The sequence below is a fragment of the Ictalurus punctatus genome, chromosome 9, assembly GCF_001660625.3.
Source record: "Ictalurus punctatus breed USDA103 chromosome 9, Coco_2.0, whole genome shotgun sequence".
In the NCBI taxonomy this organism is placed as follows: domain Eukaryota; kingdom Metazoa; phylum Chordata; class Actinopteri; order Siluriformes; family Ictaluridae; genus Ictalurus; species Ictalurus punctatus.
In genome coordinates this window covers 23491685-23780042 of record NC_030424.2, presented here as the reverse complement: position 1 = coordinate 23780042, position 288358 = coordinate 23491685, and the positions used below count along the sequence as shown (strand labels likewise).

Sequence of the window (288358 nt, the reverse complement as noted above, 5' to 3'; positions counted from 1 at the left end):
TCCATTACTGTAGGAGTAACTTGTGCACCTCAGTGACGTTTGTCATTTGATATGGAGCCTTAAATCTAACGAGGTCTGATTGAGTCAGCGTCTGGAATCAGTTAAGAGCGTCAGACTAACCACACCTTTCACAAACACACGCACACACATACAAACACATACGTTTGTCTCTCCTTGTTTGGATATTCTGTTGATGTAATTTTTAATGCATGTAATTAATTCTATACGTACACCTCAACCTAACACTAAGTTTAAGCTCAGTAACCGCTCTTTTAGGTTTTATCTTTTTTTTTTTTTTTTTTTTTTACATTCAAGCTGCAGTGTTTTGCGGACCAGACAACATACCCACAGACGTCCCCACAAAGCCAAAATCGTCAGATATTCATAATCTTGTGAGAATATTTGGTCCCCACATGGATATACACAGATTCTCTAATCCTAACACAAAGATGGACACGGATTCTCAAATCCTAACACAAAGATTTATACAGATTCCCAAATCCTAACACAAAGATATACACGGATTCTCAAATACTAACACAAAGATATACACGGATTCTCAAATACTAACACAAAGATAGACACGGATTCTCAAATCCTAACACAAAGATATACACTGATTCTCAAATACTAACACAAAGATATACACGGATTCTCAAATACTAACACAAAGATAGACACGGATTCTCAAATCCTAACACAAAGATAGACACGGATTCTCAAATCCTAACACAAAGATATACACGGATTCTCAAATCCTAACACAAAGATCGACACGGATTCCCAAATCCTAACACAAAGATATATACAGATTCCCAAATCCTAACACAAAGATAGACACGGATTCTCAAATCCTAACACAAAGATATACACGGATTCTCAAATCCTAACACAAAGATCGACACGGATTCCCAAATCCTAACACAAAGATATATACAGATTCCCAAATCCTAACACAAAGATAGACACGGATTCTCAAATCCTAACACAAAGATAGACACGGATTCTCAAATCCTAACACAAAGATAGACACGGATTCCCAAATCCTAACACAAAGATTTATACAGATTCCCAAATCCTAACACAAAAATAGACACAGATTCTCAAATCTTAACACAAATAAGATTTTATTTATTTAATTAATTATTTCAAGTAAAAACTGTAAAAAGCTATATATATATATATATATATATTTTTTTTTTTTTCCCGCATATCTTTTTTTGGTCCTCACTACAGGCTGAATACATGTGTAGTCTGTGATAGGAGTGTCAATCAGTCAGTCATGTAGCAAACATCGACACAGTCAGTGACTCTCCTGAGCCACGGGACCGCAAACAGGTGTGTGGTGACGTGAGTCGTGCAGTGGGTTGTTTACATCCTTTTTCTCTTTCCACAAAGAAGGGGTGGGAAACCACTGCTGCGGCTTGTGCGAGACTTTGAACCCACAGGCAGCACAAAACAAACCGTTTACTTTCAGAGAAAACCTTCGCTGACTTACAGACTGACTCACACACAATAATCTCTTTAGAATGGAAGATCTTAGTGCATGATTGTTTATACTGTAAATGGAAGCGCTTTTATTCTATAGTATGAGGTTTCACAAGGAATTTCTGACTGAGAGCGTGATCTCTCCGTTACACACCTTTCCAAGAGTGTACTGAAATCATGGAACTGCAGATTCATAACTTATTTGCTCTATATGAGAGCATGTGAGCACTCGAGCTGCTCGGATGATCAGTAGGTGGCCCCCTCTGGCTTTAACACGAAATGCTGTGGATGGTTCTGTCTCGCTGTCGCCCAGACGCAGACACACGCACCACACAGACCGACCTAAAGCCCATGCGCAGCAGCCGGAGAGAAAAGTGGATTTCATACTTCAAAGTCATGCGTGGCACTTTGATTGGTTGGGAATGTATCTCGTGCAGCCTTAAAAAAAAAAAAAAAACACGCAAGACGTTCAAACATAGACAGAGACTTGATGCGGCGTCTGGCTTTCAAAGGCCAAAGTCGACAGCTGGATTTTTAATGACTTTAAAGAACAACACTGAAGATGGAAGACAAATGAGGCCATGTGTGTTTAATGAGCCTGCTTGCTTCTGGGAATATCACAAAAGTGTCATTTATACCACTGTGGAAAGATTAATAGTGAAAACTGAACAGTGCTGTTGATGATTCTTGAGATATTTCTCTGCTGTGTGGGCAAGCACCCAAGATCGTTGGAAAGAGCAGATTGAGAGGTGCTTGTCTCTGATTAAAGTGATACTCCAGAGTTTTTTTTCTCTGAACCAAATCCCTAACAGCTACCTAATAACCATCACCTCTGTGGTGTACATGTGATTAACACTTATAAGAATTTCAACACCTTTCCCTGTAGTGGAAGAAGAACCAAAAACATGTTTATTCATGTACGGTACTGTGCAAACGTTTTAGCCACCCTATTTTTTTATGACTTCAGTACGAATACATTTTAGGTTTTCCAAACATTAGTTTTCCAGCACAAAATTAAATGCTACAGAAAAATGTTTATTTGAATGTCAGTAAAGAAAGCAGTGTATTATGTAACAGACCACTTTTCAGACAAAAAAAACAAAACAAAAAAAACACAATGAAGGCTGTGAAGGCTGCTGGGTTTTGCTGCAAAAATAAGACCCGAGTGCGACAGTCAAAGTCTCGAGAAGAACCGTGTCTGGTTCTGCAAGCTGCTCAATAAAACTTACAGCTCATTTCCTTATAAAACTGCACTAATTGTACCCGAGACGACTACTAATTTTATTTAAAGCAAAGGGTCGTCACACCAAATATCGACGTTGTTTCATTTAGTACTGTTTAATGTTCTTTACTGTATTTCTTAAAATGTAGAAACATTTAATTTCATTATTTTGGAAGGCATCTTTGCTCTACAACATTTTATTTTTTTTGGCATGTGCCTACACTGTAAAACCGGATAAGTTCATTTAACGAAAACAATTTGAGGAAATTTTTAAGTTGATAAACCAACTTCTTTAAGCCAAATACACTTAAATATATCAAAAATTAATTTTAAATTACAAAGATTGAGTTAAATTTTTGTTATATTTAAATGTATTTGCTTAAAGAAATTGATTTATCAACTTACAAATTTTGAGGTAATTTTTTAGTTAAACGAACTAGTGGCTTAGTGGTTTAGCACGTTCGCCTCACACTGCCAGGGTCGGGGGTTTGATTCCCGCGGCTCTGTGTGTGTGTGGTTGTTTGCATGTTCTCCCCGTGCTGCGGGGGTTTCCTCCGGGTTATTCCGGTTTCCTCCCCCAGTCCAAAGACATGCATGGTAGGTTGATTGGCATGTCCAAAGTGTCCATAGTGTGTGAGTGTGTGTGTGATTGTGTGCCCTGCGATTGGCACCCTGTCCAGGGTGTACCCCACCTTGTGTCCGATGCTCCCTGGGATAGGCTCCAGGTTCCCCGTGACCCTGAAAAGGATAAGCGGTATAGAATATGGATGGATGGATGAACTATCCGTTTTTAAAGTGTAAGCCTTTTCCAAGATATTGTACGTCTAAGGGCAATTGTTAAATCCCATCACCTTTTCTCAAATGTGTGACTATATAACATGAATTTAGAACTGTACCCCAGGGTATTACACCATAACGCAGACATATTCACACTTTCACAGAAAGCAAGATTGTTGATCTTTCAAGTGCAGCAAAAACACAGGCCAAAACATTCCTAATGTGAGATGGGGAAGGGGGCGGGGCTTCCAGAGAAGGTCAGTTAATATAGAGTTCAAAACACCTCCGTGAATGTCGATTTGCTCGTCTGCCAGTTAAATCATGAATGAAGAAAGGTCTTTTGGCGTATTGTGGAGCACACTCCAGCATACTGTCAAGTTAAAATGTGGACCTCTTACGCAAAATGCAAGAAGATCTTACACAGTCTTTTATAAATCTTGATTTTTGGTATTTTCCATCTCAGCCCTTATCTGCACAAATCCTCCCATAGTTTGAATAGCTCTGCTCTAACATTAAAAATAAAAAATAAATTTATGGAGTTTCCAATATTATAACAAACAAGTAAAATCAGTTCTGGGTATTTTAGAATTTCTTAAAGGGTTTTGTGGAGTCAACAACTAGGGTACTTCCATATTTACTTTAAACTATGTTTGTGATCTATAACCGAGCATGAATTATGCAGACGAGAGGTATAACTAGGGGGATGGATTTTCAGGACCTGGATCTCCCTGAAATTTTTTATGGCAGTTCCAAATGTTTATTCAGGTGGTTTACATAACAAACTTACAACGCAGATGATTATACACATGTCAGATGTGCACATATTTTGCGCAGTAATTGTGTAATAATGATGTTCATAAAAGGCCAACAGCAAATGAAAGCTTCCTTTACTTAGTATAATCACATTTTATGTTAAGAGACAGAATCAGATCAAAGAGAATCATGTCTTTTTACATACAGATCTTGTTTTACAAGGTAAAGTAAAGTATTACTAGCATTTGCGATGCAGAACTCTCATAAAGGTATTTTATTTTCGATGTCTATTCTATGTCTTGTCGTTATTGTTATGGTAAGATTGGTTGATAGTAAATCATGCGTCTATTGCTGTATGGCATTCACCTGAAATATATTAGCGTGTCACACTTAGGATTTTCACACTTCTGATTTTATTTAGCGTACATATAGTCCTCACGTCGACCCCTGAAATTAATTCATGGCTATGCCACTGATACCACTGCATTGTTGAAGGAATGAACCTGATTCGTCAGATTCATTCAGATGTTGATTCCATGCATCCATCCATTTTCCATACTGCTTATCCTATGTAGGGTCACGGGGGGAGTGAGGAGCCTATCCCAAGGAACTCGGGGGACACCCTGGACAGGGTGCCAACCCATCGCAGGGCACAATCACACACATATACATATACACACACCCATTCACACCCTACGAACAATTTGGAAATGCCAATCAGCCTACAATGCATGTCTTTGGACTGGAGTTGGAAACCCTCAGAGCATGGGGAGAACATGCAAACTCTGCACACACACAGAAGTGCAAGGCAACCAACCCCCCCCCCCCCCCCCCCCCCCCCTTAACAGCAGCTCCAATATTAGTTTCAGCTGCAAACCAAAGCACAGGTTTGTATTAATGCACTCATTCTCATATGTTATCCTTTCTATAGTAACAGCTCATTCTCAGGGTGGATGGTCCACTGGAACAGAACAAAACAAAAACAAGTAATTGTTGATGTGCGGAAACGTTTCACTTATAAAACGAGTTGCCTACACAAACCCTGCATTATTCTGAGTAGCTCTGCTCGAACATTAAAAGTCTTTTTATGGAGTTTTATTCAGCTTTCTAACATCAACACTGGGAATAAAACAGGAAAATCACATAGAATCGTTTTCATTTATGGAAGGAGTCTCCAGTGTCAGAGCTTTGTAACACTCAAAGGTAACGCTGTTCCGTTGGGTTTTCCAATACGTGGAAAATCTTCAGGATGGACTAGTGTGCACTCTGTGGTTTCTCTGTAACAAGCTGCTTTTTTGGGCTGTTTTTATAGCTGCTATAAAGTAAGTGATCTACAGGGCCTAACTTGCTTTGAGGAAACTCCACAACATTCAATGTAACTGTAGATAGATTTTTTTTTTAAGTATGATGCATCATTCTTTAATAAATTAAACACTGGTGAAATTACTGTGGTATTCGCAACACTCTGGGTCATGCTGGTGACGCATCACACCACCCTGTTGTTGATGATTTTCCTATAACAATATTTTTTCCTGACGTTAGAGCTTCATTTATGAACTATTTTGCCTTAATGATTTCTTAAAGCATACTACAAAAATACATTTCACATAAAGGTTTATTGCCTGCCCCAAAACCCACTCTCAGACTACAAGCGTGTCAAGTAAACTTTATTTTCTGCTCTTTTTTTTTTCCCCCAGTGTTGAAATTCTTTTACCGTGGTAATTGCACATTTGCTTACTATGACATTTAATAGAAAACATTTACAAAGGCGTTTCTTTTAACCTGCCGTGACCTGTAGCTAAAATGACACGGCAATTATTTCAGCACATCTGTGTGTGTATAGGACCAAATCCAAATACACACTCCCACACATCAAGGACACGGTCACTTTGTTATGCCAAGCTTGGGGAGTAACAGAATACTACATGTAACGGCGTTACGTAATCGGGATACAAAAAACTGCTGACTGTAATCCGTTATAGTTATGTCAAAAAACAAAGTAATCAGATTACAGGTACATTTTTTAGAAGAAAAAATAAAGGGGAATACTATCAGGATTACAATTCTTTTCATTTAAAACCAAAGAAATGAATCTTTTTGACAAAACACAATATAGACAGCTGCTTGATTATAGTTCTGGTTCTCTCTTGCCAGTCGCCGCTTATATGAGCAACCTCCTGGTGCATTTGGTAGAAATGGTTAATTTGGTAGAAATGAACACAAATTGTTCTCTGAAATGCTTTTGTGATGTAAATGAACTTCCAACTTCAATTCAGACAGCAGATTCCGTCACTATTTTCAGAAAACGACTAAAGACCCACCTTTTCCGTGAGCACTTAACTAACCCCTATAACTGCCAACCCCCACAATATTTAAAAAAAAATTGTAAAAAATTACTCTGGCTCTTACACCTCTACTCTGCGCACTTTGCTTCTCTAGAACTTAATTAAAAAATCTTGTATGGTAGCACTACTTGTATTGTTCTCCACTTGATATTCCTTTTGCTTGTATTTCCTCAATTGTAAGGATAAAAGTGTCAGCTAAATGAATAAATGTAAATGTAATGTTACCCGCATCAGGGACAGTGAGCTTTTATTTATTTATTTTCTTAAAACAAATCCAAACATTGAACATGTGTTTAAGCTCTAAAATAAGCTCTAAATAAAAGTATTTTAGATCATATTGCTTTTCTCTTGACTTTATTTACATATGTGACCTTGAAGTAATCCAAAAATAATCAGATTACATTACTTTCATAACTGTGATACTTGGATTATGTAACTTATTACATTTTTTATGAAGTAATTTGTAACTGTAACGGGATACATTTTGAAAGTAACCCTCCAAATCCTGGTTGGAGCTGTATATTATTTGTACATTTATTTGTCAAACCTTATCCTGAACAACATCTTCTTCCAGGTTTCTCATAAACATGTTCACATTTGGGCCAAACACATTTACGGATATTTTTTCCAGGGAACTTAATGTTTTTTTTTTTGTTTTTTGTTTTTTTTTAGATACAATGCCTTGTGTATGTACATGTGAACCCATAATTGTTTCCTTTTTTCTGCTTTAGCACTGAATGGCGTCTTAAGATTCAGTAACATGGTGTGCTGCTTTAGAATAATGTTTCAGGGATCAGTAGATCTAATCTATCATGATGACTACAGAACAATGTATGAAAGAAAAGCAAGTAATTTGGATGCTGAGGGAAAGATTATAGTTACACCCACAGCACAGAAATGTGTCAGGGGAAAATTATAAAAAGAAATGAACTGCGTTGAAAGAAAAAGGGGGGAAAAAAGCCTGCTGTACTTTCATTCATGGCGGGAAAATATCTGCAGCTGAGAACAGATATCTGATCAGAGATGTTAAGTAAAGTATCAAACAACTACCTAACGTTGCCATCAACCTCCAAGGACATGTACTGGTTGCAGGTTTGCACCATAGCACAAATTTACAGATTACACCACAAGACAAAAATCCCTATGGAACAATGACATGGTCTAATAAAAATCTATAAAACAGAAATTATATACAGGTGCATCTCAAAAAATTTGAATATTGTGGAAAAGTTCATTTTTTCCTGTAATTTAATTCAAAAAGTGGAACTTTCATATATTCTAGATTCTTTGTACATAAAGTGAAACATTTCAAGCCTTTTGTTGTTTTAATCTTGATAATTACAGCTTAGAGCTCATGGAAATCAAAAATCCAGTATCTGAAAATATTAGAATAAAGAATTTATCATACAGAAATGTCGACCTTCTGAAAAGTATGTTACTTTATGCTCTCAATACTTGGTCGGAGCTTTAATCCTTTTGCATGAATTACTGCATCAATGTGGATGGAGTGGGCATGGAGACAATCAGCCTGTGGCACTGCTGAGGTGTTCCGGAAGCCCAGGTTGCTTTGATAGCGGCCTTCAGCTCGTCTGTATTGTTTGGTCTAGTGTCTCAGATTCTTTATGGGGTTCGGGTCAGGCGAGTTGGCTGGTCAATCAAGCAGAGTAATACCACGGTCAGCAAACCAGTTACTAGAAGTTTTGGCACTGTGGGCAGGTGCCAACTCCTTCTGGAACAGGAAATCAGCATCTCCATAAAGCTTGTCAGCAGATGGAAGCATGAATAGCTCTAAAATTTCCTGGTAGATGCTGCATTGACTCATCAGCACCAGCAGATGACAGGTGCCTCTCAGATGACTTGGATTCTGTGCCTCTACACTCTTCCTCCAGACTCTGGGACCTTGATTTCCAAATGAAATGCAAAATGTACTTTCATCTTCTCCATGATTGTGGTTGTGTGTACTGAACCAGACTGAGCAATTAAAGGCTCAGGAAAATTTTGCAGGTGTTTTGAGTTAATTACCTGATTAGAGCTCTTCTCAGGTCGACATTTCTGTATTATAAATTCTTTACTCTAATATTTTGAGATACTGGATTTTTGATTTCCATGAGCTGTAAACCATAATCATCAAGATTAAAATAAAAAAAAAGACTTGAAATATTTCACTTTATGAATCTAGAATATATGAAAGTTCCACTTTTTCAATTAAATTACGGGAAAAAAATGAACTTTTCCATGATATTAAAATTTGACACCCTGGACGGGCTGCCAACCCATCACAAGGCACGATTGTGCACACACTAATTATAGATATGAGATATGTTTAGAGCATTGCAGCTTGTTACTTCTTCATGTGCAAAAAAATGGTTCTTTCTGGTGAAACTAGAGATATCAAGCCAACCCGAGAGGTCCAGTTTGTCAACGTGGCACACTTCTATCTTTTGGTTCTGGAAAGTTCCAGCACAGTGAATCAGAGTGTCTCATTCAGACATTTACAAAAACCACAGGCTTATTTTTCTGGCCCTGTTCGGTGCATCAGAATGAATCACAGTGTCTATTGTCTTATGAATGACAGGAGGAACTTAAGTCTGAACACTGCTGAAAAAACTGCCCAGCATTGTTAAATGGTAGAGTTCACACCACAGTGTACACTCTCTCTATCTGTTAAGATCATCTTAATTGTATTAAGCTTCTGGGAACCTGGGCCTTGCATGGTTCTGTGATGATTTGCACTTTGTCTTTAATTATATACACCCACATCAAATCTATAGCGTAATGCTGATGAAGTAAGCATGTTTGATTTCCTGATCATGTGTGTCAGATCACTATGTTGTCAGTTAGACTGCAATTTTAAAAAAATTTACAGCTATTTGGATAATAAGTTGAGGCAAAAAAATACTGGGTAAGGTTGCCTTTGAAGCTCTTTCACACATGTATTCTGGTGAGGAAACAATCCAAACTACTACTGCTATTATTATTAGCAGTAGTAATAGTAGTAGTAGTAGTAGGAGTAATAGTAGTAGTAGTAGTACTATAACATCTCAGTGGCTTTAGAAAATAAATAAATATATAAGAAGAATATTTTTGTTGCATGGCCAATGCTGTGTTTCAAACTTGGAATTATTTGTTTCTCTGATTGTTTGTTTAATACAGTTATTTGTGTTGCTGTATGAGACCCTAAATAACTAAATTCACATTATTTCTGTATTTATTTTATTTCTGTACAGCCTATGAATTTGCTGTATTGGTCCCCAAATAACTAAATATTTATAGTATTATTATTATTATTATTATTATTATTATTATTATTATTATTATTATTATTGTTAGGAGCTCAAATTAGAACAGGAAGACTTTTTTTTCCACTGCCAAGGCTTTTTCTTTCTTTCTTTACTGATTTTATACAGATATCTGCTTTGTTGCACGAGTTCCTATCTAACTAAATGCATTTATTAGTAGTAGTAGTAGTAGTATATCTCAGTCGCTTTAGAAAATAAATAAATAAATAAAGAAAGAAAGAAAGAAAGAAAGAATATTTTGTTGCATGTTGTTTTTATTTGTTTCTGTGAAGCCTATGAGTGGTTTTGCTGTATTGGCCCCCACATAACTAAATACCTTACTATTATTATTATTATTATTATTATTATTATTATTATTATTATTATTATTTTGTTGTTAGGAGCTCAGATTAGAAGAAGAAAACGTTTTTCATTTTTATTGATTTTATACAGATATTTGCTTTGTTGACAAAGTACATGTCTATTATTATTATTATTATTATTATTGTTGTTGTTGTGCACAAATTTTTGTAAAATTATGTAGCATATTACCATAATTATTTTTGCACTGTATACCTCTATTTAACCATACCATACATACAATTTCTCCATTTCTGTATTTTTTTTTTTTAAACATTGAGAAATGTGTTCATTTTTTTTCCAGCTTTAGTCAGCATGGCTAGAAGACACTTGACATTGCTGACACTGGAAAAAAGCATGGTACCGACATCGGACGCGTTCGGTGTGTGGTGATTCACACCTCTGGAACAACATGAATAGCTCGAACAGACTGAAGACGGTTCCGCTATCTGCACACAGTGGCCTGCATTTAGCTCCTAATGGAAAGACCCTCTACTTCCACTAATTTTAAAACTACTTCCACTTCTTTTAAAAACTGCAGAGTCTGTGTATTGTTCCATATGTATGAGTGTTAATCATGCTCAAAGTGCCTGTCACGTGCATATGATCTTAATAACATTTGATGCGTAAACGTACCTGACCAGATCAGTCATACAGGAGCCCACTACTACAACATCCACCTCTTCAGCCATGTCCTGATCCTGACACACACACACACACACACACAATGAAATAAATAATCCACACAGTATCAGTATGCACGTAATATTAGGACAGAACATTTAGGACTAGGTTTTAGGTCACCATTTGTGTAGAATTTGCTTGCATGGATATAATGGCATTCTGAGACACCAAAATGGATTCAAAACCACATCAAGAAGCGAACACACACACACACTCACACGCACAAAGATTCAATGCTATGATTTGAAGCTGAGATGGAGGAAGCAGCTTGAATTACATTTTTTTTTCTAAAAGACTGCCTGCTTACTCTTCTCACCATCCTGTCATGTAAGAAACATTTTCAATAGGTTCGAAATAGCTTTAATTGTGCTCCATATTGGACATGTGCCTATTGCACCTGGGGTGATTATTTCTAGACGTGATTGACGGCAGCCAAGAAAATCCTTCATTAATTCAATCCCCTGCATGTGGGCTATGCATGTGAATAACAGTGTGCTAATCTGCTCAAATCTCTGCAGCAGTCCTCAGGCAGTGAGCACGTTTGTGCTGCTGGTTATGGGACAGCCTAGATTTTCTCATTAACTAGTTTCTGTGCAATCTGTAATATATTAGCAAGAAATCAGGTAGTAGATCTAATAAATCTGACATTCTATAGCTTGTTCTCCAACATGCTGTTACAGGACTTGAAGCATTTTGCAAGAAACCCCAGTGGGAAGTCTAACATGCCTGCAAATCTTAATTGGGGGAGATTTTTACTGTACATCCAAACACTGGGGGATGGATGGATGGTTTGAATATATATTCCAATTTAATAACGCTCTAAATAATGTGCAGTTTTATAAATGACTGATACATAGCTGATACATCTTACACAGTAGTTCTCAAAAATATTAGCTACAAACTCAAAATGATGATTCACCTTATCAGTCTTTATGTGTTACTAATTAATTACTGGGTGTCTGAAAAGTCAGGAACTAATTGGGGTTAAACTACATATACATCCTTTTGTGTTTTTAGATTTATTTATTTTTTCCTTACAGATGAAAAAAAATGGCTTGAACATTAAACGAACGGGTGGAGATAGTACTTCCTGGTGCTCTCGTTGTTTCCTGATTTTTCAGACACTAGTTTCCTCAATATGTAGTTCCCATGCAATCTGCAATACATTAGTATCATATAATCGAGTAATAGCAATTATTTTGATGCAAGATCTAATTAATTTGACTTTCTATATCTATAAAACACCAGTGCTGCATCAATCATGTTCTCTATTATGTTGTTAGAAAATCATTTCACAAGGAACCCAAATCATGTGAAATCAGAAAGGCCTTGTGAATAACTGTTATATTCATTATGGGAGACGTTTACAGAATATACTAGTAGCAATTTTAAAATCAGATCTTTCCAGTTTCATTTTTATTAAACATTTCTGCTGAACTAAACATTTCTGTTGAACATTTCTGCTGATCATTTCTGCTGAACATTTCTGCAGAATAAAATCAGATCTAAATCACTTTGACAGCCTATATCTATTTTATTTGAGTTTTTTTAATGGCAGTGTTGCATTGTGCATGTATTTTGCTCTAGACATTTCAAATGGAAACCCAGTGTGAACTCTAACATGCCTTGCAATGATAATTTTTATCTTTATTGTGGGATCTTCACAATAAAATGACAAAATAAATTCTCATGTTTCTTATAGATCTCAGTTATGTCGTGTCTGCCTACAAGTAACTCAAGTGTTACTATAGTAACCATAGATTTCAACAGTCATATAAATACTGCACGTTAGATTGAATTGGCATAGAAGTGCAGTACATACATAAATAAATACACTAATGTCACTGCTTACAATAAAGAAATTTTCAACTTTACCTACAGTCCAAACGTGCTGTCAGAATAAAACTGTGACCTTTTACCCAACCAGTTAATAAACCAAAGTTCAACACGTGTACTGTTTTTTAACATACTATTTAGTACAGCAGTATGTGAATATTTAACCGACAGGAGCGTGGTGTATACATTAGCACGCTTTAGGAAGCCCTCAGCGTTTCCTGATTCAACAAACTCCGACATATTTGTCAATTTACTAAAATACAGAATTGCTAACCTAGAAAAAACGCCACATCCGCGTCTGTTTCATTTTGACTCATAGCCCCGCTCATCAACTGCTATGCAGTAATGATATCTAGCACCCGGCAGAACAGGCGTTAGCGCGGACAGCCTCACGAAGGACCCCAAAACAACGACCCGGAAGTGGTGAATGTTTTCAGCTAAGCGGCTAGCTACCTCTGTAAATGAAGTAGTAGTGTTTATTTATTATAAAGGTACAGAAAAACAAAACAAAAAATTTGAAGTGTCGCGTAATATTATTGGTTGTGGTTTTTAATACTGGCACACAAAAAAATCTGAAAAATAGCGTAGCTGTTGCACAAATGCTGCATTAGCTTGTTAGCTTGTTAGTCTTGCACTGAGCAGAATTTAACGATAAATGTTGTCACTGGGTTGTGTGTAGGGTTTGTTTATTGTGTTAGACAAGAAGGTATTAATTAAACTGTGCAACTGTTAATTTTTATGAAAGTTATTAGCTAGAGGGTTTTGCTTTTACTGGCTGACATCTAATGTGAAGACTATTATTATTATTATTAGTAGTAGTAGTAGTAGTAGTAGTAGTAGTAATATTATTTGAAGTCACAATTCCTTGTTAGTTTATAGCTTATATTCAGCATGATATTGCAGTATTAAAGTCAGCTTGGAATCAAAATGGGTGTTTCAGACCTTTTTTGAGTTAAGCACACCTATATGACAGTATATCTGGAAAAAAAAATGCACAAAAATACTTTTGGAGATACTCTGTTTTATTTCATAGTTCATCGCTTTCTTAAAAATGCTTTAAAAATGTTCATGACTCATAATGTACTAGTCTCATGTCCGTCCAATAGGAATGTGTGTGTCCCACCCTCAGGGGCGGGTCTTGCTCTACAGTAGCAGCTTGTTAGCAGCAAACATGGTGCGTTTTAGGCTTTGCGTCTTCTCGCGCGGTTCTCTTTTCTATCCCTTGGTTGAGACAAACCATTTGGAGTTTATTCATTTCAAAGAGAGTGGAATTTATGCAAATTTTGCAGTTATGTAATTGATGCTTAATGGTGGCGGAATGTTTTGCTACCTCAGACTGATCGAGAATTTAATGATATCTTTGTAGACTGTATGGTTTCTCTATTAGAACGAGTAAGTAATGATATTTTATCAAGTAGCATGACGTTTAACTAACATTTAGCTATAATCCTACAATTCAGTTGCATTAGATGCCGCCTTGCCGCGGCTCTTTATCACCACTGGTGCTCACATGCAAGGCTAATAGTCGACCTTGGCGCTAATACGACTCCAAAAACTTCTCAACTAGGCTGTTGTTCCCGTTAAAGTCGACTGTTGTGGGTGATGTTGGTGCACTCTTCTTCTATTTCGATTATTTCGATTCGACTGGCGTATCTTGAACACTGTTGGCTGTTTGGGTAAAACAGTCAAGCTTTTCAACACGCTGTCACTCTAGCTTCCTGTTTCCAAAGGAACTACAGCAACATATAGGCTAGAATCAAAATCGCAGGCTTCAAAAGCCAATTCATAGAGATCTTAGTCCCCCTGAGTTGTCGTTACACAGCACCAATGCCTCTGTGGAATCCAAACCCCAACTAATCATTATGTTGTGTGATTTTTGCCCAGCAGTATAGAAATCTTTCACTGGAAGATGAACAGCCTTTCTCCAGAACTGGCCCTGAGCCGGATCTCTCCAGAGCTGAGGCCTTTACTTTGCACTGTTGTACGCAATGGCCGTGTTGGTTTAGATTCCACTAACTGCCTGCGTATCACTGACCTTAAATCTGGGTGAGTGTTGAATATCTTCTGTTGATTTTATGAGCCTTTGAGAGGTTGGTGTTAAACGGTTTGACTGTTTGGAATTACTATCCATCAGTGCTCTGAACAGAGTGGAAATAGTGCAGATCTGAGTAATGATGGCCTGTATAGAGGTGTCAAACATTTGTCTATCATCCTTTGTCTCTTCCTATTCAGTTGCACATCTCTGACTCCAGGGCCCTGCTGTGACCGATTTAAACTGCACATCCCATATGCTGGAGAGACTCTCAAATGTAAGTAGACATTCTACTAAAGTCGTTAAAGATTCAAGATCGTGAACCATGGATCCTTTCTTAGAACCATGGATTTGCAGTAGCCTCTGAAAAGCAGTTCTGAGCTAGGTTCTGGGATGGAAGGGAAGGAAAGAAACAGGAGTCATTCAGGACTTTGTAGCGGGTGTAATGTGAAGTGTGCAGGGTTGGAGAGGTCGGGGGATGTTTTTAAAGCTTGTTTCAGGATGTTTCTGATGGACAGTGATTATTTTTGAGCAGTGTCTTTAGATGCTTGGTAGTTGTGTCACTTGTATCAGCTATATCTTTACTCTTCACATCTTCAGTCTTCTGAGGAAGTCGAGGCTTTGTCGGGCCTCTTTGGTGTTATTGGTGGTGTTCAGGTCCCACTTAAGTGTGCCTAGGTGATTATTGGTTGGTTGCCATTTCTGTGTATTTGTGGTTTGGGATTTTGGACACTGGTTGTAAAAGTATTTTTTTTTTTTTTTTTTTTTTTTTTGGTGGTGCAAAGTATTTGTACCCTTGTAGGTTTAATAGTCCTGATGCATGTAGATGTAGCTCTATATAACCATATAATACACTATATGGTCAAAATATGAGCGTCACAGTCCCTAATCTGTCGTTCAACATTCCATTCCAAAACCATGTGCGTTAATATGGACTTGCCCCCATACACCTTAGCTGTTGTACCAGCATCCACTCTTTTGGGAAGGCTTTCCATTAGATTTTGTATTGTGGCTATGGGGATTTTGTGCTTCTTCAGCTTCCCTTCAGCTGAGGGAAGTTGGGCGTGAACGCATGGCACACAGTCAGAGTTTTAGTTCATCCTTAAAGATGTTCAGTGGGGTTGAGGTCAGGGCTCTGGGCAGGCCGCTTGTGCTCTTACGCACCAACCTTTGCACACCATAGGGTTCACTTCCTGAACAGGGGCATTGCCATGCTAGAACATGTTTGGACTCCTTAGTTCCAGTATAGGCACACAAAGACATCCTAGACTTCAAACATTTGGTGACAGTTTTTTACCAACCAGGTGATGGCCAGGTGTCTTCATACATTTAGCCATATAGTGTTGATCAGCCAGAACCACCCTAAGTGATTGCTTACATGTCACAAGCTATTAAAAATCACCTTAATTAGAGGGTCATAAGATGACAAATACTTATAAAATTGCGTTTTGCCATTGTGCATGCATAGCAAGTTTATTAAAGCAGTAGTGGTTATAGACTGTTATGAAAGCAAACCTGCAACGATAGAGTTGACTCAAGTGTTTAGAAGGTGTTTAAATAGTGACGTCCACCCTATCAAACACCTTCTCTAAGAATAATGCTGCTTTTTTTAATTTCAAAATAAATTTGGCTGGAATTGCTTTAGATAATATTTTCCATTAAGGCTGAGATTATGCATAGCCAATTGGCTACATGAAACAAGCAGATTGGCACACAGTGCCAGCCTAGAGGAAAGTGTTCTGGGATACTAGCAAGCTTCCATTTTGTTTATGCCAAGTGTGTATTATTAATGGTGTGTGATGTAAAACGTCTGTTGAGATTCGATCATGGCTTTATCATCTGCATTTACATTTGCAGCGTTTTAGGTACTATCTTTTAAGGAAAGGATCCCTGCCAACTTTTCTCTTGGCTCAGAAATAATGGCGTAACTCACCAGGTGTTAGTGAGCAATCTAGGTCACGGCACCAAGTTGTAAGAAATTGGGAAATAACGAGTCATTAATTGGGAGACTTGAGAGGCTTTGATCAACCAGACCCTGACGTTTATTGCACACTTTAAGAATCTTCAGATCAGCCTTCGAAGAATATTTTCAGAAATGGATTCACCAGCTTACTCTCATGATGGAGAGGCCAGCTTGTGTACAGAGAAGAAGTGAAGGGAGCATTGGAGAGATAAGAGAGAAGCAGGCCTGTATCTGGGACTGCTATCAGATCTGACCTCGATGTGTTCACTGACAGTCAGTACGTTTACATGGACAACAATAATCTGATATTAACCTGATTAAGACAATACTCTGATTAAGAAACTAACATGTAAACAGAGATTATTGATTACCTTAATCTCACTAAAGTCATACTCGAAGTAAACACAAATCGAATTAAGACATGGAGTATTCCTGTTTTAGTCGCATTATCAATGTGCATTACAGACATGTACACACCTTAATCACACTATTAACGCTATGCGGGAGTTTTCACTGCATAATGTGACAGGACACGTACACACACGGCAGTGCGCAACCGTTTAACGGGAAACAAGAGAGCACTTACCTACTATATAGTAGGAGAAATACATGTATTTCGGCTACTATATAATAGGTAAATATGCGGTTTGGGACGTAGACCACGACTTCAAGCAGTCGTCTATTTGCACGTGTAGCATGACAAATAATTAACTGCACTTGAAGCGTTCGTAAAATTCAAAATAAAAACACCCAAAACTGCATACGGTCCCATAACGAAGACGAACTGTATGTCGATACGTGAAATTCTGGAGGGAACGTCGGACGGCGTGGCGTGGTGACGTAATGACGTGTGCCGTTAATCGATCTATATTCTATAACAAGTCAAACGGGTACATGAAAGGAGTATTCTAAAAGCGACTCATGTAAACACCTTAATCAGAATATTGTCTTATTCAGATTAAGGTCAATAATTAGATTACTGCTGTCCATGTAAACATAGTCAATGACCTGTCTTACCAACACACAAGAAACGAGACACACAGCGTTTTTATAAACACCCTAGGCATAACTGGTCATGCACAGTATGAACTATTTTAACAAATGGTCATCGAATCATATTTCCTTCACTCAATCAGAAGAATGAGTTATAAACATACCCCCATGCTAGTACAAATAAGGGTCTAAGAATACTATCAAGCTAAATCCCTGTTAGAATGTAGTCCGAATGAGTTTTATTCATGTATTAATTATTATTTTTTTAAATGATTATTATGAATTTATACACACTGTATCCTTTTACTTGTTGTCTCAGTTCTGTTCTGTAAAGGTGTTGCAGAGCATAACTTATTTGCTGCTCACTGGTTTCTGAAATGAATATTTTCGTTAATAATAATAATAACCTTTTATTTATAAAGAAGCTTTCATACGTTAAAATGCTTTAAAGTGAAGTAAAAGTATAGAAATTAAGAAACAAAAGGTAGTCACAAATTCTGACTCCTGAAACTGATTAGGCCACAGTCTTAATTTGAAACATGCTGTGATTCATTCACGTTGCTCAAAGACCGTTTTTCCATTTCGTCACCGACGTCTTAGCAATGAGTGATACCGCAACATTCGTATAATTATAATATGTGGATTTCTTAGTCAGTTTTCAGTAAACATGTAACAAGCTGTAGGACTGTCCCTGCTCGTTAACCGCAAGGAGTGAGAATGTGTTAAGCTGTCCGGTAAAGACCTGGGGAAAGAGACATGACACATGCAGGGTAATAGTTCAATTCTACTCCAGCACACTTTATTGCACTTCCTTTGCTCATGCTGCTGATCAATCTTTTTGGCTCTTATTTCATTAAAAAAATAGAAAAAAAGGAAATAAGCGCGAGAGGGTTAGTGTGTGATGTACTCATGCAGTCATGAAGCACTTAACTGGCCGTCCTTCTGGCAAGCATGTGTTTTTTGAGAAATGCTCATTCACAAAGCTCATAGGTGGCTCTGAAGTGTAAATCAGCCATTTTTCAGCAGCCTGGGTAGATGGAGTTGTAAGTATTGCTTAGGTTTAGAAGTTCTTGCAGCCTGTGCTTAAACAGAGCATTTATAATCATGTAATTATCTATATGGTCTTGGACGTCTTTTCGTGTTGCCAGTAAATAACAAAAGTCAGTTTGGGAATGGTTTCCTGCTTTGTATTTCACAACAACTAGTGGTCAACAACTCCTAGATGACTCGAGAGTGTTTCATAAGCCCAAGCCTTTCTTGGGTTCATGACTTGTCCGGACATTTGTGTCCAGCATGCTTATGCTTTTAAAAGACTGAGACTTACATCTGGACACAACTGATACAAGGTTAAGGTCCAAACCATGGCAGTTTGAACCTATGATCTTCTCATCAGTAACTTAAAGCCTAAACCACTAAACCACCACAATTAGCTCAATTAGCTTGCAATGGTTCAACCACTTCTACCATGAATGAACTCGCACTAAAAGATTGCATTGAATCAATGCAAGCCTGTTGTCCAACTGTGGTGGCTGAATGGTTAATGCTTTGTTATGCATAGTAGAAGATTTGGGGTTCAAATCCTCGCACCACCAAACCACCATGGTTGGGTCCTTGAGCCAGACGCTTAACCTTCAGCTCAGTTGTATCCTGCATCAATTGTAAAGTTTGTAAAATTTATTTATTTATTTATTTATAAATGTTACCCAAACGAGTAAATGTCCTGGATTGTGTGTTATTTTATATGGCTTAGTGGTTAGAACATTTGCCTCGCATCTCTGGGGTTGGGGGTTCGAATCGCACCTCCACTCTGTGTACGCAGAGTTTGCATGTTCTCCCCGTGCTTCAGGGGTTTCCTCCTGCAGGTACAATGGCATATAAATTCAAAAGGTTTCTCTGTTAGCTCCTAAAAACAAAAAGAGCAAGAGCTTCTTTTCTCAATCGGCGTTTTCCAGCTACATCATGTTAACGAGAATTCCAACGTAGGAGTGGTGGAGACCGTGAACGTTGGACTCAGTTGATGGCAGGATTAGCATGAAAGTGGAAGCTTTGGAAGCTGATCTGTTTCAGCAGAGTGTACAGATGAGGAGGTAAGAGACCTGGACAGACTAAAGCACTAAAAGATTAAAGCCCTGCTGCATCACGCTTTTTAAGTAGAGCTAAAGCAAGGGAAGCAAGTCCCACTTGTTACACTATCAGCAGGCAGTTGAACGGCATTGTGGGTAACCAAATCAAATTAGGCCAAAAAACAAAAAAACTCAGAATTTCATCCCAAAATAAATCTTGGACTTGAGTGAAGATCACATGATAAATATAAATATTAGTATACAAGTCGTTCAAGGTGGATTTTCCTTTAAATGTGCCGCATTATCGTTAAACTCTTTTTTTTTCTTCTCATAATTACCTTACATCTAGTTGACCTCAGATGACCTATAATAGTGGAATAGTGGAAGAGTTTTTTTTGTTGAAAGTTTAAGGAGGAAATGTGAATAGTTTTTGCTCTGAAGTTGGGCAATTAAAAGTGAGCAGCCTGCTGTTTGCATGCAAAAGTGTGGCACTGAACACACAGTGTTCTGCCCCTCAAGCACCTCTTTTGATTTACTGCCCAAAAGCTTTAGCTCCAGGGGTGTTTCATGGTCCTCTAACACTGATGGCTTAATGACGAGGCAATATCATCATAGACATCTGGGAAGAATATATTACAGGTATTTCCTCTAACCAATGTGACCGATTTATGATGAAAATCATCTTGTTTTTCCCCCCAACTCCATCTGTGGAAAAGTACTGCCTTGTGTTTGATTTGCTCACAGTTTCTTGTCTGTGGTGTGTATTTAAAAAAAAAAAAAAAAAAAAAGAGAAACACCACATATTTGTACAAGTAGAAAAATAGAGCCACAGCTTGTAAGAGCTCTTTCATTGGGGCATGTTGGAATTTTTTTAATTGTAGAGTGATTAAAGGTGGATATAAGCATGGCAGCCATCTATGAACCGATGCTGTGGTTTTCAGTCCTGACTCACCAGAACATGGTAAAAGAATCTCAAGTCTCCATGTAAAAAAATTCCACTTTATTGCACAATATAAGTAGCCTGGACAAATCTAACTAAGCATAAAATTAGATTTTTGTTATTCTGTGCTTCATATCCAAGCAGAACCTAACATTGACGCTCCTGTATACAAGTATGACAACTGTTAGCTGTTTAGAACCAAGGCTATGTTACTTCTTTGATGAGTTTGATGGAATACTGGGACACTGACTGGCTTTCAAAACTGCAATCTCTTAGTAAATCTTGTAGAGTTATTTGAGAAAGCAGGTGAAATTCTGAAATGCTAAAGCGTAGCCCTTAAGACACTGGTGACGTCCTTACCTGATATGATTGGCGCTGTTATTAAGACAAGGAGAAGCATAACCAGGTATTAGGAAAGAAATGACACAGGTTATGTGGAGTTATATCATAGAAATATACACTATTTGGATAAAATTTTGTGGACACCTGACCATCAGACTCATATAGGCTCATTGAACATCCTTTTTCAAAGTAAATTCCCCCTTTGCTGCCATTAGAGTTTGGCGCATGGCTGTTGGGATTTGTCTATTCAATCACAAGAGCATTAGTGAGTGCCTTGCGATGGGTGTCCCCCACCTTGTACCCCAAGTTCCCCGGGATAGACTCCAAGCTCCCCGCGACCCAGTGTGGGATGGATAGATGGACGGATGTAATAAATCAATATGAAAATGACTGAAGCCATAACATCTATTGTGTGACGCTGACGTACGTACATTTGACGATTTTATCAATTTTCCGGCTTTGTTTGCACCACCCAACGATAATCACTCTCGTGCTGTTTAATCTTTGCAGTCTTTAATCTAGGTGTAACTGTAAACTGTAAGTGTGAAACGGTATAAGCATGGCTTAACATGCCCAAGTGTAAAAGGAATGTGTGAATCCATGGTGGCACCTATATTCATGTGTCATTTGTGGTCTATAATTACCCTCCCACGTTCACACTTCATACCGATGAACTACTGTAGGACTCCATGTGTCTGTGTCACATGATTTCAGTAAGGAATAAAACACAATGGACCGTGCTGTTCTAGGAAAACAATCAACAATAGGCTGGTGTGACGTCCCCAGCCCACAGTTAGAATTTTCCAATAACATCATGTCACAAAGTCTTTTATTACTCTCATATAACAGCGATTTGCCAGAAATTGAACTTAAAAAACAGAAATTGTTATAAGAACGACACATTGTACTTTTTGTCAGTTTATAGTTGCATTAATGCTATGGAACAAGTTATTTCCTGTTATCACTTACGTTATAGCAGCTGTAAATAGTCATCCGTCCTGAAGACTCATGGACAGACCCATGGAAGAACACTCACACTGGAGAATCCCTCCGGAAATGTTTAATAAAATGTCTCCTTACAGAAAACGTCATCATTTTTATGATTATTATTATTAGTCTTAGGTTATGTCCTTCCACTACACAAGTTCCTGTTAATGACTTGTTACCTTAGAAACAGTAATATAATAGAACGAGTGTATTAATATAAACCCAAGATTTGAATTACAGCTTGTCATAGTTCCAGTTACAGAAAATGACCATCTGACCAATCAGGATTGAGAATTCAACAGCACTGTGGTGTAGAGAGTAGGTAGTGTTTTTATGATTTGATCGTATTAATCTAATATCTTATTATATAGTTTTATAGAGTCTTGTTAAAGTTTTGCAGTGTTTGTGCTAAGGCTTCATGGTTACATTAGTTGGATCATTTTCTGATGGATGGCATTTTTGCGAATTTTTTTTATTTATTTTTTTTTTCCAGGGGACATCATCTTTAATGCCAGAGACCCCGAGCTGCCTCCTGACTTTATTTTTGGAGAGGATGCCGAGTTCCTGCCAGAGCCTTCTGAGCTGCCGGTATGTCTGTCTCAATTGAAAAGTCTACAAGCTTTCTCATACACACTCATCAGCGTCCTGATTTAAGAGATGGAACGATGTGTAACTGGTGCTATTAAACAGCATTTACAGGAAGTAAATCCTGGAAAGGCAAAGGAAATTTCTCACTTTCACCTGGAATGTACATTGCCAAATAGCCACTCATTAAAAGGTGTGAATTCTTATTTTATAATAGTAATTATTATCAAAATTAAAATAAAAATTGAAGTTTTGTGGCTTTTAGTATGAATATGTTTGCCTTAAGGTTATCTCTAAGCTAGTGCACTCCAAAACGATGACAAAACTCGCATTTAGAAGATACATGCGTTAAAATTTACAGCCTCTCTCTCTACCACCAATACGCATCGACAATTTTGATGGCATCATTCTGCACTTCAGCTTCTCATCAGATTTTCTGTCCAATCAAATGCTCTCTAGAATCTGAAGTGTCCCGCCCCCAACGTTATAATAATCCATGGTACTAACTTTCAAGTACTAGCCCAGGCTGTGAGGTAGGCTAAATGCTATTGGCTACTTAAAAAGGCCAGGAGCCACTCGATATGTCCCGCCCTGACTTCCTGGTTCTGTGGAAATTCCTCTCCCATTTATTTTCATAACCTGTGTTTGATTCTGTGGTCCTTTTTTTTTCTTTTTTTTTTGAGTTTGATGCTTTACCAGGCACTTGACCGTGTTGTGGAGACTTGAGACACATTTCTTTTAAGAAAGTGAAAAAGCCGCACTTCACTGCTGTTGCCCGAGGTAAAGTCAACTCGACCTCTCATTGGTCAAGCTTGTTTCTAAGCAACTGTTTGTTTAAACCTGTACTTTCCTGGTTTCCGTCGTATGCGGCAGCCTACACACTCTATATTATTTTCAGCATCAGAAGAACGAGAACTTGGTTATAACTGACTGTATCACAAAGGCTTTATCACAAATAAAGGCAGTTATTTATTTATTTATTTATTATTTATTTGTTGTTGTTGACATTTTCAGGCTACTTTTCAGGTCGGGCAAGTGAAAGAGAATTTTATTTGCCCGACCTGAAAAGTAGTCTGAAAATGTCAATAACAACAAATAAATAAATAAATAAAAAATTGATTAAGTCCAAAAATGCACTTGTCCGTGTTTCAGTAATGGTTGTTTCAGTCCACAGAGCCCAGAATTGTGTATTTTTCTTCTTTTTATTTTATTAAAGTGTTCGAAAATTTACCTTAAAAATCATCTTTGAAGCTATGCTTCTACCTTTCACTGAAGTCTTTTACTAAACATGGCCAAGAACCAACCACATTTACATGACCCTGCTTTAAAGAAAACCTTTAAATAAATTTTAAAAATGTCATAACATGGGTTTTTTTTTAAATCCAGTGAATAGATCTTGCATGGAAGAACTCATTAGCTGCGTTTACATGGACAATAATCCACTCTTAACCCGATTAAGACCATACTTTGATTAAGAAACTAGCATGTGAACAGCAATTTTTACTTACCTTAATCTAATTAAGGTCATACTTGAATTAAGCTCTAATCGAATTAAGACAGGTGGAGTACTCCTGTTTTAGTCGCATTATGGACGTGTATTACAGACATGTAAACACCTTAATCACATTATGAACGTCGTGTGGGAGTTTTCACCGCATTTTGCGACAGGACACAATCACACACGGCAGTTTTACGTTTTACGACGAACAAGAGAGTTCAGCTGCGTCTCAAACTGCAAACTTTCCTACTATAGGCCTGTAGCTGGGAAAAATACATGTATCTCAGCTACTATATAGACGATAAGTACGCGGTTTGAGACACACCCCACGGCTTCAAGCAGTTGTCTATTAGCACGTACAGCATGACAAATAATTAACTGCACTTAAAGCATTCGTAAAAAAAATGAAATAAAAGCACCCAAAACTGTACGGTCCCATAACGAAGACGAACTGTATGTTGATACGTGAAATTCTGGAGGGACGTCAGACGGCGTGGCGCGGTGACGTAATGACGTGTGCAGTTAATATAATTAAGTTCTAAAACATGTAAAACGGGAACATGACAGGAGTATTCTAAAAGCGACTCATGTAAACACCTTAATCACAATATTATCTTACTCAGAGTAGGGTCAATAATTAGATTACTGCTGTTCATGTAAACGTCATCACAGTGTCACTGTGTTAAAGTTTTGTTGTTGTGTTTTTTTGTAACGGAAATCGCTGGAAGTGAGAACAGCCAGTGAGACTGAAACCATCAAGATTCTGAAGCTTGTGGCCAGAAAAGTGAAGAAAAAGTATCAAACATTTACTTTATGGCATTTGGCAGATTACTAACAGTTGAGGGTTAAGGGCCTTGCTCAGGGGCCCAGCAGAGGCAGCTTGGCATTGCTGGGATTCGAACTCCATGTGACTTTCCAATCAGTGGTCCAGGTGGAGCATTTGTGGCTGAATCAGCAGTTTTTAAACTATGTGTTGTTTAAAATATGGGTTGTTTTGGAATTACATATAGTATGCCGTTTTTTACTGAATTGTTGACAACATTCGAAAATTGACCTTTATTGCTTATTGACCAATACTCTGGTATGGTTTATTACTAAACATGGCCAAGAACCAACCACATTTACTTGCAGTTAGATTGCTATCAAGATTCCGAAGCTTATGGCCAGAAAAGTGAACAAACAAGCTCTCTCGGATATCAGATGGATCATCTGAGTCTGAATCAGCAGTTCAAAAAGAGTTCATTTAATAGATAACTACATCGAGTATTCTGATGTTCTTTTTTTAATTGAAGAGTTGACAACTTTCAAACATTGACCTGTACAATAGTCTCAGAAGCCATACTTCTATCTTTCACTAGAGTCTGGTATGTTTTATTACTAAACATTTCCAAGGACCAATCACATTTACTTGCCCCTGCCTGAAACAAAACTCTTTAATACATTTTAAAGATGTCATGACATGTTGTTTTTTTTTTTTTTTTTTGTAATCCAGTGAATAGATCTTACTCAGAAGAACTCTGTGTTCAAAAGTTATTTGTTTTTTTTGTTTTTTGGAATTTAACCAGTGAAAGTGAGAACAGCCAGCGAGATTGCGACATTCAAGATTCTGAAGCTTCTGGCCAGAAAAGTGTACAAAATTATCAAACACTATGAGGTATCATGTGGAACATCTGAGGCTGAATCAGCATTTCCAAAAGAACTTTTTCAAATATGTGTTGTTTTTAAAGTGCAGAGTATGCTTGGGGTTTTTTTTTTAAGGTAAGCATAACATCCACAGAAGCAGCGCAAGATTTAAGATCACTATTGCCGGTGCAGTTTAGTGCCTTTGAAGCAGCAAAGCAACAAAGACTTTAGTTGTTTTGACTTCCTTTTTAAATGGCTTGTTAAATCAGATGGCTTGTGCTGATATGTGTCAAAAGTCATGTTTGGTTCAGCGTGCTGCTGTGTTTTTGGTTGTTGTTGTTGTTGTTGTTGTTGTTGTTTTTTTGCATGTGTGTTAGAGAATTATATAATGTGACCTCTGCTTCTGGAAAGAACTCCATAGAGATCAAGTGAGCTGTTTTATTCTCCTTCTGTTCCAGATGATTAAACATTATACTATCCTACTTCAATGACATACTCTCGAAGCTGCCGAGTTTCCTCGCTGTCCACAAAACTGCACGTTTTGCAGTTGTGTGTAATAAACATGGATTTGCAAGCAGACAGATTTGTGGGTAAACTGACAAACGTCTGAGAGACAGACCATCAGAGGAGCCTTCCAGTGAGACGCACGGCCTGTTGGGAAGTTTCACAGACCTGCTACATTATTTTTTTTTTTTTTGCTTTGGAGCCAAAAACAGAACAAAAAAATATATTCAGGCTTTCAGTGATCTCTTAAAATGGAAAAAGACACGCGACTTTTCCACTGTTGACACTTTAGAGTTTTGATGGGAAGTAACGGGTGTCATGCTCTAAATTTAGCACGTATGGACTGCAGTCAAGTTTTTTTTTTTTCCCCCTGTTGGATGTATTGTGCAGAGACAAACAATTAACTCTCATGAGATATTTCTATTCCTACCGAATGCGTGTGTTCATTTAGGAACTCATATGTTCGGAGAAGATTTCTGTGAACATCTGCGAATTATGTGGCTGTCAGCTGTGAGACCGGCTGTCTGACCTAGACACTAAGTGAATGCAAATGTTTACTGAACTATTTTTTGTGATATTTAAAAAAAAAAAAAAAAAAAAAATCCCAGCTTGTGTAAGCATTTCGGAGACGATGACTGTTGCTCGCTGTCTCATAACTCCAGCTGGAAACAAGACGGGGAAGCACATCCAGGACTGTGTTTACCTGGTCTTGCTATGTTGGATGCATTTGTTTGGGAGAGATACACCTTACTTTCTAATCTTTAAGTTCTTGCTCTCTATATCTCCCTGCAGTTCTCACCTAGTTTCCCACTGAAGCTAAGCAGGGTTGAGCCTGGCCAGTACCTGAATGGGAGATCTCCTGGGGAAACCTAAGTTTGCTGATGGAAGTGGTATTAGTTGGGTCAGCAGGGGGCGCTCACCCTGTGGTCTGTGTGGGGCCTAAGGCCCCTGTATAGTGACGGGGACACTATACTGTAAAAACAGCACCGTCTTTTGGATGAGACGCTAAACCGAGGTCCTGACTCTCTGTGGTCATTAAAAATCCCAGGACACTTATCGTAGAAGAGTAGGGGTATAATTCCCTCATTGGCCCTTAACAATCCCCATCTCTGAATTGGCCACATCACTCTCTCCTCTCCACTAATCACTGGTGTGTGGTGGGCGTTCTGGCGCACTGTGACTGCCGTCACATCATCCAGGTGGATGCTACATACTAGTGGTGGTTTAGGAGGACCCCCCCACAATACTATGTAAAGTGCTTTGAGTGTCTAGAAAAGCAATATCTAAATAGAACTGTAAGTAATCATCGTGTTCAGTATCCAGCTCTGAGTGTTTCATGTTCACGACGTTGCTACAAAGCACTGTCCTCTTTTTGTTAACAATTGAGATATCCAGATGTTTCTGCTCCTGTTTATTCTAAAACATTTCATCCGTGCGGCAACGCGATCACAAGAACGTCTTGACGGTTTATCCGTCGCGGCGCACAGACGCCAAACAGCACTTTCTTTGTTTTGCAGATTGTATCGAGGTTGCCAGTGAACATGTTTAAATCCAGATTCAATGTCCCAGGCTCTTTTGCAAGCCCTAGACTTGTTTTTCACCTGGCAGTAAACATCAGGCTCTTTTCAGATCCCTTTGTGAAATTCCTGACGTCTCGATAAAATGTTTGTCCTGCTTACAGTCTGACCTGGATATTATTAGCTGCTAAGCTCCATGTTGTTTCCTTGGCTCGAGATGTGGAACAAAAAAAAAAAACGCCCAACAACAACGGAGCTGACACCCTCGTGTTTATGGGTGAAAACATCTGGGATTAATAAGGTCTGTTTCCAACATGAAATCTGTTTCTGAAGGATGGGAACTTATCCTGAGCACTTGAGGAATATTTGAAAGAGAGGGCTGCGTCTCCAAATTGTCATCTTTGTAACTATGAGACACATGTTCCAATAGGAGCTTATTAAATTTGACCAGCTCCTAAGTAATAACATTTCAGTTATTTATATTACTTGCATTTTTATACTCGAAGTAAATTGTACAATTATATTATGCTGTAATTGTGTCAGTTACAATAAATCCAGACCTTTAAAATAAAGGTTCCAGAAAAGCTTCTTCAAAGAGAAGCTATAGATTTTTTTGGGTTCCCGAGACACTTTTTGATTGGTGGATTTTACATTTCTGTTGGTGTCACTAAGAATGAAAACATTTTCCCACCATTATTTGGACCTATGATCTATGTGGTGGAGAATGGCCCAGTGGTGAACAAATTACTAGCCCAGGCAGTGCAGATTTTATGTCCATGCTATTGGTTTTCTATTCATAATTGCCCATCAGACATATGCAGTCATGAAAAAAGAAGAAATTATGGTGCTTTTTTTTTTTTTGACATATTTGGACAAGCAAACATTTGATCATCTTTGAAACAGTGCCTATCAATGAAGGTGTTATACTTGAACAAAACCACAAGGAAAATGAATCATTTATTATAATTTCATCATATACTTTCAATAATTTATTCAACAAAAATATCAATAGATGTGATATTCTTCTGTGGATAAAGTAAGTACACCCTCGACCTCAGAAGTTAGTATTGCCGCTTTATCTTCTAGTAGTTTAGCATAATTGTCCACCAGTCTCTGACATCGGCTTGCTGGAATTTTTGACCACTCGTCCATACGATATACTTTCAGTTGCAAGATGTTTCAGGGTTTTCTTGCGTGTACTGCCCGTTTCCAATCCACCCACAACATTTCAATGGGATTCAAATCCGGGCTTTGACTAGGCCATTCCATAACCCTCCATTTCTTCTTTTTGAGCCATTCCTTGGTGAATTTGCTAGTGTGCTTAGGATCATTATCCTGTTGAAGGGTCCAGTTTCGGTTCAACTTAAACTTTCGGACAGATGGTCTCACATTATCTTCAAGCACTCTTTGAGATGATGCTGGATTCATAGTTGAATCAATGGATGTGAGCTGTCCAGTCCCCGTGGCAACGAAGCAACCTCAAACCATAACATTCCCACCACCTTGCTTCACAGCTGGTATGAGGTGATTCTCCTGAAAATCTGTCTTTGGTGAGCGCCAAACATGTCTGTTGATACTGTAGCCAAACAACTCTATCTTTGATTCGTCTGTCCAGAGCACATTATTCTACAACCTTTTTTCGGAAGGCCTTCTAGACCTCTTTAGATCTTGGCATGATGACACCACACACATCAATAGCAAAGGGAACACCAGACACTAGATATGTGAGGGGTATGAATAAGACAGGTTCCACCTTCCCTCTCTAAGCAGGTTCTGATCACTGGCACCCAATCTTGAACACCTGATTCTAATGTTTGGATTTGAAGGTGTGATAAATGTAGGGGTGTATTTACTTTTTCCATGTGACTGATCTGTTTGGTTTTTTTGTTAATTTGAATTGTGAAAATGACTACAAAATGTCAATTTTATGTGTCATTTGATTGTAGCAACTTTATTAATAGGCACTATTTCAAGCAGGATCAAATGTTTGCATGTCCAAATATGTCAAAAAATTGAAAAAGTGATTTCCATGGGGTGTACATATTTTTTCACACGACTGTAGGTAGAAATAAAGCACAACTCCTTTACTGTCTTCAAAACGAAAGCTCTCATCTGATATGTAGCTATGTTTAAACGTTGAATGCTGTGACTAACACAATCTTCCCATTCAAAATCCCACCTCCTGCTGCACTACACACATCAGCAGAAACACATTTTCCAAATCAGGAACGCACAGGTAACACTGACCAAACCGAGCTAAATAAAGTGCAGCGCAAAGCTGTCATATAACTATCCTGTTTACCACACGCAGTTAAATATAGGTAGAAAAGAAAAATGCTTGGCAGACTCAGATAATATATTTTAGGTGCAATGCGATGGGGAATGTTTTTGCCTCGCACCTACGGGATCAGGGATTCGAATCCCACTACTGGGTTTGAATCCCGCCTCCACCCTGAGTTTGCAAGTTCTCCTCGTGCTTCGAGGGATTTCCTCCTGGTACCCCATTTTCCTCTCCCAGAGCAAGCACATGCATTGTAAGCTGATCGGCATTTCCAAGTTGTCCGTAGTGTGTGAATGTGTGTGTGGTTGTGCCCTGCAATGAGTTGGCACCCCGTCCAGGGTGTCCCCCATCTTATGTCCCACGTTCCCTGGAATAGGCTCCAGGCTACCCACAACCCTGTCTAGGATAAGCATTATGGAAAATGGATGGTTGCAATACAAGGACAAAATAAAGTGCATCAATACAATTAACTAGCTAACTTGCTTGCTATTTGTTGTTGCATTATGTTAGCTACCACTTTTTAGACTGGTCAGTTAGGTTCCCAGGCAACCAATACATTGGACTGGGTAACTTTTGCTTGCTTGGTAGGCTGTCTATTGAATTCTGATTTGTTTTATAGGAAACCAAACAAGGTTCTTCTATGGCATGGGTCTTAAAAGCGCTTGTTTGTTTATTTTTTTTTTTTATCACTGTCCTCTAGTTTCTCACATGCTTCGTCCAAGGCACCGGCATCTTTTTCAAACTGCCGCTGCATCACAGGGCACCGTAACACAGTAACCCGTTCTACCACCTGGGCGGCTGTGACTCAGGTGGTAGAGCGGGTTGTCCACTAATCGTAGGGATGGCGGTTCGATTCCCGGCCCACGTGACTCCTCATACCGAAGTGTCCTTGGGCAAGACACTGAACCCCAAGTTGCTTCCGATGGCAAGTTAGCGCCTTGCATGGCAGCTCTGCTACCATTGGTGTGTGAATGGCTGAATGAGAGACAGTGTAAAGCGCTTTGGATAAAAGCGCTATATAAGTGCGGCATTTACCATTTAAGAGAAAGCGCTATCCGCCCTCTTCCGCATACACGAGCTCGCAAGATGCCCACAAATGGCTAGTGTTGCAGTGATTGACAAGGGAGAGGAAATCTAGAGAGCATGGACTCAGAGACTCTCTCTTGGACCCCGTGGCATCATGATCGAGACTCAAACTCGCCATCTCATCACGCTGGAGTGACCGCTTTCCTGTTGCCCCGCTCGGGAGTCTTTTCTTCATTTTCATCGGTGTACTCTCTGTGTTCTCAATAAAGGCAGCTCACAAGTGAACACCACCCACCATTGTTCTAGCCTCCGAAATTAAAAATTAGGGACCGAATAGAAATTATTGTCAGGGCTTAACCGCATGTACCATGGTCGAGCAAAAGAAGTCACCATCGATATATCATCCTCCATTTTCAGCACATGCTGTCATGCGTAATGCTCTGTAGTGACCACAGGCCTGAACTCACCACACCAACATAACAGAGCTTCTTTGTTTCGTTTATATCACTGATAAGCAAGCAGAGGATAATAAAAAAGACTGCATTTGGCCCAGCTGCTTATGAATCCACTGTATTCAAGAGTTTTTATCTCTAGAGTGCATTACGTTATAATAAGTAGACCCTCTCCGTCATGTAAGACTGTATCATCTTAATCATCTTCTAGTAAGACTCTTGACTTTGTAACATTTTGTAAGCCTATGACTCGGGCTCGGTTTGTTTTTGTCTACTCATTGGGTACAAGTTTTTTTTCTGTTCTGCCTTACTTGTATAAGCGGCCAAATAAATAAATATAAATGTTTAAAGATTCAGTCCAGTTTCTCACTGCTGCTCCGTGTATATTTAAAGCTTTAAAGTGAGAAACCTTGCAGCTGGCATGGTGTTGTTGTGTTGTTGTTTTTTCTGCAAGGGCATTTAAAAACGCATAGCTCATATTTGCACAATTTTCTCCTCATATTCCAAATGTACTGAATCACTCACTCAAGCCATGTAGTGTTGAATGTTTACTTAGTTGGTTTTCCGCTGGAGCTAAGAGCTCCAATTTGTGCCCAATGAGTTCAATATTTGTAATGGCACCTCTGGTTCCATACAGCAGATTTTGAAGGAAAAAAGAAAAAATGGTGTAAATTCTTTTATTTTAGTTATCCGAATTTGTCCTTTTAAACAAAACCGCACTAGAGATCTCTCTGAAATGTACCAGTGTACTCTTTGCTATTTGTTTGTAAACATGCTACAGCTGTGTTTGATTAAAAAATAAAGGTCTGTGCATATGAACGTTTAGCAAGCTGTGCATTATGGTTGTTGTTTTTTTTCTTTATCCAAATTAGGACTTCATTATTCTTTGTCTTACTAGCCTGATCCATGTGTATGGATTTGATTTGAATTAGAAAGCTATTCGCTACATGAATAAAGCGAAGTTATTTCTACCTGTGGTTATATTACATTACCCCTTTGTTGTAAAAGCCTGCTCTTTGTGAATATTAAGGGTGGGTGTAATTTTCTGATCGCGTAGCATGTTGCACAATCGCCGAGTGCCAATTAGCAGGCTTTTTTTTTTTTTTTTTTTTAATTTCTCAGTGATGTCCTTGCTCATGTACCAAACGTTGGTTGGTCGGTTGGTTCGTTCATTTTACATACGTGGTCGTCTCAGTTTCTGAGGTGACATTAAGATTACGTGTACAAAACTAATATTTCTGTATGTGAGCAGGAGATTTGGAGAATCGTCTGACCTCAGGTGTGAAGCCAAGGCTGCGTTTGTCTTTTTTTTTTTTTTGAGCGCGAGAGAGAGAATGTGTTTGTAGAGGTGGAGCTTTGCTTTAAATGAACACTACAGGGAATGCCTTCCATCTCCCCCGTTCCCTCAAATGAGTCATTTTACTTTAATTATCCACGGCTGTAATGCAGTGACACCGCTGTGATGATGCAGTGCAAGAACTTCGGATTTTAATTGGTGGTTTTAGAGCTACTAAACAAAGAGCAGCTTATTGTGGGAAGTTAGCTGAGGCAGTGGTTATGTCTGTGTGTGGAAATGTGACTTTATAGCCATGGGAAAATGAGAGGAGAGATGAAAGCATTGGCCGTGCGTCTTTCCCCTGGCTTTTTAGCAAACTGGATTTGTAGTCTAGACACCACGCATATCTAATACTGTTTGATTTCTGGGTTAGGTTTATATTAATGATCCATGCTCTGTCTGTCATGACCATGTGCCAAAGTTTAAACTAGAAACACTGCACAAAAGTTTTGGAAAGTAATATTTCAGTTCTGTAATACCAACACTCTAAAAAGCTGTATTTTATTTTAGTAGTACTGATTTGTATTCGGTACTTGTCACTTAATTTGGCTGTTTATAATAGTGTGGAAAAAGCAAATACTAAGCCAAAACAATGTTAGTGACCCATTCAGGCTTACAATGAAAGGATATTATATCACCTCTACAGATCTTAAGCCAGTGGTGTTTGGCATCACCCCCTATCCCCCCACCCCCCCTTCCCTCCTAGTGTTCATGATTTCCCATCTGCCTCCACTGTGGGGTTTCTTATTAGTGTACGGGAATGGGCTAAGCACTCCAGGGCAGTCTGTGCCCACTCGTGTTTTTTTTTTTTTTTTACGAGTCTCTTGGTTCTGGACGGAGGCCCGACAATGGAGAGCCAGAAGAGCTTGTTCTTTGGCATTGTCCACCCATCCATCCCATGGCCTTCATGTTGACCGGGGACACTGCCAGGAAAACCCACAGAGAATCTTCTAGAAAGTTTCTCAGAGCAACCAGAAGAAAACAACATCGTGTTGAAGCTTGTTCAAGCCTGTGTTCAAATCCTTATAATTCCACATGTTGCAGCAGACAGATTAATAGTGTTGTTTTTTTTGTTTTTTTTGCTACCAGTGTGTCCTTGTTCTCCTGATACACAGTGGCTTGGAATTTAACGTGACAGAAAAGTATTATGTAGGGAATTAGACATTTCTGAGCATTACACGTACAGTTTTTAATTTTCTATGGTCGTATTTGCGTATTCTGTACCTTAAATGAGCTCCGTGGGATTTCCCCAGCATTTTTGCGCCCTAGGCTTGGTCTTGTTTTTTCAGAGCCGCTCCGCTCGACCCTGCAGGCTTAACCCTCATTCATTTCTTCAGCAATCCATGTTATAAATGGTGTAAGTGGTTTGCCTGGTATTCCCTGTGTAAGCACCTGTAGTCTGAGAGTGCTCTGGGAAATACCCAAATTTCCCTCATGTTTAAACCCAGACAGCCTGGAGAGTGGAGGCAGCATCTTTATGTCTATAATAAGTCAGCAGAATAAATAAGCAGCGGCTGGCCCGATGTCCACTGAAGAGCAGATTTCGTGAGATATTTTGACAGGCTCTCTTGCAGCAACAAAGCACTTTTTGTAGACCGTGACAAGACTGACGCTAATGTTCACCCTTCATACTGAAGAGGGCAGATGTGTATGTGAGCGAACATCCATGCCAGCTCAATAGTCAAAATGACTGCTGGAATTACCAGTTACACATCAGATGTTATAGTAGGATCAAAACTTTGATCATAGTATGTTATTTCTGTAGTTATTGAATAAAAAGAAAAAATAATGACGTTTTGTCATTATACCACAGCACCGTTGAACTCTTGAATCTGATTGGTCAGAAGTGTTGATTAAATGGTATAATACATTATGATTTCCATCCACAGTAACAACTCATTCAGAGGGTTTTTTTTTTTTTTAAGAAGACATTCTATAATATTACACAAATTTTTTATTTTTTTTTTAAACAAATAAAAAATTATCTAATAGTTGATATGGTAAAGCTTTCTATAATGAGATGTTTTGAGACATTTTTTTTGAAGTAGTCTCCAGGTTCAGTACTTTGTAATGGTCAGTAAGTTTTGCTCAATAGGATGTTGAAGAACATTTCAATTTGCTGTTTCTCGGTAACATAACAAGCTGCATTATTTTTGTATTATTAACATCAAGAAAGAGCAAAAAAAAGAGAGAGAGAGAGAGACTGGTCATGTCAGGTTTATTTCTGCTATAACATAAGTGATGACGGGAACTAACTTGTTTCACTGATGTTCCACTACTTTAAATGGAACTATAAGTGGTTAAAAGTATGATGTGTCATTCTTGAATTAATTCAAAATGATAATTATTGATGAATAGCCTGGGTATAAGAGGAATAAAACTTGTCGCTCTTTGGACCACTTTTGGTAGGTACTAACCTCTGCATACCAGGAACATCCCACAAGACCTGCTGTTTTGGAGAAGCTCTGACCCGGTCGTCCAGCCATCACAATATTGCCCTTGTCAAAGTCTCTCAGATTCTTACGCTTGCCCATTTTTCCTGCTTCCAACACATCAACTTCGAGAACTGATTGTTCACTTGCTGCCTAATAAATCCCACCCGTTAACAGGTGCCACTGTAATGGGATAATCAATGTTATTCACATCACCTGTCAGTGGTTTTACTGTTATGGCTGATCATCTTATATTATATATGCTATTCTGTAAACAATATTTAAAGTGAAGTTTATTTCTGATATGAATAATACATTTTTCATGAGATGACTTCACTTCCCCAAGTAAAAAGAATTTTTTTAGTAAATCTCTGACAAGTTAAAAAAAAAAAAAAAAAAAAGGCTGCTAAAAAAAGGCCAGAAAGTTTGTTACTGATATCAATCATTAATTGTCTGTGAATCTAGGATATTCATATTCGTTTCACATAAGCTTTTACATTTTTTCAATAAAAATGTTATTCATGAGTTTAAAATGATCACCCAAGTTAAATTTTGGTCTAGTTTTGGAATGAGGACATATTTTTGATAGCGTACTCGCATTTTTTGGACTTTATTGCAAGTCTACAGAAGGAAATAATCCCCCCCTCCCCACCTATAGCATTCAGGGAAACAGTTTTATTTTTTTCAAGGAATTTGTCACTTATGATATTAACACCTTGACCCCTCTCTTATAACAATCATGCTGGCATTTTATCATGGCACGCATGAATATACGGTCAAGAAAGTGCAGCACTCCCTGTGGGAGAGTCAAGGTCAGCAAAACTGAATGGTGGCTGGGGTTCCAGCACTCTGGCAGCATTTTTACTCTTCCTTTTGCGTGGAGTGGACACCTCGCATCCCGTCCAAAAGAAAAACGAAAACAAGGCCTCAACAATGAAGCCCATAAAGAGATTCATTCCAACCTAGACTCGCATGCTTAAACCCTGCCTCCTCTTCCTTCCTGTTCTCCAGAGTTATGAGTGCGAGTGTGATTATTGTAGCTTTTATCTACACAGCCCAATAACAAACATGGGAATGTTTTCAGACATACGGTTTATCACACTCATCGCTGTAACTGATGAGGAATGAATTTGGAAAAACGAGTATACACTATGCTGCAAAGGACGGCTGTGAACTCTTGAGGTCAAGCTAGATAGAACGCATCCCTACAGTTCTGTGTACTTCCTGTAGTTACTTGCATGTGTGTCAAACCGAGACCCTGTATATTTTGCACATTTCGGAGCAATTGTAGAGTCTGTCATAATGGACTTCTTAAGCTAATTAAGGAATAAAATGACAATGTACTGTTATAGGGAAATAATCAAAGATGGTGTGGTGGGATGTAGCTGAAGGTGAAGCAGAGCCAACTGTACTGAAGACTATCGGAAAACTTCAACGAACCACTCCACCTCTGCTTGTTACAAAGTGCTGACTTCCTTCCAGAAATGTTAAATAAACATTTCCTCACATTTAAACTGTCGTTCCAATAGTTTCGGAGAGGAAAACTAAACTGTAAACCTGGAGCTGTAACTACTGTCAGAGCTGCTGTTCTAGAAAATGAATCAACACCTTCTTCACAGTTCTGGTTTGGGAATTCAACAGCACTGTGGTGGAAGCCTTCAGTTTAATGTTAAATTTGGCACTAGAGAAGCAGAATACTTGCCTATACTGGAATTAAACCAACTTGGATTCATTTAATTTAATTGCTTTTTAGATTTGTTCTGATTTAATGCCCTTACTGGCCAATAACTCAAAAAAAAAAAAAAAATGAAATACTAAGTACTAAAACAAATATATGTTGCTTTACATAATTCCAGCAGCAACTGTGCACAAAGCTTCATCGAGACAGAAGGCACATAGGATGCAGTGTGAATTGGACACTTATCAAGCTACTGCTGATTATGTAATGTGTGTCTTTCCAGTTTCCACTATATAATCATAGGCTTGACAAAAACCTGTTAAAGTAGTACCTCACATATGTCAGTATTGCTTAATCCATGGCTGGGAGGCCATGAGAGCAAAATTGCCTGTGCTTACAGGGTGGGAGGGATGGCATACTCTTTCTCTCCCGTGTCAATGACAGTGACACTAGCCAATCAGGGGCATCTGTGAGCTCATGTATGCGGATGAGGGCGGATAGCGCTTTCCTCCGAGTGTGTTACGCTGCCCTGTGATGAAGCATGAGCGGCAGTTTGAAAAGATTCGCTTGGCTGGCTTCACATGTCTCAGAGGAAGCACGTGTTAGCCGTCACCTTCCCCGGTTGCTAGCTGTCGTATGATAAAGGAGAGCTGGAAGAGCTTTCCTCTTCCAGTACAAAAACATGCATTGTAGTCTGATTGGCATGTCCAGATTGTCTGAAGTGTGTGTGATGGTGTCCTGTGGTGGGTTGGCACCCTGGCTTTTTTTTCTCAATTCCCTGGGGTAGGCTCCAGGCTCCCTCATGACCCTGTGTAGGATAAGTGCTATGGAATATGGATGGATGGATAGATTAAAGCAATATCGCACTCGCTTACTTACGGCACTTAAACTGCGGGTTCATGCCTACGTCTGCATCACAGCCGTGCCGATATTAAATATAACCGCATGACAGCATAAACAACAGCATTGTCAAGACTTATTCCTTACATAATTCGAATAATAATCCACTTTCTTGGTGATTTCTCACTGATGCCACCATTTTCACAGACATTTCTTATAACGTGTCAGTCGTCACATCGAACGCTCTGCCGTGTGGGAGTGAAGTCCCAAGGTTCGAAAAAAAAAAAAAAAAACCCCGGGCGTTCCCTCTAAAGTGTAGCAAGTAGTGCAGAATCTGGAGGCGTTATGCCCACGGCACATCTGTCCTTGGCACAGCTCTGGCAGATCAACATTCAGCCATGCGCATTGATTTCTCCCGATGATTCTGAAGATGTGGATGTCTGTGGATTTCCATGCAACGTACAAGGCAGGGATTCGATTGCAAAAGCTCTGAGGACCAAACAGGAAAGGAAGATGTTGCAGGATCCATTGCGGTGCATTCAGCTTTCGTCAGCAATGGCAGGCTACAAGTGAAAGCCTTTTACTTCTGCAATCTTACACGTAACAGATTCAACCGCAGACATGTTACTAGGGAAGGGAGTATATTTCTAGTTTCTAGTTTAATAGAAAAAAAGATGTGGTTATTGTTACAGACTAGGCCAAGCACTGAAGACTAGAGATGGAAAACAATATACATAAATGATGATTCAGAATAATGAAGTAGATAATACGTTCTAAACAAATATAAATACGGATACAAACAGGACGCGAGCTGTTTTATTTTTGGATATGAAGATATGAAACCTACAAGACAAAACTAAAACCATGAATGTGTTGCACTGTGTGGTGCATTTACACAGTTCCTTCATTCATCTTTAGTAACTGCCTGGTCAAGGCTGCGGTGGTTTAAATTAGGCTACTAGGTTGTTTATATTCTAGCGAAATGGAATTGCAGAAGTGGACTTTAAATAAAAATTAAAAAAATAAAAATAAAAAACAGACCCTTGCATATCTCTAGTTGAATCCAGTTATGAACTAGAGTGATTTTCGCTGAGGTTGAGGGACCAGAATTCACACACCATGCTGACAGTGCTAGAACCTCTGTTTTGTTTTGTTTGTTTTTTAACAGTGTTTCCCAGCACATAGTGGTGTAGTTCTAAAAAGAAAAGTCAGAAAAAATACCCCTTGTTGTTTAGACGTCACCCACTTCAGGTTTAAAGTCCGCGTTATTCGATGTGTCTACATAATTTCCACTGAAACAGGAAGTCAGGGCGGGACATATCGAGTCCCTCTTTTTAAGTAGCCAATAGCGTTTATCTTACCTGACAGTCCAGGCTAATCCATGCTCGACAGTTAGTCCCACGGATTTTTATCATGTTGGGGGCGGGACACTTCAGATTCTACAGAGAATTTGATTGGACGGAAAAGCTGATGAGAAGCCGAAGTGCAGAATGGTGCCATCAAAATTGTTGCTTCGTATTGGTGGTAGAGAGAGAGGCTGTAAATTTTGAACGCATGTATCTTCTAAATGCGAGTTTTGTCATCGTTTTGGAGCGCACTAGCTTGGAGATCACTTTAAGGTGAACATATTCATACTAAAAGCCATAAAACTTCAATTTTGAGTTCAGAGACGGCTACTGATACTGTTATTTTGAGCTTACTGCTTACACTGGAGAACTAAGAAGAACAAATCTAAACTAGTAAACTAGTATTACTGTTTAAATATGACTAGTATTAATAGTTAAACATGCGCTGGTGTACAATTTAGACAACAAAAGCAGCAGAAACTGCCTCCGATAAAACCGATCTTTTTTTTATCATGCGTTGACATGTATAGTACCTTACTGGGAGGGTAAATGTGAGAAAGCTGTGTGTGTGTGTGTGTGTACATAAACTTATTGCTGTGCTGAAAGATTGCTTTGTCCTCCTCCAAATACGAGCATGTTTCCAGGCAGACAGGACTTTCTGAGTGAGTCACACTGTAAATATTGCATCACTCTACCTGTGTAGGTCTTTGTTTTATTGTTCTCAGCTAGAGATTCAGCACAGCTATCACGCTGTCGCCACCACTGTGGGTTACTGGTCACATTCGGACAGTTGTGGGAGTCAGAGATGTTCTTTGACGGTCTGCAGAATACCCCTGCTGACAGAGTGTGTTTTGCTCTTATATCCTTTCTCTCGCTTTCAGTCTGTGTCTCCACGCGTTCAATGGCCATCTTTGTGTTCCCTGCCCACGCTGTTGCGGGAATCCCGCTCTTCCCGGTAACCGCTAACAGGCCGGGGTGATGATGTCATCACTGGCGCAAGCGTGTCCTGCCCTCACCTCGGCTTCCTGTGCAGCCTGCGAGAATGGGCCAAACCCTCTCTTAAACAATGAAACTCCTTCTCCTCCCTGATATCGAGCCGTAGAGAGAAGTGTGTCCAGACGGCCAGACGCTCAGAGGTCATCAGGCTCGGTCGGTCTATTCGGCTGAGTTATTTTCAGCGCTGATGCTGAGTGGTCATGTTTCTACAGCTTCAACGCTGTGTACTCTCAATAAAGCAGCACTCTAATGGGTTTGACCTCTGATCTAGGCACACAGAGCAGAGGTATTCATAGAGCAGTGACTGATTCCTCTGGGCTGTGTGTGTGTGTGTGTGTGTGTGTGTGTGTGTGTGTGTGTGTGTGTGTGTGTGTGTGTGTGTGTGTGTGTGTGTGTGGAGACTGAGCATCAAGCTGTGAAAACCAGTGAAGGCTATGAATTAGAGCTGTTAGAATAAGTTTGCGTAAATCTGACTTGAATGCTAACAATATGTATGTCATGATGCTTTTAGTCACATGATATAAATCTATCAAAAATACACGTTTCCTAAACTTTTAGGTAAATGCCTCTTGTGGCTGGATTTAAGAAAAGAAATCTGTATTCACAATCTGTATTCAGATTTTTAATACAAGTCTTATAAGTAGTCAGAAGGTGTTGAAGTTTCTATAACAGGCAGCTCTGACGGTAATCCCAGCTGTAATTCAGATCATTCAAAGCTTTATATTAACGAGCACGTTCTCATACTTTGTTTCTATAATAATGGCTCATTCAAAGGAACTTGCGAAGGAGACATTTATTTAACACTTATGCAAGAATCAGTGCTTAGTATCAGTCAGTAACTTTTCTGCCATTGGAACGTTTACATTGATGGAGGAATTGGGTTTTCCATTTTCTTGGTAACGTGACAAGCTGGATTGTTGTTGTTCTTCTTAACTTCAAGAGAGTTAAAATTTTATGTTAAATATCTTATAAGATAAATAAGTTCAACAAACCTTGTGTGTGGGTGGGGCTTAATAGTGATTTACTCTCATTGGCTAGTGATATTTGGATCGACAGCTCCCTGACCAGGAAGTAGAGACTTCAGTGGCACGAATTTTGGACAGAGTTCCGGATGTGCTTCTCTGTAGGATTTGTACTTTTATTACTACCTTTGTCAGTATATTAGTTCGTAATTAATATTTTAGGTTTGGGAAGGCTCATGCGACGATTTTTCTCCAACGTCCGCACCACCGAAGTCTCTACTTCCTGGTCAGGGAGGTGTCGAGTCTCTTGTTGTCTTTTGTTAGTTTTTTTCTGGAGAGTATTCTTGTCACAAGGAACCGTTCATTTTCACTACCGCTTGTCCCACACAGGGTCGAGGGGGAGCCTGGAGCCTCTCCAAGGGGACTCGGGGAACAATGTGGGGGACACCCTGAATGGGGTTCTACCTCATCGCAGGGCACAATCACTCATGTTCACACACTACGGACAATTTTGGAAATGTTAGTCAGCCTACAACACGTCTGTGGTCTCTGGGAGGAAACCCGCAAAGCACGGGGAGAGAACGTGCAAACTCCTTGCACACACGGTCGAGGCGGGATTTGATCCCCAACCCCTGAGGTGCGAAGCAAACGTGCTAACCACTAAGCCACCGTGAAAAGGAACCATATATTTATACTTTCAATACACTATCACTTTCAACACACTAGTTTTAATATAGATTTATTTCACTGTAAAGGGTGGAGGATTGTGGTTAAAATTGTTTTAAGGCAGATTTGAATAGTGAAGTTAATGCGCATGTGTACCATTTATTTCTGAATCCAAATGTTGCTTTTCTTAAAACAAGTACTTTTAAAAATTTTCCTCCATTTTCTCCCGTTTGATCCGAGTAACACACTCAGAGAAAAAAAATGCCGTCTGCCCTCTTCCGCATACCTGAGCTCATAGACGCCAACGATTGGCTAGTTTCACAGGAACTTGAACAGATGTGTGCAGAATCTGTACTTCATCTCTCCTGTTTTGAAGAGCGCTAGACTGTTTAAGTAACGTAGCTGCACTGTTCAGTGTACATCTTTCAAAACTGGTAATTATGGACCGCAAGTCTTATCAATGAAATCAATCAAGTGTGTTTTTTTTCTCTTTTTTTTTCTTCTTTTTTTAAAATCTTAAGACACTGTCCAGAAAAGAACTCCTCTCATACGGAGACTTGAACTTTCTCATGACCGCTCCTCCCACGTGGAATCTTGATGATTTCATTATGGATAATAACATTGCTTCTCCCGGGTAATCGTGGAGTTAGGGATGAGAGTCATGAATCATGATCATATCGCTCTAAAAGGCAGAATGCAATGAATAAGAGGTCAAGACAGTTTTTAAAAAACCGCAAACAAACAACAAAAAAACTCCAAACACACCTGTTTTGGGGAAATTCCCAAAGTCTGGCTGTAAAGATCGCTGGAATTTGTACAGAGAAAATGCCTCATGCATTCTTCTCCATTATCATCAGGCACCATCTTTCTCCTGAATTATCATGTCTGGAATAATGGAGGCTTTACGCCCTGAAGCGACTGCTTTACAGCAGATTAGCTGTTAAGTGGAAAGATAGAGGACAGTACCTTCAACCTGCAAATGCTGTAGCTTCTAAAAATAATGCCTTAGAGGCAAAACAATTCAGGTGTGCGTGCATATCTCTGTCCGCACTCTTGTCTTCCTGCATGTGAATGGATTGCTGAAGTGTCCTAATGAGAGGGATTTTGTTGTTGTTGTTGTTTTTGTTGTTGTTGTTGTGGTTCTCCCTATAGCAGACTGTTTCTGACCATTATGCTCTGTATGCCACTGAGCCTCCATCATCTCTCTCAACATTCTTTTGCAGGCATTTCAATTAAATCCTTCAATTTCAGCCGCATACTCTGGATTGTGCGCTTAATAAGTTACTCAGTGTGAGCCTGAATGGACGTCCAGTCTGCTCGAACTCCGCTTAATAGAGCTTGGATACAGACTGAGTCATTGAAAAAGTGAAATTTAGAGCTGTATCACTGTCATTTCACACTCTGAAAACAGTGTTAGGTGTTCAAATATGTTAGTTTAAAGCCTGGGTTTGATTTATAGCGAATCGCTTAGTGACCAATGCGTTTTGATGATCATTCAGATGGCTGTGTACTTTAGGGTTTACATAACTAAAGCAACGACCGTGTCAATGCAACTTCAGTTCACAGCTGAAAATAGTGGTAAAAGGCTCTGGGTTGCTGATCTGGAGTTCTAGCCCCAGCTGAGCTACCACTGTTGGGCCCTTAACCCTCAATTGCTCAGTTGTATGAATGAGATAAATAAGGGCGTCTACCAGATGCCGTAAATGTAAATAAATCAGAACAATAAATGTGCAAAATAATAAATATGTGTATTCAGTTGCACTCAGCTGGAACTGTTGATTCTGTAACTGAGCACGCACAGCATGGAAGCTCATGCCCATCCAGGGTTTTCCCCAGGGCTTCAGAGGGCTTAAGTGCTGTCTGGGTTCAGGGGGGTGGTGGTGGTTAAGCAGTGAAATTATTTTATATATATATATATATATATATATATATATATATATATATATATATATATATATATATATATATATATATATAGTGTATATATATGTGTGTGTGTGAAAGAAAGTTCAAAAGTCTATTCATTGCACCAAATAAGATGTTTGAGATTTAATCAAAATATATGTGGATTACCTTAACTTGTACACATAGGAAGAATAAACATGTTGAAATACATATGGAATTATTTTATTAAATGCAACCAAAAGACATAAAAGAGACGACCCGGAGAATTTCTTCCATTCCATTTAACTGCAAATAATGGCAGCCCTCTCTTTGAACACTTCACTGTCGTTCAGTTCTTCTTAACCGCTATTATGGAACAGCTTTTATATATATATATATATATATATATATATATATATATATAATATACACACACATGTAGAAATGAAAAAATGCTTTGACCAGCGGTTTACATCAGAAAAACTTGTCACGTGTGAACACAGCCTAACTTTGTTTAGCTACTGAGTTATGTTAGATACTAACGTTAGCTCAGTCGAGGTATCTTTATGTAATGTCCATTACCAAGGTTACCAATTATTTTGTATCTTTTCTCTATTTACTGTCTCTATACTTAACAGCCACATGAATTACTCCCTAAAAAAAAACGTTTATACATCATTTATTCTTCGTCGAGGCTTACCTTATCGATGGCTTGCAACTTGCTTATCCGAGTCCATGGTTGTAACTACCTTCCCGAGTTCGGAGAAATATCCAATCAGCTGTTTGATTAGCTTGGCGGTGAGCATCTGACCCAGGCCAACTACATAAACGTACGTTCGGACACTGATTACCTTGCCAGCTTACCTTTCCATTTGAGATCAAGCCATCCCTCTGGGTTTTTTTTTTGTTGTTGTTGTTGTTTTGTTTTTTTCAGCGCATAGAACTCACAATTGTTTTTACGTTCATTTAGATATGTCATGTCTTTTTTTTAAATGTTGGTTCAGGTTAAGGTGCTCCGCAAGAACACTTGGGCAAAACACCAAAGCATTTCTCAGATAGGGAAAACCCTGCCATCAACACAGCCGTCCTTGAATGGAGGATGTTATGTCTTCAGCAGCATCTGGGAGGTTTTTCCAGGTTGAAAAAACCCAGGGATTTGAACCTCCATGATCGAATCTGGCTTCACTAGAGTCTGAAAATGATTCTTCATTAAGCTCTGTGAGCTGACATGAGTTGCCTATAGACTAAACTATCTAAGTGGGATTGGATAGTGACATCTAGCCTGCTTTCTTTACCATCTGCCTCTCTGGGTTGTTGTTTTTTTTCCTACCACCCATCTAGGTGACATCACAACTGTGACAACTAGTCAATGTATTAGTTGACTAGACGACTAGTCTGTGCAGATGCTTATGTGCTAATCTATTATCATTAGCCCTTTTTTCTGCCTTTTATCATTTTCTTGTCTCTTTCTTTCCAAGTATGATTCGGTGTCACTGCGATTTATTTAAAGGTTTTGTGAGCCTTCACGCATCAGGGAGCAATTACCCCTCGGGAATTTGGAGCACCGTTTTATAGAATCCGGCCAGTGAAGAGGATGGTGGGTTTCGCCCCATGCGATGAATTTACATACCTGTTTCCTCGTCAGGAAAGCTCATGCAAATCAGGGATCACTTATGCAAATTAGGTCAGCCTGTAGGAGGAGAGGTCTGCAAAATGAGGGAAGCAGACTGTGCTGGCAAGAATGAGCTCTCCGCTCACACATTCTCTGAAAGCTCTGTTTCTGGCAAACACCCACTCAGTTCTCGTCGCTGCCACACACGTCCCCAACCCTAATGCCAGAACGTAGAATAACAATCCTGGGTTTATTGTTTTGGTTTTTAAAAAATAATTTTTTATGCCTTGTTCTTAATTAATGGTGCACTATTGCATTCCAAACCATTGTGGAGAATTTGGCATGGAAACAAGGTTGTTCTTATCTCCTCCATATGAGTCGCCTTCCTCTTTTGCCAGTAATCTCAGTAGCTTATTTTTCTTATCCTTTGGACCACATTGTTAAAACACTTTGGCAGAAGTATTGCTGAATTCCACAATACTTTGTGAATAGAGCGAGACATGAAGAGTCGGGAGATGAAAGAAACTACTGGATATCCTGTGGGACAGCCATTTTCTCTTAAGGAGAATGATGGGAGATTGTAATTATGGGTCAATGGACCAGGAAGTGAGCTTGATACGACTTGTTTTAAACTTACCCCAAATGTAGTCCTTCACTCAAGACATGTTTTGCTGGAGCTCAAACCTTTTCTGTAAATAACTACCTCAAACCACAAGTTGTCAGGTAACATCTCACAGACTTGCTGATGTGCTTTTGAATTACAGTACGACTTACTGTGATCTATAAAACGAACAAAGAACAAATCGAATCACTTTTTTTTCCAATAATATCAACATCCGGTTAGGTTCTGTTCCAAAATAATATCATAGCTCTACCTAAACTTTTAAGTACGGACTCCTTAATTTCAGTGTCATTTATTTAAATAGCTGGTTTTATTAGGTGTGATAAGACTTCTAATTCTTCCAGGCTACCTTAATTCAATTCAGTTCAGTTGTATTTTAATAATAGACCTCGTTTCAGTGCCGCTTTACAGAAATCCAGATGTCGATTTAGATCACTAATGAGCAAGCCAGAGGTAAGAGTGGCAAGTGAAAATTCCCCGAGAAGTCATGAGGAAGAAACCTGTAGAGGAACTCGTCTTCTTCTGGATGACACCAAATAGTGGGATTATAAATCATTACTTTTCAACCAAGTGTGTTGAAAGGATGTTCATATTTGAGCAAGAGTACAGCACCATTTACGGTATTTATCCAAAGAGACTTACATTTATCTCGTTCATACATCTGAGCAATTGAGGGCAATTGAGATTCAAGGGCCCAGCAATGGCAAGCTTGGTGGTGCTGGGGTTTGAACTCATGACCATGTGAGCATTAGACCAACATCTTAACCACTGAGCTACCACTGCCCAGTATCCCGCAACAGTGTGTTACTGATCAGAAGGTCGGGGGGTTGAAGCTGCCACTGTTGGGCCCCTGAGTGAGGCCCTTAACCCTATCTGCTCCAGGAGCGCTGTATGATGGCTGACCAACTGGGATATGCAAAGAGACGAATTTCATTGTGCTGTAATGTATATGTTTTCAGGAAGTTCATATCTTTAGGGTATCGATATGACATTAACCTTTTGAGTTGCATGGCAAAACCGAAAAAAAAGGTAAATGTTGGGGCCCATATATCTGCTGTATTATTCTTTTATGGTCTGGAATCCGTTGTTGTATACCATCTCTTTGGTCTCTAGTGCACGTTTTCTTCGACGTACAGTATTCAAACCCTACTTTGTTATTGTCATATCAATTTCAAAGTTGGATATACGTACAAGAAAGCAATATGCCATTGTATATTCTAAAATAAGTCATATGTAATTTATTTGAAATTTAGTCTGTTGCTTTGCTAAGCATCTCTGATGTTGATGTTCAGTTGCACTCGTTCTCTCTTGTTTACTGTATGCTATAGTACTTTTCCATCTAGTACTTCAGTGTTGTACCATGACTGCATTGAAGTATCCTGAAAGCTAATTTGGTGTGTTGGTGTGTTAGCACCTGGTGGCCTGGGATGCCGGTGACACTGAGTGCCTGCTGCAGCTGGTGAAGGAACTCCTGCAGCAGTACCACCAGTACCAGTGCCAGAGGCTGAGAGACAGCTCACGCCTGCTCTTTGAATACGACAGCCTGCTCGAGGACCCCAACTATGGCCGCAGCATGGAGATCTACGCCGGACGCAAGAACAGCTGGGTAATGGATTTAACACTTCAAAAGGGGGAAAGATGGGTGGGGTATGTTGTTTGTATGTTGACTGATCTAATGTACATTCTTGTATACACAGCTCATTTAACGTGCACCTATTATGGTTTTTCAGATATTACCTTTCATGTAGTGTATTATAGAGCTGTTTGTGAATGCAAAAACGTCTGTAATATTTCAAAAATCAAAGCGTACAACAAACAGGGTTATGGACTCCCAAAAGAAGGAAGTGATTCTGAACAGCTGAGTCGTTAGTGATTCCAGACTTTACTTCCTGTACTAAGCTACGTAGGTTTGTAACAAAAAGTCCCGCCTCTGGTCTTCATCGGCTGCTCGAGAACAGCCTGAATCTTTTAGACACACACTGACTTCGGTAAACCAATCACAACAGACTGTGACATCTGACCAATCAGAAAGGAGGAGTTTAGAATGAATCCTTTAGAACGATCATTGAACGAGTCGTTTGTGACACTGAGGGGAAAAAGTAATGCTGCAGTTTAATGCATGTAAATCTATTGTTTGCGACCTTTAAAACGAAAGTAGGCATGTTTCAAAACCATAATAGGTGCAGTTTAATGCTCGTTTAAGTCGTGTAATGGTAAGAAGTGCTACTTTGATTACTGCTGATGCTATGAGCAGCCATGTTGATTTGAGTTGAGGAAGACCATCGTGAGTAGGAGTTCCAAGTTTGGAGGGCGCTTTCTTTGTTTTCAAGTCAGAGGTCAGAAAAGGTGTTACCGTTGTTGACCTTTATTCAAATGCAGCATAACTGGCACTCCTGGAAGCCCCGCCCAATTTCCATATCTCTCAGTAATCTCATGTCATCTTGATTTTCCTGCTTAAAAATGCAGCACCCTCGTTTTCTTACATAAAGTTACATATGTGTATGACAAAATGTCGACTCGGACAGTTTACGAATTCTTTTAACGCTTTCGATAATTAGAAAGTGATTAAATCACTGTTTGCTCTCCGGCATCAGTCAGCACAGATCCATCCAAAAAAAAAAAAAAAAAGCACAGCCAATGCTGTCTTGGTAGAATCAGGAATGTGAGCATGTGCGTGGTTTTAGGGTGATTCTTCTTAATACTACTAAAAGTACAGCTGTTCCAACATCATCTGTTCGTCGTCTCGTGTTTTGCTTTGTATGTTGCAATGAGTTTTATTTTTTAAGAAGAAGAAAAAACATATACAGAAATCGAAGTGTAAAAGACCGTATCAGATTTGTATCAGATTTGTATCAGTGGATTCTGTAGATAGGTGATGCAGCAGAATTCAAACTCTTGTGTGCATTGTGTACAGAGCACCTGAAGCACTGAGATGTGGGAAATGTACTGTGTGGGTGTGTATGTATTTGAATGCATTGCTTCATTGCCGCTAAAGGGATGTGGCAAATAAACCTGTGGTTTGTGGGATAACTGACAGCTATTACAAAACATTGCAGAAGAGCATATTATGATGATGCAAGTCAGAATGCATGTAACATGATGGTCAACATCAAACGATCATTTGGAGGTGTATGTAAATTGAGGAAATGAGAAATGAAGCAGTTATAGAAACATAATACTGCAAACCTATTTGTTTGAGCAATAAAAGTTCGAGAACGGCTCACAGTAATGTCAGAAAATGATATTTTGATATATTACAGTATCAATATTATATCCTGATGTCCCCCAGCCCTGTACCATGATTGGCTACATCGGCTGGCGAAAGCTGTCATGACCGCACTGATATGTTTATCAGAATCAGACTAAATGTCCACTTCAGCGCTGTTTTATTAATTTTTTTCTCCAGTTCACTCTTCTGACCTTCAGCACATTGTTTTCCTCGCCTGTACCGAGTAGCACTGTGTGCTTTGCACTGTGTGCATGTTCATGTGTGTGTTGATGGACTTTATGCCTGTGTTTTCCAGACAGGCGAGTTTTCTGCTCGCTTTCTGCTCAAACTCCCGGTGGACTTCAGCAACATACCCATCTATCTCCTCAAGGTAGGCATAAAGGCATGCAAACACACACAAAGATATGTGTGAGCACACACACATGCAAACAAGCATGCAGGGATAGAGGTATATTGAGTAGGGGTACAAAGTTTCACAGATTTGAAAGGCGGCACCATTTCAAAGCAGCGTGTTTTGGGAGAAAGTTGGCAGGCAGTGGGTACAGAATCAACATTTGCATTTTCATACTTGTGAAGTGCAAGAGCACATGTACTTTTCTTTTACTGTTGTGCTGTTTTTTTAATTGTAGGCTTTTTCTTGTTAGTCCCAGCAAATGAGGTGTGAGCTCTGGCTTTTAACAGTCGCAATATAGGAGGCGAAGTTTGACATTCAGAATGAAGAAGACGTGGCCTTCAGGCCTGTCAGTGCCAGTGTAGGAGGTGTGGCTTTTGTGCATGTCAGTGGCAGTGAAAGAGGTGTGGCTTTTGTGTGTCAGTGGAGGAGGTGTTGCCTCTGTGGATGTCAGTGCCAATGAAGGAGGTCTGGCCGCTGTGCTTGTCCATGAAAGAGGTGTAGCTTTTGTGCCTGTTCGTGTCAGTGAAGGAGGAGTGGTGTCTATGGCTGTCATTGAAGAAGGTGTGGCTTCTGTGCCTGTAATTGAAGGAGGTGTGGCTTTTGTACCTGTTCGTGTCAATGGAGAAGGTGTGGCTTCTGTGCCTGTAAGTGAAGGAGGTGTGGCTCCTGTGCCTGTTCATGTAAGTGAAGGAGGTGTGGCTTCTGTGCCTGTTCGTGTCAGTGAAGGAGGTGTGATTTCTGTACCTGTTCATGTCAGTGAAGAAGGTGTGGCTTCTGTGCCTGTAAGTGAAGGAGGTGGGGCTCCTGTGCCTGTTCATGTAAGTGAAGGGGGTGTGGCTCCTGTGCCTGTTCATGTAAGTGAAGGAGGTGTGGTTCCTGTGCCTGTTCATGTAAGTGAAGTAGGTGTGGCTTCTGTGCCTGTTCATGTAAGTGAAGGAGGTGTGGTTCCTGTGCCTGTTCATGTAAGTGAAGGGGGTGTGGCTCCTTTGCCTGTTCATGTAAGTGAAGGAGGTGTGGCTTCTGTGCCTGTTCGTGTCAGTGAAGGAGGTGTGATTTCTGTACCTGTTCATGTCAGTAAAGAAGGTGTGGCTTCTGTGCCTGTAAGTGAAGGAGGTGGGGCTCCTGTGCCTGTTCATGTAAGTGAAGGAGGTGTGGTTCCTGTGCCTGTTCATGTAAGTGAAGGAGGTGTGGTTCCTGTGCCTGTTCATGTAAGTGAAGGAAGTGTGGCTTCTGTGCCTGTTCATGTAAGTGAAGGAAGTGTGGTTCCTGTGCCTGTTCATGTAAGTGAAGGAGGTGTGGTTCCTGTGCCTGTTCATGTAAGTGAAGGAGGTGTGGCTTCTGTGCCTGTTCATGTAAGTGAAGGAGGTGTGGCCTCTGTGCCTGTCAGTCACAGCAAAAGAGGTTTTTTTTCTTTTCTTTTTTTTTCTCTCCACACCACAACACCCAGGAAAGGAGGTGTGGCCTCTAGCTTTAACAATCACAATACAGGGGGTGTGGCCTCTGGGTTTCACATTCAGAATGAAAATGACGTGGCCTTGGGGTCAGTCCCAGAGAAGGGGGCTTCTGGTTATGTGAACCCCAATGGAACAGACATGATCTCTATGCCCATCCTTTTCCTTTTATGTCCCACTCCCACTTTTCTCTTCAATTCAATCGCACCTCATCAAATCACCTGTAAAACTGCTCTAATATCCTACCATAGATTTACATTTTACATGTGTACTTATTTTTATTATGATGTGCAGAAGGAGAGCTATACACCCCTAATATGAAGAGTAAAACATTGTGTGTGTGTGTGTGTGTGTGTGTGTGTGTGTGTGTGTGTGTGTGTATGCGCGCACAGTTGTTGCTGTGGCTGTGAGTTGACTAATCAGCAGCACGTCCGTTCCTATCAGCTCTGAGCTGCTCTATAACTCGAGGCATTATCTCTCTCTCTCTCTCTCTCTCTCTCTCTCTCTCTCTCTCTCTCTCTCTCTCTCTCTCTCTCTCTCTCTCTCCCTCTTCCACCCCCCTCGCTCTCACCCTGTGGCCATTTCTCTTCCCCTCCCTTTGCTCGCTTTCCTTCAGTGTATGTGTGTGAGAGCTCATATGGCCCCAGGAGGCTTTTGCTCTGTGGCCTTGGCTTTGTGTCCTCCCCAAGAGAGCTGAAATGATGATAAACATACGGAAAGCGGCATCCGTCATCACTGTCACCAGGTTCATGTTGTATCTCTGAGCACAGACACTGACTGATTTGAGCTCAATCCAGCTGTGTGACCATGTCAGAGGGAGTTTTGGACAGTTCTGGCCACAAACACACAAACCCTTAAGTTCCATTTTCGCAATATCTGCCTGTAGGAATGTGAAATGGAGGTTACCTAAATCCAAAGGATTGGACATTTGATTTATTTTACTTATAATGATACTTATAGTGATTTGTTATTATTTATATTAGTTATATTTGGCATGAATGAAGAATGTTATCTATATTATAACTCAGTTATACTGGAGTTGCTGTGTTTATTTATTTCTTTGTTTGTTTATTGTTTATTTGATTTAAAAAAAGATGTACTACCTGTCAAAAGTTTAGACACATTTATTCTTTATTTTTATTTTTAAAAATTTCCCACATTTTAGAATAATAATAATAAAGTCATCAAAACTCTGGAGTAACACAAATGAAACTGTGAACTATATTGTAATAAAAAAATCCAAAATAAATCAAAATAATTGAATATTTTAGCATCTTCAAAGTTGACCCCCTTCCTCTTAGAAATGTATTCGACATTTTCTCGACCGATTTCTTGAGGAATTTCCCTGAGATGCTTTTTAAAGAGCATTAAAGGAGTTCCCACCTACGCTGCACACTTAGTGGCTGCTTTTCGGAATATTTTGCTCCGAGTCGTCCCGTTTAAAAAATATATATATATTTTTGTAAATACAATTATACAACACCCATTTCAAGCATTTAATTATACACCTTCAGATCAAAAGCTTTTTAAAGATCATGAGAAACATTTCAGTCGAGTGTCCACAAACTTTTGGCCGGTAGTGTATATCGATCCTGTACAGTCCCTCCAGGATTTCGCGATTCTTGCAGTCGTGGAAACGAACGCAAAATCGCGCAAACTCCGCAATCTTTTGAGGAGCTCGCAATTTTTCAGAATTATCACAGATTGTCCGCAGATTTGGGCCGAGACGCGTCGTGTGACGTCATCACGACGCACGTTCAGCCCAAGCCCTCTTCGAATTCACGAGTACAGCTCAAAGGTCTCATTTACCAACAAACACCACTGCGAAAGACCGCGCAAAACAATTTCGTGCAATTGCAATTTCGCCAATTCAAGCAGTTTTCCACAAAAGAAAAAGCACAAAAAAAGCAGAATCAAGCATCTCAGAAAAACTCTGTGAAATCCTGTACGGACTGGCTGTATGGTAACATCATCTTGCATGAAATCCTTCAGTTAAAAATTATCTTTTTATATATATTTATATATATTGGTTTGAGTATCAAGGTTCCATTATCGTTTTTAGAAGAGAAAAGTGTTCTCTCTAGTAGACAGGGACAGAGGAACTGTGTGCCAGATGTTTTATGCACAACACTAGTGCTCTTCCTTTTTGACTCACTCATACGAGACCTTCCGTCATCGCCGTCGCACATTCATGTCTGCGCAGCTCATCGTGCTAATTGAGCTGTGTGTGCGTGCATGCAGAAACCACACATAAGCCCGAGCACATTAAGATATGTGTTCTTTAATGTTTTCTCACCTCAGTTTCAGCGGATGCAGCTTAAAGAAGACTGACGCATCTTATTCCCCTTATATATGTGTGTGTGTATATATATATATATATATATATATATATATATATATATATATATATATATATATATATATATATATATGTGTGTGTGTGTGTGTGTGTGTGTGTGTATATATATATATATATATATATATATATATATATATATATACACACACACACACACACACATACATATATATGTGTATATATATATGTGTGTGTGTGTGTGTGTGTATAAAGCACGTATATGTTTATAATTATAAATACCTCAAGTTCTTTATTTTCTTCAACCAATATTTTGTGACGCGCTGTTGAATATGCTGTATATATTCTCCAGTGGCTCGTGTCAGAGGCGCTTTGCGAGGTGCATGACGCAAGCGCGTAAACGTCGCACGTTTATTAAGGCTGTATTGGCATAATTGTGGTCAGTACACTGGGCAGAGGTGTACATTACGAACCCGGAAGGAAGACTTTAAAAACACAGCTTAGCAATGCAGACAAACAAGCACGATTGTGCAACCGCACACAGAAACACAGAGGTTCGAATAAACACACAAAGTGGGGAGAAAAAAGAAGAGCAGGTGGGAACAATCAGGGAAGCAGCCAATCAACGGACAGCGTGAGTAAACAAGAAGAGGCGGCTGTGACTATATAAGGCAAGCCGAGGGCAGACGGGGATACAGAGCAGTGAGGGGTCAGGGCCGTGATATCCCCAGCTCCAGTTTTCAAGCAGAGCAAGAACAGTGTGGCATTTCTCATTTAAACGCCAACTGTTCAGAGAAAACAAAGACTTGAATATCAGTTTCACAGAATCGGCTTTAATTTAGTTTTAGGTCTTTTGTGTGGTTTTTGAGATGTAGCTGTGTCGGAAATTTTATCGACTCTATACTGCCTATTACATGGTTACGCTAGAAATTCTCTCATTAGTAGCCTATATTGGGGTCGCGGTGGCGTCAGCCTAGTTCACTCTACACGATTTTAAGCCCGATTTGCAAGTCGCTGAGCTTGCCAACAAAAACCCTTTGTTCAGAGGCAACTCTGCGAGCAATCGGCGCTCGCCAATCGGCAGTCAATCATCATGTGTGAACTACTCGACAACGTGAGTTACTCAATAACAACACTGATATTTGGCATGATAAATATCTGGAGTTTTCAGGCGACTCCACATCCTGCAGTGTGAAAAGCCTCGTCAGTGGCAGGGCTTGCGACGACGAGCTACAACCAATGAGAGAGCAAATTTTGTAAATCAGATGTTAGTTTTCTAATGAAAGAAATGAATATGTGGACTGGGGAGGAAACCAGAGTACCCAGAGGAAACCCCTGAAGCAGGAGTCAAACCCCCAACCCCAGAGGTGCCTAGGCAAACGTGCTAACCACCAAGGCTAAGTTCACGCTACACCACTTTCATTGGCATTTCCAAATTGTGTGCGATTGTGCCCGGTGATGGGTTGGCACCCCGTCCAGGCTCCCGGCTCCCTCGCAACCATGTGTATGGTAAGAGGTCTGGAAAACAGATGAATGGGTGGATGGATAGTAGCCTGTCAACTTAATTTAGTTTGACGCTATGTATTATTAATGACGTCCTTCCGCATCAAAATCTGTGGTCATTACCCGCTGCTGCATTAGTCTACCCCAAAGTAGATGATGAAAGTGAGTAGGGTAGGGCTCAGATAATCACTATAACGGCCCATTCTAGTTTCGCCGCTATATTAAGGGCAGAAACGAAACCCTCGCTAACTACTGACTAATGTTCTAATACATGGATGGTCAGCTCAAGCTTGTATTCCTTTTGACTCGGCCCAGGTTTGTGTGTTTGTGTTTGTCTTCCAGCCCTCGCAGTAGCCAGGCAAGGTCATGACCAGGCTTGGAGGAACGGTGTCATGCACTGCGATCGTTGCCCGCAGTGTGCCATCTCACTGGTTTTAGCTCACCGGCCTGGACATGTTTACCTTCTCGAATGGGCTCATGACCTCCAGGGAGAATGCGGCCTGTCACACGAGTGTAGCTACTGCTAGTCAAGATCCACAGAGAGTGAAAAGGACAATGGTACGAGGATATTATAGTATCCGGCGTAAGCAGTTTCTTCTTCTGTTGGAATGAAGAAATTTGTCAGAGACTCACTCCTACAACTCATAAGGCTTAACACGCCTATTAGACCATTTACCTTTCAGTCATTTTTCTTTTTTTTTCTTTCAGAGAATGAACTTCTGATTAGACGTGCCTCTAGATCTTGTATGTAAATACATACATAAATACGCCATCATTTAGAAATCATTTTTTTCTATCACAGTTCCTAATCTAAATATAATTCTGACGAAAACTACTTTGCCCAAGCGCTATCCGAACTCCCGCAAGAGCACATTTCACACAGCGTGATCACAGACAGAAGAAGCTATCAGGTCTTCCACGCTGCAGTCTGCTTCGAAATCTGTTCCATGCTCTAGTGCTTTAGTGTAATTCAGAGCTCCTGCTCGGATCGAAATGTCATCCTGTGGTCCGTGCCACAAAAGTCACGGTGCTCGTGACCCACTTTAATCGCTCTCACTCCAGTGGAGCATCATGGGCTGTTAGCACAGACCTGCGTCTCTCTCAAAGGGCAGCAGCAGCAACGACCGCAGCGTCTGCCTCCTGCTTGCTATCGCTTCAGACAGGTTAAACACACTGTACTTCAAGTACGGTTCAGTACCGGGAACTGACGGGTGAACGTCTGTGGGACTTGTACCCTTATTTGAAATTTCAAACCTTGAAAAAGAATCGATATGGATTAGAATTGTTTGATAGGTTGAAGATTGAGTGAGGAATAAAACATGACGGGGCATGCTATTGTTGGAAAATAATCAACCATGTGGTTTTGTGATGCAATCCAGTCAGAAGCAGAGCTACTGTTTCCATGCAAATGTTGTTTTTGTTTTGTTTTGTTTTGTTTTTTGTTTTTTTGCCAACGATTACAATTTTTTATGTTTACTTAAAGGATAACAGTATGTACTTTTTGAAATCCATTTATAGTTACATGTAATGTTGTGAAACTTGAAACTTGTGAAGTTAGTTCCTGTTATGACCTTTGTTAATGCAGCTATAAACAGTTCTCTCTCGAGTTTCTCCCTCGAAGTTAATAAGAGAAAAAAATGTAAGTTTCAACTTCACGTTAACGAAAAAGTGCAAAGCCTTCAGACTTTATTAGAAAACGTAAAGACGCAGATTTACCTCTATGACAAAGCACTGACACTGGAGACTCCTTTAAAAAAAAAAAAGTCAAATAAATGTCTCCTCACAGAAAACAATTACACCTTTTTGTTTTTTAGTCCTTTTATGTGGCGTGTCCACCATACAACTCCGTGTGTAAGTTGTACTGTACAAACAATGACGCATTAGAATGAGCATGTTATTATAAAACTGTGATTTGTCTTGTAATCGGACTAACGCCAGCCAATTTAGTACACCAGCCTGAGGGACTCGTACACAACTATTACATAAGGTGCAAACATTCACTGAAGCTCAAGAAGGCAACTCAAGAATGCATTAAGAGCCAGGGGGGTGTAAACTTTTGATCAGGATGATCGTGTGTAAATTGTTATTATTTTGTCTTCTGAGAAATATCTTATGTAGCTTCTGAAGGACAGTACTAAATGAAAAAAAAATTAAGCTCTTTAAACAAAATAATAATTTACACCAATCATCTTGTTCAAAAGTTTACACCCCCCTGGCTCTTAATGCATCGTGTTGCCTTCTTGGGCATCAGTGAATGTTTGCACCTTATGTAATAGTCGTGTACGAGTCCCTTGTACGAGTCGTGTACGAGTCACTTGTCCTCAGTGTGAAAAGATGGATCTCAACATCATATAGTCTTTCACAAAACATAAAAACCGCCCTTGATCATCCAGGTAACGACACACAGTATTAAGAATCAAGCGTACTGTATGTAAACTTTTGAACTGGTTCATTTGGGGACATTCAGTCATTATTGTGTCTTGTGGATTATGTGTAAACATCTGTTATGTGAAATGGCTTATTAAGGGCAGGACTAAATAAACAACAAAATGCAATTTTAAGGATCCCTGTTTTTTTGTTTGTTTGTTTGTTGTTTTTTTTTAATGATTAACTTTTTGCGGATTCTGCAAGGCGTGTGTAAATTTCATTTACTGTAAGTTAGCTAGCAAGCCAGTGTTGTATGGATGTTTTTGGGCTTCCGTGTCTTCGTTTAATGTTGATCAGGATTGTCCCAGAGCCATGGAAATAATTTTGTAAGGTCGTTAACTGAACTGAAATGTCACATTCCCTGAATCAGTTTATTATGGAAGTTTTAAATGGAAAGCTTGTCCTTGTTTAATCATCGCTGTTCTTAGTCTTGTACTCTCTCCTAAATAGTCTTAAGTGAATAAATGGTTGTGTGTGTGTGTGTGTGTGTGTGTGTGTGTGTGTGTGTGTGTGTGTGTGTGTTTATCCCAAACCCATAACTAATGTCCAGCCTTGGGGAAGCCACATAGCTCTCATCCTCCCCTTTCTCCTTTAGCACAAATAAGGGACTACGGCACTGATGTCTAATTAGGATTGATCTCATTATTTCTTTCCAGTTCTTTTGCCCTTTTGGTTTTTAACTCATTTAAACTCTACAGATGGAAGTCCTTGGGCTCTGCCTTAGCCTCTCAAATTAACACTCATTTGTCCCAAAGCCTCTCTTGGCTATTTATGTCCTTTCGTTTATTTCTGCCCATTTTCTCCTCATTCTGGTTCACTGAAGGTGTTTTTGCTGGACATTCAGGCAGTTAACACTACAAACACTACAGCCATAACCACACGACTACAGAACACAACGAGATACCTAGACTTTAAGCCTTTTTTGGGCTTAAAGTTACTATTTAGGTTGTCAGTGAAAGTTTTCATTTGAATTACTATCTAACATGCCAAATAAGGCGAGGGGGAAACTCTTTTCCAGTAAAGCATGGCAAAATGAGCAACAGAAGATAAAATATCTTTAAGCCCCGCAGGGTCGGAGTTCATAATCAGTGTCTTTGGCGACGGTTCAGGCAGCCGAGGGCGTTTTAAACTGGAATAAGCATTGGCGTGTCCATTAAAGGACTGACAATTAAAGAATTAAGGAATGAATCATTTGTTTTCTCGATCTGGTTCTGGATCATATTAATAAGCATGTTCTCGCTGGTTTACTGTATTAGTGTTCTCTTTTTAATGCCTATATATATATATAAGTTTCATGTAACTCATGTGCTGGTTCGTGTATATAGTCCCATCAGACAGGAAAACAGCTGGAATTTCAGCTTCTGGTGAATGTTTTTTCAACAGTATCTATTACGGTAAGGACGTTGATCCATTTGGTCCCTGGTCCTCTTCTTTCTGACTTGTGTGTGAGCAGCATTTGAGCTAGAGTCCAACCCACTAGTCAATACATTTATTCAGCAAAGGTCATGTTTGGGGAAAACAGAGTTCTGTTTATAGCATCCCGACTCCTGATTCTTCACACGTTATGTATGTGTGCCCGTACTTTTTACATTTACAGTGATTTAAACCAATTACGACTTCCTTTAAAGGTATAATGAGCATTTTTAGTAGAAGTTATAAGAAGCTTGTAGTGTGTTTACACAGCGAGATGCTGTAAACACCCGGATGACAAGTGACATGCGTAACACTCTTTGCACTTCACAGTTCACCACCCGCTGCACTGTATATATACGTAGATAAAGGGGCGGAGTCATCAGTGGTACAGAAAGGCCAACACACCATCAAGAATAGCTTTAATCCATTGGCGCAACATAGGAGCATTTTTAAAATACTTTTATCCAATAGAACGTGCACACTGAACGAGTGGGTGAAAACGATATATAGTCACGCTGTTCTTGTGCATTCTTGGGCAAATTGAAGCTTTGCCTTAAGCACATGACCGCCTGTCTGTACTAGACGCTGTTTTGTTTCGTCCTTATCTGTATTTAGGACTTTAGGAAGCATGATGAGTGACATTAAGGCATTCATGGCAGTTAAATGATTAAAGGTGTGGTCAGCAATTTTAGAACACATAATAACGTAGCGTTTGTTTGAAGTTCTTACACTCCGGAAGCTTCCATCAAACATCCGCTGGGTTTCTGTCATGGTCCAGGATCTGTAGCCGGAAAGAAAGCAAAAGATGTGGACCATCAGGACACGGAGATGTTTACTGACCTGACAGACACCAGTTCAGAAATAGTGTTCTAATTGTGTGTTGTTGTGCTTTGGGGTGTGGTTTTTGCAGGGCGCGCTGAAGGGAGAGACGATGTTTGTTTAACGTTTACGTACAGATTCAGTACACATAGCTTCAGCTAACCTCAACAAAAAAAAAATCACTGACTGCACCTTTAAGTTGAACATTGTGTTCGGAGCAGTGCTGATGGATGTGAGTGACAAGGTGTTAAACGAGCACCGACTTCCAGCAAACACGCCCCCTTATACACATATTCTCACATACTTGAGTTCTTTCTTTGTGTCAGATGTTTGAACGCCTTCTTTCTCCCTAAAGATCAGGTTAAAGAGGCATAGCTCACATGCTGCGAGTGGTGAACTAAGAAAAGATTCTTTGTTGCTTCAGAGCTTTAAAAAAAAAAACAAAAAAAGAACAACAAGCACACACACCTCTCGCAATCCTTGCTGGATTATAGACGAAAGCAGAGTGACACAAAGCCCCTTAAACATCCGCAGTTCACTTTCCTCCTGCAGTCATGCTGGGCTTCATGCTGCTTGTTTGTTGTTGTTGTTTTTTTTTTTTTTACCCCCCCCTGTATGAAGGAGCTTTATCTGCTCTCACTTCACCCTTTCTCTACGAAGCAGTTTCTACTTCCTGTTTCATTATATCCTGAAGCAGATATCTCTTAACTTTTAAGCCTTAATACTACATTATACCAAGACAAGTCGCCCCATCTTCTTACGTTTTTAAATCTTTTGAAAGTGGTTGTTCTGCCATTTTTGGGTGAGACCGCTCTTTTCTTTTAGACTTTACGTGTTACAGTGCAGGCTCGGTGCTTCTGAATGACAGCGTGTTAAGTAGAACAGTAATGTCTTGGGAGCAGCGTTGATGGATTTGAGTGGCACGGCGTTAAACGAACGCCAACAGCAAGCACGTCTACTTTTACACCCCCGTTTTCTCCAGAGTGCTGTTTTTTCCCAATGGCTTCCCAAAACATCTTTCTGAGTGAATTCTTCTTCTTAGTCCTTCCCAGTTTGCCTTCGGAAGGTTCTTGAAATTCCTTGCTATCGAGGACACAGTGTAGACTGTCGATTTATTAGCAAAGTCGTTAGTCCTCCATTTTGTCTCCGTGTTCTCCAAGAAAGTGCACAAGTTATGACAAATAGTCATGCGTGTACATAGGACACACCCTCTTCCCAAGCTGTGCACACATACATACATTTACATTACATTTACATTTATGGCATTTTGGCAGACGCCCTTATCCAGAGCGACTTACATTTATCTCATTTATACATCTGAGCAGTTGAGGGTTAAGGGCCTTGCTCAAGGGCCCAACAGTGGTATCTTAGCAGTGCTGGGGCTTGAACTTCTGACCTTCTGATCAGTAACCCAGAGCCTTTAACCACTGATCCACCACTGCCAAATATAGCTGGATATGACTGAAGTGTTGGCTAAAAGACTGCGATTACGACCTAGTCGACTGTGACTGTGACCTTGACCTTTAAATATATAATTAGCCGTCCAAAATTATACAATTGATGCATTCAATGCCAGATTATTCAACTTCAAATGATTCATTACTCACCTGCGTTTATATGATTTAAATATGAATCACGAATCAATCATACGACTCAGCTCCAATACCAAAACAGAAAAAAATCACACTAGCAATACTACGTTAATTACAGTATCTTATTTATTTATATATTGTACACATGTTTAGTGCCCGTGAGCATTTTCCTTCTTTATATATTTATCTTTATGATTATTTTTTTTTACTTCATGAGTTTGTAGGTTGTATTTGATGTTTGTTTTTGCATCTGAGTTCTGTTTCATGGTTTTAATATTTTTAGTTGTTTGTCAGATTCGTCCGCTGGTTGCCAGTGCTGGCCCAGCTCCAGACCCAGGCTCGGTCTGAGGATTTCCCCCGGCATTGATCGTGTCCACGTGCTCGCTCTGGGCTGCTTAGTCCTCTGTGCAGCTCAAAGGCATGACGTTCAGGCCGGCTTTGTCCGGTGGTGCTGTGGCCGTGTGGGACGTGCAGGCCGTGTGGGCCATGCCAGCGTAGGCCTTCGGTGGAACTGTGATCAGCAACGGCACAGAAATTAGATCACGGCAACTACTGAAAGACTCGGATAACCAGCATGTCAGCCTTTGTGTTACTTTTTTTGTTTGTTTGTTTTCGGATTGTCCACACATCTGTCTGAGATTCTCGTTGTGTCAGATTGAATTGATTCGATTTTGGAATTGATCCAAACAGGGTCGTGGTCATAGCAAGGTCAAAGGTCTAAAACCTATAGCTTCGATAGCTTCCTCCCTGTTTGCCGTACAGAGATATTACTTGCACGTTCATGTTCGGGAACTCAAGGCCCATTTCCCGGCTGTGTAAGATTTTCCATGTCCGTGCGTCCATAGGAGATTCTCGTTAGTACCTTATGTCATGAACGAGTGGTTGAAGATTTGTAGTTTGTTTGTGGATTTATCATTGTAACCAGCAGATGAACTGATAAGATTTCAAGGTCACACAACAAGGTCAAATGTAGGGAAATAGTTTTTCTTCAAAAGCTTCCTTCCTGTTTCAGGTATATTTTAAGGGAATTTCAGGCGTACCAATTAGTAGCAAGAAGGATTAGACTTCTTGATGGAAGAAACATTCCTGTCCATGCCACTGGCATCAATTTCCACTTGTTTATTCATTGTTTTGTTGCCGTTTTTTTTTTTTTTTGTTTATTTTCCAAAATTGTACAGCGACCTAGGGTTTCCAAAATGCACTATATAAATTACATGATGGTGGTGGTGGTGGTGCATTATTATTATTATTATTATTATTATTATCATTATCATTATCATTATTATTGTCCAGAAGAGGATTCCCTTTTGAGTCTGATTCCCCTCAACGTTTCATCCTCATGACGTCTCAGAAGGGTTTTTCCCCCTTTTTTTTTTTTCTTTTTCTTTCCGTTGTTGTCACTCCCGCCTTTGGCTTTGCTCATTAGGGATATAGATCTACATCCAGATTTCAGTAAAGCTGCCTTGTGACCAAAAGCACCATACTAATGAAATTGAATTAAGCTGAATATTTATCATTTCTCATCATTAATTTATTATTGTACTAATTGGATTTACGAGACCATCATATCTTGCGTGCAAATGTAATAGTTTGATGCACTAAGCCACACTGTGTATGTGATCATACACATCATAAGACCGATGATCTTCAATCACAGAAACAATCACACTAGCAACATTACAACGTTGTGCTCCTACAGATGATGTAAAGGTTGATCCCTGTGTCTTATTTTATACGTCATTCTTCCTTGTGCAGTATTTGCAGAACTTTATTTCATACTCGGTCTTTTACCTTTCCTACTTTTCTCTCTGTATACGTATGTAATTTAATGACTTGCGTGCAGTTCCTCACAATTTCTGGATTTTTGTCAAATTTCGTTGTGGCAAAAGGTTCTATGTTAATAGAATTAAACTGCTTGGATTGAATATTTAAGTTCAGTAGTCTTTCTGCTCCTCGTTGGACGAAGAGATTATTGGGAGTATATTACTAATTGCTTTCACAAAGGCCGTAGATGACTCAGTGGCATTTATGCAGAATTAACACTTTGATACACTGAGCATTACTGTAAATAATCTCATGAATCATAGTGAATCAACCATGACTGCGAGACCCAAAATAAATAAATAAATCACACTAGTAATACCATGTCCTTACAACCGAACTAAAAGAGAATTACCGTCTCTTAGTTCATATGCAGCAGATCTCCATGTTCTTCACAAAGTATTTTCCAATCAAACCGGAACAAACAGGTTTCTGTTCACGTAATACTGCTCACATGCACGCCACGTTTTGAGCTCGGATCACGACAAGCTCACGTGAAGTAGCATACCGTGCCCAGTCGGGTTCAGAGCAGAGGGCACGGACACTTCCCTGCCCTGTGCGTGACTGCGTGGCATTTGATGCTTGTGCCAGTAGTTGTAATTTGCAGCCTGATTGTGCCCTGCAACAGTAAACACTTACTAAAGGCTCAGGAATCTTAAGAGGTATAAAGTAATTGCAGGTTCCCTCTGCAAAGATTTGTGTGTTTCACCTCTCTGCACTCTCGGCCAGAACGGCTGTCTTTGTCTTTATCAGACGTCGATTAAAAAAAAAAGAGAAAGCGTCTTTTGAATTGGATCTGGATTGATGGAAGTTGGGGTTATAAGTTACTTGGTTATAAACTTTGTGAGCAAGAGCTTTTCATAATATTCAAAGTGTTTCAGTGCTGCTGATTTATTTAGCATGCATAGACTAAAAAAAGGGAAAAATATCAAGATAATTGGTGTTTTAAGGCATTTGTAATGAAGCGCTAAATAGACCAGCTAAGACTGTCGCTCTGATAAACAGTTATGCAGCTGTTTAGACTGCTAAATTATACATGCTGGCCCTGAGGGTCGAAATAAAATGTCATTTTCACAAATCATTTGTAGGAAATAAATAAATAAATAAATAAAAGGGTCAAATTGGTTGACTGTAGCTAGTGGATAGAACTGCTGGTAGACAAGCTATTTGGGTGAAAATACTGGTATATCCCATCCTGCTTCTGTTTCCTGTACATAATGGTGTCTATTGATGGTTAATGATTAATGATTAATCCTCATTTGAAAGTATGTACCAGATGATTTGACAGCTCATTTGCGCAGGTAATCGTTTGAGAAGTCTGTAACCTGCATTAAAGTGAAAGGTTTCTGAAAGGAGTGGTTAATGTAATGCACAAGTCAAGGTTATATAGTGAAGTTTCTACAGTGCACCCTCGGTAAATACGAGCAAAGAAGGCTGAGAAAAATTGTCTTTATTGTTTATCTTTTGTAAAAAAAAAAATAAATAATTAATTTAAAAAATCGCAAAAATTCTCTGGATATCAAACAATTGCAACACGGGTTTATCCAAGAAAAGAATTTTTGTTAAATATAGGTGTGCAACAATTATTGGCACCATTTTAGTCAATACTTCGTGCTACCTCCCTCTGAGTCTTCTCCTTAATGCCTGATGAGGTTGGAGAATACATGGCAAGGGATCTGAGACCATTCCTCCATACAGAATCTCTCCAGATCCTTCAAATTTCGAGGTTCACCCTGGTGGTCTCTCCTCTTCAGTTTTACTGATCATCACAGGTTTACTATCGAGGTTTACTGGTTCAGGTCAGGGGACTGGGATGGCCATGGTAGAACCTTGATTTTGTGGTCAGTAAGCCATTTTTGTATTGATTTTGATGTATGTTTTGGATCATTGTCCTGCTGGAAGATCCAAGCACGGCCCATTTGAAGCGTTCTGGCAGAGGCAGTCAGGTTTCCATTTAATATCTTGATATTTGATAGAATCCATGATGCTATGTGTCCTAAAAAAATGTCCAGGTCCTCTGGCAGAAAAACAGTCCCAAAACATTAAAGAGCCACCACCATATTTAACCGTGGGCATGAGGTACTTTTCCATATGGCTACCTCTCTGTGTGCACCAAAACCACCTCTGGTGTTTATTGATAAAAAGCTCTATTTTTGTTTCATCTGACCATAGAACCCGATCCCATTTGAAGTTCCAGTAGTGTCTGGCAAACTGAAGACACTTGAGTTTGTTTTTGGATGAGAGTAGAGGCTTTTTTCTGAAACCCTTCCAAACAACTTGTGGTGATGTAAGTGACTTCGGATTGTAGTTTTGGAGACTTTCTGACCCCAAGACGCAACTAACTTCTGCAATTCTCCAGCTGTGATCCTTGGAGATTTTTTGGCTACTCGAACCATGCTCTTCACAGCGTTGAGACGATATAGACACACGTCCAATTCCAGGTTGATTCATAACATTTCCAGTTGGCTGGAAGTTCTTAATCATTGCCCTGATGGTGGAAATGGGCATTTTCTGTGCTTGTGCTACAACAGTTTTTCTTACTTTGAATGTGGAAAAAATGTAAATATGTTATTAGAGAAGCCTAGTGTCTTTTTTATGCTATGTACGCCTGTTTCAATTCATGAATGCACATACTGCAATTCCGTTATCCCATGTCGTTGCCATATGGCAACAATTGCATTTTACCATTTAACAGAACACTGAAAATATATAAATTTGTTTAAATGACAAAAAATACATTTTAACTTCTCATTTAGTGTTTAATTTTTTTCCTTTAAGTATTTTTGCCTAAAAACTCAATTCATCAGGGCCCACTGATGATGACCTTCACCATGCCATGTGATTGCAGAAAAGGAGGTCCAAACAGCACTTCCTGGTCATGTGACATGGCATTTTCTTGTTTTATCAGTGTTAAAGCCCTCTTTTCCCAGGTACAAAGAAAAATAATGGTTGTGTATTATTGCTTATCAAAAATTGGAAGTAAATGAGTTGTTGCCATATGGCAACACCATGAAGAAAGGAGTTACAATTGTAATCGTTAGCAAATTGCTGTTGTATCAGAGGAATCAAACACTGTGGGTCGTGCTTATTGGAAATGAAAAAGCGTAGTGGTGATAGTAACTCCGTTTCACATCAGACCACATCACACAACCCTGTCACCAATTATTTTCCTATAACAGCATGCTGTGATGTGTTTTATTCCTTATGCAATAAAGGACACATCATGTGTTATAACAGTTGTGGGAAATATGAGGTTTATTCAACCAGAACAGGAAATCTGTTTTCTAGGTCTGGTCACTGACTAATTCACTACACAACTTGATTTATTGTATGTATAATTATTATTGTTAATAATTTAACCTCCAAACAGTGTAATCACCAGTTTATGCTGAATCGTTTGTCTGTGGTTTGTATTTTACGTATTATAACGAAGGTCAACTGTCGTGCCTAAATGAACCAGTTAGCTTAGTATGATGCTGATTTTACGCACAGTACAGAGAAATGTACAGAGAGAAATCTGCTGAATCTGTCACACGGCATCCGGTGTGTGTTGCAAGAAAGTGTCAGTTGGGTGTACCCACAAAACCACCAATATTACGACAGTGTTCTAATAGATGAGGAATGAGGTAAATTCGAACAAGAAGTAACGAAGTCGCATCTGAATATGCGTTGTGCGAATACTTTAAACATCCGAGGTACATCAATCTGCATGTCTCGGGGGTTAATAATAATAATTAGTCAAATTAATTTTTCCTTTTATTTTATTGTGGTAAAATAAACAGGGAATAATTTTCCTAAAATTGCTTTTTTTATTTTTATTTATTTATTTATTTATTTTTTAAATCGTTCGCACTGTTATCGAAAGATCGAGAGTTTAAATCCCCACGATGCCACAGCCATCTGGACATAAAACACCATCTGGAGGGATACTCACTCTCTCCCCTGTCAATCACAGTCAGTGGCACTAGCCAATCATGATTGACTTTAAGCTCTTGTATGCGGAAGAGGGCGGATAGCGCTTTGCTACAAGTATGTTACGCTGCAGCAGTGTGAAAAGATACGGTTCGCTGGCTTCACATGTCTCAGAGGAAGCATGCGTTAGCTTTCACGCTCCACAGTTTGTAGCTGTATGATAAGAAGAGCTGGGTGGGAATTGGCAGGTGAGTAAATTAGGGAAATATTGGGGTACTATCAATAGGGTCTACTTGTTTGTGGATCTAATATGAAGAAGAAAAGAAAAAAAGCCACTTCAGTAAATTTCCCCGTGCACAGAGTCGACCTGGCAATAAACATAGCTATTGTGCCAGCTATTCTCTGGTTAAGATGTGCACCCCTAAATTTTGGGTGATTAAAATATTCTTCAATTCCAGTCCTCTGATTTATAAAAGCTGCCATTTTGTCCTCCTTTACCATCACCCTCTTCCTATTGTTTTCAAAAGCATGTACTTTCAACCTAGCTACCTACAAATGACCGATACACATCCAGGTTTCTTTCTTGTAATGTTTATTGGTTTAAAGCCAAAAAAACAATAATGTTTTCGAATGTACAGTACTGTGCAAAAGTTTTAGGCACCCTATATTTTTAGTGCAAACTTTGTTATAGATTTTTTTATGTTCTGACTTCTACATGATCGAGTCAGTACCAAAAACATGTTAGATTCCCAAACATTAGTTTTCCAGCATAGATTTAAATGTTACTGAAAAATGTTTGTATGTCAGTAAAGAAAGCAGCGCATTAAGTGGTAAGAGACAATTTTCAGACAAAAAACACAGTCAGTACATTTACATGGACGACAATAATCCGACATTAACCCAATTAAGACGATACTCTGATTAAGAAACTAGCATGTAAACAGCAATTATTGAATACCTTAAACCGATTAAAGTCGTACTCGAAGTAAATACTGTTTTAGTCGCATTATCGACGTGTATTACAGACATGTACACATCTTAATCACACTATTAACGTCGTGTGGGAGTTTTCACCGCATTTTGCGACAGGACACGTTCACACACGGCAGCGCTCAACCGTTTTATGGCAAACAAGAGCGCACGGCTGCGTCCCAAACCGCGTACTTACCTACTGTATAGAAGGCGAGATACATGTATTTCAACTAACTATATAGTAGGTAAGTACGTTGTTTGGGACGCAGCCCACGGCTTCAAGCAGTCATCTATGTGCACGTATAGCATGACAAATAATTAACCGCACTTGAAGCTTGCGTAATAATTTAAAATAAAAACACCCAAAACTGTATACGGTACCATAACAAAGACCAACTGTATGTTAATACGTGATATTCTGGAGGGAACGTCGGACGGCGTGGCGCGGTGACGTAATGACGTGTGCAGTTAATCGATCTATGTTCTATAACATGCAAAACGGGAACATGAAAGGAGTATTCTAAAAGCGACTCATGTAAACACCTTAATCACAGTATTGTCTTACTCAGAATAAGGTCAATAATTAGATTACTGCTGTCCATGAAAATCTAGTCAATGAAGGCTGCTGGGTTTTGCTGCAAAAACAAGAAGCAAGTGTGACCGTCAAAGTCTCGAGAAGAACCGTGGCTGGTTCTGCAAGCTGCTCAATAAAACTTACAGCTCATCTCCTTATAAAACTGCACTAATCGTACCCGAGACTACTTTTTTTTTTTTTTTTTTTAAAGCAAAGGGTCGTCACACCAAATATCAACTTTGTTTCATTTAGTACTGTTTAATGTTCTTTATAGTATATATTTTTTTCATTATGTTTGAAGTCATCTTTGGTGTACAGCATTACTTTGCATGCACAGTGCTGTATATTTTTCGCAGTTGTTTAAAATGTGAAAAGGAACCTGATTTTCAGCGTTTCTCATTGTAGCTTGGGGTTTTTGAGCATTCATTGTTGATGAATTCCTGCCAAGTATTATTAGCTTTTGCTTCACATAATCTCTCACAATTGCAGTTCCAGTAATCAACTGTCAAAGAAGGGAATGTTCTGGTTACAAAGCCTCCAGTCCACACCCATCACACTCCCTGTTATATATTACTTAAAAGATTTAACTTTTTTTTTTTTCTACACTCGCTGATTGTGCTTTGTACATTTGTCATCCCAAAAAGAAAAGAAAAAAAAAAAATCAAAAGGTAACCAAAGTACATAGTATTATAATTGCTACCTAAATATTGCCTATACACTTAGTACATCACATTAATCACTTAAAGGCCATTATTAAGAGGATGATTATATAGTCACGGCCGTTAGCATGTGACTCTCATTAGATGGCTCTTTCTTTAGACACTTTCATATGGAAAGCACGATCTGAACATGTGTTTGAAGACAATTTTTGAAGTAATGACTGCTCATTACATCAAAAAGCAACCTGGCTGTTTAATGCCTTCATTTCCGTGTGTTTCTGCAAGCATGTATGCACACTCGCAAACACACACACACACACACACACACACACACACGTGTTTACACTCTCGCCCTCAGGACAGTCTGCATATACAGCATGCATTTAGACCATGGCGTGTAAACAGAGTATTATCTCTACAAAGGGGCTGCATCAGCACATAAAGGCCTGTCCGCCCAGTTTTTGCCCTCCAGCTGCAGTTTCGGTCTTGCCAGCCTCCACCCGAAGCACCTGCCGCGACCGTGGGTGGCAGCGCGTTTGAAGTAGCGCTCGTCTCATTCAAATGGATGAAGTTTGACAAACGGCGCAGTTAGCGGAAGCCCACCACGGAAGGTAGCCATGTCTTTGTTGACCACAATGCTTATAAAGTCTCGCAGCTGCTCCTCGCATGCGAAAGCAATCCTCGTCGATTTCCCCCCCCCGTTAAGGTCATCCAGGGATCATCGGTCTTGTGCGCTTTATTTAGCCGTAATTACTTGGTGCAGAACTTCTGAGTGGCAAGCTTACATTAATTAAGCCCGAGCACAAGCTGCGGTCCTACTGGCACGGACCGAGTGTTTGTTGTAAAGGTCAGGCTTTGGTAATGGATTTGGGGCACGGTGTTCTTTCTGTTTGGATATCCTATTTTGGACGCTCCTCTCACATATGCCTCGCGTTTAGAGCCAAGCAGCACAGACGATTTGAAAATGCCATTGTGCGATCCAGAGTGTGTTCACATGCCCGTGATTTGCCCGGGCCATGCCGCTCGCGCAACCCTGGCACTGCACCCAAAAGCCATTTAGTGTACCTATCTGACATTTCTTTTTCGAACAGAGGGAGGGGAGGAAAAAAAGCGACCTACAAAGCTGTCATTATCACATGTAATTATAGGAATAGGCTTGCCGCTTTCTGATCTCTACTTCTCGTCTCATCTCGTCTCTATTCACTTATCTGCGTCTCTCGATAATGGTCAGAAAGCAAAGGGCTCGTGTATGTACATGTCCACAACACACTGTCTTTTATATTCAAACAGCGCAGGAGATTAAATGCACAGTGACAGGAAATTAAGAAGGAAATGTAACGTAGCGCTATGCACAACGTTATACTGGAAAAGCCAGAGCTGTGTGTACAGCTGTTTACAGTAAACAACCGGTAGGGAATAGAAGTGCACTTGTATGTATGCGCTTATAATAACTTCAGAAACAAGATGTCTATCTTTCTTCTGCAGAATGAGAGTATAATAGAAGAGCTGCAATGTAGAACCCAACCCTAGCCTTGCATCATTCACAGAGCCGTATTGCATCACGTTACAGATTACCAAGGAAGGCTGTTACTCCCTCGGTTTCCGGCAGCCGCATGGAAGTCAAGCAAGGCTTCCCGAGTACTCGTGACGTTTCTGCTGGGAATGAATTGGCTGCAGGTCAGGAAGAACGCGTGGCTGTAAATGCAGCATGACCATTCGTTATAGTGAGAAGTGCAGCCTTGGTAGAAATAGAACAAGAAAACAATCTAGCAAACATTCAAAGAGTGTAGTTTAATGAGTGTTAAAGAGTTAATACTCCATCGGGTGAGTTATAGCCCTTGTGTAATAGCTGACATAGCTCACAAATAGAATGTAGCAGGTTAAAGCACATGAATTGGCTTCTGTGAATACGAGTTTGCACCGTAAGAGTCTCAAGCCGCACCTTGTGGTTATGAAGTCAGTGCTGAATGCCAAAGAAAGCTTTAGGCCAGGACAATATGCTTATTGTCTTCTATGGCAAAAGGTGGCATTTAGAAAGCGAAGGATTATTGATGTTGGAAAGAGCTGCCTTTGTAGGAGAGCTTCCTGTAGGTTCAGGGAAATTTAAGGATTGTTTCTTAAGACAATGGATTACTGGTATGTGTAAAACTTGTTTTGTTTTTTTGTTTTGTGTGTGTGTGTGTGTGTGTAATTCCTTTTGATTGTGTATGTATAAAAATAAAGCAGATTTATGTTGTTTTTTTTATTGCTTAGTGAATATAAGAAAGCTGTAGGTGTGAATGATGACTGGAGAAGAGGGTGTCAGTAAAGGTCATCTAACCCTGACCAGGGGCTGCTGGAACAGTGCCAAGAGGAGTATGCTAGTGCTAAAGAGTGGAGCCGTGACAGTGATGGACATCGTGGCAGAAAGGTCATGCCTGCGAGCATCCACCCCAGTGCCTTCATGCCATGACGCATGACACATGTAGGGCGTAAGATGAGTGATCACCACTGCTCCAACCATGACCTCTCAGATTTGAGTTTTTGGTTTTAAATTTAGTTCAGAATTTCATGAATCAGAATTTACAATATTGTCTCAGCAGTTATAATAAACGGACGCTCATTATACATGAGGAGACAACAACATGTCTTTGTCCATGCTATTTCCAGAATATTTTACTATTACTATTTTACTGTCCTATAATAAGAACTATTTACACCAGCAATGAAGGATTACTTTAAATGGGAGTTATTGCATATGAATGTTTTTGCTTTCTCATTAAGCTCATTAAGGATTAATCTCTGTCAAAAATCTGTAAATTTGGAATTGTGGAGTTTTTCACAATTCCACTATAATCAGAAAAACTCTACCACATCACTTAATAGATTAAGAACTATTAACTTTTTAACATCCCAGTGGATAGACTGAAATAATTGTTGCACCTTATGTACAAAAGCTCTTTTTATTAAATTTTTTTTTTTTTTTTTTTTTTACATGATGGTCTGAGAGTCGCTCCACAATCTCCCATAGATGTTTAATTGGGTTGATTTACATAATTTCTTCCTCCTCAATCCATTAAAAGACCTTTCTGGCCCTCTTAATAGGGGAGGTTTCATCCTTGAAGAGACCACTCCCATCAGGATAGAAATGTTTCATCATAGGATAACAGTGATCCAGCCCTTCCCTGTAATGGGACGAGTGGACCTGTACCACTCCAGTATAACCATACCACTCCCACTACCCCCCCCCCCCCCCCCCAATTAATCCGTCACCCATCCGTAACATACAGAAATGACGCCATCATGGGAATCAAGAATTGAGAGAAATGTCACGAAATCCCAGCCCTAACCTAAATCTTCGGTCAGACGGTCAGAGCCCTAACCTAAATCTTCATAAGATACCGAAGAGGGACTTTCATGCAAACATCCTTTCAACCTCAGAGCCATGTCGTTTTGTAAAGCAGGGTGAGGAAAATCCCCATGCCAGTATTTTTACTGGAGTTGACAGTGTATTGTTATTGGTGCTTTTTAAGGTGGTTTTACTGACGTTCGTGGGTTGATTTACAAGATTAACTGACGATGTGTCAGATATGTGCCTTGACAATGCTGTAATATGAATAGATAAAAGCAGTTTAGATATGTCAAATGTAATTGCAACCAACTTTAGGCAAGAAAGAAGTCTGACTACATCGTGACAGACAGGAGCCAGCAGGCAGTCAGGAGAAAAAGAGAGGGTGTGGAAAAAGTAAACAGAACAGGACTGAGAGGATTCAGGATTAATAATTAGCTTTCAGGATGAAAGTTTTAGCTATTTTTTTTTCCCCTTTCTGAACAAGTTAAGATGCTAGTGATGCTAATGATAGCTCATGTCTAAGAGGGTTAGTGTTCGCACATTTTTTTTTTAAGCATATACAAATCAGCCGTGCACGCAAAGTGTTTTTAAAGTACACTTTACAACCAAAAAAGAAGCTTTCTCTCTAAAGAACCAGGATCTTTCACCCCAGAATAAGATTCTCTTATTCTTTTTCGAATCCTCCTTGATCGAACATGGTTTGGTACTGTGGTTCAGGTACATGCCATTCCCCTAAAATAGTGCACTAATATTGGCACTCCATCTCGATGCTTTTTGGCCAGTGCTGAATAAGGTTTCTAAGAACGGCGATGTTTCACAGTCAGTGAAAGGCTTAAAGTGGCCTGAACGCAACAACCTCAACAAGCAAGCAGGCCTGTATGATGGGTGGGTGTACTCCGTAGACCCCTAGGCGCACTCAGAGTACCTTTTGAAAGCCACTAGTGGTGAACAGTTTGAAAAGGCTATTTGTAAATCTGTTCTTTTTTTTCTTTTAAAGATTCTTTGGTTGCACAGCCCTTCCAGTATCTCCGTTTTTGACGTCGTTTATCATCTGTATAACTTCCCCGGAAAGTTACAGGCAATTTTTTTCTGATTTGTGTATCATACCACAACCCCTCTCTATTCGCTCTGTTCCACAGAAGCTTGTTTCGTCACTCTTCTGTGGAATTGCGTCCATGTGTGACATACTGAACACTTCCTTATAAACCTAACCCGAATCTTCATTTCCTCTATTTCCCTCTCACTTTTCCTGTGTTTTTTTACATTGTTGCACGGTGGACAGATCTTGGTGGTAGTTTAGAGTTGTTACTTGTGCATAGTATGTCTAAGTCATGCTGAGAATAGTTCCACTGAAGGAATCTGGTAGTCAGTCATAGAAAGTGAAGCTTCAAACCACTAAAGGAACATTACGGCGTTGCAGCCGGTCGTTTACCGAAATGTGTTGAGCATGTGCCACTTTTGGTGGAAACTGTTCATCAGTGCAGCCATGTAAATAATGATAATGAGTCTTTATTGGTCACATATACATTACAGCACGGTGAAATTCTTTTTTTCTTCTCATATCGCAGTATGTTAGGAGGTTGGGGGTCAGCCATGATACAGCACCCCTGGAGCAGAGACGGTTAAGGGCCTTGCTCAAGGGTCCAACAGTGGCAGCTTGTCCGTGTGATCCAGAGCCTTAACCACCAAGCCACCACTGCCCCTAAATAAAACTGCCACGTAAATTAGATGTGTTGATCATCTTTCGGGATGAGATTCTAGACGAGAGAGAAAGACAGGTGGGCACGTGGCTCTATGGGAAGTGGCTTCGATTAGAGACGTCTTATTTATCCTCTCACTGGTGACATGTTAATGGTGGAATCGGTGATTTTTCAGTGATCAATATGTGTTTGTTGAACATTCTGTTCCAGATTCCTTTGCTGTTATAATAACCTCCATTCTTCTGGGAAGCCTTTCCGCTAGCTTTTGAGCGTGGCTGTGGGGATTTGTACGGAGCCCCTAAAGGGACATGGTGGTGTTGATTTGTGCTGCAACTTGTTTGTGTAGGTTTGGCTACTAGGACATATTTCAGTGTGGCCAAGGTTGATGTCGTAATGCATTTAACCCCACTGAACTCATTCAGATCATTTGTTTGTGAGTCACCAGTACGTCGGTATGCAGTATAACAGTGTTAATTAATTCTCTGTAACAACATTTCTGACTAAAATAGGGACTCACATGAGTGTAATTGTTGATATGGTGGAGTTTTTCCAAGAGGAGATGTTTATTTAGCATTTACGGAAGGAGTCTCCAGTGTTAGCAATTCAATTCAGTTGTATTCGTACAGCGTTTTTAACGATGGACATTGTCTCAAAGGAGCTTTCCAGAAACATATAAACACAGGATATAGATTTTAAGTGTGGCGAAGGTGGCAAGGATAAACTCCCTAAGATGATACGAGGAAGAAACCTTGAGAGGAACCATACTCAGAAGGGAACCCGTCCTCATCTGGCTAATAACGGATCGATTGAAAGTAAAGGAAAATTCATTATGGTTTTTATATGAAGCCTGTCTTGTTGAACTAGTACGCTGTTCACTGAAGGAGACTTGAGCGCAGAATTGTATGTGGTAATTGCAGTCCTATAGCCATAGCAGCAACCGTAGTCCCAGCAACCACAGCGAGAATGTCCATGTGGAATTGAGGTCCAAAACCATTTCCGGCAGCATCCTCAGCAGTCTCCAGGCTGCACTGTGTAACAGTCAGAGCTGTAAGATTTCTGACACAGGAAAAGGGGCTTTGCTGTTTCTCGGTAACAAGCCACATTGATTTGGCCTTATTAAAACTGTTTACAGCCGCTACAACATAAGTGATAACAGGAACTAATTCATTTCAAAAGGTAAGGGATGAAAGTGTGACGTGTTGGAATATTGCTGGAGTATAAGAACGACGAAACACTTCAGGACACGTTGTCATTGGAAAATAATGAACTTTGTAACTGTTCAACGTCGGGCCGCGTTGTTTCATCCATTACACTTTCTACTGTGGAAGAACTGTTGCGTAAACGATAACAGGAACTAATTGCGATCCTTAATTAAACCGTTACGAAAGTTGATTATTTTCCAATAACAGCACGCCCCGTTTTGTTTCATTCCTTCCATATTCCCACGATTATCTTTTCAGGCATGCTTTTGACTCTGGTCTGGCCTCGGACTGGCTCTGAGTTTATACACACTTGGGTTGAGTCACGGTGTTGTGAATACACTCTTACACCGTCTCTCTCTCGCTCTTTCATTCTTTACCCGACAGAAGGAGATCATGGCATTGCTGATGGTAACACACACACACACACACATACACACACACCCAGAGCTCTAAGCCATGACACTCACATGGTGTCATGACACACAATGGTGTGCTTCGCTGGGATATATGACACACAACACTGAGAAGTCATGCTGCTATTGAACATATCATTCCTTTTACTGTGAAGCATGAAGAAAGAGTAGACAGCAGAGTGAAAGGCCTTAACGCGTCGTTCTAGAGCACTTAAAGGTGTTTGTATTGTTATATAGTGGCCGTACCTGTTTGGTACAACATTCAGTTCATGCTTCTAAAAAATCCTTTATGTCCTAATCCCTGTTTGTATTAAGTGGAGATTTTACAGTTGCTCAATACGTGTCCTCTGTGTGCGCTCTACACTCTGGTGAACTTTTTTTCCCCCCTCTGTAATTGATTGATTGACTGACACCGCTTCGTTTATCTTTCTGTTAGCTTTTTTTTCTTTTTTTTCAGATGTATGCATGCTAACCGTTCACTTTATTAGGAACACCTGTACTCGTGCGTTTCATGCATTTATCCAGGGTTCACGTTCAACATCAGAGTGCAGAAAACGGTTTGAGCCTTGAGCGTTCTGAGACGCTATTCTGAAACGGACGTCGTTTGAGATACTGTAGCCTCAGTGTTAGTTCGAACCAGTCGGACCGAGCTCCTCTGACCTTTTTTCATCAGCAAGGCTTTTTCCGCCTGCAGAATTGCTGCTCACCGGATGAGATTGTTTTGTTTTCGTTGTATTTTTTCACACCGTGCTGTGGAACCTCTACAGATTGTTCCCACAATCCCGCACGAATTCTGAAATACTCAAACCAGCCAGTCTGGCAACAACAACCATGCAACGGTCAAACTCACATAATGTCACTGAAACCCATCCCCCCCTCGCCCATTCTGATGTTTGGTGTAAAACATTAACTGAACGTCTTGATTTGGTGTGATGGGTAGGATATTATGCATTGTGCTGCTGTAATACGATTGGCAGATTGTTCCTAATTAAGTGAGCGTATATCTTTAATTCTTTGACAGCTTGTTCCTGAATCCGTCTGTGTTGCCTCACCTTGTGCTCGGTCTAACACCTGGTGGGTTTTTTTTTTTTTATTGTTGTTGTTGTTGTTTTTTTTTTTTTTTATCCTCCACAACTCACCATTGCGTATCAAGCAGCTGTTGACTGTCCTGTGTGAGTCACTAACAGGTGTTTCATCAGCCATGTCCAGGCAATGATGCTGCTGGCGGGGTGCGTGTGTGTGCATGTTGCGCTTTGTAAACCTCGCCTGAGTTCATAGAAGCGTGTGCATGACTAATTTGGACATCATGGATGTGCGGTGTCATGTGTTTTTTTTCCTTACGAGTGACTGTACGTCTGATTTGCTTTTTATGTTCATACCGTTCATGGGAGTCATTCAGCTCTCCGTCTTCCGCCACATGACTCATAATACAGCCATGGCGTTTTATTAGACTGCGCTCGTTTTATTTTTTTAATACAAACATCCGACAGATTCATTTTCCGTGCTATTCCCACAAGAGCCTTTCCGGTTAATAGAATGTTTAGAGACCCAAGAGCCCACGAAAGCTGTTGTGTAAGCACAGAGCTAATGTATTGACATGCGGTATGTCCATTTTTGTGGTGTGTTCATCATTATTGTTGCATTATTACGAAGCAGTAGGCTTCACCATCCATCCTGACACCTGGTATTGCATCATCCTGCTTTCTGTAAGGTGAGTAAAGCCTAGGAGGCTGCCAAAACAGACAGAGGTGTTACCCTGAAATTCCCATGTGAATTTCATTCCATCACTTGTCATCAACATTTTCTAGCCAGAGTTTGATCTGTTTTTCTAAATATATAGAAACGTCGAGGAAATATATATCCAGGATAAGTGGGGGTAGGGGCAACACTCTGGTGAATTATAATATTCCATGCTTTAGTATTAACTAAAATATGTCTCTTTCATTTCAATTTGAAATGAAATGTTATTAGAAATGTTAAAAAGATATATATATATATATTTAATTATATTCAAATTTCATAATTCCATAAAATGTTTTCTTTCAGTCATGGATGGCAAATGTGTGGTTTTATTGTTGTTGTTGTTGTTGTTTTTTTCACACCATCGAGCTGTAATTAAATGATTATAGCAAACACATATAAGCACTTTACACAAAACAGTGTGCAAAAAAAGGTCCGGGTGATGTATTTCTGTGACTTTAACATTGGCATTGTTGTTGGTACCCGAATGGCTGGTTTGAGTATTTCAGAAACGGCTGACCTCCTGGGATTTTACACAGAAACGTGCAAAGAACAAAAAACATTGAATGATACAGAAACACCTTGTTGATAACAGAGGTATCTCATCTTTCACGAAAAATAAATAAATAAATTGAACCCTGAGATGGATGGGCTACAAGAGCAGAAGGTTCCTACTCCTGTCAGCCAGGAACACGAATCTGAGGCTATCATGGGCACAGACTCATTCAGTACGTTTACATGGACAACAATAATCCGATATTAACCCGATTAAGACGATACTCAGATTAAGAAACTAGCATGTAAACAGTGATTTTTTTAATTACCTTAATTCGAATAAAGTCATACTCGATGTAAACACATCGAATTAAGACATTCCTGTTTTAGTCGCATTATCGATGTGCATTACACATGTAAACACCTTAATCACACTATTAACGTCGTGTGGGAGTTTTCACCGCATTTTGTGATAGGACACGTTCACACACGGCAGTGCTCAACCGTTTTACGGCAAACAGGAGAGCACGGCTGCGTCCGAAACCATGTACTTACCTACTATATAGTAGGTGCAATACATGCATCTCGGCTACTATGTAGACGGTAAGTACACGGTTTGCGACGCAGCCCACGGCTTCAAGCAGTCGTCTATGTGCACGTGTAGCATGACAAATAATTAACCGCACTTGAAGCGTTCGTAAAATTAAAAATAAAAACACCCAAAACTGCATACGGTCCCATAACGAAGACGAACTGTATATCGATACTTGAAATTCTGGAGGGACGTCAGACGGCGTGGCGCGGTGACGTAATGACGTGTGCAGTTAATCGATCTATGTTCTAGAACATGCAAAACGGGAACATGACAGGAGTATTCTAAAAGCGACTCATGTAAACACCTTAATCACGATATTATCTTACTCAGAGTAAGGTCAATAATTAGATTACTGCTGTCCATGTAAACGTGGTCATAGAAACTCGACAGTTGATGATCAGGGGGTTAAATTTTTTTTTTTTCCCCCCAGTCTTCAGCTGTCCAGTTTCAGTGAGTCTATGCCCATAATAACCTCAGATTCCTGTTCCTGGCTGACAGGAGCGTGAACCTTCTGCTCTTGTAGAAACCCATCCATCTCGGGGTTTGATGTGTTGTGCATTCTGACATGCTGTTCTGCTCACCACGGTTGTAAACAGTGTTTATTTCAGCTACTATAGTCTTCCTGTCAGCTCAGACCAGTCTGGTCATTCTCCTTGTACCTGTGAATGATCTACTATAGAAATGATAGCATTTAAGAATGTCCATATTAATATTAATTAAACCTGTGATTAGTCTTGCAACTCATTACTGCCAGAGCTGCTTTTATAGAAAGCGCACAGCTTCCGATCATTCAGATTCGAAACCGCCGTGATCTACAGTAAAATATCTTGTACAACATTCACGGACCTCGGATATTATCGGCATGCTCTATCGACTCTGTACTTAAGCGCTTCCTAGCATGACTAATTGGTCTACCTTGTCCTAATGTGCTCTTTATTATACCTCTATTGTACACCCAAACAACAAAAGTCCATTTGTGCCGCCCGCAGTCTGAATGCATTCTAGATTAATAATTGACTTTCTTTCCTGAGCTCGGGTTTTTGTGTGTGTTTTTGTTTTTGTTTTTGTTTTGTTTTTTGGCCATCCTAGAAAGAGTGCCATAGAAAGAGGAAGAAGCGGAGTCCACCTGTATGAGGTTTTTTTTTTTTCTACTTCGTGCTTTCTGCTTTCTTTCCAAAAACATTTGGACTTATGGTATACTCTGATGTCGTCTTGTGACTTTGACCAAGTCTTGGCTTGAAGACGGCCGTCATGTCTTCATATTGTTATGCCTTATTCCTGGTGTCTTATCCGAGTCAGGGCACACGAGGGACTGACTTAGAGGCATGTCTGCAGAGGCACAAGGGCCATTATATTGGAACAAGTTGTAGTAAGCTAGCTCTCTCTCTCTCTCTCTCTCTCTCTCTCTCTCTCTCTCTCTCTCTCTCTCTCTCTCTGTGTGTTCTCTGCTTCATATTTCTCTCCCAGTCCTCGAGCGAGGGTCATTCAAACAGTCATTACTCATCACTGGACTCTTCATTAGTCCTTTTTGCACTTTGTCAGAATGCCTGTGGACTGGACAGAGGTGCATTCTAATGAGTGACCTTTTTATTCATATTTAAGATGAAACATTTAGCCTAAAGTGTAAATAAGAATGCATGTTTGTGTGTGTGTGTTTATATATATATATATATATATATTTTAATACATGTGCAACTTTGCATGAAATTGATTATAATGGTAAACGTTGGCCATATCAATGTCTTTAAGGAAAGTTTGACCCTGAAGCACTATGTCCAAAAGTTTTTGGACACCTGAGCCTCGCACCCCAATGTGCATTTTGGACATCCCATTTCAGATTTAGTGCCCACTTTGCCCTTGTTAGGTGTCAAATTAACGAGAAATTGGAATTAGTAGTAGTGGAGACATTGCAGAAGTTGGACTCGGAATTCCAGAATGCAATGATGCTGTCCGTAGTAGTTACCCTGTGTAACATCCGAAACCCGGTTTGGCTAGTTTGTGATGTAGGAGATTACAGATGCGATGGCAGTGACGGTGGTATTAACATGAAAGTTGAAGCTTTGGAAGCTTATCCTGAACAGGGCGGTGGGGAGCCGGGAGCCTGGAGAATATCCCTGGGAATTCGGGGCACAAGTCGGGGGACACCCTGGACGGGGTGCAGGGGCGCAATCACACACGTTCACACGCTATGGACAATTTGAAAATGCTAGTAAGCTTACAGCGCAAGTCTTTGGACTGTGGGAGGAAACCGGAGTACCGGGATGAAACCCCCAAAGCACGGGGAGAACACACGAGCTCCACGTGAGGTAAATGTGCTCCACTGTGCCCCCATATTATTCTTGTATTATACTTTAGCCTTCAACCATAAACTTTCATTCAGTAATATCCGTTGCACATCAATCCACCGCACTTCCTGTCTGACTACTCCTTGCAAAACGGTCAGAAGATACACTCTGTCCATGCTATCAGACAACCCTGAATGGAAATGCACACAGTAAATGAAAGCCCTCTTATTCACAGCTGTAAGATATTGATGTTTGCACAGCAGCGTCAGCAGTGACTTGTCTCGCTACTGTGGACAGAAATAAGATCAACCACTAGTCTCATTTTCTACTATTTTATGAAACGTAATTCCAGCTCTGATCTTGTTCCAGTGATCTATTTTTGGAGTATTTGCCAATCATGGCAGAATCGTTTCAACAACATGATCATCTCTTTTTTACGTCCATCACCAACTTAACTCGCAAAGCATTTTCAGAAAAACTCCTTTTCCAAATTCTGGTCGCGTTCCAGCTTTTACACTACGGATGGGGCGCGCCGATGCACTGAAGTGAACTAATTTAATTAAGCAACACATTGGGCCATAGACGCTCCTTTTCTCAATGTTCTCCTGCGTGCCGAGCGGGAAGAGATGGGTAATGAGGCTTGCACTTTTGACATTTCATTCATGTTACTTTCACACACATTTACACACTCACTGTCAGAGTCTCATAAGATTCCTCCTTACATATGAAGATGCTACATTTGAAATTCAGTTTGTTACATGGATGTGTTCTCTAGTGTGTCAGTTCTTATTTTTCATTACAATGTACATACCTACTTCTTTATGTATGTCACATGGGATCAAATGAAATGCCTTTTATACCTGGCATGCAATGCACAGTTTAGGTTCTGTTTTTTTTGTTGTTGTTGTTATATAGGATATCTAAGGATTTGGACCTAATACGTCCGTTGTAAACTGTCAGCCACACATCATTTGTCTGCAGGTTACCTTGAAAGTAATGTGTTTTCATTTTATTTCCTCCCCCACACAGAATTTCAGTACCGTTTCCGTTCTTTCAGCATATTACAAAGGCATGCAAATGTAGTGAGAACACCCTCAGCAATAGATTCCAGTAATAAGATCGTTGCACATGAAATCCTTCAGCACGTTGTTCGATGTTCTCTGAACCTGAATTTCCAGTAGCTATTCAGTTTCCTTATGACCACTCAGGATTTATTTACGCAAGCTTTATACAAACTGGCAGATATTGGAGATTCAGTGGCGTGCTCTGCTTTGACCTTCCTTAATACTAATGTTGATTTCTATATTAACGTGTTCTGTTTTGAAAGGTAAAAGTCTTTTTATGCACCGAAGTCTTACCCGTTGTTATGAATGGCTAAGGGAATTTGGCCAGTGTGTTATCTCATATGTATACCCCTGTGAAACAGGAAATCCTAGTTGAACAATTTCCTGTTCCTAGTCACCCATTTGTACTAGAAAAATAATCTAAAATATCAATGGGAATATAGTTGAAATATATTTTCCTCATGAATTCATAGGGGTGCCAATAATTGTTGCACACCTATATTTAACAAAGATTTTTATTTTATTTTATTTTATTTTGCAATTGTTTGATATCCATGAGTGAAGAGCATTTTTGTGAATTTTTTAAATAAAAGTTCAGAAGGTTAAACAATAAAGACAAATTTTCACAGCCTTCTTTGCTCATTTTTGCCAAGAGTGCCAATATTTGTGGAGGGCACTGTATGCTAAGAAAATAAGCTGAGACTATATAAATAAATGTAGGATGTCTTTTTTTGTTGTTGTTTTTTTGTCATCTTGTTAACTAGATCATTTCAGAATGCTCCCGAGTGAATTAGATTAATTACTGGATTAGCTATGCAGCTAAATCCAAGCAATATGGCTCGCTTATGAAGAGCATCAGAGGCTGGTGTGATTCTTCTGTCTTTAATCCAGAACGTTTTGTCACTCTTTGGGTCTTGTAGCTGCTAACGTGCAGCCCTGCGTATTACATGGCAGGCAGTAATTATGCCAAATGGATAGGTTCAAACCAACTGAAAGTCATTTGATTAGAGCGCAGGGTCTCGTGCGATAACGATGCTCCAGCAGGGTCTAGCTGTACAACAGTCAGAACTCATCTGCCGCCTCTACAGGCTCTTCTGACACCATTCGAGAGAAACAGGTGTGAATGATGATGTTACATCACCTCCAGATGTAAAATCAGCTCGGCGCAAGTCACACTGATACATAACTGGGGTTTTTCTCCCTTCTTTTTCTTAATGGTCTGTTTGCACATTATCCCATGTTTTTAACGCGCTGTGTTTTTCAGGACACGGCTCTGGACCCGGGAGAAGATGTCGCTCTGTTGTCTGTTAGTTTTGAAGACGCTGAGGCTACTCAGGTCTTCCCTAAACTCTTCTTATCACCCAGCATAGAGCAGTAAGTATCTCCAAAACATAACCATTTTGTTACAGTCGACCCCAAAATTATTGGCACCCCTCATAGACCCATCTGCAATACATCATCTTTTGTACTTTTATTTATTTATTTATTTATTTATTTATTTATTTATATTAGTATGACGATCCCTATGATGAAAGAAGCCATTGGGTTTTGTGTGTGCAACCGAATATTTGATGAATAAGCAACAATAGACTTCCTGAAGACCGGGAATGATTTTAATCCGATGTGATTATTTTCAAAGATGCCATTTTGTTTGCATTTATTTAGAATATTCCTTAAAAGTGTTAGTAATTTTGCTATGTTTTTTTGAGAGAATCTATTATTATGTAAATAGAAATGAAATGGAAGTTAGAGGAAGAGTAAGTGAACATTGAAAATTTGAACCATTGTGTGTAACAGTTGTTGTATACAGTTATTTTTGCCAGTTCTGTTATAGGGTGGCAATAATTTTTGAGTGAATTTTTGAGTTTATAATACTACACATCTATGTGTGTGTGTGTGTATATGTATACAGTGAGGGGAAAAAAGTATTTGATCCCCTGCTGATTTTGTACGTTTGCCCACTGACAAAAGAAATGATCAGTCTATAATTTTAATGGTAGATTTATTTGAACAGTGAGAGACAGAATAACAACAAAAAAATCCAGAAAAACGCATGTCAAAAATGTTATAAATTGATTTGCATTTTAATGAGGGAAATAAGTATTTGACCCCTCTGCAAAACATGACTTAGTACTTGGTTTAAAAACCCTTGTTGGCAATCACAGAGGTCAGACGTTTCTTGTAGTTGGCCAACAGGTTTGCACACATCTCAGGAGGGATTTTGTCCCACTCCTCTTTGCAGATCTTCTCCAAGTCATTAAGGTTTCGAGGCTGACGTTTGGCAACTCGAACCTTCAGCTCCCTCCACAGATTTTCTATGGGATTAAGGTCTGGAGACTGGTTAGGCCACTCCAGGACCTTAATGTGCTTCTTCTTGAGCCACTCCTCTGTTGCCTTGGCCGTGTGTTTTGGGTCATTGTCATGCTGGAATACCCATCCACGACCCATTTTCAATGCCCTGTCTGAGGGAAGGAGGTTTTCACCCAAGATTTGACGGTACATGGCCCCGTCCATCGTCCCTTTGATGCGGTGAAGTTGTCCTGCCCCCTTAGCAGAAAAAAAACCCCAAAGCATAATGTTTCCACCTCCATGTTTGACGGTGGGGATGGTGTTCCAGGGGTCATAGGCAGCATTCATCCTCCTCCAAACACGGCGAGTTGAGTTGATGCCAAAGAACTCCATTTTGGTCTCATCTGACCACAACACTTTCACCCAGTTGTCCTCTGAATCATTCAGATGTTCATTGGCAAACATCAGACGGGCATGTATATGTGCTTTCTTGAGCAGCGGACTTTGCGCGCGCTGCAGGATTTCAGTCCTTCACGGCGTACTGTGTTACCAATTGTTTTCTTGGTGACTATGGTCCCAGCTGCCTTGAGATCATTGACAAGATCCTCCCGTGTAGTTCTGGGCTGATTCCTCACTGTTCTCATGATCAATGCAACTCCATGAGGTGAGATCTTGCATGGAGCCCCAGGCCGAGGGAGACTGACAGTTCTTTTGTGCTTCTTCCATTTGCGAATAATCGCACCAACTGTTGTCCCCTTCTCACCAAGCTGCTTGGCAATGGTCTTGTAGCCTATTCCAGACTTGTGTAGGTCTACAATCTTGTCCCTGATATCCTTGGAGAGCTCTTTGTTCTTGGCCATGGTGGAGAGTTTGGAATCTGATTGATTGATTGCTTCTGTGGACAGGTGTCTTTTATACAGGTAACAAACTGATATTAGGAGCACTCCCTTTGAGTGTGCTCCTAATCTCAGCTCGTTACCTGTATAAAAGACACCTGGGAGCCAGAAATCTTTCTGATTGAGAGGGGGTCAAATACTTATTTCCCTCATTAAAATGCAAATTAATTTATAAAATTTTTGACATGCGTTTTTCTGGATTTTTTTGTTGTTATTCTGTCTCTCACTGTTCAAATACAACTACCATTAAAATTATAGACTGATCATTTCTTTGTCAGTGGGCAAACGTACAAAATCAGCAGGGGATCAAATACTTTTTTCCCTCACTGTATGTATATATATATATATATATATATATATATATATATATATATATATATATATATATATATATATTGGTGCATGTCAAGCAGGATTTTATATATTTTATCACTGTTCCCTCTTCGTCCATCTCCCTCTTTTCTGCCACCTAATTAGTTCCTGTAGCTCAGTTTTTTTCCTTTTGAATTCATGCACACACACACACACACACACGATTATATATATACTTGGAAACATGATGTTGTTTTTCCTTGATGGCTACTCATACACAGACCTTATGGAAAGATGAGTTTCCACAAAACGGCCTTCCGCTGATATTTCAGAGATGCACAAACAAGGTCCATGACACACCTTATCTAACTGTCGAATTCATAAATACCATAAGACAGAAGAACTGCTTCTTCTGCTATTTACTTCCCTAAAATAAGGAAAAATTGGGAAGTTATTAGGGGTACACGCATGTGTGTGTGTGCGCAGATGTACTTGTACACCCATGCACGTACATATGATTGAGTCTGAGTCATTATATGTGTGTGTGTGTGTGTGTGTGTGTGTGTGTGTGTGTGTGTGTGTGTGCACGCACAAGAGGTTATGCAGTAGAATTAAGCATGATTATGAGAGCATTCTTTCCATTTGTTGAGCCTCAGTGGTTTGTTGGTTATTGTGGAATAATTTGTTTGGTGTGTGATCATTAGAGTCACTCAGTCATGAGTGTGTAAAGCTGTGACCCTTTAAAGTGCACATCTGGCCTTTCTGAGCTGAGATCTAACATCATCTGATGATGCCACTGATCCTCTTAGGCATCATTGTTTCCGAAGAAACACAGCAACTTGCAGCATAAATTATTCCAATTCAGTATTTCTTATGTAAGGGTTCAATCCAATTAAATAAATGATGTATAAATTATGACATTGGTGCCAGAAAAAGACTTGTTCGCCATCTCTGTATGCCATCTGCTGTGGGTGGACCAACCACAAGGTCACCCTGCTGCAGAAAAGAAACTTCATCATGTCTTAACAACAGGCAGATCTCTCTAGGCAAGGTCTGCTAATGTCCGCCTGTAGGCGAGATTTATTTCTCTGTACATTTTCCCTATTCAGTCTCTCTCGAAGCCACCCTTGATCTACTCAGACATGCCTAGTGAGAGGACGTGCCCGTTCTTTCCGCTCGCTGGCTCTCCGGCCATGTCAGCTTCTATCTGTCACAGGTTCTTTCCCCTCACTATACTGCATTGTGGGAGTTTTAATAATGTGCTCTTGCCCTTGCGCTCGTACATTAACGGCCTGGGCTCGACTGAGTGAGGGAAAGGGATGGGTAGGAGTGGATGTTTTTGTTGGATTGCATGAGTGTGTGGGTTGGCGGGTGTGTTTCGCAGACTGAGCGAGGGGATTATAATAAGGTTGAAAACACAGGGCTTGTAAGGACAAACCTGATCCTGAACAATGCCATTTAAAATGACATTTAGATCGGGTTGTCTTACGATGTTTTACATGCACACATACAACGATCAGGCATAACATTCAAACCACTGACAGGTGACGTGAGTAACATTGATTATCTCGTTACAGTGGCACCTGTCAAGGGGTGGGATTTATTAGGCAGTAAGTGAACAGTCAGTTGTCGAAGTTGATGTGTTGGAAGCAGGAGAAATGGGCAAGCGTAAGGATCTGAGCAACTTCCAAGGGCCAAATTGTGATGGCTGGATGACTGGGTCAGAGCTTCTCCACAACAGCAGGTCTTGTGGGGTGTTCCCGGTATGCAGTGGTTAGTACCTACCAAAAGTGGTCCAAGGAAGGACAACCAGTGAACCGGCGACAGGGTCATGGATGCCCAAGACTCATTGATGCACATGGAAAGCAAAGTCTAGCCCGTCTGGTCCGATCCCACAGAAGAGCTACTGTAGCACAAACTGCTGAAAAAGTTCAAGCTGGCTCTGATAGAAAAGTGTCGGAACTCACAGTGCATCAGAGCTTGCTGCATGGCCGCAGATCGGTCAGAGTGCCCTTGCTGACCCCTGTCCACCACCAAAAGTGCTTACAATGAGCAGGTGAACATCAGAACTGGACCATTGAGCAATGGTGGAGAGTGTGGCCTGGCGAATCACATTTTCTTTTACATCACGTGGACGGCCGGGTGCGTGTGCGTCACTTACCTGAGGAAGAGATGGCACCAGGATGTATTATGGGAAGAAAGCAAACCGGCAGGGGCAGTGTGGTCCTCTGGGCAGTGTTCTGCTGGGTAACCTTGGGTGCTGGCATTCAAGTGGATGCTACTTTGACATGTACCACCTACTGTATCTAAACATTGTTGCAGACCAAGTACACGCCTTCATGGCAAGGGTATTCCCTAATGGCAGTGGCCTCTTTCAGCAGTATAATGCGCCCTGCCACACTGCAATGACAAAGAGCTCACTGTATTGACTTGACCCCCAAATCCTCCAGATCTCAATCCGATCACACATCTGTGCAATGTTCTGAACAAACAAGTCCGATTCATGGAGGCCCACCTTCACAACTTACAGGACTTAAAGGATCTACTGATAACATCTCGGTGCCCGATACCACAGCACACCTTCAGAGTCCATGCCTCTATGGGTCAGAGCTGTTTTGACAGCACACTGAGGACCTACACAATATTAGGCAGGTGGTTTTAATGTTATAAAAACGGAGTTACGTCAATATTTACACAGGGGAAGTTACGCGTGTTCAGAGTCTGGCATTCAGATGATGCAAATCACTTGCGTGTAGTTCACGTCCCCAAGACGGGGTTTTCTATCATTTACAGCCAAAACATTAATTTCAGGGTGACCTATGGTGGGTACATCAAAATATCAGACAGTGGCTCTGGTTTTAATATGCCCAAGTAAAATGGGTTTAAGTCTAAGGTTAGAATCTCATGTCATTGAGATACGCCTCTGTTTTTCTCAAACTCCACCCCAACTCTCAGGTAATTTCAGTATTAAATCCTCACTATGTGCGCTTAACTCAGCTCTGGTGCTTTTCAGAGTAGCTGTGATTTTGAGTTTGCATTTGCACAGGATGTCTCTTCTGAACAGTAAAAGGAGGCAGGGAGAGGAGCCGGATCGCCGTCGGCAACGCTCGGTTTTATTCCCAGACGATGTGCGGCTTGTGTAGCCTCAGCCAAGACGAGCTGTCCCTGTGTTTATGCCTTAAAAAACTCGGCACATCTAAAGAACTCCGTGCTCCATTTCAGAGCTGCCCTAAAGGCTGATGCTGAACACATCGCCTGCAGTCAGAGAGCCAGCCAACCCCTCTGGATCAGGCACAAAGAAAGACAAAGAGAGTGAGTGGGACTTGAAAGAGAAAAGCCAAGAGAAAGGTCTCTCTCAGCCACCTCAAGTGAGGCGAACACACAAACCGCATAGGAATCCCGCTCTTTCTCTCCGCGTCTCTCGGCTTTCTGTATCTTTTTCCAACCCGTTCTCTCCAGCTCTCAAAAGGCCTCGCAAACCCGAGCCGCACACATCCGCGTTTACCCGCCGAACCTTTCACACTTCAAACATCAGCAGTGCCGCAGCGATCGCTGTTCTGCGCGCCCACACACTCGGCTCTGTTATTATTAGAGTGAGGCTCTCGCTGTTTCATGGTGGACTCCGCATCTCTCTGTTCGAACTGCGATGCTGACAGATTGAGAGACCGACTCCTACACACGCTTATGGGTTGATAAAGAGCCGAAGATATTTGCAGATGTCTGTTTCACTCTTTGTATCTGTTCGAGAGACAGGCTGTTCGCTTTGAGAGCATTATGTTCAGGAGGAGAGCGTTTTGCTTTACTGTGTGCCAGGTGTGCACGTTTGTTGTGTTGTGCACCAGCCCTGCTTCGCAGTCGAGCACCGGACATGCTCTGTTATATAAAAGAATAGTGTGGGCACCATTTCTGCCTCCATCCCTGTGGGGAAAAGAATTTTATTTATTTATTTTTTTGCGGAATCAGAGTTATGTTTGTACACAAACATTTGCTTAGGTTATGTCTCCTACAGTGGCCAGGTCAGCCACATAATTCAGTTGAAATGATTTATAGTCGTATAGCGGTTTAACAGTAGACTCTGTCACAGAGCAGAGTTACAGAACCACTGGACAGTTGAAGATTGGAAAACGACCAGGTGACATTTTTTTCAAATCGTCAACTGTCCAGTTTCGGTGACTGGGTGCCCACCGTAACCTCAGATTCCTGCCTGACAGGAGTGGAATCCGGTGTGACCTTGTGCTGTTGTAAGATCATATAAAATGTACCTTTTTATTGACCTCCCATAGGGGAAGCTCAAGATACAAGATTGTAGCCCATTCGCCTCAAGATTCGACGTGTTGTGATTCCTGAGATGCTTTTCAGCTCACCACGATTGTAAAGAGTGATTATTTGAGTTACGGTAAATGGTCTGCACTTATATAGCGCTTTTACCCGAAGCGCTTTACCCCGGCCACTTCGGTATGTGGAGTCACGTGGGCCGGGAATCGAACCACCAACCCTACGATTAGTGGACAACCCGCTCTACCACCTGAGCCACACCTGTCAGCTCAAGCCAATTTCCTTTAAACTCGCTCATCCTGCCTCTCGCGCCATTATCCGAAAGGTAAACTAGACCATGAAGTGTGTGAAATTCCCAGAAAATCAGCCGTTTCAACAGTCAAACAACCGGCACAAACAGCAGTCGAAGTCACTATCGTGTTGTGACTCGCTGAGAAGACATGAAGAAACCTTGTGAGGAACCAGGCTCAAAAGGGAACCCATCCTCTTCTATGCGACACCAGATAGTGGGATTAGAAATATACAGTAGTGTTGAAAGGATGTTGTGAATATTTAAGTTTAAAATGTATTTAATTCGCCGATATACATGTTAAAAATCTACTCTCATACATTTCTCTGCATGCTCGTCGATCTGATGTTATGTATTTGAGCAGGCCTATGTCCTTATGAAGACATCAGTAAAGCATCGCAACATGTCTCCATGGAGATCTGAGCTCTATTGTCGGTGTTACACAGTTCTTTGTTATTACGGTTCTCTTCCCCCCACCCCACTTTGTCCAGCTTAGTCTCTTCTCGCATCTCTTCCATTCATCTCCTTCTGACATGATTATGAAGGCCAAAGGAGTTATGATAGACAAGCATTCAGAAAGCTAGAAGCCTATACTTTGACAGTTGAATAACGTTCGGCAGTGAGCGACGTTCCCGATAATTTCCCATTTCCGCTTTTATTTTATGAATAGCGTGTCTGTGCAGTAAGCACTTTATAGGGTTGATAGACACGGGTGACATTTGCATGCGTGTAATTGCTCTCCATCTGCTTTAGGTTATTTCACTGATGGCTGGTTGTTTTATCTGTGAAACACATTCTTGATCTAAGCCCTAATGACAGCACTTGCAAAGCTGCGCCAAGGTATTAGCGACACTTAAAGGTGAAGAGCTCATTCTTCGTATGTAGGAGGGTGATGCATTTTCATTTGCAAATCTTAATCTCATCTTATTTGTTCTTCCTGAATATAAAATTGGAACTTTTATTGTTTTCCCCCCTCTGTGTTTTATGTACATTACCAAAATGGCATGACACACTCAAATGAATAGTGAAGAGACAATCCTATTATGTATTAACTGGTAATGAAATCCTCCTCTTCTCTTTATCCACCACCCCCCTTTCTTAATCTGGGAAATCGAATCACACTTTGCATGAACCCTTGTGTCATCCTATGTCAGTTCATGATAAAGTCCTGCATTGTGGAGGAAGTAGGAGTTGCTCAGGTCATGTCCGATCCTGGATTCTTTCTGCGCTCTACTGCTTGTCTCTTTTACATTCCTCTCATTTTTAACCTCTTACTTATTAGACTTAGACCGATTATTCGTCTTATACCGCAACAGTTTTCTAACCATTACAAGTGTTTATGCCTTCACCACTAGGCAGGTCGTCCGTCCATTCGTCCGTCTGAGAATGTTTTTCTTAGCACAACGCGTCAAGAATGAGCAGATGAACAGTTGTAGGACTTGTATGAAATGATCATTATTGTAACCAGCAGATGAACTGATTAGATTCTGGAATTGATGCAAACAGAATCAAGGTCAAATATCTGGCATAGTTTTTCTTCAGTAGCTTCTTTCCTGTTTGAAACGTTGTAAGAGTGTACAAATGTGGAACAAGACGTACTAGTCTTTGAGTTCTTCTTGTTTATTTATTGAATAAGGACATGTCATTCTTTATTTTTGTCTATTATATTATTTTTTTCAGTTGTGAATTCATTGTGAAACAGGTTAGTTCCTATTAGCATTTACATTATAACAGCCATAAACAGTTGTTCCTTCAACAGATTCTCTCTCTTAAAGGTAATTTAAAAAAATACTAATAATTTCATTACACTGTTTGTAAGATTACAGAAAAACCACAGTGTCTTCTGTCCTAAAGACATTTCCATGTCAGAAAACCTAAAGTTACAGCTTTACCTCTGACTGTTACAAAATACTGATACGGGAGCCTCCTTCCATAAATAATACACAAGGGGTTGTAACTATTAGAAACAATATCTTTTGTCAAAGGCATTCTTAAAGGCTATATGAAATATATATAAACTAAGTATGAAAAATTTTGGGAGACATTTTGCTAAAAAGTGTTAATTTCCCCTATGCATGGAGACTTTTGGGACACCGTGTAGTATTGAATTCAAACCCAACACATCTGATGTCACTAATGAGCTCATTTCTTTTAAACAGAAAGTCAGGCAGTGTTTTTCCACGAATGACAACAATAAACAGTGTTACAGTAACCACTACAATAAGTCCTGCCCTGCGTTAGTTTAAATTGTGCTCTTGCACTGCTGTATGATAACACTTATAATCACACTGTATTAACAAGGGTGGTATTAAAGCCTAGTTGCCCAACCCTGCTATTGCATTTAACTCCTACCTTAATCTACCACACCTGCCAACGAGGCTCAAGTGCGTTTAAACACTTTAATTTGGTACAATGGGTGTGTTTGATTAGGGTGGGAGCCGAAGTGTACCCGAGGGCAAAACTTCAAGAGCAGGGTTGGGCTGAGTTAAGGAAACGTTTTAAAGATGTAGAATTTTTTTTAACGTTGCTTAATACAAATCTACGGGACTCTATGTTCTGTGGCCAGGTCTGCACGTTGTTATGGAAAAATTAGAGCCATGTTGTGTAGATTTTAAACATCAACATCCTGTTCCCGTAAATGTCACAGTTAATCGACAGCCTATGGGCGAATGCTAAACATACAGCATCCTTGAGCACTACCAGCGCAGACATAAGGGACACGGCAAGGGCAAGTGTCGTCTGCCATCTCACGTCAAAGTATCTGCCACGCGAGTGAACTTTGTCTGAGCGGAACAGGGCGACCCTACAGCTTTAGTCGTCTCGCTGACGTAGCTCCTCGTTAGTCAGCAAGCGAGTACAGGAATGTTGTAGAAAAGAGTGAGGAATGAGTAGGTTGAATTTCTCATGAGACTCTCTGGAAGACAGGATGTGCAGGTTGTGGGATGTTGCTTGCAGGTTAACCAACTGACTTTCTCTAAGAAAAACCATTTGACTGACCTGCTCTGCCTCCACACATGCATCATAACGTGGTTTCATGCTCCATTCAAGGTCTCTTCCTTGACAGTGGGCACGAGGTGGGAATACAATTTGGATGGTAGACCTGTCGATCACAGAGCACCATGCACACACTCATTCACATTGATCCACAAACAGGCATTTTCTGGGAGGTGGGAGGAAACCGTAAAGTCAGGTGAAAAAACCTACAGAACATGTAAAACTCCACATAAGACAGTATCATGAGCTCAGGATCAAACCAGGAACCCTAGCACCACTATGCTGTCCCGTTATGCTTATCATCATTACGAGAAAATAACAAGCCTCAGTTAACTCATATGAAATATTCATTATGCAGCACGTTTCAGAAAAAAAAAAAAAAACTTAAGCTACATTTAATGAAATAACAAAAAAAAAAAGATCCGTTCCTGATACTGATACCATGCTGACATCCTCCATACATCTCTTGCCAAGTTATGAGAATCATCACAGGTATAATGACGGCATGCGTTAAGACAGTTTGTATCATGTCTTCACATGCCTAGTCTGTATTGTGTCAGCCAGCATATCGAATATTCTGAGTGGAAACTCTGACAAATCTGGTTACACCGACCCCGTTTTACACTATTCCAGTATCAGATTGCTGTATCTGTAATACACATCTATAAAAATTGCTTCAACTTATTCTGAACAAGTACACTTAACACCTATATAGCATTCCTAATATCCTATATAGCACCGGGCGACCGGTGGAATTGCTTGTAATGTGTCTCGGCTGCTTTGCCTAATTTCTGAGCCATTGAAATAGTAACGTAGGAATGATTTGAATTAACCGTGTCCCTCACTGTCTTCCACAGCGCCCTTGGAGGACCCTCAGCCCTGCATATTCCAGCCTTTCCAAGTGGAGGCTGCCTCATCGACTATGTGCCTCAAGTGTGCCAGTTACTTACAAATAAGGTAAAAAAAAAATAAAAAAAAACCCTTCTTGTTCAGTCTGTAATTAGTGTGTGGGCACAGAGATATCGTGCATCATGGGTTCGGTATGGGGCAGATGTGCTGTGCGGTGCGAACTTGTACATAAGCCAAGTATAGTTAAATAAAGTATTATTGCTATATTGAAGTATTATTTGATGTGTGTACATAGTCATCCAAAATCTGATAGACTTTTATATTTTAAGACAAAATGAACACCCAGCTTGTCACATCTTCAGTAATAACTTGGATCTTCCAATGAGATTTTTTAAATGTCTGTGAAAAAATTCTAAATTCTGTTTGCATGTGTGCATGGCTGAACACATGTAGCATGTGTAGGTCTACATTGGCTGGTCTCCACCGCCTGGTTCAGGCCCGGAAGGAGATCAGAGCTGACAGGTGGAGATGGAGTGGAGAAGCTGTGTTGTGTCAGTGGCCGTAGGGAAGACCTCTGTACTGCCTGCTCTTCTCTTCACCTGAAGAGGAGCGCATACACTCACACGACAGCATGCATAATCAGGCCTTTCCCTTGTTCTTGTTAGTGTTTGCCAAAGCCACAGGCTCCGCTCACCTTAACTAGGGTCGGGGGACATGTCCGGGAGGAACTGGTTCAAATGTGACAAGGCTGAATAATTACTAAGGCTCAAACTATGGGTTCTTTGTGCATGGCTTCAAAACCTGACGATGCTGCAAGAACATCCATAGCTGACAGTCCAAGAAAGCCTAATTGGGCTGCTTTCTGGATCGGAGGGATGACTTTGTTTGAATAGTCATTGCTCTCGATTAATGTAATGCTTGCCAATAATTGAAAAAGGCCATTAGTGCTGTCCTCTGAGCTTGTTCAGATGTGACATTGTCGGTGTGTAAACAGTGCAGTGACTGGCTTTATGTCTCTTCTTGTCTATGGAATTAAATTTGTGGCAAAAGTACTGAAGTAGCTTTTCAAGAAACGAACAAAAAATATGCAATGCGAGAAGAAAAACACCCTGAAACTGAAAACAGTGAACTCAGTGGTAAAAATTTTGCAAGGTCTTCAAATAAACAGCGTTCTTTATTAACTAGGCGTCATTTTCGCTAATCATGGTTTATGAATGCGCTGCCAGAGTTTAACGCTCGTTTACGCTCAGCAAGTTAACGTTCTCCATTCTGGCACAAACCTCTCATGTGGGCGGGGCTTAACAGCGATTTGCTCTCATTGGCTAGTGAGATTAGGATCGACAGCTCCCTGACCAGGAAGTAGAGACTTCAGTGTCATGAATTTTGGAGAGCGTTCTGGATACGGTTCTCTGTATAGTTCTAGTGTTTGTACATTGTAGTGGGGTAATTACTTACTTACTTCATCAGTATATTAGTTCGTAATTAATATTTGAGGTTCGGGTAGTCTATTTTTTCGAGATGAGCTCATCTTCAATGAGATGTAATCATCATCAATGTCATCATCCTCCTGCTCAGCTGGACACCCGAGCTGTCGATCCAAATCTCACTAGCCAATGAGAGTAACTCACTGTTAAGCCCCGCCCACACGAGAGATATGTGCCAGAATGGTGAGCGTCAACTTGCGGAGCGTAAACAAAAACTCTGGCAGCGCACTCATAAACCATAATTAGTGAAAAACAAAGTTTAGAAACCTGTTAAAAAAGAACGCTCTTTATTCGAAGACCTTGTTAAATTTTTACCTAAAGTTCATTGTAACAGTCACTACGTTTACATGGACAACAATAATCCGATATTAACCAGATTAAGACGATACTCTGATTAAGAAACTAGCATGTAAACAGCAATTTTTAATTACCTTAATTTGATTAAAGTCAGACTCGAAGTAAACACAAATGGAATTAAGAAATGTGGAGTATTCCTGTTTTAGTCGCATTATCGACGTGTATTACAGACATGTACACACCTTAATCACACTATTAACGTCGTGTGGGAGTTTTCACCGCATTTTGTGACAGGACACTATCACACGGCAGTGCTCAACCGTTTAACGGGAAACAAGAGAGCATGGCTGTGTCCCAAACCGCGTACTTGCCTACTGTAGGCCTAGTAGGCGAAATACATGCATCTCGGCTACTATATAGTAGGTATGTATGCGGTTTGCGACGCAGCCCACGGCTTCAAGCAGTTGTCTATTAGCACGTATAGCATGACAAATAATTAACCGCACTTGAAGCGTTTGTAAAAATTTTAAATAAAAACACCCAAAACTGTATACGGTACCATAACAAAGACCAACTGTATGTTAATACGTGAAATTCTGGAGGGAACGTCGGACGGCGTGGCACGGTGACGTAATGACGTGTGCAGTTAATCGATCCTATGTTCTATAACATGCAAAACGGGTACATGAGAGGAGTATTCTTAATTTAACTCATGGAAACACCTTAATCACTATATTGTATTATTCAGAATAAGGTCAATAATTAGATTACTGCTGTCCATGTAAACGTAGTCAGTGTTTTTCTTCTTTCTCATTGTATATTTTTGTTCGTTTCTAGAAAAGATACGTTCAATACTTCTGGCACAAATTTAATTCCATACTATTCTAGGGATTACACATAATCTGGTGAGATTGGCACCAACTAAATTTAGAGATCCCCCCCCCCCCCCCCACCCCACCCCCCAAAAAAGTCCAAACTACACAGAAGGACATTCATTATAGACTAAGCAAACAAGTCACTTAATGTAAAAGTAATTCAGTATGCAGTCGGTAAACTTTAAAAGTGGTTGCAGACCTGAGATAATCAAATAATAATTATTTTGTTTTTAATACCCTCAAACTGATTTATAATACTGTCGGGCACTTTACATTTGACCAAACTAAACAAAAAGAACGGTCATGGTGTGCATAGTTTTAAAAGATACAGTATAAAGAAGAGGATAGCCAGTTAGCCAGTGTGTTTGTTACAATGTGAATTCTCTTCACAGCGCTCTAAACGTCACAAAGTGCTCCTTTAAACCGGTCAAGGACGGTTTAATATAAAATTGCTGACAACAGAATTTTCTCAGAGCAGTGAACTGCATGTACTTACTGCCCTCAGAGAACATACACACGTTTATACACACTCACACAGGAAGTTGGCTTATGCAATGTAGCATGTCTAACAACTAGATATTTTAGTGATGACTCACCTATCCACCCACATTCACCTGCCAATTTTAGGGCTGGGCCTGACCCCCGGCAAGGGCGTGGAGTACAGTGATCCACAGTTCCTGCTCTGATTAACTCTTCAACTGAACAAAAATTCAGCAAAGAGAGAGTGAGAGAGCACTGTGTGTGTGTGTGTGTGTGAGTGTGTGGCACATTAGTGCTCTCAGAAATGGATGCTTTGCAGACACAGTTAGGACTAGCTGAGTCATGTAGTGCAACACATGCAGGCCTCAAAAAGTGCAAAAGGTGTCATCTCTCTGGTCTGAATATCTCTCAAAGTACTCGAACGTGCTAATGCGGAAAAAGTGCTAATGTGTTCCAAGCGCTAATGGTGTGTCATAATAAGCGAAGCGAGTTCTCGTCATGGTGCGTTAGCAGGCCGTGTGCCCTCAATTCTGCTTCCTACAGTCTGTGTCAGTCTGCGTATTATAGAGGAAACTCATTAGCCGAACGGACTGTTTTTAAATGACTTTAGTACAAGTGTCTATCATCAGCGTCATGCCAGGATTCACTTCTAAACACTTTGCATGTTAGAGATGCAGTGTGATTCCTGTGAAACTAAAGATACTTACCTAGCAGCTCCCAGTTTTTCAGAGTAGACCGTTTGCTTCTGTCATTAACAGAATTAACCAGACATGTGTACACGTTAGTCATTCACAGTAAATTGACGGTCTGGTTAATTTGGTGTCTGCAACTTTCTCACAAGTTTGAATGATTTACATAGCTCAAGGGGCTAATTAAACGAGTTATAGTATACTGTATTATAAGTACCACAGGTAAAGCTTGAATCTTTGCCATTGCAGTCAATGCAGGAGGTAACGTCTGTGCTAACCATCATGTCAAACACAAATAAAGAACATTTAGACGAAAGGTATTTGATTAAAATGTGTAAAGATCCTGTTACAATAAAGTCCTTGCTTACAAAGGTCCAGATAAGCGACAACCATGATGAAGAAGAAGGATGAGAAGCCTTTATTTGTCATATATACATATATATTATTGTCATATATACATTACTGTACAGTGAAATTCGTTTCTTCGCATATCCCAGCTTGTTAGGGAGGGGTCAGAGCACAGAGCCTCAGTGAGTTAAGGGACTTGTTCAGGGGCCCAACAGTGGCAGCTTGGTGGTGCTGGGGCTTGAACCCCCGACCTTCTGATCAGTAACTCGGAGCCTTAACTGTTGTCACCAGTGACTAAATGGTGACAACAGTTGTTTGTCAACAGTTGTTTGGCTTATTGCTTAACTCTTTAGTGCAGTGGTCACCAAAATTGTTCCTTGAGATCGACCTTCCTGCAGGTTTCATCTCCAACCAACATCTAACACACCTGGTTTAGTTGATCAAGAACTTGATTAGATGGTCAGATGGCACGATTATGGTTGGAGCTAAAGTCTTCAGGAAGGTAGATCTCCAGGAGAAGGGTCGGTGACCGCTGCTTTAGTGATTAGTTCATGGCTATAAATAAGACACATTAGTTTAAAGTGGTCATTTTGTTTCGCACTGGTGCTTCATGTTTGAACCTTTGACCAGCACCATGATGCACCTGTTTTGAATAAACACACTCCTTTGTCCAGTCATCTTTAAACATTCGCTTTTAGTCATCAACATTACATTTTTTTTGGACAACAAAAGCCATGTTGGCATTTCACTTATCAGACCAGAGATGGTTAATGAAACAAAAAAATAATACATCAGTAATAGTCTGTGGAAACTCTTTCCTTTCTCAATGAGCTGCTTTTGGGTAAATAATTGACCTAAATGCATGTAATTGGCCACGACAGCGTATGAGGCTCTGCTGCAGAAGCCGTGCTGATTCATGCTTAAAAAAAAACTGAAGTCGCTACATTTCTGCTACAGTAAATTTTTTTCAAGCGCTCCGCTGAAATACTTTGCCGGATCCATATCGGGATCGTGGTCCGCCAGTTGATAACCCTTCATTTAGACAGATAAGAGAACAGATATTGAGTCACACATCTAAAGCTATAAAATGAATGAATTTGTGCTGATTTGTTTATATCTAAACTGAGGGAAGCCTTATAGCTTCTGGCTTTGGGCGGCTGTGGCTCAGGTGGTAGAGCGGGTTTCCACTAATCGTAGGGTTGGCGGTTTGATTCCCGGCCCACATGACTCCACATGCCGGAGTGTCCTTGGGAAAGATACCGAACCCCAAGTTGCTCCCGATGGCAGGCTAGCGCCATGCATGGCAGCTGTGCAGCCATTGGTGTGTGAGTGTGTGTGAATGGGTGAATGAGAACCAGTGTAAAGCGCTTTGTAGAACTGCTAAGGTTAAAATGCTCAAAATAAGTTTAAAACGCTCTATATAAGTGCAGACCATTTCCCATTTATACATTTCTTACACGTGAAATACAGATATGAATTTGCATTGATTATTTGGGGTTCTGTCTGCCTCAGGAAAACACCAGCACCAAGTCACTTGCATGTCACGAACACAAGCCGTGAGCCTGTTCATTAGCAAGCCACGCTGTACTGTACACCCCCAGCACTATCATGGGACACACTCAGCGTGTACTTGTCATTCATGTTACATTTTTTTCTCCTAAATATCCCCAATGCCTCCTTCCTCACACCTCCTGTTTTCACTTTAACTCAGGTGCAGTATGTAATCCAGGGCTATCACAGGAGGAGAGAATACATTGCTGCATTTCTTAGTCATTTCGGAATGTGAGTTTGTTATTTTTTCCATCGTTTCCTGTCTTGCGTGCACATTGTATGTAATTTGATGCTTCATGGATTTTGGAGACTTTGATGAATGTTATTTTGCTGCTGGGGGTAAATAGCTTGTCTCTGCCTGTTGTTCTTGTGCAGGGGGGTCGTTGAGTACGATGCTGTTGGCTTCACCAAGCTCACACTTCTGCTCATGTGGAAAGACTTCTGCTTCCTGGTGCACGGTGAGCAACAGACGCTACATACTACATACACATCCAGAAAGTACTCTTATACAGGCAATAGTGCTGATGCTAATCATACTCACTCGCTATTTCTCAAAGCAGTTTAACGTCACTTTACATATAGACCTTGAGAAGTACAGCATGGGAAAGCATGGCTATTAATCCAAATTTAGAATTATCCATATACTGGTTAAGTGTTCTTCCCATTGCATAACAGTCCCTAATCTGTCCCTTCAGGATTTAGCGATCGCTGTAATGAACACAAAATCAAGCAAACTCCACAATATTTCAGAGGAGCTTGTACTTTTTGTAAATGGTCTCAATTACCAACAAACATCAGCAGTTTTCCCTCAAAAAAAAAAAAAAGAAGCACAAAACACTCTGCAAGTTGCATCGCGAATTCTGAAAAAAATCTGCAACAAAATCAAGCATTTTTGGCCGTAATGATCACAAAAAAGCTCCACGAAATCCTGTACGGACTGCCTAATGAAAACAGAAGGATTTGTCTGTGTTGGTAACAACAATTTCCCACACGGTGCTAGTGTTAACCATAAACACTGTCAACAGTAGCAGCAAAAGAGGAGCTTCAAGGTCTGATTTATTCTTTACTCTATGTTTGGTTTTATATGAGGGCTCAGCCTCAGATGCTTCGTAGACCATTGATGTTTTTTCTACCCTTCTGTTTTCGTATACTTTTCTGGGCATAACCTTCAGAATGGTGACTGCTGCAATCTGATTGGCTCTCAGCACTTGCATGTGTCACTCACAATGAGCTTTTTTTTTCTGAGCATGATATAGCCACTGGACTGTAAAGTTGTTAGAGTTTTGTATGAAGCATGTATGTAGTGGTTCGTAAACAAGATAATATCATGCGTTTGCAAGTGGACTGCAGGAAAAGGTCTGTGGTTGGTCGTCTGCCATGTCAGTCAAACTGCAATGTTCTGTGAAATGAAGCAGTTCTTGACTTCATTCATTCCTGACACGTATCAAAAGTAAGAGATCTGGCTGGAGAGACTATAAAACAGTCAGAAGAACTGGTTTTCGATTGTATTTGGCATGGATCTGATGTTGGATCTGTGACGAAAGCACTTTCTCTCTGCTCTGTTCTCGCTATAGTGGACCTGCCTCTGTATTTCCCACGAGACCAGCCGACTCTGACCTTTCAGTCCATCTACCACTTCAGCAGCAGCGGGCAGCTCTACTCGCAGGTGCAGAAGTCGTACCCATACAGTCCACGCTGGGATGGAAACGAGATGGCCAAGAGAGCTAAGTAAGTCTGTCAGGCTTACACGTGTTGATTCTCAACACCTTATCAGTTTAGTTTTACATTTGCAGCAACAACCTCAGGGGTTACTGTGTCCAAACATGCGTTTGTTGTTCGGGATCATTTCCCTGCAGACAAGCTCTGATTTCCATGTTCATATCAGGTCAAGACCTTTCAGCAATGCAATCTGAGAAAAAAAAAAAATGTAATACAGACTTTTTTACTACTCCTGAAGATCTGCTCATTGATTCATCTCGATTCATTCTTTCTCTTTTCATATCTGGAATTTGTGTACACCACAGGCATGTGTGGTAAAACGGATCACTCCCACCTTTGGCCTGTGTGCATAGCCACACCTTACTGCTAAGTAAAGCGATAAATGATGATGATAATGCATTCCTAATGTTTGCCTGCTGGTTTCCATAATAGAAAGTCCATATCTTATCATACTCTCTCTGACATAGTTTTCCCTCTCACCATTAGCTCACAGGTCCTCCGGAGAGCTGGAGCAAGCAATGTTTAGGTCTTTTTTACATTATCAAAGCAGTATTAGACTACGCATTCAACAATGTTGTATTAATTGGCAATATATTTTGACGTTTCGTGTCGTAAACCCGTTTAAATTAAAGATATACATAATGAGTCAGCATATCATGTGTTAAATCATTGTCCAGTCACATTGTAGACTACCATTAGTGTGCTCTCAGGGCATCACAGCTGAGCTTCCTGCTTTTCGATTCGTACATGATTGTTGTGCAGGTGAAGCAAAATAACCCGTGTTACATAAGCAGTAAAACACAATAGGACGTTGGGTTTTAGGGAAATAATAATCTATACGGTGATGTGATCCAGCCTCACATGAACTGGGGTTATGGTTGCCACCCTAATGTTGATTATTTTCACATAACAGCATCAAATGTTTTATTCCTCTTACACCACAGCAATTTCCAGATCACGATTTTTTATTTCTCCGTTAACAACACGTGGTACTTTTTGTCCGTTTATAGTTACGCTATAGCACGTCTCTGCGAAAGCAGCTGTAAAAACATCATAAATGTCATTCCTTCAACAGCCTCTCTTTTTTTTTTTTTTTTTTTTTAAATCCCTCGTGAAATTAATAGGACGAAATAATTCATCCCGAGTTGTTGCTGAGAAACTGGAAAGTGCTGTACAAAAGCGCCGACACTGGAGACTCCTTCCATAGATATTAAATAAATGTCTCCGTACAGAAAACAATGTCACGTGATCAACGACGACACGTTTTTTGGGGTTTTTTCGAATGCATTTATTATTAGTCTTCGTCTTACGTTGAGCTTCCGCCATGTGAATTGGCTGTTACTGTACACAAACGAGCGCACTGATGTAAACACGGGGATTCGTTTTTTACGGCCAGAACCACTATCAGAAACGCTGTTATAGAACATTCTAGAAAAAAATATCAACATCATCTGACTAACGCCAAATTCAACAGTGTTGTGGTAATAATAGACGATATATTATCCTATATTTTTCAAAATCTGACCATATTTTGTAGAACTATAATAGCAAACTGGTTGTGTTAAAAGCAACACAAAATGAGATAACTAGACATTCAAATACACAATGAACAAAAATAACTTGTTGTTTTAAGACATATTTATCATTTTTAATAGAAAACGTCGGACATTTTTGCATGTATATTATGTGTATATGTTCTTGTATTCAAAACAGTCCAATCTTTTTTTTTCCCTCTTTCTCACTCTCTCTTTCTCTTATGTGTGTGTGTGTGTGTGTGTGTGTGTGTGTGTGTGTACACACTCCTCCCTCTTGCCCTCTCTTCCTCTAGGGCATACTTCAAGAGCTTTATCCCTCAGTTTCAGGAGGGAGCGTTTGCCAACGGAAAGCTGTAAATGTAGAAAAACAGCGAGGTGGGAATCACTGCCGGTCTGAAGAGACATCAAAATGAATATCTGAGCTGAAGAGATGGCCTTGAATTCAGATAACACAGCATACTGTCCTTCATGTCTGCGAATCTTTACCCAGAAACACACTCGAACAAGATGCCACCATGAACAGACTACGAAAAATATTTACTGTTCTACACTGTAAACACATCCGTTTGGGTGAAGTCTTATGAAAATGTAAGTGTCAACAACGTACCATGTGTCCCAATTATGTCTTGTTTTTATATGTGAGGGTTTTTTGTTGTTGTTGTTATTGTTGCACTTTTTGTTTTTTCTCCCATGCATATTGTCGACGTGAGAAAGCCAGAATAAATCCATTTTCTTGATTTCAGTTCCATGTTTTAAACCTTTGATTTAACCAGGTAAGCGACTAAGAACAGATTCTTGTTTAAAATGCTGTGAATTCATCATTAAAATGCAGTCTTAGTCTTAAAACCTTTTTTTATTTTTTTTTAGTATTATGGCCTGACCTATGCCAGCTCCATGTTCCTGAATCCCAAATTACAGCAGTAATTTTCTGTAATGAGGTGTCGAGTGCTTTACCCACTAACTTATCAGCCCTCCATCATCTCCCATGCAGTCCACATGAAAGAGAATGAAAATGAAACCATGGTGTTTCCAGTCCTGTATGGCTTTCATGGCATCCCCTTCTCTGTTTCCCTTTCATAGTGGAACAGGTAATGGTGAGTAATTATGTCACCATGGTTGAGGTACTCAGCTCTGTTGCTCAAGGGCTGCTGGATCTCCAGGTTTCTCTGACTCATTTTCTATTGTGAGTAAAATATCCGAAGCTATCCAAAGATATTTACACATGTTTGTAATATGTAACACAAAGGAACAGTTTTCAGTATAATATATGTCTAGAGGAAAACCCAGTCTCTGTGGTATGTCAGAATCTCTCTCTAAACAACAAAAAAAAGAGGTGGACCACCAACATCCAGCCAATCAGGATAAGAGGTTGTCGATTTACCTGCCAATCATGTTAGCTGTCACTTCAGAAAGCTCATTCTCTAGTTGTAGCTTCGGAATATTTATGGTGCGTGGTATTTGGACTGAGTTTCAAAATAGATAGCGGCATAGCAACCTCACAGATCCAGGGTCCCTGGTTCGATCCTGAGCTCGGGTTAATCCTGTGTTTGTGTGGGTTTCCTCTGGGTTCTTTGGTTTTCTTATATACATTCATCTTCAGTAACTGCTTTATCCTGGTCAGGGGCATAGTGAATCTAGAGAACACCGAGAGTGAACATTTAATGGTGGAGCAATCCATTGAAGGGTACCATACACGCACTCATTCACACATAGGGGCAGTTTAGTATATCCAATCCACCTACCAGCATGTTTTTTGGGAGGTGGGAGGAAACCTGTGAACTCGGAAGAAACCCAGATGGCCACAGGGAGAATGTTTGAAACTCCACACAGACAGCTGAGCTCAGGATCAAACCTGTGTCACCATGCTGCTCTGTGTCACCATGCTGCTCACAGCTCCCAAAAAACACTCTGATTGATTAATGGATTGTCCACTCTAAATCCAGGATGTATTTCTGTCTTCGCACCCAGTGTTCACTTGGCCCAAATCGGTGGAAAATCTGCGGAAATGTTAAAAAATGGTATTGCAGATTTTGTTTGATCTTGCGTTTATTTCTGCGATTCCTGCAGGAATACTTACTGAAGATGAATGAATGAAAAATAGCTACCTTTAGCTAATATGAGCCAAAATGGCTGACTAGGCTCAATATTCCCTAATGTAATAGCCTAACCTTTCCATTTACCCAAGTAAAAGTCACTTTCTAGATCTTAAAGCTGATGGAGATTTGTCATTAACAGAACAAATTCCATTTTCCCCTCACCAGCCATGGCAGCACTGGAATTCATTTCATCTTATATGGCCATATGTCTTGAGGGAAGGTTTCTTTTTTTTTTTCACTTTTTCTTTTCTTTTCACCTGCAGAACCATATCCAATCGATACTACATACAGCAACGCCATGAATACAAGGCTGGGTTAAAGGCAAGACTGTGCCTATAGTAGTACCCAGAAAAATAAGCTTTTTTTAAAAAACAAAAACTAAAAGAAATTAGCTCAGTACTCCATTAAGTAGCAGAGCATTGGACCACAAGGACACTGTCCAAATAATTCTTTTAAAAAAAAAAAATCCAAAGTATGAGTGGGTCAATTTGCTCAATAACACATCTTTTTTTTTTTTTTTTTTTACTAAAGCAGTGTATGTTTCTGTGAGGGTGGAGGCGTAGGGTGTGTGCACATTTGTTCAGTTTGAACTGAGAGCATTTGTATTAGCTATGACATGGCGTTATTTGCACACGTTGTTGAACATCGCTGCTTCTGATCTTGTTTGACAGTTTCAGAGGTCTCGACAGCAGTAATACTGATAAATGCTCCTGCGACGTGTGAACTTGTGTGAAAACTAGTGGAGGAATGTGTGTGTGTGACACAAGAGGGAACGTGTGGGAGAAAAAGCATCCAGGGAGTGAAGAGAGAGAAGCATAGAATGAGCGAGTGTGTGCTGTCATCATTAAGCATGGAGGTCACTGTCAGGAGTCTGTGTTAGCCCAAGGCTCAGCCTATTACTATATTTATTGTTCGTAATGCAGGAACTGTCGTGTTTAATTGGGAACTATGGGGCGAATGTATCTGGGGCATATCATGTAATCAAGTCTCTTAATAGAAGAATTAAAGGCAGTGCTGTTTTAGCCTGTTTCTGCTTTCCATGCTTTGTGTAATAACGTTTCTCAATCTGATCCCAATTTAGCCTTCTGGCCTTCATTGTTGCAAAAGTTGGAGACAGCATGCTTGGTTCGTATGTGAGATTTGATGCATCGCTGGAGCTTAATTTCCCCTTTATTTCATTCCTATCTGAAATATCGCGTCATTGCGTTCCGAGTTCTGTTTAATTACGTTGTTACTTACTTTTATCTGTGTAGGATGGGCTCTCGTATTCAAGCACCTATCTGTCAGTAGCGAGTCAGATTAGTGGCCCTAAAATGAGGTGTAGTTGTTTGAAGCTTGTTTTTAGAAGACGCGTTTTTCCCCTTCATGCTCTCTACTTTTAGTACAGAGACCCTGCCTGCCAACTTAGCTGTTAATACGCTTAATCCACTAATCCTGCCTTGTTTAAAGCATCTCGATGGCAGCAGGCCGAAGAAAATAAGGAGCTTGGAAATTTAAACGATGCTTGGGTTCATTAATTGCCGTGGCATTATCGTACGGAGCCAGTGAATTAGCCTGTAGAAGACTGGGGCATAGTAAGATAGAGAGCTAAGTTTTCAGATGAGGTGCAGGATATTTCCCAAGTACGGATGTGAAAATAACTTTTGTGTGAAGGTGCCTAACCGAACCATATTTACTTGCCTCAGAGATCTCAAGAGTTTCCTGAGAGACAAACACTCCTAGGCTGACGTCTAAAGCAGGACCATGATAACGAGTCTTTATTGGTCACATATACATTACAGCACAGTGAAATTCTTTTCTTCGCATACCCCAGCATGTCAGGAAGCTGGGGTCAGAGTGCAGGGTCAGCCATGATACACCGCCCCTGGAGCAGAGAGGGTTAAGGGCCTTGCTGAAGGGTCCTACAGGGGCAGCTTGGCAATGCTGAGGCTTGAACCCCCGACCTTCTGATCAGTATCCCAGAGCCTTAACCACCGAGCCACCACTGCCCACTTTTCTCCGAAATTCAGATGCTCCATTCCTCTCCAGTTCTTGATTATGGAGATGTCATTTACAGGCAGGCTGCCTTCTCTCCTGAAACCTCTTCAAACTGTTAATGAAGCATACACTCATCATATCATCATCATCATCATTGGTTCAAAGAGAAATATGAGACAGGCTTCTCCCGGTGTAAGCAAACTGAAATGTTTGTTTATATAGTGATCATTTATAAATTGCCTAGGAAGGGCAGTACCTCGGCTCGGGTTTCGTCTGACATGGGGAGGACTTTGAGATGCCATGTTCCACATAATCTGCATATTCAGTAAGCATTACAGACTTTAGTCTCAAAATTCTATCTTTATTTATGCAGGAAAGTTACTTGTATTCAGGATCAGGTCACGCAGGTGGTTAAGTAATTATCCAGGTGGCTTGTTTAGAATAGGCAAATTGTGTAGTTTACGGCTCCAAGGTTGCCAGTTTTTTCTTGAGTAGAAGCATCTAAGACTGGGTTTTTCAGTCTAATTGCTTTTAAGGTAGAAAACTACGGGCTGAAAAAAGGATATAGGGATGGAGGGGGGTTCTTTGTTGTCAAATGTAATATGATACAACATAAAAGTCAGAGACTATTTAAAAATGAAACATATGAATGAGAAGACGATAATGCCAGTGATGAAAACATGCCCACAGTTTAAAGGATAAGCTGACCAAGCACTCATCTGCTATGCTTTAGGTGGTGTTTGTAATCTTATGCATAAACATTCGGTCCTTCAGATAAGCAAATATCTCCAATTAAGTTGCTCTCTCCACTGAATGTCCTGCATGTGGGGACAAAAAAAAGACTTTTTATATACGCCCACCACACACCAGATATTAGTGGAGAGGAGAGAGTGATGTAGCCAAGTCAGAGATGGGGATTATTAGGGGGCCGTGATGGAGAAGGGCCAATGGGGGAATTTCACCAGGACACCGGGGTTACACCCCTACTCTTTTAGGATAAGTGTTCTGGGATTTTTAACGACCACAGAGAGTCAGGACCTCGGGTTAGCGTCTCATCCGAAAGACGGCTGAACTTGTAGTGGAGGATATACCTATTACACTGGGCTATTTGAAAAATTACATGATGTGCCCTATTGTAATGTCTCCTTTTTCTGTTTATGTCTCACTGTTCTCTGAGCCGACTGTAAACCGACTGCTTGTGCGCAGTGTGCTTTCGGAGATTTAAATAAATAAAAATGAAAAATGAACTGAAACAGCCTACAAGGAAAGTCATAGAGCAGAGCAAAACTCCAACGAACTTTACGACCCCCACTGACAGCTTTGCCACATTCATCAACTTCAAACTTAAGTTAGAGCTCCAAACTTAAAAAGAGAAATATATATATATTTATATATTTATATATATATATATATATATATATATATATATATATATATATATATATATATATATATATATATATATATATATATATATGGCATCTTGATGTAGAGTAGGAGGAGAAGGGAACTGATTAAGAATCCTTACTGCCATCTTAAATTTGTGTTTGTCCCTGAAGATGCTAAGCAGCGAGGGCAGCGCTACATACAGGAGATAACTGGAGCGAAATGGGGAACATCACACAGGCCTGGATATGTCAGTGTGGCTGTGAAGTCGAAGGAACGGCAGCCGCCTTCATTTGTTTACTCCTGCAGACATCCCCAAGCTGTCACGCCTGTTTTATTTTATTTATTTATTTATTTTATTTTTTTTACATTACTGTTATTGGTCATACTTTACTCACAGCAATGAAATGCATAAGGACAAAAGTTACTGAAGTTACCATTCTAGGGTTGGGGAGGATCACAAAACTTTCCTGTCCTAGTAAGTTGGACGTCCTGTAAATTCAGAGTGAGGGTTTTTCTTCCTTTTCCTCAGCATGCTGGAGTGGAGGATTGGGGATCAGTTTTTGACAGGACCGGGCTCGTAGACATGAACCGTGTTTGTGATGATGGAGCTGAGAGGCTTAGCTAATTTGGGAGAGAGTGGGAAGGAGGGAGGGGATTTGAGGACTTTTATTGCAACTCGTTTGATCTGTGAGCCGGGAAAAATGGCCTCCAAGACGCTGTGAAAATGAGAGAATTAATGCTGTGGGTTGTTTTTTTTCTCTTTTTCTTCCTCTTCTTCTTCTTCTTCTTCCTCATTGCATGACATGTGGATGTTGCACATATTTTTTTTAATCAATGTGAAAGGTTTTTCCTCTTAGTTGATTGTAACATCCAATGTCGAAACGCTAATTGTGGTCACGCATCAAAAGGCAGGAGAAAACCCTGATAAGTGGATCAAAATCAGTCTGCATTTGGTGCTACCAGGTTTCGCCCACTCATTCTGTATGGGGATTTTTAATAGTTCGTTTCTGATTAGCGGTTGACACGATGCTGAGTTGTTGGTTTTTTTTTCGTTGTTGTTGTTTGTTTTTTTTTTTACCATCTTCCTCTAGGCTGTAATCAGCATTTTATTTAAACCTGTCACGGATTTGGATGAGCACAGCCCTCAGGTGTTTTATTCCTGGCACAGAGGCTTTGGCGTTCATGTTTAGTTTTTTTTTCCCCCAACAGAATTGGCAATTCATCATTATTTTGGATGGACCATCTCCAAACCACTGATCAAGCCACTGTTCCCACCCCTGAATATGAGTTCATGATTCTTCCTCATAATCTCATTAGCATTTTACTACTTTATCTAATGTTTCGACGTTTACATTTCCATATACTACATAACCAGACAATGCAACTCACCGTAGATCTTTTATATCAGTGTCCCAATCTTATGCATTACCAATCATTTGAACGTTCAACACCTTTTTCTTCTTCGGTTTCCTCTACCTTTCCTTCTTTCTTACCATCTCCACTCGACGGTCACATCCATATGATCTCATTCCTCGTATATGTAAACGTTCTTGTTGCTGGCTCCCGGCATTACTGTCTGTCAGTATAGATTAAGCAGTGCATGCTGGGAAACTATCAAGGTCAGAGACTGCTTCTGATGGCATGTCTTACTGGGAGACCTGTCAGGTAGAGTGACACACTTCAGAGAGACAGCTACATACAGAGGATCAGGAGGCCAGGGGCTTCTGTTTACCGTCCCCCATATGTTTAGGACTCTGGATAATGCTATAATCCTTGAGTGAATTTTTCTGTGATTTTTTTTTTTTTTTCTAGTTCAAACTGAGGGTTTAGTTTAATATACAGTATGAAGCCATTTATCACTCTGCAGAACTATTTGCCCATAATTTTTTAATATCTAACAGATATGCTTCACATAATCTAAGGGACAAAAATAGTAACCTTATCCACAGGGGGAGGAACAAATATCAAGCCTGGGTTTTTTTTTTAAATGAGATTTTAGCCTACAACCATTTATTGAAGTATCAGTAAAACTTAATGAGTCCTGTAATTAAGCTCTAAGGCACACTGTTACTGCTGTAAGATCTTTATTCCGCATGTCTGTGTGGTAGGAATTTAACCAAATGAGAATACTTTTATTCAGAATGAACAGATTGTGTTCTAAACATATACAGATACAGATATGAGTAGGATGCTATGCAACGGGACATAAAGTTACTCAAGCTCAAGGTTTTTCCTCTCGTGCAGGCAACAGTCTGATGAAGATGAAGCTCATGGGACAAAGCATGTCCATGTTCATTAACATCAACTTGAGTTGCTGTGTTTATAACATTTATTCATCCGTATTAGCTGCCTGATCAGGGTCATGCTGGTTTACGTTAGGCTTCTAGTTTATTTATATTTTGGGAAATCGATTTTTCCCCAGTTTCTGCCCCAATTTGATCACCAGTCAGCTCCCTCTCACCTGCCAGCTCCCTCCCACGAGTCAGCTCTCCTCTATTACATGATGGATACCGGCTAACTCGTGCTTCCTCCAAGACACATGTTTCATCACAGGGCAGCATAAGCCACTCTAAAAGTGCGACTTGCAGCAACAAAACAACCAAAGACTGTTAATTTTCAATGAGAGCTGGCGATTTCCGGTGACAACAACCGTTGGTGATTAGATGTGGGCGTGTCCAGTGACATGACAAAGTTGAGAAAGGTTTAACTATGCAAATTTGGAGGGACTTGGTGCAGCGACTACCAATGGGAGCGAAGACAGTAGAGTGCACGCAATCAGTAGCCTCCCGTGCATGCTAGCAGAAGTAGCGCCATTGTGGCAATCGCCAATTAGCTTAGCTTAGCTTATAGTGTTAGTGCGTTTAAAGCAAAATAATAACAATAATGAAACATACTCAGTTTTTGTTGGAATTAAGCAAAATTCCAATGTTGCTCATATCTTGGGTGAAGTGTCCAGCTAGGCGCTGCTCAGTCCCGGGCACCGAAGCCGGACACTTCACCCGGGAAACATGGAGGTCGTGGTCACCTATCGCAACAGATAGTGAATGATACCTTGATGGTGACGCTGACTTACAGAGATAGGAGCTACCCCAGGATTTTGCTCGATTGCAACAAAAAGTGAGTGTGTTTCATCATTATTGTTATTTTGCTTTAAACGCACTAAGGCCATAAGCTTAGCTAAGCGAATTGTCTCTCATGCTTTTAGATAGATGGCCGCAATGGCAAAGAGCACACGCTGTTTCTCCATCATCTCGTAGGATGTGACGCATACATACGCTGGTGAATTTTATATACAATCGCTCTCCTTCCAGAATGTTTCATCTTAACAGCAAGAAAACTGGTTTGTTGTCAAAATCGGAATGCAAGTTTCGCAACCCATGTTACTATGGCAACCAGTAGCAGGAACGCCTACTGGCGACTTCACAGTACAGCGAGTAGCGACTTGCAGCGCTAAAATCACTTCCACATACATGAACTCGCCGATACCCACAACTAGCTAGTGTGGCTGTGATCGACAGGGGAGAGAGAGTATGCCATCCCTCCGACCCCGAGAGCACAGTTAATTTTGCCTCTCTAAACTCCCGGCCATGGATGTCCACGGCTGGGAAGATCACAATCTCCCAACGACAGGGCGAACACTTTCCTGTTGCACCACTCGGGCACCAAAAGCATCCAAGTTTGTCGGAAAATCTTGCTAACGGGTACAAACCAAAAATAATAATCGCATGAGGCTAGCTGAGGTTACAAATTATAGATACAAATATTCGAAGTACTAAACAAATACAGATACTGAAGCAGATAGTAGTATTACGGTTCACCTCTCGGTGTGGGTTTCCACTTGGTACTCTGGTTTAATTCTACCTCCCAAAAACAAGCCTATAGCTACATTTATGGCGTTTGATATAAATGATTAGCTAGATTCCCTCAAGGTGTGAATGCGTGTGAGTGTGTACTTATAGCTATACTACAATAGGCTGCAGATCTATAACAACGCCAAAACAGTTCTGGTTTTATATTAGAAGCCATTGATAGTTAAATACACTAAAAAAAAAATAAAAAAAAATCTCATGAACCCCCTGATGTTCAACACACTGCCATTTGCTAACAGATGAGGTACTCATCCTCAAGGAAAAATATTATAAAGGCTGCAGAATACCTCATTGTGCTGTGTTCATGGTGTTCGTTCGTACCTTGCCTAAGTTCAGAGTCAAAGGTGTTATGAAAGATTATTTTCTATGCTAGATTCTACAGTGTGCTTGGGATATGGGTGGAACAAACACTGTTGTTCAGTACTAAGACTTACAGTGTAAACACAAAAAGGGTTCTTTCAGGCCTCATTAAGCTGTTTGTCAGTACGGTTTTTAATATAAAAAAAATATCTGTGATACTAAAGATCTCTCATTAAAAAAATACTGTTTAAAAATAAAGCACTCCGCTGCTACTTCTCCTTTCAAGCTAATGTAAGAAACAGTGTGCATATCGTAGCAAAATGGATTCAAATTTGTATCACTGTCCTTTCATTTAACTCGGAGTTGAGTGGGTTATTAACTGTTTAGGATCGTGAGTTTTGCAGGTGAAACTTGGCAAGATCAGATTATCGTTATCGTATTTTTCCGTTTCTAACGTTGTGAGATTTTATCATAGAAACACAAGAAACATTATCAGTCTTGGCTTTTTCAAGTGCTCATGTGTACGTAATGAGTATTATAAAAATGCGTTAAGCTTACCTACGTTTTCACAGTACTAGCTGTAGATCGTGATTATATCGATGGAAGTGCAGCCTCTTGGTTGATTTTCATTCCTTTTTTTGGGGAAAAAAGAGTGAGCGTGTACAGTAGAAGTCATCGTTCCTGTACTCGGTGTGAATTAGCAGTGTGGTGTGAATTCTGACTGAAACTTGAATAGCATTGATTTTGCCGGAACCAAATATAGTCCTATCCAAATCTTTTGACTGTCCTTTCTTTTGCAGTCAGTGATCAATTCTCAACAGAAGCTATAGCTAACGGTAAGAAGCTCATTTCTTGAATAGCTTCCAAAACAGAGTTCAGTGGAATCCTTCCTGATAAGGAAGTATTATTCTACACAGAACCTACATGTATAATGGGTTCCTGCACCACTGAAAGCCAAAGAACTATTATGGGTTCTACATTTTCTAAGTGTGTACTTGTCTGCGCATGGCTTATTTGACATGGTTGTCATACCCGTGAGGACTGCGTTGGAGTGAGCAGTAGATGCCCAGTCAGGTGATGGTCATTCTTTGTTTGTCACTAAAATCCCTTTCGGCAGCCTAATTAGATTTTCCACATGTGCACACGTGCATTAAGCCTCCATTCAGCCATAAGGAATGGACACTAGAGGAGTACAGGCTGTGCTTTGGTCTTCAGCATGTCTCCATTTCTAACCTCAATACGTACCTTCATAATGTAGAACAGGAAAAGGCATCTTGCTGAAGTAATCTTCGGTGCAGTCCTATTTCTTTTCAACCTTCCTGTTTTCTGGGTAAGAGGTTGAAAATAGGACACTGTCACTTGAAGACATTTGGGTTTGAGATCAAAAGATGAACATGAGACGACAGATCAGAATTTCAGGTTTCACTTCCTGATATTTACACTTAGATGTATTAAACAACTTAGAATATGACACATTTTGTTTCAACCCACCCATTTTTTTTCTTCAAGTGATCAAAAATATTGGAACATTTGACTGATAGATGTTTCGTGCTGCCTAGGCGTGCTCTGTTAGACTGATTGTTTAAAGATTGAATAGCTCTGAATGTCTACTCTTGGTCTGAGGCCTAGGTTTCACTTGTGAAGACTGCATTTGTTGTTTTGGTTTTTTTTTGTTTTTTTTTTTAAAAAAAGGATAAACCAACATGAAGATCAGAGAGCTGTTTATGGGAGAAAAACAAGCCATTTTGAAGCTGAGAAAAGAGGGAAGATTTATTAGAGCCATTGCACAAACGTTGGGCATAGCCAATACAACAATTTGGAAAGTTTTGAAAAAGAAAGAAACTAGTGGTGTACTAACAACCAGATATGGAACAGGTCGGCCAAGGAAAACAACAGCAGTTGATGACAAACATTGTGAGAGCTGTGACGAAAAACCCAAAAACAACAGTCAGTGACATCACCAACAAACTTCACAGGGCAGGAGTGAAGGTATCACAATCCACTGTTCGAAGACTTCAAGAGCAGAAATATAGACGACATACCACAAGATGCAATCCACTCAGCCAGATTGGAATTTTCAAAGGAATATACAAATGAGCCACAAAGGTTCTGGAACCAAGATGAACCGCTACCAAAATGATGGAAAGGCCAAAGTGTGGAGAAAGAAAGGATCTGCTCATGAGCCAAAACATATAAGCTCATCTGTGAAGCGTGGTGATGGTAGTGTCACAGCTTGGGCTTGCATGGCTGCTTATTGATGATGCAAACTCATAATGAGAGCAGCAGAATGAATTCAGAAGTTTCCAGCAACATGGTCTGCCAGTTTACAGAAAAATCTAATTAATTGGGAGGAACTTTCTCATCCAGCAAGACAATGATCAAAAACACACTGCCAACTCAACAAAGAACTTTTATCAGGTGGAAAAAGTGGAAGGTTCTAGACTGGCCTAGTCAATCACCAGACCTTAACCCAACTGAGCAGCATTTCACCTCCTGAAGAACAGACTGAAGGGGAAAAAACTCCCCAAAACAAACAACTGAAAAGAGGCTGTGGTGAAAGCCTGGAGAAACATCACAGAAGAAGAAATCAACAATTTAGTGATGTCAGTGAGTCACAGGCTTGATGCAGTTATTGCAAGCAAGGGATATGCAACTAAATATTGTTATTTACAAGACTTATCTGTTCCTATACTTTTGCTCGCCTAAAAATGGGATGTTCTGATACAAAATTTTTGATGTTGTTTAACATAACTTGTCTCATATCCATCTTTTGATCTCAAACCCAAGTGTCTTTGGTGTAAAGCACAAAGAAATGACTTGGTCTTGCTGTTCCAATAGTTTCAGAGGGGACTGTACATGTCATGTGTATTTAATAAATGAACACTTTTCCAGTGTCTTTTCTTTTGTTTTGATGTTGTCTTGAAATTACTGGTGAAATGATGGTTTTTAGATTAAAAGATAATTAAAAAGCAGAACCCTAAATAGAAATCTCCAAAAATCAAATCTCAAAGATACAAATTTTAGGTACATTAGGCCAAAGGTGAAGCATTTGAGACTCCAAGGGGTCAGAGTGGTCAAATGAATAAAACTGTTTTTAGGTTCAACTTGGGTAGCTACAGTAGCTTTCTACAGTCAGGTTAAACACTTGATGATTGGTATATAGCCAGTGTAAGTATTTATGTGTGCCCTGCGATGGATTGGAACCCTGTCCAGGGTGTACCCCGCCTTGTGCCCGATGCTCCCTGGGATAGGCTCCAGGTTTCCCCGTGACCCTGAAAAGGAAAAAGCAGTATAGAAGATGGATGGATGGAACTATTTATGTATCGTTCAAGCTAATTAGCCGACGCTAACAATAACTTGCTGGCAACATTAGCAACTAATAGCGAAAGTTAGCTGCTTAGAAATAGGAATTTAGCTATTTCAATAGAAATCTGTTATCTTAAGTTATAACTGCATTTGACTCTACATATCTTCCCTTTACTCCATGGACATGAGCATGGTAGATGATTGTGATTGGCTAGATGCTGAAAGTTTTTACTTCTCCAAGAGATTCCCAGATGCTTCACCTTTGGCCTTATTTACATGAAATCTGAATTTTTGACATTTATGTTTTAAACATTTCATTTCTATACTATAACCTGTAATTATATGTTTTTCAAGTCAAATCTTATGCCTAGAATGTTCAAACCAAAGAAAAAAAAAATCGGCAAAACCATGCATTTATTAAGCAGATTAAAAACATCATTTGAATATAATGTGATATGTATATTGTTCAGATATAGAAAATTGACATACAAAAGATTTTGTCAGCTTGTAAATAAGCCCTGTAAATATTCAGCATTGGAGAGAAAAAGCAACTGTACATGCATTTTATTTCTATACATTTATGCACTGCATTTTTTTTTACATTTTTATTTATGTATAAATGTGCTTCTTGCTTTCAAAAGAGAAACTAACATGACAATGACCTCAATTCCAACACCCCTCTCTCAACACTGAACCTTGTACCTTTGTACCTTTGTGTCCTTCCCATTTTTTTTTTACTTTGCGTTCCAGCCGTGTGAGCTATACGGTCTCATAGACGGGATGCAGATGGCATTACAGGAACCTTATCAGATCAGAGAGTGTTTAGAACAAATCCATTAGCATTCCACAATACAAAGCACACACCCCCATCCCGTTTTGAATTCTTATAAATCTTTTGGAACAACGATGCCGGCAGCTGGAAACAAACTTCCCCTTTGCGTTGTATGCCTGCGCTGAAAAACAACTTCAAGGAGCTGAAGAGGAAATAAACAGTGAACGAAGGAGTGTTGTTGCCCCTGTTTCTTTCCTCCGCTTCACTCTCAGAATGTGTTGGGTCATAGTTCCCTTGACCAAATGTGCCAGATTACGGGAAGACCCCTGTCGCTAAAATAGTGGGGCTGACACGTTTCTGCCCTGGTTTGTAGTCCCCCCACCTCTCTTCTTTCTCCTCCATTCGTTCAGTTCTTCCATCGTACTCCTGTGCTGTGTAGAAGTAGCCACCGCACACCGTTCCACCGCTCTCTGTGTTTTTTTTTTCGAGTCAGCCATGTGTTGGTGACGCACTTCCTTCCACTGTAGCAGGAACTCACAGGCCCTTTGTAATATTCACACTGTCTCAAAAACCACAGTTCCAGAGTGTTACGTTCTTACGATTACAGTGGTAAAGACAACCCCAGTGGCGTCTTTCTAGTTTAGATCACTATTTCCTTTCAGTGATTTGGGGGAGAAGGTAAATAAAGAGCACTGCTGTTTACTGACATGCTGTCAAAGTGGAAACGATGCACTTAAACGTCTCACGTCTGCAGAAACGGGTCCGTTCGGTGGGCACATTAAGACACGGCTGCATGTTGAATTCCGACTTCCATGACAACATTGAGTCACTGGAGAAAGGCCATTAAGTTGCCCTGCATTCACAAACAAATACGCAAACAAATTCAGTTGTCAAGCTAGTGGTTTGGGGTTTTCAACAGACACATTGTTGCCATTTGCCCTGAGTGTGTGTTAAGCTGGCTGTATGGTGGGAGTTTTCTTAAACATAATGGTGATGTTAATTATGTCATTGGATGCCGTGATACAGAAATAATGAGTGTGTAATGATCATGAAATCACTTTAGACACGTATATACAATATTTATAGCCCAGAGCAGACTAAACTACTATTTAAAGTACCTTCAAATCCAAACTGACCTGTTTAGGTTATTTCCTAAGCCATACATGTTTATTTGGCTTTTGCCAGCATCTCAATGTTTTCATATTATGGAAGAAATTCGTCATGATTTCAATTTCACATTGTCTGTAAAAATAAACAAATAAATAAATACAATTAATAATAATAATAATAATAATCATACAGGGTGTCACAAAAGTCTCCATATATAATGGAAATTAACACTTTTTAGCAATATACATAAGTGTGTGTGTGTGTGTGTGTGCGTGTGTGCATGTGCATATCTATCTATCTATCTATCCATCTATATATGCATGCACACACACACACACACACACACACACACACACACACACACACACACACACACACACACACACACACACACACACACACACACACACACACACACACACACACACATATATGTTGTTTTTTTCCCCCCCAGATAGCCTTTAAGAATGCCTTTCACAAACGAAGAACGTATTGAAATCATTCTCATGGCTGGATCAGGAAGCTGTCACAGGAAACAGGAAACATCCCACACGACACTGTTGCCAAACTTATTAACAAATTGAAAAAGACTGAGAAGTGGACGTCCAGCAACATCCGCTGACGAAGGCACAATCGACGTGGTTCTGCCGAACACAGTCCCATATGTATGGAGGCTTTTGGGACACCCTGTACTATACAAAGCAAAACCCAGAAAAACATGTATTTAGACCGGCTCTGCTTTGCTACCTATCATCATTCAGAAATAATGCAAGAGCTGCACTGAATGTGTTTCTAACACATTAACATTTCTATAGTAACAGCTCATTCACAGGAACTTGTATACCCTGCGATCAGCATAACCCAATAAACCGATTTTTAAAAAGTGTTTGTTGTTTAACAGACAAAATATCATTGTTGATATGTGAGGAGTCTCCAGTGTCAGCACTTTGTAACCGTCAAAGGTAAATCTGTTCCTTTACGTTTTCTAACACGTACCAGGTTTTCAGGACAGTGGTTTCTCATTAACATGATGTTTTTTTTGTTTGTTTGTCTTATTAAAAGGAAGAAAAAGTGAGGCTTTCTGATTTATAGAAACTGATTTATAGCTATTCGTAGCTATTACAACATAAGTGATAACAGGAACTAAGTGGTTAGTGGACGTTCCACAACGTTAGATGTAACTATAAACGGATAGAAAGTATGATCTTTAATAAATAAAAATACTTAGCATTCTTTGATAGAATTCTGCCTTCGAGTCCTCCTCAGAAGTTCGTAGGTGACGGTCACGATGCGGCGTGGGTTTGAGTGGCTTTGGTCGGAAAAAATGGGACGGCATAAGAAACAATTCAGTTCTTCTTACTTCATTTATTTTTCATCGACGACAAAGATGTTCATTCAGCCTGGCTGAAAGAAAATGAAAAACTGAACAGCTAACATGCAAAATGAACCGCTATGAATTTTCGTTATTGACACGCCCGCAACTTTCAAGTGTGCTCACCTTATAATTACGTTATTGCTGACTTGAAGGCAGCAGAAGAGGAATAAAACACAGGAATACAGCACTCCATTGTGTTTTATTCCTGACTTGTTTGAAATGAAAATACGGCGCATGCTTGTGACTTATAACACCATCCTACTCTAATATGGACAAGACAGGCAGTGTGCTCTTATACTGCATTCACTTTTCATGTTCTCTAAGGTTAGCACACTTCAAAGAGCACCTTCTCTGATCATGAATGAGGTCATTCGCTGTAGGAATGTGGTACATGTGCTACACCAGGCAGATGACGTGTACAAGACGTGAACCACTGCAGTGTGTCAAACTTTCCTGTAACGTGATTTTAGTAATCAGTGGAAGGAAACGTTGCTACATGAATCCATTTACTCTCTGTGGAGTCTCATAATTCAGGGGAATGTTCACATTCTGGCTCTCTGCTGTTTGGCACCGCAAAGCTTGGGTTACCATGGAAACCTGCAAATAAAATACAAAGAAATAGTCGAGATGCTAATTTATATCAGCTGTCCTTACCACTCTGTAATCCACCAGGCATCTGTGGCCTCGAGACAGAGACGGTCATACAGCCAGGCTGGTCAGTGCAAAGGTGCTGAATACTGAACAATCTGTGTAATAGAATTTATTGTAGAGTGTAGGAAATGTTCATTAGATTCTTTTTCCAGTCAGACAAAGAGTAATAATAATAATATTAGACTAATAATACATATGATGCATACGACAATTTTTTTTTTATTGAACATTTTGTGATCATTTGTTACACGGTTGTGATTTCTCTGCCTTTTATCGTCCGTGTGCACGTGCACAGCATTCATGCATGTGCATATAAAGGTAAATGGTTTATCAGATTAAACATCCAGGAATACGTCTGATGATATCTGCCCTAGAGAGTTAATCCTTTAATCACAATGTTGTCATTCCAAAAGGGGTGGAACCAACATGAATATTTATCAGTGACTCTAAACCTCATGTGAGGTCTGGTTATTTTGAAGCAATGTGATGATGGTGCAGCAAGTTTAAAAAAGTCATGACCGATTAACCCTCTACTGCATGAATTATTACATTTGCATTAAAAAAAAAAAAACCCTGAATTTGGATTTGTATTACTTGAATTAGTTCAAAAATGTTTTTTAAAAAAACTGAAAAACAATGTAGGGGGTGGGGTAGTTGCTAAATTGTTGCCGTACGGCAACATCATGCAGTAAAGCGTTCATTCTAGTGCATGGTAAAATGCCCTTGTTGTGCAAACATTTTATTATGCACCTTGTCGACTCACTGGCTTTCCACGTGTCTTAGCACATAGTCTTACACTATGATTACAGGATCATGTCCACTAAACCGGATCCAGCAGCCATCCTATCTAGCAGCCACCCATCCAGCATCCCATCCAGCAGCCACCTATTTCCAGCAGCCATCCATTTTGCCTTGTTTTCAGTGCAGGTTCATTCAGATTCCCTCCTTAAGGAGAATTTGCAAGTGTGTGTGTCCTCACATAACCACGAGCACCAAATTCATCTGGATAATCAGCCCATTCGACAAGTTCGATCAGGTTCATTAGATTTACACTTGATAGCAGACAGTCACAGTTCTTATGAATCGATACAGCATGATATGTCATGGCTTTGACATCAATAATAACCAGAGATGCTAGAGATAATATTTTTTGCTTCTCCAGTAAACCTTGTTGTACTACCGGTGACCTCTATGTGTTCCCCGTGTTGTCCTGTATCAGATCTATTTCTCTTTCCCAAAACATGGCAGTTATTAAATTTTAATAATAGTAGAAATTAAATATCATCTTTATCATCTCATCTAACTTCCGGCGCTGCCTCGGGCATCTGCCAGCTATGACTTTATGGGTGGAAATGAGATTAAGTGGTGTATGTGTGTGCGTGTGTGTATGTGTGTGTGTCTATCTACACTACACGGCCAACTATATTCCCAGTGCACAAAGTTGGAAGCAGACAATTCACTGTTTCGAATGTCTCTGTATGCTGTAGCATTACGATTTCCCTTGACTAGAACTAAGGGACCTAAACCTGTTCCAGCATGGCAATGCCCCTGTACTCAAAGTGAGCTCCATGAAGATATGGTTTGCCAAAGTTGGAACACCTTTGGGATGAACTGGAACACTGACTGCACCTCAGGCATCCTCGCCCAACAACAGTCCCTGACCTCACTAATGCTCTTGTGGCTGACTGATCACAAATCCCCACAGCCACGCTCCAAAATCTAGTGGTAAGCTTTCCCAGAAGAGTGGAGGTTATTATAAAGCACATGGGTGTGATGGTAAGGTGTCCACAAACTTTTGGACTTATAGTGTATGCATCTGTCCACTGTGAGGGGAAATAAGTATTTGGACAGTTTGTTGTTTTTGTTATTTAATATAAATTTAATTCCAGTGCATATATCCACTTTGAATGTATTTTGACTTTGTTCTTATAAATATGACAGGTGGTAGTTCAGTGGTTAAGATAAATGGTAAATGGTCTGCACTTATATAGCGCTTTTATCCAAAGCGCTTTACACTGTGTCTCATTGACCCATTCACACACATACACTCACGCACCAATGGTAGCAGAGCTGCCATGCAAGGTGCTAACTTGCTATCGAGAGCAACTTGGGGTTCAGTGTCTTGCCCAAGGACACTTCGGCATGTGGAGTCACGTGGGCCGGGAATCGAACCGCCAACCCTACGATTAGTGTACAACCCGCTCTATCACCTGAGCCACAGCCGCCCAAGATGCTGAATTATTGATTAGAAGGGTGTGAGTTCAAATCCCAGCACTGCCAAACTTCTCAGTTGTATACATGAGATAAATGTAAATCATTATGGATAAGGGCATCTACGATCCATCCATCTCATCTTCTATACCGCTTATCCTACTGGGTCACGGGGATCCTGGAGCCTATCCCAGGGAGCATGGGGAACAAGGCGGGGTACATCCTGGACGGGGTGCCAATCCATCACAGGGCACATTCACATACACACCCATTCATACACTATGGACACTTTGGACATGCCAATCAGCCTACCATGCATGTCCATGCACACACAGGGCTGCGGCAGGAATCGAACCCAGAACCCTGGAGGTGTGAGGAGAACATGCTAACCACTATGTCACCGTGCGCCCGGGTAGCTACCGAATGCCATAAATGTAACATTCATTCATAAACATAAACAAAGACATAAATCAGTTAAAGTGTTGAGATGTACGCAGTATGAATTTTTTGCAGCTTTCTGCAGCATTGTGGTTCACTTTTGGCCCATTCCTCTTGGCAAGTCATCTTCAATTCCCCAGGGTTACTGAGGTTTCTCTGATGGACTTTTTTCTTTCTTTCCTTATTTCCTTCTATCTATCTATCTATGATAAAAGAAAACATCAAAGGTCACATTTGGAATCAAGGCATCATGCACAACAGTCCCATATGGTTCAGCAAAATAGCTCTCCAAAATAAAATAAAATAATAAACAAAATCACAGGAAACTATTAGATAATCAGAACCATATCCGTACAGCAGTTCAGGTTGTAAGCGCATATAACTGCCTCATAGCTCCATTACCATCTTCCGGCTGGCCATATAACCTAGAGGAAAAGCACTGAGTGGATTTAACATGAACAGAAGCAGTGAGAGGAAATCCAGAGCTGGAGATTTTGCTGTTAAATGGACGGGACTGCGCTGTGGACCTGTGGGGAGAAGTCAGAGCAGAGAGAGAGGGAGAGAGAAAGGGGAAGGAGAGAGATAGAGGGGAGAGAGAGAGTGAGAGGGAGAGAGAGATAGAGGGGGGAGAGATAGAAAAAGAGAGTGAGAGAGAGGGGGGGAGAGAGAAAGAGAGAGGGGGAGAGAGAAAGAGAGAGAGAGGAGGTTGAGAGAAAGAGAAAGTGAGAGAAAGGGTGGAGAGAGAAAGAGGGGGAGAGATAGAAAGAGAGAGTGTGAGAGAGAGAGAGAGAGTGGATGGGGTTCGAAGAGAGAGATTGAGAGAGAGAGAGAGAGAGGAGCGAGAGAGAGTGGGGGGGGGTAGGAAGAGAGAGATTGAGAGAGAGAGAGAGAGAGAGGAGCGAGAGAGAGTGGGGGGGGTAGGAAGAGAGAGATTGAGAGAGAGAGAGAAAGAGAGAGCGAGAGAGAGTGGGGGGGGGGTAGGAAGAGAGAGAGAGAGAGAGAGAGAGAGAGGGAGGGAGGGAGGGAGGGAGGGAATCCCTGACGCTGCTTCACCAAGGAAACCCGAACCCGCGTCTGCGCTGACGCAACTGCCCATTTTTGGAAACACACGTCAATGGCCGGCGATACCAACTCAGACTCCACAGGGGGAGACGCGGATATACAAGGACCTCGCTCGGATTCGCTTTTCTATAAAAAAAACAAAAAACAAAAACAAAACAAAACATACATATATTTCGATATACAATACACGTAGTGTTTATTCTCAGATTTTCTTATATAGTTGATTAAAATTAGCATCACATCACTGACTACTTTACTCGACAGTCTTCCTTTGCATGTAAGCGATATTCACCCCTATTTCAGCGAGCGGTTGGTTCAGCCTGCTGCGTGTGGACGCAGGTTGGCGTTGATAAACGCTCGCAAACGCACTATAGTGCCATTAAAGTGAGTCATCCTTCGGCAAAACTCAGAGATTTTTTTAATTATTATTATTTTTTTTTACCTACAAAGCAGAAGGCAGTACTGTGAGTCATTTTGTAGGGACGAAACAGGACTGAAGCGCGCCAGCACTGAGTTCATTCCAGAAAGTAGGTGCACAAGAGACATTTTCATTTGATGGTTTCTCTCGCAGAACAACTTAATCAGTCTGGCATTAGTCACTACCTTTAAAGCGGGGAACAGCTTTTAATCCAAACCTGTGTACTGGACTAAATGAGCACTTGCAAAACCTCTAATAAAACGTAATTTGAGGCGACTCCTAGGATCTGGATGTTTTAAAGCTGCTAGAATAATTTGGATATTTTATCTAACTTTAATGAAGTACTGTTAAGCTCTTTAGATAAGGACAGTCGCTTTGCTTGGAAGTGCTTTTTCTTTTTTTCTTTTTTCCCCCCTTTCCTCCAAGAAGACTCAGTGTCGGAACTTACTTTGAACCTGTGAAACTTTTTAGCTTTTTTTTTTTTTTTTTTTTTTTAATTCTTTTTTAATTTATTTATTTATTTATTTTTATTATTATTTTTGTCCCTCTGGATAATGTACCAGGAGTACTGCGGCAGCAGCGGCGCGTCCCCGGTGAGAGTGGACTCGTTCACAAGCGGAACAGGCGGCAGTCCGATCTCAGCCTCCGGCTACCAGGTAAAGTCCGATCTTACTGAACATGAACTTGATCTACACTACGTTCTCACCTGAACAGCACCTCACTCTCACGCTCACTCTCCTATAGCAATGATAGTCTCCACATAGACACCTAGATGGGAAATTATTTCACTATAATAATAATAATAATAATAATAATAATAATAATAACAAACAAACGCAAAATAACATGCTTTCCGTTCACACTAAGACACAGTTTCTTCCAAAGCCATTATAATAGTTTATAATGTTCAAGAATAGTTTTGGCACCCCGCAGAGCAGGTGTGTGTGAGTGTGGACATGACGTTCACTTCATTTAATGACCACATCCTGATCTCCATCAGTCTTAATACCTACTCACTTAACAATAACGAAACAGTAAATGGTTGCACACAGACGACAGAAATCCTCCTAAAAACGGAATTGAACTCTGACACTGAAGTCACACATCCATCTGAAACCAAAATCTCTGACGCACTGTTTAACCTTTATTATAAATACGAGTGCATAATAATAATAATAATAATAATAATAATAATAATAACATAATAGCACAAAAATGTTAAAGTAATACTAATACCTCTATCTTTAGTAAATCTTATATTTATTAATGCAACACTTAATATTCCGATTTTTTTTCCTTAAAAAAAGTGTGAGGGTTTTTGGTTTTGTTTGTTTGTTTGTGTCCCTCTCCCTGCAGTTAAATAGGCAACTCTGTGCACTGGGGCCCAAATCAACAAGTTATCACTCATCTCATAATAACCGTGGATAGAAATCTGCAAATCTTCTGCTCCAGAAATCCAGTCCACGCTTATAACAACGCCACTTTTAATATTCAGAGGTTCTAAATAATTCTGTGTAACTTCAACCGAAACCTTCAGAAGAACAGCAGATTGTATACAGTCTTGTGCGTCATTTCCGGAAAGCTTATCCCTACAAACGTCATACTCTCGGCGCTGATGGACAAATTGATATTAGTTAGTTGGAAATAAACTTTGATTCCTTTCATGTATGTGCGAAATTTAGTATTGGAGGAGACGTGTGTGTGTGTGCGTGCGTGCGTGCGTGCACGCGCGCGCTCCCGTTTGGTTCGCGTGAGACCGGACACGCCAAAGAAGGGAAACATTTTCAGGGAATCGGTATGCAGAGTGGTAGCCTAGATGTTGAATTCCTGATGTCTAAATGTGCTTCAAGGCTTTCTCTATAGTATAGATATAGTAATACGCCAGAATGATGTGTGTTACCTATGCTCAGACTGTTATTTTGACACGGGCTGGTCTCTAATAAGGTAGCTAGGTAGGTAGGCAGGCTGGCTAGTGCGCGGTTTGGGACGCGGCCATTGGCTCGGAATCAAGTCCATCTTTTTTACGCGTTTCCAGAAATGACGCGCTCCAGCACAAGCCCACTTTCGGTAAATGTTGTCCGTCTAAATACTTTTCCGCTACAAACGCTTCTGGGATGTGTGAATGCGAGGAAGTCCTCACATGTGTCCAGGCTCTGCGGATGGGAAGTGTATAGGGCAGCGTTCAAGTGCTTATCGGAATCGTCTGGGAAGTAGTGCAGGCAGGCTTCACCGGATGGAATGGGGATTTTTTTCTGGGATATTCATAATTTGACACTGTTGAACATAATTCAGAAATGTGTTGGCCTATTTTAAGCAGTTTTGTTCTATAATTCTTCCATGAGATTATTATTTTTTCTCTCCAGTGTAAGACGTTAAGTTATTGCCCCGTACAATGAATATTATTATGCTTATTGCATTTTTATTTACTATAAATTTTTTGCGAATGTATTTGGTCTAACAGGTGGAATATGTCATAGATGACAGAAGAATACAAACTACAAGCGACTCTGTTTATTTACTTAACCACTCGAGCGCGCGTCGGCCGTAAAATATAACTTCCATACCGGAAGTACGATGCGACGAGGAGCACGGGAACGCTGCATTTCTAAATATAATAGACTTCCAGATTTACTGGAATAAACATATTATACTCGCCCATAGCATGACTCAGCTCTAGATAAGGAGCCACATCACTTCACTCTGCATTGTTACACATTAATCCGCTCTTCATAACAAGTTAATGAGTATGGTAGACTACAGTTATTGTATTTTTTTTTTTACTGGAAATGGAAGATTGAAAACATCTGATTGTTTCATTCATCCAATAAAATCAGGGTCAAAAACTACTTTTTTTTATTTAAAAAAATAAAAATAAAAAAAATATTGTTTAAAATACTTTTTTTTCTTAGTTTGTTTATTTCTTGTGCTGTAAACAAGGCTTTACTGTAATATCTAACGTGAACTCGTATCCTTGTAGTCCAGTGGTCATAGATTACCTGGAAGCTTCGGAAGCTAGTGTAAGATTACTGCATCTTTAAAAGAAATGCATCATGGGGTTTGTGTACAGCCCCCTTTATATAGCTGATTAGAACTGATTTCTGTCATATTCATGCTCACATTTGAAGATAAAAAATAATAATAAATAAGCCAATCAAAACTAAAGCAGGGCTACTTTCTAAAACAAACTTATATTGATTATCCTACATTGAAAGGAGACAATGTAGGCTACAGAGTGAATAAAGCAATCAGTGAATAAATAAATTGCATTTTGTACATCTATGTCAGAAATCTAGAATAAAACATCCTGTTTGAGATAAAGAGGCGTGTTTTTTTTTGTTGTTGTTGTTTTTTTGTTTTTTTTTAAATAAATCTAAAGTGATTGCCAAAGTGAGCTGAGCAGATGAAGGTTAGCAGCTGGTTGGTGCCAGGCTTTCAACTCACAACCTTTCTAGAGGTTTAATCTAGAGCCTTAACCCCTGAGCAAACACTGCCCTCACAAGAAAGAAAGAGTAGCTTAAACATTGTTACTCAAACCTGAAGTTAAGGCAAAATATCTGTTTCAAGGTGTGTAGCTAGTCATTCTGAGCCTCCTGCAACGATATTGCTCCAGTTATCATGACTAAAAAAAGGATTCTATATTGCTAGTTGTACACTAAATATATTTGGACATATTAAAGGACATTCCGTAGTCCTACAGCTGATGGACCCAAGAACTGTTGCTGCCACCAGCACCACCACCAGCACCACCACCACCACCCCACTAGCACCAGCCCAGCCTGTTTTACATTTTTAAAAGAGCACACAATGCACTGATATTTTCATTTAGTAATATGCAGTTTCCAATCTAGACTGGTTTTTATTTCATTTTGTACTGAAGATCTTCACGGATTCCAAGTTGTGGGAGTCATCTTGTAAAGTGCATGACGTGCATGACGCCAATCTGTGTCATTTCAATACACCGACAACTCAATACATCAATAAGGTCATTATCTTAACACCAAAAGACCACCATGTGGAAATAGTATGGGCTTTCCCACAATTCGTACAGTGTGTCACTAGTAAGGGAAACACGGTCAGTGGTGTTGCACCATGTGGTGATTCATTACGCTGCGATGACTACAGTGCATGAAACTGATAAAAGGTTCATGAACTAAGATGAGTCATCACAAAATTCAGACACGAATTGTATGGAACTGCATATGGCTCGAAGAGGATTAAGCTCTTTAAGAGGAATCTCTGTTTTCATTAAACATGTTTTTTTCTTCTTCTTCTTCTTCTTTCTTTCTCTTTTCAGAAGTACAGAGTCGATATGCCTGGCTCTAGCAGTGCCTTTATTCCAACCATTAATGCCATAACCACCAGCCAGGACCTGCAGTGGATGGTCCAGCCCACAGTCATCACCTCTATGTCTAACCCATACTCGCGCTCTAACCCATACGGCCTCTCGGTGCCTAGCGGTCACGGCCTCCTTGGCCACACAGCCCTCACGCGCCCAGGGGTCATCCGCTCCATCGGCGACGCCCGAGGACGACGTAAAAGAGATGAACAGGTTTGTGCTTTTAAGTCTTACTTTTTTGTTCATGTATATAGAGCAATGCAGTGTATTATGATACATAATAAATGGATGTCAGAAGCTGTTTCTGTGTCTACATGGGAGTTCATCGCTTCTGTTGTGCATACAGTTGACACCAGAGGAAGAGGAGAAAAGGAGAGTGAGGCGAGAAAGGAACAAGCTGGCCGCTGCTAAGTGCCGTAACCGTAGGCGAGAGCTGACCGAAATGCTGCAAGGGGTGAGTTTACCCACTTGTGTTGCAGTCTTAAAAACCACATGCACCATATACAGTAAAAGAGAATATCTAAAATGTCTGCAAAGAAGCCTCTTTGTCAACGCACCATGGGGGGGAGGGGGGGGGGGTAATGGTTTGAATGCCTGCGCAATGTCTGAATAATCCAGCACCTTGACCCCATCTGGTCTTCTTCAGCTTCTTGACCTGTTTAAGTAAAGACATTATGTAGCCAAGCATGTTTAGTTTATCTTGCCTGCTATAAAGCCTGTGTGGCCTTTATTCCTTTTAAAACACCAGTGTTGTCTGGTAGAACATGGGAAGGTCTTCTTTGAAAGAAAGTACAAGCTGTGTTTTGAACTAATTATCCCTACAATGCCATCTTTCAAGTGTCATGCGAGAGGAATGTGCTACAAGGGGGCAAGAACGAATGTCATATTGTCTGAAGAGGAAACCACACAAGCCATTAGACCTTACATACTGCTATCTTTATCCTCCTCATACTTTGCCAAATAAGGAACAATCACAAATCTTTGATCTCTCAAGCCCTGTATCTTTCGTTGTAATTGTGGTGGGTACTTTGCTTTTAGCTTCCTTCTTCCTCATACCAATGGCATGAAGTCAAAGCACTCAGACAGAAGAGAATACTCCATCATCGTCTAGCCGAGCCATCTGACTTCGCTTAACGCCCCACAGGCAGACTAGAGAAGCATACTTGCGCAATAAACCCAATAAGTTTTAGAGCTACCAATTTAGAACTTGTACTTAGGTTGTATAGCACTAAATGACCTCATAAGGGAGTGTCAACAGCAAGAATTGTTTGTTTGTTTGAGACCGTGTCAGATATCAACTTCATAAGGTCTAAATGGTCCACGAGTTGATATGAGGACAAAGCTTTTTCACAAAGTAAATGTATCATGGCCGTATTATTTTAAGGGTACTTTCTGAACAAAAAGAGCTTCGTAACATTAGACCATAAATGTGTATTGTCAAAATATCAGGAAGTTCAGAAATGACTTTTTGACCAGGTGTCACACATTCATAGAAATGAATGATTTTGTAAGGTTTTAAAATTTTTATCTCAGTGGTTTCGATTAAATATCCCTCAGTATAAAGTGTTAAGTAAAGCTGCTTGATAAGCTAACTCATTAAAATGATATGGTGTTCTGAGGTTTTTAATAAGACATGAGGTCAATAATTTTGCTCTTTTAGAACATCATACACATGTGGACTCTATTTATGTCTTCTATTTATGTTGATTAAAGTTATCAGCTACAGCTCTTGGTAGTGTAAGGTAAAATACCTAGCTTGATTTGCTAAATCTATGCTAGTGCAGAGAGCTAGCTAAACCAGTTAGGGCAGTGCCAGTGTAAACCTCAGCCCCAAATCATCATAAGCTCTGCTATTGTTTGTTTTGTTCACTTGGAGTGGGTGCTGGTCCTGATGAACAAGAAAAAAAACAGACTTGCTAACATATTAGCTTTTAAAATGTGCTAATGGCTTTGTAGTTTATCAGAGTGTTACATTATCAGTAACAGATATATTAACAATACGTCCTGTTTGGTACGACACACATCCTGGTTGACACATTAAAACACTTTTATTGGTACATTTTGCTGCTTCTGTGTGTCACAAGAAGCATATCTTTTTTTATTATTATTATTTTTTTTCCCCAAGAAAATCTAGCTAGTGTCTGCTATAGTCCATTGTTCTTTCACTACATTGAACAAGATATGAATGAGGTGATTATTTATTTAAAAAAAAACAACAAATTTTTGACTAGTCTGCCAAAAAGCACCTTCTAATATATGTTCTTGCTTTGATTGCATCTAATAACATTTACAGCAAAAAGAGTACAATCCTGTAAATCCTTCTATTGAAGTTGGTTGCCTTGGAAACTAGTGTTTCACAAAGTGCAAGGGCAAAGTATTTTTCACGTTTTCATTTTTTTGTTCAAATTTTCCTTTAACTGATTGTGCTTATTTATTTATTTATTTATTTAATTAAGGAAACCGAGAAGTTGGAGGAGGAAAAGGCCGACTTGCAGAAAGAGATTGAGACGCTCCAGAAGGAGAAAGACAAGTTGGAGTTCATGCTCGTGGCCCACAACCCTGTGTGTAAACTTCCCCCAGAGGAGCGTCACCAGAGCTCCCTACCTGAGCAGTGCGCCCCTCTGCCACTAACCACCATGCACCGTCCTAACCTAGCATCCCGACCTGCGCTCAACACACACAGTCCTATCATAGTGAAGCAGGAGCCCATGGAGGACGATGAGGAGAACCAGGTCAAGAGCCAGCACTCCGTCATCAAGCCTATCTGCCTGGGTGGTGGGATGTACTGCTCGGACGGAGACAGCCTCAACACTCCTGTGGTTGCTGCTTCCACTCCGGTGTCCACTCCCAGCAACCCTAGTCTCATCTTCACTTACCCCAACATGCTGGAGCCAGAAAGCCCTTCGCCCTCCTCCGAATCGTGCTCCAAAGCCCACCGGCGCAGCAGTAGCAGCGGAGATCAATCCTCAGACTCGCTCAACTCGCCCACCCTGCTGGCTCTCTGAGAAACACAGCTCAGCACTTGTTCACTAGCCCTTTCAGCTCAGCACTCTTAACCAATAAGTCCCTTATACGGGACGGACCCAGAACCTCATCTCTACGGAGCCGAGAACTCTCAAGGGCTACCTTGCTCGTTTTATTTAAACATCTCAAAAGGGAAATGTTTTTGTTTTTGTTTTGTTTTAAGTGTTTGTGACTATTTTTGCCCACACACCATTTCAGCTACAATGAACAGCCTGGACTGAAAACCTATGAATCAAACAGCGAGGACAAGAGTTGAGACATCCAGCCACAGAATTTAAGACCATTCTACAACAGTCTGGTGGGTGGGTGGGATTTTTTGTTTGTTCACAAAAGGGATTGAGGAGATGTGTGAATTTTCACACCCCTGTTCGGTACACAGTTTGGGGTCGGACACTACAGAATCAAGCACATGTCTTCAAAACCAGCGTGACATTTACACGATTCGCCTTTTGTATTTATGACCTGTGTTTATATTGTCCAATTGTATATTGTGTCCTGCTGAATTTCTCAGTGTCTGACAGAAAAGAAACAATCATGTATTATTAAAGGCGGACCTCTTCTATCTCTACCTGGCATGTTGCAAACCTTTACATATATATTTTTTTTCTATGTATATTAAAAACATACACACTTCGCTGAAGTTAATGTCAGGGATTTATTTTTTTTTTGTCTGTGTGAGCGAGTCACACAAGCATTAATGAAAGCAATCAAGTCAGAACACAGAAGTGTGGACCTGAGGACAAACTCTAGCCATATTAGGTTCAGCCTCAAACCCTTTATACGGCAATACTGCTTTTTATTGGGGCAGACACTGTGGTATTAAAATGGAAATGATGCCTATGTATTACTTTTTATAGTGTACTTTTTATGGCTTGTTAATAAATGTCTCTTTATGCGGAGTTTCATCTGAGACGTAACGAAGCCAGAGGTGCACGGGTCCCTCCGACACGGGTTGGGCCTCGATTGCCAGACACAGAACCAGATGCACTATTGTTACTGCACTCTGATTTAAAACAAAACAGGATTCCTCCTACATTCAACCTTTTTTTTTTTTTTTTTTTAAAGGACCGTAACGGATGCCTGTGTGGATTTAACAATGATATCCCAAAAACACGTAATTTCTGGTTGTGAAGAAAGAATATCAATTGCAATATTTGAGTAAACTGTTTACTTTAAACATTCCTTTGGAAAAGCAGATGGGATGGGGTGTGGAGACCTCTGCCGATTTTTGTCGTGAGACTGAAGAGAACAAAGCGGAATAATTGCTGACTTGAAGATTTTGAAGGATTATTCTTTGTCACTTATTTATGTTGGGGATTTTCAAGTCTGCTAAGGATCTGTTCAGAATACAAGTGTTTTCAAGCAAGGGAGAGAGTTTAATAGGGGAAATCAGTACATACCAAAAAAAAAGAAAAGAAAAAAGAAAAGTGTGTGTGTGTGTGTGTGTGTGTGTGTAAAGACTGAGTTTTATCCAGTCTGCCTGTGAGTCCTTGAACTATATCGATCAAGCCATCTTTAAAGCCCTCTGTACATGTCCTGCTTTCTGACCAATAGTTTCTCTTTTGTAATTGCTTTAACTGTTCTAAAGACAGAAAACGATGACAAAAACAGCAATATGTATGTCAGTGTTTGTTTCTTTGGTTATTTAAATGGATATTATTATTATTATTATAAATAATAATAAAACATGCAAATGGTATTCTCGATAGTTGTACTTTTCTTGTCCATAAACATTTTTTTTAAAAATTATGTTCGTGGGTATCTCATGCTTGTTGGAGTTCTTCTTCTTCTTCTTCTTCTTCTTCTTTTAAGTCGGTCTGTATTCAGATGAATGCACCTCTCTCATCCATCGCATCCTAGTAGGCAATAACACTCCACTATCTTTTAACACAGCCATATGCAAGTGTGCACTACTTAACATGACACATTGCCAATACACAGTGTGTCAAGGGGAAAAAATATGAATATATCTTTTTCTTTTCTTGAAGAGAAGAAACCAAGAAAGGATATGTGTTATCTCACTTCAAATCAAATCAAATTCTTTGTGTAGATTTGGTAAGAGGATACAAATTCAGTTTAGGATTGACCCGTATCCCTGGACAGAACTGGTGGGCAAGGTGCATTCAATACCTGCTATTATATCTTTTTTTTTTTTTTTTTATGAATATGAGTGGATGACTCAGTATTTCACCTGATGAAATTATGTAATAAATCCTGATTCTTTACTTGGTTGACATGGTGTTAGGAGTGATCTGTTTGAAAAAAAAAAATAATAATAAAAAATCACTCAAACGCTTTTACAGTTGTGTGTGGAGCTGTAAGTGTCTGTTGTGAAAAGGTCTTACTTTTAAATAAATATAAAAAGATAGATTTTTGTGGTGCTTCTTTCTTTCTGTCACACACATCCATACGGCGTGTCACTACCCTGTTCCATGTAATAAGGCTTGCATGATCGTGTTGCAATAGTTACTCGGAATTTAACCCATCATTTAAACACCTGACTATATAGTTTTTCAGAGAGCTTCACGGTCATGCTATAGATGTTTTTTCCTGTGAAGACGCAAACGTGACACTAATGCAGTATGGCTATGATTTTGTGCAATAAACCCTTGCAAGATTTCACGTGTTTCACCAAAAGGAGGGAAACCATGTAGAAAAACATACACAATATTTACTGCTCACATACTCACATGCCTAGTGAACAGAAAGGTGATCAATAAATAGAGAACAGAGACTGGGCTAGAATGTAAACGTGAACTAATGTGTACTGCAGGATTGTTGCATTTGGTACAGAAAAAAAAAAACAGTTTAAAAGTAAATCAGTTTAACTATAGCTGTAAAAAGTAAAGAAACATTGAACTTTGAACATTGAACACACCGAAAAATCCAAACAGCTATCAAAACTGGCCAGAATGGTAGACCATCTTTGCCTGCTGGTCAATTTTCCAGCTTCTTTATTACTGATTCACTTGATCAAAGCATATGTGCGGTTTTCGAACTGCCTTTCTATTGTGCTATTTTCTATGTGTGTAGGAGCAGCAATTCAGAAGCTGGTTCCTTTCTAACATCTGGCAAAGATGGTCTACCAGCTCGACCAGTTCAGCGTGTGTTTAGGCAGCTAGTAGCTGGCAGGATAAACTGGATTTTTCAGCAGGGTTTGCAAAAAGATTTCTTTATTTTGATGAATAACTGAGTGATTTTCTATCAAAACTTGTCTTCCAAGAAAGAAACATTAAATGCAGTGTTAAGTACGCTGTTGATACTCTAAAGTATGTTTACTTGGGGGAAAACCTTGGGCCCACTTCATCCTGAGTACAATTTTCCAGAAGTTATTATTTTTATTAGTGGAAGGAACACGATGCGTATTTGGACAAATATAAACACGTTTGCCTTCAAATACATTTTCATTTCATTATCATGGATTTGAATTTACCTCTGTACATTATAATGTTCTGGATCTTTCGGCAGTGTCATGTTTGTTCTGTTACAGTTTTCCATTTAGAAACAAAGCCATTAGAGAATGACACGAGTTTGTCCAGGTGTAAGCATGAAGTGGGTTAGCCTACACTGTCCTCTTGTGGCACTTCCTAAAACAACCGTAACAAACACACGTATATACATACACACACACACACACGCACAAACACTCTCTCTCTCTCTCTATAACAAAATGTCTGTAACAAAACCTAGTGTCCATATATATCCATATATATTGGATCTTTCCATATTTCAGCGACATATATTCTGCCTTGTTTGTATTTGTTTATTTGTTTCTTTGTTTGAAGAACTGCTTTAGTTTAGCCACATTGGAGGGTTTTCGTGCACTAACTGCCCATTTAAGGTCCTGCCACAGCATCTAGCATTAGGACTTTGACTAGGCCATTCCAAAACAATAATTTTTTTTTTTTTTTTGAGCCATTCAGAAGTGGATTTACTCCTATGCTTTGGATCATTGTCTTGCTGCATAATCCATTTGTGCTTGAGTGTCAACTTACGGACTGAAGACCAGATATTCTCCTTTAGGATTTTCTGGTAGAGAGCAGAATTCATGTTTCTCTCAATTGTTTCAAGTTGCCCAGGCCCTGAAGCAGTAAAGCATCCCCACACCATCACACTTCCACCACCATGCTTGACCATAGGATTGATGATCTTTTTGTGGAATTCTGTGTTTGGTTTAAACCAGATGTAACGGGACTCTGTCTTCCAAACAGTTCCACTTTCAACTCATCAATGCACAGAACATTCCCCCAAAAGGTTTGAGGATCATCAAGGTGTGTTTTGGTATAATTCTTGGTAAAAAAGAATTAATGTTCTTCTGGGTTATCAGTGGTTTTTATCTCGCCTCTCTTCCATAGATGCCATTTTTGCCCAGTGTCTTTCTGATAGTGGAGTTATGAACAGTGAGCTTTATTGATGTAAGAGAGGCTTGTAGGTCCTTTGATGTTGTCCTTGGCTCTTTTGTGAATTGCTGGATGAGTCGTTGCTGTGCTCTTGGAGGAATTTTTGAAGGTCGACCACTTCTGGGAAAGTTCACCATTGTGCCAAGTTTTTCCATTTGGAGATAATGGCTCTCACTGTGGTTCTTTTGAGTCCCAGAGCCTTTGAAAAAGCTTTGTACCACTTCCCAGACTGATGCATTTCAATCACCTTCTTCCTCATCATTTCTGGAATTTCTTTCAACTTTGATATAGTGTGTTACTGGGTAAGACCTTTTAACCAACTTCATGCTGTTGAAAAAGTTCTATTTAAGTGTTGATTTGATTGAACAGGGTTTGCAGTAATCAGGCCTGGTTGTGTCTAGTCCAGCTGAGAACAGATTATCAATGCATTTTCATAGATTTGGGGAATTAGTAACCATGGGCACAAATACATTTTCACACAGGACCAGTTGGTATTGGATAACTGTTTTTTGCTTCAATAAATAACATTATCATTTAATAACTGTATCTTACTCGGGTTGCCTTTGTTTTATTTTAGATTTTGTTTTAATTTAGTATGATATATACACAAAAACAAAACAAAACAAAATAAAAACTTTTTCACAGTAGCTGTATATTCAATATAATTGCATGGCATGTTTGACATTCATTAAACTTAAATGCAACTTTGAAATACAGTATAGTTTTAATGCCTCAGGTTTTAGTATAACTGGATCAGAGATAAGTGAACTATGAAAATAACTGAAATGATGTTGTTAAGAGTACAAAATACTAATAAAGAATAATAAAAAAGATGCTTAACTGTGCCAAGAAATACACATATTAATGATTAATATAGAAAAATCATTTTCATAAATTTAATGAGTCAAGATATGCTGTGTAGTTATACTGTTTTTTAAAACGTTTAAGGTGATTTTTTTCCCCTTTGAAGCAAATTATACACTTTGTGGCCAAAAGTATGTGGACACCTGAACATCACATCCATATGTGCTTGTTGAACATCTCATTGCAGATTTAGGTTTTAAATTAACCTCCACTCTTCTGGGAAGACTTTCCACTAGATTGTGGAGCATGGCTGTGGGGATTTGTGTTCATTCAGCTACAAGAGCATTAATGAGGTCTGTGACTGATGTTGGGTGAGGAGGTCTTGGGTGCACTCAGAGTTCCAGTTCATCTGAAAGGTGTTCAGTGGGGTTGAGGACAGGGCTCTGTGCACTCCAACGTTGGAAAACCATGTTTTCATGGAGCTCACTTTGAACATGCTGGAACGGGTTTGGGCCTCTTAGTTCCAGTGAAGGGAAATTGTAATGCTTCAGCATACAGAGACGTCCTATACAACTGTGTGCTTCCAACTTTGTGACAGTTTGGGGAAGAACCACATATGGGTGTGATGGTCAGGTGTCTATGGCTATGTAGTGAATGTAGAGTGTTACTGTAGACGTTTTGCTGCAGTCTTTTAAGCAACAACAGGAGCTGGAATCTTGTTGAACTTATGAGAATTATGTTAACATAACATTGTGACTGGCAAGTGATATTACGTCATATTATAGTGGGTGGATGATCAAATCTTGTGGATTTTTTTTGGTGACTAATAGGCTAACTACCAAGTCAAGCAATTTATTTGTTAGTATAGAGAAATAGTGTGGCCAAAATAGATTTTGGGTGACCTGAAGATGAAGAAAGGATGGAGTGTACTGTATATATCAGTTGTTTAGTTTGTACTATGGGCAATTCCTGCATTTCTCAACCTGAATACTAACTAGCACTGCTAACTGTAATCTATTGACCTTTTAAATAAACACTCTTAATACTTAAAACCAATAAAAACATATCAGTTATTTGGTTGGTTCAAGTGTAGTGATGGATTCAACCCATCATGAACTAAGGAAGCCATCCATCCATCCATCCATTTTCTCTACTGCTTATCCTACTGGGTTACAGGGAACCTGGAGCCTATCCCAGGGAGCATGGGGCACAAGGCGGGGTAGACCCCGGATGGGGTGCCAATCCATCGCAGGGCACACTCACATACACATTCCCATTCCCATTCATACACTACGGACACTTTGGACATGCCAATCAGCCTACAACGCATGAGGGAGGAAACCGGAGTACCCGGAGGAAACCCCCCACAGCAAGTGGAGAACATGCACACATCGAACCCCCAACCCTGGCTGTGTGAGCCGAATGTGCGAACTACTAAGCCACCGTGCACCCTACTAAGGGTAATCTTTGAACCAAAAAGAAGAGTAAATAAGAGTGAGTAAGTAAGTAAGAGTATTTTGCTGTTTGTACACTAGAGGTCAGTAACAGATCACACTCACTAGTAAGGATCACCAGACTAGAGAAAGACACTTAAAATCTGGATTTTATATGAGATGATGGGTGGCAATAAATCACCACAAGGAAACCTTTAGTAAATTTAAACTTAATTTAGCTAATTCTGACTGATCCTGATACTGATTTATTTACCCCTCATTTGTAACTCTCACAAAATGAAATGATACATTTTATATAAGGGAATGCCCTGTATTTATAAAGCGGTGATTTAATAATTTGTTTAAAACAGAAATTACCCTGGCATTAAATATTATACATTATTGTTTCCCCAAAAATGCTTGACATCTGAGCATGCGCAGAAGCATCAACTAACAACTCTTCGACACATAGGAACGAAACGCCTGTTCACATTTAATTTGGCATATTTTAAATCTATTGATATTTATTTAACAAATACCCACATAGCATATTTGTTGAAGAAATTACCATAGTGTTGATATTACATTGTACTAAATATTAGCTACATGCAACACTTTATTGTTTTCCTGAAATACTTGACATCTGAGCATGCGCAGAAGCATCAACTAAGCCAGTGGTTTTCAAAGTGGGGGCCGCCAGGGGGCGCCCGGGGGGCCCTCAATAATTTGGTATGAATAATAAATTCTCACTCTCACACACACACACACACACACACACACACACACACACACACACACACACGCACGCACACACACACACAATTCCTAATGTAATGTAATGTAATGTAAAGATGTAAGATGTAATTATTAATAAAAAAAAAAAGCGGGGGGGATATATTCAGAAGTCTGTATTTGTAATGTGTTTTAAAGACATCTTGAAAAATGTATCAATCAACATTTATCTTGAAAAAGGGGGGCCTTGGTCAAATGTTAATGCCATTTGGGGGGCCTTGCCCTGGAAAAGTTTGGGAACCCCTGAGCTAGTGTATCCTGGTCACACTCATTTCAGTAAAAGGGAAGAACCAATCAGAATTCTCGGCTGAATTAGGGTGTGTGTTATAAAATAATGCATTAAATATTAACCACGATACTTTGAAACGAAAATTATTTTTCATAATTTCTCAACTAATTAGGAATAAACTATTTTTACTGTACTGCATATTTATTAAATATAGAGAGAATACAGTATTATCCGCCTTATGTACCTCTTTGAGTCAAAATAACACTACTGTTTAGTAACATGAATTTTCATATAATTAATGCAAACTCGGTAACACTCTGAATAAATGAATAACTGACTGACTATTTCAAACCAGTAACAAAACACACGACTGGGGAACCTGAGGTTTAACACACCACAGTCAAGCTTACTAAGGCTTATCACAGTCAGTTATGTTTAATTAATTTAAGGAAGCAAAGAATTGCGATTACAATGAAAATAGGAGTCGGTGTTTAAATGTCATTCGTTCGTCTTCGGTAACTGCCTTGACCTAGTCAGGGTCACAGTGGATCCAGAGACATTCTTAGGAACATTGGGCGGAAGGCAGAAATACACTGTGGACGGGACACCGGTCTACCGCAGGACACCATGCACACATACATTCACCAGGGGAATCCAGAGAACCCAGAGGAAACACACATGGACACGGGGAAGAACATGCGTAACACCACACAGACAGTATCCTGAACTCAGGATCTGTGAGGTGACAGCGAATGTAATACGATGCAACATATCAGTGTAAGGATGAAAGTATATGGTGTTTTAAGTGTGTAAGTTGCATATAGTTTCATGTGGTTTATGAATGTATTCTACTTTTACCGCACTGAGAAAACCTCTATGTCATGCACAGCACATTTGTTTTGTGACTGCAGTCAGTTAATTTCATTTCTGCTCTCAAAGTCTTCTTCGAATGTCGGATTGTGATAACTTCACCCCTGCTCTGTGGAGGTTGTTGGTGATGTCACTGACTGTTTTGGGGTTTGTCTTCACAGCTCTCACTGTGTTTCTAGCATCATCTGCTGTTGTTTTCCTTGGTCAGCATGTTTGATGTCTGATTGTTAGCACACCAGTGGTTTCTTTCTTTTTCAGGACATTCCAAATTGTTGCACTGGCCATGCCGAATGCTCGTGCAAGGTCTCTGATGGATTTTCTCTGATAGATTTTCTTTTCTCAGCTTCAAGACAGCTCACTTGTCTTCATGTTGGTTTATCCTTTTTAAACAACAAATACAGTCTTCACAGATGAAACCAAGGTCTCAAACTAAGAGCAGATATTCAGAGTTATTAATTGTTTAAAGAATCAATCTAACAGGGTACACCTGGGCAACAAGACACACCTGTCAATCACCTGTTAGGATATTTTTGATCACTTGAAAAATGCGTGGGTTCAAACCAAAGATACCATGTTCTCTCATGTTCTAGATGTACATATGAGGAACCGAAAGCTGAAATTGGCTGATCTATTGTCTCATATTCATCTTTTGGTCTAAAAACCAAATGTCGTCACTGTGTATAGCTAAAACCAAAGAATTGGCCTTGTTGTTCCAATACTTTCAGAGGAGACTGGACATTATCTTGTGATAAATAAACTTCACATACACCTACATTTTTGACTCTCATAACCATTAGTTATATGTAAGGTGTAACATGTAGTGTCGTGACTCTACAGCAGACATTTGACCTTATTCAATTCATATCTTCATGTCCAAGTGAAAATGAATTCAGACCACCATATGGTACATCTGAGCAGATATTATTTGGGTGGCTGAACATTTTCACAGACACTTACGTATTAGTGAGTGCTATGAGTGGCTCAGTGTGGTCCTATGATGGACCGTTCCCACTGATGAATGTGGTAAAGAGGGATTAGAAATCGTGTATAGCAACAAATGGGCTACAGTTACACCTAAAGTGTGCACTTACTGTATATGTAGTATATTTTATTTGCATAATATCTAACACTATATAAATGAAATGTATAAAAATGTACAAAATTGTACAGGCATTAAAATCAAGTATTGAGTCCAAATATATCCAATTTCCAAAAATCATTAAAAAAAAAGTATAAAACAAATTAGACATTAGCTGGAAACAGTCATCACAGTCATCGAGTGTGTCAGTTTCTCTTTGCAGCTGTCCACAGAGTTCAGATGAGTTTCCGGCGGCGGTGTGGAATCATACAGTACACCAATGGACCCGTCCTCCCCTATACGATATGACACTTCGTAGGGGTCGACCCACATCGTAAGCTGGCAGGGTAAGAGGGATAAAAGCTGCTTCCTGCTGAGGCCGATGGTGTAAGCGGCCTTCCCTACTACCGGGTCCATCTTGTGATTGATCCGGATACAGCGATATCCCGAACCTCTAAACGGTGCATCAGGAAACCAGTGGTCCTCATAATGCTCTAAAATCAAAGAAAAAAAAAAAACTTTTAAAAACTCTGTGCAACTTGCATATTGTTTTAAGAATAGATTTGTTGTTAAAATATTATTACTATCATTTACTTGGGAAGAGGCTCTCAAGAAAGGCAGCATTTTTTGGGTCATACTAGTGCTACTGAGATGAAGCCCCCATGAAATCAAAATTGAAGCTTTGTGGCTTTTAGGATGAATATGTTGGGCTTAAGGTTATCTATAAGCTAGTGTGCTCCAAAACAATGACAAAATTCGCATTTAGAAGATGTATGCATTTAAAATGTACAGTCTTAGATTTTCTGTCCAAACAAATGCTCTCAAGAATCTGAAGTGCCCCGCCCCCAGCATTATAAACACCGTGCCGAAGTTGCCGTTGTTGAGCTGTGTCTTCGGCTGTTCAAACACCCGCCTTTTATTCATTTTCCAAGTGTACACTGGTTAAGAAGGAAACAGCTTGAATCCTGCACAAGTGAATCCAACACGTCGTTATTGCTCAGGCTCGCATCCATAGTACTAACTGTCAAGTACGTATTAATCCGGGTTCACACTGTACGATTTTGGCCACGATTTGGTCGTCCGAGACAAATTTTGAGAATCCTAAAAGATTCCTATAATCCTAGGCCAAAATCTGTAGTCGTTGATCGCTAGTATGACGCGCTCCCCGACAGACAATTAACGGCTGTTGTGATAAAATTTTTCCTCCGATTCAATTCTGTCAGTGTCGGAAGATATGAGGGACAGTCTTGTACTGTGGCTTCTCCTACTCCGTACGAATCTTCTCACGTGAGTGCGTCCGTTTTTCGCGTCTTGACAGTCGTACAGTCCGACATTAATGACAACCGAACTCCTACAGTGTGACACGACTTACAGCGGGGATCGTGCTCGTACAGTCTGACAAGCAACAGTCGCAAAGGACTATTAAAAATCGCACAGTGTGCACCCGGATTTAGCTGGGGCTGTGAAGTAATCTAAACACTATTGGCTATTTTAAAAGGGGGAGGAGCCACTCGATATGTCCCACCCTAACTTCCTGTTTCACTGGCTATGACGTCAACACATCGAATAACGCTGCGTCTTTCACAGGGACTTCAAACTCTAAAGCCTGTTTTGCACTGTTCGACTTCAGCGGTATTTTAAGATTTGTCTACTGTATGACGATCCCAAAATCTTTGCTAAATTCTATAACAAACTGTGCAACAATATACTGTATGCTCTTCATGTCAGATTGTATAATGAACATCCTCTAATGACAGATATGCAACCTATCCCACGATTTTTCTCTTGGTGGGTTATAGATGAGCATCGTTTACATATGAGAATTTAATTTAAAAAATATTTTTTTTAATGTTGACACTGCCAGAACTTGGCACTAAATCAGCCATCAGTGAGCATTTCACATTACGCCCACCTCAACTCACAACCAAAGAATTATTTACATTTTTTTAGTATGCGACAGGTTTATACTGCCCCGATTTTTCTAACATTTTTAAGCCACACATTAGACACATATGCCTAATGCTGGATGATGTAAATTAAATGTCTGTGGTGGCCTGGCGGTTAAGGCTCGGAGTTACTGCCCATTGGTTCGGTTCGGGGGTTCAAGCCCCAGCACTGCCAGGCTCCGTGTTACTGATCGTAAGGTCGGGGGTTCAAACCCCAGCATTGCCAGGCTCTGTGTTACTGATCAGGCTTTCAGCACTGCCAAGCTGCCACTGTTGGACCCTTGAGCAAAACCCTTAACCCTCTCTGATCCCAACATCTCAGGGGATATGTGAACAAAAAAATTATTTCACTGTGCTGTAATGTACATGTGACTAATAAAGACTCATTATACTTTAATTTAGTATCATAATGATAAGCTTTTCCCTTTGATTTCATAGCAAAGGAAATCATTGTACAGTGTACAGTACATTGTTCATCTGAGACTCATCCTTGAACCAGGATGTAACTAGTCCATTTCAGTGAAAGTGAAAAATAAACCAGTTAAGTGGATTGAACAACGTCTAAATGTCACCTCCTAAAGCCTCTTCCAGAGAACGGCTGAAGTGTTGGAGTTGTTCTTCAGACAGAAGTCCTGTTCCTCTCAGTAACGTGGTAATAAAGTTCACAGCTGTGGCCACCTCGGCTTTCATCGCGAAATATTTTCATAAGCTGTAAAATATCATACAATACATTAGGCTTTCCGTTTAGGCTGAATGTTTATATTAAATTATAAAATGACTCTTAAACACAACTCACCTACTCCACACTCGTCAAAACTAATTCACTTTGTGTCTGTTCGGCCCTCGGAGTTGTAGACGATGCAAAAGGTCAAGTAAATATTCTCGAATATTTCAAACGCACTTTACGCTGGCGACTACTACATACGGAGTATGGGGGACTGGTCATCAAGGACATGCGTTCAACTAGGTCCTATGGACGACGCAATTCAGAAACGCGATCCGATTGGTTGTCCACTTCTGGTGAAAAGGACCAATGAGAGTGAGCAGGAGAATTCTTGAAAAACGCTAGCGCAGTGCTTTTCAAAGTGGGGGCCGCCAGGGGGCGCCCGGGGGGCCCTCAATAATTTGGTATGAAAAATAAATTCTCACTCTCAAACACACACACACACACACACACACACACAATTCCTAATGTAATGTAATGTAAAGATGTAAGATGTAATTATTAATTAAAAAGGGGGATATATTCAGAAGTGTGTATTTTTAATGTGTTTTAAAGACATCTTGAAAAAGGGGGGCCTCGGTCAAATGTTAATGCCATTTTGCGGGCCTTGCCCTGGAAAAGTTTGGGAACCCCTGAACTAAGCTACTTTCATACACTCAATGCCTGTTCATACTTTATTTGGATATTTATTTAACAAATATTCCTATAGGCTATTAGTTGACATTAATGTATTTCCACCTTCCTCTGAAGTCCTGAAGACGCCATGACAAATATTTGTTTATTTCTTGTGTAATGCAGTAAAACCTTATCATATCTCTTCGCTTGTAAACTTACTGTCATCTTAATGTTTACAGATGGCGTATCTTGTATATAACTGTTCACACATGGGGTAAGCGCATTATTACTATCAGAATTAAAACTAAAACAAGCATTAAATAAAATATAGCCTATGTAGTCAATTGAAAATAAATAAACTACATTTCCCATAAGGTACAGACTAAACGAATAGTACACGGTATCAAAAGTCTTGCTGTATTAAAAGACTCAGCTCCTACAAAAAAAATAATAAAAAGATGTACTGTCAGACATTTATCCAGGATTCTAATACTGTAATTATAATATTATAATGTTTACGTTCTAAAATACAAGTGAACTACGTTTCCCATAATGCAGTTGACTTTCTCGCAGCTGATTGGCTGAACAGAGTCTTGTATCTGTTTGAGACTGTCGCGCGTCGGCGCATGCGCACGAGTTGAATCGAGTTGAGGCTTCAGACTTGGAGCTGAAAGTGTGTACATGAGATGGCCTTTTACAGCGGCCATTGTGGCCGACTTTTCTCAACTAAAACCCTTCTTCCACTGCGCACAGTGAGAGTGTCGTCTAGAGACCAGGCGTGTAAACATTGTTCCGGGGCGAGTCGAGGAGAATATCGGGCAGAACAGGTGCGTGCTTCACCTTACAGGAGCGCTGCAGCCACTAGCGTTAACCTTACACACCAGCGAGCAGGTGAACAATTAAATAAAAGGTTAAATAGTGTGTGTATTGCATTATAAATATCATGTACAACTTTGGCCTTGTTACGCAAACGTGTGGGCTGTGGGAGTATGTGTCATGCACCGGTTCATGTGGTTCATGGTTCATGATTACGCAACACTAGTGACGACATCAGCGTTATATAATAGTGGCTCTGACAGTAGTTCCGGCTGCAAGACGAATCACAGGTTAATATTAATGCACTCGTTCTAGGAAGTCTCAGACTTTCTGGGCAAGCAATCCCAAATGGACATTGTTAATTTTCTACGACCCCAAGCCTGGAACACACTACATTTCTTTTTTAATTCCAAATAATTCCAGACTGTCTAATATAATATAGGACTACTGTAACATTTAGCCATTTTATTATGTTAGTAACGGGTGCACGGTGGCTTAGAAATTATCTTCTCACCACGTTCGCCTCAAACCTATAGGGTCGGGGGTTCGTTTCCTGCCGTGGTCCTGTGTGTGCGGAGTTTGCATGTTCTCCCCGTGATGCGTGGTACTCTGGTGTCTTCCCCCAGTCCAAATACATGAATGGTAGGCTGACTGGCGTGTCCAAAGTGTCCGTAGTGTATGAATGGGTGTGTGAATGTGCTCTGCGATGGATTGGCACCCCGTCCTTGTGCCCGATGCTCCCTGGGATAATGCTCTAGGTTCCCCGCGACCCTGAAGGATAAGCAGTATAGAAGATGGATGAGTGACCGATCCGTCCCTCCAGGATTTCACAATTGCAGGAATTAATGCAAAATCAAGCAAACTCTGCAATATTCTGAGGAGCTTGCATGTTTTTCAAAAATTACCGGAGATTTTCTGCAGATTTGGGCTAGGACGCGCCATGCGACGTCATCACAACGCACATTCAGCCAAAGCCGTCTTCAGTTCAAGTGCGTCAAACATGAGTACAGGTAAAAGGTCTCATTTACCAACAAACATCACTGCGAAAGACAAGTTACGTGCTAGTGCAGTTTCGCCAATTCAAGTAGTTTTCCGCAAAAAAAGCACAAAAAAAACTTCGAGAATTTTGAAAAAACTCAAGCACTTTTGGCCACAACGATCACAAACAACTCCACAAAATCCTGCACGGACTGACGTTTATGTGTAACATAAGTGACTACAAAATAAAGGAATATTCCATGCACCGACTTACTGGTCTAGTGGGAAGTGTTCCCTGCTGGGGAAAAAAAAAAAATCGATAGAAACCATCACAGAAGTTCTAATGGTTTCTACTACAAATACAACTACAAACCATCGGCTAAGCATTAAAACCATTACCATTATTGTCCTTAATGGAATCCATCAGTTAAACCATGCCACCAATAGAAGGCAACAAATTACCCGTAGAGACCCAGAGCTACTATTACAGTTTCTATTAAAAACCAATACCATTCCCATTAAAACCATTACAAATTCTATTGTTGTGTTGTTATGGTTACGCTGTGATGATGTGATACAGTTCCAACGTGAAGCAGTCTGCTTTACACTTGTAGTAAGGTTTTGCGTGCGCATGCAGAAGCAGCAGTAATGCCCGAGCGGCATCGTTCACACACTCGCCGAGTCTCTTGTGTTCATCCCGACGATTAAAAAGAGTCCTCCAATAGACAAACATCTCTGTCCAGCAGGTTTCCGAGTCGAGCTGAGTAAAACGTTAAACGCTGATCAGCTCTGTATCCCTAAAACTTCCCACCGTCGTCATGATTATTGTCATTCTCATCAAATATTTCTGCAACCCTGCTTATATTTCCTTTAATGTTTAATCTTACTAGAGGGATAACTTTGTAACAGTAAAACTGAGTCATACCACGGTAATCATAAAAAAGCGTTCCGTAGGACTTGTATGCAGGAGTTTCTTAATGAAACCTGAGACTACGACCATGCATTAGTCATGCACGGTTGTGATTACGCATATTTCTGAATGATAATGTATTTTTGTCATGTGAGACTTCAGTAATATTTATGTTACGTTTTTTCAAAACTTGGCAGCTTGTCTTTCAAGCATTGGACCTCCAGTTATTTTTTAAAACTGTGTGACTCGTTCAAAGGTTAAAGGTCAGACTTGAACCACCTTGCTGTTTTAAACATGGACTAGATACTCTGTGACTTAGCAGATGATTTCATATGTTAATGTTTGTTATTGGCGTACTCCCTGTGAAGAAAGTGGTGAAATTGACGAGCGGTGTGTTGGGCGTATTGTTTTTCTTGATTTATTATTTATAATAAAGAAATTCTCCTTTCTCTTTACATTCAGGAATTAACTACAGCAGGCGGTCAGAGGCGGGTTTTAAAGGACGTCTTACCTTTTTCAGAATTCCTCACGGACTCGTTTGGAAGAAGACACAATTATCTGCGGATTTCCCTTACAGAAAAATGCAACCTTCGCTGTGAGTTGGATCGTTCTCATGACTCGGCTTATAAATGATAAAAAGCAAAGGAATTAGGTAGCGCACATGCTAGAAAAGTAGTAATGCCATCGTTTGAGCCAGTGTTTTTAAAAAAAAAATAAACTAAAAAATATGTTGGGGTCGTTTGATGTGGCCTGATACAGAGTCGTATTACTGAAAGCACAATGTCATCTTTAGGACAATGGTTAAGGCTCTGGGTTACTGATCGGCAGATCAGGGGTTCAAGCCCCAGCACTGTCAGACTGCCACTGTTTGGTCCTTGAGTAACCCTCTCTGCTCCAGTGGCACTGTATCATGGCTGACCCTGCGCTCTGACCCCAACTTCCTAACATGCGAAGAAAAGAATTTCACTGTGCATATGTATAGATCAATAAAGACTCATTATCTGTCCTGAAGACTTTCAATGGGACTTTTTAATTGTTTCTCCACTTTAATCTAAATGTGAATTAGGTAGCAGAAATGGAAAGCCATACGTGTACTAACGTGTGCAGGTGAATAATGTATGCATGTGTTGAAATCCTGGTTTAAGCCTGATAATCTGACCCATTGTGTAATTTGTTTGATAACGGAGTTATTAAAGGTACACCTCAATCAGATTGATTTCCCTCAGGTCAGTACTGTATGCCAGAGGAAGGGGTGAAGCTGAGTCCCAAAGAACAGCTCTTATCTACAGATGAGGTGCTGACTCTGGCTCGACTGTTTGTTCGAGAGGGGGTGGAGAAGATCCGACTGACTGGAGGAGAACCCCTTATCCGCCCTGACATCCTCCATATAATTGGTAATGATGGTGATGATACTGTTCGGTCCTAATGAAGCCGACCTGAGTGCTGATTTATTTGGTTGAGATTTTGACATCTGGTATTTGTTAAGTAACAGGACTTGGAGACAGGAAGTAAGAGCAGGAGAGCAGTCTTTATTGTGCGACTTAAATAAACACACGAGGAGGCAGGAAACCAGATCTAAACATAAAACTCTAACTCAAGCAAAGAGCGTGAAACTTAACTCAGACAGTTCTCCTTTAACTAAAAACAAGACAGGAAATAATCCTCTAACAATGGCAGGAATACATCTAACTAGAGCATAAACACTTCATATAACTAGAGTATGAGCACCTCATTTAACTAGAGCATGAACATCTCATTTAACTAGAGCATGAACATCTCATTTAACTAGAGCAGGAACATCTCATTTGACTAGAGCATGAACATCTCATTTGACTAGAGCATGAACATCTCATTTGACTAGAGCAGGAACATCTCATTTAACTAGAGTAGGAACATCTCATTTGACTATAGCATGGCATCAACATTCTTATCTATGACGGGACTTAAACTTTCTTGACTACGACAGGATACAAACACTCAACTACGACAGGGTTTAAACTAAGTAACAGGAAAACCGACAGAGCATGGCAACATCACAACCTGGCAACATTATACATTCCGTCGTCTTCTCTGTTAGTCCATCTCCTCTTTACTTTACTTGGCTTGACGTTACGTTGCTTTTCGGGACGTTACGTTACTTCAACACTTTAATGCCACGCAATGTGTGCAGCACCGCGAGGGGTTTAAGTAAACTGTCTCTTGATTGCCGATAGCTGACGACACTTAACCCAGCTTTAGTGTCCATACGCACTTTAATCACGTGCACGCGCGCGTTCTCAAGCCGCTCGTGCACGTTGTCGCCACAGCGCCATCTGCCGGCCGTACCGTAACAGTATTGTTGTATGTACACTACCGGTCAAAAGTTTAGACACACCCATTCTTCAGTTGAGTGTCCACAAACTTTTGACCAGTAGTGTATATTCATGGAAACCCTAGTGACGTTTTTAGCTGAATTCATGCCACATATACAGAGAATTATGATCCTGTATATCTTTATGTGACAAAAAACAGCAACAACCACCATGTGTTACTCTGCTCAACAGATCGTATTTAAAATATGAAATCCACATACGTGAAAATGCCAAACTCTTCCTAACATAAGGATTTGGAATGTTACATTTTCATCACATGCTAATGAGCCTGTTTTTCTGCCTCCAGCGGAAATGAGGAAAACGGAGGGTCTGAAGACCATCGCTGTAACTACTAATGGCATGAACCTTGCCAGGCTGCTGCCCAGTTTAAAGAAAGCTGGAGTGAACTTGCTCAACGTCAGTCTAGACTCATTAGTGCCAGCCAAGTTTGAGTTCATCGTTAGACGCAAAGGTAAGCTTTAGCAAAATTTGTTTTCTTTCTGCCGTTTTTTTAAGCCACTGAGCAAAGAGGCAAGTCATAGTTTATATTTATACTCCACACAATTAGAGGAGGGCGTTATATATTAAACACAGTATCCATACAAGCCATATAGCAGTCTTACAGTATACTCCAAGATACTCCAAGGAACGCACTGCATCAGTACAGTGTGATTACACACTAACAACAATGGGAAAAACCTATTTAATCTAAATTCACTTACATTTGGTTGTTGATTTGTCAGTATAGGTTTAAAATGCATTACTATTTAATGTAAATTCAAAGCTACAATTGCTACGCTATATGAGTAAACGACTTATGATGAGACAGACATGAGAGAAAGTATTCAGAGGTGGCAAAATCTATGGTTTAGATTTATGATTTTAACCCCTTGCTAAAGCAGTAATGCGACTTTTCAGCGTTGTAGGCTAAAGCAGTGAATAAAACTCACCTGGTAGAAAAAGTAGGTTAGCTAGTTAGTTAACTTTATTAAAAACCAACTGACTAAAGGTAAAGACCTGGCATGTAAAAAAACAGGGTTACTTTCGCTTCATGCTGGCTTTTTCTCTTGAACTTTGACCTGTGAATATGCAAACCTCTGTCTTGTGAGCCAGCAGAAAACAAGAAGGCATGACTGTTGGTCTCTTTGGTTGGAAAGAACAAGACAAAGTAGTCACATCAGACTTTTCCCTGCTGTTTTCCTATTTTTGGTTGGCACACGTTAACTAGCTAATGTTACTCTTACATCTACTCGAAAATCACACCTGCCAGACACAAAACATTCATTATTTTTGTTGGTGTTTGGGAAGACCACGGTTTATACTATACGGATGCTGATACTAATACTGATACTACACGACGCTCTACAAGAGTGTGTGCTTTGCATAAATATTAATGGACTACTGCAGCAATTGCCCTTAACCCTCCAATTATGTTATGGGTCAATTTGACCAATTTCCACATTTGAGATGTCTGAAATCCTGGTTAATCTCTCCTTTTCTCTTTGAAATTCTTTGACCCCCCCCCCCCCCCCCGCCCCCCCGCCCCCAGTATGATAGGAGAGTTAATCTTCCATTATAGTTGAATGTTTTTGAGAAACAGGTTTTCCCATCTTTTCTCAGTATAGAGAAAAAACGATTGAAACCATTGCTTATAGTAGTCACCTAAACAGCACAGATGCAGTAAATACAGATGAGGTTGAAAAACGTCGTTGTATTCCTTTAAACTTGTTGCTGATGTAGCAGAACTGTAAAAAAGCAAATGCAATGGCAGACTGTTGGATCACTGGGCGGTGGATCCCTCAGTGTTGGAGACAGATGGAGCAGTGAGGCTCAGGAGATATAACAGCAGTACACAGGAAAACACGGGGAGCATGTACACAAAGTTTCTTCCACTTTTTCACACATGGTTATTTTATATATTTATATATACACATGACTATGGGAATATAAGCGGTATGAAAGGTACAGGTCAGCATAGGGTGTCTAAAAACCCGATTTAGTATTTCCACTAATACAGCAGAGTCATCTTATCAGCTAACCTATTAAACCAGAATTGGGTTGCAATCTGCATCAGTAGAGGGAGAACATTAAATATATCTCTGTGTAATAACAATAAATATCTCTGCATTACAGGGCAATGATCTAGAACTAATTTATAGCTTTTGTAGGAACATGATCCTCGGAAATGTGGTAATACTGCACTGTGTCACTAGGTGGAGTTTGAATTCATTTTTTTGTATTATTTCTTTATAAACAGTAGATCTGCTGTGTGTCGCTTTATTAGGCTTTTACCATTTTGGAGTATTAGAAATGAACAACAAAGGCACTCTTATGTCCCTTTGGACTTAAATATACAGTATGAGAGCTTTGATGCATGTTTTCTGATTCAACTTACTTTTCCCAGCTTTCTGTATAATGTATTGTAAGTACAGTATGTGTCTTTGCAACCTGGTGTTACATCTTTTTCTTCTACAGGTTTCCATAAGGTGATGGAAGGTATCGATAAAGCCATTGAATTTGGTTACAATCCAGTTAAGGTAAGATATATAAATGTGTAATTATATATAAATGTGTAAATCATGGATGACCTAAGAAGATAAATTAAAACATTTGTTAAGACAAAATAGCAGAGGGGGGTGTTGCACTGAAAAGCTCACCTGGAGGTGGTGCTTATATGCCTCATAATGCTTTGAGTAACCTATAGTCAGATGTCCCGGACGTTGACTGACCTGCAATCAGATGTCCAGGACCTTGACTGTCCAGGACATTGAGTAACCTACTGTCAGATGTCCAGGACATTGAGTAACCTACTGTCAGATGTCCAGGACGTTCAGTAACCTACTGTCAGATGTCCAGGACGTTCAGTAACCTACTGTCAGATGTCCAGGACATTGAGTGACCTACTGTCAGATGTCCAGGACGTTTAGTAACCTACTGTCAGATGTCCAGGACGTCGAGTAACCTACTGTCAGATGTCCAGGACATCGAGTAAGCTACTGTCAGATGTCCAGGACATTGAGTAACCTACTGTCAGATGTCCAGGACTTCGAGTAAGCTACAGTCAGATGTCCAGGACGTTGAGTAACCTACAGTCAGATGTCCAGGACGTTGAGTAACCTACAGTCAGATGTCCAGACGGTTGAGTAACCTACAGTCAGACGTCTGGGCTATTGAGTATCTTACAGCCAACCTACAACCAGACATCCAGTGCATTAAATAACTTGCAGCCAGGTGTCCAAAGCATTTAATAATCTATACTGTAGTCAGATATTCAGGGCATTGAGTAACAGTCAGAAGTCTACAGTATTAAGTTTGCTTTGGTCACAGGTGAACTGCGTGGTGATGAGGGGTCTGAATGAAGACGAGCTGCTGGACTTTGTGACTCTGACCGAGAAGAAGCCTCTAGATGTGCGCTTCATAGAGTACATGCCCTTTGATGGTACACTTCTTAAAACATTTTTAACTAGGGCTGCAACAACTAATAGATAAAATCGATTATGAAAATCGTTGTCAACAAATCTCATTAGCGATTAATTGGTCTTCCCGCAACACATTTACTCATTACGTTACTTCTGTTCTGAAAACACGCTTGGGAGAGTAAATACTAAAGTTGTGTCCCAAATGAAGTACTCTATACTTACACTGTGCACTACGCATTACCTTCTAGTGTAATGTTTCTCAACCAGGGGTCCGTGTGGTCAGTGGTCAAATGACCCCTAGTGGTCACTGGTGTAATTGCAGGGGGTCTGAAGGAAAGTTTGAAAAATGTTTAAATAATATAAATATAAATTTGGTCATTCACAAATATCATGTTAGCTGTGCTGATGGTCGTTCATTGATTGAATTATATAAAATTTATTTACAAATGAAATGATAATTTGCAAAAACCTACGAGCGGTAGAGAAGTTCATGTGTCACATTGATGGATAAAATTAACAGGATAATTTAGAGAGTTAAATTAAATGTCACACCAATCATAAAATGTAAAAAATAAAATCTTGAAATGTTTTGATTCAATTTTAATGTTAAGTATTAATAAAATAAAGCAACATGTATAGACATATAGCCTGTAACTGTTGTGGAGTGAGGGGGGTCTTTGTGGATTGTTCAAAATATTCTACGAGTCCAAAGCTCACAAAAGGTTGAGAACCACTTTAGAAACCATTTTAGAAAGGTAATATCCTCTCAAACGGAACACATTCGTTTTTTACTAACCTGAAAGTTTGCCCCCATCCGATTAATCGAAAAATAATCGGCCAACTAATCTATTATGAAAATAATCGTTGGTTGCAGCCCTATTTTTAACCCACTCAAATGTTCTATAGAAAGGTGACTAATTGCTCATAAGTGTACGTATAGTATTGAGCAGCAAGTACTGCTCAAAAAAATATAACATGAAGTTAACAAACCCTAAAACTTTGAACCCGATTTGGTTACAGGCCGCACGTGCCCTAGTTACTCTTGAACCAAAATCCCAGCTTCAGTATGTGACAAATCATTAATCCTTGCCGTTTAAACCTGTCTACAACATCACTTACTTTATTTATTCACCTACAAACTGAGATTTCTTTCTTCTCCTGCTTATTGCCCTCAGGGTCAATAAAATACTAATGCCACAAATTAAGTACTGATTAGAGACATTTGTGAAAGGAGCTGTCATTCAGAGATGATGATAGAAAGAGTGTAAGAACAATGTCATTTTTCTCTCTTGTCCACTGTGACTTGAGACTTTATTGTGAAACCCTGCAGTTACTGTATGAATTCTGGATGTTCAGTAGAAATCATTTGACAGCTTGTGTAAGCCAGTGCGATTGGTGGATCCGTTGTGCACAGTGGCAGCATCTGTTCTTTTTGTCTCCTTCTGCAGGCAATAAGTGGAACTTCAGGAAGATGGTGAGTTATGCCGAGATGCTGGACCGCATTAAGCAGCAATGGCCCAGTCTGGAGCCGCTTCCCGGGGATGAGACGGGGACCGCCAAGGTCAGCCCTGATTAAATCGTTCTAACTGTAACTTATCCATTATGTTGAGTCTTCATAGACATACACCCTTAATGTAGCACGAGTTTATTTCGGCAGAAAACCGGTGTCTAATTATGATTCTTCTCTGTGCCACGGTTCTTCTGGCTTAAACATGTACAGATGTATATTTGCAATACAAAAGTAAATAAATTAAAATCAAATCCTCAGCTTGTATGGTCATGGTATGATTCTTTGATTGGTGTGTGTATGTGTGCGCGCACGGTCTCAGGCTTTCAGAGTACCAGGATTTCAGGGCCAACTGGGTTTCATCACCTCCATGTCGGATCATTTCTGTGGCTCCTGCAACCGTCTGCGCATCACAGCTGATGGCAACCTGAAGGTATGTTTCTGTGTGTGTGTGTGTGTGTGGTTAGCTGAGGTGGTCCTTAAAATGAGTCACGCTTTGTATTGTGTAAGCCTTAACTGCGTCATGTCATGTTTTCTGTTTAGGTCTGTAAGAGGTCTTTGAATTACACGTGTATGTGTGTGTGTGTTGCAGGTGTGTTTGTTCGGAAACTCCGAGGTATCTTTGAGAGACTGTCTGCGCTCTGGAGCATCCGATGAGGAACTCCTGCAGATAATAGGAGCTGCAGTGGGGCGGAAGAAGAAACAGCACGCTGGTACACGCATCCACTAATGGACAAAAACGAACCTCCATATAGACATAATGCTTCATCTGTCTTTCCTCTGCGTTCAGTCTTTCTCTGTGTCCTGGTTTGACATGTCTCACTGAGCTGCTTTCAGGCAGTAGAAAGAACATTAATGTCTTTCACAGTTTTGATTTGGTCCACAGGTCATGCTCTTAATGAAGGAACATCTTGGTCATTTGGCAAACGCTCCTCAAGAGCAGTCTAACACGAACACAGTCTGTCTATTCCAACTAAGCGCTTGTGTCCGTCTGTCTGTCTTTATCTCCACAGGCATGTTCAGTATATCCCAGATGAAGAACAGGCCAATGATCCTCATTGGTGGGTGACACAGCTGTACGTAGTAGACCTTCAAGCAGTTGTCACTTGTCTTATGTTGTCATAATTTAAACAGCTAGGCAATATGCACTACCGGTCAAAAGTTTGTGGACACCCGACTGAACCGTTTCTCATGATCTTAAAAACCTTTTGATCTGAAGGTGTATGATTAAATCTTTTGAAATCTGTGTTGTAGACTAAAATATAATCGTGCCAATATATTCATTTCTTTCATTAGAAAACTAACATTTTATTTACACGGACGACTCGGAGCGAAATATTTCGAAAAGCAGCCAGTAAGAGTGCAGCGTCGGGTGAACTCCTTTAATACTGTTTAAAAAGCATCTCAGGGGAATTCCTCAAGAAATCGGTCGAGAAAACGCCAAGAATACATTTCTGGAAATTCGAGGTAAAAAGGGTGTCGACTTTGAAGATGCTAAAATACTAAATTATTTTGATTTATTTGGGATTTTTTTAATCACAACATAATTCCCATAGTTCCACTTGTATTACTGCAGAGTTTTGATGACTTTATTATTATTCTAAAATGTGGGAGAAAAAAAATAAAGAATGAGTGTGTGTAAACTTTTGACCGGTAGCGTATATTGTCAATAATCTAAAATTTTAAATTAAGCCAATTATTTAGACAGTGACTAAATTCATTGTCCAAATACTACTCAAATTGTCTAAAATTTTCATCTTTAAAGAAAGAAAGGAAAAAAAAAAGTCACGTTTGAAACAATATCAGCATTCTCAAACATTGAATGCGACTGAATGTTAAATGGGTTGCTGTAGATTATGTAGGCTGTAGAATGTCATTATGCTATACCCTGTCCAGCTCATACAGTGAATAAGTAGTAGTTTGGGATATTCTTTATTACGGTGTTGGAGGGGCTTAATTAATAAAAAAAAAAGGAAGCTTGTACTATTATTGATGAGACAATATTTGACAAAATCTCCTTGTGATTTTCTTTGCTTATGAAAGCAACGGAATTTTCACCTTCCCCGGTTTGAGACATGAGCACATAGTGTAGCAGAATATACAATGAAAGGACGGTGAAGATTTGAATGCATTTAAAGAGAATTATTTAATTAGTTAATGTGCTGATGTAAAATGTTGACAGCCTTAATGCATATGCTTATTATACTGGATGTAGTGTATATGATTGTTACTTGCTGAACTTTGTCATTTTCTGATCGTTCCTAAGCTGGAGAAGGCAGCCGGCCTGTGCCCATGTTGAGAAGTGAGCAGAGGAGGTATCCGGTCCCTACTTTCCACACACCTCTGCCAGGACGAGCATCGGCGCACTTCGTGAACCCTTACCACCTACACCACAGCGGCCAGGCTAGCGAGGACTTAAGGAACAGCACTTTTACCATGAACGCACCAGCTCCTATGAACTCCGGCGTCTCTCGTCGACGTCAAAATGTTTACCATGTCCACCAGGGAAGGAGGCAGGTTTTCCCTGAGGAACTTTGTAGTAACGCAATTCCTGCTTTCGAGTATGCTTCCAGTTCTGAAACACGCACAGATAGGTTTGCACGGCTAAGACACGCACACAGACTTGTTGGCTATCTCAGGCACAACTCGTCGAGGGGCATCCAGTCTTTCTCCACATCTCTTCTTAGCACTTTAATCCCCAAAAAGAAACACATAATGCGGCAGAATGTAAGGGAGTGTCACAACCAAAAGGATGCATGCGAAGGCCTTAGTGTATCCCGTCATACCCCAAACCAAAACGAAACCCCTGAGCAGCTGACCCACACTGACACGCACGGCAGAGCCTCGATGGTGAACGTCGGAGATAAACCAGTGACACGTCGTACCGCCACAGCAAGCGCCCGCGTTCTTCTAGGCTCCAAAGCTTTCAGCCTGGTCCGTGCCAACCAGATAGCTAAGGGCGATGCCTTGGCGGTCGCACAGCTAGCGGGCCTCATGGGCGCTAAGCAAACATCTGGTCTCATTCCTCTTTGCCACCCTGTATCCCTCGACCACACCTCCATCACTGTGGAGCTACTGGAAGAAGGGCATGTGGCTGTTGTCTTGGCAACATGCCAGGCAACAGGCCGCACCGGAGTGGAAATGGAGGCTCTGACCGCGGCGTCAGTCGCCGCCCTGGCGCTCTACGACATGTGCAAGGCAGTCAGTCGTGATCTAATTATAACCGACATCAGACTTTTGAGTAAGACAGGAGGACAGCGGGGTGACTTTCATCGCACCAGCTAATACTAAACCACTTACAGTTCAACTATAAATATGTAATGTAGCTATATCAAACTGACGTATTCACCCATGACAAAGCTCTTACGAATCGTTATCGTGCCTTTAGAATTCTTTAAGATCACTTTGGAGTGTTCACTGCCTTTGTAGCAGAAAAACAAAGCTATTTCCTGACTCGATTTTGTCTGTATTTTTTGAGAGTTTAACACGTGAATGATGTTTACGAAGTCTTGAGTGTTACTGAGATATCGTGCTACTTTTCGAAAGGGCATTCAGTGTTGTATTAGAATTGTCGTATGAGCAGAAAGTTCACGGTGATCTAATCATTATGAACGTGTTAATGACGTGTGGACTCAAGGATCCAATCACTGTCCTGATCTAGTGCTTGGTCATCTGCTTATCAATCAAATACAGAGCAGCTTATAAAGCTACTGTTGTTTTACTCTGTAGAGAAATATTGTACCTTGCTGCAAACAATGCTTTCCACCTCATCTCATCTCATGTAGATGTTGATTAAGGTGGAGATTCAGGCACTGTGAGTTGTTGTAATGTTCCTGGACCTGGGCAGCACCAGAGTTCGGGTACACTGTGCCATCCAGATGGACTTCACGGGGGGTCTCGACCTGTGTGTTGATTTATTTCCCTCCCATCACACTTCCACCACGGATATGTGCTGAAACCAAACGTTTTGATGATGGCTCCAAGTTATCATCCTTCCATCAACCCGATACAAAAAGGAACCATTTTCCATGCTCTTGTATCTTCTAGAGTTCTTCTTCTTCAGTGATCACGTTTGGACTTCATCTGTCCTGAAGCTGATTATTGGACATTATAGGACGTAGAGTCTAATAGTATCTCATGTTGCCAATTCCTACTCCGTTGAACTGACCGATGATAGAAATGTGGGTTTGCCTGATTTATAGCAACCACGGCTCCTCCATCATCCTCATGTTCATAGTTCCACTTTCTGATGAGTTTGATGACAATGACACATTTCCTGAAAGACCGCTTTGAATCCATGGATGAACACAGTGGGTAGGAAACCAAAGAAAGTTAGCTGTATATAAAATAAATAAATAAATAAATAAATAAGCATTTCTTTTTTTTCCTATACCTGTAACAGTATACAGTCCCTTTCAAAACTATTGGAACGGGAAGGCCAATCCATTTATTTTTGAGATGTACATCAGATATTCGGGTTTGAGATCAAAAAGATGGATATGAGACGAGGGTTCAGGATTTCAGCTTTTATTGCCTGGTATTTACATCTAGATGTGTTAAACAACATAAAATACTGATACAAAAAGTTTCTGACAAACCACTTTTTAGGTGAACAAAAGTACATAGAAACATACGTCTTAGAGTAAATGAAAGTAAAGAATACTTAATATTTGGTTGAAGCATAGCCCTTGCTTGCAATAACTTCAAGCCTGTGACTCATTGACCACAAAATAGTTGGTTTCTTCTTCTTTTGTGATGCTTTTCCAGGCTTTTAAACGCAGCCTGTTTCAGTTGGTGTGTGTTTGTTTCAGGGGGTTTTCTCCCTTCAGTCTCTTCTTCAGGAGGTGAAAGATTCTTGGCATCTTTTAATCTCAAACCCAAATGTCTTCAGCGAAAACAAAACGAGCTGTCCTTGCCGTTCCAATCGTCTCGGAAGGGACCGTACACGAGTTCGCATTCGTGCGGTGGCGTAGGAAAAACTTTCACACTGAAATGTTGACGTTTTCTAATATACAAGACTAAAGACTTTACTGAATCGAAATCTGTTTCTCTTTTGCATGTCTCAACTACACGTAAAGTTCTAGCACTCAAGTCTCATCAGGGAGAAAATTGCATTTAAAAGCTTCTAGGCACATGGCTATCCAGAAACGTGATCAAATCGTGACATTCACTTTGTGAGGAAATCCCACTTTGCTAGTAAGATTTAGACACGTTTAAGCAAACTGACTGTTTTTAACCACTACATTTGTTAAACTGACTCTTTAAACATTATTTTTGCAATAATGTAGCTAAGGCAAGATTAAGAAGTAAATCCGTTACTCTTACCCAAATCAAGTCTTTAAATAATCATAAAAAAAAAAAATAAAAAAAAAAAAGTGTCTACTGGATTTTTTCTGTTAACATAAGAATAATAAAACGTTAATGAACTACGTGGGATGTGTCTCGTCTTTTACAGTTTTGACGATGCTGGTGTATACGTTAACATCAGAGGGCAGTGTTGAGCTTTCTTCAAGGTGTGGCAAAGAGAAAAGAAACGAGACGTAAGGGAAACAGGTTTATTTTACCCTACAAAAGGATGCATGGCGAGCAAAAAAATAATAATAATAAACCGAAAAAAATTTGAAAGCTATTTTTACTTGAGAATCTGACATACAAAGACCACAGTATAGTTACTCATATTTATACTTCTCAGGAAACATTTCTGCTGTAATGTTGTGTATACATACAAAATATAGCAAACTAAATAAGGCAAATAAATAGACTCAATTTACAGGAAAAAAAAAAAAAAAAAGGAACATTCCTCAACATATTTTTCCTTTTTCGCTTTTCCCCCCTCTTCAACTATAGCGGCGTACAAAATTTGTTTAGAACTATACATCATTCAGGTGAAGCCATCCTTTTAAAATACTTCCTCTGCACTTTATACAACCTGCAGCTGGACGATACAAAGGGCGCGGAACCGGTGTGTTCTTACCATGCGGTAATTACTTACCCATAATATACATCTTATATAGCAAAGGATCATACTTGTGCACCACTTTTTACCTAAACGAGTGCATAAAGGTGAAAGGCATCAATGCAAAGATATAAAAGGATACAAACTGAGGTGATGCACACTGAGGCAGTGGAAATTGATGCTCTATGTTAGAGTGAAGATAAATTGAAAGAAAGAAAAAAAAAAAAAAAACCGAACTACATTCCCTATATATTCATCACCTTAGGACTGTTATCAAACCCAAACCAAATGTATTTAACAGGGAGGCTAAACGGCTCTGCCGGTCCTGTTGTGAATGGAACCGCGTACCAGGGGGTCAGATCAGTTTGCCTCAATAGAGAGTTCCACTCATATGTAGGACCCAGCCTTTTATAGTAGTAGGCCAAATTTCATTACCTATAAAAACATACGCAACCCTATTTTACCCTTCCCTTTGTCCTTCCTTAAGCTGCATTGTGACTCGCGCTTTTAACATAACCATGAGCTAAATGAGTATGTAAATATTGAGGGGGTAGCAAAAGGCCGTCTTTCAAAAAAAGTGCATCAAGCAACAAGCTACATTTATTATTCTTTTCCGTTGTGTTCGGCCAGTCAATGACCAAATATACATACAAAACAAAATAATAATAATAATAATAATAATAATAATAATAATACTGATGGTTTTGAATACCTACATGGTATTGGACTGAAAAAGAAAGCTGATTTTTCTTTTTTAACTGATGAACATCTATTCTCAGTTGGCACACTCTCCTTCGCCTTCATCGACATCGTTTTTTTAAAAATACGTATTTTCCAATGCGAGAGCCATTCCAAAGTGTCAAAGTGTCTGTTTCCATTTGGCATACTGTGTTTTTATAGTGTTGTTTTAAAGGAGAAATGACCTCTCGCCATTGAGTTGAAGGAAAAGGAGGGAAAAGCAAATAGCTCGGAAGAGCAACAGACCTTGTACTAGCTTCAGAAATACAGGTTCATTAACAGAATTACTGTAATACGTTACTGTTCACCACACGAACCGAAGTGTTGGGAAGTATTGGCACATACTAGGTAAATCAAGAGTTGGATGTGCTCCAGCCCTTGAAGCTATCTAAATAAGAGCTAATTAATGTAAGCTAATTGGCTGACGTTAAATGGTTAAATAAGGCAGTGTTGATTAGCTCAGATCAGTTAGACTGGACTCGTAGTACGGTTGGTGGACAAAAGTAACACTTGGCATTTGGGTTAAGGAGGAAACCTGTCCCTCTGAGAAAGAATAACTCACTGTTAGGATGCCAAGTCCACCTTTTGGCATAATGATAAAGTATCTAACTGTCCTGTTGGCACAAAGTAGCACATGGCCATGCACATGTTCAACAGCATAGACCTAAACCAGACAAAGTTTAACGGCAAATCTCTTAGAAGACACAAATGATCTTCTGACCTTCTTACTATGGTTCTCCCATATGGCTGCATGTGGTAGACTGGAGAAAAAGAAACGCATACCTACACACAAGGTGCAAACACAAACTACTTTAGGATAAAGTTAAACTTCTCAATTTGGGCTTCTTTCGACCAGCTAGGCACTACTTAATCAAATTTCTTCATACTCCATCCCACCAGCCGAAGTACCACGAAGATAAAAGCCATACTTTAAACAGAATATCCTCCTGATTTTCACACTTCAAATCGTACTTTTGTCACCAAGGACTTTACCGTAACCTTTATCAGTCATTTTATGTTAGACTTCCCCATCCTTTACCCCTCTTATTCTTGGGAGCCATGTTCATCCGAAATGCAACACTGCCCACGCGATCTTTACAACAACACTTAATATACATAACATGAAAAAAAAACCAACAACAACAATATAAGCAAAAATTAGATGAAACGAGAAACAACACGTGGGCTGCATGTAGAATCTGAGCTCGTTAAAGTAAGACTTTCCAAGAAGACGAGTATCTGCAGTGGCACTCTAAACCATTTTGACCAAACAAAACCATGTTTAGCTTTTGAATTGTCGTCACAATATGAGAAGTGCACTACTTTGGTGATTTAGGTTAACAAGCTTCACTAGTGATGGAGCATCACAGATTTGGATCATGGATTCTTTTTTTTTTCTTTTCTTTTTAAATACATGAAAGAAATACCTATCAAATTAAAGTATTAGAAGTACAAACTAGAAAATATGAAGAATTAAAAAAGGTTTTGAAATTAGCATGTTTGCTTTTTTTCCCCCCTGTATAAATAAATATATAAATGCCATTCTACTTGCATTTATTATTGTCTACTACATAGTTACTTTCCTGATTTTTGCTTTGGCACCAGGTAATGCCACCACAATCCTTGGAAACTCTTTTTACTTGCCAATGAGGCGTGCCTACAGCATCGTCCTTATCTCAGAGCATGTCGGTTCTTCACGGTGTCTTTTCCTAGAAGTGCTGTGCTTTCTCGGCATTTCCGACTTGTCTCCCGTGTCATCCTTGGAAATGCCATCGGTATGGGGAGGCACTTGGGTAAAGGGCCAACACGACTGAGAACACAGTGTCCTGTTTTCCTAGCTGGCTATCCCGACTTTAAAGGGTTCACCTCCTTCATTTTTCTCCACTTGTCTCCAAAGTTGTCTAACTTTTGGAAAAAAAATTAGCTGGACCCATCACTTAGCTGGGTTAAGAGCTGCAGATATGGGTCCATCCCTCTCTCTCTCTCTCTCTTTTAGTTCCCATATACACCAATGGTCCTCTTAGTCAAAGCACCAGAGAAATATAGTAGGTGGAGAGAGAGGCACATTGGGTATCAGCACCTAACGTGGATGGCAGTGTCTTTCAACAGTTTTTCGAAAAGTGCTTGCATGAATGCCCCGATATTTTGTCCAAATTTTCCCCAAACAGAACTAGTTCTATTGGTTATGGTACCGGGTCCTGCCCTGCCATCTTGGTCTTCTCTGTATTGAGAATATTAAGAACTGGACCCAAGCTTGTGCACTCGGGTACATGGGAAATCCCATGGTGCTAGGCAGTTTGAGGCGACAGTTTGAGTTTGCTTGGAGAAATAAACCACAGACTATGGGTGGAGGAAGACAATGTAGGATGTGGGATAAGGACAAGGTTAGAGAAAGCCTATTTATTGAGCACAGTGCTGTAAGAATTTCCGACACCTCAAGAACTGTCCACCAAAATCTATGAATCTGTCTGCCTTTAGGATGCGAGCCATCACTGGTTAGGATGTTTGGGTGAATAGGGAGGCAGATGGCAGTTAGGATTTTTTCCTTCACGTACATTATACAACAAGTCAGTGAATGAAAGTTTTTTTTCTCCCAGAAGTCAATATCAATAGTTGACCTTGGTTATGGGTCTTTCGCGCCCACTGCTTTCCACGAGCTGGTTGACGGAGCGCTTGCGGTTGCGTTTGAGCTTCGACAGGTCCTTATCAAACACTTCTCCTGAGCGAAGGGCTGACACCAGGTCATCGAACTCGCCCACTTCCTCGGACACGCCCCCTCCTGCACTCTTCTTTGCCCTCCTCTCTCGCTCCCTCTGGTCTTTCAGCTGGGGTGGTATACAGACATGAATATTTCATTAGAAGACACCAAAGGTGCTTTAATCAATTCTAAATAATCTATGACTGCTTAAAATGTCAACTTTTTTCCCATTTTGAACTTTTTAGTCACCTACAGAGCACCATGAAACAACAAAAACACAACAGCTTGTTGAGGCTGTACATGGCCTGTCTGGATTAAAAAAAAATAAAAAATTCTAATAAGAAATCTTAGAAGCCAAAATCTACAGCCGACTGTATAATTTACAGCATATGTTACTTTTCTTTATAATTGATTTTAACACTGTAATAAAACCTAGGAGTGGGTAAAATCATGCTTATAAGTTCCCACCATATTTACATGGCAAATGTAGCCGACTTGGAAATCATCCCCACTGCACATAAGAGAAAAACAGATTTAACGGCTGTATTTGACACTATAGCTTACAGAACTTTATAAAAAAAAATAAAAATAAAAAAAACACTTAATTTGGTTTTGTCTAACTGGAAGACAGTATGTCATTCAGGAGAATATAAATATGTCTCAAATAATTATGATGTTCTCCATGGTGTACCACAAGGCTCAGTACTCTGTCCAATTTTATTTTCCTTGTATATTGCCAATAGACCAGACTACTAAGCAGCATGGAATCAATTTTCATTTGTATACAGATGAAACATGGCTGTGCATATTGGTAATAGAAATGACATCAGTGCCCTAGATGACCTAGTAATCTGTTTGTCCATCCATTCTACTGGATGGATAATAATTGCATGCATTACACTGTACAAGCATGTATGTCTGTATGTGTGTCTGTATGTGTGTTCGTCCATGAACGACATGAGAACGAGCGCTACATCCCTGTGTGCAACTGTGTGAGCCATGTTTCCTAAGTGTGTGCAAGTCTACAAGCTAATCAGCAGTGCCTGCTGCAATCTGTACAGCTGAGGGATGAGAGGAAATCAAAGAGTTGCTTGGTTCCCATACTCTTTCTGCTCTCTGCTCACATTCCCGACATTCCCTGGGGAAGACCTCGGAGTGTACTGGCTAAAATAAAGAGGGGCTGTAGGTCTACTGACAGCTGATCTGATGGAATGACCATTTAACAAAAATAAGAGGGAGGAGATAGAGTAAACACAACATGCTGAAACCAGGTAGAGATTTACGAGCCAAACGCGGAAAAATGGATGCAATGGACAGAACAAACAAAAGCATGATGTGCGTTATTTTAAAGTCTGCTCCTTTGATTGAGGAATTAAAGCAGTGATGAATGAATTGAGGATATGAACGCTATAATTACTGTTTTGACTTTTAAAGCGATCCTAAAGCGACATCAATATCCTCTTTTTTTAAGCCAGGAAATGATCTCCACTGAGACCAGCAGTTAAGGACTATTAAAATGGGACATAATCATGCACAGAAAGTTTTTTAAATGAGAGAAGATGAAACAAGACGCTGTAGGCTGTATTTGTATTTGCAACATGTGGCTCACCATGGCCTCCATGCGTGCTCGCTTCTCTTCCTCCTCTTTGCGACGCTGCATGTTCTCCAGGTCTTGCCGAGCCTCGTTGAACGACTGCAGGAAGGTGTCGAAGATCCCGAAGAACTCGTCTGGCTGCATGCGCATCTGCTCCTCTCCAAAGTGCTTCAGAGACTTGGAAAACTGAGAAGAGAACAGTGGAGAACAACAAGCATTAGAACACCGGAAGAGGAGTAAAGGCTAATAACTAAAAAAAAATAATAATAAACCGACAAATGATAAAAAGGTTCAGTTTGCAATGTTAAAAGTGTTTCTAGACCTGTAATAATCATCCATCCATTTTCCATACTGCTTATCCTACACGGTGTCGCGGGGAGCCTGGAGCCTATCCCAGGGAACTCGGGGTGCCAACCCGTCACAGTGCGCAAGCGCACACCCATTCACACACTACAGAAAATCTGGAAATGCCAATTAGCCTACAGAGCATGTCTTTGGACTTGGGGAGGAAACCGGAGTACCCGGAGAGAGCATGCAAGCTCTGTGCACACAGGGTGGAGGCGGGATTCGAACTGGTTCCTGTTGACATTTTTCTGGCTTGGAAATTAGCTCCACACAGAGCTGTAATGGAGCTCTTCAGCTAGGCTACATTTCTTTAAAAGGCAACTAATCATTTTCACAGAGTGGATTGAGTTGTTCAGTTGTGGAGAAGGCATGGCTTGGCAATATTTTCAATTGCAACCTGCCTGGAAGACAGCACAGGGCTTATATGTTATATTTAGTGTTGGTGAAGACCATTTACTCAAAATACTGATTAAAATGCATTTCCAATTATTATTTTTTTTTAAACCAATGTAGGTTGGATTTTACAACCAGCTCCCTCTGAACTTTCCCTATGCCTAGAAAATACATCTGGAATATCCCCAATACCGTAAACACAATACATTGCTATCTCTGACGCCACTCCTAGCATGCTCATAACTTTATCATACAGTATGGCTGTCAAACACTCAGAAGAACATGGTGTTGCTGATCTGAACTAAAACAAACAAAAACTAGTCGCGCTAGTTACAATAAAGATTATAGTTAGCATAATGATATGCTTTTTTGATGATAGGTTATATACAGTGAAGATTATACGTTGCTATACATTCGTTTTATTGCATGTCTGTTCATGGTTTTTTAAGTTTGATTGTAGATACAACAGAACAGACGCATTAGGATTTAACCCGTAGTGATAAGAAAAACGCAGAGAAAGCCCAGAAGTGGGTGAACTGCTAGTCTCAATACCAGACACTTTAAATTTCACACGAACACATTAATTTGTGGTTAGTTTAAAGATTTCTGACTGCTCAGGCAGTCCATCGCCCAAATAAGCCAGTTCAACAAGCAGTGCAGTGTTTAATAGCCACAACGCACCAAAGATCAGATATTAGGGTAAAAGCACCAGAGAGAATTCATTCTGTGCGGCTCTGGTTCAGCTACATTAATGACCGTCTTCCTGGTCATGGCTGATTTCACCGGGGTGGTAGTGTCTCACAGCAATACTGCAACACCTACTGTAAAAGCAAGGCTATATTATTATACAGTTACAGAGATGTATAAATGCATGCAGTGTAAAATTGTGCACCAGGTCAGTACATCCTCCCTCCTGATGTAATGCCACATCATTCGCCTGCTTATCTGTGTACGGGGTGAGCTACATCAATCTCAACTACAACCACTAACAGTGCACACTAACAAGAAAAGGCTTCAGTGCTCCCGTGTGCATGATGGATGAGGTCACGCCTCATTAGACTACCATATGTCTTCTCTTATCACTACCACCTGTCCACTGATTACTGCCAGAGAGAAAGAGAGAGAGAGAGAGAGAGAGAGAGAAGAGAGAAAATTCTGGACTTCAACGGCATTTACAAATCTCTTTGTTATATAACTTTAAAAGTTTGACGTTAGATTTTAATGCAAAATCCATTTTGAAAAAAAGAAATGACCCAGTCTTACATTCAACAAGGCCTTGCTCTCTAGCTCTTTGGGGTTGGTTTGGGAGTGCCATGGTGTTAAAAGCTAAAATAAGGCCTTTCCTTTAGATACAATTTCGGTTCTAAAAGTGTAAATCCATTTTAAGGTCAGACTGCAGTGACTGCCAAGAGCATCCCAAACCCACAACAGATTTACACCAGCGAGATCTAGCATTTATCCCCGCTCATGCTGGCTTCCTTCCCACTGGGAGTTTGGCCATGTTCTCTGTATTTCGAACGTATGAAACAGCAATGTGGTAGAAAGTTAGCCTTTTAGCTTCCTGCATAAGGAAAAACGACGGACGAGTGCTACCTTCCATGGTGTGTAGCTTTACTCTGCACCTTTCTGCTGGGAAAGTGCATTTATGTAGCTTTAAATTTCATTTAAGAAAATGGTTCTCCAGTTCACTGCACTACTCAGTTTGAAGTTTTCACAATTCCTAACATCTGATCCAACTTACGAAGAGGTTTGATAGTGAGATCATTTGTACCAGGAGTGTCAGTCTTCAGAACAGTGGATAGCCCAAAGTGTTGATTACACCCATATGTAGGCATTTCCCAAACTGTTCCCACAAATTGGAAGCACGCAATTGTCTATAATGTCTTTGTATGATGTAGCATTAAGATTTCCTTTCGCTGGAACTAAAAAGACCCAAACATGCTCCAGCATGACAATGCCCCTGCGCACTATGCGAGCTCAATGAAGACATGGTTTGCCAAGTTGGCGTGAAAGAACCCCGGTAGCCTCCACAGAGCAGATCTCAACAGCACTGAACACCTTTGTGAGGAACTGAAATGACAGCTGCGCTCCACGCCTTCTAGCTCGACACCTCTTGCGTTCTTCTGGCTGAATGGCCACATATCCTCACAGCCACAATCCAAAATCTAGTGGAAAGCCTTCCCAGCAAAGGCAGAACAACTCAATATTAAACGTCCATGGTTTTGGAATGGGATGTTCAATACTCAGGTGTCCACATACTTTTGACCATAGAGTGTATAAACCAAAGGAAAAAAAGACGGCGAGGTTGCATCCCAGTTTTTCTAAAATGTATGAGCATTTAGCTATGAACTGTTTCCAGCTGTACTAGACATCTGTAGAAAACACTTTGCGCTTCTTTTGTGGTTTTTTTGCTCACTGAGCCCAATATTACATGTTAAGATATACTTTACTCTTTAGTTTATAAAAAGTTATGTTTTTTACTGAAAGGCAGTCTATAAATAAAATTTTATGTTGGTGGTTTAATTGGTCACACGTTCAAGGCTGAGAAAGAAAGACATCTAGATCATTTTTGTAAAAGCATGTAAGAACTTTATTATTATGGATACAGTGGCCACTTTTGGTAGAAATTATCTTTAAAGTGTCTAGTATGTATATTTTAATACGATTTTACTGCCACATTTATGTTACCATCACAGAAGATGGAAACAGTGACCAGTGTGATAACACATGGCTCATTTGAAATACATCAACCGGCTGTTGATAATCATGACTTGCATCATTTTTAAATTATATATATATATATATATATATATAATGTGTGTGTGTGTGTGTGTGTGTGTGTGTGTGTGTGTGTGTGTGTGTGTGTGTGTGTGTGTGTGTGTGTGAACAATGCAATTCTGCCTTTAATATCTTTGGTTCTTGATTATTGTTTGCTTAATATGTTCAAATTACTGCACAGTTTCCCCACAACAATTTTGAACTAATATTAAAACTAATTTGCTTTGTTCCATTGAGTAAAATTTATTTACTCACATAGATTGGAGATGAAAATTTGGGCTTAATTTAAGAGACATTAACACCCGTAAAAGTGAGTCTGGCCACTGGAGAGCTGGAAGGAACAGACCGAACTGCAGGAGTACAGCAGTGCCTTTGTTCCCCTTGCTGCAAATCAACTTTCAGGTCAGCCTTTTCCCGTGATGCCGCTCCGAACAGACTTTTCACTTTTACGCTGCTCCTTAAATAAATAATTAGGCGAATAGTGGGTGGATTCACAGTGGAGGCTGTGTGGTTAAGTGCCGAGTCTGGCAGCACGTAATCAGTCCACGCAGAGAGATTATACTGACCAACTCAACCCAGTCAGACTTTCTGTTAACAAGAGGAAAAAAGTGGATTGAAAGATAGCCTTTAGAATACTTTTATTCCCTCAAGACGCAGCGTAGCATGGGGACCGAGCCTTCATGCCACGTTTCAAACAAGAGGGCTCTTTCTCTTTATCCCTCCGCACGCAGAAATACAAGAAACGCTCTGAAGGACTCGGACCCAGTCACCAGGCTTCCCTGGGATGTTTAAGTCATCACACCACACTGGGAAGGGTGCACAAAGACTTCTCTCAGTCTCTCACACTCTCCCTTCCCTTTACGGCTCATGCACAAGCTTGGCAGGCTCTTGTGAGAAGGGGAACGGAAAGACAGAGTCCATCCTGCAGCTTGTTCTCTTCTCACAAGCAGTGAAAGAAAAGCAGTTGGAAAACACCCCACGTCTTCACAAAGACTCTCAAAGCAAGCATAAATAAAACACTCGCAGAATCAGGGACTAGGGGAGTAAACGCCAAGCCCTCACTCTCTATTCCTTTAAATTCCTTTGTGCAATTGCATCTGGCTTAGATGAAAGCTGTATAAATATGTTTCCTGGAGCAGAGAGGACAAGTAGGTGGTTTTCTATGATGAGCACACAGATACCGTAATTAGATTAAGACCGAGAGCTTTGGTAGTCCCATGCAAATTGGTGGAAAGCCTAGGTCTTATTAGCTCAGCAGTTGCTCACTCATCATGATGATGATGATGATGATGATGATGGTCTGATTGACTGATTAGGTAATCGGCTGAATCTTACCTTCTCCTTTGCCTCGTTCAGCAGATCTTCCAGCTCAGAGAAGCTGAAACTAGCCACCGTGATGAAGTCACTGACCACAGGGATGAACTTGTCTCCTCTGTCCCGAGGCCGGCTCTGCTGATACTGCAGCTCCTGTGGGTTAACGGCAAGGCAACGTTTATAAAACAATGCAGATCATATTGCTCTTTAAGTGTTCTACTGTTTCCTGCTAATCATTTGTTAATACAGTGCTTTGGGCTTCTGGCATCTTCATGCCATGCTGTTAAACTGTCCACATGCTGCTGTTTTCAATTTCCATGATTAATGCACATTCTCGATCCTGAGTCATGGCTTTGCTTGGCCTCGTTCCTCTACATGCCTCTCTTAATTGCTTACTGAACACGTCCATAGACATACATCACTGATAATTGCCTTGCTCTCATTTAGAGCCGTGAGACCATGATTTGCGCCTCCTTTCCATTCTGGAATGATGTGAAAGTGAAGAGAAAGCAGCACACTGCAGAGTGGGACTTATCCGAATTCACAGCTGAACAATGCGTCCACTAGACTATCGACTCCTAACTCACTGGAACGCATTTGCACAAATGGGAGAATCATGACCAGAGACAGCTGCACACACACGTATGTACGGTGGGAGTGCTACTAGCCTTTCAGACAAAATCTTTCTTGTTTTCACCTTCATGGGCTTCTCTTTCATCTTAGAAGAAACTTCATAGTTTAGAAGAAAAAGAATACGCAGCTTCCGTACTACTGTAAATGTAGTTGATCAGCCAAGACATGTTTGACGTCCATTTGCTTCTTTATCTTTGTAATGCACCTAACAATAATGAAACTCTCACTCAGGGTTTTGACATTGAGCTAAATAATCTCATCTTTAATTACACAATTTGTAAAATGATTCAAATATGTCAAATAAAATGGAACTACATTATCCCATTATATAAATTACATTGCACCCCACCTCTGAAGCCAGTCTAGAGTCTGAAAGCTGAAGGTTGTGCAGATAGCAATTTAATTCCACTCTCAACTTAAAATTTGTAGTGGAATTAAATTGCTATCTGCACAACCTTTAGCTTTGAAGACCGGGGCATTTTCAGAAAAGAGATGAACTTCCAGTGTAAAACTAAAGAAGCAGACATTTGGACACCAAATACTTCTTGGCTTATCAATTACTTTTGGAGTAAGTGGAAAACTGTGCAATTTGATTTTTCACTCAACCGTTCCTTTAATTGGCAGCATTATTTAAAGGCTTAAAGGCTTGGGAGACTTTCATTTTGCTACAATAGAATGCCAGTAAAATCCCTCTGTATTGTTCATAATAGAAATGTGAATAAGCCACAGGAATGTATAATAGAACACTCACTGCTTCCAGAGCCTTTAGTCCACTCTTTATACTGTAGACGTCCTTCTCCAGTTCAGCCAGACTGTGCACAGAGCAACAACAAATCAAACCAAACCTCCAGATCCAAAACATCTCAGTGTTCATAACTCACTGAATTAGGCTATAAAAAGGATATTTGGTGATATGGTCAAGTTTTGTGTAAGGAGACATTTCACATTTATATAAGGAGTCTCCAGTGTCAGCGCTGTGTAACATTCAGCAGGTTTTCCACCACAGGAAAGTCTTCAGGACTGGGGAGTTTGTACTTTCCTGTTTCTCAGTAATATGACAATCTGCATTTTTTGCGGACATTCTACAACATTAAATGTAGCTATAAACGGATAAAAAGTAGGTGTCGTTCATTCTTTAATAAATAAAATAACATTGCAATTGCTGATACGTTCCTGTGGTATAAGAGGAGTGAAACACTTCTGGATGTTCTGCTAGAGGAAACTCAACTTTGGGGTGGTAATAGTAACTTCTTTTAACCACTATGTCGTTGATTATTTGCCTGTTGCCCTGTTATCTTTTATTCTTTACTAATAGCTTATAAAATGGGTGCAGAGTCGCTTAAGTTGAAAATGTGACTCACTTGACTTTTGCTGCCTCTGGTACGCTGAGCAGTTCGTGCTGGACGTTGAGAGTGTCAGGATAGTTCTTCTCAAAAATCATGATCAGGTAGTGCAACATGGTGATGTTCCTGTGAGAGACGAGCATACAGTAAACAGACACTCCACTCCTTCAAATCGATAACACGTGGACTCGTATGCATATCAACTGTTGCAAATCATTAACTTTAACCTGAAATGTTTTGGTATCATTAGATGTAGATATCAAAATGTCCCTATTTTGTGTTTTTGCTACCTTGATCATACTTCTGAATTTCCATATGACCTTTACTAGTGCAAAACCTGACTCTGATTGGTTACCTATGAGTTTCCAACATCCTTTCCTTTCCCAAGCAGGTCTGAAGATGACCAAGGTAACCAAAACAATTATGAATGAGTACACTGACGTGTAAAACTGTCTAGTGACTTCAAAGAAAAATCTGATTTTGTCAACACGTTTATGTGCACTTAAGTAATCGAGGTCTATGAGTCATAAAATAATTGGATTTTTTTTTTTTTTTTCAAAACAACTTGGTGCCCATGCCCATGAATTCACTAATTAATATACGATTTAAATTTAAAATTCCTGCTGTATTGTTAACATTGCATCGCTTAATGGTAAATATCTATTTGGGAGTTTTAGTTTTTAAATAGTAATTTGAATAATAATGCTGGTCTTCGTCAAGTAGTAAAATCTTTTACTGTGTTCACACGTGCAGATATAGAAAAACTAAAAATGTCATCTTAAATGGTGTAAATACTAAGCTCCTGCTTTCTTTAGCCTGCTATAACATATGTATTACATGCTGTTTACATGACCACTTGATTCCTTTGGTAACTGAACTTAGAATTCCATGAATATTTGAGTAAATTTAGAGACACCCTAATACTCAAGGGCCAATTAGACCCAACCACAATGTCCCATAGTGCAGCGATCACTCAAGTCCCAGTTCAAACGCAGCACTGACCTGTCTATGCTTGACTTGGTGTCTACAATCTTGTTCAGGCTGGACACTTTGAAGCCATAGGCATTCCCTCTTTGGCCTTTATTCAGGAAGTTCCCAAAGGCCAGGACCACCTCCAAAATCTGAGTCAGACGTTTACTCCTCATCACCTCACGGGACGCACACACAATAGCTGAGGAGAAAGCAGATGTGAGAACGTGAAGAAAGCGGACTTTCTTGACATCGGACACTGTACACGGCGTTAAGAGAATGTTGAGTAAGAATTATAAAAGACAATTAAACAATATGAAAATTATCAGGTTATGAGAAGTAAGGGATAAAACACTCGGATGCATGCTGTCATCGGAAAATAATCCAAGACCAACCCGAAGTTAAAAACTTATCTATCAGCAAGACCCCAAGTGTTTTACTCATCTTGTAACAATACAAATTTGCCAATTATTACATAAAAAAAATGATTAAGGAATGACATGTAGTACTTTTTTATCCATTTATAGTTATTTAATGTTGTGGAATGTCTGAGAGACAAGTAGACAATGTACTGATTGCTATAAAACTCTGACACTGGAGACTCCTTACTACAGAAAAATAACGTATTAGAACGAGCATGTAATAAGAATATAAACTTAACTTATTTGAACAATCACCTTGAATTTAATTTCCATAAAATGCCTATAGTATCATTTTTGCATTGAGGACAAGAAGAAATGAGATGCTGCTTTGCCGGTTAAAGAGCTTATGGATCTTGCACACCACTCATGTTGACATCAGTCCTACATTACGAGTGCAATCCTCCCTAAAACCAAAACCTCCATCACTCTCTCAATCATAAATGGGCCAAAACAAGATTTAATCAAAGCAATCAATACTAAACCACACACCCGTTGCATAAAAGGTTTCAATAAGGCAAGGCTATCGTTCCCTTTTCATTCTTTTCACCAAATGTATTTCTCAGGAACACACAAAGACAAAACCACCAAATTTCCCAAAAAAGCCCCTGGCATCAGACAAAACCATTACTTAACCTCAGTGTCCACTATGAGCCAGATCATGTGTATAGAAATTCCTGCATCAGTGTGTGTTTGAGAATGAATTGGTCTCAACTCTGATCTGTCCTCACTGTACTGGGATTCCCATCATGAGCTCCCATTACTGAATCATCACACAGCTCTGATGCCTGGCCGCAAGTTTCTTCTCACTCCTACAAATCACACTCCTAAAGAAGTGCGGTTAAATTTAGACGCAGCCTCCGACTCATGGTTCTCTACAAACTCTAAACGCCTCTGATTTTGACATGAGTGAGCATGTGAGGGTGGGGTGGGTCACAGATCTTGGGCCAGCATTTGTTGTTCCTTTCCACTGCTAGTTAAAACCATTCTCTGTAGACTATAAAGCCACTCTGGGCATTAGCCTTCCACTGTGTGGCCTCTCAGATTTATGCTCTCATACAGAACATGACAGATGCATGGAGGGAAAGTGCAGGATTGTTAGCTGATAAAACACACTAACGCTTGTGGCTTGTTAGAGTTTCGGCTGTAAACGGAGTGTTTTCATGGCGTGCGGTGCAGAGACAGCGCTTTCAATACCTCAACATATTTGTCAGGCAGACGGTATCTTGAGGTGCTGCAACGCCCTTGAAGGTGAGCTAAACTGTTAATGAGGTCTACATGAGACACATGCCAGAGTAGATTCTGTTTATGCAGTGAAACCCACTGACATGCACAGATACACATCCATACTCATGTAGGAGTATTGTTGAGAGTTACCCTTGGCATCTTGGTTGTTTGTCTGACTAATCCCCTATTTACCTGGTCACCGACTTTTGGTGGACTGCCTCCTTTAGGCAGTCACAGTTGTTCCATCTATCCATCCATCCTCCATATTTCTTAACAGGGCACAATCACACACACATTCACACACTACGGACAATTTGCAAATGCCGACCAGCCTACAACGCATGTCTTGGACTGGGGGAGGAAACCAGAGTACCCGGAGGAAACCCCGGAACATGCAAACTTTGCGTGCACAAAGCGGAGGCAGGATTCAAACCATCAACCTCGGAGGTGCGAGTCAAACGTGCTAACGTATTTCGACAGCTTTTTGTGCTTCATAATGATAATTGATTAGTTACGTTCTCTAACAAAGTCTAGGGCCTTCCAGGAACGAGTGTATTAATATTGAGATCATGTGACACAGTTAGACATTAGACACAGTTGGACTCCGTTCAACTAATGGTATTACCTCTGTGGATGACTGTTTGCATTAGTACTACAACCCAAATTCCGAAAAAGTTGGGACAGTATGGAAAATGCTAATAAAACCAAAAGTGGAGTGATTTGTAGATGTACTCTGACTTGTATTCAAACAAAAAACTTATAAATACAAGGTATTTGAAGTTTGACCTAATCAACTGCATAGTCTTTTTGAAGGTAAATTTTTATTTTAAAATTGATGCATGCAACACATTCCAAAAAAATTGGGACGGGGCAATTTCGGACTAATAGCGATGTGATAAGTTGAAATAAGAAGGTAATAGTATATAGTATATAGGGAGCCTCCAAAAAAAAGCCTAGTCCTTCAAGAGCAAGGATGGGTCGAGGCTCACCGATCTGCCAACAGATGCATCAGTGAATAATCTAACACTTTGAGAACAACATTCCCCAAAGACCAATCGGTAGGATTTTGGGCATTTCACCGACTACCGTGCACAATATAATTAAAAGATTCAAGGAATCCGGTTAAATCTTGGTGTGTAAAGGGCAAGGCTGAAAACCACTTCTGAATGCGTGTGAACTCCAATCCCTCAGACGTCACCGTCTTAAAAACCGTCCTGAGTCTGTAATGGATATCCTGACATGGGCTCGGGAATACTTTGGTAAACCTTTGTTAGTCAACACCATACGCCGCTGCATCCACAGATGCAAGTTAAGGCTTTACTATGCAAATCAGAAGCCATATATCAACACTGTCCAGAAGTGCTGCAGACTTCTCTGGGCTCCATTTAATCAGAGATGGACAGTGGCACAGTGAAATCGTGTTTTGTGGTCCGACGAGTCGACATTTCACATAGTTTTTGGACAAAACAGCCGTCGTGTTCTCCGGGCCAATGAGGAAATGAACCATCCAAGCTGTTATCAGCATCAGGTCCAAAAGCCAATGTCTGTCATGGTATGGGGGTGTGTCAGTGCCCATGGCATGGGTAACATCTGTGAGGGCACCATTAATGCAGAAAGATATGTACACATTTTGGAGCAACATGTGCTGCCATCCAGAGCAGGACAACGCCAAACCACATTCTGCCCGGATTACAAGCGCATGGTTGCGGAAGCAGAGAGTGTGGGTGCTAGCATGGACTGCCTGCAGTCCTGACCTGTCTCCCATTGAGAATGTATGGTGCATTATGAAGTGCAAAATAAGGCAACGAAGGCCCCATACAGTTGCGCAGCTGAAGAAATGCATACTGGATGAATGGGGGAAAATTTCGCTTGCTAAACTTAACCAACTGGTGTCTTCACTCAGCGCCTAAATGCTTAATAAGTGTTATTAAAAGAAAAGGTGATGTTACACAGTGGTAAACAGTCGACTGTACCAACTTTTTTGGAGCGTGTTGCAATCATCAGATTTGAAAAGAGATGTACATTTTAAAAAATAAATTTAATTCACAAAGTTTTCAATATAGTACAGGGTGAATTTGAATTTTCAAATTACCTTTTTTTTTTTTTTGCGTTTTCCATACTGTCCCAACATTTTCAGAATTGGGGTTGTAATTTAGGGATTTCACAACAGGGGTGAATACTTATGCAATCACATATTTAATGTTTTTTGATTTGAAAATAAACTATAATGACGTTATTTCCCACCAGCTCAATATTATGGGCTATTTAGTGTAGATTAATAACATCTAATCCAGAAAAAGTTCATTTCAGTTCCAGGTTATAAAACTATAAAGTGTGGGAAAGTTCAAGGAGGGTGAGAATTTATGTAAGCCACTGTATTACAGCACTAATCCTTACCCACCCCCACCCCGCACACAATTCCAATTGCGTGAAGTGTATTCGAACTCTTTGATGCAATGAGCCTTGTTCATGAGAACGACTCGCCTCAACTTTTGCCAGTTTTCCAAAACAGCCTGCCTGGCAACTCGAGAGAGGTTCAAGCACCAGAGACACACATACAGATTCATACACATATTCTCCATCATAGGTATTGATATTATATTATTTTGAAAATGAACTACATTTTCACGAGAATAGTAGTATAACAGTATTATAAAATATTGTTCATTTGACTGGGCAGTTCTTTTCTGTAACTACATATTTGCTGTTTACGTGGTTGTATATAAAAGCAGCTGCACTGGACAGGGGGATCCGACAAAGTAGTGGTATTCACTAATGATTCTACACCGACTCCATCTTAGTGCAAACAGGGTAATCCTGTGTTTTCCTGACTTCAAGCGATAAGTCCCATTTCTTACAACCTCATTTTGTTTTGTAGTCATCTATGTAATTCAACAAATTACTAAATAACAAAACACTTTAGGACATGCTATAATAGGAAATTAATCAAGGACAGTGGTAGTGTAATACCCCCAGAGTTAAAACAGCATGTCCTGAAGTGTTTTATTCCTCTTATACCACAGCAAGATGCCAGCAATTACGTTTTTTTTAAATCAGATTATAGTATTTACTATTGTGGAACATCCATGAAAAAAAAAAAAATCCTCGCTCCTCATTACTAACCAGTAAAAAGTGCAAACACTGGCGACTCCTTCCATAAACATCTGACAGAAAGCACCATATCAACAATTACTGTATATATACATACATAAATTTTATATATATATATATATATATATATATATATATATATATATATATATATATATATATATATATATATATATATATATATATATACACATACATACATACATAATACATACACACACACACAGACGTACGTTATATATGTATGTATATGTTATTTATGTGGAGCATCTGCCATACGAGTCCCCGTGAATTAACTGTTACTATAGAGATATTACAAGAAGCATGTTACTTACCCTCAACCTTCGGCTTGGTCTCTGCAAGTCGTTCTGCAAACTTCTTTTTAAAGAACAGTGACTGGAGCCTCTGCTGGTAGTGATCAATCCTAACCAGGAGTCAGGCAGAGGTAGAAAGACCAAAAAAAAAAAAAAAAGAAAGAAAAGAATAATCAGTCTCCAGAGGAGAGTCATTTCAAAGAAAGTTTTGGCTCTCCCACACAGATTCCTGAGCTTTTATCCCTAATTAGCTCCTGCAAACCCTGTGCACTCGTGGAGAATCACGATGCAGGGACCCCCCTCTGCTGAGAAGGGGAAAGAAAAAGGGTGGAAGGGTAGCAGGATGATTTCAAAGCGTAGTTTATCCATACTGAATGATAAAGAGGGAAAATAATAGTGCATTTTAGGGGCGCCGGTGAGACTAGACGCGAGGTTGTGGAAATTTCAAGAGACCACAGGCTATTGAGGTGGTTTCGTTTTTTATATAAAAGTCAAAACATGCTATTAGCAATCACGGACACCACAACGAGGGGGATTTGTTTTTGTTGGATTTTTGTTTGAAAAGATGTTTTTCATGCACACTTGCACGGTTACCATCAAAGTTTCTCTTCACTTCAATTTGACCACAGGGTTAATTTTTCTCAAACAAGCCATTTGTACCTGCTCATGTCGTAGAGGAAGCGGTCGGCACGTGCCATGCGGTCCAGCTCATGCTTGTGTTCCTCCAGAAGGTCAATATCACTCTTTTCAGGAACAAACTTTAACAGCTGGCAAAAAAACCCCAAAAAACATTACACAATACTGTAGATTCAAATAAGGATATTATGTAAAGAATAAAACAATTCAGGGCGTGCTGTTGCAGTAAAATAACCAATGACTGAGTTGTGTGATCCGGCCCAATGGATCTTATCTTTTTAAAAGATCCATCTACAGCCAAGTCTTTACTTCTCTCAGAGAGCACTAGATTTAGAGCTAAAATATCCTGTAACACTCTTAAACGATTTACTCGTTTTAGAGGAATACAAGTAATTATTTGTTAATATTCACAACAATAATTTTTCGTCCATTCTCCTAAAGGGTGCCAATTATTCTGAAGTTCACTAACTACAGTACATCAAATCACAACAAGTGTGAGATCAGCTTTATAAGTGTTTAAGTACCTGCTCTAGCATATCCTTAGCCAGCTCCTCTCTCTCGTCCATTTCCAAAATCGCTCTCTTGATCTCCTCATTGCTCATTTTCAACCTGCATGGGCAGAAATGATCAGAAATGATGACACAAGCAATATCAGGAATCATCACTTTAAACGTCATGTGCTCACATGATGTACACATCATGTACAGTATAAGGCCTTACACACAACAGTCTGTTTGGGCTAATCGATGTCGTGCTCTGCAAGCTGTGATCAATAGCTATTGAACGCACGGTCATGGCCTCATTAGGATGTTACGTACCGCCTGGTCAGTTTGTGCTGGTTTCACAAAAAATAAAAATAAAAAAGACAAAATAAAATACAAACTTTAGGAAGTAATCTCTACATAATCTCTAGACGTGCGCAATTTTAACTAATCTTACGTTGCGATCTAAAAACGCTGTAAGACTCTACATGCAACACTTGCCTTTTAATGTTGTGCTAAATGTTCTAGATTGACACTGAACAGAAATCTAAAATACCCCATATGATATTGGATTCACGTAAATATCAATTTATTGGAGAATCCATACACAGCACACGATTTAAACATGAGATTTCCCCAAACGTGACGTCAATACACAGGACAAAAGGTTATATCGGTAATTCAATGTTTTTCCCGCCTATAAACATTAGACAATTACACAGTAAAGCCTAACCCGTCAAAAACATTCCTAAAATATCCGCCGTCGGTAATCGAGGTCAGATAAAAACATTTCAAAAACATTAACTTTACAAGCTTTGAAGAAGATACAAATTGAAGGTCAACCCCGTTTAAATGTCAGCTCATAAATTCTTACATTTCGTTACTAAAAGCTCGTCTCGGTAGTTTCATGAATCTATTTTAACGAGAAATTCTTAGCAAGGAACTTTTAGTTCCACATAGGACATCTTTTAGTAGTACATCATTTGTGCCGGATCATGCCTGGAAGAGGATGCAGCACTTCTATGCTCAGGAACCATATGTGTGTGTGTGTGTGTGTGTGTGTGTGTGTGTGTGTGTGTGTATTTAATACAAACAAACAAACAAACAAATAATTAAATATATAGAATAAGAATGTGATGATAATAAAAACATGAAATAATACCATTTTTTATTTCCTTATTTGTCACCTCACTTCTAAAAAAATAAATAAATAAATAAATAAAAATTTTAAAAAATACAAAATTGGCTTTCCCCCAACCCCCGTCCATTTATGTTCCAGTACCGTGTGAATTAGAAATGAAGCACTGGTGGTAAAATAACATTCTGTGAAATTGGCCTTTAAACATTATGAACCATAACAAAAATGTGAATAAGACAGCAATTTTGCCTCTTACGTGTGATGTGCCACACTGAGCAGCTCATGTCCATGAGAATAATGTAAATTTCTCCGTGGATAAAACATCTTCCAACAACTTCTTAGATTTCACAATTCGCAAATTCATTCTTTTACATTAGTTAAACATTAGAAGCTACAAATTCGTTGTTGTTGATGTTTGAATAGTTAAGTTATGTGCTGTGAGCTTGGCTGCGAGTCATATTCCTTGCGTGTTCAGGCCTACTTAAGGCAATTAAACTGATTAAACTGACAAGGTGCTGAGTCAACATCGCCGAGTCATGGTTAAGGACATACTTGGAGAGTAAGATAACGCAGTTCTGCGCCCGCCGCCCATCGATGACGGACAGCTCCTTCACTTTCCTTGAGCTTAGGTACAAGTCATCCATTGAGCCAGTCTCCTTCTGCAGAGAGCAAGAAAGTGGAAGAGATGGGGGGAAAAAAAACATTCATCAGAACACATACAGTAGAGTATTTTAAGCACAGCTTGATATCTTACATTTAAATCTTTGGATGGTGTAACTTGGAATAAACCCGCCAAATATTTTCTTGGTACAATGTCTAAGGAAAAAAAAAAAACAACAAAAAAAAAACGACATACAGATAATATCTGTGATACATTGCTTCCCCTTCCTGAATCTCCTGATCTCATACCCAGATCATGAATGTGGCTGCATTCACCATGTACCACTGTCACAGGGATTCTGAAGCCATATTTCTGAAGCCATATCTTTCCAGTCAATGATAAAATACTGGTGTTGAATTAGATAAACAGAGGAAGCTGTGACAAAATGTAGTAAGCCACAAAACGGACATTACAGACATAACTTTCCATTAAACACTAGATGGACAGGAAACAGCTCCAGGATTCGGAGCAGACGGTTAAGTGAGGACTGTGTGACGGAGGCTGCTGAGGTGAGGATGTTTAAAGTACAGTGAGCTATTTATGGGTGAAAGCTTTTCCTCTGCTCTGTACGCAACTACAAGAGTGATTCAACAACCGCTGAACGGGCGTCCAAATAAGGCTCACTGCTTCCAGTGCTGTGGCTGATGGGATTTGGGTTTGGCGCAAGGTCAGAAGACTACTCCTACTCACTTTCAGACCTTGCCAAAACATCACTCACTACCAACTCGGCAGAAGGGATGGACAGAAGAAAACGAACCTTTAGGAAATACTGAGCTTATGGACTATTACTGAAGTGATTTAGCTAAAAACCTACAGGCACATTCATTAGAAATGATTTTTTTTAAGACCTCAGTTAAAATATGATGGGTACATTCACCAAATCAAGCCTAGTATTACTAAGCAGTGTTTAAATCTGTAATCAGCAATGTTGGCTCTCGTTAGAAACACAAATTGGGAAGTTTAAAACTTGTGTGTGAATTCTTGTCATCAGCCATAACATTAAAACCACCTGCTTAATATTGTATAGGTCCGACTTGTGCTGCCAAAGCAGCTTTGACCCGTCGAGGTGGGAACACCCCACACGGAACACCCCACAAGACCTCCTGTTTTGGAGAAGCTCTGACCCAGTCGTCTAGCCATCACAATCTGGCCCTTATCAAAGTCGCTCAGATCCTTACTCTTGCCCATTTTTCCTGTTTCCAACACATCAACTTCGAGACCTGACTGTTAACTTGGTGCATAATAAACCCCACCCCTTGACAGGTGCCACTGTAACAAGATAATCAATGTTAGTCACCTCACCTGCCGGTGGTTTTAATGTTATGGTCGATCTATGCATTTTATTTTATTAACAGCAGCAATAATGCAAATTTTTACTTAAAATAAATAGGACTTTAAAAAAAAATCACTGATTCCACCTTTAATTATTTAAACATCAAGCCTGTAGTTTTACATTCTAATGCCATTACATTGGCCCCCAATTTTATCTCTAAAATCTAAAGTCGTATTCATATTTATGCAAAACCTGCTGGCCCTACCTTCAACACATCCGCCCGAACACACTGAACCTACAAACGAACTAAAAGCAGTTTTAAGGTCGTGTGAAGGTTGTGAGGCTGGCAGCAGATTGTGGGAAAAGGCTCGAGGCCGAGGGCAGTGACTACACAAAACTAAAGACTCACCTGCTTGAAGGATTGGTTAGTGAGCAGCTCCTGGTCAGGCAGATGGAGAGAGCAGCACAGAAGGAAAAAAAAAAACATTGGAAGACATGCAGTGATTAGCGTCACAAGCAGCAGATCTACAGAAAAAAAGGCTCAGCCAGAGCTGGGCTGCAGATTCAGCTACACACACACAGAGAGCCACAGATTCTCACTACTAATGCTGTAAAAGACAAAAAAAACTACATAGCCATATAAGTCAATATGATGTGATGCATCTGAATTGGAAATGGTGTTGCCATGGTCTCTGTTGTTGGCATGGGTCAGTTAGCACAATGAAAGCGCTACAGATTCTACTCCATGCTTAAGCTCTTTATCAGGTCGAACATAACAAGCCATTCAGCGAAGAACAGCTGCTGTAAACGTGTGGTGGTCTGGGAAAACCCGTCGTATGTCATTGTGACTGGATCCTACGCATGACGTCTCAACTATCAGGAAGCATAAATATATTTCACCAAAATGACATGGAAATGTTTTTTTCCATTTATTTTTTTTTCTTGGCATGGCTGTCTTCCAAAATCTGCAACGATCATGTCGCGAAGGAGCCAGTTTAGTAAACGCAGACAATTCAACAAAATAGTCAGTCTACAGTACCTAAATATGTCTGAAGCTTTGCTAGAGAAGTGTCATTGACTCACACAGTGAATATCATAGGCCGAAGTGAATAGGAGTGAATATCACGTGCTAACTTATAGGGCGGCTGTGGCTCAGGTGGTAGAGCGGGTTTCCACTAATCGTAGGGTTGGCGGTTCGATTCCCGGCCCACATGACTCCACATACCGAAGTGTCCTTGGGCAAGACACTGAACCTCGAGTTGCTCCAGATGGCAAGTTGGCGCCTTGCATGGCAGCTCTGCTACCATTGGTGTGTGTAAAGCACAGTGTAAAGACACAGTGTAAAGTGCTATATAAGCGCAGACCATTTATTTCATGAAAACAGACAATCATTTTAAAAATGAACCAATTTTGTTTGTAATCAGATACCAGCTGTCAAAATGTCCGTCATGCTTCTGCACTGCATTCACAATGGAAAATGTCAATGCTATTTTCTTTCTTGGGGGTAATGAGATATTAAAATGATACAGCTTCTGGTTGAGATGCATGCAAAAGAGAAACAAATTCCGGTTTCTGAAGGCCTGTCGCTTCAGATCTAGATCGAGAATGTTGAATTTTCAGCATGTGAAGGGTTTTCCCAGGCTGCCACACAAACATGACTCTACAAGGGCAACGCTTCCAAGTTCCTACTGTAGATCATCTGCTCACCACTAACAAACATGACACGATATGCAAATGTGCGTCATTATTGCAAAATAGTTCAAACAACATATTCAAATCCTTCATACTTGCTGCCTCTGATACGCCGAAAACATCTTCTCAATATCTTTCAGGTCAAGGACTTTGAAAGCCCGCAGGTCATCGATGTCGTGCCAAATGGTACCAGTGATCTTGTTCTGTAAAAAAAAAAAAAAAAAAAAACAACAAGGAATGAGTCATTGTGAGGGAGGAGGGATCCGTAACTCAAAAATAATGACTGAAAATTGTTTGCCATTTTAAGATTTTCCCAAGGAGACAAAGCCAAAGCATGACGCAATGTTTGTCCAACTTTGTCCACCCGTGCTATTTATTTTAGGCTGATTCATGACGTTTAAGTGAGCTTGTTGGTTTGTTTAGTCATTACCGTGCCATGACGTGCTTACCTCGCCCAGCTTGGCCCAGTTGAAAGACTTGAGTGGGTGTGATGGCTGTGGGATGCTCTTGTTGCGCAGGCTCGTGCTGCTGCTGAAGGAAGCAGGCGCCGGTGGGAGTGGAGCACCGGAGAAGATGGGTGGAGCTCCGGGAGGAGGAGGCGGACCCCCTGGAGGAGGTGGTGGTGGAGGAGGAGCCGGGCAGAAGGGGAGTGGAGGAGGAGGTGGAGGAAAACCAGCCATTGTTGGAGGAGGAGGTGGAGGCATAGGACCTCCAGGTGGAGGAGGAGGTGGAGGGAACGCCATACTTCCATTCTAAATGAGAAACATGTAAGACAAATCGTCAATATGCAAAATATATTTAAGATTAGTGGAACAAATATGATTACACCATCCAGAAATAGTCAATCCATATCCACCAGAACTAATATAGGCTTTTTTTTGTTTGTTTGAGTATCTGTATGCTAAGTTATAATGCATTTCAAAAGACACCTTTGGTTTCTCAAACTGAATTCAACTCCAGTGTTTATTAAGATATATAACACGTACAATAATAGAGCATGATGCATGTTTATCACTGGCGTTAAATGAAGTGAAGGCCTTTTAAAGGTCTTTTAAATGTGAATGGAATTTGATTATTATGAAACTCTACAAGCTCACATTGTAAGTTATTATGCATTCTATAAAACAAATATAAATGCCTTTACAAGGCATAATGAATACTCGATTCCTAGGAAGTGTTTTTACTGCAGTCGTTTTTTTTTTATTTTTATATCGTGACAAGCATTTGTTGTTTGTCATAAAATATAAGAGCCTATCCTCAAAATATAGAAATGAAAACAAGACACCATTTTGCATGCAGCTGAACATTTCAGGGTGGCTGACGATCACGAGATCTAAACTGTTCTAGTTTAGAAAAGTTACACGAGCAGAAAGAGTGTACTCACAGAAATATCATTAATCCGAGAAGACAAGTCTAAAACTTGCTCCCTGGCAGAGCGCAGCTCTACTCCTTCTCTCTGCAGCTTGTCTTTCATCTTGTTCAGAGTCTTCATCATGTCTTCTTTCTCTTGTGTTTTGATCTCACACTCTCGCTCCTTCCTCTCAAGTCGGGCCATGAGTTCTGCATGCTCTAAAAGAACAGATACATGCATATACAGTCAAAAAAAAATTGTCTATCAGAACCTGAAGTTTAGTAACTGTTAGTCTCACACATTAAAAGAAACAGTCCAGAATGGCAATTGATTAAGTAAGGAATAAAACACATCGGGGTGTACTGTTATAGGAAAATGGTGTACGATAGATTGGCGTCATTGCTGAAACAATTTCTTCCTCTATTCCACAGAAATTGGCCAACACTAACATTTATTTATTTATTCATCAAAGGCTGACATGTAATGTTTAGGAAAACCGTGAAACAAGTTCCTGTTAGCACTTTGTTATAGCAGCTATAAACAGCCGCTCTCTCACCGGTTGCTCTTTAAAAAAAAACAACAAATTAATAAGATGAAAATGGAGCTTGACATGTTACTAAAACAACAAAGCCCTCTGTCCTCAAGAATTTCCCGTGTCAGAATACCTACAAGTTTTACCTACAGAATACCTACATAGCTTTACGTCTAACTGTTATAAAGCTCTGACACTGGAGACTCCTTACAAATATGTTGAATAAACTCCTCGCAGAAAACGTCACCATTAGATCTACTGCTATGACTAGATCTACTACTACCACCACAACCACCACCACCACCACCACTACTATTACTATGTCTAGATGTATTACTCCTCTACTACAACTACTACTACTAGATTATTTACTAATACAACTACTAATACTACTAGATCTTCTACTACTAATACTACTACTAGATCTTCTACTACTAACAATACTGCTAGATCTACTACTAATACTACTAGATCTTCTACTACTACTAATACCACTACTAGATCTTCTACTACTACTAATACTACTACTAGATCTTCTACTACTAACAATACTGCTAGATCTACTACTAATACTACTAGATCTTCTACTACTACTAATACTACTACTAGATCTTCTACTACTACTAATACTACTACTAGATCTTCTACTACTAATAATACTGCTAGATCTACTACTAAATCTTCTACTACTAATACTACTACTAGATCTTCTACTACTACTAATACTACTAGATCCTCTACTACTAATACTACTAGATCTTCTACTACTACTAATACTACTAGATCTTCTACTACTACTAATACTACTAAATCTTCTACTACTAATACTACTAGATCCTCTACTACTAATACTACTAGATCTTCTACTACTACTAATACTACTAGATCTTCTACTACTACTAATACTACTAGATCTTCTACTACTAATACTACTAGATCTTCTACTACTACTAATACTACTAGATCCTCTACTACTACTAATACTACTAGATCTTCTACTACTACTAGATCTTCTACTACTACTAATACTACTAGATCTTCTACTACTAATAATACTACTAGATCTTCTACTACTAATAATACTACTAGATCTTCTACTACTAAGAATACTACTAGATCTTCTACTAATAATAATACTAGATGTTCTACTACTAACAATACTACTAGATCCTCTACTACTAATAATACTACTAGATCTACTACTACTACAACTAGATCTACTACTACTACTACTACTACTACTACTAGATCTACTACTACCACTACTACTACTACTACTACTACTACTACTAGATCTACTACTACTACTACTACTAGATCTACTACTACTACTACTAGATCTATTACTGCTACAACTACTACTACTGCTAAATCTTCTACTACTACAACTAGATCTACTACTACTGCTACTACTTATTTTTCTTATAAAAAACCTTCTCCAAATTTACCAGTTCTTTGCATATATTTTCTGTTTTGTCAAAAGTAAGTTCAAATAAAAATATGAATATAGTGTGTTCAAAAACTTTATACTAGAAAACTATGCAAGCACACACACTGATATAAAGGCTGTGTCTGTATATACATTACCTTTCCTGAATTTCTCAGCCTGGTCTCGCCACTGTTTCACCTCATTCTCATTGACGAGCCTGCCAGCAGAGAAAGAAGAAAAGGAAGAGAAAAAAAACAACAACCCATCAGCCTGCTGTGCTCAAATATGTTTAGGTAGAAAGATTTTGTTCTTCTGCTTTAATTTGCTTCACTTACCTTCACCCTCACTAATTAATGAACTGATTGTGTTATTTTTATGTAAGGGTAATTGTTAATGTACAAGGTCAGGGATATTTTATAGGCTGAACTGCATCATTAACATGAATGGGGTTATTTCCATTTAAACCCATGAACACAGGAACACACACAGTTAGGCTGAGTTTAAAAAATATATATATAAAAAAACAACTTTCATAGCCATTTAATGACTAAAACAAACGCTAACAGGTCAGCACGCATTTATCATGAACTGTCAACATTAGCTGTTGACGTTTGTATGTAAGCGTCATTAAATAGTTATGCATCTTGACAGAAGGTTTTAGTTAAGCATAAGATTAGGGTTATGAGACCTTCTGGGAAAAAAAGCTTAAAATGAAACACCTGGATGACCGCTGCTTTCCGTAGCTGAGGAGAACACAAAGAAAGTGAGACAAGAGAATTACAATCAACTCATTGAAGTAATACAGGTATGGAATGGAGGAAAAATACGGATGTTCAATATAAATCTCGGAGAAAAAAAAAAAAAAAAAGATACTGTATAATGGAGAGTGTTGTCTCTTTCCTAACAAGCAAACATGTTAACGTTGACACTTTTGATTTATTTGAAACAACAATTTCTGCCCTTCAAAAACTGAATAAAACACGGAAAGGTAAAACAAAAAGTTTTCAGCTTCCAGCCAACACCAAGACGGATATTCTCCATTTTTACTGCTAAAAAAAAAAAACATCTGGACAAATGGCTATTAGTGAAAGCAGAAGATCCTTCTCGGCTCTATAGTGCCATTTTAGTGAATAGGTTTGGTGTTGTTAATGTTTGTACTGGAAAGAACTGCACTATAGTGTAAGAATTAGATAAACACAGTTCAGTAGGAGCTGGCAGAGAGCCGAACGCACTGTACAGGCAAGCTTCTCTTCTAAAGCGTTTTCCAATCTCGCCTTCTCACTGGAGACCAAACACATTAATCACGGACTTTGGCTTGCCTTTGCTAATGATGATGGAGAATGGAAGTGTGTGAATGCCGGCTATTTGGCCTGAACACACAGCGACTGAAAAGGGCAAAGACAAGTAAAAGAGGGATGACAGAAAGATGGACAGAGAGAAGTGGAAAATAATGACAATGCAAAGTCTGGATAGTGGAAGGACGGCAGGAAATGGGATCTACTATAATTTAACTGATATGAGAGAGAATGAGACAGGGAGAGAAGAGGAAGATACTTCAGGAAGAAAAGAAAAAAAAAAGCAAGGAGCCAAGACAAACAAAATGGGGTAGAGTGAAAGAGTTACATAATCTCAGAAAAGGAAAAAAGTACTCAATATCTTTTGTTTGGTGATTGGTGATTCTGACGAACCGTACACACACTTAATCTGCACTTAAAATTGTAGGATCAAATGTCTTTGAAGTATTTCCATTGCTCTTAATAAAGCTCAAAGTGTGTGTGTGTGTGTGTGTGTGTGTTTGGACTAATTCAATTAAAGTTGTAAATTTCAGGCACCTACATCAATGTTATGTTAACTCACATCATCCTTGATTCCTCAACAGTTCACTGCAAGTGCATTACGAAAATGCAAACTCTCTCTCTCTCTCTCTCTCTCCCCCTCCCTCCCTCCCTCCCTCATCAGAGGAAGCTAGTGCTGTTTCTCTCATTACTGTGCTCTTCAGTCAAGCTTGAATCCTTCTCATCCCACAGGAGTAGGCACTGCCAGGCTGCACTTTGATCTGCACTAGAACTGAAGCTCAACTCCTTACTTCTTTTCAAGGTTACAGTCACAAAACATGCAGCACTTACATTCTAATTATGTTCCTGACGTTGAAATTGTCCAAAGGAGAAACATCTGGGTCTTCCCCTTTGTCGTCCTGCAGAACAATCTGTTGAAGGATTCGGTCTAGAAGCTGCCACTGCTGTACACTGCCCGCTCCACGTTTATCTGCGATACACAAATACTGCTGTTTAATACAGCAACGGCCAGCTGATACAATGGAGAAATGTTACTCAGTGATTAAGACACTGTACTGTTTATACCTTTTGTTGGACTTTTGGTGCATTTTGTTCTGTTGTTATTACTAATTCTTGCCTACTCCCTATTTCTTCCATACTGTACATTGATAGCTATTAATCTGGGAGGGTGAATGCTAATACATGCTTTCCTTTCCTACACGCTCACCCCGGTGTCCTGGTGAAATTCCCACAGTGGCCATCTCCATCACGGCCCCCTAATAATCCCCATCTCTGAATTGGCCACATCATTCTCTCCTCTCCACTAATAGCTGGTGTGTGGTGGGCGTTCTTTGGAATGGAGCGTTCAACAAACACATATGGGTATGGTGGTCAGGTGTTCTTTCAAGAACGTAATCAAAATGATCCAGCAACAAAATACAAATGTAAAGCCAGGAAATGGTTTAAAAAAAAAAATACTTTCAATTTATAATTCATGATTTTTGCAGTTTAGGATTGTTGCTATGGAGTACATCACGGATTTTGTTGGTTTTTGAATTCAAAGAACTTCGGAATTACAGCATTTAATTTAGACATTAAATGTAAACTTCTCGGCTGAATAACCTAGACCAAAAGTACCCTAGACTTTGTTTTTGTGATTGAATCCTCTCAAGGGAATCAGAAAATATAAGGGACTATCATGTTTCAGTATGCAAATACATGATGTACAATGCTAGGATACCAGAGGAATAGTATGGCTACATGTATTGCATTCACAGAATCTGGATTTCTTGATGAAGATAAAAGGTATAGGCACCAATTATCATTGTTTAACTGCCAATAATTCAATGTGCATTCAATTCAGAAAGAGATCATATTCAGTCAGACACATTTTGGGTGACTGATTACTACAAATAGCTAATGTCAGTCCTGGGCTGCTAGAAAAATGAGCCTGGTTTAGTTGATGAGCACTCACATGGCATCTGCAGGCAGTGCTGGAGAATAGACAGAAGATGAGGATAGGCATCTGTGTGGCTCAGCTTCTTCTTAATTAGCTCAAACATCTGGCCAGCGCTCTTCGTATCCACGTGCGTCTGCAAGGAAATCCCCATTCATTTCCCCAATTAGAGCAAAATTTCAATGAAAAGTAGACTGGATTAAAATGTTTAATGCTTGTAGACATGTGCAGCCTGTCAGTTTTGGGTGAGCTGGCTAACGGGACTTACAATGTCGAAGCGTTTGGCCAGTTCGCTGTCATCTTCATTCCGCACCATCTCGAAAAAGTCCAAATGTCTGAAATGGAGAAAATGGGCAGCGAATCGAATGATTTCTCAATGGCTTGCTGGCAACTGATTGGTGGCTTGTCCTCTGACTAAAAGTCTCTGACCTGTCGAGAGTTGCGTTCTCGTGACCTCTGAGCTTGTCGATGACTGGCTGGATCCCCAACATTAAGAACTCGTACCTTAGATGAAGACGAAACTCAAGATTGTCCTGTGCACAAAAGCAAAGCAAGTCCTTCAGTACGGCTTACAATGGCACTTGGAACTGGTGAAAAGATCTATTGACGTTTTGGTGCAGAAACATTAGCATGAAGGTTTATTGATCAACTGACCTCTCCAGGTCCCGCATTTAGCACAGCGTTGATGAAGGACATGATGGCAGTCTTCAGGTTGACCTCGTCCCTGTAGCGGCCTGTGCTCCTGTCCAACTCATGCAGAAGAGTCTGGAAGGCAATGATAGTATAGTCTGACTACTGGATTCAAGCCACAGAAGCTTATCCTAATGTGTGTTTGATTCAAGAACTTTTGGCTTACACATTGGAACCAAAGCTTTAAAAGAAAGTTATGAGGAAATAAAAATATATAAAATATGAATAAAAGCAAAAAAATACATCCATGGATGTTTATTATTGGAAACAAAACAAAACAAAAAAATCCTATTTTTCATTGGATATGTGCCACCTTGTTGTAGTTCCAAAATATACCTAGTATTTTGCACCATATTACATTTGATGGCATGTGTTGTTTTTTTATTTCTATTTGTTTGAAAAGACAAATTAAAACATTTCACCCATAGACACATTTCAACTGTCTTTGTTCTCCCCAGGTTTCAATCATTTAGCACTATGAAAATGGCATCAAGCTAACTCGTAGTTACTTATTTATTTAAACCCAGGTTAATGCAACAGAAGAAAAAAGTTTTATTAGATCATTAAAGAGAAGACTTCATTTATATTTACCTTTATCTACTTAGGTTTCAGCATACAGCCATTTATCATCTTAAAAATATTTGCTTGTGTGTTAAATTGACACTGTCCTGTACGTCCAAAAGAGTCAATAGGTCACTGGCAGAAAGCCATGTTACCCACTAATGTTTGAAAGTGTCTCATTACTTGTCGCCAAGCATGACAAAAATATTAGAACAAACAGACAGGCATAACAAATGGCTCTACATACATTTATGGTCCATAAAACAGGACCTTTGGAAGTGTGTGTAGCTGTTGTTCTTCACAGCATGTGCCACAGTTAAAGGTACAGACACATATGAAGTATATTTTGATATGCTATAACTGCCAAGATGGCCCTATATATATATATATATATATATATATATATATATATATATATATATATATATATATATATATATAAATCTAGCTTTTCAACTCTCAACTCCTTTTCAATCCAGGTATTTAATATTTCAACAATATGCCAATTTTTTTTTTTTTTTTTTTTTTTTTTTTTTTTTTTTACACATACAGTATGAGCAGCATTACATACTACAATGATAAATAATTTACTGCCATTATAGAGACTAAGATAGAACATAATAATATGGAAAAACTCAACTATGTTTGTTTGCATTTTGCATAGTCACTTTTCAATGAAGATGGCTGCTGAATAGTTATGGGTCTATTTGTGAGTTTGTGGCATTCCTGTGGACCTACACTCAACCTAAACCTCAGCCGAACCACCTAGGAGGAAAAAATAAGCAGCTACGGTTGGTCTTCACCGACGTCCAGCGGTGATATGCCAAGACAGCGCCAACAGAGTAGGGCAAATAATGACAACATCAAATACACCAGTGGTATTAGGTTGTGGACAGAATCCAGCAGCCTCAGAATGTAATCAAACTGCCAGACCAACTGTATTCAACAAAACTTCGTGAAGGTCCTGTTATATTCCGTACAATCCCTTGCTTAGAAAGGTCCATAGAAGCAACTAAAATTACTCAAAGATGGCAACATTTATCTAATCCCTAACCATTAGTAATGGAGTAGCTGAACTATGCCCAGTTTTTCATATATGTTGATCAGTTCTGCTGCAGTATTTTTGAGTCCTTGGTTTGATCAGTTGGAAATACTTTTCTCGATCTGCATTTAGGCCACAGTCTGTCAGATGATGACCCCTACACAAGATTGAGGTAGTATAGCTAGTCGATTAGGTAGACAGCTATACAGCTAGCTGGGCGCTCCTTTATTCATAATAGTATGCAGTGCACCAGACATTTCTTTCTGGAATGGAGTTCAATTTTCTCCTATTCAACTCTAACCAGACATCACAGTACCTGGAAGCGTGTCCTCTCAGCGGCGTACTTCTGATAGTGCGCCATAGCCTGCAGCACTTTCTTATGGCCATCAGGTACCAGGCAGAGAGCACCAAGGATCTCCAGCACGGCCACCTTGGTCTTGACGTTGTCCTGGCGCAAGCTCTGGGAGATGGTGTCGATGCTCTGTGGGTGGGCCAGGACGTGCGCTCGGCCCTGAGAGTTGTTCATCAGTGCTTTGATGCAGCCGATGACGGAAGTGTGGATGCGGCTCTCTGATGTCTCGTAGTCCATGCTCCTCAGGAAGTTCAGCAGACACGTGAGGCCATCCAGTTCGATGAAGCGCGTCACAAACCTGTACAGCGAGAAACCAAATGATTGCGTCAAAGCAGGAAAGTCCAAAGATTTTCACATACATCTGAAGCTTCATTTGAGAAAGTCAGAGACGTGTGGATGCCGGAAGGTTTCAACAACACCAGGAACGATATCAAATAAGGGTTAAAACATTGTGTTGATCTGCCCTTCTCCTTCTCCATTCTCTTGTACCCACAGCTGTCTTGGCAGGCTCATAACCCAGATGCCTTCCACAGAATCTCACACTTACAACTGTTCGTTCCGACAGTATGAAGGAAACAATTCTTTTAGCCCTCATTCATCATAGCAGCCGAAGTGACAGTGCTCATTAGTCAGGCTAATTAAAGTCAATCACACTGTTAACATGGCTGCTTCATCACAGCTCTCTCAAATGACCTGTGTTTATAAATACAGATGGGGTATGATATCAACTTTTGTGACGATCTGCCATATCCCCCCCCCCCCATATTTATGGCACATTTCATGTAAACCCTACGTGAAGCTGGAAGTCATTGGTTAAAACAGTCAAAGGGACAAAATGTTATCCATTTTTGATACAATACCAATATAAGGGCTTTGTAGAATGGCTTATATCCAATACTGATCCAATGTTATCATCAGAGATGCCATAAAAACGTAGATCCGGACCTGAAAACATTTCCATTCAACCTGATTTGATATGGTTTTTTAAAAATTTTTTATCCCATTTGCTCGCAATTTGGTCATTTGTCAATCACCACCCAAGAGCTAGCTTTCCTCACACGACAGCTACCAAGTGAAGTCCAATACATGTTTCCTCCAAGACACATGAATCCAAGCATGAAATCTTTTCAAACTGCTACGCCAGCTGGACACATTCAGAGGAAAGCGCGATCTACCCTCTTTTACATACACCAGCTCACAGAGGTCCACGATTGGCTAGTGTTGCTCAACTATTCAATTCAATTCAATGGTATTTGTATAGCGCTTTTTTTTTTTTTGTCTCAAAGCAGCTTTACAGAAATATATAAACACGGGATACAGATTTTAAGTGTGTGTGGAGAGAAGTGTGGCGAGGGAAAAACTCCCTAAGATGATATGAGGAAGAAACCTCATGAGGAACCAGACTCAGAAGGGAACCCGTCCTCATCTGGGCAACAACGGATAGTGTGAAAGTAAAAGAAAGTTGTACTAGACAGGGGGAAGAGTAATACAAATGTCCATCGAGACACCATGGCCAATTCCGCTCTCTTGGACTCCTGACCACGGATGACCTTTAACAATAGACAATATCACAATGCAGTTTTACAAAACTCTAGATGTAGATCCTTAATGAGCAAGGCAGAGGAGACAGTGGCAAGGAAAAACTTTCTGAGGTGACATGAAGAAGAATCCAGACTCAAAAGCGAACCCATCCTCTACTTGGTGACACAGGATATTGATATTCCATATTAGAACAGATCTCCATTCATACAGGAAGTCTTCCTGCTTCCAGCAATGCCCTTGATGATACCTTTCCAGACCAAATACAGCTCACCTGGAAGAGCACAGCTGCCTTCCCAAAGTTCTGTGGATCTCTGGGAGCAGAACACGCATTAGATCACAGCTGGCCTGCACTCAATATACTACTCTACACACTCGATTTTTAACACGACAATCTGGATTCACCGGTTATCCTATTTCCACATCAACTCTAGAGCGAACGTTCAGATCTCTCAAAACATCTCACATGATCTACACTCTGGAGTGGATTTAGGCGGCCTGTTCTGAAGTGATCTTGACAATAAAAGGCAGTTCTGTAATGCAGCAGCTGTTTAAATCCTCATTGCCCTTCTTTCCATTAGATGCGCTTAGCATCTGGACTACTTGGGAGGACAAGTAACATTTGGGTTTGGATCCCACATTTGTTAGCCATGAACACTCTCCCGAGCTAATGAATAGAAAAAAGAAAGAAAGAAAGGAAAAAAAAGAAAATCGGCCTTGCCTTATTTGACGTACACAAAAACATATGTGCGTAACTCAGCTACGACCTCGGCTTTGATGCTGACGTGTCTGAAACTGAGGAATGCCTACGCTGAAAGATCACTCAGTTCTCACCAAGCATATCGCTCTCCTTATCCTACCTCTATTTCATATCCATCATTAATAACACGAGTATGGAACATACTCTCTCTGTGCCGACTGCCTCACTCGGCCAGGAGTCATACATTCTGGAACCGACGCTGTATGCTTAACTCTGAGGACACAAGACTCCCCCCGTCGCCCAAACACCGCGCAGAAAGAAAGAGCTCACGGCATGCAATATGAGCCAAGACACAGACAGACACAATCTGTGCCAAAGAAGCCTCTACTTAAGCCTTGGCTCTGGAATAATGAGGTCAGTTCGAACCAGTTAAAAAGGCCACCTTCTTGAAACGGTGAATTTTGTTTCCAATAACAATAAAAATAAAAAAAACCCAGCTTTTTATGGTGTAGTTTGTAGTGTTTAAAAGTGTTTCTAGACCTATAGTAATCATATATCCAGCCTCACTATTCAGACTTAATACATTCCGGAAAACTGTATTTAATAATAATTTTTTTTAAAAATGGGGTTGCTATTTCCCGTTATTTTAATGGGGGAAATTAAAACGCATTCCAAGCCCATCTGGACTTCCCAAACAACTCTCCGAATATCACGTAAACCCTGTAAAAACACCAAATGAACTAACTTCCATTCATCTTCTCACTGAGAGTGTGTGAGTTTGCTTTCTTCTCAATGAAGTGCGCTAATTGGACAATAGGTAATGCACAATACTCCCTCTGTGTTAGGTCTGTAATCTCTAATCATCGAATAGGATTGGAATCATCGAATAGGATACAGATAAGAATAAGAGGCACGTTGTTCATTATTACACACTGTTACTTTTAAAAAGCTGGCCAGAAAGGTTTACAGGGTGAGACATCTTATTGAGACTTAGAGGTGCGCATCAGGAGTGGGATCCTATGGCACGTGACAAAAGTCGCGCAAACTAGGGGTTATTACGATACTCACGATGCAAAGATTAGGCCACACCCACTTTGAGGTTAAATTTGAATATAGATGGAGATATTTGGAGCACTAAACAAATACAGATAGTGGCATTGCGTTACGCCCCTACTCTATATACTATCACATAATAGAGGTAGTCCCGTCACATGCGGCTGATGTGGTGTCTTTTTAAACGTCCTTTACACACACTCTGGAATGGTACCGGTAGTGTCATGCCAAATATACTAATGTACCGGAGAGCGAGAAATCTTCACTAAATACCAAGATTTGTTGTGGCAGGAATTCCGATGATGGGAGTCCAGATATTTAAAACAGTATGGGAACATGCCTACTCATCTCATGAGACACAAATAGATTAAACGGAAAGGCCGGAATCGCTTAGGGGAAGCAGGCGGCCTGTCAATATTTTCATCAATCAGAATTCAGCTCTCGTTAAAAAAACAAAACAAACAAACTATAAACTGCTTCTTTAAAGTATAAAAGAGGCATGACTGGTTTAATACAGCTAGAAATGTGAGGTGGATTCTCCTCATCAAAAGAGCGATTCCCCCAAAAATATTGGTTTGCGACAAGGGTATTTTGTAAGCACACCGAGTATTAGCGAAACCTAATTCCGAATAAACCATGCGTCTTTTCCCTTCTGCAGTTGCTGCAGTTCTCAAAAGACCTCACACACATGTGAATGAGCTCATAGAAAAAAAATTTCCCCTATACAATGAAAAGGCAGACGGCAGCGTAGCGGTACTTGCCGCCAGAGGTGTCAGGCGCTCATGGGGGAAATGTCACATGATCCTAGTACCATACTGCATAAATAACCTATAAAAATAATCCATCTGATCCTCTTTCTGCAACCCTGCTGAACAAAAGCGCCTGAATTAAAACACTATAAATCATTCAGCTGAATAGACCGGGTGGCCCAGGCTGGCGTGTGTGCCACATGGGGCAACTTTGGCACTGGGGAATTTGGCACATTGTGTGTTTAGATAGAACATGTGCAATGAGACAGAACGTGTGTAAAATGCTCATTTTAACAAGCCACACTGGATGAATATAACACTGCTGACTCCCATAAGTGCAGACGTAATGTATCCTCTAGGAGCATATAAGATTCAACCAGCTGAGATACAGAGATGACTAGAAATGTCAAAACAATCAAAAACACACACCTAGTCTGCACTAAAAACACTCCTTATAGAATCCGGTTGGACTGTGTGGGAGAAACAGCTGGGGTAGCACAGCATTGTTTAAAGCTCGGCCAACGCAAACGCCACCTCACAGCACAGTATCTGCCGGCCAAAGCCGCCTCGCTCGCTCTCTCGTCTCGTTTCCCTTCGGACCGTGCAGAGCTCGGCTACTATATTCACACGGCACCGGGAGAAAAACATGACTCCGTCCAAAATCTTCAAAGGTGCAGTGTTGAGTTTCCGTGAAGGCATTTGACAAATGTGAAAACAAAGACGTTTGGTAGGTTCAATCTATCCAGCCTTTTAGCCGTTTCTGAGCTCACTCTGTCAATATTTTGAAGCCTAATATTTGAACGAGACGCAGAGAGCGAGAACTCTGGATTATTTTTGTAAGCTGTGGAAAGGACAAGAAGCCACCGATCTCAGGTCACCTTTTTCTCTCAAAAGGCTTGAGGTCAAAATATCTTTCGAGCACTACCGAAAACAATGCAAAGACACATTTTAGCACCTAGTGGGATAGACTATACAGCAGGGGCCGTCAGGTGGAGGACCGCAGTCAGACGCAGACCCAGCAAACCAACTTCAGAGGACCAAACAGAGTACTTGAAAAAATACTGTAGCAGAAGAGATCAACTTTTCAAATGGATAAGTTCAGTGACCCTAGTTTGGTTTTTCCTCCCAATATAGTCATTTGCTAGTTCCAATACACTAGCTAACTCTCCCCTATCAGATAACGGCCCCCGACCGTCATGGTGGGTGGAGGATAGCACATGCGTCCTCCAAGACACGTGAAGCCACCTACCATGACTTTTTGAACTGCTGCTCATGCTGTAGAACAGGGCAGCTGAACACACTCACAGGAAAGCACCATCTGCCCCCTTCCACGTACATGAGCTCAGAGACCCCATGATTGATTAGTATCAGCAACAGCTGGCTCTAGTCTTTGCACATGCATTATGTAAATTATTTCGCTGAAGGAATCAACCCAGAGACTAGATACAGGGCTAGAGATATTACATTTCAAACACTTTCACAGATTTCTCAATGTATTTATTGTCTCTGGACTGATTTGCAAACTGACAACACGCCTTGAATGGGAGAAAAAAAAAAAAAAAAAAAAAAAAAAAAAAAACTCTTTTTTTTTTTTTTTTTTTTTATACACCAGAGGCCAAAAAATGGAATTTCCACCTGTTTTTGGAGGTGTCTGTGCTCAGCACTGAATTTGTGTGTGATGTCCCACTCCACAGTAGTGGTTAACGGCTCATATGAAAGGCTTTAAGAATTGGTAGTTTTTCCCCCCTAAGTATTTATTTATTTATTTTTACCTAGTCTACTAAGTTTAAATTTTATAATTTTATTGTGGCAGTTGTGCTGTATATAGGGTTTTACTATCAAAAAAGCTTTAGTTGTGCTGTCCATTTTATCTCTGCACCAATGTTATTGTAGAGAGGTGTGAACTGTTTGCCCAGCAGGGGGCTCACCCCCTTCCCATCACCCTGCTCAAAAGCAAATAAACACAGAGTCACGATACTCTACACACAGAAACCCAACTCATAACACACCTGTGTCGATAAAATAACGAATTTCTATACTGATTGAAAATGTCCGATAAGTCGATTTAACGCAAGTATACTATGAGAAAGGGTTAAAGTCAATTAGGCAGAAAAGTTGTGTGTTCATTCTTCCTGCATCAAAATCAAAATAGATGTGTCTCATCTGTTCAGAGACTGTGGTGCTACAAAACTGCAAAAAACTACAAATCAAAACAACCTCTTTAAATTGATGTGCCTTATTTATAGCCATTATCTAGTCATTAATGATTACGCATTTAAAAAGGTCATTATTGTTACCACTTGGTTATGTTGGTTGCTTATTGTAAATTGTTATTATTTTGTTTAAAAGATCTTTTTTTTCTCCATTTAGTACTGCCCTTCAGACGCTAAATAAGATACATATCTCCCAGAAGACAAAATACTAACAATTTTCATCCTGCTCAAAAGTTGAATTAACGTATCGTGTTGCCTTCTTGAGCTTCAGTGAATGGTTACACATTATGTAATAGTTGTGTACGAGTCCCTCAGTTGTCCTCAGTGTGGAAGATGGATCTCAAAATCATATAGCCACTGCTGAAAAGGGGTCAAATATGCAGAAGATGCTGGAAAACCATAGAATGTGCAGGACCTGGAGGATTTTTCTGAAGAACAGTGGGCAGTTTAACTGCTCAGGACAAACAAGGGACTCATGAACAACTCTCACAAAACATAAACACAGTCGTTCATCATCCAGGTAACGACACACAGTATTAAGAATCAAGGGTATGGAAACTTTTGAACGGGGTCATTTTTTTATAAATTCAGCAAATATCATGTCTTCTGGATTATCTGTAAACATCTGTTATGTGAAATAGCTTATTCAGGACAGAACTAAATAAAAACAAAATGCAATTTTCATGATTCCTCTTATTATTTTGTTAACAGTATTAAGATTTAGCAGATTCTGCAAGGGGTATGCAAACATTTGTATATATACATATATATACACACACATATATATATATACACACACATACACATATATATATATATATATATACATATATATATATATATATATATATATATATATATATATATATATATATATATATATACATACATATATATATATATATATATATATATATATATATATATATATATATATATATATATATATATATATATATATATACACACATATACATATGTATACATATATATATATATACATACATACATATACATATATATATATATATATATATATATATATATATATATATATATATATATATATATACATACATACATACATACATACATACATACATACACACACACACACACACACACATATACACATATATATATACACATATATATATATAAAAATGCAGCACACTGATTCACACCCACACACACACATCTAAACTGGGATTTCACCTTATCCCCAGCTCAGATAAGTCTCTCTCTACGAGTCACCACAATAGATGAAGCCACATCCCTCAGATCAGAAATGATTATGCATTGCTGAGTGATCCAAGCTTCATTAAAGCCTATTTCGGGACCTCGTCTACATGAGAGAGATGGAGTGTAGGGAGGACAGGAGTGCAGTGTAGACATGGAGCCTTTGTTGTGGTTGCACTGTACACCAAACCAGGAAATGCCCGTCATCTGGACGGTCCTTATAGCGGAGGGCGGAGGAGTGGAAAAATCAGCCGAAGATCTAGAAGAAACCTCTAACTCGACTCTGAATGTGTGTGTTAGCCGAGCTGACACATCATGATGAGTGGAGCAGGATGGGGATTGATTTAGTCCAACAGCTATAATTAGAGACTGAGACAGAGATCGGGGACTGCAAGAACTCAATTTAGTCTGATAGGCATATGCACAACAGATTTCTCACTAAATCTCTCCTCGGTCATGACTCCTCAGGCAGCCACTGCTTCACATCCCAGCTCATCCAATTAACACAGTCGGCAAAGACTTAAAGTAATGACGCATCATGGGAGCAGTATTAACATCCAGTGTAAACAGCGACTAACTAAATTACAGTAGCAATTTACATTCTAAACAAATTCCAATGGCTTCGGATCAACTTTGGACTCTCTTGAGCTCCAGACAGTATACAGAACCTTCTGAAGACTTCAGGAGGTTGGAAATGTCACTTTCTGGAACAGAAACATTTGAGCAAGCCGCTGATTATCGCAGTGATGAAGTGGTAGGAATTGGCAGGAGATTCAACACACCATCTTTGGGAACCTCTTATTAAATATATACCATATATTAAATATATACCATCTCATCACAGGGCAATGATGGGCAATGGCTAATGAAGCCATTTCCGATGGAGTCAGTGCTCATAGGAACAATGTTTTCTTAATTTTTGCAGTTCATAAGCTACTTTTGCAATGTAGCTTGTAGCGTAGCTCACTACATTTTTTTTTCTGAAGGACTGCTTTCATTTAGCTACATTAAACTACATTAAACAGCAGCTGAACACTGCTGTGATTGTACAGTTCTATATTGTCTTCCTTATATGAGGTGCACCATATAGAGTCATGTGAAAATATAAGTACACCCCATGGAAATTACAGGGGTTTTTTTGGTTGTTTTTTTTGTTTGTTTGTTTGGTTTTTTTTACATATTTGGACAAGCAAACAATCGATCCTCTTTGAAACAGTGCCTATTAATAAAGTTGATACACTATCAAATGTAGGGCTGCGCAATTAATCAAACATCGATCGCGATTACGATGTTGACTGCCCACGATTAAATAAACATGATCGACTGCGATACTAACGTTTAAAGTTTGTCCTCCGCTAATAGAAAACTCCGCTGCAGATCAAATCAAGCGCTTCCTAAACTTACAGCCAATCACCATAGAGCGGCGCAGGGATGACATCATTTTGTAATGCCAAAACCCCGAAACGGAGCTAGCATAATAGCCCTTGAGCTGCCAGCTTCGCTTCGAGCTCCAGCACTTGCGTGAGGAGAAATCATGACATTAACATGATGCTAAAAGGCACTACAGAGGTTGCCGGGGACATTAAAGGTCATCGCGCCGAACAGGAAAAAGCTTTGCAGATAAACTCAGGGCAGCGTGACCATTTCACTCACATTTGTGACTGAAAAGTATTTTGTGTGACTGTGAATAAATATTTATTCGCACTGGTGCGAGTGACCTGTTCGGACTTGTATAATACAATCGGGATAAAAACTACAGGAAGTCCAAAATCCATCTACACCGCGCAACAGTTACTTTCACACTGCTTTTCATCTCCTCAGTCAACTGAACAAGTGTGGAAATACTGCAGAGAAGCCATTATGATCACAAGTAACACTGAACATCATCTGCTTCAACTTCCCGATTTCACAAACCATCTTTTATTGATCCCGCAAAATTACCTGAACTTTCACCTGCTCGTGTAGACACAGCGGTGTCGGGCGGAGTAAATAAATAATAATGCTAATGCTACAAGGTCGGGTTTAATTCAAAACTCTTTATTAAAAAAATCCTCACCAATCATAATCAAGAGTAGCAACTGTTCGGTCTGTAAACATACAGTATACTGCCACTCAACTTCATTAATTCACTCCATTTAAACTCTCAGTTGCCAGATATCACTAGAAAAGTCAACTCCAGTTTCCATGTTTTGATTTAATCCCCCCCAAAACACAATATTATCAGCAGACATGGACACTGTACTGGGGAAACCAATCTAAAACTGATAAACAAACAAAAATAAAACTACTAAAATGTAAAGACAGAAAATGTGCTTAGTTCTAAATAAATCATTTAATATAAAAAAAACCCAGATATTATAATAACTTCATTAAATAAAATAAAATGAGAAATGAAATAATGTTTAATTACCACGGGTTGCATTTAATATCAATTTGACATTAAGCTTAGTAAGCTATTTCCTTAGAAAACTATTAGCCTTTTTCCTAATATGGATCATTTTTGTGTTAGTCTACTTTTAATTAGGACTCTCTATTGTTTTTAGGATATTTAAAAATAAATATTTTATGCTTGTTTATTTATCAATTAACTCAATTTCAACTCAATGATCAATTTATCAATCAAGTATCTCATTGATATTATTTTAACTCAATTAACAGTGACCATGAGCAGAGAGCTTACATTTAGCTGTTTATGATAGATAAAAAGATTGGTATCTGGATCGGTATCAGCTGTAAAAAAATCCTGATCGGAGCATCAGTAATGAACACCATTAAACTAAAACGCTTCCCATCTGATGGGTAAATGAACTGACCAGCCCAGAACCTTGACAGCGGAAAATGTCTAACAGTGTAGCTTTAAATTTTGTCATAATTGACCAGCTCAAGTTTTCTCATGCCTATTTGTGCTATATTGTGGCATGAGAAAACTTAATAAATGTGAAAGAGCAATAAAAATATGTTGTCACTAAAATCAATTAATAATCATGATAAATAATCGAGATCTCAATACTGATTAAAATAATCGGGATTATCATTGTGGCCATAATCGTGCAGCCCTAATCAAATGACCCATAAAATCGACATTTTGTAGTAATTTTCACAATTTAAATTACCAAAAAAAATACCCAGATCAGTCACATGGAAAAAGTAAGTACACCCCTACATTTATCACAGCTTCAAATCCATAAAATTAGAATCAGGTGTTCAAGATTGGGTGCCAGTGATTAGAACCTGCTTAGGGAGTGCAGGTGGAAGCTCTTATTTATACCCCTCTCATATCTGGTGTCTGGTGTTCCCTCTGTTATTGAGGTGTGTGGTGTCATCATGCCAAGATCTAAAGAGGTCTCGAAGGCCTTCCGAAAAAAGGTTGTGGAATAATGTGCTCTGGACAGACGAATCAAAGGTAGAGTTGTTGGGCCACAGTAATGGCAGACATGTTTGGCGCTGACCAAAGACAGATTTTCCGAAGTACTTCATACCAACTGTGAAGGGCGGTGGTGGAAATGTTATGGTTTGGGGTTGCTTCACTGTCTCAGGGACTGGACAGCTTGCATTCATTGATTCAATTATGAATTCTGCATCATATCAAAGAGTGCTTGAAGATAATGTGAGGCCATCTATCCAAAAGTTGGAAGTTGAACTGAAACTGGACCTTTCAACAGGATAATGATACTAAACACACTAGCAAATCCACCAAGGAATGTCTCAAAAAGAAGAAATTATGGAATGGCCTAGTCAAAGCCCGGATTTGAACCCCATTGAAATTTTGGGGTTGTGGAGGTATTTGAAACGGTATTTGCAACTGAAAGAATATCGCATGAAAGAGTGGTCAAAAATTCCACCAAGCCGATGTCAGAGACTTGTGGACAATTATACAAAACGCCTACAAGAAGTTATTTCTGATAAAGCAGGCAATACTAACTTCTGATGTCAAGGGTGTATTTCATTTTTCCATAGAAGAATATCACATCTATTGACATTTCTGTTGAATAAATGATATATCAACTTCATTAATAGGCACTGTTTCAAAGACGACCAAATGTTTGCTTGTTTTTTTGTTTTGTTTTTTTCTTCATCTTTCACGTTTCGTATCTCCAGTTGTGAAATTTAATTTGGAAAAACTATGACTGTATGCTAATTGCAGTTTACACACTGACTTCCTATCATGAAAAGCCCCATAAAGAAGTCAATAAGAACTTCAGACGCTGATGTTAAAAGTGTGAAACGTCAGCATGTTAACAAATCCTTTATCTTCTCTGTGTTACGTCCGTGTGACCCCCCCCCTCCCCTCTCTTCCTTTCTCCGTGTAGCCTCCTAGTATATCCTCTGTTCCTAGAATGACACGGATTTACACTCGGCGTTATGGAAGGGAACATCTGCAAGCACTTGTGTTCATGGCACACACAGGGATGATCTAGTACAACATCGACGCCAAAACACCAGTACGAATGCCTTGTTTGTGTGTGATCAATGCAGCCAGTGTTATGAACGATTGGCGGCAGACTGTCTATGCTGACTAACAAATCTTTTGAATTGAGCATGGAGTCTGACTCCTAGCTGTCAGCTTTGTTTTACCGAGGACAGTGACTCGGGTTCTGCTAGAACGCTTAAGTCGGAAATTCTCACAACGTCGAGCCAAAGCTAAAAACAAGCTGCAAACAATCACACATACTCGGCGTTATAATACATTTATGAGCCTATGATCGTCTATTATTCATGAATGAAGGACCTGACCTCCTGACATATTACGCTGATGGTTTTCAGCTTCGAGTTACAGTAAGTCGGCAGTTTGAGTCTTATGCGCAGGTTATATCGTCTAATTTGGGCAATGTTAGGATTTATAGAAAATCGGCAATCTTCTAAAGCACGTATAATTCAAAAGACGGATCTAATAAACACTTGCTCGGATAAATCAGCTAAATACATTCAGATTCACTCAGCCCTTTGCTAAACCGGGTATTAAACCATTTACTTCTCATACGAGCACATAAAATACGATCAAAGTTTCCCCATTACTGAACAATTTCATCCTGGTATTAATAAAGAAAAACACACAAGGCGTGGACAACATTCAAGATTCATCCATCTGTTCTCAAGGAACATAAACCATTCAGGAATAGCGCACATTAAAAGCCAATAACATTTGGATTGCCTTCAAATCGCAGGCAATTCCAGTCAAGCCTTTCTTGAAACAGTTCGTGAACTCGCACACTTCCTGCCTCTGCAGGCAGCGCTTGGATAATAGGTTGTTTTTATTCACTCTAATATTCCGGCGCTACAAACCCAGCCACTGGTGCTCAGATAAAAAAAAACAAGTTACCTCCTTCCAGTGCATGACAGAAAGACAGACCACAAAACCCTAGACACGAGCCAGATGGTCTCACACAGTATATGGTAAGAGGGATGCAGTGACTCGAGAGAACTCGCCATAAAGTGGCGTCCAAAGCTTACCGACTTCTGATGAAAAAGAGATACGGAAGCGGTTTGAACATCTGAAGCAAAGCAGGGCTTCTGATGAAATACACTCCATTTTCCTCTTAAGACTTTGCAGCTCATTGTAGGATTCTTGCCGATTTTAGGAAAGAGTGCACAGTATTTTCTTGGATCCTAAATTTCAGACAGCTTTTAGATGAGACGATCAGAGAAATTTTGAGCCTATTCTCCCTCAACTTAAACTAGGAACGTTTTTCTGATTACGCACATGCATTCCCAGCATTCCTGCAGGATCAGCAACTGTGTATGATGTGTGTGCTTCAGCATAAATGTGAGGGTTATCCTATTAAAAGGTAAAAATCCACCAGAATGAGTTGTAGATCAATATTTTGAATCAATTTGTGATGTTAAAGAGGGAAGGCCGGCTTAGGGGTTAGTATGTTTGCCTCGCACCTCCAGGGTTGGGGTTTGAATCCCACCTCCGCACTAAGTGCGTAGACTTTGCATGTTCTCCCTGTACTCCGAGGGTTTCCTCGTAGTACTCTGGTTTCCTCCTCCATTGTAGGCCGATTGGCGTTTCCAAATTGTTCGTAGTGTGTGAAAGTGTGTGCAAATGTGCCCTGTGATGGGTTGTCCTTCCAGGGTGGAGTCTTTCTTTTAAGAGATATTCCTTACCTCATGGGCTGAGTACGAAGTGCTGTTTTCAGATCTTCAACCACTTTATTCCTCATCTCCATCTCCTCCTCGTCAAATGCAAAAAGGGTCTGCATCTGGAATATATACGACCAAACCTACTATTAATCATTTCTATTTTAAGACCATGCAACAGAAAAAAAAAATTATATATATATATATATATATATATATATATATATATATATATATATATATATATATATATATATATATATATACACACACACATACACACACATACACACACATACACACACATACACACACATACACACACACACAATTTTTTGTTTTGCTTTGGGTGCAGTACAAACCAAGTAATAAAGTTAAAGTGTACTCTGAGACAAGCTGATCACATTTGCATATAAAGTCGCCCTAAACTTAACATAAAAGTTTTTGTGATGAATTCCGTGCAAGCACAAACATGATCAGATTCAGAACATTTGGAAAATCTGAGTTATGATTGAACATGTAACAGGAAAGTGTTATTGCATCATAAATACAAGAGCCTACCATGTTACAATATGTAAATGAGAGGTGTTCACCAAAGGAAAGAGCACGACATGCACGATTGGAGTATTTACAATTTGTATACTCGTATTCATCGTAGAATTTCTAATGATATTTTATAGAAGCATCAAATTAAGCAACTCATTCATTATTACAGAAGTGTATGCATAAAGTTTTGGCACTAAATATAATCAAAAACACGTCGAGCTTCGAAATAAAGAGAGTTCTTTTCGTTTCGTTTTGTAAAACAATGCAATTAAACCTCTGCTGCGTCTCAGGTTGTATAACGGCAATTAATCACGAGGCCTGAATTAGACGAGGCAGTCACGGGGCCTGATCATGAAGGCAAGCTTGCAGTTGAACTTCAAGTCCACTATGTGTAGCATCCAAGTGCAGTTGTGCATATTAGATTTGGCCTTCTGTTCAGCTTCTGTACTGCCTTCCTCTTACTTCTGTGGACTCACGCCAAGCAGAAATGATTCACAAATGTGTGTTATAACTACACACTAAATCCTATTCACAAAGGCTGTCTTAATAACTTGCCTGCATTACGCTTAAAAAAATTAAAATAACACTCAATCTCTGCCAAGATACCAAAAGTAAAGACTTATGTTGGCTGACTTGGTCAAAGGATGTGTTGAGAGTCATGCTTGGTAGGCTGGCACTGCTTTTACACAGAGATATAGATCATGTTTATGGGGGGGGGGAAATAGCTGATATGGCACCAGGGTCCTCTTATTCATGTTCAACCAGATCCAGGCTCTTGTCCCGCCGTGGGGCTGCGCAGATGTTTCTGCTATAACATCCATTGGATGGATCTGGACTGTCCCTGTCCAGATGGCTCGTGGATCACTGGCACGGCTGCAAAGCCCCAGGCTCAGCTCCCTAAATGGATATGTATGTCCTAAATGGCAGGCGGTAGGATGTAGAAGACCAGAGGACGGATTATTGGCTAAAGTCGAGGTCTGTCCTGCAGGCTAAATGTGCACTTTCTGATTGATGACCCACATTAAGCGTGTCCGAGGTCAGGGCCCTTATCTACGCAGCTTCTCAGAGAAAGTGTGATGGTCTATGACCGGCCCCGCTCTTCATGAAAATAGGAAAAATGTGAATGAAGAAACTAATCTTGAAATCCAACTTGAGCAAACACAGGGCTAAAGTTGGCAGGTGTCGCATAAACATTTACAGTTGAGTTTTATTAAACAGCCGGAATGTGCTTACATGCATGAACAAACAAGAGTATTAACAAGCCGCGGCTTGACTCGATGCTACTTGACTCGAGTACTTGCGCTTCATAAACTGCACGAACGCATGAATCTAGTACGAATGATGGAGCACAGGCATTCTGTGACTGAAGTCCAAAGCAACGGTTTCATTCTAAACTTACTTTAATAGTATTGAGTCTAGGCCTTAGCTGCTGCACTCCAAATTCGTTGATAATGTGGCAGTGCCAATATGAAAATGATACCTATAAGATTAATGTGAATGGAAAGGATCCGTAGGGTTCCCATTTAGAGCGTGACCACATCAGTTTTGACAGTGTGTTCTGCATGGGTGCTGGGAGCCAACGTGTAACGTCGCAGGGCCAAGTAGACACTGGGAAAATGAGCGTATTCAATAATTCAGCAAGCCAGAGCGATCCCATGAGCACACCGCACACATCCTCTCCAAGCCATGAAGTCATAGCACAACCTCGCCGTACAATCCTTGCAATGCGTGGCCTTCAAATGCCATTATAGAACAGGTAATAAAAAAGAGTGTTTCTCAGCACTCTGAAGACAACGCTCACACCGGTAAATCATTTTGTACCTCACATGAAAAGATGTACATTTTTGGCATCCGCATCAGATTATTTGCTGTTAACCTATATCTTAATTCGGATTCTTTTGGTTTTCTGTGGAACGAAACGCAACAGCACCACAAAGGCTTTAAGAAAAGCACAAAGAGTGGTAGGAAGAAGCGACGCTAGGGCTGATTTCGTTCTAGCCCAGACCATAGATTCATCCAGCCTATCAGGGACAGTTGTGACGTGACTACGTAGAGTAAAATGGCACTTTGGTTGCGCATTAGAGCGGATATTTTTCAGCCCATGTCACAGATACCTCCATGACATGTCATCAGGAATGACTGAGAAAGTGCATGTGAATTCCAGTCATGGGTGTATCCAACATGAAATAAAAAAGGTAATTGCAGTATTCCAAGTGTGAGGTTCTGAAATCGTGAACCAGTGTTTCAGCATCTTTCAAACCATGTTAGGATTGAAGTCATAGCTGATAAAATGCACATTGTGTACTGGATCTTTCAAAAGAGAGCATTAAAAAAAAAATGTTTAAAAAAAACCCCTCAAGATTGGGGATATTTGTAGAAAGTGATGCCAAGTGAATATTTAGAAGTTTTAGGGAGCGACAAACAACATTTCAAACTTAAGAAAGCTGGAGTATATCTGTAATTTTATATCATGGGTATATGCAGTTAATAAGATGAGAATGAATGTGCTGAGGTTCTGAGCTAAATCTGAAAATAATTCAGATAAAACTGATTTTCTGAATGACCTGACCAACAGGAAGCAGATATAGAGTAAAAAGAAAGGGGCATTACTTATGCAGCTGTATGCAAAAGTTTGGGAATCCCTGACCAAATTACATATCCATTCATCAACCCATTTTCTGTACCATTTATCCTACACAGGGTCGCGGAGAGCCTGGAGCCGATCCTAGGGGACTTGGAGCACAAGGTGGGGGGCACAACTCACACACCCACTCACACACTACGGCCAATTTAGAGATGCCAATCAGCCTACAACGCATGTCTTTCGACTGGGGGAGGAAACCGGAGTACCCGGAGGTAACCCTCTCACACAGGGAGAACATGCAAACTTGGCACACACAAGGCAGAGGCAGGATTTAAACCCCCAGCTCTGGAGGTGCGAGTCAAACGTGCTAACCACTATTGTTCTACTTATATTAATGCACAGTTACATTATATTTGATGAACATAAACAATAGGGAGGGGGAATAATTGTGGCATGTGCAATGTTTAGACACCTAATTGTAAACTTTCAGAACATTATTTACTCATTAGGCCTTTAATTGACTCATTAGGAACAACAGACCAGTCAAGAATTGGCATTAGGAATAAAAAAATCTAAAGGGTAATAAATATACTGACTGTTCAAGCCTTGTGCTAGCACTCAACACCCATGGGCTCCTCCAAGCAGCTGACTGAGGATCTGATAATGAAGCTTACGTATTAATGCCTACAAAGCAGGTGAAGGCTATAAAAAAATATATATAGAATTTGGCTAGGGGTGCCCAAACATTTGCAGACAACTGTATGTTTACTGGCGGTTTCAATCATAAAATATTCTGTATTATTTTTTGTGCATTTAATCAGTTATAATATAAATGGATTTTGCTTATATACAATGAAATACTAAATAAAGATGTATTTTTTAGGAAATTGGGAGGTGGGGGACAGTGATATACCGGTGTCCTGTCCAAGGTTTATTCCTGCCTCGTTCCCAGTGTTCATGGGAAGACCCACCGTGACCGGTAGGTAGGTGGGTAGGTAGATACTTCCTGGATGGATGCATGGATGGATGGAATGGGCTCTATCAACAAGATAAGCTGTAAATCAAACCTACACCATACTGGAAATGCATGAAAAAGCTACACTCATCAATTTTATTAACTGCGTTTGAACAGAAATGGAAGCTCAGCAATAGCTCCATAATCAGAGATGTCAATAACCACTAAAACACTAAAACACACTAAAGCACTAAAACACATGGAAAGAGATAAGCAACATGTGTGGGAATGATTAAAAGAAACATGATAATGCACCTGGTGAGATACTATATGTAGTCTTGAATCTAAAACCTAGCAGGAAGTTTGTGAGGAGATTGTTTTCCCAGACCGAGCCAATAAACACAAACATCTGCAAAAATTTACAGACCTCTAAACAGTGCGTCGCTAGGAGCATCAGGTCTGCAAATGACATTTAGAAATAAATAAATAAACAAATAAATAAATGCTGTAAAATATAATAGCGATGCTTTATGATCCACCCTTAAAGAGCATGCCTGAGTGAGATTTCACTGGTCTGAGGTTTACTAGGAGATATGCTAACGTGGAAATATTCTGACAGCAAGTCCAAATCCAATGCAGAGTCAAGAACAGCACCAAATCAATCATTCCCTATAGCAAGACTAATCCAAATCCATTCTTATTACAGTATATAGCCTCCTGGTGAGCTGTCTGTTAGTCACACTGAGTGTCTCTAGAAGGAGGGCAGAGGTCACATGACTCAAACTGACTCAAGCCACTCATTCAACTCTAATTTCTAGTAATGTGTAATGAAAACAATTAGAGTCCTGATACTCTAATGGCAGCCTCAGTATCACTTAAAAGATAAATAATCATAATTCACGAACTGGAGCGTGAACATGGAAGATTTTGTGTTAGTATGATTAGCTTGACTATTTCTAGAACATTAAAAAGTGCTTAATTCTTAAAGGCAAACTCAACACTGATGAGACAAGAACCTGCTTGAGGTCTAAACTATGAAGTCACTAAACAATGTTTTTAAAGTCAGTGAGTCAGGACAGAGAGGCAGAAATAGACACAGAAAAAGGATTGTGGCACTTACAGCAGCCATGGAGTTGATGCGGTCGATGTAGTAGTCGGGCCAGCTGGTAGCGAGCTTGTTGGGATCCTCTTGCTCCTAAATGAACACGAAGAAAGAAAAGAAAAAAAAAAACCTCTTGAGTGCAACATCATATACATTGATTTCACAGTTACAAAACTGGAACAGGATTAAAGCAACCTCAGAAAACCACACGAACATCCAGTGTGCTTCAGATCTTTCAATGAACAAATGAAAACGCAAACACGCGAGTAGAGCCGTGAGGAAAAACTCAGCAGGCAAGACACTGTACAATGACTCGTTATATGAGGAGAAAACACACATGCTGAGTAAGATTTCATTTTTATTTGAGAGAGAGAATGTACGCTGAAAAAAGCGAACATGGTCAGATTTAAGAGAATACATTATGTATAGTTTGAACAAAAATAGTACTTATAATATCAACGTATTTCATTGCTTTTAGTAAACTTAATTTCATTTTAAGTTGCGAATCACTAAACTGAATGATGTATCGTGAGGGTGTCTAATTCACGTAGTATTAACAAACTAATTACACTATGAAATCTCACAGCAATGTTGGCAAAGACAGGAGCTATAACTATAGTATCAAATTAATTAAAACAATTAATGCGTGTGGTTGAATTGCACAGCAGTTGCAGAATGCCAGGGACCTGGGTTTGATCATCAGTTTGGGTGAGAGCGCAGAGTTAGATTTTATTCGTTGCTTGGAAAAATACACAATCGAATCACGTTGAACGTACGAAAACAAATTACGTTAACGGTACGTTAATGTTAACGTAACTCGATTCAATTGCGTGGAACTGATGTATGCAAGTAAATTCAATTAGCTTTCCTGGAACAGACTTTTCTACCGGTATATCACAAATGATAAGATATCGCCCATCCCTATTTCAAACATCACCGGGCGAAGTAACACACCCAGAGGAAAGTGCTATCCACCCTCTTCTACATACATGAGCTCACAGACACCTTTGATTGGCTAGTGACACTGTGATTGACAGGGGAGGGAGAGGATGTCACGAGATGGCTACAATATTGTTTGGATTTAAACTTGCGATCGCTAGGACGCTAGCGATAGGACTCGGGAGCACCTATAAGGACATTTACATTTATTCATTTAGCAGACGCTTTTATTCAAAGCGACTCACAAATGAGAAAATACAAGCAAAGCGATATATCAAGCAGAGATCAATACAAGTAGTGCTACCATACAAGATCCATTAATTGAGTTCCAGAAGAAGCAAAGTGCACAGAGTAGAGGTGTAAGTGCAACAATTTTTTATTATTTTTTATTATTATTTATTTATTTTAATGGGTTGGTTAGGTTTTCACGGAAGAGGCGGGTCTTTAGCTGTTTTTTGAAGATGGTGAGAGATTCTGCGGTCCGGATTGAGGTTGGAAGTTCATTCCACCACTGAGGGACAGTTAGTTTGAACGTTCTTGAGAGGGACCTTGAGCCACGCTGAGTAGGCACTACTAAGCATTGGTCGCTAATCTATCACAGATTGCGTGAGGAAACGTAAGCCTTCAGGAGAGAGTTGAGGTAGGGGGGTGCTGATCCAGACAAGGTCTTGTAGGTGAGCATCAAGGCCCTACTTTATTAGGACCTACTAATGAAATTTCTACGGCTTTCCGTTTCTTTCTCTTTTTCTCCTAAGATCTTAACTACAAAGTACACAAATTGTCCAACAAATTTAATAAACATCTATTCACTTAATATAGGCCTCCCGAATGAAGATGTCCAGCTCAGTATTGACAGTTCCATCTGGCAATGCAAGCAGCTATGTAGGCTCGGTTGAGGCATCATTTACTCAAGTTATTTAGGAGGAAATTCTAGGAATCACCCAGGGAGAAGTGGTTACTGAAGAGGAGTGATTGAACGAATGAATGTGTTCAGGTATACTAGGAATCGGTAGGAAGGACTGAAGGTGTACTTGCACGATTGTTAAGAGTCAGCCGCGACAAAAGAAAAAGTCAGAGACTTGAAGGAAAATGGAATGTTAGACAAGAGGAGTTTGTACATGACCTTGGGTTGTCTGTCAGCACAATTTAATCATGCTGAATACAACGCCTAGCACATGTATTAAAAATTCTTTACATTTCCATTCAATTGTAGTGCTGAAGCTCAGCTCGTCTTGCAGGTTACATAAACAAAGGGCGCTGTAGCTCCCAATTTAAGCCTCGCGTATGACATGCATGTGATAACGTGATATACGAGTCCAGAAATTCATCCTACAAGACACTGAAATAATATATTTGCTGACAATAGTGTGACATCTGGCACAAGATCAAACCAGACTTAGATAGAAAACTTAGGCAGGCATCAGGGTGGCTTAGTGGTTAGCATGTTTGCCTTTAACCTCCAGGGTTGGGGGTTAAAACCCCGTCTCCGCCCTGTGTGCGCAGAGTTTGCATGCTCTCCCTGTGCTTTAGGGGTTTTCTCCTGGTTCTCCGGTTTCCTCCCCCTCTCCAAAAACATGCATTGTAGGCTGATTGGCATTACCAAATGTATGTGATTGTGCCTTGTGATGGGTTAGCACCCTGTCCAGGGTGTCCCCCGCCTTGTGCCCCGAGTTCTCTGGGATAGGCTCACCTGTGACCCTGTGTAGGATAAGCAGCATGGAAAATGGATGGAAAAGACCTAGGCACTCGAATGATCATGGGACAAGTCACGGAAATTAGTGTATCTGGCATGTAGCTAGTCTAGAAGTCGATTTATCAGATCAAATAATAAAACGGAATTCACAAACATTTCCATCAAACTATAGTACTCCGGTAACTAGAGTACAGATGACGTTCTTCCACTGTGATCATAAACATTAGTCATTTGAATCTAAATAAATAAATAAATAAAAATACAGGCTCTGAGGTTCTTCATTAGACAAGAAAATTTGAGCTTTTGTCAGCAGACCAAACCATGTGCCCCATGTTCCTCCTTTTAGATCTGTTCCATTAACTAGGTTTTTACACTCATTGGTTGTATTCAAGGCCAGCTGTGGTGCAAAATGTTAGTTCATTATTATTCCCTCAGGGGGATGCTCACTGATCTGATCACAGTGTGTTCCATCTCACATAATGATCGATGTTGTGCACATCAGATGGCAATAAGTCAACAGGACAGCAGGACATGTGGCCATCGCTTGTGCTACGCATCAGTCAAGCTGGGTGCAAAATCAATTAGAACCTACTGCAGTTCATCATGAAACCTTCCTGTTCAGGGTTCTCGTGTTTTTAGCTTCCGTGCACGTTGATCTGTGCACATTTTCATTCTGTCGTCCAAAATAAAAACATCTTACTGCTGTAGATGTGAGTGATGTCTAAAAGCCTAATGTGAAGCTTAGCACCAGAGGACTGTGTTAGTTCCAGTCAAGTTTGGATAATAACCGTGTTTAATGTGGTTGCAGCTTTATTAAAAAAAAAAATAAAAAAAAAAAAAACGGAACCAGTGTGTCCTTCATGTGATTAATGAATAGACTTGGACGCCAATTGGCCTACGTGTCGTTTAATCTTACTAAATTGCTCTTGCACCCGATGAGGTTTCACATAATGGAGACTGTGGAATTTTTGGAATGGAGGAGTACGGATGAGTAAGCGATGGAGGCAACACATAAATACCATTCAGGATTCGCTGTCAAATCCAAAACGTACGCCAAAGCTCAAAACAAAATACAAGCTAGGACTGCGCCTCATTCTGTAATTTGTTTTCATTCGGTCTCTGATTTGTACCCAGACATATAGTTTGTTCATGTAGCCAGACTGCATCTAAACAGATTATCAGCTTAAAGACGGTTTTGTACTTCTCGCCTGCCATGAACACAGAGAACATTGCTCCTGGCAGCCTAATACATAAGCGGCCATTAGAAGGTGGTGAGTTTCCTCTTGGCTACAAATGAGGACAGATGAGGGAGACGTGCCTGTTTGGTTTAAGGTTAACACGGTAGTGAGCTGTTCCTCCTGTGTGTCAATATTTATACTATTAAAGCACCCAGAGTGGAGGAAGGAATAATAAACATGACCCCAAGCTCTCGGCCAGCACGGGCTTGCCGTGGCTCAGGGCTGAACAGAAGAAACCCAACATATATAACACTTCATTGTGTCTTCTGTATTACAAAGCATAAGAATGGTTATCAATGGCTGAAACGTCTTAACTTCTAAATAAAATCTCTTAATTTCTGGTGTAAAAAACAAAACAAAAAAACAAACAAACAAAAAAAAAAATTTTCTTGAAGGAGTAATAAAATATTTGCATATAAAACAAGTACATGATGAGTATTTCATGAGTACAGTAATAGTGCACAGTTTTATTTTAATTTTAGGAGAAGGGAAGAGAATGAAAAGAGGAAGGAGAAGGAAATGTAGAAGAATGAGGAGGGGACCAGGAAAAGGATGATGAGAAGACAGGATAGTGAGGAAGTGAAGGCGAAGAAGGTGAAGAATGAGAAGAAGAAGAAAGAGGTGTTGAACATGACGAATCGTGACAAGATGGCTGAGGAAGAGCAGGAGGACCTGAAAAAGCTGAAACATGAGAATAAGAAGAAGGAGAAGACGGATGAGAAGATGGAGGAGGAAGAAGTGAAGGAGAAGAAGGTGAAGAATGAGTAGGAGGAGATGCAGGAGGAGGAGAAGGCATAAGTGAAGGAGAAGAAGGTGAAAAAACAAAATGGAATAAGAGGAGGAGCATGAGGAGGAGCTGGAAGAGGTGATGGATGAGAGAAGATGGAGGAGAAGGAGGAGGAAGAGAAGGATGAAAAGTTAGACGGGAGGAGCAGGAGGCAGAGAAGAATGTTGAGAAGATGGAGGAGGAGGAGGAAGAGAAGGATGAAAAGTTGGAGGGGAAGAACAAGGCAGTGAAGAATGATGAGAAGATGGAGGAGGAGGAGGAAGAGAAGGATGAAAAGTTGGAGGGGAAGAACAAGGCAGTGAAGAACGGTGAGAAGATGGATGAGGAGGAGGAGGAAGAGAAGGATGAAAAGTTGGAGGAAAAAGGAAAAGCAGGAGGAGGATGAAATGAAAAAAGCTTGTTGGAAACCATTTAGTTCAGCAGTGCTCTGAACTGAAAAGTATTGGGAAAGAACTGGAAACCTATGCCTACTGTGTTAAATGCACTTGTTAAATGTCATGACCCTAACTCAACACACACACGATGCTGTGCTCTCGACGTATGCTGTCGATTCTGAGACACGTCTCTCTTTCACGTCTCCTCGTGTACTATATCACAACAGTGTGTTCTGGCAGAGCTCACTTAAGCATCTCGCTCGTTCGTCCTCAAGGAAAGGAATGAAATTCAATCCAGTCTCTTATGATGTGACCCCTGTGCGTGTGCATTCGCTAAAGCATTTTACCGACTCTCTACTTTCTGTGGTTTCGTTTTCGGGTGGTGTAGCCGTGCCGGAGATTGGGCTGCGGAGTGTTTGTGGAGATGTTGGCTGAACCCATAGACTCCTTCAGAGGAGCAGCTGTGTAAATGTGAATGTGATGACACAGCTGCCAAAACACTAAATAGTTCAGTTTACAAAAAGAGCAAGTTCTTACAATAAATACAAGTGCAACACTACTTATTGGATGGACTGACAAGTTACGAGTCAGGAAAATCGACTTCGGAGTTTGTTAAGAAGTCATCTCTGAAGGACTTGAGTATATAACCTGGAACACAGGCTTTCTGGGTAAGGAATGCAGCAAGAGTTACTGGGTTATAATCCCTGATCGAATAAGTAATATGGTTAAAAATTCTGGTATTAAATATGTCAAACTGTGCTGCTTGAATGTCATTAATGCTGGGGGCAGTGGTGGCACAGTGGTTAAGGCTCTGGGTTACTGATCGGAAAGTAGGGGGTTCAGGTCCCAGCATTGCCAGGTTCTGGGTTACTGATCGGAAGGTCAGGGGTTCAGGCCCCGGTACTGCCAGGCTCTGGGTTACTGATCAGAAGGTCGGGGGTTCAGGTACCGGCACTGCCAGGCTCTGGGTTACTGATCGGAAGGTCGGGGGTTCAGGCCCCAGCATTGCCAGGTTCTGGGTTACTGATTAGAAGGTCGGGGTTCAGGCCCCAGCACTGCCAGGTTCTGGGTTGCTGATGGCACAATCGGGGGTTCAGGCCCCAGCACTGCCAGGTTCTGGGTTACTGATCGGAAGGTCAGGGGTTCAGGCCCCAGCACTGCCAGGTTCTGGGTTACTGATCAGAATGTTGGGGTTCAGGCCCCAGCACTGCCAAGCTGTCACTGTTGGGCCTTTCCAGGGGCGCTGTATCATTGCCATATCGTTGCTGACCCTGCGCTCTGACCCCTAACAAACTAGTATACGCCGTATATGTGACAAATAAAGGCTTCTCTCTCTAAGCAGTAATTAACTTACTGTATAAGATTGTTTTATTTATCTTCATTTTACTCGTCATCATTTCCTTTACAGAGGCAAAACACAATTTCACATATTTTACTCTTGGAATGATGACCACATAATGGTGAATAACATTATACCACGTGACTATTTAGAAAGCTCAAGTCATTAAAAAAGTGCAACTGTGCCCCTTTTTCCTCAAACAGGAAAATAAACTCTAAGCCAGAGAAAAGAAATACACAGGACATTTGAATTACTGCACAAATTGACGTTTCCTTCGATTAGAGCTTATTATGCGAGACTGCAGCCGTGGGGGATGGCTTGAGGCTTTCACACAGAATGCTGATGATATGAACTGAAGAAAGTTGGAAAACATGTTCCTCGTTATTCCACTGGAGTGATGACTTCGGTTACAAATACAAAGAGACAGGAGACATCCAAATATTTCCTTTGGCAGATTTCAACCAGGTATTTAGTGTGCTTACAACCTGGATTTTGGTAAACCAGAATGTATAAGTAAGCATAAATGTAAGCGCTTAAGCTGCAGAGATCCATAGGGCGAGCTGTTTAATCATTGTGGGGCCTTTCTTCTACACTTACACTAGCAGTGTACGGCACTATCTAAAACAGTATCTTTATCTGTATTTGTTTAGTGCTTCAAATAGATCCATATCCGTATCTGGAGTTAAACCCAAAGTGGCGTTGTCTAAACATGAAAGTGTTTTGTTTTTCCTCCTTCTTTCCTTTCTCTTTCTTTTTTGAATTAAATATGAACCCTATCACTATGTCCCCGGTAACAATGGAAAACACTGTGGGGGGGAGATTAGGGGAAAGCCCAGAGCTAGAAATGCCAGCACTGTCAGCATGGTCAATGAATTCTGGCTCAGACAGTTCCTCAACCTGAAATAGAAATGGTAAATGCACTTTTTAAACTTAGCAGTTCAGTTCAGCTTTAAACTGGTTCTTAACCACCCATTCACACACACCAATGGGGGTGCGAGGCCATGCAAGCCGCTAGCTTGCCATTGGCAGCAACTTGGGGTTCTTGCCCAAGGCATGTGGAGTCATGTGGGCCGGGAATCGAACCACCAACCCTCGGATTAGTAAACAACCCGTTCTACCACCTGAGCCACGGCGGTCCAAATCACTTGAGTTCATATGGGCTCACTGCACAAAAACTTTCGCATTCTTCGTAATAGTGATCCTGTATTTCCTGGTCATTCACCACACTTCCAATGGTGGTAATGTTACAGACAGAGTGTGCAAGAGCTCACGAAGATTACAGTCAACGACTTTCATAAGACACTTATGGACACTTTATGGAGAGCTATACTTATTGCTGCTACAGATATAGGTCCTAGAGAAAGGGCATTTCGTGCCAGTGTATACAAGCTATATAGAGGAATGATAATAAATACCCACTTGACTTGACTGTCTGGAGAAAGGCTTCATGTCATGCATGCACAAGTACAAATGCAAGAAAATACCTACTGTATAACTCTAGAGCTGCAACAACCAATCAATAAAATCAATAATAATCGATTATGAAAATCGTTGTCAATGAATCTCATGATTGATTAGTTGGTCTGTGCGCGGCACGTGGTGTGTTTACTCATTATGTTTGGAGAGTAAATACTAAAGTTGTTTCCCAAATGAAGTACTATACACTTACACTATGCACTGTGTACTCTACTGTCTAGTGTATGAATTTTATAAAGGTAATATCGTCTCAAATAGAACAATAGCGGGTTGTTTTGTTTTTTTTACTAACCTGAAGTATAAGCCGCTTCCAACTAGATCTCAACTAGATGTGTGTGGGATTGTGTTTTATTCCTGCTCAAAGGGTTATGATTTTTGTTTGTACCTGCTTTCAATATTTCCAATTTTAATTGGTTCCATTTCCCAAAATACAGTATAAACAAACAAAACTAGTAGCCTTATTTAAACCACTGTGACCCTGACCAGGCAGTTACTAAGGATATAATGCATCCTTACGCTGTAAATGCATCGCACAGGGCCTCAATATGTTCATATTAAAGTGGTCTTTCTTTATCCCACGAGCTTCATATGTCTTTTTTTGAGACCATCTTTTCATTCCGAATAACGTGTTCATAATCAGCTACATCCCTACTTTAAACCTTCTTTATATTAATTCCAGTTTCGCTGTCTTTTTTTGGCTTGTTATCTGAGAAGCAACATGCTTTCAAACTCAATAGTAAGACACAGAACAGTAAATTACCCGGAATATCCCACATGCTAACAAAAAGCTGGTGATTTCCTTCAGGAACAGCCTTGCCCGGCAGAATCTTCTTGCTGAAATCATATTAGAACACAGATTTCGTCTTTTTCCATGCCAGAGCAGTAATCAGCCATGTTTTTGAGGTCAGACAACCATCTTGCCAGGATCCAACATCTCAGCAGGCTATGCCCTGCATTATCCTGCAATCCATTTTGATTTCAGCTGCAGGAATCCAGCGTAGGGCCCAATTCAATTCAATTCAATTTTATTTGTATAGTGATTTTTACAATAGAAATTGTCTCAAAGCAGCTTTACACAAATATCAACACGGTATACAGATATTAAAGGTGTGAATTTATCCCAACTGAGCAAGCCACTGAGTGGTGACGGTGGCAAGGAAAAACTCCCTAAGGTGTTAAGAGGAAGAAACCTTGAGAGGAACCAGACTCGGAAGGGAACCCATCCTCATCTGGCTAACAACAGATAGTGTGAAAAAGTTCATTATGGATTCATATGAAGTCTGTTTGGCCTAATGCAACGCCTTATCCAGATCTGTATGTTCCCATCTTCATGAAGTTAGAGGACCTGCTGTCTTTGCCAAACTGCCATGCACTATTTTCTAAACTATTAAGAAGCTAAATGTGCTAGTTATAAAAGCGGTAATTACTTTAATATGTTACATGTCAGTAAGAAGCCTGGAGTAAGCTGTGACATTCCTAACAAGAGTTCAAGCATTTCTTACCCCGTTTATCCTGTTTCATCAAAACAACGCACTACTTCTACAGGACACTAGCCAGGAAAAGGCTCATTCTCGGATTGCTGGTGGGGGGGCGGGGGGGGGGACGACTTTCTTTAGAAAAGGCCACTACTCCAAGACAAAAAAACATGTTTCCATTCATTTTTTGCTTCCTTGTTAATCTGGATCTGACGAAATAGTCCGAAATATAAGCTTCCAAGAGAAATAATATAAGTTTCAATTTACTTTACAACATATCTTATAATGACACACTAATACCCAAATGTCCAATCCAAATAAACAAATAAAAAGTTCAAAACCTTCAAGCAAAACACAAAGAGCGACTGTGTGCCTCTGCTTACTTCAATCAAGGCAATCAAGTCACTCAGAATGCATTACCACAACCGAAAAGTGCATGAACCGTTTACAACAAGGTCTCGACCGCAAGCGCGCAAACATGCACATTCAGCCAGCACTGTTACACAACAGCTGTCTGACGGCCAAGATATTCTCATCGGAGCTGGAAAGCATACGAGGGTGTTTATTAAGGCAATTATGGCTACTCTGGTATGGAGTTGGTATAGTGTCAGTGCGTGTCGTCTAACTACGGTACTTTGTGTGCCTTTATGCCATTACAGGATAATCTACCATAGAAAATGAGGATTATAGTCTGGACTTGATTATATAGTTTCCATGGATAAATGACCACAGTGCAGTCTGAAATGGAGCTTTTGGAAGGTGGCCAGAATATTCACGAACTGACAGCCATGAAGAAAAAAAAAAAACAAAAAAAAAACCTGAGTCTGGTAACAGAAGTACCTTTTAAAATGATGCTTGCCTACTTCACTCATTCATATATATATATATATATATATATATATATATATATATATATATATATATATATATATATATATATATATATATATATATATATGTGTGTGAGCTGCAACAACTAACCGATAAAATCGATAATAACAGATTATGAAAATCACTGTCAACGAATCTCATTATCGACTAGTTGGTCTGCACGCGGTACATTTACTCTACGTTACTTCTGTTCTGAAAACACGCTTCGGAGAGTAAATACTAAATTTGTGTCCCAAATTACGTACTATACACTTACACTATGCACTATTAACCACCGTGCAGTGTTTCTCAACCGGGATCCGCAGACCCCTAGTGGGCAGTGGAGTAATTGCAGGGGGTCCGTAGGAACGTTTTTAAAATATTTGAATAATATTATATATAGATTCTGATTGGTCAGAAAGTGTGGTTCTTTTTCCATATCAGCACATCTCAGACAGTAGTTCCGACAACAAAGTGTATTTTTACGCACTTTTCTACAACAACAACTAACACAGAGACTTGTATGTTGGTTGCTCCACATAAACAGATTATAAAACGCGTGTAATTGTTGATAAATGTACTGTGAGGAGACATCTTGAAAGGAGTGTCTGGTGTCCAGTAATGTCCTGAAAGTCTTCAGGATAGAGCAGTTTTGGTCTTCGAAAGAGAAAAAAAAAAAGCTGCTAAGCTGATAGAATGCATATGATAACAGGAACTTGTTTTGTGGATTTTCCACAACATTACATGTAACTGTATATGGATAAAAACTACCACGTTCTCTGACGAACGAAACAATTTCATCACAGCTCAAATTACTGCGGTATAAGAGGAATAAAACACTTCAGAAACATGCTGTTATTGGAAAATAATGAACTTCTGGGTGGCAAGAGTAACTCCGCTTTTCATCGGGCCAAATCACACCACCTCACTCATAATTATTTTTATATAGCAGCATGCCCAGTCGTGTTTTATTCCTTATATATTTAGCTCCCAGAGCAATGTCAGACCCTGGAACACTTGCGTGACTCTGGCTGTCCTGGGATTTAAACTCACAACCTTCAGACGAGTTTTTAGAAGAGAACGCTGCCAATATTTTAAGCAAATTGCATCAGCACAACTTTACATTTGGCGAGCCAAACCAAACAGTCTGGCGTCTGGAACATTACAAGTCTGAGTGCGTCTCTGAAATGGCATAATATGGGAATATTCTTGTCACCTTGCTATGCATGACTTTGTAGCACAGAACAAGGGGTTCGAATTTCTTTCCCTCCGTTTAACCACTTTCCAGTAAGTACGTTCTTTAGTCACAGAGTCTGACGCTTTGTATACATTGTGCTGTATTTTAATCTGGCATGTGTGGGATTCACGTAAGGCCTTCTTTACTGTGGCCAACGTGAATAAGCTTTTTGTTTTCTTTCACAACCTTTTTCCGAGCAAACCCTCGCCTGGTTCTGGTTCCTTTTTTTTCCCCCCTCCTTCTTTCGAACATTCTGCACTGACGAGAGACCTGTCAGGCTTTTTTTTTTCCAACTGTCAGACTGAGAGAACATTGGCTGCAGATGACTTGGTTCCAGCAGGCATGGCAGGAACCCCTTTTCTGTTCCAAACCACACACTTACAAAAACTGCACACCACCCCACCCTGCCTCCAATACCAACACAGCCGTCCTGACCAGAGGCTGTAACAGGCTGCAGGAAGGTCAGTGTTGCAGATCAGAGTCTGTGTGCTGTAGGTTTACGACGATGAAACGACTGTCAAGGTCTAAAATCAGAAGGACGCCAAACCAGAACTGCAGAACGTTCACTGGTTTCTGTGGACTCTGCCAAAGGAATAGCAATTACCAATACACGATCCAGAGGACAGCCATGTGCATTTGTTTAATGTGAGATCCGGTAAGGCTTTCGCTAGCCGCCACAGCCCTCTCGCTGTAATCAGAGAGAGAGAGAGAAAAAAAAAAAAAAAGAAAAAAAAAAAGAGTAATATCCTGAGAGTGGCCGACCACAAACTAAAGCATCGGCCCTGCTCGGCATAGGAAGGGAGGAGATAAGTGTGATGAGTATGGTGAACATCTTAGCTTGCGGTTTAGAGGGAGCAGCGGTTACGCATTTCCATTTCAAAGCATTCATCATAAAAAGTTTTACAGTTCTTTGTCTGAAAGAGAGGTATCATCCAGCTTTTTTTTTCTCGTCCGCCAACTTCCCTAAATCTTTATCTAATATTCTATAACAGTAAAGAGGTCTTACGGGAACTTGAGAAGCAGTTTGGGAATGCTTAAGCTTAGGAGTAAAACACTAACCTTCTTCTTGCTGCAGTAGATCTGCCATTTCTTCTCAGCAGGCAGAGCAAACATGGCCTCTCTGTTCTTGTCGGTGAGATCCAGTTCATCCTGCAGGGGAAAAGAGGCGAGTGTGATTGAGCCCACTAATGAAACGCTCAGAGTATGAACACAGGATATTATACAGAAGGAAAAACAGAAATTTTGGACTGTGCTTCCTCAAGCGCAGATTAAATATAATTATAGCTCTGTATAAATGCCGAAAGAATAACATCTACCGACGTCTAGGCATGAGAGTTAGATTTATAATCCGCATACAGTTCCAGGTTGAAACCAGACCATGGCTACTCGATGCATATTCGTTTAAATCAGTGCATTACAAAACACCTGTTAAAGTGACCGAGTCCTGATATTATATTATTCACACACACATTTATACATTAGGGGTGTAATGAAATGGTACTATTGGCATCTGGATCTGTATATGTGTCTATATGTGTAGTGCTCTCTCTCTAATATATATATATATATATATATATATATATATCAATTTAGAACACACTATCTGTCCAATCCAAATAATGTATTTGTATTCGGTTACATATACTGTACATAAATAACAAACCTTGACATGAGAGATCAGTTGGTTTCATGTGGTTCCCAATCTATAAATCAAATCTTACCCACAATCCACAAAACCAACTGGATAACATGATCCGACCAAGTTGGCTCTAAATTCAGTGGAATTCACATTAAGCTAAACTAATATTGATTCACCTGATCTCAAGGAAGAAAAATATACATCGAATCTCTCCACGAACTTTCATATTTTGGTTAAACCACTGTGTGCATTTCATGAAATAAAATTTCAGGTACACCCAAAACACTGAATTTACACGACGTCAAAGAGAGAATGAGAGTTTCTGGGGTTTGAAGATAGAAAATGAATATATATATATATATATTTTTTTTTGTAAAGGAGGGACAGGAAAGATGATTCACAAACTATTCACAGACTATCAAGATGGAAGGAAGTCATATGAGGCCCTGATGGGACCAACAGGAAACTGTAGAGGCCAATAGCGATCTGCTAGCCAAAGAGAGAGCGAGGGAGAGAGGTTTATACAAGCACTAAACGTGTGAAAGAAAGCAGCATTTCTTCTACTGCGGTGAGCGAGAGTCATACCCTCATCAATAACAAGGCCTAGAACTAAATTGACGTGGTACCTTGTCCAAACCCACTGCTCAACGGACGCATTTCAGCCCATTGTGGGTCAGTGACTTTGGTTTGGCTCAGGCCCTCTAGTCATCACTTCCTCTGTCGCTCGTTCTGCTGCTCCAGCTGCAGTTGCTGATTCATGGTATGTGGGCAAAGCTGGGGTTTACTGAGGACACGGCTATGGCAGAGGCATTCAGGAAACACTTTCCCACCCAGAGCTTTCAGCTCGAAGGGAAGAGGATGAGATTGATCCCACTGACCTCCGCCCTGTACCCTCCACCCAATAAGTGAAGACCATTAGAATAAGTATGTCTGTGTCTTTAACTCGGTCAAGTAGCTTTGACTCACACTTCCCAGTTGCCTGCATATTTGCCAGCAAAGTAATGATCGAAATCTCTGATCAGTCTGAAGCTTGTCTGGTTTCAAAGCTTCAACGGACTTTGCCATGCTTGATGAGTTGTATGAACATGAGTCACGGTTATGAATCATGGGGGGCATGGTGGCTTATTGGTTAGCACATCTGCCTCACAACGTTGGGGTTGGGGGGTTCAAATTGCACCTCCACCCTGTCTGCGCATGGAGTTTGCATGTTCTCCCCGTACTTCCTCCTGGTACTCCGGTTTCCTCCCTAAGTCCAAAGACACGCATTGAAGGCTGACTGGCATCTCTAAACTGTCCGTGTGCATGATTGTGCCCTGCGATGGGTCGACCCCCATCCAGGGTGTCCCTCACCTTGTACCCTGAGATAGGCTCCAGGCTCCCTACAACCTTGAGCTGGATAAGTGGTATGGAAAATGGATGAATGGTTGGATGGATGGTTGGTTGGTTGAGTACTCATCCAGGTAAGGGCTGAACACAAGTATTGTTTGTTAATCATTAACTCCACATATTGTGGCACTGGAATGATCTATAAGATACATAACAAATTACGTTCATATATTCACATATGTTAAGTTCATTACTTTTTAATCGGTGGCAATGTATACAGCAAATATCGCAATGGGTATAATAACAATTTGATCCAGGACACATTGTGCCTACTAGAAAGCCCATGTACAGCTCTACTACCAACTGTGCTATATAGGCCAATATTACAGGGTAAATCAATTTGTCTAGTACGACATGTAACAGAAATAGCAAGTGGTGTTGGGGGGGCAAAAAAACCCAACAAAACCTGTCCCTCATGTGACTAGATTAAAATTGTCCTACACACTAACGGACAGAACAAGGCATGAGAGACACCGATAGAGAGAGAAATAAACAGTCATATGTCCTCTGTGGACCAGATGTTAGCTTAGTGGTGCTGATGTTGCTCAAATAATATCAACAGACCACTTCCTGCATGTTCCAACACAAATTCCTGCCGGTCTCTTATTCTCACATGCTATAGCGTGATATACTAAACGCTATTTAGCATTTATTTTATCCATGTAGGATTTCTCTCCATCGCCGCTATTTAACGAGGTGTTCAAGACTCCAAGTTCGACTTTTATCTTCTAAGTTGTTTTCCTCCTGTTTTTTTTTCCAGATAAGATTTCTCCAGAGACAGTGCCAGGGCTGGTTTTTTTTTGGGGTAAGATGAGCTACAAACACATGGCTGCCACATGTCCACTTGCCTCTCATCTATTCCCGTTGAGCTCTTTAACATTCACATTTTACTGTCACAGACTTTAACCAAAGCTCCCAGTACCCTGAACTTAAATAACCCTGAGCCACAGCTGGCATATTCAACTGAGAAATATATCTTACTGAAACATGCTGGTACATTGAGCATATACGGTATATTTGCCGTTTTCTCCATGTACCAGAATTCCAACAGTTTACAAGGAACCCACTTCAAAAAGAGCTGAATGTACGCAATCCAGTTGGTTAATAAAATATTATCGCTATCAATCAGTTCCCCAGATAAACACCATTTATATTTTCACTACTCCTACATGTGCAATACACTCTAGTTATATATAAAAAAAAAAAAAAACCTCCCATTTGTTTCAGTCACAAATCGTGCAAAAACTCAAATCTAATGAATGTGGGCATTGCAGAGTTCCCGTACCCATGATGCATTACAGCGCAGCATGTGCACGGTGCACTGCTCTAAAGCCTTTTTTGACTGATTGGAGCCACTAGAGTTTGTGATGTGGTGTCTGTGTTAAAGGACTGAACCAGTCAGCATGGGCTCATTAAGGTTACCCTTACTGTGTTTGGATTTTGGTTTTAAAGCTAAAATAAGGGCCTGCTAAGCTGGATTCTTCAGCTAAAAGGAGGGAATGTCACAGTTGGTAATGTTCACACAGTGCAGATCTACCCTTAATTCTGATATACAATGCTTTGCTTAAGTATTCACCCTCCTTGCATGTTTTCACATTTTATAGTCTAACAACCGGGAACTAGAATGGGCTTTGACTTGGGCTTTGATAGTCACTGAATTTTGTTGGACAGTCTCCTCGTGGTTGTGCCATATTCTCTCCATTATTTATTAATGTATTTAATGATGCTATGTGGGATGGTCAAAGCTTGGTATATTAAGATAGATGGATAGATGGTTAGATATAGATAGTAATTATAGATAGCTGTTCTGATAGCTTCTTGGTCTTCATGATGCTATTTGTTTAGGTATGTTCTCTAACAAACTGGGGCCTTCCAAAAACAGGTGGATTTATACCAATCAGCCATAGCATTAAAACCGCTGACAGGAGAACTGAATAACATTGATTATCTCACTACAGTGGCACCTGTTAACAGTTGGGATTTATTAGGCAGCAAGTGAACAGTCAGTTCTTGAAGTTGATGTGTTGGAAGGATGGAAGGATTTCAAAATGTAAGGATCTGAGCGACTTTAACAAGGGCCAAATTGCGAAGACTAGACTACTAGGTTAGAGCATCTCCAAAAAAGCAGGCCTTGTGGATTGTTCCTGGTATGCATTGGTTAGTACCTACAATACCAAAAGTGGTCCAAGGAAGGACAACCGGTGAACTGGCATCAGGGTTATGGGCGCCCAGAACTTTTTGCAAACTATGTTGAACCCCTGGTAAGTTAAGTTAAGATTCATTTCTAGGACGCTATACTACAAAATGTAAAAATGTCTACTTGTAAGATGCACACGCATCTGTCGCAGCATCTGATACGACAAGCCGCGTAAATACACTTACGAGTTTGTTTGAAGTGATTAATATTAAAACACTCATGTTTTGGACGATCTGGATCGTGCACCTTTCCCATAGCAGCTCACTCTGTGACCTCCGCTCGTTACTGATGGGACGGTCGGGGGTTGAAGCCCCAGCACTGCCAAGTTGCCACTGTTGGGCCCTTGAGCAAGGCCCTTAACCCTCTCTGCGCCACGGGTGCTGTATCATGGCTGACCCTGCGCTCTGACCCGAAAACCGTCTAACATGCTGGGATATGCAAAGAAAAAGAATTTCACTGTGCTGTAATGTATATGCATAGACTCATTACCATTATATCCCAGCGACTCTTAAGACAGCTGCACCACTTGGGAGGCTGCGACCTCTTTACAATCATTATCAAACATTTTAACTACAAGAACGCCCAGGAATTAATAGTCAAATGTCTTGAAGGAATCGCCCTGACCTCACAGTGGTTATATTATTATTGGCTTATCGACTATGACGCTTGCCAAGGAAATATACACAAGACAAAATGCATTCTCCTCAAAGGTATTTTATTTCAGCCCACTTTCTGACTACACTGTGATTTGTCGAGGTGCCCTCTATGTGGATATTATAATAAAGAAATAAATAAATCCATCCCTAGAAATGTTGATGTGTCACTTTGTATTTGTCTTTCCTTCATGCGGTGCACAAAGTATAGCTCTGCATGTGCCGCAACCGAGCTATATAGAAGTTAAATGTGGCTTTCTGTGGCCACAACAAAAACAGCTTTTCTTCCACATTCCCGAGCGTTCACCCGTCTGCCGTGTCTGCCTTCGGCCAAGTCCAGATATTTACCATAACTAAACTGCGAGCCGTTTCATTTTGTCGAGAACGAGGTTGCCGTGCTTGGTCTAAGCACTCCCATATGTCCGGCACACTTGATTCGATTCTTACCAATGAGCACTTCTGCGCTCTTAACACACGGCATGTGGAGCTCCTGTCTAAACAATGCGCCGCTCTCATAATGTAACTTAAATGTGTAAGAGCATGCTGTTTTCCTAAGCGAGTCAGGAACTGTAAGGCAGCACGGGCAGATGTTTGTGCACTTGCAGACTTGTTCGACAAAGTCAGCTGTGTAATTACACACAAGTCAAACTTCAAGCCCTGTGCCATGATTAAGGTAGGATTTAACGATGCTTTAACGTCGATCGTTTGACATCGTTTGGCAAGAGAGTCAAGCTGGCACAAATGTTTCAACCACAATTTCTGGACCATCACATGTGCAACACTAACTGACTTCAATTAGTAAATCAGCAAGTGCATGTTTTCGATCGAAATGCGAAATTGTACCCAACATTAACTGCATCGTTGCTCTATATACACACACACACATCTGAGTAAATAGGAGGTAATAGAACATGATTTCTGATTAGCTTTGCTAGCATTGAGGCAAACGGACTGACCACTTACCACCAGTTCAGAAAAGCGGGCATTCAGTTCCTCCTCCGGGGGCATGGGGGCGCTGAACTCGAGTAGCTGCAGGGGAACACTGTCCTTTAGGTTAATCTCGGGGGGCTCGCTGCTGCCGAAGCAGCACAGAAGGCCCAGGCCGGGCCGCGTGCGCTTCCGGGGAGGCATCCTCTCCGCGCTGGATGGGCCAAACAAGTCAAGTCTGCTATCTAGGCTGCATGGTCTGAAAAGAGAGAAAAGCACACAAGATAAGTTAAAGCACACAAATCATATCATATCATACAGTAACTGCTCGAAACCTCTTCATGAAAATCCAAACAGGCAGCGGACAGACCTCCATTACTGACGAGGTCGTGTTGAAGTTTTAAATCAAAAGTTTTATTAAAATCAACCACAGAAATGGTGCCGACATGCACAGAGGGTCCCACTGAGGTTTACTGACCCCCGTCCTTGGCGTCATAGTGTTACCATGATCGTGCGTTTGTGTACGTCTTATAAACACATAAATGTCTGCAGTCACTGACCGTGGAAGCTTTGCCTTCCAGGCCCACAGTTCCGGGTCTGGTTTCACGAAAGCATGGTCGAACAAAAAGGTTGAACAAAATTGTTAAATGCTGGATATGGCATTACTTTAAACACGCTTTCCAAAAGTTAACAAGATTCTGAAAATATATTACTTTTGGGAAGAAGTTCATCCTAACTGCAAAACCCCAGAATGACAGCAAGAGAGAGGGGAAAAGAAGAGGAAAGAAAAAAAAAAAAAACAGGTTGAAGTTGGAAACAGCCAAGGAGCTTCAATCCTTTAGATGTTTGAAGTGGAGGATGTTAAGCCTTGGCTAGAAAAAGCATCCGTTACTCCTCGACCATGTTGTAGGCTGTGTGGGCACAGAGATGGGAGAAGCCTGGCACGGTTTTATGTGCGCTGGCACAAGCCTACATGGCACAAAGACCTTTCTGTTGTAGTGCAGAGAGAAGAAAGGCGGAATGAAGGGAAGGGAGGGAAAAGACGGCCGTACCCAGCACGCTCTCACACGCTCACCAGAACCAGAATAATAAAGGGAGGAAAATAGCTCAGTGTTTTCTCGGAGCCGCCTGCTCTCTCAAATGCATCCACTTCAATCAGGGCTTCAAAACACTGCATCGAGAGAGGACTGAACTTCATACGAAAACCTGTACACATCAATATTGAAAGCAAACGCAAACAAAATGCCACATTATTCCATGCAATCCAAAAATACCGACAAACCACCAGTATTTTATTATTATTGGTCCTGCTATAGCTTCACATCTGCTCAACTTTCAAAAAACTAGTTCTTATTGCTTCTAAATTTGTCCAGTGTTCACTGAAGCCAGCTGTCCATACATCACCCCCCACCCCAAACATTAAACGTATTTTTAGTGCTTTCTCCAAGTATAGTTTAGTGGTAAATTCTTTAAGACTGTCCCCCGTTCAGGTCAAATGTGTGAGAGGGGAATGTGAGGTCACAGCAGCAAGAGCAGGAAACCATCGTTTTCTTTCTCATGCGCTTGGGTGGACGAAACATTATATTATAGTTACACTGCCACATGGGCATATTTTGAAATGCCTCACTATACATTACCAAGCATTGCGAAAACCATGATGATCTCAGTTAGTTACTCATGGCTTGTTGTTCTGCGTTAGGACTATTATTTCTGTTTACTCTCCAATGGAGAAACATCTTAAATAAGTCAGGATAATCACATCACAAATAACCGTCTACTCCACATTATTTAAAAAAAAAAAAAAAAAAAAAAAAAAAAAAAAAAAAAACACACCCCTACTCTGGCACTTACACCTCTACTGGGCGGCTGTGGTTCAGGTGGTAGAGCGGGTTGTTCACTAATCGTAGAGTTGGCGGGTCGATTCCCGGCCTACATGACTCAACATACCGAAGTGTCCTTGGGCAGGACACTGAACCCCAAGTTGCTCCCGATGGCAGCTCTGCTACCATTGGTGTGTGAGTGTGTGTGAATGGGTGAATGAGACACAGTGTAAAGCGCTTTGGATAAAAGCGCTATATAAGTGCAGGCCATTTACTCTGCGCACTTTGCTTTTCTAGAACTCAATTAAAGATCTTGTATGGTAGCACTACTTGTATTGTTCTCCGTTTGGTATATCGCTTTGCTTGTGTTTCCTCGTTTGGATAAAAGCGTCTGCTAACTGAATAAATGTAAATACAGAATGCAGCACGGGTTCTAAGACGTTCTATTCAGAGTGCTGGAAAACCGAAATGGGAAATGCATGTTAACCCGAACTGCCAAAAGATGGCAGTTTTAAGTGTATGGGTAAGAGGAATCCCTCGCCTGTTGTTTCCATGGAAACACACTGCCATGCTCGAGTCCGTACTGAATGTGCGAGTAATGTTTCTCTTCTGCTATTCGATCTATATTAAGTCAAATAACCAGCCAGTCTTCTGTCACTCAGTTGAAGCAATGATGGCTTTTGAGGTTGTTGTTTTGTTTTTTTTTAAACATTTATTTATCTCCATTCTTTTGTGAGGTAATAATGATTTTGATGATCATGTTCTGTCCAATCTGTTAAAAAAAAAATAGATAAAAGTAATAATAATAATAATAATAATAATAATAATAATAATAATGATAATAATAATAATATCCTCTTAAAATGATCCTAAACACACATTACATTGAACGTTACTTGGTGTTTGTTTCTCCTTGACTACTCCAGGAGGACATATATGCTTCTGTTTATTGCATGCCACTTCACACTCACCTGATAAGAGGCAATCCATCTGTCCACATGACCTCAATACAAGATTACACATAGTCTGCAATCCGTTTCAGTTAACACTCAAGACAGACACACACACACACACACACACACACACACACACACACACACACTTGCACTAAGACATGCCTAGCTTTTGCACAATACAGCGCAAAAAAGTAGGCCAAGATATCAGTCACTCGTACACAAACACGACTATGAATGCAATGTAAAACACGCTACAGGAAAAGAGAGAGCGCAAGCAACACAGAGATTTGGACTGTAAATGGAAATACACTGATTGCCCATCCTCTCTGAATTAGCCCTAATGGTTCAGTAGGGATTACTGAGGAAAAGGGAAGGAAGAATTCCCTCATTCCCATATCCATTTAAAAGGGCACATGAGGGAGGACACCTAAAGCAGGAACTAGGTTTCACTCTTTCAAAAAGGGTGGGGTACGTCCGTCTAATGATGGAGGTACTCCAAAATCAACATTCGCCCCTCTCGATGACCAGCGACGCGAATGACGTCAATGACCATCTAGCACAAGAGTAGTTAATCACTAATTTCCAGTCATTGCACCATTCTGTCCACTTGGTAAGACAATACCCCTGATCCGGAAGGCTAAAGGCTGACCACACTTCCTTTATTGGGTACAAGTTTGGCCAGCGCATCTTTTCACTAATACATCTTTTGAAAGAAAAGTTCCAACCACTCAACTTACCATGCAAAGTAATACAAATGCTTGATTTCAAAATTATTTCGCTGACACAGTGTGATCTCATTATCCATTTCCTTCCATTTGAGAAATTGGCTTATAGCATTTCCCCTGAACTCTTGACCTGTCCTATCTGTAACACTCACTGTTGCTTCAGAGCTAAAGGTTACCAGTACCACTCTGGACTTTTATACCTTTGCTCAATAGCTGAGCCTTGGTTCTCTGGCTAACATGGGATTTGAACTCACAACCTTTGGACCACTGGTTCAGACCATTAACCACTAAATGCTAAGGCACCAGGCAAAAGCCAAACACTACAGGAACTCCAAATGGGGTTACACTAACTATACTTCCAGATGTTGAATGCTCCCTGACACTCCAGACAGTAAACACGTTTCCTTGGTATCTTTAAACTACTGCTGTGAGAGGAGTGAGACTTTTGCTTTGGAACCAATAGGAGAAAGGACTCAACTCAAACAGGCATACACATGACTAATGGCGGTGTGATTATTTCACCATTGTTAATATCATCGGTTTGATCTTTTCTAACTACAGATCCCTCTCAGGGTTTGCTAAATTTACTTGTGACTTTCTCACTTAAGTAACCAAATTTGATCCATTTCTTTTTGAGTCTCATCTTCTCTTCCTCTCCTGGACAACTTTTTGTTTCAACTCGCTTCCAATTACTCTCTACTGTCCATCTCTCTCTCTCTCTCGACAGTGAGCAGTCATCCCTTCAGGATTTTTCGGAGATAACTAGTGGAAAGTGGACATTCTTCACGGGTCTATTCTCTCCTCTGCAGATTACTCAAAGTTTTCAATAACTCGGAGAACAGAGTGACAAGGCATGTTTCTGCTTTGTGAGCAATTTATCCAATCGCATAGGTTCCAGATTAGTTCTCTGTAGGTGTTATGATCAAACATGGCACTGGAGTAGTTCAAATGTGATTAGATTTAGTTTTGCTGGATCTCAGTCTGCCAATCAGACACATATAATGCCATTTACATCACCACAGCCACCATAACAAAGCCCTACAACCTGAAGCATCAAAATGGTATATTCCGACAAATCACAAAATGTTCATATCCATCTTCCACAAACTGACTCAACAACAGCTGTCTAATTTGTGAACTGGGAGTGAAAAATAAATATAATATGTTACTGGAGTCCTTGCTACCATCCTCAGAGTTGATCAATGAATTGCTCATTCACCTCTTGACTGTATTCCACTACCCAGTGTATGGTAGTCCCAAGCAACCCCCTGGCCATGCTTGTTTCGACAATGAAAATCATGTTAGTCAGTCAGTGAGGAACGAAATGCTTCTTCTAAGTCAGCCCACTCAATCTCGTATTCATTCATTCATTCTACAGAACTTCTTTATCCTGGTCCAGGTTGCAGTAGATCTGGAGCCTATCATGAGAACAGGGGGCATGAGCCAGGAAAACACCCTGGATGGGATATCATACACACACACGCAAACATGCATCCACACACATTCACACCTAGGGGAACATTTAGAATAGCCAATTCATCTACCAGCATGGTTTTGGGAGGTGGGAGGAAACCAGAGAACGCAGAGGAAACTTAGAGACAAGCGGAGAACGTGCAAAGCTCCACACAGAAAGTAACTTGAGCTCAGGATTGAACCAGTGATCCTTAAGCTACGAGGCAATGATGCTACACGCTGCTGCTGTGAATGTCAATATGTAGCAAAAAAAAAACATAATAGGCTGTCCATAAGTGGTAAGCCTACTCCATTGCATCAGCACCTACATCAAACTCCTACACTTGTTGCCACATTAAAGAAATCTCGGGTTGTTCTGCATATTATAGGATGAATACCCTTAAAGAAATTACTTTAAGATTTTGCATAAAACATACAGGAGGCTCTAAGCTTCTGCAGATGCACTTAAATGTGCATGCCATGCAGGAAATGTGTCCTCTGCAGAGACAAGGTGAGGAAACGAATGGCTAATTAGTGGTGAAAAATCAATGATGGCATGGCATCAGCTCTGAAAGGGGAGAAGTAGAGGAATAAGCACGGGAACATTTTTGAACGCACCGTGATGAAAGAAGCACAAAGCATACACGTTAGTAGTATTGTATTACGTTGTATTAAGTCTCTGCGATATTGGCTGCACACAAGCAAAACTCTCACACAGGCCTCGAGGCAGAGGATGTCCACTGTGCATGCTCTAAAGAGCAGCGGTGCAGAGAGAACACAGACTGATAGAGAGAACCGCTTCCAATTCTTATTCTGCCCCATCACCTCATCCTACAAGCCTGCTGGAAGTAGGTCAATGGAGGAGGAAAGAAAAAGAGGGAGAAAAGGAGTGTGTGTCAGTGTCACACACATCCATAACCTCCACAAATACACCCCATTCTTTACATTCATCCAACTATTTTGTCTCAGTTCCTTGCTCATGGCTGTTAAGCTCTGCACAGTGATACCGCATTCAGAAACTGACAATTCTGGTCACGCATTCATCCCCCCCCTTCATGATAAGACACTCTCCTGCTCCAAGAGAAATCCTTTCAACAAAGCCATCTTTTTAAAACCCATATGAAGTGTTGCACTCCATATCTAATCTACAGTATCGTGAACAGCTGGTGCTAATGTAAAGGTGCTACATCATTTCTGCATGTGAAGCCAATCCTCACCTTCTGGCTCCAATCGCTAGCCTTCCTCCACTGTCAAAGTGAATCTTCTCTTTATTATGTCTCATTAATGATGACGCTCAGTCCCGGAGATAGAAGCAAACGGGATTCAAGAAATGTATCTGGCTGGGATAGGAAAAGAAAAATTGCACTCCCTGGCGAAGGAATGCATGTCGATCACTGGTTGGCTTAGTGGTGCTATATTCTTGGTGTTCCGCCATACATGAATATACATGAACACCTACATCTATCCATCCATTTTCCATACCGATTATCCTACACAGGGTCACGGGAAGGCCTGGAGCTTATCCCAGGGAACTCTGGCACAAGGTAGGGGACACCCTGGACCAAGCCATCACAGGGCACAATCGCACTACGGACAATTTAGAAATTCCAATAAGCCTACAGCGCATGTCTTTGGACTAGGGGAGGAAACCAGGGTACCTGGAGAAAACCCCAGAAGCATTGGGATAACATGCAAGAACATGTGGGATTCAAACCCCAACGGGTCAGAAAGGGATCCACCCCCTACTGACAGACTGAATTTAAATGATCTGTTCAGTTCAAGTAACTTTATGACTTTCAAGTTCAAAACTAGCATAGATGGTATGATATTCTTTAAAAGGTCTATTATTGATATTTTAAGAAAACTGTATTGGCCCTTCTATATCATGTTTTCACAATAAAGAATTACATAAATTACTGTATGGTTATGAACACTTGAACAACGGTGTCCAAGCGATAAACAGGTGAAAATTGTGACTGTTATTTACTTTTCATGTGCTCGGGATTAAATGTTCACTTACGGCCAGTGTGGAAGAAATGCCTTTGTGTACAGTGACCAGTGAGTGTGTGTGTTCTGTTAAAGCACATGTTTGACATCCCTGCGAGCAATGTTGATGGCATATGACTCGATTTCCACGTGCATCAATGCATTCTTCTTTGAGCAGACCCAGAGAGAGAGAGAGAGAGAGAGAGAGAGAGAGAGAGAGAGAGAGAGAGAGAGAGAGAGACACACACACACAAACACACAGCTATTCTAACGCCTGTTTGTCAGGCTTGCACACAGCACTGGCCTCCAACACCATCACCCCAGCAGATGAATGCAGTGATGCCTCACACACCTCCTCCATGGCAGCATGACCAAACTGCTGCCTACCGTGTGCCCTACAGGTCTCAAAGCACGCTTTATCTTTCTTCATCAGGATTCATCTGTAGCCCACCCACAGCTCTCGGTCTGGGGGTCCCACTCACTACACAGTGTTTACAACATGACAGCAGTTTGCATTCTTGTCCTTTTCCGAGACAAATTTAAATGAGACCGCCCTCACTGACAATGGACAACATAAATTTACATTTAAAAAAAATAAGAAGAAGAAGCATATTAAATGAAAGGCTGTACAAACAAAATTATTCTGCGGAATGTTGAAATCGTTATTTAATATCGACCAAAATAATTGAGTAAATTTACTAGATTAAATAAGTAAGGAATAAAACATCATTGAACAGTTGATAATTTAAAAAATAAATAAATAAAAAAATAAAAAAAATAAACCTATAATGAATTCGTAAATGACTCTGACGCTCATATACATACATTGCTCATAAGTTCCTGGTTACACAACTACACAGTCATAGAAGAGAAAGTGTTTACAATAGCACTATTTGGCCTTAACCCATATGAGGATGGGTTCCTTTTTGAGTCTGGTTCATCTCAAGGTTTCTTCCTCATGTTGTCTCAGTTTTTCCCTCGCCACCGCCACCTCTGGCTTGCTCGTTAGGGATAAATTTATAAATGCAAAATTTATATCCAGAATTGATTTATTTCTGTAAAGCTGCTTTGTGACAATGTCCATTGTTAAAATGCTATACAAATACGGGCGGCTGTGACTCAGGTGGTAGAGCGGGTTGTCCACTAATCGTAGGGTTGGCGGTTCGATTGCCGGCCCACGTGACTCCACATACCGACGTGCCCTTGGGCAAGTCACTTAACCCCAGATGGCAAGTTAGCGCCTTGCATGGCAGCTCTGCTACCATTGGTGTGCGAGTGTTTGTGTGAATGGGTGAATGAGACACAGTCTAAAGCGCTTTGTAGAACCACCAAGGTTATAAAAAAAAATAAATAATAATAATAATAATAATAATAATAATAATAATAATAATGATAATAATTCCTCTATAAGTGCAGACCATTTACAAATAAAATTTAAATTTGATTTGAATTGAACGTGATGCAGAGTTACTGTAACTCATTTCCTATAACAGCAGTGTTTACTCTTATTCCTATACTGCTGCAATTTGCCACCGAATACAGTGTTTAATTTGTCAATGAATTGCCATGGCAGAGATTTTACCTCATTTAAAGCTGTGGAACACCCACAAAGACGAAAACAAAAACTCTGAAACTTGTCAAATTACAGAGCAAGAGGAAATCGCAAAGCCCTCTGTGCTGAAGACTCTCCCAGGGTGGAAAACTTGTTCACTTTTACAAAGCACCGACACTGGAGACTCCTTCCATAAATGTTAAACAAACACCTCCACCCAAAAAGATTCTCCATATCAACAATTGGATGTTTTGATTTTGTTTCTGTTTTCATTAAAACAACAACAACAACAACAACAACAACAACAACAACAACAGGATTTTCTTCTATTATTCGTCTATTATTAGACTTTTGATTGCGTAGAGTGTCTGCCATACAAGTCCCTCTAAATTAGATGCTACTGTAGTATAGAAATGATAGCATATCAGAACGAGCGGAAAGTAAATCACCTCCTTCTGACCAATCAGATTTGAGAATTCAACAGTGTTTTAGCATAAAAATTGATTTCTCTTGCTAGACAACTACCCAGTTTTAGCAATCAGTCAATTTTCTTTATAATCCTAAGCCAGTATGGGCCACCTCACACACGCACACTCAGGTGCACATAGTCCTAATATAGAAACAAAGATAATAAATAAGTGGGTTGGTGTAATGGCCCACAGGAAGCCTCGTCAATTTCTCCCACCCCACCACACACACACACACACACACACACAGCAATATTCCCTTAAACACAGGAATAAGAGCTGAGTTACGGTACGAATTGATAAATGACCATCGCTAACCGTGTAATAGAGAGCCTAGCATAATTTCATGGCACATTAGCAGGGGACACATTCCACCATTGCGCTCCTCGTTTGAAAGCAAGCTCTGTTTGTTTTAGCACAGAGTGTAGGCTTGTGTAACACGGGAATGCTCATGTGGGATGGCACAAAAGACACACAAAACAGAAAGGCATTCGGAGACGCCAGCACCGAAAAGCCCTTCGACTCTAGATGGAGCATTAGCATGTATATGTTCATGAACAAACCGGGCAGAAGGTATCCTAAAATCTAAACAAGCATGCATTCTCCGAGCTTAAAATCCCTTGTGTAATTTTATATATACACACACACACACACACACACACACACACACACACACACATACACCCTACTGAGTCTGTCTGTGGACAACTGTGCCTACGTGCACCAAAGACGATGAGCAAGATTGTTAGGAACGACAAACCCAGCCGTCCTTCCTTTCCATCCACACCCCCCCCACTTGTGTGTCTCCTCACCCCTTCCAGCCTCTCTAAATGATTTCCTCTTCATCCCTTCATCAGATAAGATCTGGCCTGAAAAGGAGGAAAAGCCTCGGATGGGAGAACGTCCAGATTTTTCACCATGAAACCCTGTGCCAAAAGGTCTTCTGAATCCGTAAAAACACTTTAGCGAAGGGAGGGAGGTCAGGATTTAGTCGGCGGAAATTTCCCTACATAAGAACTCGTATTCTGAGCCAAGTGAATTACTTCATCTAATAGCGCGTCCGAGATCTATTTTACATGTCTGCGGCAAATGCGCTATCTGCATATCAGAGGGTTTATGTCCCACATCTTCGTGCCAAATTTGGTCTGCTCGCTCTAGGCTTCAGTCCTAACAAACAGCTTACAGGGCTTGTGGGCTACGTTAAATGTTTTTTTTTCCTCTCTGGGAGCGTAAATATTTCAGTTAAATCTAGGGAAAGTGGGGATTCACAAGGCATGTTGGTAAAAGCCATTTCATTCGCTCATTGTCTACTAGAAATTAAAGCCATGTCCACATCTGCTGTGGAGCCAAGAACTCCACAGCAGATGTGGACATGGGGGGGGGTGTTTAATCCCCCAAGTGCGTTCCTTTGATTTGCTTTAACAGGGCTCCTTGCAATAAAAAAAACAAACAAAAAAATATATATATGATGTTTATAAAGTCATAGTCTTAAAAACGATAAAAGTGATTCAAACTTGGGATAGATGAACCTCCAAAAAACAGCTTGATTTACTACATCTGCACAATAAACATTCTTTGGAAAAAAACTGCAAAAGAAATAGATAGCAATGATAAAGATAGCTGTTTTGAAATGATAAATTCCAACAAAAACCACGCCTACCTTTAACCACGCCCACCAAAGCTACTCCTTCAAAAACCATTGCGAGAACACTCCACCTGTATGGTTTCTGAAGCGGAGAACCTGATTGGTTGGAAGCTGGTGGTTCAAAAAATATTTTTTCTCCTCAGTTTAAAGAAGCTGGAGTTTGTCCTCCAAGCAGGTATTTTATGAAATCTGGCATAATGTGACGAGAACTTCAGCAAATGGAAAGGTATTTTAGCTGAAATGCTTGCTTAAAGGTATAGTCATGGATTCTGATAAAAGTTCGCTATAGCTAGCGGTTTTGAAAATCCAAACAAATACACTTCCTCCTTTCAATGTTTCCTCTAAAGCCGCACCCCTAAGCCTGGGTACCATTGTACAAGACAGGGCTTTCTAAATGATCACTCAAAATGATGGTTGCCTCCTCAGTTTCTCATCCAAACAGATTTTCTATCGAAGTTGCCAGATTGAGATGAGAAATATTACCAAATGATGGCAAATATTACCAAAGATTTCCTGACGTAAGAATCTCTGATCCCACCTCACATAAGTGGCGGGTCAGAGATAATAATATACATCTAATAATAAGGTATTAGATGTAAATCATTCTCATAATGTAAATAGAATGATGCCCATGGAATACATATTAGATTACACACATCCAATCAGAGATGCTGTTTAAAGTATGTGGGAAGGGAGTTAAATTACAAAGTCTTCAAAATATAGTACTACTGACCTACTTTTAAGTTGGCAAATACATCTGTTGCTGTGAGAACCTGCAAATAGTGTGGGGCCAATATGAAATGGATGCTATTTATGCTAGCGTCTACATACCATGAACCGTTCACAGTGCATTCCCATCTTTCATCAAGGCTCTCGTTGGAACCCGATAGCTCACATCACTCTCCATCAGATCAGCTAGCATCTCAGACACAGGTTTGAAATTGTTTACTTTTGTTTGTTTGTTTGTTGTCTTTTTTGCTTAAGTGGAGGCACATTTTGAGGACTCTGAAAATGTTAAAGTGCAGTCGTATGGCTACAGGACGCGACATGCGGTTGCAAACCATATTACTATTCTGTACTTGTGTTTAACCAAACGGACTATGAGCTTTAATCCTCAGTGACCTCCCAACCTTGAACGAAGACCAAGACCATGTTTTCACTAAAAATATAACCAAATCATTGACTCAGCAGCTGCTCAATTGTTGTAATTTTCCAAAGTGTCTCAGGCCAATAGCACCGTATCGTCTCCTCTTTCTAGTATTTCCAAGCGCATGTAAGGTCAGCTCACCCAGAGTGCTGACAGGTTGATACAAACCCGCTCTTCTGGCTCGTCATGAAGGATTTCCGCTACTTTCCTTAGTCGGACATCCCAGGCAAAGGGTGGCCTTGGCATTTTGGCATCTATATTACTAAGCTGTGTCACGTTCCTATAAGGCGAAAGGTCAACAGCTGCATGCTGAAGAACACAGGTCTGCAGGGCTGCATATAATGGCTGGAATGTGCGGATCAGGCATTTAAACAGCATGCCTTGTAGACTACCTCTAGCCAAAACAGCTTTCAAAATAGTTTCAGAAAAAGCTCTTTTGTGGAACCGGCTGCACTGTATGACACAATGATAAGCTTCTACATTACAAGCCTCAAATCTATGACAGTGTTACAATGAGTTCATTTTTCCACTCGTCTTTTGGGGACTTCCAGATGACATCAGCATTAATATCACAGTATTTCAACCCTTGAGCATTTCCTGTGATGTTTTATGACTGGACTGACCAAATTGTATACCCCCGTACATATATCGAGCTTTAGCCTATATTTACTCGATCCATAACCAACAACGCATATAATGTCAATCAGTGGAAATTCTACTGTATATCTTTTATATACATTTAATAGATTTATTTATATTACTCATTATTAAAATGTTAGAAACGTTTACATAATGGCAAATATCAATTGCTAATGGCTAGTAATGATTAACGGGTTTGACAAAACAGCATTAACAATGACGAATACTGCCATAACCCATGATGCTCATAATACAACAGGTCTTCAATAAGCGTGCTCATGGATCCTGTGCTCTTAGAGGGCATTTGGTAGTTTTATTTATATATATATATATATATATATATATATATATATATATATATATATATATATATACATACACACACACACACACACACACACACACATATACACACACACACACACACATACATACACACATATACACACACACACACACACACACACATACATACATATATGTGAGATGCAAGAAAAACCAAACATCTGTCAGAGCTTGCCGATGTGACTTTGGGCTTTGCTTATCATTCATTAGTGTCCTCACGCTCATATCGCTCAAATCTGCCTGGCAGAGAAACACAAGCACAGCTAGTGTTCTACTCTTACAGATGCAGTGAGGAAAGACATTAAGAAAACCTGGTGAAAAACACCAAAAACCTGTGTAGATTTTTTATTTATTATTATTATTCTTCAATTGTCAAAAGCATCAGTTTGAGTTAAAGCCCAAAGACACGGTAGGGGTGCCATGACAGGCTTCATGCTTCTAGGGAGAAAATCAGTGGCTGGTGGAGTTTAAATCCATGTTTAAGCTTTAGGATCTGTGATGGCATTGCTGAGACAGATTGGGGCGATGTTTAAGCCCTGGATTTAGACTTTAGGCTCTCTGGTAGGGTCATAGAAGAAAGGATCAAGGCTGGTGGAGTGTAGACCCTCAGTTTAGGTCTTTAGAGGCTAGTGGAATTTAGACTAGTTGAATTTGATTGGTTCCCCAGAGCACAGTCTGACATTTAAATAAAAAAAATACCATTCCCAGAGTCATTACAATACAATTCCTAGCATTCTTTAATCCTCCCCAGGTCCAGCTAGAATCCTATAATTCCCATTTGAATAATGATGCTCCACGCTTGATACTGCTGACCCCTGGCCAACTCCCTGGCCAACAAGTGTGATCAGCAGCTTCTATCTGTCAATCAATGAACTAATTAATATAGGCAAGGCCCTTAACCCACAACTGGTCAGGATACACCCGAGAAGTTCAAAGTGGCAGCCTGGTGGTGCTAGGATTTGAACTCAGGACCTTCCAATCTGTAGCCCAGTAGCCCAACGCCTTAATCACTGAGCTACCACTGCCCAAAGAAAAGTAGGTTGGTCTGGTATGACAGGATTTATGCTTTCAGGGAGAAAGTGTGTGGCTGGTAGAGTTTAAATCCAGGTTTAAGCTTTAGAATCAGCAATAGCGTCATTGGGTGAGGCAGGGGTGAAGTTTAAGCACTGGGTTTAGGCTTTAGGCTCTCTGATAGCGTCATAGAGGAAAGGATCAAGGCCGGTGGAGTGTTGACCCTGAGTTTATGCTTTAGGCTCTTTGGTATAGTAGAGGATATAAGGCTGGGGGGATTTAGCTCAGTGGAATTACACTGGTCCTGTGAGCACAGCCTGACATATAATGGTACGTGCCATTAGTTTAAAATAATCCCATTCTCCCCAGGTCTAACTAGAATCCCATAATTCCCATTTGGATAGTGATGTTCCATCATTTTCCCCGCAGACTGCCCCACACTGCCTCAGAGACCAATAAGTGTGATCAGCAGCTTCCATGTGTCAGTTAATCAGCTGCTACAGACAAAATCATTCCCAAATGCAGTCACTGCCATGAGGTTGATCTCCGGCCAATCAGTTCAGTATGTGGAATTTTTATTAAATCTAGCAACTCTAAGGAACACGATCTTCTATGACCGACTACAGCAAGCCTATGAGATTTACATTTCATACCACTTACAGCATCAGGACTGAGACAGATGTGTCTCAACAATAGTCCATCTACTGCAAAGCAGGGTTAGGCATTCATATGTGCAAAGCTCCAAAGGGAAAACTTTCCAAATGCTCATTTTATTGGAAGAAGTCCTCTTTGGCAGCCTGGACTTTAAACAGTGGCATTCGTTCTATTTAAAGTTTGTGTGCTGCACATGCATCTGGATCCTGTTCTAAAGTGTCTGCCCAGTCTGGATCATCTTACAGGCACTGCAAACCACGGACATCAACAGTGTGATCAGGTTGCAGAATATGTACTCACCCCTTCCAGAAAGCAACCCCTGAAGATCTTTCATCTTGCAATCTTCATATATACCCGGAGCAACCGAGGTCATATAAAAGTGCCTTCGAAAATACAGTACTGATCCTACTTGATTTAAAAATCCCTACTTTTGTCGAGATCCACTTCTGTTAACTAGTGAACATTGAAAGTACTTTAAAAAAAAAAACCCAAAATGATATGTGATCCAGCATGAGCTGCCACTTCTCTCGGAGCTACTGCACCGGAGCCTGTACTTCAGGGACTGGAGCTGCTGACATTATTCCCTCCTTTTTCTACTTTCTATGCTTCCCTCCCTCTCTCTCAGGCTTTTGTGCCTTCTCTCTCTCTCTGTCCCATCCTCTTCTGTATACTGACCTCAGCATATAACAGCATGCATGTGTATATTAGCCAGTATGGGAAGAGAGCAGGATGAAAGGAAGTGACCCTTTCACAGTTTGCACTTCCCACTAACCCCCACTCCTCCCATAACCATCCCTAATCCTCAGAAAGTACATTCCCCAGCCCAGCTCAATAGCGGAAGTGGGCTGGGGATCATGGAACCCTGAGAGGAACTCCTTTCCTGTCCAGTGTCTTCCACACACACACACACACACACACACACACACACACACACACACACACACACACACACACACACACACACATTTTGCATTCTCAAATCCAGACTCGGCTCTATATAACCTGCATGACTAAGCAAATACAAGGTTCGTGAACTCAGGAAATGTCAATGCAAATCAGACGAGTTTATCAAACAAAGCTCTTCTGAAGAGGTCACGTCCACACCATTTGACTTCATATGCATTAGGACAGAAATCAGATAAGTGTCGCCACATCATCTCCTCAAGGGGCACGGGCAATTACCTTATTACGATAAAACAGAGGTCTGGTGCCGTCAGTAATTCAAGACTCCCGTTGTGAGCATCTCGGCTACTCACGTTAAACGTATTAAGCACAAATTCTAACATTGTGCAATGCGATGGGGAATGGAGTTTTACACCTGCCAATTATTGGACTATTTATTTATTTATTTATTTTTACACTTCGCCAAAAACAATTTTTCTGACTCCCAGAACAGCATGCAAAAGTAAAACTCGGGTTAAGGGGACGAGAAAGACGGGGGGAAAAATATCTTATCTAAAAGAGAAAAGAAAAGCAGCCGGCATGTCTTAAGTGACCTTCGAACGAACTTCCTTGAAACAAAGCAGGTTTGGTTCAAAGGCAGATCTATCTAATGTTGTAAGGTAAGGATGAAAGCAGTAAATCGTGTCGTGTTGTGTTGTTAGCAAGCATCACAAAAAATTGCAGCTATGTGATTCCCATCGATGTCCAGAAATGAAGAATTCTGCCTCGTCATTTTTATGGAGCTTAGAAACTGACAAAAATGTTGAATATGAATCTCGTATACTTTAATGACATAAGTTTATCTAATAAAATGTACATTTTTCCAATGCTCTTATATATACACACACGTTAGGACAAAGGTGATGCATCCCGGATTCCCAGGGAAAAGTACGCAAACAAATAAATAGGTTTACGATGTTCTACACAAAGAGCTATTTTTCTACTGTGTTGTTAAACCTTCAATGATTAATGCATACCCAGTGTAATTATTTAAGTGCAGTTCCAGCTAGTTGGGCTAAGCTAATGTTAGCTTACTGGTAACCGTTAGCAGCAAATTTCTTTTTAAAAGAAATTGAGCCATTTCAGTAGAACATTAAAACTTTAGATATGAATTATGATTTATAGTGTATGGTTTTGACTCCTCTTAACTCCATCCCATGTCTCTTCACTTCACGGGTGTGAGAGTGGCAGATTGGCTAAATGCTAGGTTTAACCACAAGATTTATAAAAAAAAAAATTAATTAAAAATTATATCTCAAAACCCTAACCTTTCATTTCAAATCAGATGTTTTAAAAACATGTACATTTATTAAATACAGCATGCCGGGGGAAAAAAAAGAAAGAAAAAAAAAGAACATTTTGCTTTACGTGACATGTACATAATTCAATACTTGAAATTCATATTCGAATACTCTGGTCAGCGTCTACGCTCCGTACATTTTGACCTTTTCATCATGCTGATGTTTCAGCTTTGGTCCCTAAGGTTAGACAGCCACGATCCAAATCCAAATCGATAGATCCACCAATATGCCTTTGCTAGGTGCTGACTCCTGATTGGACAAATTAGACACTCGGTCATTGAAAGAAACAAATGCATTTTTCTCTTTCGCAGGACAGAACGATTCATTCACTATTCTTTGTAACAAAACAAAACAAAACAAAACAAAAAAACCTTAAAAGATCATGATTAAATAAACACGCATGAAAACAGGGAATACATCTACGCTGACTGAGGCGCGTCACATAAGAAATGCTATTTTAACCAACTTTCAACCATGGCCTTGTCTCCCAAAAGGCCACGATGTATGAAATAGCGTTGGAATTGTGCTAAATGCATTCTTCATTATCTCTAGGGACACATCAATGTTTCAAGTCCTTCTTCCTCCTCAGCTTCAGTGGAAACCACATCTTGTCCTCTTACTGCCTTATTTGGAACTTGAGTAATTCAGCACACAGAAAAAGGTACAGGTTAAATTGTTAGCTGCTGGAAGAAACAACTAACCTGATATATAAATACTCATTTATTTTAAGGCAAGAAAATATGGCTTCCAATATATGCATAACCCTAATGAGGAGAAAAAAAAATTCCATTCCACTCAGATCTATTTGTGTGGCACTAGCCATCCTATCCCAAAGCGGGTGTGTTTTGTTTTGATCGGTCGTTTTTATTATAGCATGCACTTTCCAGTGAAAGAAAATGAGAGGGCAGACGCAGTCATCTTCGACACCATGATGTTATCCAAGATGCTAGGTGGGGAGACCACAGCAGAAGTGGTCACACTCCACCGCAACAGAGCTCGGGCAAAACAAGCACGATGAATTCGTGCTAGAGTTCTACGGGAGATGATTACAGTTTACTCTTACAGCGAGGCAGCCACCAACACCAAAACATGCAGCGTGCGAAAACGGGGAAAAGTGGAATATTACGACATAAAAATCGATGCTAAATTGAACCATGCGCCATCACTGGCACCCAAGGGATCTGATTAGCAACCAGTGCGCAATAATGACGTGATATTGACAACTTGGCACAAAAATCTGGTTATTACACACACACACACACACACACACACACACACACACACACACACACACACACACACACACACACAAGGTTCCCTTTACCATCCTAAAAGGAATCATTTCTGAGAGACCCCTTAAAAAGAGCCTATAACAGATGGTTTCCCTTTCAGAAAGGGTTCCAAGTAGAACCTCATCAGGAAGATAAGAACCCGAACCAAAGGACCAAACATTTGCATTGGAAGACACAAAAGTTAAATTGTCGATTGGTGGTGTACAGTAAAATCAGGTAAAGCGCCATGGACTGGTCCACACAACAGTGAACAGGTTTTCTACCACTCTTACCCCTTTCCTTTATCGTAACCTAAAAAAATGAAAGTTTAAAAATAAATAAATAAATAAATCAGCGATCAAACCCAATAAAATACAACAAGAGACAGAGCTTCTTTTCTAATAGTAGGCTTGGACGCCATGACTTCAAATACCCGTAACACAGCAATCCAAACTGCACGGCTCACAGCATTTTAGGAATTACTGGAAGCTGGTAAGGATCTGGACAGTATTCTTAGCTCCTGAACAGTACACTCCAATATACTGTCAGTTATAGAGAAACGGTCAACTTTAGATTCTTGCTTCTGTTGTGGATACAGCGAAAAGGCAGTCTGCAGTCAACGAATCAATGTTCCTTTAATTGAGTTCAAATCAAAAGGTGTTAGAGTGCCGAAAATGGGAAGCAAGGCAGAGACATTCTTTCAAACTGCAGAATAAGTAAATCACTGGCATTCGCAGACTGACCTCAAGAGCCATGAACCTCCTCTAACCTCTATTTATCACCAAGCCCAAAATGGCTTAAACAGACAACGCATCGTTCTCGTCTGTTCCTTTTGTCTAAGGACCCAGTATTGAGCCCTGTGGTACACAGCTCTTCAGGATAAACACACACCAAATGAGCAGAGCCACACCAAAATCAACCAGCCCTCCTTGAATGTAATAACAGTAAATTAAATCGGGATGAGGATTATAAAAATAAGGAAGGATGAGTGGTTTATACTCCAGTGACAGAAGTAGAACACTAGGAGACAGATTGGGGCGATGTTTAAGCCCTGGATTTAGACTTTAGGCTCTCTGGTAGGTTCATAGAAGAAAGGATCAAGGCTGGTGGAGTGTAGAAACGTTTAGGTTACGGTGTCAATGCGTGCATGAAAGCAGGTGGCAGGGGCCCACGGCTGGTCTGGTGTTAAATGGATTGGATTTTTACCTGCCAATCTTCATCATACACCTTTCTGCGGTGTCAGAAATCTTGCTGAGTGGTGAACACACAGACAGCGTTGATGAAAGGGTCATCCAAACATAGACACAGAGTCATGCACTGGTTGCCTCCTATTTACTTAATTGCATACTGTTCTACTGGTCGTGTAGCAACATTTGGCCGAGGTACAGCTGTTTACACAATTTAGGAAAACAATATTGGCAGACCATGTACATTTGAAAATTGGTTCCTAAAAGAGCGGTCTTCAGTGACATCTCAGAATAATGTCATGAGATGATATTAAAAAAATGAAAGGGAATACTATTACATTAGACACATCACAATGCAGAGTTTAGACGTTAACATACTGTACACAGTGCAAAGCGTGTCTGGATTATACAGGTAGTGAATAATCACTGGTACAATTGTATTCATTCGTTTTCAATAATTCCTTTATCCTGGTCAGTGTTACAGTGGATCCAGAGTCTATCCTGGGATGGACAGATGGACACTCTGGATGGGACACCAGTCCTTAGTACTACAGATACTATAACTTAGTATTGCTTAATTGAAGACCCTAGACTGCCTCTCTGATAGTGGAGTGTAATATATTCAGGATATCCCAGAACACTGGTTCCGGTTCTTAACAAAATATAAATCAAGGACAACTATTAGTACCATGGAACTGTATACATTCACTATATGGTCAAATGTTTGACCATCACACCTATATACGGGCCCTCCCCAAAGTACTGCCACAATGTCAGAAGTGCATCGTTGTATAGGATGTCGATGTATGCTATAGCTTTATAAATTTCCCTTCACTGGAATTAAGAGGTGCAAATCTGTTCCAGCATGACAATGTTCCTGTGCACAAAGTGAGCTCCATGAAGACACGGTTTACCAAAGCTGGAATTGAAGAACTCGAGTGACCTGCACAGAGCACTGACCTCAACCCCACTGAACACCTTTGGGATGAACTGGAACGCCGACTGGACCAGACCACATCAGTGCCTGCCCTTACTAATGCTCTTATGGCTGAATGAGCACAAATCCCCACAGCCATGCTCCAAAAATCTAATGGAAAGCCTTCCCAGAAGAGTGGAGGTTATTATAAGAGCAACTCTGGAATTGCACATTCAAAATGCACATATGGATGTGATGGGCAGGTGTCCACAATCATTTACACACTATGAGTAAGACATAAAACATAAAATCCATCTCCTATTTATGAAGCAAACCAATTGCTGTCAAACCTCGGATACACAATGCAATACTTACGATCCAACGTCCTACGATAATAATAAGCCTGTGTATCACATACTTTCTGATGAAGTATTATAAACTATGGCAGCTGAAGAATTGGGGACTGCACTCTAATGATCACACATAGCACAAACTAAATTCGCTGTAAGACCAAACTTGCACAAAACAAGTGCTTCCCTGTTACTTGGAAACAGCAATCCAATCCAAACAAACAGAGATTTTGAACACCCAGTTGGTTCTGACCTTTGGCAACTATAACCCAGCTTTTTTCCTTGTCTCTGTAGCCACAACCCAATTAGTCTGTCCTCCATTTACAGTGTGAACTACTCTACTGTCACACAAGCTTTCCTTATATACTTGAATCCCTACGTTGAAATGTCCCACTAATCTCAAATATCATTCCAGACCAATAAGTCAAATGAATAGAGTCCTTCAGCAGCCACACATTACCCGTTAAAAGTGTAGACTTGCTTACAGTTTAACGCTTGCTACATCTGCTTGACACTAGATCAGGAGGCGAGAAAATTCAATTCTGAACCAATTCCCACCGAAGAATCTTCAAACTAGGGCTGAACAGCACAGCCTCATTGTAGATACCGTATAACTGGGGTAAACGTTGCATGTTGTAACTCTGGCTTAATAAATTCAGCTGATCGTAAAATGCTGGAGCGCTTTTACAGGTTCCATTTGGGTGGTGCTAAGCAAGCATACCAGAACCAGAAATGCATTTCTCTTCCTGGTAGAGAAGTTCAAACGCCTGGTTTCTACACACTAAAAACCACACTAATACCAAATCCAGATGCACAGGTCAAACAGCATGATATTCATACCACTGATCAATGGATCTTTTACAAACATTAAAGAGCCAACTTGATGGCTGTGTACTTTACCAAGGTTACGTTCAACCTTACTTTTCAGGTTCTGAAGCGTTCCTATGTTAAGCTCCGTATCAAATCCCACAAACGAATATAGGATCATAAAGTGCAGATTTGAGTTGCGGATACAAGACGAGTAGAAACTTGAGTCTGGTTCATGGCTGGATGTCTGCAGGCACCTGTGTGTTAGATTTCTTCTGATACAAGCCATCTTCTGTAGAACAAGGAGTCCCAAGAAGCAGGTGCATGTCTCAAATCGTGACCTCCGTCGACCTCATGGATGACCTCGGGGTCCTGTTGATGCAGGGTGCTTTGAAATGAGCCGACCTCGTCTGAAGACATGGGGATTAATGGGTCTGCTGCGTGCGTATTCACTTGATTAAGTCACATGGCTGTGGACAAACAGGACGTGTTTACATGAAGCTTCTGCTAGGGAGGCACATGATGTGTAAACAGCTGTCAGCCGGAAAAAATCTCAGCAATGTGTTTACAAGAAGCAGGAAAACAGTTTAGCGTTGTCATGTTCATCTGAAATTAGCAATCAGCAGAAAAAAGGAAGTTAACGGCACTGAGTTATTATTGCAGACTTAAAGACTGACAATCATCTAATGACGCCATTACAGACGGAGTCCAACTTTTGTGATTCGGGCCGCAATCTAGATCCTGTTCCTAAATTGGGCTACAGCCTGTGGAATAGGAAGATCACATCTTTAACGACTGAACTTCATCTAATTTAACCCTATGCCTCCAAACTGAAACAAACACTTCCTGTTTATTCTTCGAGATGCCAAGAACAATCTGTTCTGATTCAGTCAGTTACAAAGTCGCCTTATCCCGAAAGAATTAGCCGTAGATGACTTGCGTAATATGAGAATTTTCAGGCGTTTGATTGTACTTCCTGAGTCAATCACACTATGTCTCTCGTGCTAGTCAAAATAGCTTAACGACAACAGCATGTCCGATCCCGATATCAAGAATGCATGAAATCCTAAATTCTTAATAAAAGCAAAATGTGTTTCATATCGCAGAACATAAAAATTAGAATTATCTACAACCGTAAGTATAAAGATCAATAACAGTTGGTGTTTTGGGTAGAAGATAGCCATTTTGAATCTCATTCAGTATTTCCTCCAAAGCTACGTCCCTGAAACGCATACCTGCAAACCACTGCCTAGGCTAAACAATATGACTGACAGTCAAATAGACACACCTTGCTCTAATCGGTTGTTGTTTTTTTGTCCTGTTGACAGGAGCTTGGGTGCCAGAGACCTGAAAGTTTTTCCTTGAAACAGATATTTTAATGACACCTTCTAGAAGATTAATCTGGCAAAAAATTACACCAAGATCTTTTGGCTTTAAAAAAACAAATAAATCACTGACCGCACCTTTAATGCAGAGTATGAATAAACACGTATTACCCAATTTACCTACCGGCTTTTGTTTGAAACCATTGAATAAGGAATAAACCACAGACGGGACATACCAAACTCACCGGAGTCATTCTGAACAACCTTACGCTCCAGATACCAGAACATGAGCTTAACATCTTTTGTCCTTTTCATACTAGCACTTGTAATGTAACAGAGGAAGCCCTCTGACCTTCGACACTGCACAGGCGCACGTGTCTCCTGCTCCTCCCGGGCAACAGCCCCCACTTGTCGAACATTTTGTCAGATTAACTACAGCTCTCGACACAGGACAGCGTGTTCCTCACACTTTCTAGGCCAAGTTTTGCAATGTTCACATTCCTCAGGAACGAGTCGTGCACTGACCTTTGACCTTGGCTTCGACAGCTTCAGACGGACACCCAAACGCTGCTCTGATGTGGACCAGAAGGACTGGTTATTTAGCCAAATGGTTACATGAACATTATATCCATTGTGGTGTTCATGAAATGTGTAAATACAATGTACGGTACAATGCATCTGCATATGGACGTCACAGAACAACTTTGAAGAACGACAATAAGTCAGTCGATCACGCTGTAGAGAAAGTCATAGCGACCGTAGCAAAACAGCAGAACCTGAAAAATCAGTAACATTTTCCTACCCATATTCAAGTCTCTTTTGCTTTATATTTGGTTTCATTTTCAACAATATGGCTCCGCAATCATCCGATTTCCTCCTTCCTCCCATTTACATTTATTCATTCAGCAGACGCTTTTATCCAAAGCGACTTACAAATGAGGAAACACAAGCAAAGCGATATATCAAGCGGAGAACAATACAAGAAGTGCTACCATACAAGCTCTTTAATTGAGTTCCAGAAGAAGCAAAGTGCGCAGAGTAGAGGTGTAAGAGCCAGAGTAAGGTGTTTTTTAGGAGGGGTTTTTTAGGTTTTCACGGAAGAGGCGGGTCTTTAGCTGTTTTTTGAAGATGGTGAGAGATTCTGCGGTCCGGATTGAGGCTGGAAGTTCATTCCACCACTCAGGAACAGTTAGAGTGAAGGTTCTGGAAAGGGACCTTGAGATCACACTGAGTAGGCACTACTAAGCATCAGTCATTAGGAGTGTCATAAACATGTTGCTAGGTGGACAGGATATGCTAAATTGCTCTAGAGGTGAATGTGTGTGTATGGTGCCATGCAAATGAACTGGCGTGCCATCCAGGGTGCATCAAAAAACAGCGTTCAAGCTGTTCCACTCGGTTGGTTTATCTAATCCCATGTTAAAAACTTGCCCGTTCAGGGTGTATTCCCGTCTCACTCCCAGAGTTCACTCCCAGGCTCGACAACCCTGACCAGGAAAAAAGTGCTTAATGAATTGAAGTGAACTGAAATGAATATGGGTGCACAATTGAGCCAGAGGAGTTGCAGTGACTTCACCCTTCACCAGGAGCAGTATACGAGTGAGGGAGTAAACGATGCAATGACGGAAGAGAGGGAAAAGGGTCTGCACTGCTGAAGATGAGGGAGCTCTTTGTGCTTATTTCTGGGGAGTGTTGATTTGAAGCAGCTGTGGCTGCCAGACTCATCGAGCGTAGCCACGCGACACTTCTGCAGGCAAGCTTCAGGAGAGCCTCGCTTCACCTCCTCCACTTCTACGAACACATCTCTCTCTCTCTCTCTCTCTGAACAGTCATTCAGCATTCATAACTTTCACAGCTAACACTGGGCACGTCTCTCCACTTCTAGCGTTCACGCCACCAAAAACAGTGAGGAGTGAATAATTTATATTTAAACCCTGCAGCTCAATCACTAAAACAGCATGCATTAATAGAAGCTTTCAACATTTTTTTGTGTTTTTTTTTTTTTTTTTTTTGCAAAGCTCACAAGAACATAGCAAAACTGCTGAAATGTCAGGATTGCACTTTAATGCGACAGTAAATCCCACAGTAAAATGAACAGGGCCAGTGAGAAATTTATGGAGATCATTTTTTATTATGCAGCCGAGAGAACTGGGTGTATTCGCTCTGTAGCTGTAACCGGTCTTATGCATAATTCGACTCACTTTTGTGAGACGCAAAACAATACTGTAAAACGCTCTTGAGGTGAACGCATCGAGACGGGGGAGCAGAATTTCTTTGTATAACTGCAGCCGATATCAAGCGTTCAAACACATACGCGGAATTATCTTTGGAAGAAATATGAGGATATTCGTGCGCGTATGACTGCACTGAAGGCACTCATCCAACTCGGGGTGGGGTTGAGTATAGGCGGCATGAACAAGCAGCTCCCATCAAAAGGCAAGACCAGACAATCCTCTGGTTAAAATACACATATACAGTTTGTTCTTTGCTTCAGCTATCTTGCTTATAAGACCTTCAGTTCTGTCTCAGCAGATTTTTGGAAAACAAGAAAACGCATGCCTTCTTGGTGCTAGGCAACATGCTGTGCCCTGCCTAAAACAGCGACAACAAACTCTCCGCTATTTGCGCCGACAAAATGTACAAACGCTCCAAAATGAACTCGCTCCTATAATCAATTAAAAAAGGTATACATGTTGAAAGCAGCCATGGTCAGGTCACGTACGCTGTGTGCCTCTTTGTTAGTTTGGCTAACGTAATGGAATGGTGAAGTAATATTTATTACTTTTTAAGCACTACCGTCATTGCCACTAAAGCACAACCCATGCAAATCTATAGTACATAATTCTGACCGTGTGTTTGGTGCACCTAAAGGTTATAGGTACTTTTTTTTTTTTTTCCCATGGATAAGATTTTATATGTTAGTCAAAAAGCTTTGTGCTACATCCACACGTCCATGAATTTCCATGCGGTGACATGTGGACGAAGTACCACGAGCTGGTACTAACGTCGGCTTTACCCTTTACGACGTTTGACCCGAATTTGCTGACAAAATCGCACGTTACATCATGAGTTGATGTTGGCAGTTTTATAACGCATAATGTGATGTGCTCATCGGCGTGTGATTTAGTACCACTGCGATCAAAAGACAAGGTTCCTGCAGAATAAAGTCTCGTGTCTGAGCGCGGTTCTATCAAAACGGCCCAAGCTGGGATGTCAGATGGAAATAAACAGAGGATGAAATACAGCAACCAGGTGTGTAACTAGCTAATTAGCAAGCAGATGCTCTGGTCAAACATTTTCTCTAGACATAACATTGCTCCCATGACACTGTGCGCTGTTCATCCGACCCGTTTCTGTGTTACTGTCAAGTGACAAGTAAAAATCTTAAAAGAACTGCACAATCCATCCATCCATCCATCCATTTTCTGAACCGCTTATCCTACACAGGATTGCAGAGGAGCCTGGATCCTATCCCAGGAACTCGTGACACAAGGCGAGGGGACACCTTGGATGGGGTGTCAGCCCATCGGAGAGCACAATAGGACACGGATTCACACACGACGAACAATTTGGAAATGCCAATCATTTGGAGGTGGGATTCGAACCCTCAACGCTGTAGGTGCAAATTCACCTTGAATTTCTACTTTATTATGTAGCTGCTTTAAGAGGGATATTTAACAGTAAATGCAATAGTACGTTTAGCGTCCCCTTAAGCCAGCAGATCATTGCGCGGTCCTGATTCTCTAATCTGAACATCACTCATTCAGACAGAAACAATAAATCACAAGACTTAACCACAAAAAATAAAACTAGGTCAATCACGTCCACCACAGGAGCAACTCAATACCGAATCAGCACACACTTTCCATTAGAGAGCTCACATGCAAGTGGCCAGGTCCAGAGGCATTAGCTTGAACGGACTGAACGAAGTTGTTTTGCATTTCCTGTCTGAAACAATAGCACCACCCTAAAACCTCTATTGTTTTTTGTATTACAAATCACCATTTAATATTTGCGCAAAGTGTGAGTGTTGTTCATTAATTTCCGTCCAGTAACAACTGTGTGTAATATTAAGGTGCGGTTAATAAAAGAAGGAATGACTCAGTGAGGGGAGAAAAAGCGCATGACACGAATATCACCAAGCTCTATTGCCAACACACGCGGATCTGTGCTGGTGGCTACATACAGATATCGCTCACCCTGGCTGGGACTGTATCTTTCCCAACAGACTTAGTAAAGAGAGAATAGGACGGAGCAGAGATATACTCTCAATGAGAGTATAATACTGAATAACTGTGCTAAACTTTAAAATATACAGTGGTGCTTGAAAGTTTGTGAACTCTCCATAAATATTATCTAAAACATCAAAGGCATAAAAGTAGATAAAGAGAACCCAATTAAACAAAAGAGACAGAATATTATATTTGGACATTTATTTATTGAGGAAAATGATCCAATATTATATATCTGTGAGTGGCAAAAGTATGTGAACTCGTGTGTTGCTTGTGCGGCAATAACCGTAACTAAACGTTTTCCGTAAGTGTTGATCAGTCCTGCACATCGGCTTGGAGGAATTTTTGCCCGTTCCTCGGTACAGAACAGCTTCAACTCTGGGATGTTTGTGTATTTCCTCACATGAACTGCTTGCTTTGGATCCTTCCACAACATTTCTATTGGATTATAGTCAGGACTTTGACTTGGCCATTTCAAAACATTAACTTTATTCTTCTTTAACTATTCTTTGGTAGAACGACTTGTGTTTTTAGGGTCGTTGTCTTGCTGCATGATCAACTTTCACTTGAGATTCAGTTCACGGACAGATGTCCTGAGATTTTCCTGCAGAATACACTGGTATAATTCAGAATTCATCGTTTCATCAATGATGGCAAGTCGTCCTGGCCCAGATGCAGTAAAACAGACCCAAACCATGATTCCACCACCTCCACCACCACCATGTTTCACAGATGGGATAAGGTTCTTATGCTGGAATGCAGTGTTTTCCTTTCTACAAACATAACCCTTCTCATTTAAACCAAAAATTATATTTTGGTCTCATCTATCCACAGAATATTTTTCCAACAGCCTTCTGGCTTTTCCACGTGATCTTTAGCAAATGCAGACCAGCAGCGGTGTTCTTTTTGGAGAGCAGGTGCTTTCTCCTTGCAACCCTGCAATGCACACCATTGTTATTCAGTGTTCTCCTGATGGTGGACTCATGAACATTAACATTAGCCAGTGTGAGAGATGCCTTTAATTGCTTGCAAGTAACCCTGGCTCCGTTGTGACCTCATGGACCATTACGCGTCTTGCTCTTGGAATGATATTTATTGGTTGATCACTCCAGGGGAGGGTAACAATGGTCTTGTCTGACTCTGGCTTGGTGGAATCCAAACTGTTTAGAGATGGTTTTGTAACCTTTTCCAGCTTGATGAGCATCGACAACTCTTTTTCTGAGGTCCTCAGAAATCTCCTTTGTTCATACCATGATACACTACCACAAACAGGTGTTGTGAAGATCAGACTTTGATAGCTCACTGTTCTGTAAATAAAACACGGCGCTCACTCACCTCTGATCATCATCCCCTTGATTGAAAACACCCGACTCTAATTTCACCTTCAAATGAACTGCTAATCCTAGAGCTTCACATACTTTTGCCAGACATATACAGACATATGTAATATTGGATCATTTTCCTCAATAAATAAATAACCAAGTGTAATATTTTTGTCTCATTTGTTTAATTAGGTTCTCGGTCATCTTTTAGGGCTTGTGTGAAAATCTAATGATGTTTTAGGTCATATTTATGCAGATATACTGTTTAACAAATTCTAAAGGGTTCACAAACTTTCGAGCACCACTGTATATGTTCATATTGATCCACACACAACTGGTAGTCACACCAGTACACACAAAATTTGAAAGACGATAGAGTATGTTTCAGTGAATAATAAACACATTTTCTAGATGAGAAAACAATACGGCTAAACGTTATAAGCTAACGTTTATCTACCCTGCATGACTTAATTAACTAGCTTCATTAGAGGGTAAGTGAAACTGCTAAATATTTTATCAGTTGCTGACTTGAAACTGATTGTTTTAATTCTGTACGAAGCTTGAGAACATCTTAAATTTGATTTCATTTTCACTAGCTGACTAGCATTAGCATTAGGGGAAAAAACACAACACAACACAACACACTACACTGAAAGTTATCACACTTTTATTATACATTCTGGATTTCATTATCAGTTTCTCAGTCCAGGGTCGAGGTCATGCTCTTCAGAGAGGTCCTGGAGACTAGACTGGAAAATAGCATAATGCGCATTCAACAACTATTAGCTATAAGCGGAACAATAAGGACAGGAGTAGCGATCCTATTCAGCCGTAATTTTCTCCTAATTTACCCTGGGTCGATTGGCAAGCAGCAAAGGTGAAGATGATAAGTTAGATACAGAAACAGTAGTGCTTTCCATTTACATTCTGCACTTAAATGTATACAACATGACCAAATATGTACATCCATTTCATGCATAATCTTTGCATGAAAAGTGTTTCCACCCCCTTACAAGCAATATAAAGCTCTAGTGAATAACTTCTTGGATTCTCTGGTAATCTATCCATGTCAAATACTTTATGATTAACAGCAGCTCAGGGTTTAGATCTTCCACATAATGAAAACCTGACACTTAATATTTCGTGGAGCATTGGGAAACGCTCAATCATAACGGCGCACTTGAAATCTAGATAAGGCAAGGCCAGCAGTCTGGATTATGGTGATGCCGGCAGAGTGTTCTGGCATGATCCAGGTCTTACTTGGCTTTAAGCCCAGACTGAGCGTGGCCCTGTTGTTTAGACTGGCCCCTGCTCCCACCGCAACCAGAAGAAAACTCAGTGGCATTAATGGTTATTATCCATCAACGTGACTTGTTCTATGGTTCAGTCAATCTGAGACGGCTTTGCCTTCCATTTTCCTTAGCTCCCTTCACACTTCCTCACTTGATCCTTCTTTACACAGTTACACACCGAGTAAAGGCCGCCTGGCTCATTATTTCTCCATCTAAATCTCTCTCCATCTCGCTCTCTTAGGTCAAGTTGTTCTCAGAGGTTAATTCAAATGGCTTCTTCCCAGAGTCTGAAGGTGAGCTCCAAAAAGGAAATGCCAAGCTTGATTCGCTCCGTGCTTTGCCTAACGTCCAGCAGCTCAGAGATAAAGAATGCTTAAGATTTCCTGCTCCAAAGCCCAGTGCTCGGCGAAACATCTCGCCGTTTATGTTCCGCAGCCTGTTGCCCGGGCAACCTGGCGGAAAATCATCAGAACGTGTGTGTTCCAGTGGAGAAAGCCGTACGCTCATCTTAAAGAGACCACCACATTATCATCAGTGAAAGAATCCATCCCGCTGTCATTACTTCAGACAAGTCATTATCGAATTATAATTCTGTGGGCAGAAATGAAATGATCCAAAATCCTCAAACATTGCATCGCTGGATTCTCTTCTGGAAGGAATGTGCGGACGTCTTTTCCATGAAGGAAACCAAACAAAAACGCACGCTCTCTCACTTTAAATCTCAAACGTATTCATAACCTGTTTCATGCTGAAACATACACCATGGCCAGAGAGGTCATTTGGTATACAGTTTGTCCTAATTCTTGGCTCCGGATTCGTGTTTACTGGCCGTCTTCCTGGATACAGATAACAGATCACTCTCTGTATTTATGCATCATCGAGGAGAAGCAAGAGGCATGCGGTGAGGTCCTGGCTTCATGCTGCAGGCAGGATTTACAAACTAACTACCCTCCCGCAGAGAAGCCTGGCCCGGGTCACACGCACAAGTCCCTGAGCACTTCCATGTTTATGCTAACAAATTACAAACAGTGACTTATCAAATTATATGAACAAATTCCCTAAAATTATATTAACATGCTTTGAAGAGTGACCCTAGGTGCACGGCGCATGGTCTTTTTGGATTTCCTAAGGACTCCGGCCATTTTAAACCATGTGTGACGGCAGCTGCTGCATGACTTCGAGGTGGGAATGTCTGGGAACTTCAGCGCAAAAAAAGGAATGGGACGTTTCACTCGACAGTCCATTTGCAGCACGCAAACATTGCCGAAGAGGCAGGCGCTGTGCAAATTCAGTGGGGATGAAAGCTGAAATAGAGGGCCTCATTTTGCTGCACAAACTCTCTCGGGAGGATGTCTTTTTATGGCGAACATGCTTTCTGTGCTACAAATGATGCGGTTTGTCACTCAGCTAGCAAGCTTTCCTAACGACGGCTAGAGTGGCAGTGCTCTGGGAGAGCAATTTGATGCCTGAAGGAAAAAGAAAAGGAGCACTGTTGTGTTTTTTTTTAAGGATATAATCCTACAGCTATTCAATGATTTAAACTGCATCTAGTCATCATGTTCATCTGCACACGTAAAGCACAGCAATCTGAAAAGGCTATAAACCGCAGTGATGAATAGTGTCCTTTGTAATCTATTGTATATAAATGTGCTTAGCCTGTCATCCCTAAACACTCCATGTGTTTTCCAGGCCTCAAGCATATTTGATTTTGCCTATTTGATTGAGCCAAATCTGCCATGCAGAAGAATCTATGTAGCTTTATGTAAATTTAAAAACCTATATGTGACTTCTGGAATAAAGCAGACAATATATTTCAGTATGGATGACATGATCCACCATGGAATTCTTTAACTTTTACCAGATACAAGTTGCTGTCATCACTACATGACTTATTTAATAATATTCACTTGTTTCAGAGTAATGTGCTTCTCGTGATTTGCAAGGAGATACTTGCAAGGATGAGGATTTCAGATGGGCCTCAGCAATGTATTGTATTGTTACATGCCAATTAAATTATAATAACCAAAAGTGAATAGGTCTCTGCAGGATGTTCCTAGTTTTTGGTATGATTGATCATTTTCTAGAACTTGGAACAATGGTGGTTCAACGGTTAACGCTCTGGGTTACTGATAAGAAGTTTGGGGGTTCAAGCCCCAGCACCACCAAGCTGCAACTGTTGAGCCCTGAGCAAGGCCCTCTGCTCCAGTGGTGTCGTATCATGGCTGATCCTGTGCTCCGACCGCAACTAATAAGCTGGGATATGCGAAGAAAATGATTTCACTGTGCTATAATGCTTTGTGTTCTTGTTTTGATAGCTCATTTTGTCGTCAGGATACCGTTTGTTTAGTCATGTTCTCTGGGGACTTCCAGGAACAGGTGCATTCATCACATGACACTTTACTGTGATTGCCACAGGTTGACTCCATTCAACTAATGATGTGACTTCTGATGGCAACTGGTTATACGTGAACTAATTTTTGGGGTTTTACAGTAATGGGGGGGTGAATACTTATGCAATCACACACACTTATTTTTATTTTAAATCATTTTGCAAACTATATTGATCCCCCCCCACTTCAAAATCACGGGTTATTTTGTGTATGTTCATGAAATATAATCCCAATGACATCCATTCTAGTTCCAGGTTGTAACACGACAAAATGTGGAAAACATCAAAGAGGGGGTGAATAGGCTACTTATTGAAATATGACCTGAGTGGTATTTTAACCACCAGGACAATTCGTTATTTAATACGGAAAAAGAGTAAAAACGATAATCAATACAAATATAGTTTATTTTTGCAGACCTACTGAGATACTTTTAGAAATGTGAACTGTGATGTAATTTATCGTGATTTATTAATCAATCACATTAACATAGAATTCAGCTGGATCAACAGCCCAGGCTTCTTTCCTAGAAGACACCAAAACACACTGTGAACAAGTGAAATTTCTGAGTTATAATAAAGATTCCTCAAGGGTTCTTCACTGCCTAAAAGGAGTTTTCCTTGGAGACCTGTCTAATATAAGCACACTTTGTGTTGTAAGGTTCTACATTTGGACAAACTGAAAATCCCTTAAAGGTGACGCATGGAATCTTTTATTGTGCAACATCAGCTTTTATGTGAAATACAGCAGCCATCCTTTTAACATTCTCTTTTACTTTCGTTATTTATTTATTTATTTTTACCTAAAACAGGTTTAGCACTTCCGAGCAGGAGAGGTACGGACACGGTAATGATTGAGTGTTTGGATCTGTGCCAAGGACACGATCAAGATCAGCGTAAACAAGGGGAAACACATTAAGAATTCCCCTTAAGGTTGAGTGAAGCCATCATTTGGCCTGTGCAGTGTCTTGGTTTCAGAAGAAAATCGCATACAACATAGTGAATGTGAAAGTAAGGACACACCTGCGAATAACCAAGTCTCAGCATAACTCTCCCAAGGATTAAACATCAGATTCTCAAACGATAAAATTCCACAAAAGAACACAATACGAAGGTCATATTAAAGCTAAACACAAATCCTTCTATTCCCCAAGCCAAAGGGCAAATCGTTCAACTGGAACACTAAGGCAGCTCGAAATGAAATTACAAACTGGAAATATCTTGCATTCAATATCCTGCTTTCTTTTTTTGGCAAAAAAAGGCCAAAGTAAACCTGTAGTGCTTATACGTTCTACACTGCATCGAGATCTCCATCTCCCCCTTGGCCCCTTCGCCTGGACATTGATCTGAGCAGATTTTCAGGAGGCCAAAACTTTCAGCCAGAGCACTACAGTGGTCCTGAAAAGCCAGAGGGCTTCCTGTTTCTTTTCTTCTTCCTTCCTTGAAGTTTCGCGGTGTGAACGAGCAACATTAATTCACTCATTCATTCATCTTCAGTATCCGTTTTATCCTGGTCAGGGTCGTGGTGGATCAGCTTGACTATCCCGAGAACACTGGGAGCAGGAGTTGGGAATACACCCTTGGATGGGACGTCGGTCCATCGCAGGGGACCAGGCGCACACGTTTACACGCAAGGATGTGAAAATAATAGTAATTTGACATCTTTGAGCTAAAAAAAAAAACAACTTCTAAGTGTGTGTTTCCAGAGCTGAACTCAGTGCATTCTGTCAGTCAGTGGGGCTGCTGAGAGAAGTAGAGCTGAGCCCCTGTGGGAAAGACGAGTCGGGGAATGGGGTAGGCTCTCTCACGGACATTGTAGGAATTTTCCCACAATCAAACAAATAAACAGAGTGCTGTGCGGGGCAGTGTCAGGACCTCAGTACACTGGAGGAGGGCTGCTATGGTCGTAAAATATCCATCCATGGGACTACAGGAATCCAATAACACTGCACAGCTGACCCTCAGAACGTCATTCAAAGAATGCAGCTTCATCATCAGACTTCTGTTTTCATTTTGCTTTGCTCCAACTGATCAAGATTTGAAGTCAGGTTTCAACCATAATTTACTGGAAGTTTCGCTTTCTTCCATTATTCTCTCATCCAAAGTTCTTGAAATAATGTCCGAGGAAGCTAGTAGATAAAAACAACAAGGATCCGGAATCATAATACCACCAAGTTTCCTGTACATCTAAGTAAAAGGGTGATTGCGAGGCAACAACTCATTTCATTCACATCTTCCAGGCCTTAATGGAGCGCAAGTGTACTGAAATGCTCTCAGTATTTGGACTCCCGCAAAGACACATCTCTGTTCACGTGAAATGTGGGGGTTGAACGTTGAAGCTCACTACGGGAGGTTCTGAAAATATGTTGCTCATCACACAGAATATCATTTTGAAATGAAGTCTTTTGAAAGGCCACAACTGCTTAGATGTGCACTTTTCCATTTTTTAACTCCCACAAATACCAAAATCGTTGCTCAGAGCGTCACGTAGATGTTGCGAGGTCCGGCTGATCTCAGAGGAGTCCAAACAAAGGCATAAAGATGATTTAAGATGAGCTGCTGAATAGCTGCCTTCGAAAAAATTTAGTGTAGTTTGTAGCTGCTCTCCATCATGTATCTTTCCATCTTCAAACCCAGCCAAACTCCTAAGTATTCTGCCATATGATGGATGTTCCTCTGTTACGAATCTGCGGGGTTTCTATCTTGAAACCTTTTTTTTGCGTCTTCGAAATTTGTCGTGCTGCCTTTTATAGAAATACTCCCCAAGCTGAACTGGCTTTTATTAGAAAGGGAAAAAAAAAAGTGGAAGGTGCTGAGTCAAAAGCCAAACTATACTCTCTTCAACCAGCCATCTAATCACACCAGAAACCGACCAATCTTGTGAAGTCACAGTGCTGTTAATGCTGATTTGAGAGATTTTTACTCGAGAACTACCACACTGCCATTGTTTTTACAGATATGAAATCGATGAGCGACTGCGCAGCCAGTATTTGAGCAAATTGTGGAGTTTGGAAGAGATTTGTCCAGGCAGAGCACAGCTGAGAGCACAACTCAGTGATGGAGTGATGGAAGCTGAGGAGGGTAGTATTAGGTGAGGGGAAAACTTACGTCTGGCGGGAAGGAAAAACGTTTCCATATGTGCCTCAGAACCCTAGTGAAAGAACAGCTTTGTGCTGAGCATGAGCAGAACACAAAATAGATGACCAGCTTTTTCACCTCCCCCTTAATTTTCAGTAGCTTGGTGTAACATTAGTCAAGAGGGGGCTGGGGTGTGACAAGTAATGCCCCTCTGGCCTTATGCCCGGTCATGTGGTCTGTTTTGACGGGAGCTAATTGTCTGTAAATGTGAGGGAGTTAAGGGGACCGAGACAAGAATCTCATTGAGTTCAGAGGGTGGAGGTTGAGAGGGGGAAGGTTATGGTGAATGGCCGAGGCTAAGGCCATGAGGCAAAGCAAAATAAATGGGTAGATGTCACAGAGGCCATAGCACCAGTACTAAATCATCCCCAGTAACGACTTAATGATTCACACGCCCACCAATTTTAGCAAATGCACCTGCTCCTAATAGTTGGCAATAAAGAATATGGATTTCTTTTTGAGTGCTGCCTTAGGACATGGCAACACGGTGGTCTAGACAATTCACAAAATTAACATATTAGTCACTAACTTCATTAGCTGACTTTCCATAATAAATTGGCACGTTACCCCATATCCTATAACTCCACCAGTGTTTGCACAGTGATCCGGCTTTGAGAAAAAGAAAAAAAAAACCCTCACAGGTAGCCAAGACAGCAGTCTTTTGTTATTCATACACAGAGCAGAGAGGCAGGGAAGTGTTCTCCATACCACTAATGCAGCACTTGAGTGGTTCTGGAACAAAACAATGAAACATTGTGTTTAGAAGTGCTGGGGGAAAGAAAAAAAAAACAGAAAAGAAACGGGTCCGGGTAGAAAATAGCTCTCCAGCCAGTTATTATAATATTTAGATGTCTGGGTTAAGGAGTGTTACCATGAATTAATCATTACATAGAATAACTTATTTCATTCCTCAGAGCGACTGCATACTGCCCCTGATGAACTGGAGTAGGAAATGAGACTGTAAAAGACAACGCTGGGAAAGGTGGTGTGGACGCACCGAGCAGGGAGAGGAGGTTAACGTTTTCCTTTCTTTCAGAGACATCCAAATCACAAAGGAAGGAGTATTAAGACCTCAAATACAAATAGAGCATTGGTCTTTCATTGAATGCCGAGAGAAAGCGATTAAAATGATAAAATAAGAATACAGTACAGTGAAAAATCTTTCTGCCAAAACAACCCGGTCCTGAACACGTGTCTGATCTGGCCGTTATAGTGGTGCATTCCTTCCACGCAGCACTTCCTCGCCATGCAGGTATTTCCCAGAAGCGATCCAGAGCCGTCAGGTACATAAACCACGATGCACCCACGTACGACTTTTCCTTCAGCTCCAATCTTTCCCCGCTTCTTACTTCTGAAATTGACAGGCAATGTATTGATCAAATCTGCAGTCTGTTTGTCAGAAAGATCAGCTGACAGGATGACAGGATGACAGGCATGGCCATGGGTGAATGAGAAAATTAGAATCAATGTTAGTGGAGAAGCGGTGTTTTCCCCCCATCGCTTATGAATGCCCGTGCGGCCGTGTGATTCTCACTTTCGCTTTGGAATTAGTGGCAATTCAGCGGCGGCATTTGCTTGAATGGTGGGTTCGTTATTATTCTTAATGAAAAACACAACAACTACAAAACAGTGCTATGACAAACTCGCTTATATTAAAACATAGAACTTTTGAAGCCAGATCTTCTGCCGTCGTCTTGTCAGTCAGCTCGCCTCACTCTCGTCACGTGATAAATGAAGTCTGACTCCTGCTGATCTGTGCTACGACTCGGACTCATTCGGCTCATGCTGAATTGAGCAGAAGCGATTTTTATTACTATAAAAAAGCAACACGACGGTGGGGGGGCGGTGCTGCCGGTGGGCAAGTGATGTAATCGGTGTGCGGTCCGAACACCAGTAACACCGGGAACACCGTCTATCGCAGCAAGCCTTTGATAAATCCTGTGTGGTAAAGCTGTCATTTCTCTTCATTTGTCTATCCCTTCCATCACAATTATTGGTACTTTAATTCCATTTATATTTGAGATTTACATCTTGCGAGTTCTTTTATATTAGGAGTTCATGTCAAAGAAACAAATTGCACCTGGGACAAAGAAATCTTTCACTGTAATGAAGTGGAGTGATTAAAGCATGCTGTAGAAAAAAACAACAACATTACAAAGCACTGGTATGATAACCAGTGTTAACTAGTGAAAGGTGTCTAGAATAAATATTACTTCATAATCTTGATGCACTGTGTTGATATTTAGTTGTGCCAGTACAAGTATTTAATTAGCATAATATACCAAAAGTCTATAGCTAACTGCTTCACATGGGTTTTTCCATCTCAGTTAATTTTACACCCCTCCTAACTGTTTGTTTGAATCCAGTTTTTAATTCGGTTCCAATTTGAGCGCTGTATGAAAGAAGTTAGAGACTGGCTATTGAGCTTATTTCTATATTGCTGGTTTTTGCTGTATCTCAGGTTTAAAAAGGAAGGAATATAACATGGCAGGTGGTGCTGTCGCGTCTCACCAGGACTTTGCGATCGCAGAAACGGACGCAAAACCAAGCAAATTCTGCAATATTCGGAGGAGCTTGCGATTTTTTCGAAACTGTAGCAGATTTGGGTCAGGACGCGTCATGTGACATCACAACGCGCATTCAGCCAAAGTCATCTTCGAATTCATGTGCGCTGAACATGAATACAGCTGAAAGATCTCATTTACCAACAAACGTCACGGCGAAAGACCGCGCAAAACAATTTCGCCAATTCTGGTAGTTTACCTCAAAAACATTACAGAAAAACTCCACAAGTTACATCGCAAATTCCGAACAAAGAAACAGCAAAATCGAGCATCTTTCAAGCACAAAAAACTCTGCAAAATCTTGGACAGACTGGCGGTTATAGGAAGATAAATCAACAACAGGTTGGTGCGACACATCAAAGTTGATTTCTTTTCCCTATAACCTCAAGTCCCAAAGTTTTCAGCATTTACATTCCCTGATTTTCTCCAAATTAATAACACAGAAATAAAATGCACTTTGTTACCAAAAAAAAATAAAAAATACACGCAATGCCCACTCTCCAGAGGACTTTCCAGTGATGGAACACACTTAACAGTTAAAGCACTGACACTGGAGACACTCATTCCATAAATGTCCATAAATATTAAGTAAATGTCTCATAGAAACGATTATGTATTATAGATATACGTACGCTTGACCATCACAGCATCAACACAAGATTCCGGATTTAGTTCCCCTTTTACTGTATAACAACCTGCACTCGTCTGGGAAGGCTTTCCAATAGATTTTGGAACATGGCTGTGGGGATTTGCCCATTGGAATGGAAAATGTAATGCTACAGCATACAAGGACATCCTAAAACAACTGTGTGCTTTCAAGTTTGAGTAAGGCAACAGTTTTGGGGAAGAACCACATGAACCACTTATGGGTGTGATGGTCAGGCGTCCACAAACTTTTGGCTACATAGTGTACAATAACCTGCTACAAAATGTGCATTAACATAAACGTGCGATTTGAATTTAGAGATGCTGTAATAGAAAATTAAATACATTCTTCACCAATCAGATTTAATAATCCAACACAGCTGTGGTATAAAAACCTACATCTTCCAACTATTTGGCCCAAATGAGAAAAATGGGATGATTTTGTTAATAGCAAGCTGTAAATTATATCTATCAAGACAACATCAAGCTATAAAGGTTTGCTTAACAGCGTTTTAACCATCTATGGCAGCTTGATGGCTTTCAGACTAGGGCCAAGCACACAGCTCCAAAGGTTTCTTTGCTTCGGTTACTCGCACCTGAAAACTGTGATGATAACTGTATAAATGCTACTAGGTGCCAGACAGTGCACATAAACCTAAGCAATGTTAGAAGACCCCGCCAGACCTTAAAACACCAGAAGAACTTCCTGCGCCAGCTCTACCGGGAACACACCATGACTGGCTGCCCGTCTACAAACCACACCGAACAAATGCAGCCATTAAAACCGGCGAGAAGGAGCAAGGAAACAAAGGTTTCCAGTGTGTCTGCAGCAGAGCAGCTTGGAACCCATTAATAAGCGCTCGCTTTCCGCCTGCAGTCAACTCTCGCAGGCCAGCAGAGCACGGGAGACCCGGACCGTGACCCAATGCAGACACGCTGTATATACTGTACCATGGTGCTAATTACTGCCAGACCTCAGAGAAGCCATGCCAGCAATATCCATGCTGCAGCGCTCCAGCAGTTCTCCATAACAGTGAATGAGCCAAACAGACAGAAGCTTGGAACAGAAGCCAATAGGGAAGGAAGTGGTCCTTTTCACTCACACAGTGAGCAATAGAGCTGGCAATCTAATCTAATGGCAAGCTTTCACACAGCATTAGTGAAAGTTAATCTAGACTTCAGTGCAGAATTAAACTGACTGCATGTAGATTAATTGACGTCTGGAACCCCAGTCTCCAATTACAACATCCATTTTAGGTGTTTATGACCCAAGCAGGTCCATATATGCACCACACCGGGATGTAATGGATTGAGTTTGTATCCTCATGTGTACCATTTGTGTCTTATCCAACACCCATTGGTCCATTGGTGTTAATCAGGACCGGAGTGCAAAACTCCACATTTGTTTCCCGAACTATCTAGCTTTACCTGCTCTGAAGGCAGGATGACTGCCAAGCACAACATCTGGCCATGAGCAAGGAACCCAAGTGCCTTACCTCAGCGACTTCCACTGAACAATGGCCCTCTCTCCATCCATATATCCTCTCTCAGACACGCGTCCAGCCTAGTGCCCACACATGTGGGCATGGCTTCCGAGTTGCACTCCCAACTCAGGCTCTTGATCAGCCGTTTGCTGCCCTTTGAGAAAACATTCAAGCCCTGTGGTGTTGTTGGTCTTGGATGAAAGCTATGCTTGGGTTTTTAAAAGTACCTAGAGGGCTCTTTGTTAAAATATCCAGCAGGGCAGTTTAGTTCAATTATTGTGTGGCTGTAAAACTACAAGCATGACTGCATTTCTGCTGTTTCGATTAGACCTGCCTGCCTTCGAAAGCACGTAGGCAAAAGGAGGTTCCGATCAATAATACGCCATTTACACATGTGGAAAAGCAGTGAATTTGGTTTCATTGAGTGCTCTTATGCAGCCTATTGTTGCAAAACCCTACAGCTTAAAACAAATCTTAATCTTATTAAAATTGCTACAACATAATCCTCTTAAGCCTTCTAACCACAATCACCAAACACACATACATTCAGATTTAGTAACCGCTTTATCCTGGTCAGGGTCATGGCAGATTCAGAGTTTATCCCGGGAAATACATCACATTACATTATTTGGCAGACACCCTTATCCAGAGCAACTTCTAATTATCTCATTTACACAACTGGGCAGTTGAGGGTTAAGGGCTCAGGGCAACAGTGGCAGTGCTGGGATTTGAACTCATAACCTTCTGATCAGAAGTTCAACATCTTAACCAGTCCACTGCAAGGCACCATACACAGTCACACCTAAGAGTATTTTACACTGAAGAACCCAGAGAAAACCCATGCATACACAGACACATGATGTCAAACTCCACACTGACAATAACCCGAGCTCAGGATCAACCCGGCAATCCTGGAGCTGTGAGGTGGCAACGTTACCCACTGCACCACCAGTCCACCATACCATGACACCACCCAGTTTTTCCCTCTATCATCTTCACCAAACACACACAAAAAAAGCCACGTTTAGTTATGTTTCACTTCGACCGGTCTGATTACAGAATAGTACATGAGTAGAGATCTAAATCTTGTCAGGTACATTAGAAGCCCGTAACGACTAAGAAACTACGTCACACAAAATCGAGCAGAAGCACTACCAGATGTTCAGTGTTATCCTGCTACCGCAGAGTTGCACCCCAAAGTGTGCAGTGCATACCAAAAACTCAGATTATAGCATGCAGTATCTTAATCCACCAATAGGTCTATTAATATGCAGCACCTATTATTATAATCAAACTATCAAAAGGGAGTGACTGTGGATGTGTTCAGAATAAATAAACAACAAGTGCATGTGCAAAAATATACATATATGCATGTGCAACAATATACATATATGCATGTGCAACTGTATACACAGATGTATATCAATATATGCTGGCACGTGAAGTAGTCCATGCTTTTAAATGGCATTTATGAAATAGGAAGGACTGTATGTATAAAACCCATCCCTAAAAATCACTGGCTTAAATTTAGCACAGGAAGAAGAAAGTGCACAAGAGAGGGAGCAGCACCCTCTACCCGCATCAACCAGCATCTCACATCATCTCAGTTCCACCTCTGCTGCAAGCAAACCACCACCAAACACAATGTGCATGCAAATAAAAGTGCCCAAAGCCTGAAAGATAAATAGTTTGTTTTGGTTTTTTTTTCACACAATTTTCCAGTCATTGCACAATGCCCATGTGTCGCCTGCTAAATGAATATGAATGCATGCCTGGCTGGCTGTTTGGACTACATATAAGCCCAACATCTAAAAGATCCAAACAAATATATATATATTTACATTCACATTAATGTGAAAACAGTTTGAGGGACGCATGCGCGAAGCTCGCGCAGACCTGTAGATGTCAATGAATGAGCACGCGCGCAGGGTTTATTCAGGGTCACAGTTGTGCGCAAATCTCCAAACTCACCATCCAGCTTCATCTCTGAGAAGAGCCGTGTTGCTGAAATGTAATCCGTTTTGCGGTGTCACGGCGGGACAGTTCGACCCAGCTGCAGAGAGAGCGCTCTGTCACCGTTTCAGCTCGCGCTCTGTATGTATATGTGTATGTGTATGTTTGTGCTGTGTTGTGTCTTATTTCCCTGCGTCTAAGCTCTGAGAGTGAGTGAGTGAGTGCGCGCGCTCTGATCAGCAGCAGTAAAGCCCGAGCAGCAGCTGTACACGCCCACCTCTCTTAAAGGCGCAGAGCATTTTATACTACGCCGACAGATTTTGCCGAGAAGTCTTGACGCTGTCAGAACATGACGCGTTAGATGCCGGGACGCGCATGCGCAGAATCTGCGTAACCGATAACTACATAGACCTGTGTTTTCAGCAAAATATCCCTGATAGGAAAAGAAAAAAAAAGAAGGAACACCAACGGTGGGGATGGATTTAACTAGGATAATTTAAGCAAAATGATAGTAATTCTGATAATATTTTATAAAATGTCCAGAAAGTCAGTGAAATTGTGCCCTAAACACTCAGTTTTGGTAGAAAAAACCCCCCAGTAATTTATATAAATTCATTTATACAAATTAATTCCTTGGTGTTCTAGTTGAGTTTCATGTCTTCACATAATATTTCTTCACTTCAGCATTCTGCTATAGATTATAGACTGATTATAGCTGTTCTCGAGTAAGTGTTCATATTGGGACACCTTGATAACCATCCAATGAAAAACAATGCTTCATTTGCAATCATTTGATCGTAATCAGTGATCAAACATGTTGGTATAACAGATACTGTAGCATTGTGGCTTACAGCTGCAGGATCCATACATCGATCGTGAGGGTTGGTACGGTCTGTGCAGAGTTGTTCTCCCCATGTGGGATTGTTCCAGGTTCTCCAGTTTCCTCCCACCTCCCAAAAGCATGCCAGTAGGTGGATTGGCTATGGGTGCGTCTCGATCAGCTCCCTAGTTCAGTAGTCAGGGCACTGATCTGGGAGTCTGCCATTTTATGAGCTGTTTCAATCGCAAAATCCTTCCAGTTCACTGAAATGTTCGCTCCCTTAAAAAAATCCCACAATGCACAGCGAAAACCAGAGAGTATTGATGCTCACTGTGTTCCTTTGGAAATGGAGTCATATTTTCTGAAGCCTCTCAGCTCGAAAAAAAAAAATGGCAGACAAACACTCAGCCAACTTTGTCTACAAATGTAAATAGCTTGTTATTGTTGTTGTGGCTCCCAAAGGATTACTTTCGTTAGTAATTTTTAGCTTGATTTGATGTTCTGTATATGGTTTGTTGAGTCTAATGACTTTTGACTGCTTAATGATTTTTTTTTTTAAATCCACTAGCCAGCCTACGACCCTGCTTGAAGAACCATGACAGAAATGTGTGTGATTAAGCTTGCAAATTTATATGACATATAATGTCAGAAAGATATTGGGCTTGCCTGTTGTTGATAAATGCCAGTGCTGACATTTTATAATGCGAGTGCATAGTCGGAAATTGAGTCATCAGTGTCCCAATGTGTAGTGAGCCAGGGTCCTTACCAGTGCCCGAACTCATGATATACTGATTCACCACCTAGGGAGCTAAGGAGCTGATTGAGACTCACCTTATGTTAAATTGGGGCCAAATCCACCGCAACCCTGACCAGGATAAAGTGGCTACTGAAGATGAATGAACAAATGAATGAATTAATGAATTAACTATTTTAAAATCCTTTAAATTATTTATAATCTAATGATCATTTCGCTTCAATCTTATCCACAAAGGGCCAGTGAGGCTTACAGCCAGATTGGAGGCACACTTCATAGATGATTTGAGACTCAGATAAACTGATTAAATAAGCGAAAACAAGTGAAATCAGAAAGCCTCTAGCCACACTGGCCCTTTCTGGATTCGTTTGAAGACCCCTGATTTAAATATTATCAATAAACCATGTTGAAACAATTGGCTATTTGTTGCTGTCCCAAAACAGGCCCTATAGTAACACTGAACTAGCCTGGGTTCAGTAATACCCAAATATGATTACCTGAAATTTATTAAAATCCATTATTATATTTATATTTAGCAACTAAACCATTCAATCATGTATACTTTGTAATGATGTAACTCATTAAATGTGCGAGAGCTGTAAGATGGACAAGGATGAAGCCTTCAGTCATTTTTTGCAAAGAGCAGACTTTTAAAATTTCTTCCAGTATAAACAGAACAGAAAGCCCCATATCCAAAAGAGTTCAATATCCAACTGAGTCTGTGACCGGACCATGATTGTTGAAAGTGAATTATGATTGTATTTACCCTAGTGTAACATGATTTCTTCCATCTTCTTCCAAATATCTACATTAATTCTCCAATAGCTTATATGTTACAGTGACAATCTAACATATTTTTTCTACTAGTCAAAGGATACCAAGCCAGCACCTTAATATGCATTGTTTCATATAAAATCTCAGATGGCACCCAGTCAATCACTCATAAGGCTTTTATCATTGAACACTCTAAGCTTTTTGAACTTTTCACACAACATAATCCCCCATTAATTGCAAATTCCGGTCCTACATATTGATCACAGCTCTGAACTCATGAGTAGCCAGGGAAGTTATGAAATTTTATTTACGTCTGCAATAAGACTACAGATTCAGAAGGGGAAAGATAATTACGGAAAAGGGGAAATTACAAGCAGGCCTGCCATGTGATCTTTGTTTTCTAACAGCAGATGTTTGGGAACATGATAGAAAAGGAGCTGAACTGAATAAAGCACCGAGCGAATGGAAATATGTTCATGGTAATAAAACAGCAGTGGAGTTTTATAAACATAAATGCCTTTCACCATTTCTCATGTTCTGCTGCTACTGTAGATTATCATACTAGGAAGACCACAACTGAGAGTCTGAGGTGATGTTTCTTGAAATCACTCGTAAAATAGTTTTTATGGCCATGTGTAGACAGCTGACATCTCTCAAACATCTCAAATCACAAGTTTTTCTTACAGGAGCGTTTTCTTATGGGAAATAATGTTCCTCATGGGATTTATACGTCATGTTTACTGACATAATTACCGTGTCACGTCAACATACTCTTTGCTTTTACGTTACTCAACTCATCATATACTTTGAAGACATTAAAGCCAACATTCCACAGATATACTGTATTATTATGTGTAGTCTTATTTCAAGAGAAGCCCAATTAATTGCCCAGTTTTTATTCATAATTGCCTAACTTAGTATAATTTGCTCCAATTTAATGATTGCTATTTCATCCTGGAATTCGTCTACTGTCAAACAATGTGATTAAGACTGCAGAACCATTACATCACCTTTACTTCAGCCTTTCATTCCTCGTCACATTTTAAACCTTCACCATCCCCTGTGTTGATTTTGGTGAAATATATACGCTGACTGATCAGAGAAACGGATCGTGTCACAGCGTCACATAGTCTGTAACGAAATCCAACACAAAGGTCCATGCATAGAGAAAAAGAAGAGGTTTTTCCATCAGTGAGAATGAGTTTTCAAGACTACACAACTTGGCCAGAATAATGTCAATCCTATGCCTTCCACTGAGGGGACTTTTCGGTCTTTTTCACTCTCCGACAGCGGACAACGGTAATCCATGGCAACTAAATGAACATTGGAGGACTCTGGGTGCTGTTTTAATGAAAAGGCCTCCCAAGGATTTACAAAGGGACTTCATTGAACGCCCTTAGTTGATATCCACAGCAAGTCGACACACCACTATTGATCACATTTGTAAAGTAACAAAGCATGAAAAGATGTGTGGATTAAATATTCAAAGCAAGTAGCTTAAAGGGAATGGAAAGGGCAGGAATGGAAAATACTACAGGTTACCTGAAGATTGTAATTCTGTGGGTGTTTACCCCAGTCTATGGGTTCTTTAGGGCAATATATACCACAAATTTTAAATCTAGCACCATAAAGTGTTTTAAATTCCTCTGGAAGACCCTTCAAGGCTCCGTGTAGAACAATGGGTTCCAAGTGCAACCCATTTAAAAGCTATTCACCATGCAAAGAACCCTTAAGGAACCTTTTTTTCAAAGAATGTAGACTTAAATGACTCTACACCATTTTTCACCGCACACAGTAGCAGAACGTTTGAACTTTGCCGTTTCCAACAGCCCAGGACATCTTTAATCGCATTACTGCATGCTGTCATGATGATGTAGTTACTTTTACTGTTACCACTGTGATCTTTTCAGTTGTATCATAAGTTAATGAACCATGAGCTAAAACCAGAACCCCAGATTCTGTTTGTTCCCAAAACCCTTTGTAAAAGCCTTGGGCCCCGCAAGTGGTGCAACAGAACATACACGCCACAGCCATCCATATTTGGGAGATCTGTGCACCCTGCTATTATAATGCCAGGGATGGAATTACACTTACGCCCAAGTCAATCATAGTGACACTAGCCATTATGGACATCTGTCAGCTCGTGTATGAGGAAGAGGACAGATTGCTTTCCTCTAAGTGTGTTCCGTGCTATCCTGTCATGTAGCATGAGCAGCAGTTTAAAAAAAGCTTCACATGTCTCACAGGTAAGATATAGTTAATGGGTGGGAATTAGCAAATAAACAAATTGGGTATAAACAGGGTTAACAATAAAGTTAAGCATTGAGCTATAAGCAGTTGAGCCTTTTAGGGAAAACCTGTTAAAGAATCGATGTAGATGCTAAAACAGCCATACATCCACATAGAACCGTTATATAAAGTTACGAACTCTTAACTATTAAAAGAACCATTCAGGAACCTTGAAGTAGATCATCTTAATCATCCTTCTTCTCAAATCGGCAGTTTTCTATCCTTTTTGTCACAGTGAACTATAGTCAAAGTGGGACTGTCACAATGAACTGTAACAGGGGTGATCTCACTTTCAGGGAAAATCCCTTCAATGAAAATAGGATCTGTTGTAATGTTTTTGCTGGTGTGTAACATTCTAACAAATCTGCACACTCAGCTGCAGGGGCATTTTTATTTTAGCAACAAGCTTGACCAAAAGCCCTATAGCAGCATTGTCTAATTCCTTTTGCAAAGCGCCATTGTGCTAGCGTAGGCTCAAGCAGCATCCAAGCCGAAGAACCTGATTCCACTTGTGTAATAACTTGGATCTACAGGAGTGTTACAATGACTAATGTGTTGTATTTGGTGAGCTCCTGATTTGTTGTGAAAATAACTTGCAGCCACACTGGCGCTTCACAGACAGTAATACTGAATAATACCTCTTGGCCTCTTGTAGCAATGTACCTGTTATGAAATAATAAAGCAATATGCTTTTCGCTTGAAGAAAATAATAACTGCTTATGAAATAAAGAAATAAAGCTTGAATAACGTGTGTATTTGACACATTTTAAAGTGTTTTTAGACCTGCATGTTGTATTTTTATTATATCTACTATCACAAAATAAAAACAAAAGTAATATGAAAAAACAATGTTCTGTTATAAGTAGTCTTTTTAACGTGTTCTCTACCACTGACTGCACTCAGGGACATTTGGACAACACGTGACAGCTTTCCATGTATACATTCAGGTTTATGCAGTCCTTCAAGGGTTCTACTTAGGATCTACTGTACATAATTCCTCCAGAAGAACTTCCAAAGGTTTTAGATTAAACCTTGTATTAAGAGTGTATTAACACTTGTATTAACACTGTGGCTTATTGGTTAGCATGTTCGCCTCACACCTGCAGGGTTGGGGGTTTGATTCCCACCGTGGCCCTTTGTGTGCGGAGTTTGCATGATGCAGGGGTTTCCTCCGGGTAATCCAGTTTCCTCCCCCAGTCCAAAGACACGCATGGTGGGTTGATTGGCATGACCAAAGTGTCCATAGTGTATGTATGGGTATGTGATTGTGCCCTGTCCAGGGTGTACCCCGCCTTGTGCCCCGTGCTCCCTGGGATAGGCTCCAGGTTTCCCCGTGACCCTGAAAAGGATAAAGCAGTATATAAGTTCAGCTTCTTACCCTGCTCACTTCAGTCTTTGGACTTCCTTTACTTTCTTTCTCATGTATTTGGGTTTTGTTTCTCACGCTGCAGATCGACAGCAAAAAAATACAGATGTTTTCAGCCAGATTGCGTCTCTAAATTTTGGCCAAACTACAAAAAATATTTTGATCAAAGATTCTCTTTAATAAACTGTAACTCTCACCCTTATTCACTACACTGACTGATTGCATTACAAACCATGATGTTTGCTGACTCTGTAAAATTGTTTTTTAAAAAAATTATATGACTGATTTCCCAGATGTTAGATTTCTACAGTATGCCAAGGAATGTTTTATCTATGACTCTGGAATGAGGTGTGCTGGTCCAGCAGGTTTCATATTCAGACCCTTTGCTGTGGCAAATTTTCCCCGATTTCTCTTCTATAACCCACTTTCCTTTCCCAGTTCCCTTTAATTTTGTAGCCCCTTATTATATGGTCAGGCCTGATTAACACTTTCAGCAAAATCAGACCATGCCTGTTAAAAGTTGTAGGGCTGTGAATGTCTGAGAATATTCTCTCTGTCTTTTTTTTTGTTTGTTTTTGTTTCCTTTAATTTTTTTGGTGGACATCTCTGCATCTCTTACTTATTTTAGTAAATGTTATGTAATACTTATGTAATTTCGTATGTTTTCACTGCTCAGTTATTCACGTTTCTCCCCATATTTCCTCGCTCCATCTTTCAGTTTGAGGCACAGACAGAGAGTTGCCGCTGTCTGTTGGCCGGCTAACCGAAGCAGCTCTATTTATACGCACTAGCTGGGGTGGATATCGCTGGGTTGAACGCACCAGGATCTCCAAAGCTACCCGCCAAAGCTGATTGGCAGGGAGTGTGCCACCCATCCCTGCTAAATCAGACCTGCAGCTGGGTGAAACACTCCGCCTCGTTCCAAACCCCACGAAATGAAAAGTGTTTGTTACATGTCGAGTTCATTTCATTTTTAAACTCTATCCTCTTTCACCAGGCTGACAACATGTGGCTTAAACAGATGTCTCAGAAACTAATTTTACTCAAAGTAAAAATGTTTTGCGGCGGCTGTCCAGTCAAAGTTTGAGACCATAATCATGACTCGAAATGCTCTCAGGATTTTTCCTTTGAAATGAAAGTGTTTGAATAGAGAAAATACACACACACACACACACACACACACACACACACACACACACACACACACACACCGAGTGTAATAAATTCTACTGCTCTCCTGCGTATTGGATCAGAAATGTACAACGTCGGTCTGCTAATACAGTTGGAGAGCTATGTGCAACCAAACACAAAAGCAGAAGACGGGCTGCCAGGAGCATATTTGTACAGGTGGTTTGCATTGCATTCTTGTGATTGAACATGAGAGAGTCTGAGCCATCTGCATGGGAGGGCCTGATCTAATGTCCATTTCACAGCACAACCCAGAAGTCCTTCAGGAAAAGCACTGCTATAAAAGGAAATGGTATGCATCACAAACTTTTGGCCATTTGGTGCACATGCCACAAATTGCATTGCCTATATTTGTATACATTGATACTGTTATGTCAGTAAAGCACCAATAAACTCATCTGTAGATGATATGAATATACAGGGTGTCCCCAAAGTCTCCATATATAGCGGGGAAGTTAACACATTTTAGCAAAATGTCTTCCAAAATTTTTCATACTTATTTTACATTATGTATATTTGTCACATAGACTTTAAGAAAGCCTTCGACAAAAGTAGAACGTATTGAAATCATTCTCGCGGCCGGATCAGGAAGCTGCGATGGATTTTAACAGGAAACATGGCGAGCAGATCACACAACACTAATGCCAAGCTTATTTACAAATTCAAAAAGACTTGAAGTGTTGAGTTCCAACCGAGAAAAGGAACATCCACTGACGTGACCCACAAACATCCACTGACGTGGTGCTGGCAAACGTAGTCCCCTGTGTATGGAGACTTTTGGGACACCCGGTATATTCAATAGGATATCATCAAATTATAGTGACATATACAGTATGAAATTGAATGCTAAGCTAAGGAGAGGGACTGTTTTGTCAGCAATGCTTTACTGAATGTAATTGCTGAAACTACAGTTAAAATAAGTTTGCCTATACAATGTTAGCTGAATGAAGTCTATCCAGTATTGGCTGTTCTGGTGCCTCAGCTTGTATATGTACTGAATAAAAGTCATGTCATCTCATTTGTTGGGCATAGAACTTTGATATGTGTGATTTTATTCAGTCAGCTAAAGATTTTGGAAAATATAGATTCGCACCCACATTTACACTTAGTAATTTGGATTGTGATTTAATTTGAACTCCATCCTGCAACACAAGATTATATTGAAATATTTTGTTATGTGTATAGTGATTCTGTTGCTGATTTGCTGGTTGGTGCTGTATTCTTGTTATTTCCATGACAAGTCAGCAGTTGTCTCTGACGTCACAGGAGGACATTGCTAGTGCAGTTACAATGTCATTTATAACGATCCATTCAAGTCCTCCTGGGAAGTTCATATTTACGAATTGGAAAGTCGTAACTACGACGTCAGGTGCGTTTAAATCACTTTGGTCGGCGCAAGATGGTGGTGTACCCTTCTCTTAATTAACTACAAAAAATACAGCAAGTTTTTTTTTTAAACTCTACTTCTAGAAAATGAAGAACAAAGAATGCACCTCAGGAGTGTTTTGTGCTTTTATGTTTTTTAATCAGTTTATGAATCCACTGTAAACTTTATTGTTAAATATTATGTCCTTCCATCCATCCATCTTCTATACCGCTTATCCTTCCTTCAGGGTCACGGGGAAACCTGGAGCCTATCACAGGGAGCATGGGGCACAAGGCGGGGTACACCCTGGACAGGGTGTTACATATTATGTAATTATCGTAATTGTAACCATATTTTCTGAAGGAAATGAGCTTGTTTTATTGTAACTAAAAAGTCTGACAAAGACATGTAAAGTAATTTGCTTGTATTTCAATAAATTGCTGCATATACCATACACAAAATAACTCAAATCAGCTTCTGAGGCGAGTAAATAATTGACCATCAACTACAGACTCTGCATCCACTGATTCCACCATATTTTCTTACCGACACGACCCCGACTTGGAAACTCTGGGCTCAAAGAAAATCCCGAGTTTCCCACTCGTAAATATGACTTTGTGGTGGTGTTCATGTGCGTTCAAGATCAAGAGCTTCTTTATTCACTCATCATTTTTCAGCGATGTTCAACATTACACTAATGAGCAAATCCAGTGTAGATAGAGAGGAAACGGCAAAATTGGACGGAAAACCCCGGAATGCAAAGCAGTGACAAGACGCAATTGTACTGAGTTAGGAGAGACACTCAACTTGGCTAGTTAGAGTTTTATGAGATGACAAGCACAATGGCAACGAGGTTGGTATTAGAATGAAAGTTTGAGCAGAGTGTACAGATAAGGAGGTGAGCAAACTGGACAGACTAAAGCACTAAAGCACTGCTGTATCGATCTCTTTAGGTAAAGATGAAACAAGTGATATTTTCACTCCACTGTGGTCCAGGTTGTTGATGTAGTTGTGGGTAATGCAGAAAACTAGTAACCAACATGTAAATCAACTCAGAATTTCATTACCAAATGAAATATCACTTGGGTGCCAAGATCAGATGAGGATTAATATGCAAGTCGTTCAGGGTGGATTTTTCTTTTAGTACTGTGAAATGAGTTTTCTTTCTTACACGCGTCCTCTACCCTGGTGGCAAGAGAATGCGCTGATTTCACACCGCAAAAGCCCATCCACTTTGTGGCCTCTTTTGAAATACCACAATAACACATCCAGGCAGAGTATGTTACTCACTCAGCAGCATAATGAAACCTCACAGCTATGTTGTAGACCTCCGTGTGGCTGGGATACCAAGCAGCACTGTCCTTCTTGGAGCGGGATGACGATAGGCCATGACTTTCTGACACACGTCATCCGAAAGCTCTGTCATCATGGTTTAGATGAAAGACGGCAGCCAGGGAAGTCACCACTAGGAAACGTTGACCACCCGCAATTTAAGACACCAACTCGGAGAATTAATGACAGAGCATCCATAAAAACAGTAGGACAACAGAAGCTCTATAATGTGTGCATATGAGGAATCATTTTCTCCTGCTCTGTAATATAGAAGTGTTTATAGGACAGAGGTTCACATTCTGCCTATTTGAAGGGTGGAGGAGGCTCGGATTCATGCTGGATTGATTAGGATACAACCTCAGAAACTCTGTGAAGATGCACGGTGAGTGAGTGGAACCATCAGGGTCTGTATATTTTCCAAAACCTATGCTGGATCCAAGTTCTGTGCCTAATATATACCTCATATTTATGCCTTTGAAACGCACTTTTATTTTGCTTAATAGTGGTCTTAAAGGCCATCATGCAGTTTTACTTTCCCACTGCTTTTATCTTGTTTATTACATGGATTACTAAATGAGGGTTCATGTTTTCCATCACACTGCATTAATGAGAATCCATGAAAGTAGTGCAAACAGCAGCCCCGCACAAAACATGCTCCAAATGACTTAATCAAATACTTCAGTGTAGTGTGTCTTTGCCAGTCTATAACCAACAAAACTTGGCACAGGCAGCTGAACAAACGAGTTTGTTCTTCCCCATGACTGAAAGCCCAGTGTTCTTGCTTTTCTTGGTTCATTGTAAGTTCATTTCCAAAGCTGTTACCCAGAGTATGGCTTTTAACATTTGCTGGTTAGTCTAATAATCCATGGATTCAACTGGAAATATAAGCTTTTTACAACACGTAGGTGGATTTAACCATCACCTTAAATTTATGTTCTTTTGCAAATGGACCAAAATATGAGTCATCAGAAGGAGTTTCTATGGCAATCGTTCCCCCCACCCCCCACCCCCACCCCCACCCCCCTCCATTAAATGTGAAGCATTCTTTTCTACTGAAATGTTAATACAAGCTTCTGTGAATGGCAGATTCAGTTAAATTACTTCACTCTTGATGTTTTCAGTCAGCTAATTGTTTTGATATGAGACAATTGCCTTCCAAGCCACGGGCACGATAGCCTGCAGGTAAAGAAAACACTTTAGAGAGACGAGACAACTGAAATGAGATATGATCTGATACCTGCTATGAGAGCCTATAAAACTGTAAGAACAGCTTCACTTCTGCATAGCAGCCTAATGAAGGCAGATTAAAATAGAGAGGAAAAACCGGCTGCTGACTGATCCAAAAGTTGTCACAAGTCGCAAGTTGTTGTGACAAGTTCTTTTACTTGTCCTTTCATGTGGTACAGTTTCTCACCATGATGCCTGGTGAATCTCACAATACCTAGTTTAGTCAGGCAGTATTACCTTGAAGACATGTGGCATTCCATACTACTGATTCATGCCATAAACTGAAAGAGAAGGTACAAACAGTATACGCTTTTCGATTCAATTCAGTTCGGTTTTATTTGTATAGCGCTTTTAACAATGGACATTGTCCCAAAGCAGCTTTATATAAATTCAGGATATAGATTTTAAATGTATGAATTTATTCCTAATGAGCAAGCCAGAGGCGACGGTGCCGAGGAAAAAACCCCTGAGACTTTGCACACTGAAATATTTCCACACATTGCAAGTGAAAGTACCTTCAATTTACTCAGAGTGTGAAAGTAAAAGAAAAGTACAAGAAATATTCTTAATATTTGCAAGAGAAATGCTGAGATACTGATGGTATATTTTTGCTTTTACCAAGGAAAGTGGGAAAACATTAGCTAAGGCTAACTAACCGCAGCTTTATTCCTAATCTCTTAAACATCAGCTATGTTAGCAAGCATCATAACTCTGATGATACAAAGCAGCTGAGTGCTTGATTAATTGCTTGATTAATACAAAGTGCATGCACCAAAAAATAGATTGCGTGTAGCTGTGTGATGCTATATACACTTTGTATTGATCAAGGGAGTTTGTATTGTCACAGCTAGCTATAAGCATTTAACTAGTTTATATTGTCAGAGATTATCATGCTAGCTAGAATTTGAGAGATTAGGAGTAAAAGGAATAAAAGCTGCTGCTAGCGTGATAATAACTTTAATGATACAACCTAGCAAGTACAAGACCTATATACCATCACTGTACTCTATTTGTTGCTATGCACACTTTGTATTGATCAAGGTAGTTTTGTGACAGCTAGGTACTAGTATTCACCTAGCTTAATGCTAAATAACATTTGAAAAATTAAGAATAAAGTGGCTAGCGTATATATATATATATATATATATATATATATATATATATATATATATATATATATATATATATATATATATATATAATAACTATGATGATACACACTGGCTAATTGATAATAGCTGGCTTAAGAAAAAATTAAGAATAAAGTGGTTAGTGTATATATATACATTTAGTGAACAGTTAGATTACAGTGATGGATATTGCAGCTCTTAAAGATAAGATTTATTAGGAATTTAAAACAACTCTGATGAAAAAAAATGAGTGTTTCAAAAAGTAGTTAGTATAAAGTACAATTCTGTTGAAATGTAGTAAGTAAAAGTCAAAAGTATAAATATAGATACTTATAAAAACAGACTTTATCCATTGCAATTGGAGTTTGTTACTTCCCACCTCTGATTTCTCTATTTGAAGGTGAATGATTAAAGCAGCAAAGGAAAATAGCATGGTTAAAATGAATATGTCTGAATGATGTATGAGGGGGAAAAGTGTGTTTTGCTTGGTCATGAACAGAAGCACTGTTTATTTTCTGTCAGTGCTTTCAGAAATGCCACATAACTTCATGCCACACTGTGTGCGGTTCTCAGGGTGTTGCGACACAGATGGATTATGCAGAACTGCAGAACGATCAGCGCCAGAAATTTAAAGTAGTATCTAGATATCAAATATAAATGCATTCTGATCTCAGCCAAAAATCCTACAGTGACAAGTTTTTTTAAATTTGTAGATGCTGGAATCAGGCGATAATACTGCCAATAAAACTGGGAATTACGATCTGCATGGTTCAGTGTACTATATACTTCAATTCTCATTTTGTCCTAGGGAATATTTTAGTTCAACCCCCTCTCTTTATAAAGAAAAGACTTTTAAATATTAAAAAATTAGTTATCACGTGGACCAGACTGTTATGAATGACTAAGGGAAATGTACCAGAGTGGAAAAATGAGATTTATTCCTAAATGGAAGAGTCCAAGTTGAAACGTGAGAGCACCCACACAGATACAGACCTCCACACTCTCAGAGCAGTGATAAAGGCACTGTGAAGTGTAACATTAAAGCATTTTACTCCACAATCTGGTACCGTTGTGGCAAACCACACACCACATCATGATTTAGTAAAAACAGAACTAATATGGTACAACTGGGTGTAGCTTCCTATATATCATGCTATTTCTGGAAAGAACTTAACATGCTAGGAAAATCTACACACTAATACTGAAAGTATATGTCTCTGGTCATGCCTCGTAACCTTGTGGCCAAAGAAAACATAGCATATATGGTATACCCTAGTGAGACGTCGTTACTGTTGGCCCCATGTGCATTTTAGGTATATGTTTTGTAAGCTATAATTACGTCTATTTCGACCAGACTATAAATGTTTTACAGTCACCTGCAACTGCTGCTCTATACTGTACTCACGCATACACAAATGTACAACATATTCCCTCGTATTAGTATCTTTCTAGAAAAATGAGGCTGATAGCTGGGAGTCTGTGGTACATACTTACATTCCTCACTCTCGTAACTACAATACCTTCCTAACAGTTTCTGTGTAATTATTGGATCATTCAGTATTTACTGAACAATATGTTTTAGCTAAATGAAAGAGTAATAAGATGGTACCTTAAAGCGGGCAAGAGAAAACAACGGATTGCAAATGTACTATAGTGTGACTGTCATGCTGTTACTATTACTGACATAATGGTTAATAAAGTACTATGGAAAAGCAATGGGAATAACATGGTCAGAAGATATGTTACCACAGTTACCATAACACATATAAAACTCGTGCAGTGACATAGTTAAGTAAGGATTAAAACACAACGGGACACGCTGTTCAACAATGGGGTGGCTACCAATCTGAAGCCGATCATTTCCAATAACTGTGTATGAAGTGTTTTATTTCTCTTAATACACAGCCATTCACCAATTCTAACACTTTTTTTTCTTTATTAAACAACAACTTGTCATACATTTTATCCACCCTGAAGACTTTCCTGTGGCAGAAAAGTGAAAGTTACAGCTTTACCTCTGACTGTTACAAAATCCTGACACTGGAGACTCCTTCCAAAAAATGTTCAATCAACGTTCCCCCAAGAAATCTTCACCACATCAACAATTACACATGATTTTTAAACCATACAAGTCCTTGTATTTGTTGTTACTAGACAAATAATAATGCATTTGAACAAGTGTATTAATGTAAACCTGTGATTTGCTTTATATCAGAGCTCTGCTGTTAATCAACTTCTTCTGACCAATGAGATTTGAGAATCTAACAGCTCTGGGGTATAAGTACTGTATAGAGTGACCAAAGGAAATTGTTGTAATATTACAGGCAAGTGTACTAAAAATAGTTACCAGGAAGTATCACATTTACATTTGCAGCATTTAGCAGACACTTACAGGAATGCTTTATAGTCGGGGAATGCTTTATCATCATAAGTACAGTGGATATAAAAAGTCTACACACCCCTGTTAAAATGGCAGGTTTTTGTGATGTAAAAAAAAAAAAAAATGAAGCAAAGATCAATCATATTAGAACTTTTTCCACCCTCAATGTGAAATTACAACATATGTATAAAAATTAAGTGAAAAATAATCATTTTTAGGGAAAAATTGGAAAGATAAAAAAGTTACAGTAACCTGGTTGCATAAGTGTGCACACCCTCTTATAACTGGGGATGTGGCTGTGTTCAGAATGAAGCAATCACATTCAGTCTCATGTTCAAAAGTAATAATCATACAGCTTGACATCAGTGAAATTATTCATATTAATGGCAAATAAAGATCAGCTGTTTCCTAACATTCTTAACATTGACTTGGTTTAATCCGACTGCTGAAGCCATGGTCCACAAAGAGCTTACAAAGCACTTGTTACCACGGAACACAGAAAAGGCCATCATCAACAAATAGAGATAATGGAGCATCACAGTGACATCAGAAAAGGATGTCTCTTCAAAATAAGATAAGACAAAAACTTACCAGGAAGGCTGCCAAGGGACCTACGGCAACATTAAAGGAACTGCAGGAAAATCTGACAAGTACTAATTGCTCTCTGTATGTGACAACAATCTCTGGTATTCTTCACATGTCTGGGCTATGGGGTAGAGCTAGACAGAAGCCCTTTATCACCAACATTCAAACTCAATTAAATCAACCCAAACCATGTAGCAAAATGTCTTATGACCTGATGAGACCAAGTCCAATTCTCTCTCTCTCTCTCTCTCTCTCTCTCTCTCTCTCTCTCTCTCTCTCTTTGGCAGACTCTGTCTCTTTGTCCTCTGTCTTGGTCTCTCTCACTCTGTTTCACGTTCAGTTTTCATGTACTTTATTGGCATGACAAACAATTGTACATTTGTATTACCAAAGCAAGTACAAGGGGAGGGTAATATATTTTTTTTCCTCAGTGTAAACACAAGAGAAATAAAATAAACAACATAATAGAATACAACTGAATAAAATATCAGATTTTGTAAAAAAAAAAAAAAAAAAAAAAAAAAGGAAAATAAATAAATAAATAAATAAAGAGTGCAAACAATACACACAAATACACAAATTAAGGACAAAATAAATTTACTATATACAGAATAATTGAAAAAATAAGAAGAAAATATGTAAAATTACAGGATAAAACTGAATGTACTAATAAAGGTAAGAAAAAAATATAAAACAATAATAATAAAGAAGAGCGATCACAACAATTTCATGAAACACAAGGGCAAGACAGATCACTCACTGTCCCTAATATTGTGGCAGACTAAGACATATTATGCTATTATACAGCAGTCTTTATCTCTCTCTCTCTCTCTCTCTCTCTCTCTCTCTCTCTCTCAGTGTCAGTCTCTGTCTCTCTCCCTCTGTCTCTCTCTCTCAGTGTCAGTCTCTATTTCTCTCCCTCTGTCTCTCTCTCAGTCGCAGTCTCTGTCTCTCTCCCTCTGTCTCTCTCTCAGTGTCAGTCTCTGTCTCTCTCCCTCTGTCTCTCTCTCAGTGTCAGTCTCTGTCTCTCTCCCTCTGTCTCTCTCTCAGTGTCAGTCTCTGTCTCTCTCCCTCTGTCTCTCTCTCAGTGGCAGTCTCTGTCTCTCTCCCTCTGTCTCTCTCTCAGTGGCAGTCTCTGTCTCTCTCCCTCTGTCTCTCTCTCAGTGGCAGTCTCTGTCTCTCTCCCTCTGTCTCTCTCTCAGTGGCAGTCTCTGTCTCTCTCCCTCTGTCTCTCTCTCAGTGGCAGTCTCTGTTTCTCTCCCTCTGTCTCTCTCTCACTCAGTGACAGTCTCTGTCTCTCTCCCTCTGTCTCTCCGGCTCGATATTCTCCTTCTTTCAGCCTTTCTCTGTCTTCCCATTTTTTTTTTTGTATACTAGTATATCAGCAGTAGGTCAGATAGGCCATCTAGTCCATAAGGCCAAAGAACCGCTGATTGATGTTGTTATTTCATAAAATATTGTTGTTTTTTTTTCTTTCTTTCTTTTTTTACTGGGTAAATGTTGACTATAGACAAATATTGTGTCGCTAAGTGGATAAAGTTTTACAGTTACATTTTGATCCATTATGGTCAGACGGATTGACTATACTGTGCTATTTAGTGGTCATACATTAGTGCCAAAGTTTGCATGGGTTCTGGGTGGAAAAGGGGGGGACTGTGGGTGTATCCTACAGCAAGACAACAATCCAAAACTAAATAGTTTAAAAAGAATGAAAAGAAGTGGCAGAACTTTGCTGAAAAAGATGTCAGGAAGGGAATATGAAAAGGGAGTTCAAATATGAGAAAATCCATAACCCTTGAATGAGAGAATCCATAACCTGCA

General features: G+C 40.2%; 6 protein-coding genes and 2 long non-coding RNA genes across 21 annotated transcripts in view; 4 read left to right on the top strand and 4 right to left on the bottom strand.

Moving 5' to 3' along the window:
* Positions 1 to 13106, bottom strand: part of rbks (ribokinase) — a 47266-nt gene extending 34160 nt beyond the window's left edge. The window contains exons 1-2 of one of the 3 annotated variants that reach the window (XM_017476535.3): positions 13018 to 13106; positions 10860 to 10924 (exon numbers count right to left, since the gene is read on the bottom strand). In XM_017476535.3, the coding sequence (XP_017332024.1) occupies positions 10860 to 10915 (56 nt within the window). In that variant the 5' untranslated portion in view covers positions 10916 to 10924; positions 13018 to 13106. Of the gene's footprint in view, positions 1 to 10859; positions 10925 to 12782; positions 12939 to 13017 lie in introns of those variants that run through there. The other 2 variants (XM_017476534.2, XM_017476536.3) reach the window with 2 other exon arrangements.
* On the top strand, positions 13083 to 103455 carry babam2 (BRISC and BRCA1 A complex member 2). 3 transcript variants are annotated; one of them, XM_017476532.2, is made up of 12 exons: positions 13084 to 13234; positions 14631 to 14789; positions 14976 to 15052; positions 22557 to 22651; positions 47335 to 47529; positions 49448 to 49522; positions 83096 to 83205; positions 93744 to 93843; positions 99620 to 99690; positions 99835 to 99917; positions 101034 to 101187; positions 103007 to 103455. In XM_017476532.2, exons 2-12 carry the CDS (start codon positions 14653 to 14655, stop codon positions 103068 to 103070), a joined length of 1161 nt encoding a protein of 386 aa, XP_017332021.1. In that variant the 5' UTR covers positions 13084 to 13234; positions 14631 to 14652; the 3' UTR covers positions 103071 to 103455. The 3 variants fall into 3 exon arrangements, with proteins under 3 accessions (XP_053538424.1, XP_017332021.1, XP_017332022.1); XM_017476533.3 differs by having other exon boundaries at positions 13112 to 13234; positions 14628 to 14789; XM_053682449.1 differs by lacking the exon at positions 103007 to 103455 and having other exon boundaries at positions 13083 to 13234; positions 101034 to 101191.
* Positions 69176 to 71613, top strand: LOC108270151 (uncharacterized). The gene is made up of 2 exons (XR_001813631.3): positions 69176 to 71142; positions 71260 to 71613. It is a non-coding gene; the product is annotated as an uncharacterized LOC108270151 (long non-coding RNA).
* Positions 103456 to 123636: 20181 nt separating the features above from the next.
* fosl2 (FOS like 2, AP-1 transcription factor subunit) lies at positions 123637 to 133347 on the top strand. Its single transcript, XM_053682600.1, has 5 exons — positions 123637 to 123796; positions 124251 to 124343; positions 127982 to 128236; positions 128370 to 128477; positions 130480 to 133347. The coding sequence occupies exons 3-5, from the start codon at positions 127997 to 127999 to the stop codon at positions 131026 to 131028; spliced, it is 897 nt and encodes a 298-aa protein (XP_053538575.1). The 5' UTR covers positions 123637 to 123796; positions 124251 to 124343; positions 127982 to 127996; the 3' UTR covers positions 131029 to 133347.
* A 7319-nt stretch (positions 133348 to 140666) lies between these two features.
* On the bottom strand, positions 140667 to 143727 carry LOC108269908 (protein BTG1-like). Its single transcript, XM_017476050.3, has 3 exons — positions 143396 to 143727; positions 143172 to 143308; positions 140667 to 141147 (listed from the first exon to the last, which is right to left on the bottom strand). Exons 2-3 carry the CDS (start codon positions 143287 to 143289, stop codon positions 140825 to 140827), a joined length of 441 nt encoding a protein of 146 aa, XP_017331539.1. The 5' UTR covers positions 143290 to 143308; positions 143396 to 143727; the 3' UTR covers positions 140667 to 140824.
* Positions 143728 to 144569: 842 nt separating this feature from the next.
* Positions 144570 to 159301, top strand: mocs1 (molybdenum cofactor synthesis 1). 5 transcript variants are annotated; one of them, XM_053682940.1, is made up of 12 exons: positions 144627 to 144765; positions 145676 to 145764; positions 147105 to 147237; positions 147869 to 148036; positions 149301 to 149465; positions 151469 to 151530; positions 152321 to 152432; positions 153861 to 153973; positions 154242 to 154352; positions 154512 to 154632; positions 154933 to 154980; positions 156186 to 159301. In XM_053682940.1, the coding sequence occupies exons 4-12, from the start codon at positions 147880 to 147882 to the stop codon at positions 157202 to 157204; spliced, it is 1908 nt and encodes a 635-aa protein (XP_053538915.1). In that variant the 5' UTR covers positions 144627 to 144765; positions 145676 to 145764; positions 147105 to 147237; positions 147869 to 147879; the 3' UTR covers positions 157205 to 159301. The 5 variants fall into 5 exon arrangements, with proteins under 5 accessions (XP_017331535.1, XP_017331538.1, XP_053538915.1 ...); XM_047157813.2 differs by having other exon boundaries at positions 147854 to 148036; XM_017476046.3 differs by lacking the exon at positions 145676 to 145764 and having other exon boundaries at positions 144570 to 144765.
* On the bottom strand, positions 145733 to 146781 carry LOC128633615 (uncharacterized). The gene is made up of 3 exons (XR_008397057.1): positions 146132 to 146781; positions 146007 to 146030; positions 145733 to 145794 (listed from the first exon to the last, which is right to left on the bottom strand). It is a non-coding gene; the product is annotated as an uncharacterized LOC128633615 (long non-coding RNA).
* A 159-nt stretch (positions 159302 to 159460) lies between the features above and the next one.
* Positions 159461 to 271582, bottom strand: daam2 (dishevelled associated activator of morphogenesis 2). 6 transcript variants are annotated; one of them, XM_047157810.2, is made up of 27 exons: positions 271345 to 271582; positions 229849 to 230071; positions 224070 to 224159; positions 211601 to 211675; positions 206423 to 206517; positions 192786 to 193119; positions 190831 to 190941; positions 190606 to 190709; positions 190445 to 190511; positions 190195 to 190312; positions 189072 to 189210; positions 187665 to 187688; positions 187104 to 187162; positions 185018 to 185202; positions 184083 to 184385; positions 183729 to 183836; positions 182351 to 182380; positions 180560 to 180666; positions 178912 to 178996; positions 178412 to 178518; positions 177773 to 177861; positions 172714 to 172882; positions 171730 to 171837; positions 171120 to 171180; positions 169757 to 169888; positions 164921 to 165091; positions 159461 to 163438 (listed from the first exon to the last, which is right to left on the bottom strand). In XM_047157810.2, exons 2-27 carry the CDS (start codon positions 230014 to 230016, stop codon positions 163220 to 163222), a joined length of 3258 nt encoding a protein of 1085 aa, XP_047013766.1. In that variant the 5' UTR covers positions 230017 to 230071; positions 271345 to 271582; the 3' UTR covers positions 159461 to 163219. The 6 variants fall into 6 exon arrangements, with proteins under 6 accessions (XP_047013766.1, XP_047013764.1, XP_047013767.1 ...); XM_047157808.2 differs by lacking the exon at positions 271345 to 271582 and adding an exon at positions 251243 to 251512; XM_047157811.2 differs by lacking the exon at positions 271345 to 271582 and adding an exon at positions 244512 to 244938.
* Between the last annotated feature and the right edge of the window lie 16776 nt (positions 271583 to 288358).

Excerpts from the sequence above, each read along its gene's own strand:
- mocs1 (XM_017476046.3), top strand. The coding sequence starts at position 144,625 with ATGGCCTTTTACAGCGGCCATTGTGGCCGACTTTTCTCAACTAAAACC. Across the intron at positions 153,974-154,241 it reads ATGAGACGGGGACCGCCAAG|GCTTTCAGAGTACCAGGATT; the intron begins GTCAGCCCTGAT and ends GCACGGTCTCAG. Across the intron at positions 154,353-154,511 it reads CAGCTGATGGCAACCTGAAG|GTGTGTTTGTTCGGAAACTC; the intron begins GTATGTTTCTGT and ends TGTGTGTTGCAG.
- daam2 (XM_047157808.2), bottom strand. The coding sequence starts at position 251,274 with ATGGCTTGTATCAGAAGAAATCTAACACACAG. Across the intron at positions 211,676-224,069 it reads TCTACTGCAGCAAGAAGAAG|GAGCAAGAGGATCCCAACAA; the intron begins GTTAGTGTTTTA and ends GTGTTCATTTAG. Across the intron at positions 190,710-190,830 it reads TAAATGCGGGACCTGGAGAG|GACAATCTTGAGTTTCGTCT; the intron begins GTCAGTTGATCA and ends TTTTGTGCACAG.
- babam2 (XM_017476532.2), top strand. The coding sequence starts at position 14,653 with ATGAACAGCCTTTCTCCAGAACTGGCCCTGAGCCGGATCTCTCCAGAG. Across the intron at positions 15,053-22,556 it reads TGCTGGAGAGACTCTCAAAT|GGGACATCATCTTTAATGCC; the intron begins GTAAGTAGACAT and ends TTTTTTTTCCAG. Across the intron at positions 47,530-49,447 it reads CCGGACGCAAGAACAGCTGG|ACAGGCGAGTTTTCTGCTCG; the intron begins GTAATGGATTTA and ends TGTGTTTTCCAG.
- fosl2 (XM_053682600.1), top strand. The coding sequence starts at position 127,997 with ATGCCTGGCTCTAGCAGTGCCTTTATTCCAACCATTAATGCCATAACC. Across the intron at positions 128,237-128,369 it reads GACGTAAAAGAGATGAACAG|TTGACACCAGAGGAAGAGGA; the intron begins GTTTGTGCTTTT and ends TTGTGCATACAG. Across the intron at positions 128,478-130,479 it reads TGACCGAAATGCTGCAAGGG|GAAACCGAGAAGTTGGAGGA; the intron begins GTGAGTTTACCC and ends TATTTAATTAAG.
- LOC108269908 (XM_017476050.3), bottom strand. The coding sequence starts at position 143,289 with ATGAAAGCCGAGGTGGCCACAGCTGTGAACTTTATTACCACGTTACTG. Across the intron at positions 141,148-143,171 it reads TCTGGAAGAGGCTTTAGGAG|AGCATTATGAGGACCACTGG; the intron begins GTGACATTTAGA and ends CTTTGATTTTAG.